The sequence below is a fragment of the Cricetulus griseus genome, chromosome 3 (assembly GCF_003668045.3).
Source record: "Cricetulus griseus strain 17A/GY chromosome 3, alternate assembly CriGri-PICRH-1.0, whole genome shotgun sequence".
NCBI classification, from domain to species: Eukaryota; Metazoa; Chordata; class Mammalia; order Rodentia; family Cricetidae; genus Cricetulus; species Cricetulus griseus.
Genome location: NC_048596.1, coordinates 165,272,526 through 165,560,883, shown reverse-complemented (window position 1 = coordinate 165,560,883; position 288,358 = coordinate 165,272,526).

Below are 288,358 nucleotides of genomic sequence, written 5' to 3'. Positions count from 1 at the left end.
CAACAGAATAGTATTTTATCATGAATGCTTCACAATTTGTTGATATATTACAAACATGGTAATATTCAGATCATATCAGGTTACTAAAGTTGCTGATATTTAATAAATGACCTGGTATATAAGTGTGTGCCAACCAGAGTTACTTTTGTATTTATGCAGAAAAACCAGGTCTGTAGATTGTGCCAATGTACATTCAAACCAGCAGTAAGAATGAGCTTCCATTTTCTCATATCTTCCCCAGGGTGTGATATTGTCTAATATAGATTTGTGAGAGTTTCCTTTTTTATACTATAGAGTCTGCTGAGAGTCTTTAACATTTGATCTTAAAAGATTATTCAATATCTTTAACATACTGTGGATCAGTCATTAATGTTTCATTTCAACAGCCTTCTATTCATGTTTAAAGGAAAATGTAGCAACACTAAATTGCTGTCCTTTCAACAGGTGACATTGTGTCTTACCCAGGTGGTTGCTTCCTGTCAACACAGGGAGTTGAGCTTTCAAGTTCATGTAAAAGACTCAGAGGACACCATGCCACTTTTGGTACTCTTTTTTTTTTTTTTTTTTTTGGTTTTTTGAGACAGGATTTCTCTGTGTAGCTTTGGAGCCTATCCTGGCACTTGCTCTGGAGACCAGGCTGGCCTCGAACTCACAGAGATCTGCCTGCCTCTGCCTCCCAAGTGCTGGGATTAAAGGCATGCACCACCAACGCCCGGCTTTTGGTACTCTTTAAAAAAAAAGTGTGTGTGGACATTTCATTGCGTGTGTACCTGTGCACTGTGCCAACGGAGGCTAGAAAAGGGTGTAGGAGCCCCTGGAACTGTAGCCATAGGTGGTTATGAGCTACTATGTGGGTGCTTGGAATTGAACCTGGAACTTCTAGGAAAACAGCCAGTGTTTTTGACTGCTGACAAATCTTTCCTGTCCCCTCTTCTCTTACTCTTGACCACATTCAGGCCTCATATTCACTCTTTGGATCTATCCACCACCCACCAAATAAAAATCCTTTAGAACTGCATTTCACAATATCTCATGGAATTTCACAATAATTTATATGATACCCTGGTCTCCAGCATTGCCTTTTAAAGGTCTATTTTGTCCCTACAGCCTAAAAATAACATTTCTTTCTTTCTTCTTCTTTTGGTTTTCTTTCTTTCTTTCTTTTTTCGTGGGAGTTTCAAGACAGGGTTTCTTTGCATAATAGCTCTGGCTGTCCTGAAACTTGCTTTGTAGATCAGACTGGAATGGAACTCACAGAGATCACCCTGCCTCTGCCTCCCAAGTGCTGGTAATAAAGGCATTCACCACTCCTGATTGGCTAAAAATAGTCTTTCTAGAACAAAACCATTCTCCTCAAAACCCTTTATGGCTCCTCCCAATAAAGTTCAGATGCTGTAGCGTAGTTTTATGGTCTGTGTTTGAAACACCACTCCTTGGGCTCATGTGTTGACTACTGGGTTTCAAACACATGGTGCTGCTTTGGGAGGCTCTGAAAACCTTGGAGGAATCCATATAACTGGGGGAGGTAAGTTGAATGGGATGTCTTTGAAGCTTATATCTTGTCCCTATCCCTCCTTTGTTCTCTGCTTCAGTGTCTGCCACATACTGTATGCTTCCTCCACCATGATGTCTGCCAAGCACATGGGACAAAGGACAATGGGTTAAATATCTGAAACTATGCATGAAAATAAGTAAATAGTAAATAAATAAAATAGTTCTAAAATAATTAAATAATAGATAAATAATAAATAATCCTTTCTTTGAGTTGGCTTTCATAGGTATTGACAACAACCTACACACAATATATATATTAGGTGAGTTGCTATGAATGTTTCACAATCTGGACTTTCAGCTTTTGGGACTGGTTGATGGGGGGGACCTGGAGAAGTAGATTAGAAAAAACTTAGGATGCAGTTTGCAGACCGTAATGGGAGCATCTTCTAGGAATCAAGAAGATCAGAATGCTGACAGGAATGTGGACAGAAAAGGTCAGGCTTATTAAATGCCAAGCGTAAATGAGGGTTGTGTTAGGAGCTGGACCAGAGCCTGTGCATGCTTAGTTCTGACAGAGAATTTATCTCCATTTGTTCATGTAATAGACTTTTCAAGAGACTAACTTTGTAACTAAATGAGTAGCTCAAACCTGTAATCTCAGCACGTGGGAAAATGAGGAAAGATTGCTCTGAATTTGTGTCCAGCCTGGATTACCTAGTGAGTTACAGCTCAGTTTGGGGTACAGAATGAGATCCTATCTCAAAAAACAAAGAAAGAATAAAACCACAACATTTGAAGTAATGGAAGAAACTTCAAGATGGTGTAGCATTCAGGCTATTGCATGTTTTGCTTGTTTTGAGGGGGTAAAGAAAGGGTTTATTTAGCTTATAGCCTTCAGTCTATTCTGGAGGGTAGTCAGGGCAGAAATTCAAGCCAGTGATTGGAAGAAGAGGCCATGGATGAATGCTGCTCACTTGGTTACTTCCTTGCTCAGCTAGTTTTCTTATATACAAGCCAGGCCCCTCCTCCCCAGAGACAGTACTGACTCTAGTAGACTAGACTTACAAGAGAGAGAGATAGAGTATGAAAATCCAGAACACAAATATCTGGGTGGGTAGGAAGGGTGGAGGGGAATCTGGGAAGAATTGGGGAAGAGAAAAGAACTTGATCACAATGTATTGTAAAAATAACTTTTAAAAATTGGTAGCATTACAGTATGTAATATATTATTGTCCTATAGTTGTTACCTATGTCAAAGTTAGCTCTAATTATCAATTTGACATAAACCTAAAGTCACCTGGGAAGAGGGAACCTCAACTGAAGAATTTCGCAGATCAGATCAGCCCATGGTCACTTGTCTGAGGCATTCTTTTAGTTGCTAACTGATGGGAAATTCTTCAGGAAGGTTTCAGAGGTGATACCTTGAAGGCAAGTAACTAATTCAGGGGAACATAGCTTTGAAGGTTTGACCTGACCCTACTTATTTTGCACTCTTTTCTTCCTGTCCATCATGAGGTGAGGAACCTCTCTCATGTTCTTCTGCTGCTAAGCGTACTGGAACAAGCAACCATGGACTAAAATCTATTAAATCACAACCTAGGCCAAGCTGACCTCTGCTGAGGTGAGTCTACCCTCTGCCCCGTCCAACTCCTGCCCAATACCTGCCATCACCTGCCCCAATCTCTCTGGGCCTGCACCTGTCATAGAATGGACCCTCCCAGACAGGGAGGATCTCTCTGACTCTGGAAACACCTTACTCTTCCTTCCCCCTCCACTGCCCTAACCTCTGCTGAGTGAGGAGACTACCAGGAGAGGCAAGACCATCCAGAGCTGCAGATATTGAAGTATGGGCCCACACACAGCACCGGGTGACAAGAAGAGATATAGAGACCCCAACTTCACCCACTGGAAGAAGAGATGGGAAGAAGACAGAATAAGAACACACTCATCAACAGAAAGACCAATATGACACCACCTGTGTCATATTGGAGTCTAGGGACTCCACACCAACAAGATCTGAAAAGCTCAACACAGAGGAAAAAAAGACAGACCTAAAAACTACTTTATGTTCGAGACTCTTAAAGAGTAAACAAGAAAATCTCTTAAAGAAATAGAAGAAAAAACAAACAAAAAATTCAAGAAATAAGTAATTCTCTCAAAGAATCTAAAGAAAGCCAAGAAAAAACAACCAAACAAGTAAAGGAAGCACTCAAAACAGTTCAAGGCAAGAAAGCTGAAATAGAAACAATAAAAGAAACACAGAATTAGGAGATGCTGGAAATAGAAAGGCTAGATAAATGATCAGGAACTAAGGATGTGAGTATACCAACAGAATACAAGAGATGGAAGAGAGAATCTCAGTTGTTGAAGACTCCCTGGATGATATACAGTCATCAACCAAAGAAAATCTCAAGTCCAACAAATCCCTAACACAAAATATCCAGGAAATATGGGACACCCTGAAAAGGCCGAACCTAAGAATGATAAATATAGAAGAAGGTGAAGAAATATAGCTCAAATGTACAGAAAACATATTCAACAAAATCATAGAAGAAAACTTACCCAACCTACAGAAGGATATGCCTATGAAAGTAAAGAAGCTTACAGAACACCAAATAGACTACAAAAAGAAGTCCCCTTGCCACATAATAATCAAAACACAAAACTTATGTGTTCTCACAAGACCTATGAGAACTACACCTGACTTCTCAATGGAAACTTTGAAAGCTAGAAAGTCATGGATAGATGTCCTACAAATACTAAGGGACCACGGATGCCAACCCAGACTACTGTACCCAGCAAAGCTTTCAATCACTATAGATGGAGAAAACAAGATATTTCATGACAAAACCAGATTTAAACAATATATATCCACAATTCCAGCCCTATAGAAAGTTCTGGAAGGAAAACTCCAACCCAATGAAGATAATTACACTCACAAAAACATAGGAAACTTTACCAAACAGGAGGGCAAAATCCACACATAATGACACCACCAACAATAAATCCAAAACAAATAAGAATCAACAATCAATGGATATTAATATCCCTCAATGTCAATGGTCTTAACCTGCCTATAAAAAGATGCAGGCAAACAGAATGGATATGAATACAGAATCCATCCTTCTTCTGTATACAAGAAACACACCTCAACTTCAAAGACAGGCGTTACCTCAGAGTAAAGGATTGGGAAAAGATTTTCCAATCAAATGGACCCATGAAACAAGCTGGTGTAGCAATCCTAATATCTAACAAATTAGACTTCAAACTAAAAGTCAATCAGAAGAGTTGAAGAAGGGCATTTCATACTCATCACAGGAAAAATCCATCAAGATGAATTCTCAATCCTGAACATCTATGCCCCAAATACGAAGGCACCCACATTTGTAAAAGAAACAAAGGATATAACAGAAGTTATGACCTAGTTGGGATTAACAGACATCTTAGAACATTTCATCCAAACACAAAAGAATATACCTTCTTCTTAGTGCCACATGGAACCTTCTTTAAAATTGACCACATACTTGGGAACATAGCAAACCTCCACAGATACAAAAAAATTGAAATAACCCCCTGTATCTTATCAGATCACCACACTTTAAAGCTAGAATTCAACAGCAATACAAATTGCAGAAAACCTACAAACTCATTTAAATTGAATAACACCCAATTGCACTATTCCTGGGTTGAGGAAGAAATAAAAAAGAAATTAAAGACTTCCTGGAATTTAATGAAAATGAAGACACAACATACCCAAACTTATGGGACACTTTGAAAGCAGTGCTAAGAGGAAAGTTCATAGCACTAAGGGCCCAAATGAAGAAACTGAAGAATAGTCACACTAGATAATTTACAGAACAACTGAAAGCTTTAGAACAAAAAAAGCAAACTCACCACAGAGGAGTAGACACCAGGAAATAATCAAACTGAGGGCTGAAATCAAAGTAGAAACAAGGAAAACATTACAAAGAATCAATGAAACAAAGAGTTGCTTCTTTGAGAAGATCAACAAGATAGAGAAACCTCTATCTAACCTAACCAAAAGGCAGAGAGAGAGAGCATGCTAATTAACAAAATCAAAAATGAAAAGGGAATATAACAACAGATACTGAGGAAATCCAGAGAATCATCAGGTCATACTTTGAAAACCTGTACTCCACAAAATTCGAAAATCTAAAGGAAATTGACAATTTTCTGGATAGATATCACTTACCAAAATTAAATCAAGAACAGATAAGCACTTTAAATCCACCTGTAACCCATAATGAAATAGAAGCAGTCATCAAAAGTCTCCAAACCAAAAAAAGCCCAGATGGCTTCACTGCAGAAATCTACCAGAAATTCAAACAAGAGCTAATACCAGTACTCCTCAAATTGTTCCACACAATAGAACCAGAAGGGACATTGCCAAACTCTTTTTATTAGGCTACAATTACTAAATATTGGCGAATCGAATCCAAGAACACATCAGAAAAATCATCCACTATGATCAAGTAGGCTTCATCCCAGGGATGCAAGGATGGTTCAACATACGAAAATCCATCAATGTAATCCACCATATAAACAAACTGAAAGAGAAAAACCACATGATCATTTCACTAGATGCTGAAAAAGCCCTTGACAAATACAACATCCTTCATGATAAAGATCTTGGAGAGAACAGGAATAACAGGAACATATCTAAACATGATAAAAGCAATATACACCAAACCAACAGCCAACATCAAACTAAATGGAGAGAAACTCAAAGCAATTCCTCTAAAATCAAGAACAAGACAAGTCTGTCCACTTTCTCCATATCTCTTCTATATTGGACTTGAAGTTCTAGCTAGAGCAATAAGACAACAAAAGGCATACAAATTGGAAAGGAAGAAGTCAAACTTTCACTATTTGCAGATGATATGATAGTCTGCATAAGTGACCCGAAAAACTCTAGCAGGGAACTCCTACAGCTAATAAACACCTTCAGAAAAGTAGCAGGATACAAAACTAACTCAAAAAAATCAGTAGCCCTACTATATACAGATGATAAATGCAATGAGAAAGAAATCAGAGAAACATCACCCTTCACAATATTCATAAACAACATAAAATATCTTGGGGTAAAACTAACCAAAAAAGTGAAAGACCTGTACAGTAATGTTGTGGCTCGGCATGTCTCCGCTTTAACCCACGACAACCATGAGGTTCTACCTGAGTGGGGGTGTGTGGACCTGGAAGCTCCTAGCAACCCAAAGGCGATAAAGACCAAACACAGGCATCTTGTCATCTTCAGGGAGCTCTCAGTTCCATGTTGTAGAACTACAGTCATTTCTTTATTAGCCATCTTTTCTGGTGTTTCTTAACCGTCCTGCCATGACCATGAGGGAACCATCTCTCTTTGTTCTCTTCTCTCCTCTGGTCACTTGCCCCTAACTCTTAACCTTCTCACACACCTATCTCTCTGCCCAGGTGAGGGCCTATCCAGATGCTTAGGCGCATAGAGATGCAAATTAGGAGGCATATTACCCTGCGGCCATGGTAAACAATAGTAGCCCTACTGGCATTAACAATACAATGGCGGGCTGGAGCTTTCCGGTGCTCCATGTTTACAGGAGCTAGAGACTGGGCTCAAAATATTCCATAACAGAATTATTCGGTCCCCCACACAGTAAGAACTTTGAGTCTTTAAAGAAAGAAATTAAAGAAGATACCAGAAAATGGAAAGATCTCCCATTCTCTTGGATAGGTAGGATCAACATAGTAAATATGGCAATCTTGCCAAAAGCAATCTACAGATTCAACGCAATCCCTATCAAAATCCCAACACAATTCTTCACAGTCCTTGAAAGAACAATATTCAACATTATATGGAAAAACAAAAAACCCAGGATAGCCAAAACAACCCAGTATGATAAAGGAACTTCTGGAGGCATCACCATTCCTGACTTCAAGCTCTATTACAGATCCAAAGTCCCGAAAACAGCTTGGTATTGACACAAAAATAGACAGATAGACCAATGGAATCAAACTGAAAACCCTGATATTAACCCACACACATATGAACAACTGATTTTTGACAAAGAAGCTAAATCTATACAATGGAAGAAAGAAAGCATCTTCAACAAATGGTGCTGGCACTACGGATTTGGACATGCAGATGATTGCGGATAGATCCATATCTATCACCATGCACAAAACTTAAGTCCGAATGGATCAAAGATTTCAACATATATCCAGCCACACTGAACCTTCTATAAGAGAAAGTGGGAGATACCCTTGAAGGAATTGGTACAGGAGACTGCTTCCTGAACATACCAGCACAGACATTGAGATCTACAATTAATAAATGGGACCTCCTGAAGCTTAGAAGCTTCTGTAAGGCAAAGGACACAGTCAGTAAGACAAAACAGCAGCCCACAGACTGGGAAAAGATCTTCACCAACCCCACATCTGACAGAGGGTTATTATCTAAAATACACAATGAACTCAAGATGCTGGCCACCAAAACACCAATCAATGAAATTAAAAAGTGGGGTGCAGAATTAAATAGAGAATTCTCAACAGAGGAATCTGAAATGGCTGAAAGACACTTAAGAAAGTGCTCAAAATCCTTGGCCATCAGAGAAATGCAACTCAAAACAATTCTGAGATACCACCTCACATCTGTCAGAATGGCTAAAATTAAAACCACCAATGACAATCTATGCTGGAGAGAATGTGGAGAAAAAGGAACACTCCTCCATTGCTGGTGGGAGTGCAAACTTGTAAGACCACTTTGGAAATCAGTATGGTGGTTGCTCAGGAAAATGGGAATCAGTCTACCTCAAGATCCAGCAATTCCTCTCTTGGGCATATACCCAAATAATGCACATTCATGCAACAAGGACATATGTTCAATCATGTTCATAGCAGTGTTTTTTTGTAATAGCCAGAACCTGGAAGCAACCTAGATGCCTAAACTGAAGAATGGATAGAGAAAATGTGGTACATTTACACAATGGAGTACTACTCAGAGGAAAAAAAGCAATGGAATCTTGAAATTCTCAGACAAATGGATGGAACTAGAAGAAACCATCCTGAGTGAGGTAATCCAGTCACAAAAAGACAAGCATGGTATATACTCACTCATATATGAATTTTAGACATAGAGCAAAGGATTACCAGCCTACAATCCTCGTCACCAAAGGACTAGGAAACAAGAAGGACTCTAAGAGAAAAATGCATGGACCCCCGGAGAATGGGAAGGGCAGGATCTCTGAGCTAATTGGGAGCATGAGGGTAGAGGAGAGGGAGCTGGCAGAATGAGAAGAGGTGAAGAGGAGGGGAGAGGAGGAAATGGAGGAGCAAAAAGGTTGGGTCGGGGGAAGAATAGAGGAGAGCAGGATGAGCGATACCATAACAGAGGGAGCCTTTATAGGTCCGAGGTGAGATCTGGCACTAAGAAGATTTCCAGAGATCTACAAGGATGACACCAACTTACAGTCTAGGCAGTGGTGGAGAGGCTGCCCTGAATGCCCTTCCCCTATGATGAGACTGATGACTACTTTATATGCTATCCTAGAGCCCTCATCCAGTGGCTGGTGGAGGCAGAGACAGACACCTGCAGCTGTGCACTGAGCTGAACTCTGGAACCCAGTAGCAGAGAGGGAGGAATGAGGATCAGGGAGGTAGAGACCAGGCTGGTGAAACCCATGGAAGCAGCTGGCATGAAAAACAGGGAGTGCTGTCTGGGAGGCCAGCAGGGGACTGATCCAGATCCCTGTATGTGGATATCAGTGAGGAGGCCTCTCGGCATTCTGTGAGGCCCCTGGTAGTGGATCAGTACTTTTCCCTGGTGTAAGAGGGTACTTTCAGAGCCCATCCCATGTGAAGGGATGTTCTCGAGGCCTGGACACATGGGGGAGGGTCTAGGCCTGGCCCAGGATGAGGTGGTGGACTTTGGGGAGTCCCATGGAGGGCCCGCCCTCCCTGGCAAGCCGAGGGGGGATGGGGTGGGGTACTGGTGGGGATTGGGCAGAGGGGAGGGAGAAGGGATTGACATGTGAAGCAAGCTTGTTCCTAATTTGAACAATAAAAAATATTTTTTTTAAAAAAACACAACCTAAAGAATAAGTTCTCTTTATAAATTGTTTTTCTCAGAAATAATGAGTATATTAACTTTCTTGGGGAGTTGCACACAACCATCTGAGTACCTCACATGGGCACCAAACATGTCAAAGCATGTTCTCACTAAAGTCCAACTGAGTGAGTTTATTGGGCTTTCTTACAGCCCTATAAGTGATCGGTTGATTATACAAGTGTAGGTGAGCAGCCGGGCAGTGGTGGCACATACCTTTAATCCTAGCACTCAGAAGGCAGAGTTCAAGGCCAGCCTGGTCTACAAAGTGAATTTCAGGACACCCAAGGCTGTTACACAATGAAAACCTGTCTCGAAAAACAACAACCACAACAAAAGAATGTAAGTGACCACCACATAGTGGTCTCACCACAACATGGAGAGACATCAAGTCCCCCCTCATAATGAATGACACCCTTAAGGAAGCTCATTATATAGTTTAACTTTGAATTAACCCTCTGCTTCCTATATAATGTAGCATCTCCCAAGACTACTGGAAGCTGTGGGAGGAAGTAAGAGCTGGAGTCCTAGGTGAGGGTCTTCTGCCACTCCCTAGAACGGTAGTTCTCAACCTTCCTAATTCTCTAGTCCTTTAATACAGTTCCTCAAGATGTGGTAACCTCCAACCATAAAATTATTTTTGATGCCACTTCATAAATGTATTTTTACTACTGTTATGAATCATAATACAAATGTCTTAGTTTTCTGATGGTCTTAGGTAACCCCTGTTAAAGGGTCATTGGACCCTCAAAGGGATCACTGGACACCCACAGGTTGTAAAACACTGCCCAGAGAGTGTCATATCCTCCATTGCCATTACCACAGACCTGCTCTAGTTTCAATGGCTACGGGGGCAAATTCCAAGATGGCATCTTGTTATACCCAGGGGAACAAACACCACTTAACAGTGATAAACTTTACTGGCCTTCAAGGACAGGCATAAGTTTCCATCTTTCAGTTTAGTAGCCACTCTTTCTACCTTCTAGACACATGCAATTCTTAGAGGTTCCCATTACGAAAGGCTTCCTACATCTCAGCTCTTTTATGTAGCATTTGCCAGGCTGCAGCTTCCTCAATAAATTATTTCTTCAGCTTCTCCTACTCATTCTTCAGAAATCTGAGCAAAATTTCTCCACTGATATATTTTTATCACCCATATTCCACTGAGGGAGAATGAATGAGCCTCTTAATTCTACTCTGACACTGTTATAACCTATTCATCTGATACCATTGTTGTTTCTTTCTACATAGAATTTCCAGTCTAAGAATTCACTTTAAGACAACGTTCATTTCTTGTTTGTTTTCATATCTCTGATTATTAACAGAGAAGAGGTTTTGTGTAGCAATTTCCTTAAAGATTGAAAGATTGAAACATTCCACCCAGCAGGGAAGCTCATATGTTGGAAGATAAACAACTCAAAATAGCTCAGGAAGTCCCTGAAACTGATCAGATTCACTAGGCCACTGCATCCCAAGAATATGAAGTAAATACTTTTGAAAGTCACCCTCAGAAAAACTAAGCTGCAGAGAAGATTCTGAGACAAGACTCGTTAGGATCCTGCAGAAGTTCCACAAAAGACCACCATCCACGTATGCAATCAGCGAGAATATTTTATTATTCCAGCGTGCTGGAGCCTGTCACCACACACAAAGGCAAGATGGTGAAAGACCCTAAGAAGGAGGTGGAGGCTCTTTTTAAGCATAACTAAGGGGAGTGTGTAAGAAAGTTAGGTCATCTTAACTACAATTGTTTTGTGAGACCCCAGACCATGTTTGGCAGGGTGAAAAACACCAGGTGCATGCAGGGCGGTTGAGGACTTCTCATAAACAATCTCCCACTCACTAAGCGTAGAAATAACCTAACCGAGAGAGAGCATTGGGGAGGAACGTTCCCCACCCAATTACCAAAAGATAGCTGAATATGGGGCCAGCCAATATTGATGAAGGGTACCACCGGCCACCAATGAACAATAACCAACTCAGCCTGTTGCTTGAATCTGCCTCAAAATGCCTATAAAAGATGTGTGATTTTGCTGATTGGGGTCGCTCCTGTCTTGAGTACAGAGGACCCCAGTGCGCACTGGAACAATAAACCTCATGCTTTTGCAGCAGTCTCGGTCTCCGTGTCTTAGTGAGTGGGCATTCCCAGTTTAGGTCCCCTTCCTGGATCCTACAGTTTTAAACAAATGGCAATCATATTAGTATGTTAGGGTTACTTAGAGGGGCTGGTCTGTGCTATATATAGTCTTCTATTTTGGGGCAGGCCTGTACAAATTCCCAGACCCTGACCTTACTTGGTCATTACCATATGAAAGATACCATGTGGCTGGGCTGAGCCTGGTATGTGTAGTATGTGTAGTTTCCCTAGCAGCCCTGCTGTCGAGGTCGCTGCATATAGACTGGCTAGAATGAGGCCTAGTGGGGCCTAGTGAGGCCTAGTTCTCTCAAAGACCTGGAAGAAGCAGATACCAGCTGAGGTGCCTGGAAGAGGCTTAGACTGAGTCATTTGGAAAGGACACTCTCCATCCTGTTGAGCTGCCTGAAGGCTGTGCCGTGTGATCCAGGTTCCGAGCTTTTGTGAGCTGTCACTCATGTTGTAGTGGGCTTTAGTGACACAGCTGTCTTTGGGTCATCTATGCTCTTACAAGTAACCTCTCACCCATATTCCTGTAAGTAACTCCAATGAAATCCATTGGTTAATGAAATTAGACTTTGGCAGTATCCATACTTTGGTCTGTCATAAGCTCCCTATCTGGGTTGAGTAGACATGTGTGCTGAGTTTCCCCCGGAAATACTACGACAGAAGTATCAATGAAATGAGAGGGTAGTACCATGTAATATTCCTTAATTTTGAAGTATTCATCCCTCCTCAAGTTGTGGGTCTACAAAGGAATGGATTTGGGGTTCAGAAAGCTAATATTTTGTCTTCATAATCTCATGTTCAGACAGTTATTCTTTGTTTCCTCTTCATGAGGCCACAAACCCCCAGTTGCTTTGTTGATCTACTCCAAATGTCCTATGTCACATACACTTAATATGTTTTGGAACATGTTTCTTCTAAAGTATTTCCATTAGTTTTAAAGCATGCATGAATCATTGAAAAAAATGTAAGCCAAATGTTTGACATTCATTTATACTTTGTTTTTTTTCTATAAAAAAGAAAAATGTAAATTGAGGTTCAAATGCCTTTGGGCTCTTTAATAAATACAACTTTCAAGTCGTTTTTATTTCCATGGAATTATTACAAAGGAAAATGCCTTTGAACAATAGAAGGTCATGGCTTAAACCCAAACTAAGTAAGTGGTATTTTAGTGGGTTCCAAACATGATTAAAGCTCTTATCCCAGAGCTCTGAACCACAAAGCCCCAGTTGCGTTTGTTGCCTTCATCTGTCAGAGGTAAAAACAGAAGGTATTGACCTTCTATTTGTCTTTGCAGTTTTAACATATAATGTATTCAAAGAAAGTATTCTATACTTGAAATTTGGACAAGCAAGTTCCAGTTGATTCAGACTTTATACATTCTACCAGTTGAGGGCACTGAAGAAAGGAAGAATCAGTGAGTGGATATGAAAATAAATGAATCCAATAAAGAATGCTACTTGGGTGTCTGTTGTGGGAAGATGGGTTAGCCAGCCTTTTTTCCAGAGAATAGCTGCAGAAATACCTTTTGTTTTTCAGTGTTAAAGATTGAGTCAAGAGCCTCACATGAAGTAGTTATGAGCTCTATCACTAAGCCACACCACCAACCCCCTACAGAAATGCCTTTGAGAATCATTTTTTGTCACCAAAAACATGGATAAAAATATACATCACATTCATTTTTTAATTGTAAAAAATATTACCCATTGTGAGTTAGTTAAATAAAATAGTGGAATATTAAATGATTCCTGAAATTTTGTTGTGAGCACATTGTGCGAGAAGCAGAGATAGATGGACATATTCTGTCTTTCTACCAATGATAGAAATTATTCAATAACAAGAAATTCACAAGATTCAGTAGCTTCAATGAGAGCAATTGGTCATAAAATCCAAAATATGCTGGTTATCTGGTCAAGGTCAATGCAGGTGCTATTATTACATTTTTTAAAAAGTATTTATTTTATGTGTATGAATGCTTTCCCTGAATGCATGTATGGAATTCAGAAGAGGGCAGCAGATCTTCTGAACTGGAGTGGTAGACGGTTGTGAGCCATCATTTAGGTCCCAGAAACTGAGGCCCAGTCTTCTGAAAGAGCCACAAATGCCCTTAGCCACTGAGCCATCTCTCCAGCTCCTTCTCATTTTGATTACTATTATTTATCTCATCACACAGCACATAGTAAATATCTGTGTGTGTGTGTGTGTGTGTGTGTGTGTGTGTGTGTGTGTGTGGTTTACAGAGTAAATGTAAGTTATCTAGTTTAAAATGTTGCAGAAGTGGGCTGAGAATGTATATTGATAGTATAACAAACTGACCAGTGCCAGGAGCAAGCTGCTGCTTGAGCTGTTGGAATGAGGGTGTGGGAAGCAAACTGTGGTGTTCATCTTGTCGGTGAAATTCCAAGAATAGGAAAGAGATTGTTGAGATTCAGGTCCAGATGGGTCAAAAAGGATTAGATGTCCACCACTTTATGTGATGGCAGGGCCTTGCCCCAACCAGTCTGACTCATGCCATGTGTGTATCACACACAGACAAGTAGGGGACTCTCTGGAGCTTTGGCTTAGCTTGGTCCTCACCACTGAGATGGCCAACTTGATTCCTGCCTGTCTTTCAACTCTACTCAGTCTTGTGTGTCTGATAATTTCTTGGACCTAGTTTTCCAACTATGATTTTAATGTATGAATGTAACCCTATAGTCTCAGCTCACCCACATAAATTTATAGGATGGCTCCCTTTACTCCCAGGAATGAGTCATTTATCACTCTGTGCTGGATGAGTCCGACAGATGGTGTAGTTTGCAGGTCTGCTTGGACCCTACCATCTTCCTCCTTCAAGTGGAGTCAAAGTTGTTTTTGTAAGATGGTGTCTCATAGAGAGCAGTACCTACTGCAAAACTACTACTCCATGCATCATGGAATAATTTAGAGTAAGGCATGGTCTGATCTCAATACAATTAGAGGAAAATAAATAGATAAAGAGCACCAATATTAACAAGTGGAAAAAAGCAAAGATGAAAGTATTTTTATTGTTTACAGGTATTGAGTTTTATCTTTTCAGTATTATCAAGGAAAGTTCTGGGTAATAGCTATCAGAAAACATACTTGAAGTTTTTGCGGGGCAGAAAATCAGGAAAACCATTGATTTTTATCTTATGCTCTTGCATTTTTAGGTTGAATACTCAATACTTACAAGATATTCCTTCTTTATGTCCTTTTCATACACACATGCATCACACACTTGGCACAAATATTTAAATAAATCTTAGAGAAAGACAAAACTATACCTTACAATAGCGGTCATGGTGTGATAGAGCTTCTGTCTTTAGTCTGCAACACAGTGTACAGGGATTCAAGGCTGCATCTCACCCAAGCTTCCATTCTAGTTATGGCATCCTGGGAAATTTATTTGAATTTTATGAACCTCAGTTTCCCTATATAAGATTGGGAACAATAACCTACCTCTTTCAGCTATTATGAGAGTTCAGTTTTAGTACAAATAAAACATAAAACTCAATACAGCTTGCAACATGGCTGACTCTCATGTTTATGTCTATTGTTACTGCTTATCACTTTTGTAATCATTATTATTAGCATCATAAAATCATTGACATCTTTAAACCTCTTTCAGATGATTCATGTGGTAAAGATACTTATTGCCAAACATGGTGACCTGAGACTAGTTCTCAGAACTAAAAAGGTAGAAGGAGAGGACTGAGTCCCACAAGCTATCCTCTGTCCTTCACATGTACACACACACACACACACACACACACACACACACACACACACAAATACTTTTTTAAAATTAAAAAGACAATTTCAAACTGATTTGGCCCTCAGCCTTACTTCAGGTTAGTTAACAGAAAATGAAATGTAAACAGAAGCTTCTAGCATTCTTTTGCAGATACAGCCAAAAGTCATAGACCACTGTGAGTGCAAACTGGGTTAGGACAGCTGATTTTATCTGAACTGTGGTCTCTACCTCTTATCTGCACCTCTGAGCAAGAAGACGGTACTTCTTGGACCTCCCGGCCCACACATAACTCTTAGCTCACTGTGCTTAGCTTTCCATAATTTTCTATAAAAGCTCCAGCACCAAATTTGGACTCCAGATCTCTGGTCTCCAGCCCTGTGTTGTGTGAGACCATGGTTTAGTGCATTCCTAGAACAGGTATTTCCAGAATTTGAAAAAGTTAAAGTGTACTTGTGACCCCCCAAACAATTTCTTGGGTCTGGAAAGGAATTATTCCTGGAAGTGCTTGAGGGGAAAGAACTGAAGTAGCAGCTTTCCATTCTCCTTGAATTGCAAACTCGCATTAAAAAACATTAGGGATAATAAACTGGAAATTCAATTACCAGGCTGGAAACCAGAACCTCGAACACTCGGTTTGGATTTGCATCTTAACTTACAGTTTCTTCTTGCCAGTGTTACTTACAACTCAGATCTTTGCTCATGGTATAAAAAGCACCCGGTGTACACACGATTTCTCACCAGATGCTTCCTGATTGACCTCTCAAATGGCGATCTGGGGTATGAGTTTAAATTAGAAAGAAAGTAGTTTTTCTCCCTTTTATTTTTATGCTTTTCATTTTTGAGCTTTGGAAACTCAAAGAACTACAGGACAAGGATTCCAGAATCTGACACAATGATGAACATCATCTCTTGAGTACCAATCCCAATCTTTACTGGCTGCCTGCTCTGATTTGTGCACAATACTCTCATGACAAGATCCTAGCCATCTGCACTCATGAAGGTGAATTCCAAACATGTAAATTCGAGAAAAATAAGCTGAAACCTTTTCCCCAAAAGCAATTGTAAGAGTATGAATTTTTGGCTTGCTTTGGGTTGAACAACAACAACAAAAATTTCAAATATGAATATGTGGACCAAGAATCCAGTAAATAACCCTCAAAATGGATCTCCTGAGTCCCCGAAGAATGGCATGCCTTTGGCTTAAAGGTAACAGCCAGTTCCCTATGTGGGGGGTTGAGTTGTTTAAACATTGTGTCTTATTTCTCACTTCTGTAAAACCAAGAGAAGGTGAATACCTATCAAGGACCATGTATTGATTAAGGGTTGATACTGCTCATAAACATTTTAGGATCATGCTTGCAATGTTAAATACTCAGTAAGTGTTCATTCTTATGATCAGGTGGACTCATAAAAGGCCCTCAGGAAGTCACTGTGGTTTGCTTGGGATGGAGATAGCTATTGCTTCCCTGTGAAAGCCTCCAGGACCTCAGCTTCCCTCAGCAGCAGTGACTCTCAGCCTTGGACACATGTTGCTATCACCAGGTGTCAAAGGAGAATTTTCAAAACTTAAAACCTTGAATCTGATACAAATATACAGTGAGCACTTGCCAAAGGCCTGTTTGATCCATTTAATGAGGGAACTGGCAGGATACATTCAAACTGCTTCAAAGCGAATTCAAAGCACAAGTACATAGAGACCTAGAAAAGGAAGCTGGGATAAGCTACCTAGATATGATAGAAAACTAGATCTTACTATGGGGCAAAAAATCCCACAAATTCTACCAGAAATGGATGCTTTTCCAAGATGCCTTCCCAATTCTAGGACAAAGCAGAGACTTTTCCGGTTAGCATTCCCTCATGGCTGCACACACTCATAGCTCTATCCCTACCCTGTGGACTTTTCTGATGTTAATAATTGTATTTCCTTCCCATCTGCTCTAGAGAAGTTTTTCCTCCCAATGACACCCTTTTTCTTTACTGGAATGAGAAAGAAGAATCAGCAATTTGAAAACTCTGTCAGGCAGGGGGTTGGGGGGGGCAATGTTTCTAAATGACAAGGTTAAAAACAACTCTTTCCAGTGTTTGTCTTAAATTCAGTGCTGTCATATCAACCCAACTTCTTTCACACATCTTCTTAAGATATTGCTTCCTTCCTGGTATCAATCCTGTAGCCAGCAAAGTTGATGGTTTAGGCACAGGATCTTCAGCCTTCATTTTCACCAGGGACCTATTCTTAAGGAACCGTTTATTCTCTTTATTTCAGTCTCTGCAACTTCTTTGATTTTGTTTGGATACCCTTCAATAAAGAATATCTTCCCCAGATTATTTCGGAGAGGAGGCTGATTGATGTGGGAAAATAGTGTCAATAATATCTTGGGTTCGTGATGAGATTCTGAGCTCATGGACATGAGCTAAGACTTAAGCAAAAATAGAAATCGCTGAACCTCTCCAATTGAGACACAGTGAGAAGAAAGACAAGAAGGAGCAGAGAAGAGAAGAGACAGTGGGATGGAGAAGAGCTTGATCATACCAGTGAAAGAGCTAGGATAAACAACCAGGGGAAGAGGAGCTCCAAGGATGTGGGAGACCAAGCTGTAACTCTTGGCATAACTGTGCCGTGAGCCTCACCTCCCTGCATCCCTGACTTCAGTGAAGCCAGCCTTACACATGCATGTCTAAGACAAATACATGTACAGGTTTAAATGATAAAATAGAGCCTAGAATTCTAAAACTAAAGGTAACAAAGTGAATATACATGGAAGTAACTGCCAAAGCCAGGGGGAATCTGCTTGTGGGAATCTTGGAAGAGGACTCTGAGTGCCTGAAGTTGAGGGGTGGCCTTCAAAGTTGTCTTTCAGGTCTCACAAGCAGGGTTACATTGAGCTAACACTTTCCAGTGGAAGGGTGGGGAAAGCTGTGGTTATCACTAGACACCGTGTGGTCTCCAGACTGCTGAGAAATGCCTTACTGAGGGGTCAGTTATCTAATGGAGATGAGAAGCATATCCAAAGAGGGTAGAGGAGCTTCACACCATGGACTCTAGAGGCACACAGTAAGAATAACTTCAAGATAGAAGATATCCCTTCTGGTTAGGGAAACTGGGAGCCATACAGAGCAGATGATGAGTTTGGATGGAGATAAAGGAACTATAAAAATGACTACCTTTGACTAAACAGGATGGAATCATCATACCTTTAAATATATACATAACACTTAAGGTAACATTATACAACTATTGGTTACTTTAATCACTATGTAGTATTTTAAATGTAATTGCCCACCATAACTCATAGGGAATGGTATTATTAGGGGGGTACGGCTTTGTTGAATCAGCTATGGCCTTGTTGGAGAAAGTATGTTATTGTAGGGTGGGCTTTGAGGTCTCCTTTGCTCACAATTTGTTCAGTGTGCACTCAGACCACTTCTTGTTGCCTGCAAGTCAGGATGTAGAGCTCTCGGCTCTTTCTCCAGCAGCATGCCTGACTGCATGCTGCTATGTCACACCATGATGATAACAGACTAAACCTCTAAAAATATAAGCCAGCCCCAACTAAATGTTTTCCCTTCATAAGAGTTGCTGTGGTCATGGTGTCTCTTCTCAGCAATAGAAACCCTAACTTAGGCACACCTGTATGACAAAATACTTGATAGAATCAACTTAAAAGAGAAGGGATTTATTTGGGTTCATGGTTCAGTCCAAGGGCTGCTTGGCCCTATGAGCCTGAGAAAATTATGGTGGGGAGAACACATAGAGGAGAGCTGTGCAGTTCATGTTGTTCAGGACACAGGGGGAGGGAGAGGGATGAGACACTTTCAAGGACCCAGCTCTAATGACCTATTTCTTCTATCCTAATATCTACAATTTTTTTCAGTCTCCAAAGATAGTGCCTTTAGCTTGAGAATAGCCCATAGCACCTTAGAATGTTTCTGTATTCTCTATTCTAAGCCACACCCTGGAGCCCTTCACTTCCATGATTTCTGCCACTGTAGACTAGCTTGCACGTGATGAGCAGTGTTGACTTGTATCACCTCATGGAATCATTGTGAAGACCCTCGCTGCAAGCTCAGCTGCTGTCTCTATGGACAGACAAAGACAGGCTCTCAGCTCAGTGAGTGATTTGTTCTCTATTACACCACTGGCAAAGGACGGATCTGGAACCGGAAGTCATGGGCAGTTCCAAAGCCTGAACTCTTATTTAATTCACACAGGAGCAACAGAAGCAAGAGGAAGGATGTACAGGCAATAGTGTGCACCAGTCTGCTACATAAGGTGCACAAGAAAGCGCTCAGCTGAAATCTTAGGGAGTTTTCCCCATCTTTCTTAACTCTAATCCTCTCACATTTTAGTTATTCTGACTCCTGACTCCACAGACTAAGATATCTCCTAAGTGATTTTTTTTCATGTCAAAGAGTGTCCTATTTATGAGGCTAACTCTCAGGTGGCTCTGAGAAACATTAAGTGTTGACTGTATCTGCTAATAATCATACATACACATGTACACATTTGCACAAAAATAAATACACAGGGTATACATGGGCATCTGTGCTGAAGTATGTAGCTAAGTGTCAGCACATTATCAGATTTAAATTAGCTGCCTGACTCTATTAATAGCTCTGATTTTCCAGTTTCTAAAATAAAAGATCCCAGAACAGCTGGACCGAAATGCAGAACAGAATGGAGGAACACAACCCTGTGAGCAATAGTAGTCTGCCTTTAATAGCTAAATAAAGTTTGTAGCTTCATAGATTTGTGCAGATTGTCTATAAAAGAGCCCTTGAAATGTTAAGTGCTTTTTAAAATCAGCATCATCTCTACATGGTGAAAGGGGTTGATAGTGCCTTACCAATCATGAGGTTTGCAAAAGCCATTTGATACCCATTACAGTTTGAAAACAAGGCTTAGCCCGGGAGCAGAGGGTGTTCATTGTTGGCCTCCTGTCTTAATGAAAGAACAGCAACAAGATTCCCACCCACCCATTTATCCACATCTCTCTCTTCTCAGGTGATTATTTCTGGATACTCATAGTGGAGAGTCTTTTAAAATTCAGTGCCTTTTGCAATCTAGTCTAATATCCATTCTATGTGGGACTCCTGCCATCTCTCTTTCCTGTACCACATGCTTCTGCCTCAGTGCTCACTGCACTGTACACCATGTACACAGTACACCATGCTTCACTTAGCCTTTTTCTCCACCCATGGGTTTTTCTTCCTTCTTCTGACAAAGTGCTACTTTTTCTTCAAAGCTCATCTTAAAGAGCTTCTTCAGATGATATTCGCAAGACATTCCTCCACGGCCTTTCTAACAGCTTAGAAAGAATAAATCATGTGCCCCTTGCCATCCCCATAACATTGTGCTCTTGATCTATGACAAGTGCCCCATGTCTTCATGGTGTATCCCTTTGATTTCATGAGAGCTTCTAGCTGCATATGGTTTTAAAGTGTGACCTTTGGGGCCAGGAACATTGGTTCTACTAGGGTGCCAGGGCCTGTTCCATTCCACTCTTTCAGAAACTCATTTTAACAATATCTTGGGGGAATTTGCATATCATTAACAATCGAGAAAACCATCTCAGAGAACAGGGAACACAGATTGGCTTCATAATCCTGTGCTCCCTCAGAGTATCAAGCATTCTGTATACCAATTTAATAAACAGGCAAGGAACTTTCTGGCAGACACTGGATTAAGAATCAAGAGTTAAAAGATGACTAGGAGGCAACACAGGCAATGTGAGACTACTTACAAGGGTAGGTGGAACTTAGGAACTATTAGGAAATGGCCAGATCCACGAAAATCCTAAAAACAACAACAACAAAAACCAAAAAACCAGGGTCTCACTATTTTTGCCCTGGCTGCTCTGAACCTCACTATGTAAAACAGACTGGCCTTGAACTCACAGAGATCTGCTTGCCTCTGCTTCCGGAGTGTTGGGATAAAAGCCACCACATTTGTCTTCCATTGAAATTGGGGATTATAGCCACCACACTTGGCCCCCATAGAAAGCTTTCAAAAAAGGTCTTATGACCAAATAAGTTTAAAAAACACAGAGCTGTAAAGAGCAGTTTTCTTCATGGTGGGATGATTCAGATCATTTAGTTTTATCTTCTATCTCTATAAAGCATAGCATGTCCCAGATTCCTGGACCACAGAGTATTTATTTTTAATTTTCTATTTGCACATTTATTTTTGTTTGCTCGTCTGAAACTGTGTAGTTGAAGATAGCCTCTAACCCATGATCTTCCTACTTCAGCCTCCTGAGTGCTGGAGTTACGGGTGTGCAGCCAACCCAATAATGTATCTACATTTGTATGTATGTATGCATGTGTGCCACTTCAGGGAAGAGTTTTGCAGAGCATGCATTGACAATCACTGGTATGACTTCTGAAGTTTGGATTTCCTTTATTTGGTTGAGTTATGTTTCATCACTACTGAACACATGAATCTGTCTTAACCCCATTGCCACTCAACTAGCATTTGTTAAAATGTATCCCAGGTCTGCCTTTAAACTGAGTGGAAAGCCATGGAGAACTGTAAGTACCTGACTGACAACAAGCCCAGAGAAACTTGACCACCATAGGTTAGAAACTTGAGTGCGCTTGTACTCCTGGCTCAAGCATTGGGTCTTCTGATTCTGGGTATGTCACTTACACCACTGGTCCCTAGCATTTAATTCATCTGCCAAACACAGCTGCTAGTGACAGTGCCTGTGGTTCCTGAACCTGGAAGAGTATGAGACTTTATGGATATTACATACTACTATAGAAGGTTCTCTGTATATTAGAAAGGGGAAAATGATGTTTGAGAATTAGGATGAGTTGGCATATTAATATAATGTAGAGAAGTGCCATCCCTAAAGCCATGAGGTAGATACAAAATCTTGAGAGGAACCTCAGGTTTGAAACCCTTTCATCTGTAAAATGGGAACAATGACATCTACATCCCTCTGCAATTATTCATTCTGAACTTTACTGAATCAGACATTAGCCTTACTAATTTAAAAAGCATAGTCTAGGAATTCAAGTAGTCTATACCCCAAACAAAAGATGAACATGTTTTAAATTCCAAAGCACTGATATTATAATAACAAGAAGTACTTATATAGCCTGGGCCTTCCAAAATACTCAGAGCTTCATGCTCATTAATGAATTGGAAGAACTTTCACTTTCTATGTGAGGGAACACAAGCCCAGTGGAAAGCTAGTTAACTCAAATCCCAGCCATGCCCACAGAACCTGTTTTCCCCAGCTTGGCTTTTCAACTCATCCCCAGAGAGGCAAAGAAAGAGCACTGACCCTCCAGCCTGGCTGATAAAACTTTATTTGCTGTGAAACATAGGATCGTGTCTTGAGCACTACACAAGTACATGATTTTCTGAAGCTTGAAAATGAACATGATAATTGGAAATGCCCAGTGAGCTTCAATACAACCAAAGCACTGCTACTCTTAATAGTAGCTTCTAAGTTTCCTGTGATCAGCAGCCATCACTTACCCCAACTGAGGGCTCAAAGTGAACTGGCAGTTGGCTGGGGTTAATTTAGAGGCATGTCTATTCTTTCTTTATTCATTGTGCTGTGAGAAGGTCAGGGCCATCCTGGATCTTCAGTGTACCTCTACGTATAAACAGGGTCGATGCCTGCTCCTCCTCCTCCCTGTAAGGTCCATATCTATCTCTTATTTCCTAACAACCAATTGCATGCATTTCAAACTCCATTTCCATCTCAACAACATTATGTCCGGTACTACTGAGCCTTTGCTAGGCAGGGCCCATCCACCACGCTTCCTGTTATCTCTCCATTGGCCTCCCACATCACAGGACTTGTGGCTCTTAGGATCTGCTAGACATTAATATTCACTAACTTGCTCTAGGGAGCTACGCTTCGCAGAGCGCATTTTCACCTGAAAGGAGTTGTTTAATATAAACATTTGGTTAATATTCTGTACATTTGAAAGTATTTTATCAGCATCGGTGTAGGACCAAAAGTCATTTAAATTCAATGGGAACTGATTATGCGCCAAGAATTGGTCCTTTCCCAAGGAGTGTGTTTTCCTGCTAATATAATGTATACATTATAAAACTCACTTACACGGTTGATGGGAACATTTTGTGGACAGCGGCAACCGGGTATTTCATCTGACTGCGTATTCATCAGCTCTGATGCTGTTGTCAAATGGAGGAAAATATTATACAATATTGCTTTAAAAACTGTCTAAATATAATTATCAGCATCTCTGGAGTGATAATAATTATCATAACAAGAGCTCATCAGAGGAGACTCAGTCTGATGAGGAGCTTCTGCTACAAGCCCCTCCCCCTTGCAGAGATGGAGTCATAGTATCCGTTCCTTTCTGCCTTCCTCTGAAACCTTGAGGAGCTGGTCCAAAGTTCCTTTATCCATGTTCCTACAAAACTCATTATCCCAAAGAGTCATTTGGTAGACAATTTGAGAAGAGGGGTTAAAGGGCATGAATGGAAAACAGATGCCTAGCTGACCACTGAGAATTAATCTAAGTACATTCCTTACTTTGAGATAAAGTCGTCATATAAACAAACTATTTGTTTCTATTGAGGGCCACTGTTGGAAATTTTTAAAAAGGGTAGTGGGAGTTGAATCAGGGCCATGTGAATGCTAGACCTAAGACCGAGCTATAGCCCCAGCCCACAGATACTGACTTTTTGAGAGAAAAATTAAAACTATTGATTCTAGGGATTGATTTAGGGTGTACATCTAGGTAGGCACTCTATCACTGAGTCCCTCCCCTATCTAGATAGTTTTTAATGGGAAATAAAACGTAATGAACAATAAAGAAGACAGATGATAAACAGGGAGGTATTTACACATATATAATCTATATACTTATGTGCAGATATATTTGTTCAATCTAGTATTGACAAGTATTGGAGGAAAATTCTGTTTGTGGCTATTACATATCTTAGGGTGTGTCTGCCAGGTCAGAGTATTTGCATCCTTTTATTTTCTTGAATAATGTCCTTTCCTGTTTAAAGTGGTGTCACCAATTTTCATCTCTACTAGAAGTATATAGAATGATGGATGCCCATAGCTTTAACTGTGCTTGCTATTGCTAAACATTCAATTGAAGCCAATCTGGTGGATGTGTGGTACTAATTTACTATAGTTGTATTGTATGCAAAAGGAGACTGCGTGTGTTTTTGATTCATTAATACTCCATGAGAATTGCTTTGTGAATGTCGGTTCCAGCCCCTTCCCATATGTGTAGTGGTTGTGTGAATGATTTGAGGCACTGGTACAGTGCCACAGCTCTGTCACTGTATCTATACAGAAAACACATAGCACTGGAACCTAGAGCTTTGAGACAGTTTAACCATGATAAAGATGTCACATCAGTGTAGACTGTCTCAATGGAGTCTGCTATTTCTGGCATTCCTTTGGGTTTCCATAGGAAAGAAAATATACATCATTCTGAAGGGCCACTGGAGGTATGACATGGTGTCTAGGTCATTTCTTCATGGATGGGTGGCTTTGGAAGGACTCGGAATCTTTCAAGGATCATTTACATTTTGGTAGGGATTTCATAAAGCCTACTGCAGAAAACAGAAAATTTCTACTTGAGCAAACAGCCAACTTCTTCACAGATACTGGAAAAATATCAAAAAGAAATCTCCTGGATATGCCAAACACTCATTAGTGTATTGACAACAAGGGCATCTGAGTCTGAACCAGCTGCACAACTTCACATCATCACATGGAGTCAGACCATTAAAATGGCAGCCCAGTACACTTCATGAAGAGAGAGATCTTAGACAAGAACAAGCCCAATTCATCCTTTCTGGTGTTTCTTGAAGTGGTCCAGATTTTATAAAACTGTAGAGTACACTCAAGATTTATTTTCTACAATCATACATTACTTGATTCCGTTTTAACCAGAATTCACAATCTTAGAGGGATTGATTGCATTAAATGCAGCTTTAAAAGCTTATCAGTGACTCCAGTCACATCCTGCACCCAACCCAAACCAGAGGAGGTGTCCCTTCATGATTACACATGTGCTTCAATTGCTGTGCAAGCCAATTCTCAACTTTGAGACTGATTAAATTAGGTTCCTGGAGCTGCTGTGAAAAAGTCCCTCGAAGAAATGACTAAGAGCCATGGAGGTGGCATGCATTTAATAGCAGTCCAAGAGCAGAGGGTCACAGGACACCTCAAAACTAACAGGAACATTAGGATAGTCTCCTCTGTTTTCTCCTCTGCTCATGATGGAATCAGTTGACTTGAAGCTGAACATATGGCAGCTGCCATCATAACCCAGAAACCATTCCCCCTGCCATGGCAACGGTATAATCAATGCATACTTATGGCTGGGACTCAATAAATGGCACAAAGTGTAATTTGATGCATTTGCCTGTTAGTTTCCTTGTTTTTCCAAAGCATTTGGAACAGCAGTAGACAATTAATACCTGTTCTTTCAACACACCTGTCAACTCTTCCTAGGATGTCTGGGCTTCCTAAGAACCTTGCTCTCCTCATGTTAATTATAAGGTCTTAATGCAGCCATGTCTCTTTTCCAAATTTCAGGGATACCATCCATCCTTGAAGACATTGGATCCAATTCAATTTTTTCCCAAAGATCTTTTGAACTGATTCATCGTATTGTTCCTAAGTTTTATATCCAGAGTTCGACATGGCGGTACAAATTGCCCCAATGCATTTGACATTTGCAGACTAAATAATTAGACTCCATAGTGACAGGTACACCAAGCCTTGCTTTCTTCCTTATGTTTTAAGGGCAAATGTCTTAGTTTTGTTTCATTGTTCTTCTTGGTGGTGAGTCCTCTCCTTGCTCAGCCCTGGGGGGCATGGGAGTGACTGCATCTTACAGTCTATATCAAAGTAGTTCTGTCATATAAACTGTTGGAAGGGGAAGAAAAAAAAAGACATTTTCTGTGAGCAATCATTGCCAGAGGCTGTACTTAAGACTTCACATATCTTCACTCCAAGAAAAGCCATGCTGAAGAATGGAAAGGACAGGGAGTAGGAGGCATAGAAGTGTGGTTTCCATTTCTGCCTGTGCGCTGCTTACAGCTCCTCCCACAGGCCAGGTAGCACAGTGTTCCGTGCACGGCCTCTAAGCACCAGGCCCTGTCTGCACCTCTGCACTATGCAAGCCTGTTAGCATTTTAATTTAGCTTCAGATGTCACTGCTCTGCAGACAGATCTGGTTCTTGTTTTTTGTTTATGGTACAAGTGACAAACATGAGGACGTTTTCAAGATGTGAAATAAATGATGCAAAGTTGCAAAAAGGAGATGACTTCTCTCTGTCAAGCCCTGGGAATGTGACAGCAGAGATGGCTCTGGCAAAGAACTGCACATGCCCCATATGCAATGTTCTCATGAGACTTCACGTAACCAAAATGAGGCTCAGAGACGTAGACTTTGAACTTCTCAGGGCTCCATTGGGATGTAAGTCTTGAGAGTCAGCCAGCTGATTTCTGATTGATATTTTTTCTGTGGGTTCTGAACACAACTTGCAACTAGACACATATTGCTGGGGGTGGAGTGGAGTGTGGTAGCTGAAGAGTAAGTGGGTAGGCTATTCTGTCTTACACAACTCTGTGTGACTAAGTCATCACTGCCTGAGGTCAGTTGATTATTTATCTACTGATTAACACTCAAGCATTACCACTTATCAATTAGGTAAGCAAGCAACTTCTCCATGAGAAGTTTTGAAATTATAGAAAAGGGCTGGAGAGATAGCTCTGCAGTTAAGATCACTGACTGCTCTGGCAAAGGACCCAGGTTTGATTCTCAGCACACACATGGCAGCTCACAACCACCTGCACTTCCAGTTCCAATATATATAATGCCCTTTCCTAGTTTCTACCCTCTTTTAACCTGTGGAGACCCAACTGAGTTGATTACCTTTCTTATTGATGGGACAAAATACCTGATAAAAGAAAGTTAGAGAAGAAATGGTTTATTGGGGCTCACAATTTGAGGGTATAGTCCATTGCAGCAGGGAAGGCATAGTACCACTGGTGTGAGGCAGTTGGTCACATTGTGTGTACAGTCAGGAAGCAGGGAGAGATGGATGCTGCCATTCAGATCATTCTCACCTTTTTAAATTTAATTTCACATTCCAACCACAGTTCTCCCACCCCTCCTCCCGCCCTCCCTCATCCCCCTCCATCCCACCCCCAGCCCACTCTTCCTTACAAGTAAGGGCTCCCATGAAGAGTCAACAAATTCTGATACAGTAGGTTGGGGCAGGACCAAGCCTCTCTCCCATGTATTAAGGCTGAGCATGGCATCCCACCACAGGGAATGGGCTCCAACAAGATAGCTCATGCACCAGGTTTGAATCGTGGCCCTACTGCCAGGGGTCCCTCTGATAGTTCAAACTTCACAGCTGTATCCCACATATGGAGGGCATAGACTGGTCCCCTGAAATCTCCACAGCTGTTGGTCTAGAGTTTATGAGTTTCCAAGAGCTTGGTTGAACTGTCTTTGTAGATTTCCCCATCATGATTTTGATTTCTTTTGCTCATATATTCCCTTCTCCCTCTCTTTGACTGGATTCCCAGAGCTAGGCCTTGTTCTCAGTTGTGGATTTTGGCGTCTGATTCCTATAATAGTAGGTGGGGTGTTCACCAATATGATTACAGGGATAGGTCAGTTCAGAGATCCTTTCCACTATTGCTAGGAGTCTTAGCTGGTGTCATCCTTGTGGATTATTGCCTTTTTTATTCTGGCTAAGATTTCAGTCCATGAAATGATGTCATTCACACTTGGGGTAAATCTCATCTCATTGAACCTAATCTACAATAGACTTTCTTATAGGCATACCTCAAGGTTTGTTTCCATGATGATTCTAAATCTCAAGTTGACAATCAAAATTACTCATCATACCAGTAAATTATGCCATGTTAAACCACTGAATAAATGATAATATTATATATATATATATATGTGTGTGTGTGTGTGTGTGTGTGTTTAATTACTTGTCAACATATTATGAATGTATTAATGTGTGATATATAAACGTTCCACGACAAATGCAAACTAGAATAGAAGATTGTCTTCTTGCACCTTTGTGCTGTTTCAAAAATCAGTAAACAGTTCATTTTGTTTTGAGAATCTTCCTATTTTTCCCTGTAGGAAAGTGACTATAGCACAGTGGGTTCTCTGCATCTGTAGAGTCAACCAAATGCAGACTGAAAATACTAAAATACAAAATTGTGTTTGTACTGAACAAGCACAGACATTCTTTCTTGTCACTGCTATTGAGCCATACAGTATGGCAGCTATTTGCACATCATTTACATTGTGTTAGGTATTCTGGGTAATTGAGAGATGATTCAAAGCATATGGGAGAGAGTGAGCAAGGGCAACACGTAAATATATGGCATTTTATATAAAGGGCTTGAGCATACATAGAATTCACTACACTAAGTGGTTCTAGAAGCAGTTACTGCCATAGATATCCAAAAATGCCTGGACAATATCAACCACCACAAAACAGTTATAACTTGGAGGAATTAAGGAAACTTTAGACTTTATATAGCATAGTTGTTCCTAGTCCATTTGAGAACCTAAAAGGATGGGGTCAACTTTCCTTTTCTTCCTTATCCCATAGGGTAGAGACTGAATGGTGTATGTTTAACATGAAGAAACTTCTGGGGATGCTACCAGATGATCTGGGTCCTAGAAGGACTGTGACAGCCTCAGCAACTCATTCTCGGAATCCTGTATTTGGGGCAGTGTGGGCTGTGTCCTGACTTTGCTTCCATTCCCTCTTACTTTTCTCCCTGAGCACCTTATCTCCCTATGAGTGTGGGGGGGTGGCTGTTCTCCAAGGCATTAGGTGGGAAGCATACATTTTAAATCAGGTATGCTTTGAACATTCCAGACAAAAGTCTGAACTCTTACCATGACATTGCTATGATGTCCAAATTTACCATAAAGAATACCATTGGGTTTTCTTGCAAGTAAAATAGAGCTTTTCTTGTGCTTTTTAAAAATGATTTTTAAACAAAAATTCTGGACTCTCATTAATAACCTATGTTTAAATGGTGACATAGATTTCCACCCACTTTACAAGATTGCTATGAGGGCTAAATGAAGAAATGCATGATTTTTACAACATAAAAATCATAGCACATGTTTAGTAAGTTCTAATTGCTATTGTTATACTCACTAGAAAATACCTATACACCCGGAAAGATTGAAGCCCTGGCAGAGCACTGAATTCCTGATGTCCAACTACCTGTGTTGTGATGGAGACATTTAGAGGAAAACTAGCCAAGGCTTCTGCTCATGCAGGTGCGTGTGAGTAGTGCTCAGGAATCAAGGGTAGTAACTGGGAAGCTGGTTTGCTAGTGCTACCAGACAGTGAAAATTGTCAGTCAAGAGAAGCTCAGTCCAGGGAGGAAGTCTCTTTTTCTAGACCAAGGAGAAAGGAGGAGAAAAAGTTGAATGGATGCTTATAAAATTTCAGAATGAGAAAAATCAGATCCCAGAGTCCCAGTCAGTAAGGAAGATAATGGGGTGTGGGTATTGGGTACCTTGAAGTTTGTTAAATTGGAAAGACTTTGCGTCCCATCAGAGTTTCTTCTTCTAGGCACATAGAAGAACTATTTAAAACATCAAACTGACAGCTTATAAATGTAGTCAGCCCTCTTTATCCATTAATCCTATAGCTGTACACTCAGTTGTTCATGAGTCAAAACCATTCAAAACAGTATTGGATATATATGGACATGGGCATTCCTTCCCAAACACACACACTCCCCCTCCCATCACTGTTCTAAACAATACAGTGAGAAGCCATCCACATGACATTTAGACTACGTAGAGCATTCTTGATCATCTAGAGGTGACTTAAGTCCATGGGAGGGTATTAAAGACCATTTTAGAGAAAGGTTTGGATATTGTGTTAGTTGCTTTTTTTTATTGATGTGATAACACACCATAACCAGGGCAACTTAGAGAAGAACATAGAGTTTACAGTTGCAGGTAGTGAGAATCCCCGATGGCAGAGTGGAGGCAAGCAGGCAGCAGGCGGCTGCAGCGGTAGTGAAGGTCTCACGTCTTGAACTGCAAGCATGAGTCAGAGAACATAAACTAGAAATAGCTTGAGTCTTTAAACTCCAAAAGGTTGCCTCCAGTGACTTACTTCCTCCAATAAGGTCACATCTCCTAAACTCCCCAAACAGTATCATTAACTGGGGACCAAGTATTCAAATGCCTGAGACTGTGGGGGCATTTCACATTCAAAGCCCCAAAGATATGTCCATGGATTCTGGAAGCAATATGACCCCCAGATACTGAGAGCTGACTCCACACATGTATAAAGTGAGCACATATATAATAAATATGCATATGCATAAATAGCTAGCCATAAAGGCAGCTCAGCTGAGCAGAGACCTTCAGGTGTGTCTCTGTGCTCTTCTGTGTTCACAAATTACAATTCAGCCCTGCAAGGCTGCTCCTTACATTTAATACAATGTCAGATGGTCTGCTTTGGGGTTTGTATAATAGGCATTTTACATCTTTAGCCCTTTTAAAAAATCCATCCTTTCCCCAAGGTTCTTCTGATTACTGGGTCAGAAGTGTCTGCATTCCTATGACTGTTGAGACTCTGCCACTCAGCTATTAGAAGTTTAAGACATCATAATCCCAGAGTGATAGAAAGGCCTTTCCCAGGAAGATGAGTCACCCGGACACTGAAAGAAGTCTGAAGGATTTGACCGTGTTCACATGAAAAGCTTCAGTTTAGTAAAACATCAGAAGCAAGTTCCAAAGATCAAATACACTCGACACAAGTCCATCTTCTCAACATACTTGGCAGTTTACAAAAAGCAACTACAGTCCAACTTTAAAGAGGAAGCAAGCACCTGATAGGAAGTGGACTGTGTGCAGGACTGTGTGAGATGCAGACAGGTAAAAAGTGGGAATACCCAGTGTGCCAACAATAGGATGCTCAGTCTTAATGAGAACAGCAAAAGCTTGGTGAAGAGGAAAATTCATGAAGATTAAAAAGAATGTTTCTGGCCATATGTAAAAATGCTGTTGTCATGACAATGGAATGATTGGCATACTCCAGGCAATTAATGGGCATTTGGGAAACCTTGAAAATATGAACCCATTGGAAGTTGGTAAGCTACAGTGTTGGCTTGAATTGTGGCTGGATTTTGTCAGAATTTCCCATTGGTCTGACAAGATGGAGGTTTCCTATAACAGGCTCTACATTTTGACTTGAGTGACTTATGTCAAATAATTTATCCCAAATAACAGAACTTTTGTATGGTATTCAGATATTCATTTGGTTATGTGTTGAGTTATCTACACCCCACCCTCTATAATTTCTAGTTCTTCCTCTTTTCCTGCCTTATTTCCCCCAAACTTTTCTTTTTAATCTTTAAAATTTATTACTAGGCTATATCATGTTTTTTGGTCCAAAATGGGAAGGTTCTTTGTAATGTCAGTCAGGTCTTTCTTCCTTTTAATTCTCAATGCCTTTTAATTACTGCTTCTCTGTTTCCCTCCAGTCCTTACCACCCCAAAATCATGCCACTGCACGTGTTGGATATCTTCTTATTCTACAGATGTCTTGTGGATGGCCATTACTTGGTGTCATGAACTGCTGTGCTCCAAGGAGAGAACTTGGCCATTTCTAGAGACATGTTAGTGACCTAGTGAGGGGAGATGCAGAACATTCTACAGTGTACAAAGCAGTCAGTAGTACCACAACAAAGAATTGTCCTATCCATTGTGTCCATAGGTCCAGTGTAGAGAAACCTGGTTCTGGGGTCAAGAGTGGTAGTATGGCTGATAGGTCTGCAATTCAAAGTAGCTGCAAATGATAGGGAAGAAGCCAGATCATCTCTGGGACATACCGATGTGTCCCCACATTGAAGATGTCATCTGATTCATTTGCTGATCTCAGAAGCACTCAATGTGTATAGAGTTGTGTATTTAGGATTTCACAGAAGAGATAGATACAATGACAAAACTTCATTAAGCCGGAGGCATGCTCAGGGGTTGTGCTAGTTGTGTGGCTTACATTTTCTAATGAATGGAAGCTTAGTCTCAAAATACATTGGTTTCAAACTTTTTCTTCAGAAGAATGATGTTTTATGGTCGAGACTTACAATGTCTGCATTACAAAGCAACCCAAAACAGACAAAAACCATATAAATGTGGCAGGAGAATGTTAGTCATTGGCACATTTACTTATTTATATATTGAACAAAATGACAATACAATGCATTTTCTAAAAGTGATGTTTTTAAGTCAACACTATAGCAATATTGCGTTCTGCTAACATCTAACTGAAATTACACCTTGATCATGTGAACATTAGTTTTGCAGTTTCAGGAAACTGAAAAATTGATGGTCTGGTATTCACTTTATCTTGTTCCCTGAGAAATGTCATGGTTTTAGTGCCTGCTCTTCTAATTGTTTGCAAATTCATTTTCATGATTTCCCTCAATATTTCATAGAGCTTAAGAATTAATGACCTGATCTCTAAGGGAAAAGTACCCTGTCCCCTCCCTTTCTGTTGTATTAAGGCTAATTTAAAGGGAGGAATTTAATTCAATAGAGTCTCATTGTTTACTCAAATTACACATACATAATGAGATCTCTGTAGGAAAGGATGCAGAATGCCACCTTTGAGACTCACTCAATACCTTAAGGCAAAAGCATGCTAGTTTAACTGTTAGAGTAGGTAACTAGGCAGACATGAGCAGGATGGAGGAGCGCATGCAGATATACTTTGTTTTTTGTAGTTAGGTGCACCTGACCAGGTAGGCAGAGAGTTACAAGTGAGATAACAAAGAAAACTACATCTATATCCTGGTAGCTGTGTCTGCACATGGTCAGAGTATCCCTATGTCCCTATGTACTTGAAGGTGCAGCTGAGTTATTCCTGTCAGATTAGAAATTAAAACATCTTGGTATTCTCTTGATGACCACACAGAGCCAGCAGTGAACATCCTAATAAGTAATGAAGGAAAACCCACAGAGATATTTGGGTCACTGAGCAGTTGTGGGAGGAAATAAACTTGGAACTCAAGGGGTAGGGAACGTAACATCACAGGGAGGGTGGACCATGGGAAAAAAACCTTAAAAATCCACAATGCAGAGCCCAAGGGGCAGCCAATTCTCTTCTGGTCAGGAAAGGTGGTATCATCCTGAGGAGAGCAGAAGTCTCCATTGCCCTCTCTGTGGTGGGTTATCTGGCTGTCAGTTTCCAAAACAGTGTTCTACACTTGATGAGGTAATGTGGCAATATACAACAGGACACAGACTCTCCCACTTGTTCCCCTTCTCTGTAGCCATCCACTGATGTCCCCAAAGTCCTCAAGACAGTAGCTGAAGTAAAGACGAACATTGACATGTCATCTACTTGGAATGAGTTTGGGATGCTTTTTCATTTATGTCTCAGTGCCTCTGTGTGTGTGTGTGTGTGTGTGTGTGTGTGTGTGTGTGTGTGTGTGTGTCTGTATGCATGAACATGCATTTGTCTCTCTTGCTCTGTCACTTTTCTTTAAAAGCAGAGCAGAATAATTTGAAGTATAACTTACATGGCTTCAAAGACATTTTTAAGTTATTTTTCTTTATAGAGGTAGCTAATTGAGTGGTTATTCAGTCTATGATCTGTGGATGCTGCAGCCCTATTTACTCAAGGTTGTCTGAGATATATTTGCTTATACCTAAAAGTGCATCAAAACAGACTACTCAACATACAAAATTAAGATTGTGTCCACACTTCCATTTCATGCAACTCAGAGGGCAGCTGAATATCAGATACTACAATCTTTTGGTCATTCTAGAACATTCCTGAACATAGATTTCAGTATAACAAGCTTGCTCAGTGTCTTCTGTGGCCTCAGAACTGAGCTAGACCCTGCAAGATATTGAAATAGTGCCTGGTGGATCTTACCAGCTAGCTCCAGGCATTTCTGCTACCCAGAATTCAACTTTACAGGAAATTTATCTGCCTGGGAAATAGTCAAGAGATCAGCCCAAATAACAGAATAGTATCTATGGCCCCGACTCAAGACCTGGTGACTTGTGCTCTGCAGGAAAGTTTAACAAATGTGATCCCTGATTTCCAAGTCCCCAGCACAACACTTTAGGGGCAGAGAGCCAGGAGACAGATGGAGTGTTTTAAACACCATCACCTTCAAACTTTTCCAAGAAGAGATCAGAAAATCAAAGAGATAAAACATATAATGCCCCAGCGTGTTGAAGCATCACAGGGACACCTGTAAAGAAGGGAGCTGTCTTACCATATTCACAAAGACAGACCCTTGATGTACATCTCCCAGCACATTTATGTTTACTAAAATGCCTGGGCCTAAAGAGAAAAACCTTCTTTATTGATGAGGCAGCACTAATACTTACAAGCAAATGATTCTCAAATCCTCAAATGCTGGATTGTCTGCTGTCTCCTTTGATGGGCTCCAGGGGAAGCAAACGACAGAAAGTTTAATGGCGGGAGAATACTGAAGAATATGTGTAGGTGACTGTTTACTGCCAGTAAAATACAGAAAAGGTTTTGATTTTGTCTCATCATCTGCACTGTACCTCTGGAAAGTAAGCATTTGGGGCTAGAGGTTTGGAAAGGGAGTGGTAGCCATAGCAATGCAAACTCTTCTGTCATTAGCATTTTCCTCAGGTCTTTTCATACTTTGAAGCGTCTTCCATCCTCCAACTATTACAAGTCAATGTGTTGTACTCCAGTGTGATTACGGAGCATAGAGCAAGAATCTAGTTCTGAGCTTCCAAGTCCTGTCACCCTAGCTAAATGACCTTCATCACAGACACTGAACCGGAACTCCTAGGGATGATGCCCATACCCACAAGTCATGAGCCTCCTGGGAAAATGAGGAGGAGGAGGATGCAAAAATCTTAGAAATGTTATGAAGTGTCAGTTTTGAATTGAGTGTTGAGATTCTTCAAGACTCCTCATTTAAGGCCGTGGGTAAAAGCTCTTGTCACCGAGCTTGAGGGCCTGAGTTTGTTCCCCAGAACACATACAGTGAACGGATACAACAGATTCCCAAAAGTTGTCCATTGACCTTCATGTGCCTGGCCATGCACACACCCTCCCATAATAAATAAATTCAAAATAAAATAAATAAATTTAAAGAAAAAGTTTACACATCTCTCCCTTTGTAAAGCTCGCCCCTCATTATGAAGTACTGGCTGTGGGAGCCAACTGCCCTTTAGCACTGGTATCATTCATAAGTAATAACATAGCAATATTATGGTCACTATCACACGTGGGAAGCTAGCACTCACAAGATGTCTTTCTTCCAGCATGTGTTGTAGGAAAGTAGTGAAAATGGGTATTATTTGGTTGACCAAATGGAAATTATAAAAATGTAGCTGGCATGACTGATTAAGAACAGCTATAGTCAGCCTGCCTAGTGCCTGGGGAGAGTATGATAATGATTGATGATTGGAGCCTATTGGAGCCAGTATGGCCTGTTAGGTTCAAGCTTCCTGGCTAGAAATGGGAATGGATCAGGAAGCAGGACAGTGTGGCCATTCCTACACGATGAGCTTATTTCCATTCCACTAGCTGGCTACCCTTCATTTACTAAAGCAAGTCTTGCTGTGTCTCACTGAGAACAATACTTCACTCAAGTCTTGCTCCAAATGAGAAGAGCTTATTGTTCTAATTGGCTTGAGAGTGAATCCCACTTTATGTCCCCTTGGGAAATCTGCAAAATGCCAAAGGCTCATCTTGTCCTCCCTCATCACCATCCAGCCTCATCCCCTTGAACCTTCCTCACCACTGGAGCCAAATGAGCCATTTAAAATGTAAATCTAACCACTCATTATCCATCCCCTATTATTTTCTTTCAGGACCTCTAGCGTGCAGCTCAGATTTCCAAGCCTGAAAGATGGTACCCATGATGTTGTCCTCAGCTTCAACGCACAACCTTACCTCTTGCCAGCTTACAAGTGTTAGAGCTCTCATGACCCAAGCATGCCTCCTCCAATACTGACTATCTCCTCCATTCTGAATACTCACCACATAGTTGCTATTTCTGGACCTTCCCCCAACAAACACTACCCTTGTGGCTCCAGAGTGGAAGAAGAAGGTTTTCTCTGTGCTCACATTGGTCACAATGATGCATGGTTCCTCTTCATTATACTTGGGGGGTGTGCTAATATGTGCTCTTCTTCCCATAACAAATATGTGATTTCACAAAGACTGCATTTTATCTCAAAGCTATGAGATTTGTACAAGACTCCATTCATTGTGTTTCCAGAACCTTCTGGAAAGGAGGTTCATTGTAGCCTAAAAGTAGAATTCTATATTGATTACCAAAGATGAAAAGTGGAATGCTTATCAAACCAACATAAATTAGCTGGCCGTTGTCCACATTTCCCACTGAAAAGAAATTCCCATCTCCATAGCCCCTGTAGCATTGTGTTTGTTTCTGTATCCCAACACAGATGATACATGGTACTCTAATACATTTCAGTGGAGGATGGACAGAGGTGGAGTTAGAAAAGAATCCTTAGGATAATGGAAATCTCCAGATAGCTTTGGAAAATGGCTAAGAGTTTGGAATTTAGAGATAAGAACAAGTAAAAATGGAGGAGAGGGAGATGGCTGCTCTAATGAAAAAGATACCAAAAGAAGAAGGAGAAAGCCCTCTGTATACTTAGGTACCAAGAGCACACCTGAGAGTTCACTGTCTGACCCTAATGTGAGCTACCCATCTCACTTTCTCCACTTCCATGACAGAATCTCCCTCATTCCTTCCTTTACCTAAGGAGAGGAATGCATGTTTGAGTGAGTAGAACTGATGGGTCAGGATGGCTATGACTTCTGAACTTCAGATCTAGCATGTCAAAGGATGCTGAAGCTGAGATCTGCAGTCCTGTGGTTATCATGAGTTCCTGTTTGAAGAAAGAAAATTATCCAGTTGATACCATCATGACTAAGACCTGCCTATTTGCCTCTCATCCTACCCAGGATCCTATAGAAGATGTTCCTAGGACTATTTCCCCACCCCTGGGCCTTGGGTTCCCTGTAGTCAGTAGGAACAGTTAGCCCAGGAAACTAGAGCCTGGTGCCCATGGGCAACGTGGACACCACCATGTGAATTACAGTGAAGGCGTTTCTTCCCGAGCATTTTGGCAAATGAAAGACTAACTTGGGCCATCTGGTTCTCTAACACCCTCCTACAACCACTGCTTAAAAGCAGGCGAACATATTTTCTCTTACATTTTGTCAATAAAATATTGCTCCCCCAGGCTGTCTGCTTGCCACATTCACAGCCCTTCAGCAGAGCTACAGCAGTTAGTGGTGGCACCAGCAATAGAAGGAGTAGATGGAGGGGGGACTTGGGAGTGGGTGGCACTTCAGCCTTTTGCTCTACGACCTGTTCTTCTTGGGGAAGATTCTCTAAACTGAGATCTTAAGTTATCTTTTCAAAGTGGAACCAAAACACTTCAAGACCTTTGCTGGCTGCTGTGCCCTTTCTGTCTATTAATTTTGCTGCGCTGATGGCAGAGTCAATGTCTAGCATTTCCAGTGGCCAGGTAGAGTCTGTACACATTTATTAAGATTAATTAAAAAGGAACAAATTGTAAAGTAATAACATTAACAACCAGTGGAAAAAGTGTAGACATTTTGACAGTCCCTTTGAATTTCATTACTAGATGGTAGTGACAAAAACCCCAGAGACTATTTCTGCTTTACTAAAGAAATAGGTCACAGATTCAATTACAGTCACTGAAGCATGGACTCAATCTATCATGGCAAATTAAGTACATTTTAGCAACCTACTTTCTTTTAAAAATTTTATAGACACTTTCAGTGGAAGAAGAAAGACTATAGGGTAAAAAAGAAAGAAAAAGAAATTGCAAAAAGCAAGCCCCTCCCTTGCTCCCCTCTCAGCTTTGAGTAAGCATTTGGCTTATTTTCTTTGGATATAAGACAGAAAATCATTAAGAAATACTCGGCTTGTTCACAATTATTACCTTTCCCTTGTTCATGGTTTAATGATGCAGATTTGGAACTGGGAGTGAGAAAATATTCCAAATTAGAATCTCCAGTCTTCAAAGAGAAGCTTTGTTCTGTGGGCCCCACCCCGCCCCTTTCTTTTCAAAAAGGGTTATTTGTGCTTTAAAGCTTTTATGCAGTTTTTGCCTTCCACTCTAGGCAGGCACAGTGGGTTCATTTCAGGAAAGATAAATAAATAAATAAATAAATAAATAAATAAATAAATAAGCAAGCTAACAAGAAGAACTCCTTCAGCCTGTGGATAGTGTTTAGTCAAGTGCAAACACTGGGACAATGAAACAGACTTTTGGCTCATCCCAAAACTGATTCCATGACAAATGAAATTTTTGAGGGCCTCTTGTAGCAGACTGGTAGGGGCTATCAAGTTGCAACAGTGGCAACCTCAGTCTGGAGTGGAATCCTTAGCTTGCCCTTGGGCAGTTGAGAACGTGGGCGGATGAGAATGGTCTCACCAGCGGCTTCAGAAGGTCAGGGTTAGCTTAGCTACTGAAAAATAGCATCCCACCAACATTCACTCAGTATAATGCTAGCTCCCCTTAGTCCTGCAGGTCTTCTTTTTTCTTCTGGAACCCTGGGGGCCTTTTTCTGATGTCATGGTACCACCACACACAAGCTAGATGATGGTGTTTGGTCCTCAGGGCCGCAATGGAAGGGCTTCATGCACCAGATTTCTCTTGTTATTGTCTCTTTTTCTAACCCTGATGATAAATCTACTGGCAGAAGGCCAGGGAAATCACTTGCCTAATTTTAACTACAAAATTGCAACTCCTGTAGGAATTGTGTTTAACAAAATTGGTCAGATGAAGATCTCATATGTGCAACACCTTTTTTTCAACATATTGCAAACCCAGGGCTGGGGAGATAGCTTAGCAAGAAAAAGCACTTGCCTCCAAGCCTAATGACCTCGAGTTTGAGCCTCAGAAGCCATCTTGGGGAAGGAGAAGACCAAATGCCGAAAGGGGCCGTCCAATCCCCATAGCATGCATACTGTGAGTGTGGGTGTATACTAAACAAAATGCTGATAAAACTTTAAAGACTATTGTAAATCTGCTGGTATTCACAACCTTCTGGTTTGCAGTGAGGAACCAAGAGCGGTTCATCTTGCCTTTGCTTTCTCTAGCTGGAGTCAAGATAAATGTGACTTGCAAAGTCACTCAGCATGCTTGCAAAATCCCAACTGTAGGAGAGTGGAGATTTTGAAAGTGACTCCTGGGAAACAGAGGTAGAAGACTGGTCGCAAACTGTGCCTATAGGTCCTCTAAGTAAAAGTGATGAGCACACAGCAGTGCTTATCTGGACAAACTGTGCTAATCCTGGATAAGAGACAAAACAAGCTATGTGCTTATGTGTTTACTATGTTGTTGTGCTAGGTCTTTATAGAGAAGATGTCTTCCAACCAGCTGAATGAAGTAGAGAAACATTTTCTATTTCTTGAGTTATAATTTGTGCCATCACTCTGCTGGTGTAAATACCATAATGCCCACATATGTATATGTGCAAATGTGTAATATGTGCAGAAATCTATATGCTAAACATGGTTTATAATAGAGTCTTCAAATGAGAGGGGTTAATGCATGGTTTTCAGACTTTTAATGATGAGAAAATGATACTCAGTTAAAGCTGTTTTAAAATTTCATCTTTTTCTGGGGCGGTGATGTGTGTTATTAAAAGTCTTTCCTAATGCTGGGCAGTGACAGCTGGGAATTAATTTCTGCATAAGTCAGGTTTTTGTCACTGTGACAAATACCAGGTGTAAGTCAACTTAATAAGGGGAAAAGGTTCATTTGGGGCCAGGTCTCCAAGGTTCAGGCCATTGACTGTTGACTCCATTGCTGTTGGCTTATAGGGAGGCAGAGCATCATGACACAGCATGTGGTACAGTCGGGTTGTCCACCTCATGGCTTCTGGGAAAGAGCAAACAATGGAAAGGTCTGGCTCCCAAAGTCCCCATCGAGGACACATTCTCCCCCAATAACCTAATGCCCTCAGCCAGATCTTACACCCTTCTAATACTACCACAGGATTGGAGTCAAGCCTTCACTACACAGGCATTTAACCAGTATCCAAATCCAAACTGGAGCAATTACATGGTCTTTTCCTAGCTCAAATGTCAGGAGGGGGAAAGATGTTTCCAGGAGAAAGTGTTAGCATCCTCCTCTGGTAAACCATTGACAAGGCAGCCCAGGAAGTGGAAGGTCCCTGCTGCTACTGTCAACAGCCCTGTGCCTGACAATGAACAAGGCTTTTATTTAGCACCTTGTGAATTGCAGTTGAGTGCAAACACAAAAGTTCTCAACTTTCCTTGAGCACTTTGTTTGGATTCTCACTAGAGACCAATGGAAAATATCTCCATTCCCAATACTCTTATTTTACCCAGTGCTTTTCATGGCTCATTACAGTTAAGCCTCGTGTGAACACTTTGAGAAATGTACTATTTCTAATTTACAAATGAAGGAGGGATAGAGAAATGACTTGATGGGTTAAGAGCTCATGTTGTCCTTGCAGAGGACACAAGCTCAGTTCCCAGCACCCACACAGGGCCTCACAAGCATCTGTAACTCCAGTTCCGGGGGATTCACTGCTCTCTTCTGGCTTCCAAAGACAGCAGGTTCACAAATGAAGAAGCAGAGGCCAAGTTGTTCCAACTCCACAATGTTAGTCAAGTAGCAACTGATTAAGGCTCCCAAGCTTACTAGTATTTCTTATAGGTGCTTCACTTTAGACAGGAGCTGTGTGGGAACACAACTAGGGACTTAGAGTGTGTGGCATAGGTGACAGGTTGTATTATTATTTGATAGTATTCCTTTCGATACCATAAAGAGAAAGCTGACCTAGAATCAATTGTTAGATTGTGAGTCAGCCTCCCATCACTCCTCAGTGGTGAAGTTGGTACCCAAGTGACTGCATCCCCAGAGGCATAGGATAGATAGCATATTCTTGGTACCCTTTAAATCATCTACTTGACTTAGCCTTGGTGGCACATCACATTGCTGACCTATTCAGCACTCATCTTTGTCTTCATGTACATTAACTGACAATGGTTTCCAAGACAGCAGTGAGTAAGAACTCTTACACTAGAAGGCAGACCTCTGGGAGGCAGATGAGGCAGAATTTCTTGCTTGAGTTATTGCTTGCATCTGAGCCTCATTCTGCCTTCCTCTGCTCCCACTCCCTGAGAAGCTCAACTATCTCTTGATGAACTTGGCATAATATCCATGCACAGCTGGACTGCAATATGGCTTGAGAAGAAGTACACTCACGGCCTGCAGTGCTAGATGAGCTTCAATTTGTTCAAACTACTTGCTGTGTCAGTCTGACTCAAGGCATCAGTGTGAAAAATGGGAAATTTAGTTACTTATATAGATAGTAATAGCAGCAGTCATACCCTGAAATTCTGTAATATTTTTCAAGTTACTATGCACATGCATATACGTTCCAGGCGATTCTTAAAACAGTTTGATGAAATAGGCAGGATGATTATTCTAAGTATACAGTAAATAAGCTGGAGACTATGGGGACTTTTGGCTGGTCTTATTCTACAGCTGGTCAGGGGCAGAGTCATGCCTTTATCAACCCTATGCTTTTGTGTGGACACTGTTTCATCTGCTCAGAGTTGCCACTGGAAATAGGCTCTTTTATTTTGGCAACTCCTTTAAATTGCAAATATTTCCTTCCAGCAACAATGATTTAACAGACCTTATTCACCTGGTTATGCTTGAGTGCTACAGAGTTGGAGACAGGATCCAGTGTCAGTGAGTCATTCCTAGAATACTTTGATTTGGAAATAGGAAAAGTAGCAGGAAACTCCAATGATAGAGGCTTAGGGAGCAAGCCCCACCCCTCTGTGTGTGTGTGTGTGTGTGTGTGTGTGTGTGTGTGTGTGTGTATGTTGAGAAAACTGGCTTGCAAGGAAAGAAAAAAATTTGACAATGGGCTAGGAAAAAGAAAGAATCTTAGTGGCATTACAGTTCCTGGTCCCTATTATTCCTAAGATGTGATCCATCGTGCAAATGAGCCTTGGGTATATCCCATTATCCCCTAAGTTTCTTTAAGCTACAATTTCTGTTGCATATAGCTGAAAGAGTTCTAATGAACATTTTCTCATATTTCTAGATAAATAAAACTACACACTTTCACCTTAAAATCATCTTGTGTGTATATCTGAAAAGTAACTCAGATTTCCCTCTTTGCCCTCAGCAGCTCCTTAGAAAATGCAGTTGTGGGTATTATTAAATGTGACTCAAAAGAAGGAATAAACTTGCTAGTTAATTAACTTGGTCATATACACTCCAGGTTTCACTGTAGACACTGGTTTGTAGTAGATAAGGGTTCTCTCTCCTCTTCACACCAAATAATTATGACATAAGCAGATAATTGCATTCCTAACAGATCAGAATGATAGTTTATTTCTCTGGTTTACTAATCATGATTGCAATTCCTTACTGTTATAGGAATATTTTTTACTGTATAGAACTCATAATATGAAGACAAATAGATTAAAAATATCAGCTCTAAGGCCAGAGAGAGGGAGCTGTCTTTGTTCGGGTTTTTATTCCTGTGAAGAGACACCATGACCAGAACAACTCTTATAAAAGAAAACATTTCATTGGTGTGGCTTATGGATCAGAGGTTTAGTCCATTCTCATTATGGTGGGACATGGCATCGTGCAGGCAGACATGGTATTGGAGAAGTAGCTGAAAGTCCTACATCTTGCAGGTAAAAGGAAATGGTCTATGACACTGGGCATCATCTTAAGGACATATGAGATCTCAAAGCCCACCTCCACAGTGACACACTTCCTCCAACAAGGCCACACTTCCTAATAGTGGCACTCCCTGTGAGATTATGGGACCAATTACATTCAAACTACCATAAGGTCCCAGAGGGTAAAAACACTTGATTCCAAGCCACATAACCTGAGTTAAGCCCAAGGATCCCTGGGACCCCATGATGGAAGGAGAGAACTTATTCCTACAGTTTGTCCTCTGGCCTCCATATGAGAGCCATGGTGTGTGTGTGTGTGTGTGTGTGTGTGTGTGTGTGTGTGTGTGTGTGTGTGTGCGCGCGCGCGCGCGGGGAGGGGGGGGGAGAGCTCTACTTTCTGGATAAGTTTTGGCAACTTGAATTACAAATTATTTATCTGTAATATGTGCTAATCACAGAATCATTTGTAGTTATATAAATGAGAACTGAGTTGGTATCTGAAAAGTTCTTAAAGCTGTGTTATAGGGCAGAAGGTGGGGTGATTGCTCAGTGGCTGTGTAAACATGGGGCCTGTACTTAAATCAGTACTATCCATGTAAGAAGTCAGTCATGGCAGCATTGGAGACAGGCAGATCCCTGTGGTCCTCAGGCCTATCAGTCCAGTGAAAAGGCAAGTTCCAGTTTTAGTAAGAGACCCTGCCTCAAAAACTAAGGTAGAAAGCTACAGGGGGAGACACCTGAGGCCAGTCTCTGTTTGTAAATGTGCATAGATGGTCAAGCACATGTGTGTGTGAGCACACACACACACACACACACACACACACACACACACACACACACACACACACACACATTTCATTAGGTTTATAACATAACACACATTCTGTATCAGCACAAGCTATTTATATTGTTTGGTGAATTTTTGTTTTGTAATTATTGCAAATGAACCTACTCAAGTTGTTAAATGTCAAGAGAAAAAAACACGACCTAGAAACAGAATATTTGAGCATGCTTCTTAGGAGCTAAACACAAAAGATGTTGAAGTCCGTAGTGGATAATTTTCATTGGTTGTCATTAAAGAACATTTACAATACTATTCCTGAGCATGAGAGTGCTGGAGTAGAGAGGCAGGTGAGGAGTTCCTAGAATGTCTATGCTTAAGAAAAGCATATTTCTAAAACTATCAATGACGTATGTGATGATAGATCTGGAGATAATTTCCTATTGGTTTTTGGTTTGAGTTATATTGAGAGCAAAGGTCACCAACCTGTAGATGAGAACTGGCATGTGCCTGTATCCCAACCACCATTAAAATGCCTGAAGAGCACAAGCCTGTAAAAGATGGAAAATGTTTTTTGTTATCTTTATTCTCATCACTGGATAGTGGCAGCACAGTTCCTGTGGAAAGCTGGGATGGCAGGAGTGATGTTCAGGTGGTGATAGAAGTAAACAAAGATTTTTCAGGCCTGAAAAGAGAAAAGGGGACTTGTATGCAGTTTCTTCTTTATAGTTTAGAAGTATTATAAGTGTACAATACCAACACTTTCCATTTTCCAGAGCGTCAGATATTAAGAAAAAGAATCAGAGTAGGTTATTTTTGCCACAGAGAAATGATGACCACTGAGAGTTAAAGAGCGATACAGCCTTTCACGAACACCAGTAACTGTTTCTCCAAAGACTGACTCCTTACAAATGCTGTTATGTTTAATAGTGCATAACTGTCACTCACACCAAACTGCATGTTTTACTCGGGGAAGTGATAATATGCTTACTGGCCATACCCAGTAGCACCGTGTGTGCGCATACATTCCAGAAGCTGCCACAACTGTTTGGTGAAAATTCAGGATGGCTGTTCTTAGTATAGAGTAAATAAGCCTGAGACTATGGGAGCTCTGGCTGGTTCCAGGGCAGACTTGTGCCTTTATCAAGCCTGCCTTTTTGCATGGCTCCTCTTTCACCTGTTCAGAATTGATACTAGTGAATTTCTAAGTGTTCTCTCTCCTGCTGCCCATCTGATTCAGCTGTTACACAATATGTTTCTAAACTTAGCTTTAAAAAAAGTGTGGTAGCATTTTGTATTGTGACTGGAAAATTAGTGATAGTTTCCTCTGTAAATGGAGCCAATGAGCCTCTTCCTGAAACAGGCATGCAGATCCCTGCATACTCAGCGTGTACACAAAGTTTAATGCACCCAGTGTGGGATGCTTCACTTGTACTTCTGGGATATTTGGGGTTGGTGGATTGGAGCTAATGGAAGCCTGTTGCCCATGAATTGTATGTCACCAACAGCCACTCATTTGGCAGTGCAGAGGGGCAGTTAGTGTAGAACCTGCTTTATGAAGGCATATCCTGCTTACATAGCAACTAAAAACTATACATAGAATTCTTATGTTTGTGGAAGTTACATTGAGGAATACTGCTGTGTGTGTCATTGCCTTTAATTCTCATGAAGGCCTGTAAGAGAAGGAACCTTAGCACCTGGCTCCTTGCACTGAGGAAGAAACACTCTGAGGAATGAGTGGCTGGAGACAAAATTAGCTCAGATGTTTGATGGGTAACAGTTCCTTATTTCATGGATGTTTTTAATCAGAACTCTAGCAGGTTTGTAGGCCAAGTGAGTTTTCTGGTTCAAGCTGTTTTCCCTCTTGCAGCATATTAACATCTGCTCTAGAGGTCTGAACTCTCTGGGGCTACCTTGTGAACTCCTACTTTTGGGAATTCTGGCTATCTTTCAGGTACTATCGTGAATGTGGCTGTTGAACTTTCTAAAGCTTTCTGCAGAATATTTTATAATGGTGTGTGTGTGTGTGTGTGTGTGTGTGTGTGTGTGTGTGTGTGTGCGCTTGTATGTGTGTATTTCCAGAATTGTGCATGAACCAAGAGAGGTCTGGAATGCTGAGGTTTTTTATTAAAATGGTAATTCTTTAGACTCTGTCAATTTCCAGAAAAATGTAGATATTTGTGCTGTTTTCCAGAAACTCTTTTGTGGCTTTCCCTTTAGAGCCTGCCTTACTGGCCACTCTCAATGAGGAGGGATTGTGTGAGAATCCTTTTAGTGTAGGGCTCATGATTGGATTAGATTGATAAAACACTCCCCTCTTCCAAGCTGAGACTGGTACAGAAACAGTCATGAGTTAGTCTGAGCCAATAAGATGTGAGTCACCAATGAAGGAATTTTAGAGGAAGGTACTAGCTTTTCTCCTGGGCCATATGACAATGAGATTTAGTGGGACTTAGGGAACTGGATCAATAATAATAATAATAATAATAATAATAATAATAATAATAATAAAAACTACCACAACAACTACTACTACTACTACTATTATTATTATTATTATTATTATTATTATTATTTGATTTTTTGAGACAGGGTTTCTCTGTATTGTTTTGGAGGCTGCTTGGAACTTGCTCTGTAAACCAGGCTGGTCTGGAACTCACAGAGATCCGCATGCCTCTGCCTCCCGAGTGCTGGGATTAAAGGCGTGCACCACCACTGCCCGGCCTGATATTATGTTAGCACAAGGAAACTCTGAAGCTACCAAGGGAGCTGGTGACAAAACTAGGACCCTAAGGATTGGGCCTGTGATGTCATTTGTTTCTTGATCAGCTTCTGTTCTTTTCTATTTTGAGAGCCAATAAATGTTTATTACTCAAGCTATTTGATGTTGAGTCTGATCTTTTGTGTGATGTGTTTTGGCACAGGCTGGCCCCCTTGGTAAATCTTTTCTTCTTATTCACCATTCTATTACTCTTACCCACAGGACTTTGAGAACTGGAGTTCAAACACCTGTGCCCGTACCTTTCTGTGTTTTTCTTCCATGTTGACTTGAGTAAGTAATTGTGATAGAATACCTGCCAAAACAAAATAAAATAATATTTATGCTACAGCATGATCAGATTATTAAATGAGTGAATACTAACAAAAAAATCCCACACAAATTTTCCAAAAAAGCATGAATTTAATCTACAAGCCATTGTCTATCTTATTTCCCCAAGTTCTTTCTAGAGATAAATTTATAATGATCTGCTAACAGATCTACAGCCAGGTAGAGGCAGGGAAGACTCGGTACAAATAGGTCAGAAGTGGACCAGTAAAACTTGAATGTCATAATTATTTTATGTAGGGTCTGAGTTAATGCACTGTGGAAAATTCCACTGAATAAAGTCATTGCAGGCTGTGAATAGCAGACTAAGATACTGAAAGACAGAGTTCATTCACTGTGATTGGGCATATTAAAATAATCTGGTTCAAAATAGAAATCATCATATTATACATTATGAGGAAATATTTCCGCATGGTAAATTTGCTCAATCTTGCAGCAGCTGTTCCTGAGCTGGGGACCTTGGGGCTGGAATTCTGGGAGTTCGGGAAGCAGAGCTTTCTGTTTTTCACATTGCCATGGGATGGGCAGGGCCCCCAGGCTCTTCTGCATGCTCTATGCTCTCTCTTCTGCTTTCCCTGTTGTCTATACAAGGCTAATACTTTCAGGAAATGCTGGACAGTTCTATAAGCAGGTTCAAAATCGGCTTCATTTTTTTTTTTCTGCTCTGACAGAATCAGGCTGTCATGACACAGAAAAGACAACCACTAACGCCATCTCCTTTGTAATTCAGCTCATTCTGATTGCTCCATCTTGTGGAAGAAAGAAAAATAGCCCAAATTTTCCTCTGTTGATTACATATTCCAGAACAAACTGAACTCATTTGTCTCTCTCCATTGTTGCCTATAATCACTTCTCTTTATGCAATACATTTCAAGAAAATTACTCAGAGTAGCTTCCACTCTGATTATTAGCAAGTAAAGTCCATGATGGTTTGCATCCTCAAGTGCTAGGAGGAAGCCTGTAGCTACACCAGAGCAGACAGGGCCTAGCATATCTAGGCTCATCTGAGATTACACTCTGCAAGTGTCATAGCCTACTTAATTATTATCAGAACCACAGTGAAGTAGGAACACTGTCCATTCCTCAGACAAAGATAATTTAGACTTATCTCCTTTACACAAAACAGATGTGGCAAAGGAGTAACCCCAGTGCTGTCTAGATGTCACCATGTCTTCTGGGCCACAAAAATTTGACAAGATCTACTCTTTATTCTGGGCTCTTCCATTCCAGCTCCTGATTCACAGCTACATCTTTAGAAGGAGATACAAAATTCTTCAAATATACCTGTGTGAGTGTGTGTGCATGTGTGCGTGCATGCGTGTGTGCGTGCGTGCGTGCGTGCGTGCGTGCGTGTGTGTGTGTGTGTTTCATCTAAGGGTTATTCAAGACCTAAGAGTATAACATTTGTGTACATAAAATCACTGTCGATTCTGTCTCCAAGCAACAAAGATGGCTTGCTTCGTGAGCACTCAGCCTGAAAGTTGCACAACACTGACATCTGCTGCTTGTGTGTGGTTTGAGATAGGACCAGACCAGAAGGAGTCCAGGGGGACACAAAGCTTAATGTTTGAAAACACTGTGTGCCTACAAAAGCTAAAGACTTTGGTCTGGATTGTCTTTGTTTTTTTTAGTACTATACATGGATAGAATGCTACTTTCAACATAATGTCCTCTTAGTATTTTTCCATGAGTCAAGATGTTCACAAGAGCTATCAAAGACAATGTTTTGCTCAGCACTCTAGGAAAACAATTGGTGACAAAGTAAATCAATGTTTCTATCTTACATATGATATCATAAAACACAGAGTTAAATGATGAAAGTATGTCTCTTCATCATAAAAGAAGCTTCAAAATAGTGATTTTATGGATGACAGAATATCTGCATAATATTTTATAATTTCCACAATCTCAAGATATATTTCCATATTCCTTATTCATTCAACCACTAATTCATTCACACAATGCAACCTCTGTGTGAGTTATAGGTCCAGGCTGCAAGGAATCTCTTGATGCTGGATCAGAAAGTAAGAGAAAACATCATGTATCTCTGAGTTAAGTATGCTGTGGATTCTGGCTTCCTGCTCTGAGTGTCTTTACTCTTGTATGTTAAGTGCTCAGTGACATTTGCAGAGTCTATCTCATGGAAATTCATAGCCTACATTTTAAAAAGAAGCAAAATGTTTCACAGTGTCCTGAGTAGCACACACTACCAGTGAACCATGTCTTTGGGTTCATTGGGGAATAGTGCTATTCCAGGTTTCCAACTTAGGAAATCAATGATTTTCATCTGAAACATGCTTAATTATGGGAAACTAAAATCCAGGTATGTAGTTCATGGTTTGTCAGTCTGGAAAGACATGAGGGTAAATGGAAAGATTCAGAGGGAAAGGCTAAAGAGGAGGGCTGGGCATATTGCTGGGCAGCTCTAGAGTCTATGATAGGTGGTCTTCATTCTGCAGGAGGAGTTGAAGGAAATGCTGATGTCTGTGTAATGCTTCAGAAATAGAGGTTCCTGGGATTGAGTAATGAGTGGTCAGAGATAGAAGTCAGAGTCATCTGCCACAGGGTACTTACAGGAACTGGGCCTTGGAGCAGGCCAGGGAGGATGGTGGGAATGTCGGGAGGATGATGGGATGTATCCTGAGGAATGACTTCAGATGACAGACTAGTAGTGCACTGTTTGCTGGCTTTCACGGGGATGGCATCATTGTCACCTATAGGAATGATACAGATGGAAGATTCTGTCCCACCTGGTCCTGCAGCTGTTTTCTCCCAAATAAACACACAGAGGCTCATATTAATTATAAACTGCTTGGCTGATGGCTCAGGCTTCTTATTGGCTATCTCTCTCTTAATTATTAACCCATTTCTATTAATCTGTGTATTTCTGTGTGGTCTTGGTTTACCAGTGATTCCCAGGTCTCTTGCTTCCTGGGTAGCTACATGGTGTCTCCTTGACTCTGCCTACTACCTTTCTCTATCCCTGTTTGGATTTCCTGCCTGGCTAAATCCTGTGTGTCCATTGGCTGAAACAGCATTATTCATCCAACCAATAAGAGAATCATTTATTCACAGCATACAGAAGGACATCCCCCACAGAATGTCACCTTGAAAGCGCAGGGGAAAACATATTCCCTTTCCTGGCTTTCTTTTTATATTGAGTAAAGATCAAACTCTACCCAAGTAAATTCATTGTGTCTCAGCAGTGCGATTGTGTAGAACATGTTAATATGCATGGCTTCCCCTGCTGTGATATACTTAGCCTCACGCTTGGGTGCTCTGGACTTCAGCTTCCGAAGAAAGACTCATTTAAAGGTGCTTCTAGAACATGAAGAGCATGAGATGTTTAAATTTACTTAAAAATAAAGAGAACACAAATTAAGAAATGCAGTCTTTAACTAACTTTTAATAAATATGTATAAAGTTTTACGATCTATAGCAGATAATGCTTTCTTTTGACTGAAACTTTTGTTGAGACTTACAAAGTTACAAAAAAAGACTTAATGAATTCTAAAATATGGAGACCTCAGAAAACCTGAGACCCACAAATCATTTAGTAAGGTGTCTAGCCTGTGTGGCTATGTGGTTAATAACAACCAAAAGAGGGTACAAAGAGGAAGACAGAGAGGAAAAACAACACGTGTGACATTAAAGTAAAAGGATATGGGTGGCGGAAAGCTACAAGAGGAAGAAGAGGGGACCTGAATGGGAAAGAAGAAAGGAGAGAAAAACCAACTAAAACATACGCTCAAAATTCCATATTATTATCTAATATTTCCATAGCCCATTTTCAACCTCCCTCTGTGTGTGTGCGTAAGCACGCGCGCATAAACTTATTGCTTACCCAGGCACAATGGGAAGGTCAGAGGACACCTTTAGGGTGTTGAATTTCACCTTGTTTGAAACTAGGTTTCTTGTTTGGTGCTGAGTGCTTTGGGCCAGCTGGGCCATGGGCTTCTGGAGATTCTCCAGTCTCCATCTCCCATATTACTTGGGGAATGAAGATTATAGGTGCATGGGTCCTGGGGATTCAAACTCAGGTCCTCACATTTGCAAAGTGAACATTTTACCCAGTGAGTCATCTTGCCAGCCCAGTAGGCTAATTTTAAAAAGCAAGAAATTTAAGATTAATTTAATAAAATTAAGATTGTTCTAAAACAATACATATAAAAGTGTGAGATAATGGCTGTAAAGCTGAACTAGTGAATTAGCAAATCAAATATAATTAATCAGCAAAACACAATTTCAGAGCATTGCAATTGTAACTTGTTCCTGAAAGTTTAGGAGAAAAGACACAGGAAGAAGGCAAGCAATAAGTGTGTGTAGGGGGAAACCAGATGATGTAACTATAGATAATACGGAATTAGAAGTCGAGGGAATATTTTGTGTTTTATGCCAATAAGTTTCAAAATCTAGATCAAGAAGATGAATTCCTGAATACAAGGATCACTAAAATTGGTTCAACCAAGATAAGTATCTGTTCTATGTAAATGGTAAAAGATGTAAATAGGATTATGACTAACTGTGAAAATCTGGTAACATATTTAATCAACTCATTGAATGACACAACCTACTAAAGCTCACCCCAGGAGAAAGTGATTCTCTGACTAAAGCCTACTGTCGACTCAGCAAACAGAATTGATTACTAATCACCTAGGAAGAGATCAGACAGTACAGTTGGTTCCGAGTCTGCACACTTGGGAGAGAGAAACAAACGGAGTACCTCCTAGTGCATTATGTGGGTCTAATACTACCCTAATATCAAAACTAAACAAAGGTATTCCAATGGGGAAACAAAAAATGTAAGACCAATATATTTTGTGAATATGGTTAGAAAAATCTGCAACCAAGTATGGTCAGATCAAATCCAGTAGTGGCAGTTCTTGCCTATTGCTCTTTGTTGTGTCACTGGCAGTAAATCTTAATTGTGTGTGTGTTTTACCTTTCCTTCTCCTAGAGCATACTTGATATTTGCTATCATTGTATATAGTTTTGCATCAAGTCTAAACCTTTTCTTTTTAGGCTAAAAGGGGAATTGTAGTGATAGATCTGTCTCCACACCTGTAGCAATGGCCATGCCTGGGCAGTGCTGCAGGAGTGGAGACAGACCTATCATTACAAGTAGTGATGGAGACATGGATTTGGGCTTGGGATGGAGACATGGCATTCAGATCTGCTCCAAAGATAAGTGTATCCCACACTGCTATCTCCTCCCAGTCAGTCTTCTGGCCAGGACACTCTATACCTTTTCAGGTGAAAGCAGACTCACTTGTAGATGGGCTAAGAAAGTGGGAAGGATAACTATCCCCATAATGGGATAATGTACTTCTCAGAAAACCCTCCAACCAGTTGCTTATGGAATTTCTACCAAGGAATCTGGTCCATTTTGAGTTCTAACAAAACTTTTTTTTAATGTAACTTTTCCTTTCTCTTCTTTCTATTAATTTTAGAGAATTGTGAAAAGCCTTAAGTTTGTTCCCTAACTCTGGGATTTCTCACTCATCCTCTGAGGTTCCCCCCCCACCCTCCACCACACAACTGCTTGCTGCCCTCCAATGCTGAGCATGCCAGCTTTCTTGGACTGTCTAACTCAAAAGGGCGTGACTTTATGTCTTCCTTTTCCCCCTCCTTCTCTCAGTAGCTGCTTAGATTTACAACTTGTCTGTTTTTTGTTTTTCTCTCAAATTCTGATAAAACAATCCCCAAGCTTCTTTCTGAACCCATTTATATATTCTTTTATCAATGAGACTAAGAACCCATGAAAGGGACCCCGAATTCCCTTGTAACAGTATCAATGGATGAAATAAAATCATATAACAAAATCCAGCACTCATTAGTCATAAAAACTGGGCAAAGTAGGAATACAATAGAACTTTCTTAACTCACTAGAAATCTGTAGAAAGCTGCTCCCATCCTTTGCAGTGAGAATTTGAAGGCTTCTTTCTAATACCAGGAGCAAGATAAGGATGACAGCCCCACCCCCATTTCCTTCCAGCCTTTTCTAGAAGTCCCAGCTAAAGCAAAAGGACAAGGAAAAGGAGTAAAGTGCACACAGACAAGGAGAAAGAGCAATAGCCTTTGTCCACAGATGAAATGACTGCCTATGTAGAAAACTCCAAACAATCAACACCAGAAGGTTCCAGGATTATTAGGCAAGCACAGCAAGAGCTCTGGGTGCAGCTCCTTGGTATGGGCCCAGAGTCTCCCTAGTTCTTTCATTCTGGTCTCTCCATACTTATTCATCATTCTGTTGCAGCCTGCCTGCAGAAGCTCCTCCTCCCTGCTCACCACCATTCCCTAGGGACCCTGCATGTTTCATCTTACCCCAGCCAAAAGGGCCCAGATCAATAACAGCAAGTAACAGCACGTACTGATGAGGAAGGATGTGGAGCAAAGAGAACACCCATCCATTGCTGGTAGGAGTGCAGACTTGTACAGCCACTATGAAAATCTGTGTGGCAGTTCCTCAGAAAGCTGAGAACAGATCTGCCTCAAGATTTAACTTTACTACTCTTGGATATGTACACAAAGGACTCAACTTGTTCATTGCTGCTCTATCACCATCACCAGAAACTGGAAATAACCTAGCTGTCTAACAACTGATCAATGGATAATGAAATGCAATACATTTTCATAATGGAATGTTATTCAGTTGTTAAGAAAAATGAAATTGTGAAATTTGCAGGTAAATGATAAGAGTTAGAAAAACCTTCCTAAATGATACGACTGATACCCCAAAAGATTGCATATTTACTATTGCAGGTGAGTATTAGGTTTAAAGATTTTTATATGTGTGCTACAATCTGAATAACCACAGAATTTAGGTACCAAATTAAGGGACTAGGGGTATGGGTGGAATGGGGAGAGTATCTTCCAACGTAGGGGAAATAGAATATAGATAGTGTTAGGATAGACAAAGGGGAAAACTAGAATAGGAGGATTAAATAGGGAGGAAATGGGAGAGAATAGTAAAGGAGGGGATGCAGGGAGGTACAACTACAGCTAGAACAGAAGGTATTTTGAAATGCCATATGGAAACCTCTTAATGTAGAATACTCCTAAAGCATATAGATATATAAAAGGAATCTAAATGGAGTTATCAAATAATAGAGGATACAATACCACAGCTAGACATCTTATGCCATCAAGTGCCAGGAATTGGTTACATCTCCTTGAGTCATTAGCCAAAGGGGTCCCATGGAGATCAAAAGCCAAGGCTATTGATTGCTCTCTACAACCTAATGGTAAGGACTCTTTACTGATGATAATATATAGCACTCTTGTTTGGATCGCCAGCCCCCACTAAACCTTACTATTAATTTAACCTATAGCTTAGGCTTGTCCCTCTTGATCATAACTTAAATTATCCTATTTCTATTAATATATCACTGCCATATGACTCGTAGCTTTTATCTCTTCTCCTAACTTTTATCTCTTCTCCTGCATATCTTGCTTCCTCTGCATCTGCCTGGCAACCCTGCCATTTTTCTTCCCAGAGCTCTATCCATCCACAAGTCCCAGCTATACCTCCTACCTAGCTATTGGCCATTTAGCTTTTTATTAAACCAATCACAGGAACATATCTTTACACAGTGTAATCAAATATCTTGCAACAATACCCACATATCTCATTGAATATGGAGAAGTTGAGCTTGTGCCTAACTAGAAGCTTCACCCCTACTGACAAGCATTTACAGTCCTGGGAGGTACTCTGCATGATACCAAAGAAAGGTAATCATCACTATTACCCAGCTACAAACCTTATAAGATATACTGGTGCAGTCATGGTGCAAATGTTATGGGAGTAACTAATCACTTTTTAATTGGATTTAAGGCCTACTCCATGAGATGGAACCTATACCTGACACTGCTAACTTGGCCAAGAACATGAGACTAGATAGGTTGTGAGCCTAGGGGGAAACCTAATACTATTATTCTGCTAAAGGAACATAACAATAAAATGACTTCTACTGACATTCTCCTATATCCTTAGATCAGTGCCTCACTCAACCCACAGCAGAGAAGCTTCTTCTTGCTATAGGTGGAAATTGAGATAACTGGACAGTGTACAGAGAATGAGATATTTTGGAAAATTCTATCCTAAATGGGATATGTTCATCAAGCCTCTCCCCTGAAGGCTCAGGAGTATATATAGAAGAGAAGGCAGAAAGATTGTAGGAGCCAGAAGTAATGGTCAACAGCAAGGAAATAGTGTTACATATGCAATACACATATGAACTCACAGAGACTGTGGCAGTATGCACAAGACCTGCATAGATTCAAGCTAGACTGAGTCCCAGCCTGAAAGGGCAAAGTGCACATGGGTTCCCACTTCTAACCAAGAAGATACCTGCAATTGATACCTGGTAGCAAAAGGAAAAATCAATTTTCTCGAACAAAGTCTCCCCAGGAACATAAACTACACCATGCTCAGAACTAATAGAAAATGAACTGCATGGTATTTTTGTGTTGTTCTGGCCTTTTTGTCTCATTGTTGTTTTGTTTGTTTTGATTTTCATTTTTGTGTTTTGGGGGATTGTTGTAGGTTTTGGGGTATGTTTTTGTTTGTTTCTTCTTTTTCCTTAATAGAAAGAGTATGGAGTTGGGTAGAATCTGGGAGGAGTTAGAGGAGGGGAAATACCAAAAATAATTAATTAAAAATAACATAAAATAGCAAGCACTGTTATGATGTAGCTATCTTGAATTTTTAACTGAATAAAAGAAATTAGACACAAAAGATAATGGTACCAGCCCTCAAAGAATGTAAAAACTAATCTTAAAGGAAAAATAGTTGCAGTAAACAGCACAAGTACATGCAATTTCTTAGCTGTTTACACAACTGTGTTTATTTGTGTCTTCTATATTATATATACACATGTTTATATTCCAGCCAAACAAAGATTTCAGGATACAAGGTGTGGTGGGTATTCTTCACTGTCACCTTCAACTTGGAACCGCTCAGGAGGTAGAGGCACACTTCTAGATGTGTCTATAAAGATTGTATTAGTTAGGGTTTCTGTTGCTGTGATGAGACACCATGACCCCAGCAATTCTTATAAAGGAAAATATTTAATTGAGTTGGCATGGCAGCTTACATTTTCAAAGGTTTAGTCCATTATCATTATGCAGGGTGCATAGTGGCATGCAGGCAGACATGGTGCTGGAGAGGAGCTGCTGCAACTTGATCCTCAGGCAACAGGAAGTAGACTGAGTGTCACACTGAGTGAAGCTTGAGCAAAGAACACCTCAAAGCCCACACCCACAGTGACACATTTTCTTCAACAAGGCCACACTCATTCTAACAAAGCCATACCTCCTAATAGTGCCACTTCCTATGAATTTGTGGGGGCCAATTGCATTCAAACTACCACAAAGGTTCAGGAGAAGATTACCTAACTGGGGAAGAAGGTCCTTCCAGTGTGGGCAACACCATCTCACTGACTGGGCCCAAACAGGGAAAACAGAGAAGAGAGAGAGGTATCCTGGCATCACCCTTCTTCTCTCTTCTGACCATTGTGCCATAAACTCTTGGACTCCAACCTGCCTCCCAATGTGACAGACAGACACCCCTGAAACTTGTAGCAGAATCAATCTTTTTGTCTTGTTGCCTGTGTCAGGCAATTTGGTTATAATGATGAAAAGCTAATCCATAAGATTGTTTTACAAAAGTCAATTGCTTCGTTATACATCAGCAATGAACACTTGAGAGTTAAAATTAAAAACTGAACACCATTTACAACAGCACCCAGAACCCAAACAGGCACACATATGACACAGTATGTTCAGAACCCATGCAAAGAAAAATTATAAACTATGTTGATGGAAAACAGTGAAGTTTAAAATAAATGAAAATACAGTCTATGGACATGAGTAGGAAGATAGTATGTAAAAATGCCATTTCTCCCCTCAGATTTATTTATATATTTCAAAATATCACTGTGTTATTTTGTGGGTAATAATAGATTCTAAAATTTTTAAGCAAAGGCAAAATACCTAGAAAAAAAGTACACAGTACTGAAGAACAACAAAACTTGAGTGTTGACACTACCCAACCCAAGTTTTGCCATAAAGCTACAGTAAGGAAGACAGTGTGATATTGTTGAAACAAGAGATAAGTTCTCAGAAAAGATCAGCAGAAGTTCAGTCAGCTGACCTCCTGACAAAGGAAAAGGCAATCTAACAGAGGCAAAATTGTTTTAATGACTGGTGATGGAAAAACTGGATATTGGGTGTGAAAAATGGAATCTAGACAAAGACTTTTCACCAAAAAGAGTAGTATAAAATATTATAGACCTAACATAAAATCTAAAATTCTCAGGGAGGTAAAGGAGATGTCTCCATGGGTAAAGTGCTTCTTGTGCAAACATGAGGACCTGAGTTCAGATCCCCAGCACCCACATAAAAAGCCAGCCATGGTGACACATGTTTGCATCCCAGCACTTGGAAGCAGAGAATGGAGGATATGTAGGCTTTCTGGCTAATCCACCTGTCTTTTTTTTTTTTTTTTTTTGGTTTTTGCTTTTTCAAAAGAGGGTTTCTCTGTGTAGCTTTGGAGCCTATCCTGGCACTCTCTCTGGAGACTAGGCTGGTCTCGAACTCACAGAGATCCTCCTGCCTCTGCCTCCCGAGTGCTGGGATTAAAGGCATGTGCCACCAATGCCCGGCTTCCTAACCCACTTGTCTTACTTCAGTTCTGTAAGTGAATCTGTCTCTAGGTATGGCAAGAGACCCTGCCTCAAGCAATAAGGACGAAAGTGACAGTGGGGAACATCCACCACTGAACTTTGGCCTCCATATGTGCCCCCCACCATCACACACACACTGAGAAGGAAACACAGGATAAATACAGGTGACTTTGAGTTTGGCTCTGAGTCCTTAGATTTAACAAGTACTTTGTGATCTATAAAATAATAAAGTTTGGTAAGTTGGAATTCATTAAAATTTAAAAAAAACTCATCCGCAAAAGACACTGTTGAAATAATGGAAAAATACATAATGGGAGAAATGTTACCTCAGATATTTAAAAAATCTCTTAAAATTCAGCAAAATCAGAACAGTTCAATTAAGAAATGGGCAAGAGATGTACAGTAATGGTACATGTCTTTAATTCCAACACTTGGGAGGAAGAAGAAAACAGATTTCTGAGGTTGAGGTGAGTCTGGTCTACAGAGTGAATTCCAAGACAGCCAGGGCTATGCAGAGAAACCTTGCCTCAAAAAAAAAAAAAACAACACACACACAATAAAAGAAAAGAAATAGGCAAAAGATCTGATCAAACACTTCACCAAAGATCATATGCAGATGCCAATTAAACACCAAGAGATGCTGAACACCATAGCATTGAGATGCCACAGCGCACCAGTTAGAATGGCTAATATCCAAAACTTGACAGCACCAAATGCTGCTGAGTGTGTGGCCCATCAGGAACTACTATCCTGAGGGAGTGGAGCATCAAGAACTATGCTTCATTCTGGGCAGGGATGCAACTCAACACAAGTGCTCTGGAAGTTTAGCACATGAGCAGATCCTTTCTACAGAAAGTAGTCTCATCATGTGATCTGCATCTGATAGTTGGTAGTTTTCAAATGAGTCAAAGTGTATGGTCACGTAAAAATGTATGTACTTACAGTCTTTATACAGACTTACTGGTATCTATCAAAACACGAAAGCAACAGAGATGCCCTTCATTAGGGGAATGATGAAGCAAATGCATCAAGTCCTTGGAATGCTATATTGTTGCTTAAGAATGACAACAAAGGGGCTCCCAGCGCATGGAAATTCTGTCTGCATGACAGAAATCAAGTCCGTGAAGGTTAGGTATTATATGACTCAACTGTAGACTGTTTTGGAAAGGCCAATAGAAACATTGGTATTTTTCTGGTAGTGGGGTAGAGAGTTAAGAAGGGATATCCAGATGAGGTTGGGATGTAGGCAGTGAATCTATTTCATACAACTTGTCATGATATATATGTGTCACCATGCATGTCAAATCTACCGAATGTGCTGCTCAGGACCACACTCTAATATGAACAGTTGAACTTAGTTAATAATAATGGGTCACCAGTGCCTCATCAATGCCAACAAAAACACCACAGTGATGCAAGATTTGACCATAATAACAGAAATACTATGGTGATGCAAGGTTTGAACATCCAGAGACCTGTCTGGACTGGAACAGGCAGTGGGGGCTGAAGAGAACTCTACTCTTTCTTCTTAGCTTCTCTGTAAACATAAAAATGCACTATAAATGAAGCCTATTAATTTTTAAAAATATACATAATAAAATATAACTAAAAATAAAAGCTATATCAGCGCTGAATGGTTTTATGAGGTTTTTAAATGTTTGGGGACAGCTAATACATCCATTACTTAAGTAGTGTTAGGAAATAGAAAAATCTCTTAATTTCTTTTAAAAAATGATCATAAATAAATGAAAATCCTACTTGAAAACAATAAGCCAGAAATAAACAAAGATTCCAGAAAAAAAACCCACTATGTTCACAAAGTGAATGTAGCCATGTGTTAAAATAATAAAACTTCAAATTACAAAAAAAGGCATTATTCTCCAAGTTCCAAGAAGGAACAGTGTTGAGAGACCGTCAGAAGAGCATTGAGTCACATCTGCTCAGGAAGTCTGCCTCTGGCAATTCACCACACATACTAACATTGAAGACATTTTGAAATTCTACAGGAAAGAAACCTGGGTTTGGTCTAAACCAGTTCTTCAAAGTTATTTGACAAGAGAACGCTTGGTTTATTTTATGTATTACCCATCAGTGACTCAGGATAATAACACTATACAGAACGCATCACTCACCACAGACGTGCTTCAGGTTGCATACAGCACTGTGGTATGCAAACTAATGCCTCAGGATAGCCTGATAGTCATGAAAGTCTGTGCATATGTCACCTCATATGGAGAAGAGGAATTGAGATTGCAAATAGGGATGAAATTGCTGATCAGCTGATTGTCAATACAGCTGTTAACCCAGAGCTATCTGGAAGGGCTCAGTATGGTCATAGGACCCTTAAAAATGTATGAAGGAGAGCTGGAGTGATGGCTCAGTGGATACAGTGCCACATGGGCTTGAGAACATAACTTCACCCTCACTACCCATAAGAAAGCTGGACTAGTGGGCTTTTCCTATACTCCCAATGCTGGGAGGCAAAGACAGTGGATCCCACAGGCTCAGTACCCAGTCAGTGTAGTTGAAGTGTTCCAGGTTCAGTGAGAGACCCAGTCTCAAAAATTGAGATGGAAAGCTACCAAGGAAGATACCCAAAATGAACCACTGGCCTCCACACCTGAACATATGAACAAGTGTACACACGTATATGTGTGTGCGCACACTCCACACAGGACAAGAGAATACACACACACACACACACACACACACACACACACACACACCTCTTTCTCTGGGGTTTATTAGAAGGTCGTACAGGCTGAGGTCCAGCTAGTCCTCAATGGATGTCTACCAATAGAAAGTTCAAGAATCCAGTAGTGTTCAGTCCATGAGGCTGGATGTCTATGCTATTCTTTGGTATATGCCGGAATTCCAAAGAAAGAGATTTTAATGCTAGAGAAGGAATGAACTTGCCAACAAGAGCAAGGACAAGCAGGTACACAGCTCTGTCTCTCTACAGATTATGGCAGAGTCTTGCTCCAGAATCTCAAAAGTCTCTTCAGTGATTCATCTTTAGGGGCCTGCTAAAGGCTACAAACAACATCCCTATCAGCCATGGACTTCTCAAGTATCATCAAGACTGCTGGATCATATGGTCAAGTTGGTAGAACAGCATGCACAGCTACCTGGACCTGTTGAAGAGCCATTTTCTATTTCAAACACCACTCAAAGCTTGCAGCTTTGAGTCCTACCCCTAGACAAAGAACTACAGGAAGCTAATATCTACTGGGAGAAGAAGAATTAGCCTCTCTTCGGGTGATTGCCCAATGCAGAGAGGTTAGTCTCAAAACTAAATACACACAAATAGCAAAAACAGACCCTGCTCAGGATGTGTGTGTATGTATATACATATATGTATGTACATATACATATATATTTGTGTGTATATGTATATAATAATAATAATTAAAGAAACAGAGACTATCAAAAGAATGTAGTCAGAAGGGACTGGAGCAGAGAAAGGGGGAGGAAAGTGACATAATTCTTTTTCAATTAAAAACATATTTAATTTTTTAAAGAAAGAAAACAGAAAATGTGAATAGGCCAATGTGACATGACAATGATCTGGTGGCTTGATGTGACTTGTTGGCTCACAGATGAAAGAGATGCAGGCAAATGATGGAGGACGCTCTTCTGTATATATGCTTCTCTTACTGTTCGATGAACAAAACACTGTTTGGCCAATAGAAGCAGGAAGATTGGCAGGACTAGGAGACGAGGAGAATTCTGGGAAAGATAGGCAGAGACACTCCAAAAAGGGATGCCATGTAGCTGCAAAAGGAGTAACAGGTCCAGGCATTCTCTGGTAAGTCAAGACCATGTGGAAATACATAGAATTATAGAAATGGGTTAATAATTAAGATAGAACTAGTCAATAAGAAGCCCTAGATATCGGCCAACAGTTTTATAACTAATATAGTGGCTGTGTGCTTATTTGGGACTGAGAAAGGCAGCAGGACCTAGCAGGACAAGAAAACTCCAGCAACAGGCAAACTAGGAAAGGAAATGGATGGGAAACAGATTCTTCTTTGGAGTCTCCTGAAAGGATGTATCCCTGCCTTGGATTCCAGAGCTGGCAAATAATAAAGCTGTGCATGCAGGTATTGCCACTGGGCTTTAGGTAATTCATCTCAGTAACTAAGTGAATGATCCTCTAAGAAATTAACTGCTTATTTTATAATTAATTTTAAAAAATAGACTATGAAAAATAAAATTGAATTTGACACAAAATCAGGTCCCCAGGACCTGTAGGGTTCAGCTACAGCCTCCACTCTGGGCTGCTATGTAATAGTAGGGGAGCAGTGTCTGTAGCCTTAATGTCTGTGCCACTGTGGGAAAATGGTTTTCAGGCTCTTTGTTCTTTTACAGTTCTGCCATGGAATATTTTCGGAGGCTTATAGTCAGGTCTGGGAAGAACTTGGAAGCCAGACTGAAGAACAGGCTACTGGGGTTTGAAGCATGGGAAGGTTCATCACTGGTTGTGAGACTCTGCAGCTTTCTGCCTGCTCCCCCTGACTGTCAATCTGCATTCAAACCACCCCCTCTCCTTCATCCTTCATGCAACTCTTACAGCATCTGTATAAGTTAAGCCCCAGCAAATTCATTATAGAATTCCAAACAGGGAAATATTCTTCTCTTCGTTTTGCTCTGTATCTGTGTGTTTCATGGCCATCCACCAACAAATCCCTCATGGGTAATCACTGCCCTTGATGTCTTATGTGTATTTTAGATTTATCTTATGAAATTCAAGACAAAAGTCAGGCGCTCATAGTTTACACAATGGGTGACACTTTGAATACATCACACTGAATCTAACTTCATCACTTAAATATTAATCTTGAAGACTCTTCTCTATCTGTATATAGCAGTCCTGTTATTATTTTTATTTATTCCACCTATGTAGCATTTTTTATTTAACTGCCCATAATTTAACCATAGGACACAATGCTGTTGACAATATTTTTTTGCCAACAATGATTAAGTGAACACTCTTGTGCATTAATAATTTCTTGTATTTGCAAATAGGGGTGCAGGAAAAATGTGCCAGAAGTGTGATTGTTATGTCATAGTGTTTGTACATTGTGGTTAATAGATATGGGCAATAGAGGTAAGGTCTTCCCTCAGCTGCACTCTCCTCTCTCCTCTTCCATAAAGGGGGCATAATGATTAATACGCTTCCCAGCTGTTTTGAGACTCAAGCAACATGTGTAGAGCAATTAGGATTAAACAAACTTTACCTCTCATTAGCTTTCATAATACGTACTATCAGATCATAAATTGCAAAGGGCTAGTCATGAGATTTTAAACTAGAATACTAATGCTGCTATCAAATTCTGTAAATGCTAACCTGGGTTCCACCCAGTCATCACCTCAATAACTCACCTGGTATACAAGTAGGAATTCTTTGAAGTTAGCATATTTACGTATAAATCTTCTTCTAACACATTAAAATGGGTTTTGCTTTAAAATGTGTTAACTGCTTTGCAAATTATAAGAAAATGATGAGAGCTGAGAATACTGGGCTATTAATGGCTAGCTGCCTTTCTTCCATTAAAATAACTAACATAGATAGGACTTTAATTCAAACAGCAATGGAGTATTACTCAGCTGTTAAATACAATGACATCACGAAATTTGCAGGCAAGTGGATGAAACTTGAAAAAGAACATCCTGAGTGAGGCAATCCACACCCAAAAAGACAAACATGATATGTATTCACTCATAATTGCATATTAGCTGTAAAGTAAAAGATAACTATGCTATGGTCCACAGACCCAGAGAAGCTAGGTAACAGGGAGGGACTAAGGATGAATGCAAGGTTCTCTCTGGAAAGGGGAAATAGATTCCACTGGTGGCTTGGGGAGGGTGAGATTGGGGACAGGAGGGATGTGGGTGGAATACTGAGAAAAATGACTGGAATTGGGAGCATTTCTGGGGCAATGTGGAAATCTAGTGCATAAGAAACTCAAATCTTTGAGAATAACCCTAGCAAAGACTCCTAGTAATGGAGGACACAGAGCCTGAACCCACCATCTTAAGTAGAGGAATTGGGCACCAACCCAGCAACAAAATCTTCACCCTGCAGCTTGTCCTGCCTGCATAGTGTTTTGGGACTGGAGCCTAGAAGAATCCTCATCAATGAAACCAGAGTGGCTTCATCCAACAACTGATAGGAGCAGATGCAGACCCATAGCCAAACATTAGGTGGAGATCCAGGAGTCATGAAGAGGATGCAGAGGAAGGATTGGAGGAAACAGAGGTGTCAGGGACATCATGAGAACCTGGTCCACAGAGGACCTGACGCAGAGATCAGGGAGCCTGTAGGGGACTGACTAGGACCTCTGGGTTTATGTTCTTATGCTTAGTTGTCTTGTGGAATTCCTAACAGAGGACAGGGCTGGTTATTGACTCTTTTGCCTATTTATGGGACACTTTCCCTCCTACTGGGTTGCCTCCTCCAGCCTTGATGTAAGGTGTGTGCCTAGTCTTGTTGTAGCATGTTATGCTGTGTTTGGTCCCTGGGAGGGCTGCTCTTTTCTGAGGGGAGACAGAGGGGTTGTGGCCCTGAGGGAGATGGGGGGAGGCTGCAGGGAGCAGAGGAAAGGGAAACTGTAGTCAGGATGTAATACATGAGAGAAGAATTTTTTAAGAACCTTTTTTTTTAAAGTTGTCTCAGAAAGAAGTGTAGCCTGGTGCTTCCAGTGGTTTTACAGTCATTAGCATGGCAGAAGAGGTTTTCTTAGTTCAGAAGATGACAAACAATTCAACTGGAAAATAGTCCCAACTCAAAGCACTACAGCTCTCCACTGGAATAGCTTCCGTCAGATGATTTGAAAATAGTAAAATTTACTTACCCTCCCTACTTTTCATATATTTACATATTGAATTGAAGTGTCTGTAAATAAATTATTGTTATTATAGTCACACAATGATTAGTATTTACGCTTATGCTATTGTCATGTACTAGAGTTTTAGGGTCTAGAAAACATATAAAAGTCATACATATATTAAAAAAAGTCATACATTATTTTTTTAAAGAACTTATCTAGAATAAGAACCATTTAGTACCTTCATTTAAGTCACAAAAGGAAACTACTTCGCATTTTGAAGTAATACAACAGCCTGGGGTTTAGGAGTCACATTTGGCACCCAGCTCTCCACAGAAGGTAGAATTTTCAGAAGGACTGAGAATGTCTCCTGGAGCTTACAGCAAGAATTACAAGCAGCTTTCCTGAATATCACCAAATATAACTTTGCAGGCACCGCCGCTATTCCTGCTCTCTGCTGCCACCTCCAGCCTTCTTTCAGTAAAACAGGCTTTTCGTGAAATGATGTTTTTCTATAGTTGCAGCCTTTTTCAGGTGAACACTAATCTGAGCAACTGTGTTCATCTCTATGTTTTAATTCTTGCTTTCAATTCATTAGATACCAATACAGAAACATAACTGCTGATCTTTCAGTGCTTCTAGATTTTTTTTTCGAGGAATTGACAAGCTTTTCCCACAGTAGTGACTGTTGTTACATTCCCCACCAGTGATGTACATTCTCAAGTCCGGGCAATGTTTACTATTGTCTGTACTTTGGATAACAGCATCTAAGTGAGAATGAAGCTCTTGCCCTTTTGTTGGAGCACAACCCTTCACAAGGCACAGTTTCATTGCATCACGATGATGGGTACCATGTCACCCAAGCTCAAGGAGAATCTGTACCAAGCCACGAGTCACTCTCCTTTTTTGTTTGTTTGTTTGCTTTCCAAGACAGGGTTTCTCTGTGTAGTTTTGGAGCCTATTCTGGCACTCTCTCTGTAGACCAGGCTGGCCTCAAACTCACAGAGATCTGCCTGTCTCTGCCTCCCAAGTGCTGGGATCAAAGGCCTGTGCCACCACTGCCCAGTCCACATGGTACTCTCAGTTTCTTGATGTCACCAGCTCATCTTGCCTGTGATGCCTAAGGAGGATCATATCCCCTGTGGAGCAGGAGAACATGCTGCCTCTTGTATCCTGGAGGACTGATGGCTCATCTTCTGTTCCTGCAACTCAAGCCACTCTGTAATTATTAAAGAGAAATGGGGGAAAGCTTTGGTCTGACTGAGATAGGGAGTACCAACTGCTAGGGCAAGGTTATCAGCTGAAGATAAGATACCCAGTTAGCTTTGAATTTCAGAATAATAACTAATAAATGGATCTGAATTTGTTTACCCTGGAGCCCTCAGTAATGGAGGGCAGGCATCTATAGCTTTCTCAAGGGCAATGAGGCAATTCAGATGTTCAGACATTTGAAGGAAGTTCTAGTGTTCAACATCCTTATCAATCAGGGAAAGGCAAATCAAAACAACTCTGAGATACCATCTTACTCCTGTCAGAATGGCTAAAATCAAAAATACCAATGACAGTTTATGCTGGAGAGGATGTGGAGAAAGGGAAGAAAAGGAAGGAGAAAGGGAAACACTCCTCCACTATTGGTGGGAAGCCACGCCTGCTTAGGGGCTGGCTACGGGTCTGCCTGACCACGCCTGCAAGGGCATGGTCAGTGTGATGTAGAGTGAGACTTTGGGAGCCCATCCCACATAGAGGGATACTCCCTAAGCCTAGACACACGGGATTGGCCTAGGCCCTATCCCAAAGGATATGACAGACTCGGAAGACCACCTATGGAAGTCCTCACCCTCCTTGGGGAGCAAAAAGGGTATGGGATAGGTAGGGTGTTAGTTGGGGGGGGAGGCAAAAGAGGCAGGGGGTGGAGAGGGAATTGGAATTGACATGTAAAACAATCTTGTTTCTAATTCAAATAAAAAAATCTCAAAAGAAAAATAGAAGGAAGTTCTAGGACGGGCCAGTGTTGCTGCTGTGTGGTACAAGGTTCCTTATAGTCTGCAAACACTGCAAGAACTCCTGGCAAACTTGCACTTGAACTGGTGAGTCCAGAGAACCTCAGTAGGCATTCAGAGATGGTCTGCCAAGGGAGTGACAGCCTATCCCAAACTGCATCACAATGAACTACGTAGTTATAAAGACCACTCTGAAGTCGTGAAGATTTGCTTAGGGTCTTACACATACTCCCAATGAGATTTTAATGTACTTAATCACCACACACACACACACAAAAAAAAGAGCAAAAGAGGGGATGAAGTTGAAACTAGAACAACTAGCTTTTGATCCACTTTCACAACTTGAGTCCTTCTGCCTGCATCTCACCAGCCTTCCTCATCAATTGAGGTTAGCCTTCCTTGGTCTCCTTTCTAAATGCTATATTGCACCCACATTTCAGCTTTTCATTTATAAACATATATACTTTGTAGGCTAGAATCCACATATGAGGGAGAATATGGTTTTTCCCCTCCTAAGATTGGCCCTCAATATTACAATTTATAAATCCATCATTTTCCTGCAAATTTCATGGTTTCATTTTTTAGAGCCAAATAATATTTGACTCTGATGCTTATTTTGTAATGCAAAGATGTGAGGGTGGAGCCCGTGTGTCCATCCTATGCTCACTCCACCTTTTTTGAGTAGAATGCTGGCTGCCAGGCTGAAGTCTATAAATTCTTTCTTTCTCTGTTCCCTTTCATGATGTGTGTGATTAAATTCACATTGAATGGATTTGGTGCCACTCTGATCAGCCTTTCATAGTGTGTCAGGCATTTCTACCATCATAAATGTGTCACTTGGAATATTACTTTGAACAATGAAAGTACAAAGAGGAGGGTGGTTTCCAAAGCCTGCTCCAGCCTCTGGAAGACTACCTAGGATTATCCTCATGCCCACCCTCTGATCATGCACGATTCGACCAAGCTTGTTTCTGCAAGCAACTGAGCCAGGAGAGGCAGAGGTCTGTGGGAGGAGGCTTTAGATCTGCAGAGCCTGTAGGCACAGGGACAGTGGTTAGTAGCTGGCCTCAGCTATTTGTAAGATGAGCAGCTGGTGGGTAGAGGAGATGGAGAGCAGAGAGGAACTGTCCTCAGAGACAGATGCTGTCCCCAAAGACAGATGGAAGCTGGATTACTGAGAATTAACAAATCCCTTTGAAACCTAAATGGACTTTGGCATTTGTGCTCCAAGTGGTTCCCCTGTACATATTGCATCTTTCTCTTCTGCCAGCTTGAGAGAGGTCTGTTTTATCCAGACTTGGTGAGAGCCCAGGCCCACATTATTAGAATCCTAGTTACACTCACAAATGTTAGACATATATTGTTTGTGTAGTGGGAACACCAAAGAGACAGGAATCAGGAGACTTCCCATCCCTTCATTGTGTGACCATGGGCAAGGTGCTTGCCCATACTGAATCTCTGTTCCCTGGTCCATGAGATAAGGATAATTTTGTTTGCAATGTTTATTTCATGGGAGGATAACATGTCAATGCAAATTGACATTATTACCTTTTTCCACTCAGCCAGAATGAAAACAGATTTATAGTTTGTTCTTTGCACTAGCAACATTTCTAAGGGTTTCTCAGGGGATTTCATTAAACATTCTGAGTTAGACATACTCAGGCTGATACAGGAGCAGAGGCCACACAGTTTTCCATACCCTGTGATCTGTACCTTGTCTCTCGCCTTAAGGTGTCTAAGATCAGGAATTCTGTGATGCATGCATTTGCTTCTTGCTTGGAACCAACACAATATTGATATTTGCAAATAACCATTTGTAACAAGAAGTAATAAATGACCCAGAGACTGATATTCAGGTTGAAGCTTCAAGCTGAATATCAGAAAAGCAAAGCAGCTGGCCACTAGCTTTTTACTTCTACCTCAGGCTGAATAGGCTGATCCTGTTTCCACGAGCTCTCACCAAGCCTCAGACTGCTGCCTCTCCTCAGCATGGCTAGAGAATGAATGCTCCCTACTTCAGTGTGGCTAGAGAATGAATGCCTCATACTGAGACCCTGTTCCTTTCTTAAATACCTCCATGAATCCTGGAATTAAAGGTGTGAGCTCTAATTCTCTTTTAGACTGATTTACTCTAATGTATCCCTGTGTGGCCTTGAACTCACAGAGATCTGTCTGCCTCTTAATCTTGAGTCCTAGGATTAAAGGTGTGTACCACCACCTCCTAGTTTCCGGCTGCTGGAATTAAAGGTGTGTGCCTGGCTTCTATGGCTTGTGGCTGACTTTGCTTTCTGAATCCTCAGGCAAGCTTTAATAAATCATAAATAATATATCACCACAACTTTTGAGGGCGTATCTGTCTGGAAGGAAGGAAAGGTGAAAGGAGACCAACTGTCCTAGGGAACTTTATCTCCTGTGGGCGTTCTAGACATTGAAGGTCTCTGTGACTACTCTCATGCTAACTGAACAACAGGAAACACATTCCATCCTCATCTCCATATTGGGTGCTGTGTATGCGTGTGTCACTGATACCTTTCAGAGGCACAACACAAAGTGAGTGCTATCGATGCTTCCAGCTGGGTGAGAGACTGTTTTGGAATCTCTGTGCTCACTAAGCATGAGTATACTTGGGATTCTTGTAAGTACTACTCAGGAGAAAGCTTTGTTTGCTTGTTTTGTTTTTTTGCTTTTGGTGAAGAGAACAGAGTAGAAGGTGTAGGTGTTAATATTTAGAAAGTTAAAAGAGTTGTTCCATTGTGGAAACAAACATAACTATAGTAGCAAGAATATCATCAGGCCCTGCCTGCCTTTTAACCAGGACAGCTAGTTTGTGCAGAATAAGTTTTCAGGGATTTGAGCTGTGGCTAAACAACCATCCAGGAAGGAGACTTTTGTGTTGTTGTTGTTGTTTTGTTTTGTTTTTGTTTTTGTTTGAGAAGGGTGAAAGGTGACTCCTACTGTTTCCCACCTACATGGGTTCCAAATACAAATGCACTTATTAGGAGCTTGCTGTATATATCCTTGGATATGTTGGGGTTGTACAGAACCTCGGGGAAGCTGTATGCACAACAGTGGTCAGTAAACTGTGGCCATCAGTCAAATTTGCCTGCAAACTTATCATTCAAAAAAATTTATTGATCACTCATTTGCTTATTGTCTATGCCTGCTACTGTTGCCAATAGCAGAGTTAGTTATGACAGAGACCACCTAAGCTGTAAGCTTGAAATATTCACTGTGAGTTCCTTTATGGGAAAAAATACCAGTGCCCATGAGAATTATCAGGCAACATCAAATGTGCAATCCCCTGTCAGGTTATTAAATGTTTCAGGACTTCATAGATATCTCTTTTATCTTTTTTCCCTTTTAGTCAGTCTCACTATGTACTCCAGGCTGGCCTGGAATTCTAGATCATCTTCCCTCCGACTCACAAATAATGGCATTATGCTCAACTATTAATTTCACTTTGACTTTTGGTTATTTATAATAAAGCCTTATTTCTCTACCTTCTAGAATGGGAAATTAGCAGTACCTCATTCACTGGGTCAGGGTGAAGAAGAAAGCAAAGACAAAACGGAATGGCCTGCACCAGAGTTCCTAACAGATGGACTGTGCTCTCTCTGACAGAAGGGAAGACAAAGTGGCAAGGCTTGTATGGGAGGAATGACTGAGGTATGTTTTGAAGAGTGTGAGGGCTCCTATCATGAGGATGCTGCTATGTACAGCCACAGGAAGGTGCTAAGCCAACCCAACTCTTTTCAGCGAGGCCCCTCCCCCACCTCGAGCCACATATCCACCAAGTGTTGACAGGCCAGAGTGGTTTTGCTTGCTAGTTATTCTCTTGACCCAGAGAAGTAAGTGCCTCTAATTTCAATCTGTGCTTTCTATCACTAAGATAAACTCGTAATGATCTGCCAATAAGACGCAATTATAGTACCTGCTGAGGTCAATATTCAATCAGCATCCCCATTCTGAGTGCTGCTTTGATCATTTGGTCAAAAATTTCCTTTCTTTAGATGCTTTGTAAACCCATGATTGATCGAGAGGTTTAAGGGTTTAAGATTGGGATGTGATTTCATTTTTGATTCAGTTTTTAAATGGCACTTCACATTCTGGCCAAATGGGAGTCTCCCTTGAGAAAACCCTAGCCACTGGAGACCAGAGCTGGCACTTCTTTCCAGGCCTCCTAGCTTCCCCTGTCCAGGCAGAGTCAGATGCTAAAGCCTGATGGATGGGGGTGGGTGTTCTCCATGGTCTAAGGGAGATCAGGAAGCCACCCTGGCAAATCCCTGGCAAATGTTTTTCTGACCAAGCCCTTCTGCTCTTGGAGTAAGATGCAGCTCAGTGGAGGATAGCTTGCTACCATGTGCAAGGGGCTGGGTCCCATACCCAGCCCTGAAATAAAAAGTCAAAGAAAAAGCACTTATTTTCCAGACTTCCCACATGTGTTTGTTTGCACTGTCTGGTTTTGTCTTTCCCCTCCTGCTCTTGTAGAGTTTCCTTCAGAAACTAGAAAAGTTAGGCTTCTCCCTCTCTTTGGGTTTCTCAAGCAGACTAGTGAAGTCCTCCTAGATAACCAAATCATGCCATTACCTTTTGCTCCCGCCACATCCCTCCTTGGGAGCAGCCTTGATCGGCACACTAGGGCTCTGGTGCTGGTTCATTGGAGTGAAGCCTGGCTGAGAAGAAATGAGTGGCTTTTCAAGACTGAAGCCCAGGGACCTGGACAGTGGTGCTTCACTGAGCCTGGTGTCCAGATGGTCACTAGTCAGAGTTGAAGGCCATATGTTTGGGTCCCTTACCTCTTCTTCCTTTCCATTTCTCCTCCTCTTACCCCGCCTTTTCTCTCTGTCTCTCCCTCTATAACTGAACTTTCCTATAAATTGAACTTCAGCCTAGTTTAAAGGTAAACATTCCCTCGGTTTTGTTCTAGATTCACAAACCAAGGTTTACAATTGGAGACTTTTGGTAGCTGTTCCAGGCTCTTCTGTGTAACAGAGATTTTCTTATTTTATGTTTAAAATTTAAATCTTTAAGCTGAGTATGATGACACATACCTTTAATCTCAGTACTCAAACTGATGCCGGCAAACCACTATGAGTTCAAGGACAGCCTGGGCTCTATAATAAGCTGGAGGACAGCCAGGACAAGGAGACCCTCCCTGTCTCAAAAAAATTATATATATATATGTATATATATACATATATATAATAACTATAGATAATAAAAATATATAATTAATATATATTTAAATAAAATACTCATGGATTTTACTTTCATAAGTGACATTGTCTCTTCAATTTAGAAAACACATGGCATTTTGTTCCAGAAGATCATCCTAACAGGAATCTATCTAATATAGTTGTAGTCCCTGGAGTTGTACAAAAGGCCATGTAAATTATCATGGTAAAAACTGGAAAGAGTGAACAAGGCCTAGTATGGTACCATGTGTAACATTCAATGCTCCATAGAGCAGAAGAATTAAATATCTATTTATTGTCAAGAGGATGGCCAACAATGCATTGTTGCATGAGAAAAATACCAGGTGAGTAGAAACATGAGCTGATATAGACCTGTTTACATAGCTTATGGGAGACGACTAACAAGTTCTTTGCACTCATTTGTATTTTGTTGAGTTTAAGACAGACATGTCAATTTTGTAAACTAATGAAGATTACTTATAAGAAAGGAATTACTAAAAGTACAAGAAGAAACCAGGGAGATGTTTAGGCTGGAGAAATACTGCACAAGCAGAGCTCTGAGTTCAGATCCTCAACACCCATAGAAAATCCAGGCAGGCACAGTAGACTGTACTTACAATGTAGGACTCTGGTGGTGGAGGCAGGATGCTCTCTAGGACTCACTGGCCTGAACTGATGAATTCCAGGATCAGTGCAAGACTCTGTCTCAAAAAAAGTGTAGGGAGCTGTGCAGCCTAGTCTGTGATCATCATATGAATCCCTGTCAGATGGGTCTCCATGAGGCAAAGCTCATGGAAGATAGTCTCTCACTGGACCAGTAGACTGCAGGACTGCACAAGACTTTGCTGAATCCATGCAGTTTGCAGGCTCTTCTCTCTCTTATTACATTGTTGATTCTTTGGGCAGTTTTTAGCTTTACTTTGTCAGTCACACCTGCAACAGCTGTAGTTTACTGAAAAATTATGTTCTTTCTCCAATGTTTCTCCCTTAGAATAAGCAGAGGGCTAATGTTTCTCAAATTTCTTATCTGGCATTACTAACTACAACTTCTAATCATGGGAACTTTTCTGACTCAATAGAGACAGTAAAGTACAGAGAAAACAACACTTGGAATATTAACCATGTCCTACAGTTCTAGAAAGGAGAATGGGGCATACATACACAGAATAGGGAAAAGGTCTCAGGAATACACATGGTGCCAACTATTGAGATTCAGTTCCATGGACACTAAGCATATAGAAGAATCAATGATAGGCTCTAGTATGAGGCAAGAGGAAAAATGTAAAATATGGGATGGATAGGTCCATCTTTACCATACATAGGAGCTAATTTTGGTGGAGGAAGTATGGTACAGTGGGTTAGGAAAAGAGTGCCTTATCAAAGTCTGCCTTTTTTTAGAGAGATGGAGACATGGGACCCTCTTGTAGAAAAGGGAACTGTATAAATTCTTACAGACATGAAAGAATTGTCTGGGTTTGAATATTATTGTCCTTACAAAGCATTGTACCCATGTCTGTAACTTTGTAACCCCAAGTAGCTGCCAGCTTACGTAAATGCTGCAAGAACAGGATGTGTCTGGCTCCATATTTAGTTAAGCTTGGAAAAATGCTGAACTCTATGTCTAGAATAAGGTTATGTAGGGGTTGGTAAAGTGTGATGGAGGAAACATAAAGGGAAACAATGGGGGCTTTTATAATGGTTATGATGTATTTCTTAAAATATGATGCATTGCTTAAAAGTCAAAACAATAAACAACAATAAAACTCTTCATGTAAACCTGGTCAAAAAAAAAAAAAAAACAACTCTGTTAAAATATAAATAAAAACGGCTCGATCTATTTGGGGGTCACATGAGTGCAATCTACCTGGTGGTCAAATTTCTTCCTTGCACCAACACCCATTCCATGTCTCAGGACCTGAACCCCAACTGAGGCTGGACCCTGACAAAGAAGCTAGAGAGTGGCTGAGGAAGACACCCACGGTTGACCTCTAACCTTCATGCGCACATGTATAAACACACACACACACACACACACACACACACACACACCACCCTCACTTAAAAAATTCAACAACTGAAACAATCTTTGTCTCAAGCCCTCTAAGAGCTGTGCGGATGTGTGGAGAAGAGTCTGGCATGGCATCCTGGCCAGGGATGACGCAGTCTTTTGGTGAGAGCTGGTGACAGGACACTCTGAGAGCTGTTGATTTTGATCACAGTGGCTTTGCCTTGTTTTCTCTTGAGATGACATCTGACTTGGGCTCACTTGTCTGGTCACTCATCTGTCAACCCACAAACAGGTTCGATTGTGCCAACCAAACAACTTCATGATGAACGTTTAATTTACTTCATGTCTGATATTTCTTGAACATGAGTGTTTTTGTTTATGCTCTATTGCTGTAATAAACACCATGACAGAAAGCAACTTGGGGAAAGAGTTTGGCTTACACTTTTCAGTCCAGCTCCAAAGGAAACCAGATCAGGAGCTTACACAGGGTAGGAACTGAAGCAGAGACAGACACCAGAAGAAAGGTGTTTACTGCCTTGCCCCCCATGGCTTGCTCAACCTGCTTTTTGCAGGTTTACCTGCCCAGGGGCTGGCACCACCCTGAGTGGGCTGGGTCCTCCCACATTAATCAGTAATCAAGAAAGCAACCCTCTAGCTAATCTACTGGAACAATTCCTTAATTGAGGTTCCCTCTACCCAGATGTGTCTAGCTTGTGTTAAGTTGACAAAAAACTAACCAGTACATTGAGCTCTTACTAGAATTTAAAATATTTTTAATAGTAAATAATGTTAGACATGGAGTCAGAGTCTGTCTTGAGCCTCTTGGTACCATCTGCATGATCTTGCATAAAGGTCCCCAGCTTCAGTTTCTCAACTCTGGGATACGGACAGTAGTGTCTCCTGAGAACATTTCCCTCTGGATCGTGACAGGCTTAAGTAATGGATATTGCTGCAAAAGCATACATATTCTACTTTACAAATTCAAAGTACTCTCTCCTTTTTGTACCTTTCTTTTGGAAGGAAAAAAAATCCATGATTTTTCCATGTAAAGATCCCTGGGTGAGGTAGAAGACAATGTCTTTCTGTCTCATGCAGAGTGCAAGGTAGCCAGTAATAGGAACAGTCCACAGCTCTGTTGCCCCCAACCTGAGAAAGAATGTTCAAACTTCTGGTCTGTTGGTCACAGCGTAAATATTCCTGCAGTCTCCTGTCATTACAAGGGACAAGCCCTCGACAAAACAAACCAGGAAGTCAGCCTCTCTCGGGTTGTATTTGTTGTGCTCATTGTTCACTGGGTAACAAACCAAGTAATTCCTTTTCAGAGTTCTTTCCAGTTTTAACTTGGATGTTCAATTTGATGTTCCTCCCATTGTGCTTATGCACCCCAACACACACACACACACACACACACACACACACACACACACACACGTGCACACACACACACACACACACACACACACACGCACGCACGCACGCACGCACGCACGCACGCACGCAGGCACGCACGCAGGCACGCACGCACACAGTTGCTCCCTCTTTAAGGGGAAGAGGCATTGTCTAAATTACAGGAACATTGTTTACTTTAAAGAACACAAATATACTATCAGAGCCTAGTAACTGTCACCATTGGTCTATCATCTGCAGGGAGCTAGCTGCCCAGTGTTCTCTCTATAATGCTCAAAGCTGAAGTCCAGCAGAGCCATCCAGCTTGTCCGGGGTAATAGTGCTAGTGAAAGACTCACTTGTTGTTATTAGATGAGAAACTATGCTGATTTAGCACAAAGTTAAAGGACCCTGCTTTGAATCAAACATCTTGTCAAATGGACAGAAGGGACAAGCCTGGTCGGTTTCTGTCCCACATAGCCTAGAACTTCTTCTCTGTGGGATTTCACACACAGACACACAACCAGTCCCACTGCATCCAATGTAAAAACTCTTCTGAATTCCACTGCAGAGGAATGGATTCCAGAACATATGCTGCTTCAGCCACTGTTAGCCTCTGGTGCCAGCACTGTCGCCCCTCCCTCTGCGCACCCTTGCTAGAAACCCTTGCTAGAAGCAGCATTTGAACAGGCCTTCTTGTTCCCTTTCAGATGCATGAGCTATTAATTAATTTTAGTTGTAAAGCAAATGGGAACCACCATATGTCCTTTGTCCTTGTGCTCTGGCATTCTTTTGTCAGAAAGCCCTGGGACCCATTGTTCTAACTCCCCTCTCGTTCACATTAAATTTCTCATGACAGTGCATATTTATTATGTGCCCTCCAGATTTTGAGTCCTGTTTACTGGGATTTGGGGCAGTTGCATTCTGGGGAGGCGCAGAGGAGAATGGTTCTGCAATGACGTACTCAGACAAGACTGCTGAAAATGAGCCTTGTGTGTTTGAGTGGGATTTTCTAGTGCAGACACTGAGGTCAGAGAATAGTGTTCACCGCATGGATATTAATCTTCTCCCCTTGGAAAAAGCAGCCATGAGATGGATCACCGGGGTGTTTACCTAGCACAGAGCATGTAGTCCACACTCATCTGTCTTCTATTCAGTCTCCTTTCAGAGAGACATTACGGGCGAGCTCCACTCTTCTGATGGCAAATATCACCAGTGACAGCTTTGCAAGTGGCCTTAAGAGCTTGTCAGGAAACTAATCAATGTAGCTTTTCACAAAGGAATCTACTTGATCAATATCACCAAGCAAGCCCAGACCTAACAAACAGATCACATAAGAGCTGTCACGATCAATAGAAGTCACACAGAAAATAAATTCTTGGGGCTTTTTCAGTGAATGTATCTTAAGTATTTTGTGCTGATAGCTTTCTCGGAGAGTTTCCCAAACACACAAAAGCAACAGGAGAGATTGTGCATAGACAGCAATAGGCTCTCACACACAAGGTTCTGAGACAGAACCCAAATACAGCATTCAGTGAGAGGAAAAAACTGTGACTTTGAAATTTACTCAAATGTGTCTTCCTATCTTTGTCTCACCATCCAGCTTTCAAATGTTTTCAGGAGTACAGTTTGTTTTGAATCTCAGGACCAAGGGCAGGGCCAGGAGTTGATCCCCATTCCTCAAATTTCTCCAGGGACACATGCTATTAAGCAGAGGTCAACTTCTCCATCCCAACATCTGTCTTTCTATTCCCCCTGGGGTTCTTAGAGAAACCCTAATTTTAAATGTAGTAAACTTTCCTGAAAAAATAGTCTGAAATGTAGATATTGGGAGATGTTGAAATCACTACAGATTAAAATTTACTCACAAAGTGATGGTAACACACTGAGACATTGTTCATCTTTGCTGAACTCTAAGGTCTATGTCAGTTATCTCATTTCTTTAACAAATCGCTCCAGGGCGTAAAAACCTAAAACAATTATAACTTTACCTATATGTGAGTCTATGATTCATCAGTTGGACAGGCTCAGAGGTGAGATTTTCTTTCCTGCATTTGACTGGGGCAATGTGTCTGTAGTGATTTGATATTCTAGCAGCATTCAAGTCTAAGATGGCCACAGTTCATGCCTGGGAAATGGCCCTGATCTCCAGGTTTCCCTCTACACATATTTTCTCCTCTTTAGAGAGGCTACTCTGGGCTTCTTTGGGATATGTTACCTTACTGCAAGAGGATGGAAGCAAATGCTACTAAGACTTGGAAGGCTTACTTCCAGAGTCACACAGTGCTAATACCACCAAATTCTGGTGGTAAGAGTGAGAAACAGTTTCAAACCACATGGAAGGGGAGGAGGTAGACTCCATTTCTGGCTGGAGCAGCAGCAAAATTGCGTTATGGAGAAGCAGAGTGAGGCTGGAGAAACAGCTCAGTGGTTAAGAGCACTGGCTGCTCTTCCAGAGGTCCTGAGTTCAAATCCCATCTATAATAGGATCTGATGCCCTCTTCTGGCCTAAAGGCATACGTGCAGATAAGACACTTACATACATGAACTAAATTAGCAAATCTTTTTTTTTTTTTTTTTTTTTAAGGAGCAGAGCAAAAATAATGACAAGAAAACCCCACTGTCTTCACAAAACATCTCTATGTCTCTTGTCTTCTGACCCCTCTCCCATCATACACCTAATTCAAGGAGCCTGGTTTTTTCTAGCCTCAAAAGAAGCTATTGTGGGAAGAAATGAGTGAGAGGAGAATAAGTGAATCCTTCTGAGGGTTTCTGTCTACAGGACATGACTTCTGAGACAGGGAGAAAAAGGCACAGCCAAGAGGCTGGGATGAACCTTGAGTCTGCTCCTCTCCAGCCTGTGTCTGGGCTCATGACAGGGAAGAAGCAAATTGGTGGGTTCAGATCAGTGGGAGAGGGGCCTGAAACAGGTTCCCAGAGATGATCATGTTCCATTGTCATCGAAGAGACAGAAAAAAATCCCCTAATGTCAAATGTGTTTCAGAAACAGCTTGAAAGCCACTCAAATGACAGGTGCCATGAATCAAAGGTGAAAGGGAGACCAATCTGGAGCACTGGCAAAAGAGTAAGTATCTGCATGGTTAGGAAATGAAAGGACCCTCTTATGAACCTCCTAAGGCACCCATACCTTGTACCTACTTCCTCCCAACCAATACCTATACACTTCCCTGGGGACAATGGAAGAGCCACTTTGGCTGAACTATCTTCTCATTACCTATTGAGACAGAGATGTGATGTTTGTATATCTTGGTGTGTTGGTTATTTTCACATTGCTGTAAAAGATTTGCTTTGGCTCTTGTTTAATAACAGAGTCTCATATAATAACAGTGGGGAAAGACACAACAGAGTTTATGTTGGCAAGAGCCTGTACTAGACCTTTTTTTTTTTCATCTTGGTAGACCAGGAAACAAAGAGAGAGACCTAACACAGGCTATATAGCTCTCAATGGCTCCTCCCTATTGACAGTTTTCAATGGGCCAGGCCCCTTCTCCTAAAATTTCTGCAGCCTATCACAATAGCATCATCAACTGGGCAACTAAATGTTGTGGGAGATATTTCAGATTCAAACTACAACAATGGTTAATTTCATGATGAGATTTCACAAGCTGTGCAGTTGAAGGTTCTTGTTAAACAATGCTAGAGGAATTCTGGGTAAAAAGGTACTAGGCAAAGTTTTTTTAGGGAAGAAATATTTGGTTTCATAAGTATCTGGAATTTGTTGTGTTCTTATGATTCTCATTTAGCTGAAGAAGAATTAGATTCTTCTAGAACCCAAGTGTGAATACCCTTCCACTTTACAAACAAGATGATGAAGCAGACAGTGTTAGTTTTGTGATATCTGGTACAGAAGTTCAGGTTCGTGTTCATTCTCCATGCTCAATTACTTAAATTGGACAAACATTTTTGAGCCTCTGTTATGGACTAGGTGCTGTGGAGATGCAGTGACACTGAAAAATAAAAGACCTGATCCTTGACGTTTCAGAGTGATGGTCTAGGAAGAGAACCTTAAATGGGATCACTCCTAAGTTCCGTTCTAGAAAAGGAGTGTGTGGTCTTAAGTGGGTCTGAATAACTCAAGGGCGGAAGGTACCATGGACTTGCCTGGAGAACCTTTGAACCTCTCACTCTGACCTTCTCCAAGACAAATCAGTCAGGTGACTCACTTCTGGCAAGAACTTCCCATTTTTATCTAAAAAGAAAACAGGATGAATTACACTAATGAGAATGGTTAACACCCAGTGTTTGGTGTCTCCTGACTCTGTGTCCATCTCACCTTCCAGGTGAGGGTCCACTTGGAAATTGGCCATTGTCTGAAACATTTCTTTCCCCCCATTCCAGTTAAGTAAGCATGGGTTTTCCAGCCCTATTAACATCTTTTTCAGAGCCTTGTTATCTCTTTGGTATAATACAGGCTGATCTAATAAGCACATGAAATGTGACAATGGTAGTTAGGATTCAATGATAAAAGCAATGGCATCCTCACATTTTGTCTAAATGTGAGGCATGAACTGGTAATTTATAATATTCCAGGAGTGGAAACAGTGAGCCACAGAACTTGTGGAGTTTAGTATCAACAATGCACCAGTATATTTTTCTGACCTTTGTTTAACCCCACTCCAAGCCTGATGAGAACTTGCAATTCTTCTTCCTTTTAACTTTCTGAGAAACCCAGCAGTCAGCTGGAAAGAGCGGCTGCACTGACATTTGTGAATGAGCACACAGCCCTCTCTCATTGATCATCTCTCCCTGAGCATCCTCAGAGAGATACACATATACGATTCTCAGGGCAAAAATCTTTTCTCTGACAATGAACAATCTGTAGTTATATCCTGGATAAGCCCAGCCAGGCTCAAAAATTGGTTACATGTCAGATAAGAGCTTGGAGGGCAACTTGGAATTTCTCAGGGATGTAAAATATCCCTTAGATCTACACCAAACCAAAACAACCAGGAGAAAAACCAATACATTAATCTGCTTGCTTGTCATCAGAAAAGCAACCTTTGAAAGTTTACAATATTTTGATTTTTTTTTCAAATAGTAAATCAAGAAGAGAAGTCCTTGAAAGAGTTAGCTTACAGATTTGTGTGTGTTATTAACCTGGGGGTTAGTTAGTACCTGTGGGGAAAGCTTCCCACACCGAAATGCTCTTGGCTTTTATTTCTCTTGGCATTGAACAGCTAAATGCAGTCAAGTGCTAACTCTGAGTCTGGCAAAGGGAAGGTGATGCTCTTAGGAGGTGTTAGCTCCCTGCCAGGAGCCATTCTTAAACATTTCACAGACCTTCAACATTTGGGTAGTTCTGAAACACTAAGCACCTTGAGAAATTGGTAGGATGAACTTTCCTATCTCAGTATTCTCTGGAATGAGGCCATTATAAAAGCAATGTGAAAGTCATAAGAGGCATCATTTTTTACATTCTAGCACACCCTCCCCACTTACTGTTCTCACCAAAGTTTCCATCCTTATTGCCTCCCTAGAGATTAGGACTGCAAGTGGGTAGATGCAATCTTCCCATACCAGGACAAGGTGGTTCACAGAGTATCACTGTATATATCATTTAGGAGCGCTTATTGCAGGTACCACACAGTGCCAAATTCTGTTGGAGTCATTTTAATGTAACAGCTTTAATGAGATGAACGTCACATGCCTGCAATTTTTAAAGTGTGTAATTTGGTAGATTTAGTTTATTCAGAGAATCATGTGTCAGTCACAATTTCAGAATATTTCATCACCCAAAATAGGTAGGATGGACTTTCCTGCCTCAGTATTCTCTGAAATTATAAAAGCAATGGAGCTGGGTCCGGCCATTGGATGAATGTGGGGATTCCTACCAACAGGCCAATGGGAACTTATTTATGTAAAGAGCTGAGGCCTGAGAGCTCAGTATGTCTTCCTGCCCCCTCTCTGTTCTGAAATTAGCTTTTCTGGGTCAGAAAGAATGCCAAAGTTGCTGAAGTCTCCACGGTTACACACAGTTTAAATTAACAGTGAGTTGGTGTTTGGAATAGAAACAGCCGCAAAAGCTGACATCCCGGGAACAAATGACTCAGTTAACTGTATGAACACTGCTGCCCAGTTAAGAGTTCCTTGAAGGTTTGCAATCATTGACGCATCTTTACAATTTGATCTTTGAGTGTTTGTTAATATCCATCTTCCATACAGGACTGTAAGCTCTACGAAAATAATGAACATGTTGGTTTTGTTTATCAGTATAAAATTAACATATTTTCAATGCCGGGCAAAAAAACCCAGAAGGGTGTTGGGAAAATTTGAATCTGTTTCCCAGGGTGGCTGGTTCACTGGGGTTTGCTGGGAGGTCTGCAGGTTGAGTGCCAGGAGCCATATGTTCCTCTTCTAGTTGTGAAATGTACCTGTACCGCACAGAGGAGAAAACATACCAGCCACCACCTTGATCATTCCTTCTGTGCCCAGGACTATAGAGAAGGTTCAGTTTCCCCAACTCCCCAGGAAGGAGGAGGGGAGATAAAGTTTGTCTAATGCTTCTGGAGGGGAGAATCATATGGACCTAGTGTGGGAGGAAATACCTCTGAGGATGAGAATGTTCTTTCCCTCAAGGAGAAGACAGCCAGCTTAAAAGAGGCATCCTATAATTACCCAGAAGAACAGGCAGCCCAGCTTCCTCCAATACAAATGGGAATTTACTGAACTAAAGCCTGATGGGAATCATAGGGGTTGGAGGGGGAGTGGGGCATCTGGGGACACGTCTGAAAGTGGGAAACCCAGGAGGCTAGGAGCCTGCCACAAACCTTCTCATCTGGATGTTCTGTCCTTAAAAGGCCCGTTTTCATTACAGTTTTCCATGTTGACATGAGTAGATTTCACTGTTACCTGATTGAATGCCTGGAAATCTACTATAGTTTAGTTTTTGCTGCGACCATAGGGACAGGTCACCAGAGGAAACAGCTATGGCTCGTGGCTGGAAACTATTAGTCTTCAATTCATCCTGTGCCCCTTGCCCCTACCACTGGCATCTGTTTTTATCTCTGATTCTGAGCACCTGGGTGTTTGCCAACCATACAGTAGCAACCTAGCCTGGCTACTGGAGCTCCAGTAGAAATGGTGAAGCAAAGCACAGCAGGGGTCATGGCGGGAAACCTAGTGTACGAGCAGTAATCTGGGACCGCTGTCCGTGGGTGCAGGCTCTAGGCACACACTGTTGGTAGGTGTGGGCTCCAGACACAAACTCCTCATTTTCGTTGCCTAGTAGACTGAGACCCCATTCACCCCCTTCCCATCCTCCTGCCCATTTGGTAATTCCATCAATACACAAATACTTGTTTCAGAGGAGATGTTAAGTGACCTAGTCTTTGGTTCTCAGAGACACCTCAGTTAGGTCTAGAATGGATGAAGGAAATTGGAAACTTCCTCAGCTGCCAAGAACATACAGCAAACACCTAACCTCTGTCACCCCTCCACCCCATCAGCCTCAGAGCTGAGGTAGGTTCAGGGTCTCTTTTCAGGTCTGTGTCATAGTTTGAACAGCAACCTCCCTCTGTATCAGGTGTTGAATAATCAGTAATGCTACTCTGAGAGGTTTAAAAACTTCAGGAGATAGAGCCTAACTCTGGAAGAATTAAGTTACCAAGGATGGATCTTTGGAGTCTGTCTCCTGCCCCTTCTCTCTTTCTGCTTCCTAATTATCATGAATCAAGCAGCTCCATTTTACCACACAACCCTCTGCCATGATCTTCTGCCCAAGCACATGCCACTGAGAGCACAGGGGATGGCCTCTCTGAAACCATGAGCCCAAACAAATCCCTCCTCCATTAAACTGTTTATGTCACTTTTTTTGGCCACAGAAACAAAGTAACCAATACAGTCTGTGTTAGGCCCCATCCCTCCAGGAACACCTTTGTATCATTCTACTGATCACTGTGCCATGGCTGATCACTGAGCCTCTTTGTAAGCAGCTTAGCAGAGTGAAGGGCACAGCAGCATCTCCCGCCTGATGCTCCTCCCTCATCCTGGCACAGGGCATTCCCTTTCCCAGGAGACCTCAATTTTTGCCTTGCTGTGCCTAACCTACCTGAGGAGTCTTTCCTTCAGGAAAAGCTGGATCTCTTGTTTCAGAAAATGGCAACATAAACTATAAAGATGGCATAGCAGCTCAGAGTACTTACTGCCCTTCCAGGGGACCCAGCACCCACACTGGTGGCTCACAACTATGTGTAACTCCAGCTCCAGGAGCCCTAACCTTCTTTTGGACTCTGAGAACACATACACTCCTATGCCCACAAGCAGGTACACACCTCTACACGTAATTAACATGAACAAGTCAGAAAACTGATGGTAGAACAGAAGCGTGGGGAGCGGTCACCATCGGGAACAGCAGCAGCAATGGTTAATTTCGGAGACATAGGCAGTAACTGCAATAAGGACAAGGGTAAAGAAAATAACATGTGTGTTGTTCCTTTTCTGTTCGTGGACAACAGGAAGTTGAAGCATGGTCTTCCAGATGCTTCCAGAATTTGATGCAAAACTGCAATGCTGAGAGTGAAATATGAGTTTGCCCTCTGATGGGCTTTGCCTCAGGCCTCCGAACCAGAGCAAGGATGAATCATGCCATTAAAGGAACAAGACCAAGATCAGAGAAGTGATAACCACCAGCATTTTCTGAGTGCTCTCTGTGCATCTGGCTCGGCCTAGAACACTCGCCAGACACTTGGATCAACGGGCTCTGAAAAACGCACTCTGTTTGTAAAGAGGATAAAACTGATGCCCAGGAAGCACAAGCCATTTTCTAAGCTGTGACAGTGAGGGAGGGAATGCCAAGTTTCCGGGCTAGGGCATGGTGATGATGCCAGCTCCACACTCTTAAGGGCTTTGGGCTGTAGCATCCTGAAGAACCCTGGTGGTGGGTGTGGGAGGAGCCCAGTACCCAACTCCAAGTCTGGTATTTTCTCTCTGTTTTGATTTCACATTACAGTCTCCATCCTTCCAGTTCCAGCCTAGGAGAGTCTGCAGGGGCTGTGCTGGCCTCCACTCTAAGGAGGTGGGGTGATGGGTGTGGCATCTAACTTACTCTCCTCCACCTTAGAAGAGAATTGTTGGGGTATGAACTTGGCATTCATAGGTAAGACCCTAATTCACTTGACTTTCCTGATCTCAGTCAGTCTGGGATATTAAAAATCAGAAGGTTCATTGGGCAAAGACCAAACATTTAGAGATGTAGTCACTGAGCTGGGGGAATAGCCCATGGGTGAGATGCCATGCTCAATCAGCAGCAGAAAACAAGCAATTAAATAAACATGTACATCCTCCCATCACAGAGAGGGGGTCCTTACCTACTCTGCTGTGTAATCAATAGACACCAACACTGAGGAATTGTAAGGTACATGGTTCAATACAATATATTGTCTGCATCAGGTTAGACATTCTGCTTTTCAGCTCAAAGTTAAGGACACTGAGGTGCAGATAGGGTAGTTGGTATGCAACAGGTCACACAGCTAAGACGCCCCCCTGAGCTTTATGCTGTAATTGTTGTGGGGACTGGAATCCCACTGCCATTAGTTACCTGTCCTGCATGCCAGAATCAGAATGGGAGCTTCTCACTGGGGCTCAGAGTCCTGAACAAGTGATAAGAGAAGGAAGTCAGGGAAGATGTGAAGCAAGTTAGCTCTGGGATGCTGATGTTGACGTCCACTGGGGCATCTGATGTTTCTTCTCAATCCCAAGTCATAATGAACCAGAGGGATTTGTGGAGGGGCTGCCAGGTCTACTGAGTTGCTTCTCGATCAGTGAAGCATCTGCTCTCAGATTGCAAACTTGATGATTCACTTTTCATCTCAACTTTCCAGGTTGAAATGGCACAATTTCTTAACATTTTCCCTATTACTGATTAGACCTGGGTAAACATGTGCATATTTATGCATTTTTGCTAGTGCCATGTGGATCCTTCAGTTCTGTTTGATTTTTCTAATTGCCAGAGTGCCTCCCGTCTACTAAGAGATCAATAATAATAAAGATGAAAGGCCTAAAAACGCGTAATCACTTTCTGCTTCCAGCTTCTATTTTACGAATAAAACATTGATGCACTTTTTAAGTTGGCCATCACTCATCTGGTAGGTTTTGCAGACAATAACAGTTCATTAGTAATATCTGGTGGGGAAGATGTATGATGCTGTAAATATTTAAAATCAAATTTGAAAAAGAAGACAGAGATGAATGCATGGGATGGCATGGGAGGGTTGAACATGAAGCCCAGGGCTATGCTTTTCACAGCCACTTCCACTGGGTCCTGTGGCTATTTTCTCATGTAAGTCCCATGGAGGGAGACCTGGTCATGAAGCTGTTCCCAGAAGGACCAAGATGGTTGTCTTAGCTAGGTTTTTCTATTCTGGTGAAGAGGCACCATGACAACTGCAAATCTTATAAAGGAAGGCATTTAATTGGTGATGGCTTACTGGTTCAAGGTTTAGTCTGTTGTCATCATGGTGGGAAGTATGGTGGCACATAGGCAGACATAGTGCTGGAGAAGAAACTGAGAGTTCAAAGTCTGGATTGGCAGACAACAGAAAGAGACACACTTCCTCCAACAAGGCCACACCTCCTAATTTTGCTACTCCCTGTGGGCCACAACCAGCACAGTAGTGAATACAGGTTAAATGAGTACATGGAGCTGCTATCATTCTAAAGGTAGCTCCTTAGATATAGATTGGGTGCCAGGCAGTACCATGAAGGCATAAAGGCTTGTGCTAGAGAAGAGAAAGCTAAGATAGGGTATGTCCTTGGCAAGTCCCTGATGGAGATAAGTAGGTCCCAGCCCATGGGAATCCCTTTGGGAAACCTAAGGGAGCCAAAAGGGCCAGGAAGCTGTGAGGTACCTTTTGCCATCTCCTTTAATTCATTGGGAGCACTATCCATGGACTTGTGTTGATATTGACATTCCTAGTTGGCCCTGAATTCAGGCCCAACATGACCTACAGAATGCCTGGTATATATAGAAACTTCTTTGTGTCAGTTCCCAGACAGGTCCTGGGTGCAATTCTGAGGAGGACAGGCATTTGTATATGAATCCCCACTCTTTGTGTGGCCTGGATCAAATCAGAAAGTTGGGTGCTCAGTTGTCATGTGATCATGGAATGACCTTGTTGAGGTCTGCCTCAGACCTCAACAGATTAACCAACCCAAAGAGTCCACTGCAACATCATCATCTTCTACATCTTCACACCTCAGATTTCCCTCCAGCAGCAATCCAGTAATTACAGACAATGGAAATTATCCATAAGTACCATATAACCCAACTAGGAAAAAAAAAGGCCTAGGAAAATAGCCTTGAAGATAAGTAACAGTGATTCCAGATGACAGAACTCTTCCAAGGAAGAAATGGTTATTAAAGATGTCTATCAGCAATTGTGAAGATACGTCCAGGAAAAGCCTTGGGGATGTCCCCTTTCTATTCATTTTTTCTTGGGTGTCTTTGAAGGATTCTGAGCCTTTGGAGACTGGTCATGGAATGTCCTACCTCATCTTTGTTACTTAGGGATGGCTCAACTCTTTATCCCAGGCTGACCCTTACCCTTTTTCTATTCTAAAAATTCTCTAAACATTTTTAACTTTTTGGAATCCTTGTTTTCTGCCAAAATATGAATCTGTGCTCTGGTGTTATTAACCAAGAACGGTTGGCAGAAGTATATTTTTTGAAGAAGAATTTCTGAACTCAAACTGTTTTAGCTAAAGTGATGGACTCCTAAGCACTCCTCTAGCTTCAATTGATTAATCAGTCCAGGAGAAGGTCAAACTGTCTAATTTAATGTCCTCTGTTGGTACAGTAGCAAGCCATGTCTCTGATACACAAACCAGTTTCCTTGAGGACATGACTGTGAGGACTTGTTACAGTCTGGCAAAAGGAGGGGTTGGCACAGTTTCTGAAGGATGTCAGAGCTGGAACAGAACCTGGGGATGTCTGTTTGATACAGGTCAGCAGACTGGGAGCTTCCTTGACACACTCCCTCCCTGGGAGAGCAAAGCCAGTGTGGACATATTTAACACATTTGCCTTTGTTAGGGGGCCTGGAACAAGTTTAGGCCATAAACACATTGCTGTGGGCCTTGGTTCCATCTTTCTCCTATGTCAACCCATGCTTAAAAGTGTGGGGCATAAGCAATCCTCCTCTCTGTCTAAATGATGAGGCGTTTATGAATGTGAGAAGCAGTTCATTCAGTTTTTCATGGTTTTGACCCTCAGTTACCTTTTTATCTCTCTGTGGATAAAGTTCATCCACTGACAATGCCCTTAGAGCTACAGTTAAAGGCAACTCCTATGATAAACTGTAACATTTGATCTGTACTGGGTCTCACCTCATATCTCTCTCATGGTTTGAGGATATTTGTTTGCCCCCCCACCCCCCCACACACACACACAGAGTTTGTGGTTTCTTCAGCAGCAGTCTTATCTCATCATCCAAACCTCTTCCATTATAAATGACCCCAACTACATATGGAATATGTTGCTTTAGATTTTAGAAAGAAGATGACACTATATATGGATATACATATGCATTTACCTATATGTGTGTGAAAATTATTATATGCATGTTTATTGTTCACATTGGAGTAATTGGAAATAGATGAAGCTTGAAAGTTTAGTATGATACTCATTGCAACTTGAGTTCATATAGTCACATCTAAATTCAACATCTAACATTTGAAAGGTAAGTGAATAGCTGGAGTTTATTGTCATGTGTATGTGTATGTGCAGACATAGGATATAATTGTGTATATTAATGCATGTTCATATGTCACATCACACATGTGGAAGTTAGAAGATAACTTCAATCCTCACCTTTCTCTTTGGTTGAAACATTTTTTCTCCTATTGTTGACTGTTCTACATGGCAGACTGGCTGACCCAGTAGCTTCTGGAGATTCTTTTGTCTCTACTTCCTATATCACCGAAGTAGCACTGTGATTACAGACTGGTGCTACTATGCCCATCTTGATCTGCCTTGTGGAAATTCAAAATCGGGTCCTCCAACATGCAAAACAAGCAATCTATTCATGGAGCCAAGTTCACAGCTGCCATGGGACTGTTCTATTGTTATGAAGAGACACCATGAGCAAGGCAATTCTTACAAAAGAAATCATTTAATTGGGGGTTTGCTTACAATTTCAGAGGCTTAGTACATTATCATGGTGTGGAGCATGGTTGCACACATGGTGCTAGAGCAGTATCTGAGAGCTACATCCTGATCCTCAAGTAGGAGAGAGAGAGAGAGAGAGAGAGAGAGAGAGAGAGAGAGAGAGAGAGAGAGAACGAGCTTGGGTCTAGTGGGCTATTTGAAATCTTAAACCTCACCTCTAGTTGCATACTTCCTTGAACAAAGCCATACCTCTTCCAACAAGGCCGCACCACCCACTCCTTCTAATCCTTTTAAACAGCTCTACTCCTTGTTGACTAACCATTCAAATATACAAGAGTATGGGGGCAATTCTTTTTTCAAACCACCAAAACTGCAAAACTTCCTGTCAGATGAGTCTTTTGGATACTCTGGAGGCTATTATTCTATGCCTGTTCAACATGAATGGCTTCTTGCCTGGGGTGTTAGAAAACCATAGCTTGTCTTCCCTCCTTTTGATTGTGGCCTTAGCCTTTAAGGGCAGAATAGGCTGAACCCTCTCTTCAGCTCGGGACTTTCCTCTTAAGAAGGATTCTTCCTTCCTTCCACACCAGGATGGAGAAGAGAACAGATGGCCCTAAGGTTTATTTGATTTTGTCTGTGCTTCTGTTTGCTTGAGATAACAATCTTATTCTTTTAGAAAGAAAACAGATCTTGATTCTTAGCTTCACCCTTCAAACTAGAAGTGAACTAGGTAGAGAATGTGGTCTCCCGTATTCCTTTGGAATACATGTTTGAGGGGTTCCAATCCAAGTATTTCCCTGCTTAGCACCTCTCAATCAATTCACGTTCCAACTCCCCACTTATTAGACATCTTTCATCCATCTGCTTTGTCACTTTGCAGACTAAATCTCAGCAAAAAATGAGCTATCTGAGTTGGGTGGCTCCTGTTGAAGACTGGTATATGGAGCAGCAAATGTTGTTGAAATGGGGAACTTTCTGGATGGTGAAGAAGTATTTTATGGGAAGGAAGCAGGACTATCTATCCTTGGGGTCATTTCAAAAGAAGCAGAATAAGGAACTGAGAGCCAGAAAGGCAGTACAGAAAACTATGTTCACAGTGCTGGGAGCACAGTTGGAATTCATGAAATGGTTTGTTCATCTTATCATCACCATTTTCTTTTTCTTTTTCTTTCTTCCTTTCTTCCTTTTGTTCTTTCTTTTTTTGGTTTTTTGAGACAAGGTTTCTCTGTGTAGTTGGAGCTTATCCTGGCACTCGCTCTGGAGACCAGGCTGGCCTGGAACTTACAGAGATCCACCTGCCTCTGCCTCCTGAGTGCTGGGATTAAAGACGAGGGCCACCAATGCCCAGCCATTTTATTATTATTATTTTTATTTTATATGCACTGGTATTTTGCCTGCATGTACGTCTGTGTGGGGTGTCAGATCTTGGAGTTAGACAGTTGTGATCTGCCATGTGGTTGCTGGGAATTGAACTCAGGACCTCTGGAAGAGCAGCCAGTGCTCTTAACCACTGAGCCATCTCTCCAGCCCCCATATCATCACCATTTTCTAGCACCGTAGTTGCATTGACCCATCTGCAAGCAGTGTTTGGTCTGGATGACAAACCCCACGAAATTCATTAAGTAGAATTAAAATATAAGGATATAATTGTAACCAAATCATGATTCTTCACTTAGATACAACAGTTAAGACAGGATGAGGTAGGAATGAGAGCATCACTGATGAAGGAGCTTCAAAAGCAAGCTGTACAGTGTAGAATGGCATGAATAATTCAATAACATGATCACTCGGGCTTCTTTTAAACACAAAACTCCATACAAGATATAGCTGCCAGCATTGTGGTAGGAGCTTTCCTGCATTCACACTCCTGTTACGTGAGAGTTGCTGCCAGGGCTCCGCACATTGTAGACACCGAGGGTTTGGGTGGTCACACAACTCCCAAGTATCATTCCAGAGCTTATTCTATATGCCAATTTATAAGCTAACTGTTCACACCTGGAAAGCCTAATCTCTCCACATGATACCATGCTTTACACATGGACAGTGTTAACACAGGAAATGGAGAAGGAAGCAAGTGAGTTGGAGGCTTAATTTTTACTACAAATTCACATTTTGTTTCATGTATTTGAACTATGCATATGCAACTACATTTCTAATTTTATAGATACAGAGAAGTTCTTTTCACAAAGGAGAAGCTATTAAATGATCCCACCTACCTGAAATAACTAAAGTAGGCAAATCATAAAGAGACTGGAAGTAGATTAGAAGGCCTGGGCACTGGAGTGGGAAAGGGATTTAATGCTCAGTCAATACAGAATTCCTATTTGAGGCGTTGAAAAATTAAGGTGAATATTACATGATACTTAGAATATAATGATAACTCTGAACTTTAAAAAAATCTTATTTTATTTGTGTGAGTGTTTTGACTGCATGTATGTGTGTGTACCATGTCAGCCTCAAAAGCCAGAAGAAGGCACTAGAGTCTTTGGAAGTAGGGATAAGGGCAGTTTTGAGCTTCTGTGTCAGAACTGAACTCAGGTCCTCTTCAAGAACAGCAAGTGCTCTTAACCACTGAGCTATCTCTCCATCTCCATGTCTCCGAATTCTTAAAGGAGGTTAAAGTGGCAGACTTTATGAACATTTTACTGTGAGTAGGAGAAAGAGGAGGGGAAAAGGAGGAGTTTGAGGAAGAGGAGAGGGCAGTGAAGGGTGAAGAGGAGGAGGAAGATAAGGAGGCACTGTCTGGATTGAATTGGTTTGGTTTCTGGTGAACTAACATTCCTACTCTTCTTTCCCTTAGTGCTGGGCAGAGATCACACTGCTATTTAGGGTACCCAATGATGCTCTAAGGGCCTGAGAAATGGCAGGCACAGTCATCAGAATTATGGAATGCATTTTTCATCTTTCAATTCCAAAATGTGGGATTCATTTGTGCTCTGAGGGTTAAATTACACAAAGCAGACCTTCAGATAAAGAATTAGTGGCCTAGTCAACTACTCCATTCATCTGTCTGTCCATTCATCCATTCATCTGTCCATTCCTGTGTTCACTCTATTGATCTTTAAGAAATATTAACTATGAGCTGACCCTCAGAAAATAGTAACAGGCACATTTCTCTTTAGACACAGTCAGCATGGGTTCCTGTCATCCTATCAAAGAAATTAGAGTAAGGCACAGATAATCATCTGACTTTGGACACATTCCTCCCTTTCTCTGAGTCTATAACATGACCTCATAGATGTCCTCACTCTTAAATTTGACCATTCTAACCATGCAATTACTATCTGGAGACCCATAAACACTTTCAAATATGTCTGAAAACCTATGAAGGACACAGAGTTCTCAAAATTGAAGGAATTTGCCTTCATAATTGTATCAAGAGAAGGGGGTGGAGTTGTGCCTGTCTCAATCAGCATCTGATGCTTAACATCATTGAAGACCATGATAGCAAGGCAAACATGTGAAGAGAGTGTATGACTATGATTCCATGGAACTGAAACAAAGCATAGTTGTTTACCAGCAAAAGGACTTTATAAACACCGATGGGAAGCACCCCACACACAGACCATGAAAGAGCTCCTAGTAATGAGGACACAGGCTTTTGTGCAGTGTGTGTATCTTTAACAAATATTGACCTGTCCATTACTGTTTTATTTTAACATGTGAGTAAATCAAAATAAGGTGTCTTTATGGGACTCTCTTGTTTTATTATCTGTCATTTAATTTTTAATACCTAAGTGACACCTGATATATTACCCAATCAAAAGAAGAGAATTATACATTGCACATAATCAGTTATTTTTGCCATATCACCAAAATTAGACTAACAGATGAGGAAAATAAATAAGATGAACTTTAAAAATGAAAATGCTTAGCCTTTGGAATTTTAGTTGACAGCTTTTGAAAATTAAATTATAAGTCAAGTCCTGATAGGTTTGATATCTTCCTCGCAGCTTTGCCTGTGATGTATGGCAGTTCTAATGGAATATCATTTATCATCTGATAATAACAGATGTAGTATTTCTGAGCTTGTCATCTCTTCTGTGATGACAAATAGTCCAACTTGTAGCGGTGATAATGGAATTTTATAATGATCTGTCCTAAACTGACTCTGCTGCAGCCCAGCTATTTTTCTTAAATTTCATATTGCCGATTACATGGGGATTACAACACTCAGCACCTCCCACTGCAGCATGAGTGCCAATCAGTGAATCCAGATTTTAGGCAAACAGCCTGGAAAGATGGGACGATATTTACTTGTTTATTAAAATTGCTCCTCTTAAGCTAATAAGAGAGCTTGCCAGAGGCTGCCAGGAACGAAGGACTGTAAAACCTAGAGGATAAACAGGGGAGACAAACTGTTTATCTCATAAGCAGTGGGCAGCGAACTTGGTCTACAATCCTAGGCATCCAATCTATCATTTTATAGAGTCATTTAATGAAGGCCCGTGTTAAGACCATGAGTTAGAGAGACCAGTCACTTCATCTTGAAGGAGGATTTATTTAACGATGTAATCTGGGCTTGTCAGATAGCATCACTTTGTCGAACCTGTCCATTTCATAGTCCAAATCATTTGCCCTTGTGATTTTTTTTTCTTGAAACTTTTCAACAGGTTGAGGCATCACAAAAAAACTTGGTTTTGGAGGACAGAAACTTTCTGAAATGCTCCATTGGCTACATTCTTATTGCAGCCATGACACTCCAAAGGCCACCTCACTGGAAGAACACTCCCTATACAGTCAGAAGTTAGTGCCAAAGTGGACAATTCCCATCACAAATTTGTTCTCTCTCTCTCTCTCTCTCTCTCTCTCTCTCTCTCTCTCTCTCTCTCTCTCTCTCTCCATAATGATGGCAGGACATTGTGGGAAAAGGGCAAGCCTTACTTATTGTGAAAATCTTAGCTTTGACATTGAAGGGAACAGAATTTACCAGAATAAAGGACATAGTATACTCTGCTAATGACAGAGACTCATGCAAACTGATGCCTGCCAAATCCAAAGTGTTCCCTTGTGGGCATGGAGACTGTAATGGCAAATGTGCAGTTAATATGCTGACTGTGTCTCCGTGGTATCTTAGATCCCATGCATCCTTCTCTCCATCCTTCTGAGGCATTTCATTCTAGGACCAAGGACAACATCTCATTCCTTCTTTCATTTTCATGATTTTATGCAGAATTTCCTTCTGTTGTGAAAGGGATCTCAGTGTCAGCCACCACAAAACTAAGAGATGCCTCCTGCTCTTAGCTGATGGTGGCAATGTGCAGAGAGGGCATGTGAGCTTAGATGTACCTGGGGAGGACCATGGAGCTTAAGGCCCAGGACTTATCCTAGGAACTGGCCATCCAACCATCCATCAGTAGCCAAGATGGTCTCTGGCTCCAGTTCAATCAGAAACTGTCTGTATTGATCAGAGGTTGAGCCAATCAGTGTCCAGATCGAGTCTCGGTTGGCTAATTAAGTGTGAATCCAAGCTGTTATATAATCCAGATGGTAGTTAGATTGCATTAGGCCTAACCTAATCAGTGTTAGATCAAATCTGTGGTTTGGTCTAACCTTTTCCCAATCAGTGACTCATCTAAACAACCACTGGTCTCCAGGACAGCTGATCTAACCAATAAATAGAGGTTCTGATCAGGTTCTTTGAGCTCTTCTGCGAACGATCCAACCCTGCAACAACTTAATTAGCATTTTATCTGGGCAGCAGCTGTCTAAGACAGGAAGCAAAAGATACAATCAGGAGCTTTAATGCAGTCAGGTTGGTCTGATGGCAATATAAGACTAAAAGCTGAGATTGTTAGATGAGGATGATGGATGGTGGTGATGGTGGCAGTGGTGGTGGTGGTGGTGGTAGTAGTGGTGGTAGCATTGGCAGTAGTGGTGTCCATGGTGATGGTGATAAACAACCAGAGGAAATAGCTTGCCCACCATCTTCTCATGGTACCCCGAGAATCAGCATCATGATTTTGGCATTCCCCGTATTCTTGTGTTATCACAAAGCTAACATTTCTTTTACTATTGATAACATAGCTTTTCTCCTGGTTTCTGATAAGCTGGCATAGGATTATATTAAACTAAAGATATCTGAGAACCAACACAACGGAAGACATCTCTCTTGGCTCCCTTACCTGACAAAAAGCAACCACCACAACATCTGGGAAACACGGCTGTCATAAATTTCCCGTTTGAAGAATGTGCTTCTGGAAGAATGTACAAACAGGACCCAAAACCCATATCTGGGCGAGAATGTGAGAGCGAAAGTTATGGAGAGACCACTCAAGTAGGACAGAGAGGATCATCACAAACTTTCCTAACTCTTCTATGATCTCCTGGTAAACATTTGTCTCTGGAGAATCTGTTCTTCCCTTGCAAGGATCTGAACCCTTTCCACTGATGTGAGTCTACAGTCCAGCCCCAATCCAACTGCTCCTCACTGAGTGCGCTCTCCTATGTTGGTGTGCTGTGAAGATAAACTTCCTGGTTAACTTGTCTTTCATCAGTATAACCACATGCTCTCAGGCTTATACCAGAGAGGAATAATAAGCACTCTTCTAGGAGTAGTGTATGACCATGTCCTCTCACCCGACTTCCACCATAATCAAATGCAGCATTTGTGCATATGGGGGACTACAAAAGGCAGCTAAGTGTCCTACCTCCATTGCTGCCCTGCCTCTGGGTGTGTCTGTTTTAGCTTCTCTAGTACCAGACCCTTTTATTCACTTCTTGTGATATTTCCATTGTAGACAAAGCAGAGGAGGATAGAAATGAGCCAAGCTAAGTTGTCTTAAAAGAGAATGTGTTTTGAGCATGAAGTATGTGAGGGAGAGAAGGATAGAGATAGAAATGGGGAGAAGGGAGAAAGGGGAGTTGGGACTTTGGAAGTAGAAGGACAAGAGAATGAAGGCAACTGCTCTTTCAGGAGAGGTGATGAAGAAGAATCTGGAAAAGACAATTGTAAATTTTTCATACTTATGGATAGGATGTTTGGCATATCTCAGTGACAATGCAGAAAATCTGCTTCTTGGTATATTTCAGCTGATTCTCCAACTGGCCCTGAGCCAGTGAACTGTATAGGAGTTGTAGAGAGAGTTACTTGCTTATAGCATGACCATCCCAGAATGAGATAGCTGGGCTGTGTCCTATTCTGTGTTCAGTGTTGCTCTATATCTCACTACAATGCCCATGCCCCAAAGTCCTCTAGAACCTGAGCTGACAAACCAGGTGAATCTGCTCTTCCATGGAGATGTTCTTCAAAAACAGGCAACCATCTTATTGGATTCTAGATAATATTTCTAATTATTCTCTCTCTCCAAGATGCCAACCTTTTCTATGTTCCCTCTCACTCTCCCTCCATCCTTCCTACTCTTTTATACACATTGTCTATTTAAACTAGATTCTAAATACACATGGTTGGTGAACAAGACACTCTAAAGGTGGGAGCAGTCCATTTTGTTGGTTTTATAAAAACCACAAACAAAACAGGCAACAGTGAACTTAAACAATATTTAAGAAGTAAAACTGTATTTTGACGATGGGGAAATTACTTAAATACCCTGAGTTGCCTTCTTAGTTGTGAAACAAGGATAATGGAAGCATTTGATATATTGGGAGAATTGTACGAATGAAATTATATTAGGTGCTTGACACAGTGCTCCTGACAGGTTCAGTAATAAACACTACTCCCTCCCCAACAAAGGTGCTCTGTCCTCCTCCATGACTTCATTTTAGTCTACAATAACTGATATCATTGCTTACATTTTTATCTTCCTACGGAATCATCTCCCACCTGACATTAAGGTTCCTACAAGATGAAAAGCCATAAGAAGTCACTTAAGAGCAGTTAGTCCACCATGCTCAAGGGTGGAGTCTACTGGCATCTCTCTCACCACCATGAATGAGCTCACTTGGGCTAATTCTGAATTCAGTGTTGCCCAGCCTCAGGGTAATATTAGTCACCTGGGATGTTCAGCTAATGTCCCTTCCTGATCTATCAATGTACCACTTCCTAGAGTCCTACCTAACTCCAGTCATGAAGGGCACATACTCTAAGACTCTAAGACCTTTGCTATTAGGAAATCATAGCTTTCATAGCAGAGGAATTCCTCCATTTCTCAGCCACTCTCAGACCTTCTTTACCTGGGTCAGGAACTGTTCTGGATTCAGGAGAAGCTCTGAGGTGAGCCTTCACCTTTAAGTTCTCAATGTGACATGTCCCTTAGAGATGGGGAAGAGCCCTGCCTTCAGGAGACTCTTTGCTTTGAGTGTCATGATAGAAGCATCCTAAGTACCTTTGAGGAGTCAGGATTCACACGGGCTCAACCCAGGCTCCTCTCCTTCAAAGAATTATCCCATCTTCTCTTTGCTAAGGCCTCCATGTAGATTCAGTCAACAGCCCCTTTTCACCATGAAAAAAAAAATCGATTGCCTTTACTATGGGTGTGAATTTTGGAATCATTGGATCACAGAAGATTCTATGGCCTGCACCAGCACCATGCTATGGGGTGACGCTCACACCAAACAGAACGAGATGTAGCTCTAGCTACCTTGTCTCCACCAACGCTCCTGAGCTTAGCTGTCCACATCAGATTTTCTATCCATGCTACCACTGAAGTGGTCTCTTGGGGCCACAGATACTTAAGGAGGCACCCTCCAACCCTCACACCTAGGTTGGGCATTCACCAAGTTTCCCACCAAGTTTCAGGACTGCCTACACTTAGCTCCATGAAGGCTTCAGTTGACCATTGCTAATCTCAGGATCCTTCTGTATCCTTCTGCTTTGCCCTGGATCGGGGTGTGGCAAAGATATGCCCTCACAGGCCATTCTTATGCAGCCTCAGAAAAGAACTGGCCATGCATTGTAATGAAGTGACTCCTCATTGTTCTTTCTCTAGGCATAGATACTCACTTTCTACCATGATCTGAATATAATTCCAAACTCCTCATCATCCTGTCTCTTGCACCCCCTTAGAACTATGTCAACAAGAAGACCCTTCCCAGATGCAGTCCCTTGAATTCAAACCAGAATCATGAGTACAAATACCTCTTCTACATCTACCTACAAAGTCAGCTGATGAACATACAGATAGCCTCCATGAGGCCTTGTAGAGGCAGTCAGCATTAAAATTACTCACAATGGTGATCTGTGAAGTTCCCAGGAAGATCTGAGGAGAAGGTGTTTTGTTCTGTTTTTTACCTATACAACTGAGAACATGAAAGCTTTCAAGATGAGAGCAGCAATCACAGTAGACTTTCTGAGTACTTAGGGAAGACTAACATTGGTGGTAGCTGTCAGCCAGGAGCAGAGAGACTTGCTGGAAGCCAGTGTTGGTGGGGGGCACATGGGTGGCACAACCTCACAAGTAACGTTGCAAGCAGTGTTAACAGATGATGTGAGAAGACAGAAGCCAAGCAAAGACCCATATTCTTTCAACTCAACTCACTATAAGAAATGACCTTGTCCTTGAAGCAGAGGTATGAAATCAACCAGAAGCAGTTCATCTGGGGTCAAGGTCCACAGAGAGCTTTTGAGTGGGGGAGAATCATGACTGGAGGAGACAGTGCCTCTTCACTACTGAGGAAATTCATATGCAGAGTCATCATGTGTCTCTTTTCTGCTGGTTGTTAGGGATCCTTCCTGAAGGAGCCACTGTGTTGGTGTTCCCTTACCTACAGCTGATACAGACCAGGGGAACCTGAAACAGCATGGGACTGGGCTCTCACACAGCACTGTGACTTCTCCAATCCACAATAAGAAACCAGGGCAATTACAAAATACAATATGTTGGAACACAAAACTATCTGAAAGTTATATTTATTTTTGAAGTTTTCATTTAATATACTTTGGATGGTGGTTAACTGAAACTTTTGAAAGCAAAAACCATGCATATTTCAAAGGAGTCTTTGAAATTTATAGAATATAATTTTTAAAAAACCAAATGAGTTTTTTGGAGACCCTAAAAATAAATTGGTCTGATGCCATGCATACCTTATGGGTGGTTTGACATGAGATAAGCACCAACAGCTCATACCAACTGGCCTTCTTGAGGAATGAACAGACATCGTCTCATTAAAGATTTTTCCTCTATTCAAATGCTTCCCAAATGGTCCTCTTCTGGCCATAGTTAATAAAGCAGTGGTTCTCGACCTATGGTTTGTAGCCCCTTTGGGAATTGAACAATCTTTTCATAGGGGTCACTTATCAGATATTCTGCATATCAGATGCTTACATTATGATCCATAACAGTAGCAAAATTACAGTTAAGAAGTAGCAATGAAAATAATTTTATGGTTGGGGGTCACTACAACATGAGGAAGGTCTTCGTTATTTTCAACACGCCCTGGCTTGGCAAAAGCAGAGATTTAATATGTGTGAATGGGGTGAGTGGACCTTACCCACACCTTGAGAACTGGTTTGTTTCATTTATTAACTAACCATTAGTGACTTAACAAAGGAAGCTTGAGCGAACATGCAGCAGTTCTCGTTGTTTGACCCCACTGTTCTGTGCACTTCCCCTGGGCTTTCCAATGTGGTGCATAAGAAGAACTCACATAAACAAGGTCCTTTGCCTGGTGGAGCCTTCCTCAAGGCTTGAGTTGTATAGGTGTAGTTCTGGGCCAGGGGACGTGGGAGTTCAGTGACATTGAACTTGGTCTAATTTCAAAGCATCCATTATTGAAGAAGGAGTGTACAAAAAGCCAACCTTCTTTTTCTTGGTTTTGAGGTTCATAAAAAGGAAACATTAGGATGATGAAGCTGCTTCTGCAGGATGCCACAGCCTGACCAAGATGTAACACCTGCAGCTCTGCTGGTTTTGTGGCTTGGTGACCACTGCCCTGACCCAGAAGGAACTTGATCCTCTATACTTTAGACCCTTTGGACATGGAATGTTTCTTCCTACTTCCTAAATATATCTGTAGTTTTCTCCATTGGCGTTGCCTGGTGAAGTAGCCCCGGCCCTCAAATGTACATGCATGACAATGGAGGCGGTGGACATATTAAGCCAGAGTAGTCTGAATGCTTTGCTTTGTATTTCCTAAGAGTAAGCTCTGTCATGGGCAATGGGTGAAAGTGTTCAGAGTCAAGGTCCTTGGGAGTTAAGACAGAAGCTAAGACAGGGAGCCAAACACCTACCACTCAAACCTATAGTCTAACCCTTTCTGGTTTTGATAGTATAACACATGCTTAGGTGATATATAATAAGAGAGTTGTGTCTCACTGATAGACGTTTTATCATATGCATTTAATGTTAAACGAAAGCTCACATTCATTAGTTTTAATTAATATTTACTGAGTTTTGATTCTTCCAAAATCAACTTTGCTATTTTTCCAGTGCTGTCCTGAGAGGTTTGAGTGTTTTGATATATGAATAATAAAATGTCGTACACATAAAAATCATTGGAAACACGAATTAGGGAATAACTACATTTAAATTGGTTTTCTTGTTGTTTGACTTTTTGTTGTTGTTGTTTTAGGTTTGGTTTGTGTTTTGGTTTTTGGTTTTTTGAGACAGGGTTTCTCTGTGTTGCCCTGGCTGTCCTGAAACTTACTCTGTAGATCAGGCTGACTTTGAAGAATTAAGAGATATGCCTCCTGAGTGCTGGAACTAAAGACACCATTGCTGGCTGAAATTGGTTTTAAATTAAAGTCCCTTTATGATTCAGCTCTGATGTAAGCATTAACCTTTCCAAATTTCCAGGTTTGGTACTCTTTCTCTCTCAATCACAACTGCCTTAGTTACTTTTCTGTTGAAGTTGCTGCGAAAAACCATGACCAGAATGACTTATAGAGGAAGAGTCTATTTGCACTTACGGTTTTGGGGGCTAACAGTCCATCACAGTGGGGGAGCATGGGGTTAAGCATCAGCCATCATGGTAAGAGCAGAGCTGAAAGGCACATCCCTAACAGCAAGCATCTGGCAGAGAAAGCAAACCAGAAGTGGCGTGAGCCTTTAAACTCTCAAAGCCTTCCTCCAGTGACATACTTCCTCCAGCAAGGTTGTACCTTCTAAACCTCCCCAAACTGGGTCATCAACTGAGCACCGAGTGTTCAAGTATCAAAGCCTAGGAGGGAGATTCTCACTTAAACCACCACCACCACCACAAGCTAGGTATATGATTTACAGTGCATTAAAAAAAAAAAAAAAAAAAAAAAAAAAAAAAAAAAAAAAACAAATATTTTGGGCAAAGGGATGTCCTGGTGAATAAAAGCTCCAGCCATGCAAGTCTGGAGACCTGGGTTCAGTCCCAAGAACCAACATAAAAAGCTGGCTCACATCTACAATCCTTACACTCCTACCCTGAGATGGAAGGTCAGCCAGCTAGGCTAGAGTGAGCCACCAAACAGCGGAAACGATGTCCACAAGACAGAAGACAAGAACTGAGCCTTGAAAGATCTATTCTGACCTCAACACATGTGCTATGGCATGTGGGAGTGCAGGTGTGCATATATACAGTCATACACATATATTAAAATAACAAGTTTGTTTATGTAAGTCCTTCCATCACTTTAGGCAGCATATAGCGCGAGGGCATGGACTTACCACCTAGGAAATGCTGTCTTCAGAAAGATACTATCTTGGAAGTTGAGATGCTTTTAAAAATGTATGTGCATAGGAGAACGCTACAATGAGAGTGGTGACTGTCTTAGCTGTTAAAGGTAGACTTGGGAGCCTAAGAAACTTGGGTTCTGTTCGGTGCTCTGCTAAAAACCTATCTGGCCTTGACCAAATCCTTCCCCTTCCCTGGGCCTCAGTTTCTCTACAAGCTCACTGTGGGCTGGGATAGAGACCTTAAGACCCTGCATCTCTGCTCCAGATTGCTGATTCCCCTGCAGTTGAGTCAAGTGTGTTTAAGTAAGCGAGCCACCTCCTGCCGGCCTCACCAGCCTCTTATCTTAATAAGTAATGAGTGTGCCAAGGGCTGACAATGACATATTTTGAAAATAGTTTTAATGCATAGCTGGCAGAGGACCTGTTGGGCGTTGACAAATTACACAAACAGAGATGATGAGGAGTGCATCAAATATTAACAGCCCCAGGCCCGGGCGGTAATGGAGAGCCTACCCGTGTCTTACATAAGCCTGTTCATGTTCCACCCAGACAGGCACTTTTTTTTTTTCAGCCTACCCAGCCAAGCACATGTATAGCTTTCAGTGAATTTAAGCAGCCAAACTTAATTTTTGTTGGTGACCTTTGGCTTTAGTTCAATTTATTCTGGGAGGATATTTGAGAGCCGACCTCTTTTAAATGGGCCCCTTTATTCCTTGTATAAATATTGTAAATTGGATTTACTTTTTTTGGATACTGATTCCCATCTCAAGAGTTCAAACTTTACTGAAAAAAGTATTAACATGAATACAGCATCACACATGCACATGCAGCCCTGAGCCTGTAATATATCCCTTAATGTTGATGCACAACAGAAAAGCAACTTGTGTGGGATTTTCCAACCCAAGATTGATTGATCTCAACTTTTTAAACATTAGTACTATAAAATTTAAGTCTTTCCCCCCATAACTATTTAATCAGTCTTTGTCACTCCAAGTTCCTTTCAACTGAGTTCAAATTTAAAGTGAAGTTTTCTAGAATGATCTCAGGTGTTTTGCAGTGATAGAAATACATTGTTTTAATCTGTATCTCTTGCTCTTCCATGTTAATGAGATATTGAGTGGTTTTCACTGTGAGTAAATGATTGTACTTTAATCTAAATAGGGTGGCCAGATTTGCCAATAAGAATACAGGATGCTGCTAAAGGCCCTTGTCACTGAGTTCCACAGCTGGGTTCCATTCTGACATCCACACAGTGGAAGGAAGGAATTCCTGCAAGCTGTTCTCTTATCACAAGTGTCACACACACACACACACTCAAACATACATTAAAACATATAAAAGATTCCCGATTACCTCTGCTTTTCTGGAATATAATTTAAAATATTTTTAGTTTAAGAATATCCTTTGCAATTGATATGGTGGAGTTTAAAATAAACAGTTGATTGAATCTATAAACACCTTGATATTAAATAAGAGAAAGTATGGGATAAATGGAGTTGGGAATCACACAAACATTTCCACCTGAATCAAAACTTCCTAATAGCCCTTTGCAGTAAAGTATGAAGACAGGACTTTGTGTCTAAGATTACAGCAATTTCTAGACCACATAAGTCAAGCATGAGGCCTCCTTGAGAAAAAAATATCAGTAAGATAGTTTGAGCAGATAGAACTTTGTCCAGTTTCTCTCACTAAAAAGTGAGGAGAGGAAAACATATTTCAAAACATAGTTGTATTTTTGACTTCCGTATTTGAATTTTATTGCATTTTATCTAAAATAACTTCACTTTAATAACTCCCTAAGTTAGCAACTGCTTTATCTAAACCAAAATAATAAATGAGTACTTTTGCAATAAAAAGAATGTCCTTTGCTATTTGTTCTTAATTAATTAGTTAATTAAGTGTGTGTGTGCTATGGCACATGTGTGATGGTCAGAAAACAACTTACAAGAGTGGATTCTTTTCTTCATTCTGGATCTGGAGACAGGCTCACAGGCTTGGGCAACAGGTGTTATACCCACTGAGCTGTCTTAATGGCCCTGTTTTTCATTTTCATATTTTTTTCATGAAATTTTGGAGACATACTAAAATTACTTGTTTTTATCTTATGTAAAAATTCAATTGGTAAGTTTGTATTTTATCTTTAAATAATATATAATTTAGTCTTTACAGGCCGGAAATAACTGCCTAACTGTAGTACGATCTCCTAAGTCAGGTTTGGTATAAGGTAGACAAATGGGTGGTGTCTGGCTTTCAATAATGCCAAAAGTTGAACCTACATTACATTTTTGTATATGAAACAGGCATTTAAAAAAAAACCTTCTAATCATCCAAAACTGCAAAAACACGAGGCTGTCTGGCTTTGGCCCAGAGTCCTGGTTGATCAGTCCTCTGAAACATCTGAAGATACATCCCACTTGGAGAAGATTGCCCACCCTTACAGAAGTCCTCTGTCCATTGGGGCATTGGAGGGGGTGGGGTGCCATTCATTCCTGTAGCTGCTGAGCATCCAAAATTTGATTGGTTAGAATTGAGAAGTGCTGTCACACCAGATTTCAAAGATTTTGAATTCATATGAACAAATGAAGGAAAAGGCCTCGCTAATCTTTGTTTTATGTTGACTGTGTGCTAAAATGATATTATGAAGATATATCCATAAGCAAAAATATTCAAGGTCTTTGGCTAAAATTAATATTCCTTTTTTCTTTTTCATTTGTTTTTTAAATAAGTTTACTAGAAGATAAGGGCTTACATGAAGATCCCTTTTGTGTTTCTTTCTACATTGCCATTGGTCTAGAGCTAGTCAGTACCTTCTCTATAGGAACCATAGTCTGATCCTCCCTTTTGCAAGCCACCCTGCCCCAAGCATTCTCATCACTTAGGACATGAGAACAAGAAAGAGATAGTTCATATTCTCTGGCCACTTGTTCTTTAGTGGCATCTGGTGATGGGGGATGTCCTTCTGTATGCTGTGAATATGCTTCTCTTATTGGTTGATAAATAAAGCTCTTTTGGCTAATAGTCACGATGTAGCCGGAGGAAGTATAGATGAGGTTACCAGACTAGGAGAATGCTAGGAGGAGAAATGCAGAAGGAGATAGATGCCATGTAGCAGCCAAAGGAGTAACATGCCAGTGCATTATGGATAAGCCACAGCCTCATGGCAATACATAGTTTAATAGAAATGGCATAATATTTAAGAGAGAGCTAGCCAATAATAAGCTTGAGCCATTTGCCAAACAGTTTATAATTAATATAAGCCTCTGTGTGTTCATTTGGGACTAAACGGCTATGGGACCAGGCAGGACAGAAACTTCTGCCTACAATCTGATCACATAAGTGAAAAATGCCAACTAAGACAGTCAAGGAAGGGAACTAGCGCTCGTAGAGTCTTAAGTGGGAGTCTGACCCAGCTGTCAGAAAAGGCTCCAAACAAAAAGTCATCAAGGATCTGACTTGTAAGAGCAGCAGTATGTAATGAAGGACAAGGGCAAGAGACAAGGAATAGTGTTGGGGGAAGGCAGTGGACAGGGTAAAGCACGTCAGAGTTGGAGGAAGGCCATGAGGCTACTACATTGGGGTACTACATTGTGGTGGCGGGGAGGCTTAGTGAACATGAGGTTGTTTCACTGGTGGTTCTTTTCTCTATTCCACTCTTTTTCTTTATTCCAGAAGACCAACAAGAAGCCCCTGCCTGAGGAGTGGAGAAATCACTGAGTGCAGATGGTAGTGGGGATATCAGATGGTTGCTTAATCATATCACAATGTCAATTCTCCATGAACGCATACTGTGTATACATGCACACAAATGCTATGGTGCCCACACTCCACCACTATTACAAGCTTATCTCCTGCTATGATCAAAGTCAATCACATACGCCCTTCGTATTTATATTTTGCTGTAAAGTTTCAGTGCTGAGATGGCCACAGAGTGAATGAGAATTGTGGCTCGTGTTTCACAATGTCAGCATTTAGGTTCCTATCTTATCACATCTCCCATGCTTTATTTCACCCCCATCCCTCTGCTGTGTGGAAATTATCTGGGCTAGAGAAGCATGACAGGAGCTTGTGCAACCAAATGTGCTCCGAGACAGGCAGGGAGGTATTTGGGGGAAGAGGCTCCAGTGGCTGTTGTCGGTGCATGGAGGCAATTGTCTCTTTCCACAATGCTCAGAGCAAGGCAAGTCTAAGAGAAACAGGGATGCTAGATGGTGCCTACCCTGGTGACCTGCCCTTTTGAAGGCAGCTCAGTCCCCTTTCCCCAAAGCCCAGCTTGGAGGTTCAAAGATGGCTTCTCCATAAACACTGTGGTGGTCTGAATGAAGATGCCCACCCATAGACTCATAAGGAGTGGCCTTTTTGGAGGTGTGGTCTTTTTGGAGTACGTGTGGCCTTGTTGGAGGAAGTATGTCACTAGGTGTGGGGCTTTGAGGTTTCAGATGCTCAAGACTGGCACAGTGTGTCTCACACTCTCTTTCTTATACCTGCCAATCAAGATGTAGGACTCTCAGCCACCTCTCTAGCACCATGTCTGCCTGCATGCCACCTTTATGATGATGGACTAAGCTCTGAACTGTAAGCCAGTACCAATTAAATGCTTTCCTTTATAAGATTTGTCCTGGTCATGGTGGACACAGCAATAGAAAGTCTAACTAAGGTGGACGCCCTACTGCTGCTGTCTTGCACTTTCTTCAGTTGAATGAGCACCTGCTTCCCCTAGCTTCCTCCCCTCTGCCCATTTTCACTGTCAGGGATCTGCATGAGTTTACCTGGGACACTTTCCCAGGTAAGGTGCAGAACAGAAGAAAATCCTGTGAAGGCCTGGGTGCATTTGCTGGCTAATGTTTAGTGAACAACTCAATTTTCTCTGAAACAGATTTTCAGCTCCTGCACTGGGTTGATAGTAGGGTTGCTTGCTGAATGCCTGACTTGTGAGACAGTCAGGATTTGGGCAGTTTGTGTTATCCCTTTCTTCATGATACTCCCAACAGTCCCGATTAAGGGCTTTGGTCTGAACAACTTTCTTTATTCCTGCAGTATTGCCAAAGGGGATTGGATTTTGAGTAAGTTGGGCCAATCAGTCCATTTCTTTTCAAACCATGAAAGACATGAACAGTGCAGCTAACTATCATGGTCTGGGAGCTGTGAAGCCAGAGAAAGTTGGATCACAAATAGCAATGGAATAAACTCTGGAAGGGAGAGGGGAGAAACTTAGAGAGAAAGACAGTCCATGAGAGAGGAGGGGATAGAGTTGGGAAGAAAATTGACAATAAAAGGCCAAATGGTCCCCAAATAAAAAAGACAAAGGGACAGCATCTGGTGCTGCCACTCATGATGAACAACTACACTTCCTCATGCAGGGATCTTAAGGTCGTTCTGCATCTCCCAATAAAGTCCTGATTGTCAAAGCTAGCTCAGCAACACTGAGTTATAAAGTCTGGTGCCATATGGGAAGGATGGCACACTGGTCTGTGTCCTAGAGATATTGCTGGGTTTTGGCACACAGACACAAACTTCTCTCCTCTGGTACCTCCCTGCCATACAAAATAATTTTAGAAGTTCACTCCTTGTTTTAAGGATGGGCCTTTCAAGGAGCTGAGACAAACATAACTTACCATTCAAATGTCAGCTACTCAGGGAGAATTATCTTAGCATATCCTCAGAGGAAGGGGGAAGTGCAGGGCCTTGCAAGGAGGACCCAGAGCTAGGTCAGAGCACCTCTGGATTTCCCTATCTCCTTCTGGAAGACAACCAGTTGCACTCATATCTGAAATTGCTACAACCAAGGGCTTTTTCTTACATATAACCACATGTAAACACACAGTCATTCACTTAATGCTGGGGATACAAGCTGAGAAATGAATAGTTAGATGAGTTCATCTTAGTGTGAACTCAAAGGATATATTCACCTATAAAGTCATTAGGTGATGTAACTATGTAGGACCACTATCACAGTACAGTTTGTTCTTGATGGAAACACCATCATGTAGTGTACAGCTGTAAATGTTTACACACACACACACACTTATATAAATGTATATATCTCACCATGAGGTGACAGCAAAAATAAATATGAAACATATAACTTAGTTCAGAAATAAATTTTCTCCCCCATTTCCATCTCTGTTTGTAGCAAATACCCCCCTTTTTTCTACATAGCCCTGATCTGATTTGTGGGCAGAGCCTACACCTTGTGTTTGGTGACTCCTGCATTGTACCGAGCATTGGCAAAAGCCCAGAGAAATGGTACATGGATAACACTTTGGCTTTTTGCCAAGTGCACAGTTGACTTTGTCACTGAGGTTTCCCCACAGCCTGAAGCACATGTTCCCATGGCACTCAGAGATGCTGTAATGAGCCAATGCTCTTGGCATTCAGCAGACTAAGATCTTGTGTCTTCTGACAGGTGCCGTGGTCTTCTTATGTGTTTCAAGTGGAACAGTTCTCTAACTCATTCATTGGTGGCGACACTTTTTCAGAGACCACAGCCAAAAATCTTAGTGGGATCTACCTTTGCTTTCCCTCCCAAGTGATGCCAAAATGATGCTGTTAGAGAGGCAGGGAAAGCCACAGATTATGTTGAAGATGATGGACATGGGCAATGCATCGGGAATTCTGGCATCAACTGGGCTAGAAGCCTTCATACAACCTATACCTCCAGGAAGTCTGGAACTAGGCTGAAGTCTGCATGACCTGTGCCCGGCTTCTTTCTTCTGTCACCTTGGATTCAGTGGGGTATACAGTGGGAGGCTTTAGCCGCATGGTAAGGTGAGCATGCTTCTTTGTCCCAGTGCATTTTCTGGCCATATAGCCCGTACTTCTTATTGGGTTCTCAGACTATCTAGAGCCTTTTCAACAAAATTAAACCAAATCACTGCTGAGGAATAACAGTCATTTGGACCTGGTTTCAAGTTCCTGCTCTGCCCTGTTTTTAAAATATATATTCAAGAGACCCAGTGATATTATTAGGGGACAATTAAGACAAGCACATATAAGGAAGTTTGCTTAGTGCCAGCATGCATAGCTTTTTAACAAATGCTATTTCTCTTAAAAATACATTTTTTTAAAAAAATATTTTTATAAATTAATGTATTTTATGTGTATGATTGTTTTGTCTGGATGTATACCATGTCTGTGCCTGGTGCCCATATGCCCATAGAGACCAGAAGAGGATGTCATATCCCCTGGAACTAGAGTTTCAGACAGTTGTGAGCTGTCACGTGGTTGCTGAAAATTGAACCCAGGTCACCTGGAAGAGCAACAAACTAGTGCTTTTAACCACTGAGCTATCCCTCCAGTCTGCAAATGCTCTTTTATCTTCCATGTTTTATGGAAGGAAAACAACTTTTATTTAGGAACATTCAGATTTATAACAGAGTTTTAAACTAAGCATGCGCCCTTCCCTTGGCTTCTCCTAATATTAGGTTCTTATAGAACATGGTTCCTTTGACTTAACTGAGATGCAAACATTGGTGTAATTACTATTTACTAAATCCTAAAGTTGTTTTTCAAAATTTACCTGGTATTCTCTATTAGTGATTTTTTTCTGCTTCCGGGTCCTATCCTGTGTGCTCCACTGCATCAGTCATCATGTCCGTTTTTAATCAGTGACAGTGTCCAGTGTTTCTTTGTTCATATGAGTGATGGTTGCCATCAGGTTTGGCTCCTGCATCCCACCTATGGAGCCATTTGAGTGCAGCTGTCTGTCTTCTCTGGAAAGCCTGGGTTTTTACTGTGTTTCTGCACATTAACAACATGAAGCTACTGAAGCATGTGTCTGTCTTGCCACATCTCAGGAGCGTTTTGAATGTTGCAGTGCCTCAAACTCAGCTTGGGGACCTTCCCACAATGGTCACCATTTACCATTTCATCTTCCTCTTTTAAAACTCCCAGTTTCCTTTTTTTTCTCCATTTTTTTATTTGAATTAGAAACAAGATTGTTTTACATGCCAATCCCAGTTCCCTCTCCCTCCTGTTCTTCCCTGTCCCCTCCAACTAACACCCTACCTATCCCATACCCTTTCTGCTCCCCAGGGAGGGTGAGGCCTTCCATAGGGGGTCTTCAGAGTCTGTCATATCCTTTGGGATAGGGCCTAGACCAACCCCCTTGTGTCTAGGCTCAGGGAGTATCCCTCTGTGTGGGATGGGCTCCTAAAGTCCATTTCTATGCTAGGGATAAGTACTGATCTATTACAAGGGGCCCCATAGACTTCTGAGGTCTCTTCACTGACATCCACGTTCATGGGATCTGGATCAGTCCCATGATGGTTTCCCAGCTATCAGTCTGGGGACCAAGAACTTTCCCTTGTTCAGGTCAGCTGTTTCTGTGGGTTTCACCAGCCTGGTCAGCCAGTTCAGTGTTTAGCTGTGAGTGTCTGCTTCTACTTCCACCAACTACTGGATGAAGGCTCTAGGATGGCATATAAGTTAGTCATCAGTCTCATTATCAGGGGTGGGCATTTAAGATAGTCTCCTCTGTTGCTTAGATTGTTAGCTAGTGTCATCTTTGTGTATATCTCTAGACATTTCTCTAGTGCCTGATTTCTCTTTAAACCTCAGTCTCCCTCTATTGTGGTATCTCTTATCTTACTCTCCTCTATTCTTCCCCCAACTCAACCTTCCTGTTCCCTCATGTTCTCTTCACCCCTCCTCTTCTCCCCTTCTCATTCTCCTAGCTCCCTCTCCCCTCCCCCATGCTCCCAATTTTCTCAGAATATCTTGTCCCTTTTCCCTTCTCTGGGAGACCGTGTATGTCTCTCTTAGAGTCCTCCTTGTTTCCTATAGGCTGATAATCCTTTGCTCTATGTCTAAAGTCCATATATGAGTGAATACATACCATGTTTGTCTTTTTGTGATTGGGTTATGTCACTAACAATGGTTTCTTCTAGTTCCATCCATTTGCCTGCAAATTTCAAGATTCCATTGTTTTTGTTTTTGTTTTTTTTTTCTGCTGAGTAGTATTCCATTGTGTAAATGTACCACATTTTCTCTATCCATTCTTCATTTGGGGGGCATCTAGGTTGTATTCCCAGTACCACCTATGCCCTAAGATAATCACTCACTTGTCCAGCTGCCCACTTGTCTTCTTTCGAATATCCAAAGGACTTTCCAAAAGAAAGTCCAGCCAGAAAGAGACTTTCTGGCTGAAAGTCTCTTCTCCCAGTTGACCATGTGGCTGCTTCCTCTCACTTCATTTAAGATTCTGAGAATGGAGTCGCCGCCCCTAAGAATCCATGGGGATATATTTCATGACCAGAATCATCCCATGTTTAAGTTCCTTAAGTAAAATAACTTAGTGCTTGCATATAATTTTTACATGGATACTGCATCATCCTGAGGTTATTGATAATACCAAGTACAAGGTCAATGTCCTGTAAATAATTGTTACATTGTGTGGTGGTGTGAATGAGAATGACCACCATAGGTTTTATACCTGAATACTGGTTCTCCATTTGCTGGAACTGTTTGAGAAAGAATAAAAGGTATGGGCTTGCTGAAGAAGATGTGTCCCTAGGGGTAGGCCTTGAGGTTTCAAAAGCTCAGGACATTTTCCATTAGCTCTTTCTGCCTTATGACTATGGATCATGATGTGAGCTTCCAGTACCTCTCCAGTACCATTTCTTCCTGCCTGCTGCTATGATGCATACCATGATTGTCCTGGACTCTAATCCTCTGAAACTATAATCCCCCAAGAAATTCTTTTTTCTATAAATTGTCTTGTCTTACCACAGCAATAGAAAAGTAATTAAGACAAAGTATATTGATCAGTAATAATGACAAGAAAGGAATCCATATGTTGAATACAGATGTAACCGTTGTATGATTAACTATGTTTTCAGTCCTCAGTTAAATACATGGATGAAAGCTACATATACAGGCTGTCCATCTATCAATCAACCACTTATTCACTTCCCACTTGCCTTTAACACTTTATGAAATTGTATTTGTTTAGATTCTGTCTTTTCATTAGAATACTTTTCAACTGTCTGCAACCTCTTCCCCACCAAGAAATGGTGGAGACCTTTTTGCTTATGTGTCTTGGCCCAGCTTGTCTCAGCTTTAACCCACGACAGCCATGAGGTCCCAACGGCGATAAAGATCAAACACAGGCATCTTGTCCTCTTCAGAGGGCTCTCAGTTCCATATTGTGGAACTAGAGTCATTTCTTTATTAGCTATCTTTTCTGGTGTCTCTTAACCATCCTGCTAATACCACAAGGCAACCATTTCTCTCTTTGTTCCCTCTCTCTCCTGCTCTGGCCACTCGCCCCTTAGTTCCTAACCTTCTGTCCTCAAGTTACTCAAATACCTCTGATCTCCCAGCCCAGGTGCAGGCCTATTCAGATGCTTAGGTGCATAGATATGCAAATAAGGAGGCATATTACCCTGAGGCCATGGTAAACAAAAGTAGCCCTGCTGACATTAACAATACAATAGTGGGCCAGAGCTTTCCCGTGCTCCATGTTTACTGGAGCTAGAGACTAGGCCCGAAAATATTCCATAACAGAATTATTCGTTCCCCCACACTTATGGCATATAAAAAATAAAGACACTACCAAACATTGCTAGAGGCACCTGGCTTGAACATGGCCTGTCCTCACACAGGATTGTGTAGAGTGGGGCCTTAGCTGTCGGCACATAAGCTGTTGGGAAGTGGATGGACTCTAAGGGTTTTACCTAGTCAGTGAATTGGTCCCTTGATGGTGTCATAATAAAATGGCATTATATGGAGGTGTGAAAAGTAGGACATTGACCTGACTGGGGGAAGTGTGTCACCAGGGAGGAGGGCATGGCTTTGAAGGGTATTTCCTACTGGCTTCCTCCTAAGTGTCCCTTTCTCTGCTTCCTGCTCGTCTTCATGCAATCACTTAGCTCCCCTCGTTACCCCACCGGATCGTATACCCCACCACACACAGGGTCAGAAGCAACAGAGCAAATTGACCATGGGATGAAACCTCTGAACTCAAGAAACTAAAGGAAACCTTCCTCCGTAAGTTGTTTATGTAAGGTATTCTGTCACAATGATGAAAAATGATGAACACAGTGTTATATGGAGTGGCTAGATGTCAAGGAGGCTGCTAAGTGCCCTGCAGTGCAGAGGGAAACCCCCACTCCAAAAAATCACACAACCCCACTGTCAACAGTCCAGTGGGTGGGGAGCCTCATGCTAGCATGCAAATTCCTTATGTGAGAAAGAGATTCCTATAAACATTTGTCCACTAAATGAGATTTGTGTCCATTATGCCTGCATCCTAAAAGCTAGCCACAAGTCCTTGAGCCTCACATTTCTAGAAAGATTCTTGGCAGGAGTGGAATGGAATAGGAGATAGCACAGGAGTCTACCTTGCCTTCTCAGTCCTTCATCTCCATCATCCTGCCCAAGCCAGCATGTGTGTCACTGGCTAGTTTTCAGGAGACATCTGTAGAAGGTTGTTTGACTCTGGCCTTGGCTGTGCCTTGGTATCTATTTGATGCATAAACCCACTGTGATGGCACACATTTGTGTCCTTCTCTTGAAACACTGGATGCTGTATTGTCCACTTTTTCATAGTTTTGAACAAACTATCTCAGAGAAAAAAAATGAATGGAAGATTTATTGTGACATAGGGTTTTAGAGGGCCCCATGTGTCCAAACAGATGTCATGGTGGTAGGGGCATGTAGCAAAGGACCTTTTTCATGGCAGACAGAAAGCAAAGGGAAATACTTACATTTTTCTACAATTGTCTTTTCCATTTCATTTTGTCAAGGTCTGCAGCCCTGGGGATGGTGTTCTCCACATTGAGGGTAGACCTCTCCAAAATTCCTTTCTGAAAACACCACCCAGATGTACCACAGTCAAGCCTCCCCTGTTTCCTCAGGGATTCCAAATGCAGCCAAACTGACAATGAAGATCAGTATCACAGGACCTATCCCCCCCCACCCTACTGTCTTCACATAGAGGATGAGGAAGTCCCCAAAAGTGGGGCAGAGCACCCGGGACCACCTCAACCTTTGAATGTAGCCATTCCTCTTGACCTCACCATCAGGGAAAATGCCATCGGAACTTTCAGACCATTACTTTACCATCTTAGAATTCTCTAGGTGTGGTGGTTGGGCAACAATGCCCCTCCTCTCATAGGCTTATACATATTTTTAATGCCTAAGTCCCCAGTTAGTGGCATTGCTAGAGAGTGTGGCCTGGTTGGAGGAAGTGTGTCACTGGGGGTTGACTGAGTTTCCCAGTCCTTCTTTTTTTGCTCTCTGCTTATGGAGCAAATGTAAACTCTCAGGTAACACTCCAGTGCCATGCCTGCCTGCTGCCATGCACCCCCCCCCCCATGATGGTCATGAACTTGCCCTCTGAAACTGTAAGCAAGTCCTAATGAAATGATTTCTTCTATAAGTTACCTTGTGTTTCCTCACATCAATAGAACAGTGACTAAGACAGTAGTTCTGCAGAATTGTGTTTGTTTGTATATATATGCATGCACATATATATATATATATATATATATATATATAAACAATATTTAGAGGTTTACTGTCAAGATTTGTGATTTATTATTTTATGATTTATGGCCTTTGTAATTTGTGAGGACTGACAATTTCAAAATCTGTAGAGCAAGCCAGTGGGTGGGAGCTAATCCTTCCATCTTTGGGCATATTTTCTTCTTTTCTGGGTAATATGCTTTTCTCTGAGGCTTTTGACTGATCAGATCCCTTTCAGTTTATGAAGGGAAATCTCCACTGAGTAAAATTAGATGAGCACACATTACCACAGCTACAAAATGCTTTCATACCAATACTTAGATCCGTGTTTCATCAAATAACTAAGAACTATGGACTAACCAAATTCTACATGAAATTATCGAATTTAGTAAATGGCAGATTCAAAATTAAGGCTGTGCTTGCTCCCTCTGATGCCTCTGTTTGCTAGCAGCTAGCAGGTACTAGTCTTCCAAAGAGGCAAGAGAGGCCTCCTGTGTGTGAGCACCTTGACATACACACAGATTTGAGTGCCTGATTTCTGAAGGCCTGAGTCATGGCACAGAGGCTTCAGGGTAGAACTGGAGTAGACTCTAGAGCAAGTTTTGAAAGTGGCACTGTCATATCTCAGAGGGCACATTGTCCCATCCTCACCTTCAAAGTCTAGGTGCTGAGGCCCAAGTTCCACACCGTGAGACCCTGATCCTGAAAACAAGAGAAACAACTGTTTCTCTGGAGGTTTAGGCCCCCAGCACACCCAAGCACACCCCAGCACACCCAAACACACTCAAGTACACCCAAGCACACCCACTGCTGTGCCATCTCCCAAGGCCATCCTCAGAAGGCCGCTGTTGTGAGTGAGAAGTCGAAAGGTGTCAACACTATTTGCTGCAGACATCCTGGAGGCATCAGGAATCTTGCTTTGTTTTTTCTGTTGGTGAGAAACTGTTTTTTCTGAAAGGGGAACTTCATCTTTCTCTTCCTTGGAATGAGGAGAGATAATCTTTTCTCCTCAAAAAGAAGAGAACACTTCCATTCCTGACTCAGTGTGGGGCAGGTTTGCTTGTGCAGGTTCATTTGTTGACATAATACCCATTGAGGGCCTTGAACTTGGAAACCATAGGACTTTAGTGTGTCAGCCTGAAGGCCCAAGAGAGGTTTACTGAGTCACCAAATAAACCTGGTGGAGTTGCAGAAAGAGGAAGTAAGAAACCTCCTAACATGGCAAAGGGTGGCTTTGGTTTAGGAACAGAATTCTGGAGCCTCTTACTACCATTGTGTCTGACCTACCCTTCAGGGGCCCTTCTTTTGGGTTCATCTTGGTGTGTATAATTTAAGACGCCTCCTAAAACCATGTTTCATGCCCGGCCTTTCATTCATCCAAGTCTGCATCCATTACCTCTTCTTGGTTGCCCTGGTTGAAGTGGGTGTAGCAATGACTATAAGCCATGCATTGTCTCATTTCAAGGATGTGGGAGCTTGGGGAGTTGACTTCATCTGGCCCGTGCTGAGCCAAAGACCCACAGCAGTCAAGTTCTTAGTAGTATATTATCAATAATAAGGCAGAGATTGTAGGCACTGAGGATCTAAACAGACCAAAAAAAAAAAAAAATAGCAAACGTATGTGTGTGCATATACTGCCTGTGTGAGGGAACAAAACCTGGACTTACCAGCAACTCTATACTAAATTGGAAATGGCTCAGGGAGTTCCTCTTCTTAGAAAAAAAATATGTTAAAACACATCTACCAAAAGATGACTAGAAGGTCAAGGTTAAGCCTGAAAGAACACAAAGGTAGCAACTTTATAATATTGTAAATAGCTATACCACTGGACAGTATAATTTTATTTCAGTTTCAGGTTATCAAGCAAGATAATCTGCTTCAGGGGAAAAAATTTACCTTTCCCAGACCGTGGTCTTCAAACCACAGGAGGCTTACATTTTAAGGTACACCCGACAGGAGACCCTGCTTGTCTTCATTCTGTGACTAACTGGGAAACATTACGTTCATCATTTCCTTAATGGGCTTGCTTCCAGCACTTACTGTGAACCAGGCAACTTCTAACAGCTAGGGGAGGGGTGCAAAGCCACTAAACCAAAAGCAATCGACACAGATATATATGTGCGTGTGTGTTATGTATATGTGTGTATATATGTGTATGTATGTATGTGTGCATATATGTGTGTATGCATATATATGCGTGTGTATGTATATGTGAAATATGTGTATTTGTATGTATATATGTATAGGTTATGTGTATGTATGTGTATATGTGTGTATATATACATATATGTATTTATGTATGTGTGTATGTATATTCAGATTCCAGTCTGAACCTTTCAGAATGAAAGGAACTTGAAATGTGGAATCTAGAAGATCTGGAGGGAAAACACAAACCTTGGGGTTTCTAGAAGGATGGGTTTCAGAGGAGCACCTGATTAGAATATTCCACTGGCAGAAGACTGTGAGAAGAATTCTCAGGAGGCTTGGGGTAGAGCTGGTGTGGTCCCTCATACTGAAAGGGAACATATGCACACCCACCACCAGTACTTATTTATGCCTGGCAGGGTGTCAAGCTTGCCAAGTGGTCAACAAGCAGTGCAGAGTCCTCGGACTTGAAAGGACCTCATCACTGACTTTGTGCCCCTCGTTTCCAAATTTGGGGGTTTGTTAAATTCTGTAAATTTTAAGGAAGTGCTTCCCAGGCTCCCAGTGTGGTGAGAGGGCTCTTGAGATGGTCCAAGCTTTCATAAGTGAGCCCAGTTCTTTCCAGCCTATTGAACAGTGAAAGTGTTTTTCCTGCTCGTATGACATCGCCGTCCTGGAGCGGCTTTGTTTTTGCTTTATAGCTTCTTCATTTTAGAATCTGCTGAACAAGAAGCTCTTGTCTGGAACATGCTGGGTTGTTTGGCAGGAAAAGGAAAGGCTGGTGGACCATGGCTTCCAAAGCTCTTGCTGGCGATAGCTCCCACTGTTTCTGCCTATGCTTGTTGGTCAAGACCAAGACACACCGTCCAGACACGTATCTGTGCAACATGAAGGCACTTTCTTTCTCCAGGAAATAGGAAAATGTTTTAATTAATGACATCACCTTTACCATGGGATTCAGCAGCACCATGCCCCAGATTCTACTAGGGCAATCACATGAAAGACTGTTTTACATGTGGGCCTTACCACCATGCTTGGTTTGGTGCAGTTGTGGCAAAAGATACCATTTGTTTCCTGAGAACTGTCTGGCTGTGTTCCTGGTGCATCCTGCATCTAGCTGTGGCTGTGGTCTAGTCCTGACCAACTGTTTACATTCATTTCTGGCCATAACTCTGAAGCAGCATGCATGTATCTCCTACACTGTATATGGCATGTTGTGGAGCATATAAGAGTCCAGGCAATGGCATGCAAAGTGGAGCAAAGCATGGAGGTCCAGTCTAGTTAACTTACAAACAATGGCTTCAGAAAATTCACAATTTGGCTCTCAGTTATTGGGTCACTTACTGATGACATTGCAAATGATTATGAAAATGCATCCAAGAGCTTTTGTTATGATAAAAATAAATTTCACTCTTATTCTAACACTGTGCTGAGGGAGGGGGCTGACAAGATGGTTCAATAGATAAAGCTGCTTGCTTCCAAGCCTTTACACCTGAGGTTGAGTGCCAAACAGAGGGAGGAAAGAATGGACTCACAAAAGTTGGCCTCTGACCTCCACACATGAGCCATGGCACACATGCACCCACCACACACACAAACAAAACAGCCAATGCACCCCCCCTCATCATATCAGGTAGAGGACTGGACTATGAATTGTAGAGCCACAGATCTGGTTTCCTTTGCTACTTAATTACTGTGGGGTGCTGGCTCTGTTCCCTCTCTTGATGGTCAGTTTTCCCCACTGCGACAAATTCCTGGAAGAAATATCTTGAAAAGAAAGTTCTATTTGCTTCATGAGTTCAGAGGCAGAGCAGGTGTGAAGTATGACGCTGGCACCCTTCACATGCTAAGTAGTCAGTTGATAAGATTTGGGCATAAAGTGTCTCCATAGTGGTCCTGTGTTACCGATCTAGTTGCTCCTCTGCTTTTGGTCTGAGGGAGGCAGACACTGTGAAGATGGGTGGGTGTGGGGGAAGGAGACTGCTGAGCTCCGAGCAGCCAGGGAGCCAGATATCCTCCAAAGGCATCAAAGGTCAGGGGTTAGTTCTCATCAACCCACTCCAGTCAGAACCCACCTCCAACCGATGGCTTAGCTCACTGAAGATGTCAGAGGCTCCATGAGTCAACTGTCTCTCAGTGACTCACCCACCAGCCCACACTCCATGTCCAAATCTTATCAACTGTCTTCCTAGCATGTGAGGGGTGAGACCGCATGCCAGTCACATGCCATCCTCATACTTCACACCTACTCTGCTGTTGTGTATGCAATAATTTTTCTTTCATGAAATTAAATTTTTGCATATTTTATTCTCACTGCCATATTTAAGAAGCACTAGATTCTTAAATATCCCTGTCTTTCTTTGACATTCTGATGTTGACATTCTTATGGCTCAAAAGGAAATAGCCTGAGTCATCATCTAACTTCCTATGAGTACAGTCTACTCAATATAGTGTTTGGACATTGGAAAAGCCATTGGCTTTTGTTCTAAAGGCAATGTAGCAGCTATAGCTGGTTCTTAGGCAAAGTCTTGAAAATTGTTGACAACTGTGCCACAGTGAATACTCCAAGAGATTTAATCTTGGTTCTGCCTCCTTGTTATTTATTTTTACAACTTCTAATGTTCCACTTACCTTTGTGACATGATACAAGTCTGAATGTCTTCTTACCACATGGTTCATCTGAAAAAGAAACGAAGTTAAGGTTTTCGAACTGTCCACTAGAGGGCAGCAGAGTAGTGGGAATTGGGATGATCCCGGGCTTTGTAGTAGACGTGTTGACATGTGATTTGGCAATTGAATAATTTTTGATACTGTCCTGACACATAAACACCTAGAAGCAGGTTTTCAAAGGTTATTTGCACACTAAAAGAGGAATTAAGGGAACGAACTTGCATGCCAAAAGTCATTTTCAATATTCTACAAAGAACTGCGGCCTCATTACAAGATTGTTTACAGACAATATTCAGCTACATTAAAACAGACTGCAAACACACGTTCAAAATAAATTAGGCTGAATGGACCCAAGAAAGTAGATCCAATGACTAATAAAAATTTCTTCTGGGGCTTGGGGACCAGCCAACTCACCCAAAAGAAGAACTGGGTTTTGTGTGATTTTGTTTTTCTCCCAATCCCCAGAGCTTGGGGCTCCCAGACTCAGGGAATTATCACGGTAAGAACATTGTCCACATGCTCTCTGGCTGTACGTACTATTGTGGCGACTTACTTTTAAGCTGTTGTTGTACACTGGGCATGAAAAGTCAGCAAATGATCCAAGTTTGTTCCTTCGACATCCTAGCACCTTGAGAAATAGCCGTTTGTATTATCATGGTTTGATGTATTTCCCATTTGTGGAGCTTCTTTGGCGAGTTGGCATTTTAATTTAATTATGCTTTTTGCTAATGGTCTTTATTTTTCAGTGTCTGTGTGTAAAATGCCTGTAGGTTTGATTATCTGCCCCCCTTCCCTGTGAGGAGATGCTGTGCAAATTTATAAACTGACAAAATGCAGCGTAAAACTTGGGGAGGTGAAATTAGAAATCTGTAAAGAAACCCTGTCTGAAATATGAGCATTGCCTCACTTGCAGGGTGCGGCCCCCCTTGAATACATATGTTGAGTCTCTATTGTGGGTGTTCCTAATAATATCGACAACACGGTTGTAGCTCAGGCAACATAAAAGACCACAAAGAACTCAGGGGCTCAGTGGGTCCCATCCGAGTCTCTGCAGACACAGAAATCAGAGCCACCATAGAATGTTCTTTTCTTCTTCTCCAGCATTCCCACACTGAGGATCAAACCAGAGTCATGGACCTGTTAGGCTAAGCAAGCCCTGTACCACTGAGCCACCCTGCCCCAGGCAAAGGGAGCATTTTCTTGAGCTGGGTTAGTTGGGTTTCTTCCTTTAGAGCAGTCATTGAGTAGGAACCTGATAAAACACTGCCAGAGTCTGAACCAAAGTCTCCTCCAGAACCTTAGAGCTGTGCATTTAGTGGCAAAGAGGAGCTAAGGAATGGGTATCCCCAGAGACAAAATTGTAAACACCGTGTTCACATTTCACACAAGTGCGATCACCCCGTTTCTTGGTCTTATACACCACTGACTGTAAGACACGTAAATGATTCAATAATAGCCTTTAAAGAAAAAAAGGGGGTGTGGGGAGAACACTTCCAGGTCAAACATCAACATTGAATGGAGGGGTACATTCCAGTTTTAGAAAACTGAAAGGCAAAAAAAAAAAAAAAGTCTCATCTTAAAATCTTGGAAATTTAGCCTATATAGTGTTCACAGATGTATTTATGGTCAAGCCAGCTTCGGAGACATGTCCTAGAGTAAACCTCACCCTCTATAACCAAGTGCTCCAAGTCACGTTCGCAGGTCCTGACCTCCAGACATTCTTCCTGCTCATTCTTAGGGATGGGGGAGTGATGATGGTGTGTGTGGTGGCAATTCTGGGAAAATGCTAGATTTTGTTTTTATAACCCACTGACATGAGTTGTCTGATTCTTGTTTTACTCATCTTAGTGTCCACCAGCCCTTATCACCCCCTTCTTTCTGTCCCTGACCCATTAGCTTGGATGATTCACCTTTTGAAGTGAAGCAAAGACAGGGGCCATGTTATTTGCTTAAGCTCCTGCTGACAATGGAGCAGACACAGGAGACTGGCAATAGTGAAGGGCTCTACTAAAGTAGAGAAAGGGACATGAGTAAGGACAGCAGTCAGTTCTAGGTGACAACAGTTAAGACCCCAGGACCACCAATCACACATCTTGGAAAGAGTAGGGACAAGATCCCAGCCAGGGGACACATTGGCTCCAGCTCCAGCGGGAAAGGAAGAAAGGGACACAGAGTGGAGAACAGAGTGTGCTAATTACCTCCCTCTGGGAATCTTACAAACCAGGGTGTGTATGGAAATTGCCACAGTGAATATGATTACTGCAGGACCTAATTTTCATACAGAGGAGAATGGGAAGGAGGCAGGGACACGGGAGCCAGTCTCATTGATCTTCCTCTCTTCTGCCACCCGAAGTCCCCATCCTATCTAGCTGCTTGCCTTCTCCACAGCTAGCCTGCTTGGGGATGGTGCCAACTCCTCTCTGCCTATACATTCTCTGCTCAGTTCCTTGAATGCCTGTGCTCTTTCTTCATCCTGAGAGGCAGGGTGTCAAGCCAGAGAGGAAGCAGGAATCTTTAGGGGGATCTGGGATCTCTCTGGTTACACTGGCAGTGTGAGTAGGGCACACAGGAAGCCTGGGGAGATGGAGAAGGTTAGGGATGGGTGTGGGGGCATGGGATGGATACCAAAGTTTGGGAGAGAAAGAAGCTGGTGGCTTGGTGGAGACAGTAACAGCAGCAGGAGAGAATCAACACAAGATTGTGCCTTGAGCAGATGGGAAAATGAAGCTGTGATTTTTTTTATCGGATAAAGACATTTATTTTACATTAATAATTTATTTAGCAGAGCTGGGGATAGAGTCTGGGGCCTTGTGGATACTGAGAAGTGTTCCACCACTCTGGTCCATTCTTAGCCAGTTCATGTTTTAAAAGGCATGTGCTTCATTTTGTGCTGGTGAAAAGAGGAAGGGAGTGGTGTGGACAGAATACAGCTGAGTGGCAGAAAGTCAGCCGGAGTCAAAGAAATGATGCGGTGAGGGAAATTTAAAAGATGAAACAAACACGAGAGACTCAATCCTAACAGATTCCAGGCTGGGCAGCAGGCTGGACGAGCTTCAATCAGGAAGAGTGTTTGTGCTTAATTACCCAAATGTTTTGGTGCTTGTGTTATCTTTTCTCAATTTCTGAAACTGAGCTCCTCCGTGGCTAGATGGAGCATGCCTGACAGCAGAAACCCGCTCTCCTGCTTCAGTCGAGGGGTGGCCCAGACATTATCAGAAGAAAGGTGTCCGGGTGTGGGGGGAAGCGTGGGGCGAATCTTCCTATCTCCATTCATGCCCTGTGACTTTTCAGCTTCCGAAGGCCATGTCTATCCCAGTCTCCCATTCACCTGGCATCCTGGCTTCTGTCTTAGCTTGCTTCTCCCGTGCAGAGGGTCTTAGAGACAGGAGAGTGGTACAGGCTTCCTAGTAAATAGTTTAGCATTGGGTTAGGGATGCATCTTAGTGGGAATGCACTTGCCAAGTTCCCAGGTTCAATCTCACACACTGCAAAGAAGAAGGGATGATAGTAAAATAATTTAAAAATGGATCTAAGCCTCAGACTTTGAGTATCTTAGAGAAAAGAAACAGTTGATACCAGAGGATGCTCGCTTGGTCCTTCAGTGCATTACATTGGAGGGAGCCATATTCAGGAACTTAGGGTAGCAGATTGGATGGTTAGACATTGGCATCACAAGAGACATTGGAACAGTTTGCAAACTAAGAAAAAGTCCATGTCACCACCCCTGTTTCCACTTGTGTATCCACTAATGGAGATGTCTATGGAGTCTGATAGCATTCACTAAATGATGTATTGTCAACCCAGGCTTTGCTCACTTTAAGGCCAAAACCAAACAGGGATACTCTCTTGGAACCACCCTCCTTATTTCTCAGGATCTGCTCCTCACACCCAACAGAAGAGCAGGCTGCCTACATTTTGTATATGAAGACAAGGCCAGCTCACAAAACAAAGCAAAAACCTCTCTACAGGAGCAACTTTCCCAGGCTAAGGGCTAAGGACAGCTTTGCTGGAGCCCCTGGGCCATCACCTTTGTGTCTTCTTGGGTGCTCATGTGCAGTGAGACAGTATCTCATTATGCAGACTTATAGCCTTGCCTGGCCCAGCACTTTCTGTATAGCACAGGCTGGCTCAGATTTGAGGAATCTCCCTGCTTCTGCTTCTCCAGCACTGGGGTTGCAGGTATGTGCTACCCTGCCTAGCTATAGCGAGTCCCAGATGAAAAAGTTTCAAAAGCTTTGAAAAGGCATAGGAGCTGGGAGCTGGCTTAGTATTCCGTTCCATATATATATATATATATATATATATATATATATATATATATATATATTGTGTGTGTGTGTGTGTGTGTGTGTGTGTTTATACATGCATGGTAAATGAACAGATGTACATGGGAGGGTACATGCCCATGTTTGCCCATCACTCTCTGCCTTATTTCTTTCTTACGTTTTTCTTTTCTTTCTTTCTTTCTTTCTTTCTTTCTTTCTTTCTTTCTTTCTTTCCTTCTTTCTTTTTTTTGAGACAGGGTTTCTCTGTGGCTCTGGAGGCTGTCCTGGAACTAGTTCTTGTAGACCAGGCTAGTCTCGAACTCACAGAGATCTGCCAGCGTCTGCCTTCCGAGTGCTGGGACTAAAGGTGTGCGCCATCACTGCCCAGCGTTCTGCCTTATTTCTTTGAGACAAGATCTGTCACTGAACTTAGGCTAGCAGCCAGCTCACATCTATGTCCCCAACCCCAGCTTTGGGGTTATAGGCATAGACAGGATCATGTCTGGGTTTTTATGTGATTCAGCATCAGGTCCTCATGCTCGAGCAGCAAGCATTTTACCCACTGAGTCATCCTTCCTGACCCATCTTTTTACATGTTTTTGGTTGTATGCATTGGACTTAAATCTTGGCTCATCCCCCTTAACCTTCATATGGTGTTTACAAGTCCATAAAAGGCTTGTGGCTTGTTTTTTTCATCTTTTAGTGAGTGAGAGCACAGTGATCATCTCCTAGTATAGGTGGAAAAATAGAAACCATACATAATCATGGTGCTCAGACAAGAGCTGCACTAAAGGGTATCCCACCAGCAATGATGTGTTGGTCATGTTACTATTGCCAAGTGGCCAAACTCAGAGAAGCATTTGAACTCTACTTCTAAAGAAAGACTTGCAGAGACATAAAAGAAAGGCATAGTGCCAAGGATGAGAGAAAATCAAGGTGAAATGGAATGATAACAGTGGGTGACAGTGTGAAACCCTTGGAGCCTTTCCCAGGGGCAAGAGGAGACAAGAGGCAAGATGGCTGTTTCCATCTTGATAATGGAGACTCGGAGTTGGTATGAGTGACACAGCTGGATTCTGAGCATTTGATGCCTTTTGCTCCCTATCCTTTCTGCTGGTCCAGGAGGCTGATGTTGGATGTTTTTCTCTATACCCAGTAACTCTTGGCTGTAAGGAGGAATTCCAAGGAGCCAGGCTCCTTTCCTTCCAGAACAATCTCTCTCTCTGAAGCCATGTGAGTGCAGTCTGTGTGGAACAGATGAGAGAGTAAGGGGAAGAGAAAATAAGCTTTTGCTATGTGCACCCTCTCTCATGTTTGAACCTAAATGATGCCTCAAAGCAATGTTTCTCAAGCTGTGGGTCATGACCCCCCCACAGGGGTTGCATATCATATATCCTGCATATCAGATATTTACATTACAATTCATAACAGCAGCAAAATTACAGTTATGAAGTCACAGCAAAATAATTTTATGGCTGGGGATCACCACAACAAGGGGAACTTTATTAGAGGATCACTGCATTAGGAAGGTTAAGAATCCCTGTATTAGAGTAGCTGGAGCCACCATTATGGGTTTAATTATGTCTTCTACAAGTAGCATGTTAAAATCCAAGTGTTCAGATGATCAGAGTCAGACCTTACTGGAGATAAAGTCTTGACAGAGCTCATTACGTTTAAAGAGTTAAGGAGGACCCAATTCAGTATGTTTGGCTTTCCTATGGAAATAGGATGTCTGGACATAGATAGAGACATTCATACAATTCATACAATGAATATAGTGTAACAAGACAAGAAGAGGGGAGACCCACTGACAAGTCAAGGGGAAAGACAGGGAGCAGGTTCTCCCCTTGCAGGCGCTGGAAGGAATCAACTATCAACTTGACTCTGGAATTCTAGACTGCAACTGTGAGATGAGAGAGGTCTACTGTTTAAGCTGCCTAGTTTGTGGTACTTGGTTGTGGCAGACCTTCTGAACTGATTTATGTACTTACTACATCTTAGTTTGTTCCATGGTTACACTCCACTCCAATGTGCCTATTGACCGACTAATAGAACCCCTGAAGGGTGTAGGCAACAGAGTCTGGTGTCAGCATAACCATCACAGGCAAATGAAATAGTTCATGCAGCATGGTTTGCCACGCCTATCACATGGGGCTGCAATTTGGGCTAGACTCAAGTAGGAATTTTTCTAAATGTACACTGAGGTTGTATGTAGATATTTGAGAGTGAATGGCTTATCTAAACAAATGAAACCATAGACAAGTGTCTTTACAGCATCTAGAGTCACCCTTTGTCTGGAAAGTCTAAGATGACGTCACCCACAGTCTGGCAGGACTGCCTGGACTTTGCACTGTAATCACAGGGCTCCAAAAAGCTTTATGTACTTCTGAAATGGTTTCCTTAAGACAGTTTCCCAGAAATGAGATTGCTGCATCAAAGGCCATGCATAGCTTTAACTTCTGCCTGACTTTTAGAGACATTGTATTTCTTTAACAAATATTATGTCTGGTACTATCTACAGAGTAATTCCCCTTTGTGGAGGTTTTCTATCCCTCGTGTTCAAGTGTGGAAAACAAGCAGCCACACTCTCTACCTGACTGCATTTAATCAATTCCTAAATTAAGTAGTTCCTGTGGGATTGTAACATGGCATTTGTGTCCCCTGGGCACATGGACCACACATTTGTTAGGTGGGTTTCGTCCTCATTATGAAACACATCACACATCTCCTACTTGGAGAAGGCGAAGTGCAAGCATTTTCCTTTAATTATATTATTATACTATAAAAAACAAAACAAAACAAAAGCTTCTATTGTTTCCTTTATTCAGAAAAACCACACATCCCATAATCTTTGCATATATCCCAAGTGTACTGGACTCATCTAAAATCCAAGAAGGCATGCCTGTTTATGGACCTGGCTGGTATTTTGCTTTTAGAGCACTAAAGGATACATTACCTAGATATTTTCTCTCTGGATCTTGATGGGGTTAAAGTCAGGAGGTGCTTGAGCAGTGAGCTCTGGAAATAGCACTTTGGTGCATATAGAGAGCTGTGTAAATAGCTGTGCCCCGCTGTTTGGAGAACAGACACTTGACGGGAGGGGCAAACACGGTCCACAGGAGAGCCACTTGGCAACACCTGATATTCTTTCCACTCAGCTGCTCCCACAAAAGCTAGAACTAGTCAAGCCTCTACAAGCAATGCTGAATCAAAATCTTCTAAAGGAAGTCTCTGACAGTGTCCTCAGGTGACTGCTTCACCTGCCAGCGGGGATGACAGCTGGAAAGCTTGGTGCATTTGGTTTGCTTGTTTGCATCTGCATGATTTCTGTCGAGGGACAGATATTCCAAGCTATACTTTGAGTTGAGCTGCAGATCTCTCTGTTTCTCATAGAATGGAATATATGCTTCCTCGTGGTGGGGCAAAGGTTCATACAGAGAAAAATACTATACTTTAACCCGAACCCTCCTCTGGGTTCAACTTTAAGTCATATGTGCACCTTCTGTGAATAGCTATCTATGACCCAGGCACTGTGGTCACAGAGACAGACATGAGTTGCAATATAGACTCAGTGACACAACCAGCAAGCAGACAGGCACATCCCTGCTCTGAGCACAGGAAGCTCGCTCACCAGCAAGACGACAAGCTTTCCCTCCATGTTCTTTAAAAAAAATAAAAACTTTTAAAAAACTGCATGTATGTGTATGTATGTGTGGGGTATTGCACATCAATTCAGATTCCCTCAAGCACCAGAAGAGTGCATTGGATCCTCTGGAGCTGAAGTTACAGGGGTTTTGAGCCACTAGGTATAGGTGCTGGGAGCCACATCCAAGTCTTCTGCAAGAACAGAAAGAGCTCTTAACCACTGAGCTATCTCTTCAGCCTGTTCCTTCTATTCCAAGGGTCTACTATAGTGTAGGTTTATTACAACTGTTCCCAAAGCACGGCACATCAAGACTGGTACATAACTGGCTTTCGCTGGCATGTGTCTTCTGACTCGAGCATTACCTCACTGCAATGTCCATGCTTCATGTCACCTCACTTGTCTTTTATGATCAGGTCAGGTACTGTTGTCGTTTGGGAACCAATGTACAGAACAGAAACGAAGTGTCCTGGGCCGCTACTGCAAGCTCTAAAAGTCAGGCAAAATCTAATCCACATGGCACCACTAGCCAGAAGGCTCATGGGATTGACTGAGCTGCTAAAATTGAATTGTTCACGACCTCTTCTTTAGGCTAAAATACAGCATAGTATTGATTACTTGATTCAGAAAGGAAATAAGAAAGAACTCTGAATATCCAAGTTTAATAAAAAACAAATCATGCTCGTTTCCATGATGACTGATGTTGATTAGATTTGAAATTAGCTTTAGGGCATGCCTCTACCACACCCCAAGTCCACACTGTCTTACTCTAGCTCCTCCTCCTCCCCCTTCCTCCCCCTCCCCTCTGCCCTCCCTCTTCCCTCTTCTTCCTTTTCTTCTTTGAGGAAAGTTCTCACTACATAGCCTAGTCTGGCCTTCCTAGCCACCATCCTCCTGCCTCAGCTTTCCAAGTGCTGGCATTATGGTATGTACCACCCTGCCTTACTTGAGTAAGTTTTTGTTGAGACATCCGAGTCCCCAGTAGCTCAGAAGCAACACTTAGTTTTGGCCGTATCTCCATCATTACCCCATTCAGACAGCTAACCTTGGCTCAGTTGGTCCTGTGTGACTCTCCAGGTGAGCAGTGACTAAAGTTTCACACCTTAGAGGAAGCTGGAATGTGAGCTCAGGTTGGTCAACAGTGACTTGGGAATGTTTTTCCCTTAGTCAAACATAATTATTTCTGTTCTGAAAGATCAGAATAATCACATCTTTGAAGCCAAATTTATAAAGCTCTACCACAAAATGTATGGAATTTGTCACTTTTTTTGTTCTCTAACTACCAAGTAGAGATTCAGTGTCTCTATTACAACCATGAAAGCCATAAGAGCATCAGCCACTTGAGCCAGGGCAGAACATCTAAAAGGCCACTGGACCCAGCCAACACTGCTGCCCGCACAGATCATTCTATCTGATGTTTCTGGCACTTGGTATCCAAAGTTATCCCATGCAGATTTCCATCTAGTAGAGTTGTAAGGGCAAGAGTCACATAGGGGAGAAGAGGGACTCTGGGGGGAATATGAACCTCTCCTAGAGGCACATATCACTTTTCTCTTTCCCGTTGAGAATTCAGTCTCTTGGTCACCATTAACTGCAAGGGAGGTTGACATCTCAGGTTAGGTGTGTGTTGCGGTTGGGAGGGTGGGTTTGGTAAAAATGCAACTGACATGTGTGGCATGTGTACAGCCACCACTCTCCACCTTGGAATCTTAGAACTGAGGGATGAGTTGCTGCCTCACTTTGCACTAGTGGTTTACAATCCATTTGCCTGCTGGGATGTGAACACAGATAGGCAACCAGACGTGGGACTTGTCTTTAGAAAAGGGAGAAGAGGAGATCAGAGGAGTGATGGGATCTGTCTGTAAATATCAATTCTTCTTCTTTACTTAAAAGTGGGTAGGATATGAGAGAAGAAAAGGAAAGTTACTTAAAATTTTAGATCTTCAAGGCCACATCTGTCTATAATTACAAATAGGCTATAACTGCTCCGGCCATAGTGTTTTACTTACCATGATGATGTTAGTTACTTCGCTCTGTACTGTGAGGAAATGCCCGATAAAATGAGCTAAGAGAGGAAGGGCTTTGTTACCCTCCACATCATGGAGCAGAAAGCCTGGCTTTGAGGGGGGATAGGAGTGCGAGCCTGGAACACCTCATTCAACAGAGAGGCAGCAAAGGGAGCTCTGCCAGAAGGGGAGCCAGGCTATGACCCTAAAGCCCAGTCCCTGTAGCCCCAAGATTCCCAGCTAGATCCCATGTCATAAAGATTTCACAGTCCTTCAGCAGGTGGTTGCTTGTTATTTCTCTCAAGTCAGAACCTCCTGTCAAACTGTAGTGTGTTGGGTGGAATCTTCCAGGGAACTTCCCTTTCCTTCGCTCTCTAACAGCCACGTGTCTCTGAAGTCAGTGATGCTGGCCATTCTTGGTTTGTTCTTCACACCAGCGCCAACCACTCACTTACTGAAATCCAAGGGTACAGTGTGTGCTAAGTGTGAGTAGCCCCTGATTCACACGCTCATAAGGCTCAAAACCTTGATTCTCTCGCCCTCCATTTTCTGCATAAAATCTCCCTCTCTTTTTGTTAAAATTTGTATTTGTTATTTGTCTGTGTGTGTGGAGGGGGTCTGGTTGTGTGTGCCTGTGTGAATGTATACCACATGTATGCTGGTTCCCACAGGGGTCAGAAGAGGGCATTGGATCTCCTGGAGTTACAGATGGTTGTAAGTCACCTGGCATGGATGCTGGGAACAGAACTAGGGTCCTCTGCAAAATCAGTACATACTCTTAATTGATGGGCCGTCTCTCCAGGAACCTTCTATTTTATCTTAATTAATATAATCAGTGTGTTCCAAACTTTCAAAATCTCTGGATTTGCTCAGGAGAGTTTGAAGTAAGTAGTTCGCCAGATCCATGTAGCTGTTTGAAAGGCTAGTGGATATGGACCATCCAGGTGTGAGCTGTGGACTCAAGCAGGCTTGGCAATAATATCCAGCTCAGCTAGAGGTTTTTTTTTTTTTTTTTTTTTTGCATTAAATAGATACAGGCTTAGTCAGAAGTGATATGCCATGTGTTGGGATATGCACACATGTTAAGCTCTTTGCATTCATGTTTTATAGTAAGTGACAGTCCATCACTCCTCTATTTTACAAACAGTAGGAAGTAGCCACAGCCCCTGGCTGAGCTAGTCCCAGCTTGTCCCTGCACCTTACTAAACCATTTCACTTCCAGTATGATTCCTGATTCCAAGGGGAAGAAATTAACAAAAACGTTTGCATTCCACCAGAATCAATCCTTACCACTTCCTTCTCTCAGAACCTATTTAGTCTTTTATACATGATAGATTGCTAAGGAAAGCCAGTGAGCTAGCCATCTGGGCTCCCTGTGGTCCTCAGTGAAAAGGGAAACTAATTTCTGGGAGCATCTTATCTGACTAGCTGGGTTATCTAGGACAAACCACACCACCCCTCTTTTCTCCGGCTCACCATGCTCCACTCAGAGGGGTGAAGGCTTAAAGGTCTCACTGACCCTCTTTTTCCTAGTCAGGCTCTTTAGGGGTGCTAAGGCAAGCTGGGTGTGCTGAATTACAACTGTAATCCCAGTATTCAGAAGGCTGAGGCAGGAGGATTATCATAAATTTGAAGCTAAACTGGCCTACAGAGTGCCATTATATCTCAGAAGAGAGAGGGGGAAGGAATGAACAAATGAATGAATGAAGAAATGAAGGAACAAAAGGAAGAAAGAAAGAAGGAAGGAAGGGAAGGGAGGAAAGGAGAGAGAAAGAAACAAAAGAAGGAAGAGAAAGAAAGGAAGGATGAATGAATGAATGAAAAAGACTTGAGTGTGGCCTCAACAGCAAGGGGTGTCATGGAGACCTCCTGTTCTCCTTACAAGCCAGGCAGGTCCTGGCTGCCTACTATGGTGTTTGCAGCTTTTCCTCACCATTTCATGGAGCTGTTCCTGTCTGATGGATGAAGACAGGAGCCCAGTGAATTGCCAAGACAGTCCTCAGTGCAGTTTGGTTAAGCGACTTGGATGCTCCAATAAGCTAGTGCATCTATAAACATGTCCCTGGTACAATTTCATGTATAGTATGTGTGTAAAAACTTGGCTTGCCTACTAATTAAAATTCCCTATAAGTATAAATTAGTGCGCCTCTGTCTCCTCTTAAGATGAAGGACTAATAGGTTGCAAGATGGCTCAGTCACTAATGGTGCTTGCCATGAAGGCTTATGATGGAGGTTGATCCCTAGGATACACAGATGGAAGGACAGAACTGATTTCCATAGGTTGTCCTCTGACTTCTACATGTGCCCTGTGGAACACACATACCCCAATAAATAAATACAATAATTTTTAAAAAGAAGAAACTTAAAAAGAGCCATTGAAAGCATTTTTTAAAAAATATTTGCTGACTAATATAGGTAATTGTGAATAAAAATTTTCTATTTGCACAAAATCTAATGGTTCGAATAATAAAAGTTGCAGGAGGTCAGTTAAAAGATGTGAACAGACCAGAAAGGGCAAGATGCAGAGGGCACTTTTCTTGCCATTGGCTAATGTCTTATGAAATACAGTCCACGTTTGTCAGTATCTATGTATGTATATATACATGCACTGATCACAAACAAAGGGCAGAAAGCCCATCACCTTCAGGGAATTCATCTTGTATCCTACTATTTCAGCTCAGTCTTTCTTTTACTCTTAACTGTATAATACGGGTCTTTGATCAAGCTATCTCTAAAGTTTCCTTTTTCCCCCAAGCTGACCTATACGAATGTAAAAATTCTTCGGTGTCCCTCATCTTCTCTCAAGTTCTCCTCTGCAATTTTTTAAATCAGACATCTTCTTGGGAGGCATAGTAAATGGGTCTAGAGTTTGGATAATAAAATAAATTGCTCATTTCCTGTAAACAGCATTCCGGCATGTACTCACTTTCCAAAGGATCCGGATTGCAACTGCTGACTTCAGGCATCTGTGGGCACACTGTCCTTAGGGTGAGTGAAGAGCTAGTTATATTTGGGGGAACAATCTGTGGCATTCTCACAGAGGAGTTCTGTTTTATTTTCAGCACAAACAGGGGAGCTGTCTACTTCTGCAAGACCAGTCTATGTCTTGCAAACTCTGTAAGGAGTTGCACGTGGAACCCTGGGCTAACGGGAAACGCATTAACCATCAGCGATGGGGGGTTTCCTGGAACTTCCAGAAAAGCACCCTTGACAGCTGCATGGTTGACATGACCTTCATCAGATTTTCCTAAGTGTAGGAGACCAGGGAATGTTATTTCTTCTTCACTGTAGCAAGGGGATGAGGAGGATCAGGAAGTTCTGAGAAGCATCCAGAAAGTTCTGGAGGGAGAGCACAGAAGCACTGTTAGCCTCAACTAACTGCATCAAGCTCATCTCAAGTAACAACACAGGAGGAGCTTCTGAGAGCCCAGCTGTCTCTCCTAGGGTTGTAATGCCTCTCATATTCCTCATGCCCATCACCTGGGGGACATTTCTGGGATATTCCAGAAAAGTGACTTTCTTAAAAATGGAATGGGCACAAAAGAGTCACTTAACTTTCAGAAACATTAAAAGCACAAACGGTGTCATGTAAAATTACAAATCAGTCCATAAAATTTGAAATAACTGACCTGTACAATGTGGACTTCCTGATGTGTGTCCCCAGATCGGGCACCAGGAATCGGTAATGAAGGGGCTTTATGGCAATGATTAACAAGGGCCTCCATGTTTTATTAGACTCATTCTGCTAATCCCTAAAATGAAGGAATTCCAGGTGGATGGGGCCAAGTATGCAAATGATTTCCTTCCGCCTAGCTGCTGATTTCATAGAAAGCCCTCAAACCGAGAAATAAAACACACAGAATGGGGAAGGTTTACGGGGCAGTCGAGAATACTGTGCCTTTAAATAGTTCAGACAAGCCGTGCCTGCTGTAAATTCACCACAGAGACAAATTTGTGCAAAGCTGTAAAAAAGAGCAGACGTGAAGCTGAGAGAAGGGCTGGCTGAAGGGGGACAGGAGGAGGAGGAGCTCTCCAGGCCTCCCGTGGCTAGACCAGTTTTCCTGGATTCTGCCACAGTGGTGGGAATGTGGTCTGAGACTCTGATTGGCTCATTCCTCTTGGAGATATAAGAGAAAGAACTACTTCCTCAAGCTCAAGAGCCAAGAGCAGTTTGCATTTTAAACAGAAAAATCAAAAGAACACTAGTCAAACTTCAGCGTCCATTAGAAAAGTTTTATTGAAACATATTTTGGGTATGTTTGTTCCATGAGTTCTTTGTGGGACAGTGGCAGAGTTGAGTGGCTGAAACAGAATTGTATGGCCTACACAGTCTATCATATTGACAAATTTGGTTTTATAGAAAAGGTGTGGAGGTTCCTATTCTGAAGCAGAAGTTCTTGAAATGGGTCCATACACTACCTTGAAACTTGTTAGAGCAATGCCTATTCCCAGGTACCACCCGAGTTAAATGAGTGGGAAACTCTGTGATTGACACTAGGGAACCAGTGTTTTGCAAGCCTATTTTTCATGTGGATCTTATGTGTCCTGGGAAGTGCTTCTACAGAGAACTATCTACATAATGACAATCAAATGGAGCACAGGGCCACACTGAATGGTAGTCATTGAGTCTTTATACTAGAGGACAGCTCTTTAGAGGGATGGTCATAGCCATATGGAACATTCTGAGCAGCTGGTCAATCTGTTTCTCATCAAACAGGGTGTTTCTAGGCAAACATCCTCGCTGGCAGCAGCTCTTACTATCATCTCTCATCAAAGACTTGGTACTCATTTGTTTAAAGTTACGAAACTGGAAGAAAGCCTTTAAGAAGAGGGTCTATGTGACCTCAGATTTGACTTCCTTCCCCATGGCACGGTGGACTTGAGTGAAACACACTAACCAATTCTGTAGGGAGCCCTCTGACTCAGGCTCCAGGAACTTCATGGGAAAGATTTGTCACCTAGATTCTGGGTCCCAGTGTGGTCAGCATCTCTGGCTCTCTGCTCCCTTGCCATGGGGAGTCCTTTGTAAACTGCAGAAAGTAAAGTCAGTGGTCTCTTTGGGAAGGTGCCTCGTTATTGACAGTATTTATGTCTGTGGAGCTCAGAATATTCCATTGTGGTGATATCTAGATAACAACTGCTTGGGGAGCATTTTCAGTGAAATATTTACTTGGGAGAATGGGAAACATGTCTAACAATAAAAAAATTGTAGGCGCATATGGGCAAACATTATTTAGCTGCAAGTGTTTGCTTAGATATTTTTAAATATACATTTATGTACTTTAAATTTATTTTATTGGTCAGAATAAGGACTTTGGGGAGAAGAGCTAGGATAGAGGTTTTTAAATGTTCTGAGCAAATGCATACAGCCTCTGGTGCATGATGCCACTCCCAGCTGCTTTTCCTTGACAGATTATCCCAACGTCCTTCATTTTATTGTAGTACTAAAGTAATGGGCCTGCCTGGAACAGTTTGGTGACAGATGAGAGCCTTGGTCTGTCACTGAAGCCCAAGAATTTAAAGGCAAGTATGTAGCAATTCACCTGGCTCTCACTTATTACCTGCACTAAGGGCATTCAAGGGGGGCTTGAGGAGCCTTTATTCTGACTCTTGACAAAGAGATTTCATCTGTTTCCACAAAGAATGAAGGTAGAGACAGGCAGGTGAGCTTGTGCAGCCATCTCACTGGCATGTTTATCAGATTTCCTGGGTTTCTAGCAAAAGTTCACTTCATCTAGACATCCTCTGCCACTACTTGTGTGAGACATTCACAGCCAATATAAAAGACAAAGGCCTGGACACAGAATTGTCTCTGGTTATCTTTTTGCCTCTTGGGTCTGAAATGCATATGGTACTCACAGATCAAGTTTTCACATACAGCACAGACAATTACCCCACATCATTCACCCAACTGCCCCAGTATTAAGAGCTGAGTTGGAATTATCAAACAGGAAATTAATATTGGTGCTAAATGGAATGTGACCTTTCCTTACACTATCCGTATGTTTGCAAATGCTTCTTGTGTGTTACCACACTTAAGACTCTCTTTTCTGTTTTAAATCATTGAATGAGCCAGCAATCACAATGGTATACAGCATTTCAATGACTTAAATAATAAAACAGGGAATATGTTGCCTTTTCGGTCTATTACTAGACCCATGTGTGCTCTGTACTTCTCTGAAGATGCAGGGAGATGAGAAGAAACACGTAGTTGCCAGCACTGTAGAGATGAGTGTTAGTAGAGGGGTCTTGTAATTTTCTGTCTGCCAGCACTGGGGGAGTCATCTGTGAGCACTGGGGAGTCATCTGTGAGCACTAAAGAGTCATCTGTGAGCACTGGGGAGTCATCTGTGAGCACTGAGGAGTCATCTGTGAGCACTGGGGAGTCATCTGTGAGCTCTGGGGAGGCCTCTGTGAGCACTGGGGAGGCCTCTGTGAGCACTGAGGAATCATCTGTGAGCACTGAGGAGACATCTGTGAGCACTGGGGAGGCCTCTGTGAGCACTGAGAAGTCATCTGTGAGCACTAAGAAGTCATCTGTGAGCACTAAGAAGTCATCTGTGAGCACTGAGGAGTCATCTGTGAGCACTGGGGAGTCATCTGTGAGCACTGGGGAGTCATCTGTGAGCACTGGGAGTCATCTGTGAGCACTGGGGAGTCATCTGTGAGCACTGAGGAGTCATCTGTGAGCACTGGAGGGTCATCTGTGAGCACTGGGGAGTCATCTGTGAGCACTGGAGGGTCATCTGTGAGCACTGGGGCGTCATCTGTGAGCACTGGGGAGTCATCTGTGAGCACTGGGAGTCATCTGTGAGCACTGGGGAGTCATCTGTGAGCACTGGGGAGTCATCTGTGAGCACTGGAGGGTCATCTGTGAGCACTGGGGAGTCATCTGTGAGCACTGGGGAGTCATCTGTGAACACTGGGGAGTCATCTGTGAGCACTGGGGAGTCATCTGTGAGTGCCTGCCTGATGTCTCCTTTTCTTTCTCTCCTTTTTTTTCCCTCAAGCCTAAATTCCTCCTCCTACTTATTCTTGCTGCCTGGACGGAAGTTCTGCTTATACCTCCTCCATTGGTATTGGCTACTCATCATTTTATTAGACCCATCAAATGCCTTAGATGAGCAAGGTAAAACAGCAACACATCTTTGTATAGTTAAAAAAAAATATTCTGCAACACAGCAGTGTGGGTTAGGTGGTCACCCAGCAGTTCTGGTGCCCATTTAAGTTTGAGGATCAGTCCAAATGCTTCCCCAGTCTCCTTCTTCCAGCATATTTGCTGCTTTGAGAATCATTGAGCTGGACATCCTCTTGCAAACTTTTATCCTTAGAACTTCCAATGCTTGGGCATGAGGATTGCAAGATCAAGGCTTCATATTGTTCTAGAAATGTTGAACTTAACTTTTTTCCATTTGTACAGGGGTAACATACTGTATTAAATATGTAAGGTCTTAAAAAAGAAGAAGAAGGGATTTTGAGAGCCCATCCCATATGAAGGGATGCTCTCTTGACATGGACACATGGGGAAGGGCCTAGGCCTGGCCCAGGATGATGTGGTAGACTTTGGGGAGCCCCTTTTGAGGCCTTACCCTGCCTGGGGAGTGGAAGGGTGATGGTTAGGGACAGGTGGGATGTTGGCGGGAGGGGAGAGAGAGGGAGAAGGGATTGACATCTGAATTGTTCCTAATTTGAACTAATAAAATAAAAAAAATAGTTAAAAAAATCAAGGCTTCATTTTAAAAAGGAAGGGAAGGAGGGAGAAAGGGAGGCAGGGAGGGAGGAAGGAAGTGATGGAGGAAGGAAAAGAAGGAGGGAGGAAGGAAAGAGGAGATAGAAGAGATGGGGAAGGAGTTATAAAAGAAGGAAAAAGGGAGTCACTGAAAGGCTAAGGCAGTGGTTTCTGTCAGTATACAATATGCATTGAATGTACTCGGTTCTCTCCTTTCACCATGTGAGGCCCAGGAATCTAACTCAAGTCCACAAGCTTGGCAGCAATTGCCTTTATCCACTGAGCCATATTAAAGGCCCTGATTTTCATAAGCCCTTCTGGCTTTAGGAAAAAGGGAAGGGGAAGAAGGTCTTCTACCTGGAGTGACACCTGGAGAGCTCTCTTCTCCTTTACCCAGAAGCCCTTTGCTGGTGTTTCCCATTCTGTCATTAAATGGCATTAAACCCAGATCAGATGCAATGGTTGGAGTTTGTAGTGGAATGTTTTACTGGAAATCTTCTAGCTTAGCTCTTTTATTCTCTTGGACGTGAATTTATATTTGTAATTTAAATGGAGAGAGATGTTTGCCACAATGGGAAAATATGCTAGCAGTGTTGGTATCAGGGTCATCGTCAGTCTCTCCACAAGACTGTGCATGGTCGGCTTGGCTCTGGTGTTAGCTTCCCCCAATAATAACTGTGTGTGTGTGTGTGTGTGTGTGTGTGTATGTGTTGTGTGTGTGTGTGTGGTGTGTGTGGTGTGTGTGTGTGTGTATGTGTAGTGTGTGTGTGTGTGTGTGTGTGTGTGTGTGTGTGTGTGTGTGTTGTCTTTCACTTGAACATCTAAGCTATAGTCTGTCCTAAGTGCAGAAGCAGGCTGTTCCATGGTGAGCAAAGTGGCTAGCTCTGATACATTTATACACTAGCAGCATGAGGACCCTCCTGAACTTCACTGGTCCCAATAGTATTGCAGGCTGACACAAACTGATTCTCGAAGCTGAGAGTCTAACAAGCTAGCTGTGTGTGGCCCTAGACTCCTTGCAGGGAACATTCCAGCTGGAGAAACTAACTTCTAGGATCCAAAATGGGATGACTCTTAAGCATTCTTCCCCTGGAGAGAGTTTGTGATATGTATGGTGACATCTAGAATCACACCTACACTTATCGAGGGAAGTGGCCACAAACTCTCAGGAACTAAACTACAGGCAGGCCTGATACTATCCCATTTGATCTAGTTGAGAATGGAAAATTCCAAATAAGTCACTTGAGCCTCTCTCTGCATGCACAGGTTCTATGGAGGCAACCAATCAGATGGAAAATATCTAGGGAAAGATTGCATCTCACTGAACATGTGCAACCTTGTTTCTTTTGTCATTCTCCTACAAACAATACAATTAATGAAGCATTTGCACTGCATTCAGTTTTTATAAGCACAAGGAAGGAAGGAAGGAAGGAAGGAAGGAAGGAAGGAAGGAAGAAGGAAGGAAGGAAGTGCCTAGGGATGATACAGCTCCTTGCTGTGTTATGTAAGGTATATGACCATTCCTGAAGTTTGTTATCAGTGGGGATTTTGGACCCAGTCCCCCAGGAATGCCAAGATACACTATACTGACTTTTGTTTAGATGCTGACTTCTCTCAGTGTCTCTCATGCTTGGGACAATTGCAGACCAAGGAAATGACACCGCCAAATATTGGGACCTCACTCTATGCTAGCCCTCTAAGCACCATGGGAGTCTGGCAGAGGAGAAAGCACCAAGCTTCATCCTTCAGTGTTGATGATTTACTTGTTCATAAATAAGTTCATAGTGTAGACAAATTAGAAGATGAACGTAAATGAAAAAAATTACCCAAACTGCCTAAAAGAGGTGATATTTCAGTAACATATCTATGAGCATTGTCAAAGTTATATTCGTATAAAGCATAATAAAAGGGGGCATACTAAAGAGACAATAGCTGTTAGATATTTTTCTGTAAGCAATATAGTGTGTAGTGTATAGTGTGACTCACTCATTTATAAATTTATCTCAATTAAAAGCAAGAAGGAAGCTTTTAAAAAACATCTACATGAAATATTTCAAAATGAGCTAAATTCCTATGTGAAATAACATTATTATGTTGTAATTCATTTGCTCATTACTAGATAAACCTTTGCTGGGCTTCAGCTTGGCTCCATGAGTGCAGTGGTATGGAGATGTTTCAGGGCTGAAATCACAAGGCCATTCAGGTGGCCTTCATCTTCACCTAAGGAGCCAAGGAATGATGGCTCATAGCCCTCGCCTCCCCCCAGAGTGGGCCAGCTTCTACTCCACAGTTTCCATGATTCAACTTGCTGCAAATAAATTGAAAACCTCTTCTTGGTCGCCTGCGGGCCCAGGCCTGATGTCTGTATGTTGCAATCAATGACAAGGCAAGGGTAATAAGCAGACTGCCTCTCCTGGGGGAACATGGCTGATTCATGGTACCACATCCTGGGTATCCTCAGCTCAGGGCTGCTTGCTGGGCCTGGCTATTTATCTTTGACAAAATCTCCACCTGAAGCCACCCCCAAACTCTGATGTGGCCGAGGAATCCTAGACATAGAGACAGGTGCATTGGGAGTGGGGGCTGAGAAGCTGGGATCTGCATTTAGAAAATGCCAGCCTTTATTATAAGAGTGCAGGATGCTGGGAACAGGGCGCCATGCTAGGACAAAGGTTCTACCTCTCCAGGATGGTGACTGTTTCCCTGCCTGTCAGACCATCTAAGTTCTTGTAGTTGGCCCCCATGTTAGTCACTTGCACACTTCAGATCCCTCTGTTGTGGTAGACAGTTGTCTCATGGTAGACAGTATAAAGCATCAAATGTATACAAGAGGCAATTCATGTGTCAAACAACCTGATTTTTTATGTTATATATCCACAGATATCTATACTTATGTGTTCATTCAAACAATGGGATTTTACATCAACTTCAAAATCCCCGTTCCCAAATTAATTTAAAATTATAATTGGAAATACTTCATGCAGATGTCTTTGAAAGCTGCCATCTTGGCTTTATTGAGATATACTATGCATAGCCTAAAGATCACTAGTTGTAAACACAGAATTCAGAGCTTTTTGAATTTACTGAGTTGTGTGTTGATAGCCATGGTCTAGTTCTAGAGCATTTCCATCAGCTCAGAAGGGCCATCGATGCTGGCAGCTGCTCTTCATGTTCCAGTTTCATGTCTATGAACTTGCCTGTTGTGGGCATTTAGACTTGGGGTCATGAGATTGTTTGTATCTGACTTCTTTCACTGAGCATTGTCTATTTAATGAATTAAAACTTAACATCATGCTTGTATATAATGCACTGTGATTGCTCTCACCTCAGGACCTCTCTCAACTTCTCCCACTCCTGCCAACTCCCTTCTCCCCAAGTAGTTCCCTTCCTATCCTCATACTCTGCTCTTCCTTCCTTCCTTCCTTCCCCAACTCTCTTTTCCAGGCCCTATATAGGCAGTCACAGCTGGTGTGCATTCATATAGCAAAAGTTACTTCATACTGAGAAAACCGAAAGCTCCCTCATGACTTCCCCATTCTTGTTCTCACAGATCTTCTACCACCATGATACCTCTTGGCCTTGGAGGGGTAACAAAGATATCATCTTTGGAGCCAAGCACTCAACAGTCACTTATTCTCAGTGCTTTGACCAGTTATGTGTTCACACTTTGGCCATCACCCACTCCTAAAAGGGTCTTTTATGGCCAGTAGGTCTGGGAGTAATAAATTTGAATATTTAGCAGGCAGTCTAATGGCATGTTCACTTGCCAAAGCACCTGTAATAGATTGCCCATAGGGCCTGTGAACACCCTAGCCAAAGTCTTTTGACCAATTTTATATAGTGTTGGGCATATATTCCCTCCCATACTGTGGTCCTCGAATCTAATTGGGAAGTAGTTGGTTGTCTCTAGAACATTCATGCCACTATTGTACCAATGAGGATATCTTGCCCGACAGTTCAGTACTATAGCATGCAGTGTCTACAGCTGGGTGTGAGTATTAATGACTTTTGTTCTTTAACAACCTGCAAAACACATTTTCACATTATGAGTGTAGCTGGCAGGGAGGAAGCTACCATCTGGGTTTCTTTGTGTGCTGTATTCTGAATATGTGGTGTCTTCAGCAATAGGGTCTCCCTATCTAGTTCCAGCAGGCAACCAAGAGCAATGACAATAGCCTGTGTTACTTTGGGAGCTTCTGTGTCTGTCAGCCAACTACTCATAATCATTCCTGGCGTTGATACTTTGGTTTGAAAATCTATTACTGAGCATGATGTCTTAAATTTCATCTTGGCAGTGTATCAGTAGTCGATTCCTTTCTTTATTACTAAACAACATTCCATTGTGTGACTACATTGCATTTGGATGGCTCATTTATCTGTTGATAGGTGTTTGGGTTGCTCAGCCTGAGGCTATTATGCACAAGGTTCCAACACAAGTAGTTTTGAAGTAGTTGTTGTAAAAATTAACATGTTGCAAGGGTCACCACATGAACTTCTCAAGTTGCCTTGGCAGGTGATTTTGAGATTCAAAAACTTGAAGACTAGAGTTCCTGGAAGAAGCATGCAATGAGGTGAATGGGACTAGTTACTACTTTCTGATGGTTGACATGGAAATCTCCACAGAAAATCTGTCTTGCCCTTTCCACTTCCCAGGTATACTGAACTATTTGCTAGACTCCAAAGACCATGAATAGGACCTTGTTCCTTGACACCCACAATAATCTGACAGTATTTGCTGAATGAATAAACTAGTGGCCCAAAAGTATGACAGAGGAGGCTATTGGCTCTAGGACATCTAGGGCTGATGGATATTTCAGGAAGCAGGCTGCAGAAATTTGTGCCTCATCTGTGACAAGTGGGACAGGATTCAGGAACTTGCTAGAATGGAATGGAGATTTCCTTTCCAGTAAGACTGACCATCACCTTAGCTCTTTAGTCTAGCACTGCTTTAAACACAGAGTCCGGCTTGGGAGATGACTCAGTGAAAAAGTGCTTCTGATACAAGCATCCGTGAGAATGCTGAGAGTGATGGAACATACCTGTAAATCTAGACCTGGGTAGGATCTAGAGGATCCCAAGTGCTGCCTGGTCAACCATCTTATCTGAAAGGGCAAACTTCAGGGAGACCCTGTCCCCAAATACAAAGTAGAGAACAATGGAAGACACTTGGAGGTGACCTCTGACCTCCATAAAGCATGCACCTACTTGTATGTCCCTTTTACACACAGAGAGAGAGAAGAGGAGGAGGAGAAAGAGGAAGAGGAGGAGGAGAAGGAGGAGGAGGAGGAGAGGAGGAGGAGGAGGAGGAGGAGGAGGAGGAGGAGGAGGAAGAAGAAGAAGAAGAAGAAGAAGAAGAAGAAGAAGAAGAAGAAGAAGAAGAAGAAGAAGAAACAGACAATAAACCTGCCACTTCACCCCTGAGCTTATCCATAGGAAAACAAAAAGCCCAAGAGTATTTATTCAGTTGGATACTATGTCACACTGAAATCACAGGTACACAGTGTATTGGAATCTCAAATTTCAGAGAAAGTAGATATCAAAAGATAAACACTGCATGATTCTGCCTATTGAATAAATATTTTAAGCTGGCAAAATTAAGTCAGTGTATAAAGATACATGAGTAGGATTAAGCGATCTGTAAAGGAAAGTGAGGAAGGGAGCCTTTAAGGGTCAGAAAGGTGGCTGCAGTGGCAGAAGGGAGATGAGTGTATAGTTTGGGTCTGCAATGCTCCCAAAGTTTATGCGCTGCAGGCTTTGTCCTGCCTGTGGTACTTTTGGGCCTGCGGGCCTTTAAGATGTAGAGACTGCTCGGAAGTCTTCAGGTCATTGCTGATGTACACTTGAGGACATCCTGGGATTCCAGCTCTTCCTGATTTGCTCTTTATGTATCAGCAGTTATGCGTGTTCCCTCTGCCATACATCCCCAGCAGGATGCCCTGTGACACTACTACATGCCCAAAGGAACAAGGCCATGTGAGGACAGATGGGAAACTCTTGAACTGTGAGCTAAAATAAATATTTCTTCTTAAGTGGTTTTCTCAGGTGTTTTGCCTTAGTACTAAAAAGCTGAGGATCACAACAGTGTTTTTTAGAGTCTGAGGTATAGATGACCACACAAAGTGCACTAAGTTCTGTGGTTTTTTTTTTTTTTTTCTTCTTATTGGGTGTGTTTACTTTCTGATAAAAGGTTTTGAGCAAGAAAAAGAAAGACACTAAATGGAAAAAAATTAAGCAATCTCTCTAGATTTTAAAGTGCTATAGAATTTTGGAGTGCCACATCCATGAAATAAACACAGTTTTGTTTTCTTCAGGAATATTAGTACACTACTGGTTTGTTGTTGTTTTGTTTATCTGCTTGCTTTCAGTGCTTTGGGCTTGTCCTCTGCTGTTTGGTTAGTATGGTGTATGGCTATACTGTGCAATTGGGTAAGTTAGTCCCCAAGTTAGTCTCTTGTTTGATTTCAGGGAATTCAGAATGGGGAAACATCACTTGAAAAACAATGGCTGGGTTTTCAAGGAACATCCTTTATATCATCTTAACTTGTGATGTAACCAAAGAGTGACATTGGGTACACAGGACTGGGCTTTCAGTTCTGGGAGCAAAGACTCCAATGAGGCAGGAGGGGAGTCCTTGCTGAATACTGTAGAAACAAGAGTGCCTCAGGTCTAACTCTAGGGACCATTTGGAATAGATTTGCTTTTAAATCCATATTGTACCTTTCTCCAAGAGGACCCATCTGCCATCAAAAGTGCCCACTAAACAACTGGACTAAGCCTGCCTGGCGAAACAATGCAAATAAACGCAAGTGAGCAAGTGAGAATTGTAACAGTGTCAAAGGCAGGGGAGGCGTTTGTGTTGTATGGGTGAGGGGCCCTGTCTCTGTCTGGCCTCATTGTGTCTCATTCCCTTTCTGAATCTTTCAACCAACAGTCTGGGTCAACTTTTGAGTTACAACTAAGGAATGAGGTGTTCGGGTGATGCTAAGGTGCTGTGACACTTTTGCTTTTAGATCCTTTAGTCGTGTGGCCATGTCTTTGAGGGAAGCTAGCATTTGCACTAGCAGGGTTCTATTGCTTGCCAAGTGAGAGGCAGTAGAGTCCAGGTCAGGAACATATTTGTTTTCCACAGCATAAAACCAGATATGGTGACTGGAAGCTCAAGACCAACATGCCTGCAGGATTCCTATCATGTAACTTACAGATCCCTATCTGCTTTCTCAGCCTGCACATGGTCTTGCTATGTGTGTTTCTAGGTTGCAAAAAAAATATGCATCATATTGGGCTTAGGCCCACACCAAGGCCCTCCTATCATTTCAATTCTTTTTAAAAATATTCTAGCAATTGCTTACCACATGTTCTTGGCTTTTGACCTTTTGATCTCACTAGGGTCTCACCACATTGCCAAAAGCTGGCCTCAAATCTACGATTTTTCTACTCAAGCCTCCCTAGTGCGAGGAACAAAGAGACAAGCACCTCTGTGCCTACCTGTAGAGTCTCATTTTAGCTCCTGGAAATTAGGACAAAAGCATGTGAGTTTGGGAGAGACAGACATCGTGATGGTGCAGACTAGGGCTCCTGTGGATAGATAAGTGTCCAGGCAAAGATTGAAATAAAAAGGCGTGAACTGTGTATTCATTCATTGCTTCCTTTTATCATATAACTGTTCTGTAGGTACCTGATAGGTCATTTTTGTTACAGGTGCTACGTGTAGCAGGTTGAGCAAGTCGCTACAGGTGTGTTACCTTCTGGAGAACAAGGCAGCAATGAGCAAATTAAGGTAACATTGGGTTATGATAATGGCTGTTCAGAATAAAATCAATGATTCATAGAGCATTTTGGGATGGCATTTTGACATTCTGGGCATGCTCATCATGTAGACACTACTAGGTCTGAACCCTACAGGGGAAAGGTGCCAGAGAGAAGAACAATAAAGGATGAGTTGGAAACGATTTTAGTTGCTGGAGGAACACAAAGGCCAGTGATGGGGCTGTGGCCTAGTGAGAGGATGGAGATGGGTAGTGCCAGATGCTTAGGGCATGGAGTCAAGTTACAATGTTGGATTTTACTCTTTAAAAAAGTTGGAACTGTATCATGAGATATAGTCATTGATTTATCGCTGATAATTCTTTTACCAGTACTACTTTGAACCCATCAGAACTTATAGTCATTCTGGTGAATTGAATGAATATTTTGATTTCCTAGCCTGTGGGGGGAACACAGGTGGGTTATGAGCACCGTAAGACATTTAAGTACAATATAATGCTCTCAGTGCCAGAAGGAGGAGAATAAGGTCAGTTCAGCCTCAAATATTCTTTCTGCAAAGGCACCTTGGGTCTGCCTGAGCCTCAGAACTGTGATCAATACAGGCACCAACCCATTTCATTTAGATCTTGAGTTGAATTTGAGACTGACTGTAGAACCTATTTAAGAAAATATGCACCTTGCCATGATTATTAAGAATTCCTTTTGTATATCCATGGGCAGCTATAAAATGTCTTTGGTCCTCATTTTCTCAGAGTGACTTTCTCTCTCCCATCAAGCTCCTTCCTGTGCAAGCACTGGAAAGAGCACTAGTACACATCACACTGAGTGTTTGGACGTGGGTGACAGAATGTGCAGTGCTGTAATTAGAGAACCAGCCACCTTGATTGGCTGCAGAGAATTATAGAAACACCAAGCAACGTCACAGCAATTATGCCCCAGCAATTAGCAACCCATAAAGCAGCAGACCTCATTGATAGAGCTGTCCTACTCAGTAACAATATTGGAAAACAAATACCCTACAAAACAAATAACAAGTAGCCAGCTCTGGCAGAAGAGGGAAAGTTGACTTGGCTGCAGCAGGGACTCTGGAAGCAGCAGAGGCAGGCTGAAAGGAGCAATTCCTGAACCAGTGGCAGCTCTCTCGGCACTCAGACAGTGGCAGGCTCTTCAGAATCAAGTCTGGGTGAAGTGCCTTGTTGGGCATTCAGTGGGCATGGGGAGATCTCATCCACAGTCTGTGAGCCAGCTTGGTTCTTAGCTCCATTTTATAGATCAGAAGCTGAGAGCCAGAGAGATTATACTCTTGTAAGTGGTTAGGCCTTCATATAAGCCAGGACTTGGACAAAATCCAGACTCCCATACCAGAATTGTCAAATGTCCTGGCTTCTTGTGATGCTTCCCAAGTGTCCCCTACAGCAATGTAAACTTTATAAACCATGCAAATTGAGTCCATTGTCCACAAAGTTAACACAAGTCATTTTAACTAAGCCATTTAAACAAGGTGCTCACTTACCACTCAAGTGATTTAAAGTCAATAATTTTCTACTACTGAATTTTAAAAACCTGTACTGGTGATACAGCTTCATACAGAGATACTATCGTTTCTCAGCTTTTTGGCTAAGATCAACTGTACACAGGGAAACTGAGTCACATCAACACCATTGGGCAGGCTTGCTACAAATTGAGCCCATTCCATTTCCCCTGGCACCCTTTAACCAAATCACTGTCCACTTACCATTGGGTGGTCCTCATATGTCCCCACCCATATCCAAGTCCACCCAAATCCTTCCATCTTTACCCTCTTACCTTTTTTTCTCAGGTTTGACCATGGTCCCTTGTTCTGTGCCCCACCCACTTGATTTTGTCCTTCATGCAGACAGACTTTATGTTTGGACGAAGCCTTCATTCTTTCTCTGACCAGAATCACTTGGAAGCACACTCCACTTAGATGGAGCAGTGCTTAAGGGAAAATCTACCTGTACAACCCTGAATGAAACCGTTACCTATGTCAACCCTCAGAGTCTCCAATTTCAAGCTATAGGTGTCATTTCACCACACAGTCTTAGTGTGGGAGGCTCATTCTGGAACACTGTTCAGGCTGCACTTCTGTAGCAGGCGCCCTGTGTGTTTATGGTGCACCTCAGCTAGAACCAACACTGGGAATGCTCAAGCCCCAAGACCTATGAGTTGCAAGAGTAACCTCTGTCTGTCCTGTCCTGTCTCACAATTTAGGATTGAAAAAAGCATTGGTGACGAGAGATTGTACCTCACCTACACACTATTGTCTCTAACCCAGTATCTAACACCATAATAAAAAATAGAAAAAAAATAGTGTTACAATGATTGATCACAGACTAATCACTTAGCATCATATTGAACAATTCATCTGTGATATTTAATCCTCATAAAGGTTCTTAGAGCATTGTATATTGTATTTTCCCCCAATATACAAAATAAGAAAGTTGAGCTTCAGAGAAGCTAAATAACTTGCCCGGGGTCTCATGATTAGTAGCAGTAAAGACAGGATTTGTAATTAAGAACCATCTAACTATAGACCCGAAGCTTTAAGTAGAGTACAGGTCATCAGTAAATAGTGAGGAAGGAGAATGGGAAGACAGAAGGAAGGAACAGAGAGGAACCAAGGAAGAGAAGAAGGAAGGCAAGGAAACCCCTGGGAGTCTTGGCTTGCGTTTGCTCCTGCCTTAGAAACTAATTCTTAAACTTGATCACACACTGAAGTCATTTGGCTAACCTACAAACCAGTAATGATGCCTGATGTCCCTCCCCTAGAGTGCCAGTTTAATTGGTCTGGTCAAAGGTTGGCATCAAGGATATAAAGGCTCTTGGGGAATTCCAGCATGCAGCCAATGTTAAGCCCCTGCCCTAGCAGAGCACTCCCCTGCCCTTCAAGGTGGCCAAGAACAGTTTTCATTAATAGCCACGAGCATTTCCTGGGGCCTCCAGCAGCTCCTCCAAACAGCTCCTGCTGCAGGTGTGTACTGCACTCTGCACCGGGTAGTAGCATCTGCAGAGATGACATGGTCCAGCCACAGCCCAGAGGTGAATGGAGTTCAGGAAGTGGATTTTATTATGGTCCAAATGACAAAACCTTCTGTGCCAGCATGCACAGGGACAGTGCTCCCACTGCAGCAAGGGAACCAGTGCAGTCCTCTCTGGTGAGTGTCCTCCTCACTACAGTGACAGGGTGTCTTGAGTCTGGGATTTTCCTGGTGATGGTTTTTCCATCTTGTCCCAGCCTGATCTTCCTGAAGGTCTGTTCAGCTCTGCCGAGCCCCTTTGTGTGGGCAGAGTTTGGGACAGCCTTTCTGAGTTGGGCAAACCCTGGCTGGAACTTTGAAATACATCCACTTCCTAGTGGGATGTCCCAAACCACCGGGAAGTTACTGAGATGATTTGGATTGCCAAAGGATACAGCATTTTCTTTGATTCAGGAAGGAAAGGATCCTTTTCCTGTATGGCTGGAATATTCCTTAGGTTCTTTGCCAAGCCTGGAGCTGGAGGCTGGCAGGATGCACAATTGCTCAGCTCCACACTCCACAGAGAACCAGGCAGGCGTCTGTTCTCCATCCCCTGGCTGCCACAAAACTCATCAGCACGTGCAAGATCTGCCCTCTGCAAAAAGAAACAAAAAATAATCAAACAAAACAGCCATTTGCCACGCTTGGCCCAGCCATCAACTCAAAATGTTCTTGAAGCTTGTAATAACAGCTGTTATTTCCTGCCTGGTTCTTGTGTCCCAGATCTTGTGCTGAGTGCTTTACGTTATTAACTCATACAATCCTCACTTGCTCTACAGTCAGCAGATAGTAGTGTGCCCACTTTATAAAAGAGTAATCCAAAGCACAGAAAGGCAAACTACATCGCCCTGGGTCAGAGAGTTTATGAATAGCTTCAGAAGGGTCTGGCCTGAGTGAGCTCTGTTTGTTTCTAGAACTCACTGTATTCAAAGGCCTTGCTGTATTGTCTCAATCAGGATAGACCATGTTTAAGACTTCTTTGAATTCCTGGACCCTTCTAGTTAGATACCCAGCAGATACCCAATAACTTGCTGAATGAATGAAAGAATTAATGAGTAAGTGAAGCCATTCTATTATTCTGAAATTGCCTTTTATTGTCAAATGGAGGTTATAAGGCCAAGAAAAAAATACTGGGTGCCATAAAACTTTGATGATCAAAAAAGACCAAAACAAAATCCTAATATTAATCATGGCACTCAGAAAATTATGTCCAAAGGATAAAATTTCCCAATACAGCTGTTTAAATTGTGTCTAATCATTTACTTTCATTGGCCAACCTCCCACCCACATGCAAATAACCATTGTCAGACATCTGATAGCAACAGCCTAGAAAGTTTTCATTTGATAGGGGAATGAAGGGAGAGCATACTTAATACATTCCTTCTACCCAGCAATTTGCTGCTTACAGAGATTGGAGAATTTGAAAAAGAAGAATCAGTCTGAACTGATCTATGTAATGGCTTGGCTTAGGGAGCAGGAAACTCAGAGGCATTTAGAAGTTAGCAGAAGGTGCAGAAAACCAAATAGAAGAGCTATATGCCAGAGCCAGGCAAGCCCACAACCACCACCCCCATCCTTCCTTACTATTGTGGGCCTCCAGGAAAGAGCTCAGTTTCTGGAGTCAAAATATGGCCATTGAGCTGCACCTATAGCCAGGCTGGCAGGTGCCAAGTGGTGATGGATGGTTCTTCTGTTTTTGTGACTTATTCCTCTTGCATTCTTAACTTCCTCCAACAGAGCTGATAAGGAAGGTTCTGCTTGAGAATCATGTGTCTACCCCCCACCCCCCACCCCCCACCTTGGACCAGTGAGGCTTAGTTGCCATCACTCTCCACCACAGACAAGGGCAAGTATGCATTATTTAACACCAAAATCAAGCCTTGGAGGAGGCTGGGCAGGGAGGGTCTTGTTGGCAGAAAGCTGTTCTCTGTTATCTTGGACCCAGAAAAAAAGCAATATTTTCATTAGATTCCATTGGGATTTTGCTCTCAATGCTGACACAGGGGACCTCGACTTGGAAACTGACAGATGATTTCTAGAAATCTCTCTTTCCGGGCAGCATGCTGTGGTGAAATCACCATGAGACATGGGACAAACAGGTGTGAATCTAGGCCCTGTCTGTTATTGTTCAGAAGATACAATACTACAAGGCAGCCACGCTGCTTCTCTGAGCTGCTGTTTCTGTATCTCTAAGTTTGGGACCGGGGCAGGGACCGGCACCTCAGCTGTGAGGTGTCTGAAGTGCACTACAAGAAAGCTCTGTGCACCATCCTGGAAGGAACTCCCTGAAATGCTTCATCCAGGAAGACAATTCCTTTTCAAAACTTTGCTATGCCTACCTGGATGACATGGTTAGGCTAACAACCTCTAACCATTATAATGGTTTGAATTCTGTGGGCCATCGTCTATAGAGCTTTGCAGAACAACCTTGAGAGACAGGTTTTCTTATTATACCCACCTTGACAGATCAGAAAACTGAAAGGTAAAGGGGGCCTGGAGAGATGGCTCAGCAGTTAAGTGTTCTTACCTCTCTTGCAGAGAATTTAGCTCCCAGGACCCATAGTAGGCATAACTGCTTATAACTCTAGTTCCAATGCCCTCCCCTGGCTCCCAGTGTCACTTGCCTGCACACAATGCATATAAACACATGCAGGCATACACATATACATATAAATAGATTTTTTAAAAAGAAAGTGAAAAGAGCTGTTAATCATTGCAGTTTTGCCAGCAGGAGAGGCAAGTTTTCCACCCAGGTGTCTAACACAGGATGGAAGGTCATATGTGTAGTCTGTGCTGATGTCTGGAGTAGCCCTTCTTCACTTGTGAATTCAGCAGCTGCCTTCCCTCCTCATGTTGGGGACCTCAAGAGGCATCTGACTACCTTAACCAGTCATGGAGATGATGGATACATTTATGGCACTACCATGTTTAAGATGTCCAGCTCTCCCAAACATTACTTAGCTTAAGACCTGCCCCATAACGAAGCACGACAGGCTGTTTGTGTTGGCTACAGGGTAACCTTTGACTCAAGATGGAGGCTTTTTCCTGATAAGGTGCTTGGCATCTGCCTCCATTCATCAGAAAATAAATAAAATAAATGCTTTTCGATATATTTTTGTATTTGGTTCCTCTTTTTCTGAGTTTCTGACATTTATGTTTTATTGTGCAGTCTAACTTTAAACCTGGTATCTTATTAATTAGAAAAAGAATGTCATTTCTCCTACTTCTCCTGGCACTTTTCCTATGTTGTTTTCTGCAAGCACTCTGGTGGGCTTTGAGTTGCAAGGATTCCATTGCAGCTCCTGGGTGAGAGGACCCTGATGGAGTTTAAAGAAAGAGCCTTTGCCGTCATGACAGTATTCAAACAGAATCTCTTCATTTCCACGGAGAAGTCTAATACAGCCAAGTGAGAAGGGTTTATATTAACTTTGGGGGATGGAGGGGGAAGTGTGAAATGAGCTGTCTGAGGCTGTCCAGGTGTGAGCTGAGAGCTTTCTGCGAGCTTTGCCATCTAGGCTGTCCAGGTGCAAGCTTTGGGGTGACAGAATTGTTTTTTAGCTTCTTCATGTCATTTCACCTGAAATGACTTAAAGAAGAAAGATTTGTTTTTGACTCCGCATTTCAAAGGCTTCCTTCCAAGTGTGGCTGGATTCACAACTTTGAACCTGAGACACAGCAGCAACATCATGGTGGCAGCCTGTGGTAGAGGCTGCTTACCCCATGACGGCAGGAAGCAGACAGAGAGAGAAGAAAGGAAGGGGCAAGGCAAGGTATGACCCCAAAAGATACCCTTTGAGTGACCTGCTTCCTCAACTAGGCTTCACCTTCTTAAGTTTCCAACACCTTCTAAAATAATTCCAGCGGATGGGCTGTTTATACAGTTGTTCAAGTGTTTAACCCAGGAGCCTGCAGAGAGAACTCCATACCCCAACCATGACTCCAGTGCTTATTAGGTATTGGGCCTGAGCAGAGAATAAGGGACTGAGGGACCATGCTGACACTTTTCTTCCTGTCCCTCCTCCCTCTCTGTCTTTTTCCCAGCCCAGAGTTGAAGCCACCCCATATAAGATGCATATAAACTTGGAGAACCCTTGAGCATGGTGCTTTTGCACACTAAGCCTTTCTTTCCTGACCTCCCAGGCAGGTGTAATGGGCAATGGGGCAGTGGCAATAACAGGAAGCTAGAGAGGGGCTGGACCTGCATGCTTCTTTGCTTTTCTGTCTATGCTTTTGGCAGTGATCTGGGCCACCTTAGATTTTATCCTCCTTCTTGACATAGGGATGCTAATATCAGACAATTGGGTTTTTTAAAAGTATTTTAAACGTATGTTGATCCCCAAGGTTGGGCTTAGCATCTTCATGCCCAGGTTAGTTTCCTTCAAGTTCATATCCCAACTTCTTAGGCTCTAGATTTTCTTAGTTCTAAAATGAGGATAACTAGCCAGGTTTTGGTTCTACACACCTGTGGTCTCAGTTCCTGGGAGGCTGAGGCAGGAGAATCAGGAGTTCAAAGTTAGTCGCCTGGTCTGTGTAGCCAGACTCTATCTCAGAGACAGGGAGTAAGGGAAAGAGGTTATTCGTTTTAAAAATGGTGCTATGGATGTTTACTGAGTCATATCACATGTTAAAGTCTTTTATGCGGAGCTCCACACTGTTAGTGGCTGGTGGAGGGAGGGCTATTATTGTTTATTGCTGCTATTGTCAGCATCTATTCGGTGTAGACTCCCCACACACTGGGAGTACTGCAACTGAGAGACCACATGTTGGGGATGGAAGTGGCTGTGACTCCTGTTCCTTCTTGGGTACTGTTGGCTGCCTGGCCCGTTAACACACACATGTGCTTTAGTGAATGCTTGTGGAATTAGGGTGGAAAATTCCAGGTCTAGCTGCTGCTTGGTGGCTGACCCTATTAAGCATGAAGACTTTACCTTGAATCTGATTCTGATTGTATCCAATTTGCTCTCTCAACCCTCTACTCCTGCTTCCCTGGCTCCTTTCTAGAATTTACATTAGAAAATGAAGAGCCAATACATCTTATTTTTTAGTGTTAGATTCCTGGTGTGCTCTTATCCAGCCATACCTCCTGCTTATCTAACTTGCCACACCATAGTGGGTGGAGTGATGGAGACATTTCTGGACCTTCTGCAAAAGAAGATGGCTAGCCTTCATCCATCTCTACATCGTTTGGATTTTAGTAAGAACTCCCGGGTGATGGATTTGAAACTTCTTGGTAAAAAGCTTCAGAATCACGGAACACAGTTACAGTGCCTCTCCTGAAGGCTATGTGCTGAAGACTGCTGGTGCATATCTGTAGTCCCTCCTCCTTGGGAGGCTGAGATAGACAGGAGGATTGCTTGAGTCCATGGGCTGTATTGCACTATGCTGATCGGGTGTCCGCACTAAGTTCAGCATCAATATTGTGACCTCCTGGGAGTGGGTTGCCTAAGGAGGGGTGAACTGGCCCAGGTCAAAAGCAGAGTTACTGTTGAAACTGTTTCGAACTGTCCAACAGGGACACAGCAAAGAATAGGGCTGTAACTCTGTAGTAATATGGTGCCTTGTTTCAGCTCTGTGAGACTGTAACAGGCACTCAGTGTGTATACCACAGAGCAGCTTACAGAGGGCAGCTGCCTGCCACTTGGGGATTCTATGAATGGAGAGTCTGGTTGGATTTGGATGTTAAATGCATATTTTCTCTGTGTTTTTGTTTCTTTTTTTTTCCTAAGAGACTTAAACTGCCTTTGGCTTTTGATTTTCCTAGGAAAGAATTCTCTGAAAAGAAAGATCTTTGAATGTGCAGAGAGTCAAGTTTCTGCGTTAGCACATAAGCTTTATTAAATGGAGGCAGTCTTGGGTGATAAGATGGTTAGTTCAGTGGGTAAAGACACTTACTGCCAAGCTGAGAACCTGAGATTGATCCCTGAAAACCATATAAAAAATAAACAACCAAAAACACTGACTCCTAAATGGAAGAAAAATCATGCAACAATACATATGGATTCATGCAGCTTTAGGGAGATGGAAAGTTTACAGTATGCATTGATTTAAAATCTCATATTGGGTTGAGTCATGGGAACCCAGCTTTTGGTATTGTTCCCAGTGAGCAGTGTTCAAGGGATGCCAGTCTCATCTAGGCTCAGGGTATTTCCCAGTGATGACAGTGTCTCTTTAACCCACAGTCCTTTTCATATAGAGGGTGCTGCTGCATTTTCTTCTGATCTAAGATGTCTTCAGGCAGTATCCTGACCCTCTCTCTATTCAGGAAAGATGGAATTGGCACCTGTTAAGGAAATGACCACTCTATCAGTGGACTTGAAAAGTAAGAAAAGATTCCTGTCTATTAAAGTCATTGCTTCTATACCAATTCATCTGCAAGAAAGATTGCCTTAGTAATTTCCATTGAGCTCAAGAACAGACAACGAGGCAGAGTTAAGAAAAGTAGAGCCTCTTAGCCAGAGAGAAGAGACATACAATCCCCAGTGTTCTGTTTCTTTCTGAAAGCATCCTGACACAAAAGAACTTATTAAGAAAGGAAAGACACTCCTATATGTGACAAGGAAAAGCAAACCAGCTCAGGTTGCTCACACACACTAAGAGGGTGGGGGCAAGGTCCAGCTGCGATTGATGCCCACCCATCCAGGGGTCTTCTGGGGGTGGGGAGGAGCTGGAAGTCTGGGTCTCAGCTTTGGTAACTTTCTATGATTTGAGGAAAGTTGTAGCCACAGTGGGAGGTCAGGACTTCTTGATGCTGGGCTAAATGAACTCCTCTCATCTCTTGCCGCAATTTCTAAGTGTCTCACTGAACTCTTAGGAGCATGAAAAAGGGACTTCCGAGTTCTGGGGACAACTACATGGTCCCGCAGGGAGGACTCCTGGCTGCTTGCTTACGACGTCTCCTTTTCTGCACAGAACAAATCCTAGAATTAGGTGCCCTCTCTCCTTTTTTTTCAGCTGCATTCAAATTCCTATTGTTTCCTAGACTTTATCATTTAAACTTATTTGTACTTTGGAAAGTTGAAAAGACAGTTTCTGCATACTCCCTGAAGCATTTACATCATGACTATAGCACAAAGATAAAGACCAGGATGACACTCATGGGGCGATGCTAGCTAGCAAGGCCTTACTGGGATCTCCCCAACCTCTCCCCAGTGTTCTGTTTCTCCTCTGTGGTCCAATCCAGGGTCCAACACTGCATCCTGTTGGTATTTTTCATAGTTTCTTCCAATTTATGACTTGCCCCAGTTCTGTATTCCTTGATATTTCTGAGCTCACAAAACCTCTAAAGTTGCACAAGGAATGTAAGCATTGGAGTCTTGTTACTGCCTGCTCAAGTAGTGAAGTTCCCAATGGCAGGATTGCTCAAGCAGAGTTTGCAATTTGGCTTTTAAAAGACATCAAGAAGGGAGCACATGCAGGGTCCACTGCTTGAGCCCAGGAGGTGGAGGAGTGTAAGAGCCACTTCCCAGCTCTGACAACCGTGAGAAATAACAGTTTCTCAATGTAGCATCTTCTTTCAGACCTCAGGGATTCAACTACCTGGCCTGGTTTGAATCCGAGGAAATCGTCATTTGATATTTCTAGGCTCTGATTTCCTAATCTATAAAATGGGACTAATAATATGGCCAACCTCAGGCTGAATGATTGGCAGCAAGTGGGATAAAGCAAGCATAATATTTGATGTTGTACCTGGAGCACTGAAAATGGCGGGGCATGTTCATTCTATTACCCATCTGTTACTGCAGTTTTCAGTTGATAAGCGTGGGTGTCCAGTCTGCTAATCAGTCATCACATTGGATGCCTTGTCAACACATGCCCGGTAAAGTGATCATTGTCAACCCTTTCAGGGTGATCACCTGAGCGCACAAGAGTACTCTAGTCTACCCCTTCCCCTGGAAGACATGCGCTTTAGCATTCTGGCCTAGTTCCTCATCAATAGTAAGGGAGACATTCCTTGCATGTGTTATTTGATAGGTTTTGATGCATTTAGGGCTCCCATTTTACTTCAAAACATGTCTGGTGTAAGACATTCCAGATAGGTAGGGGAACTGTCCCACTGTGCATGTGTTGCTCCATCTCAGCCCTGTTTCTCTCTAGAACTCAGCCCCTTGCAAGCTTGTAACACATTCCAATTTTCACAAAGCATACCTGGCTATTACTGTGGCAACAGTATGAGGATTCAGGCTTCCCCTGGACCAAGGGGTGTGCAAAATCAAAGGTCAGCTTACTGTAAGAACTTATGGCCTCAAAACCAGGACATCCCCAACTTCCACAAGCCAAGTAATTCAGAGTTTGCCTCCCCCCTTTGGATATATGGCATCTCCAAAGTGCAAACTGAGACTCCAATCATGAGGTGCTGGTCTTCTGTGCTTTCTTTTGGATTTTCTGGCTTGAAAATCCTTCAATTTCTTGAGGAAGAAAAATGGAGCTGTTTTTGTTTGGGGGAGGGCATTGGAGGTGCATTTGTAATCCTGGTGTATAGGACTTTAGTTCAAATGGTGGACTGGCAAGCAAACAAATTTCTTGATTCCTAACACCCTAGAGTGCAATGTGTATGTGGGACTAAGGACCGATGAGTCTGCCTCTGAAGATGGTGGCTGGTCACACATAGCATGTACTGTGCTCTGTATTAGAGGCCTGCTTGCAGGCCTACCTTATTTTGTCATAAATAACTTGATGAATGATAATTTCAGTTTGCCCAAGGGATGATTGAAGATCCAGAGAAACCCAAGATTGCCCAGTAGATTAGTACACACCCAAAATTTGAACTCAGCTCCATCTGGCCCTAAAGGCTCTGCTCACCATGAGAGCTTTAAATCCCTTGCTGACACCTGGAAGATAAGTAGAGCAGTCAACACTTGCTTTGAGGCAGCCAGGCTACAGTGGTCCATTCTCTTGGAAGTCTGTGAGAAGATGCCACCAAGGGGTCCCCAAATCTGCCTTTATACTACGCATCCAGGGTTCTCCTTAGATACAGCTGCATTTCCCACTGCTTAAGGCAGAGAGATGCTTGCTTTCTTATTTCCAAAGCTGGAGTTGGGTAAAGGGAGGAGAGAGTGAATAATGAGTCTATCTAGTAATAAATAAAATATTAAAATGGGTACATATATTGTCATCATTGAACAACAACAAAGTGGTTGACCTGACAGAAGTCTGGTGGTTCACACTGTTTATTCCCTACATATAAGTTGAACAAATTAAGGGGTGAGTGAATTAATAAATTTTGAGCTCCCAAAAGGTGAATGGGATGCAGTATGCACAACACAGAACTGCTGCGGTGCCTCTAGCTTTCATTCTGTATGTGAATGGACACAGTAGGTGAGGATAACTGGGTACTGCAAGTTGCTGTCATCACTGGAGGGGAATCTGCAAGTTTTGGGAAAGGGTTAGTTAGAAAGTCCTGGGAATCTTAACTGTTGGGTCTTATTTCTTCTGCTGTTGTCAGGCATATTAAAAGATCCCTCTTTTTTTCCAGTGTTTCCAAGAGCTGCAATGCTGGAAAAAGCCTACACAGGACCCTGGCTCTGGACAATTGGGTGTAATCATATCTCAGGCTTCCTTCATGACAAACCATGAACTACTCTGCCCTTCATCAGAACAGAATCAAAATGAAGCGAATCGCTGAAGTGATGGCTGAGACACACTGCATCTCATTTATGACTGATATATAATTAATTCCTGTTAGTCAGATAAAAATGCACTTAGGGACTGTCATGCAGGGGTTGGTTTTCCTCTTGTGGTTGATCTGTGAGAGGAATCCTGTTCGTGTTATTTGCCATCTGAAGGCTGATGAACAAGCTTTAGCTTTGTAATGCTCAGCTGCCCTCCACCCCACCTCAGGGAATTGTAGATCCCAGAGCCAAGTTAAATGGAAGTCGTCCCTGATGGTTCTAGATGGAATCCACCCAGGCAGTAGCCAGTCAGAAGTCCTTACTGTCTTTAGTTTTCAGTGACAGTTGCTACAGTAACATGTCTCTGCATTATCAAATCTGAAAATTTGGGAGATTCTAGAACTCTGACTTTATATATAGCATTTCCTACTTTCTTTTTATTTGTTCAAAGTATAGAGGATGGAGCCTAGGGCCTTGTGTATATGAAGCACACATGGCTCTACCAAGCCACACCCCAAGCCCACAGTGCCTAATGGCTACTGTGTCAGTCATTGCTATTTTTCATATCATTTTCTTAAATTGTGAGACACAAAACACAAGGGCAGAATGTTTCTAGAATATTCTGAAGTAAAGTTATAGGGAGCCATGTAAGATAGGTCTATAGCTCTTCTCTAGAAATTTAATGATTTTGGCCTTGGGAACTTTGAGGTTCTACCTAAGGAAAAAAATGAGATGACATAAACTTTTAATACTCAAAGGCAGGAACTACAAACCTGTGGCCTCTGCTCTCCCTGGCCAGCAGAAAGACTTATTCTGACTGGCATAGCTATCTCCCCAGCTTCCTGACCTCCCACAAATCCCTTTCATCAAGCAGTGGGTCTCTACCCAGGGTCTTACAACCTGCCAGCTGCTGAAGTCACTTGAGTGATATCTCCTTCTTTGAGCCATTGGTTACTAGCATCATAAGGAAAAGACTGTGTATGCAGCTGGCCTGAAGACTCTTAGTAATAGGACCAAGGGGAATAGGCAGGCCCCCAGCCAAGAGCAAGGGAATGGAATACTTTCTCCATCCAGTTCACATTTCCACAAGTTTCTCCACCCCATGGCATAAAGACACACAAGGCCTCAACATCTCCTGCATATTTTGTCACTTGGCCAAGCCCTTGTTGGCCCCTGGGTCTTAACTTCTCAGTCTCTGAGCAGGGCACACATATTATGTTTCCATGTTTCATTACTGTCTGGGGGTAGCCCAAGCATATTCTTCAGGAACTTTCCATTGAGTTTTCTGAAGCCACAGGATGCTAGAGAGTGAGATCTTTCATATCTCTCTGGCCCCTCTCTATCCTAGGAGTGCTTCCTAGCATGTCATAGGCATACTACAGTATTAAAAAATAGAAAAGAAGTGGCCCATTCAAAGCAGACACCCAGGTGTCCCAACAAGCTCTCTGTTGAGCTTCTTCATGAGCCTCTTCCCCCTTGGAAGCTCTGCCAGGAGCAGGCTGGGCATAGAGTTCCCGATCAGCCCGCACCAAGGCTTCGGTGACCACTGTGCTTGATCACCATTGGCTTTGAGGGGAGGCAGGGCTAGTTGAGGGTTCCAGAAAGCCAGGCTGGGGGAGGGGAGGTGCCAGGACAGAGAGCTCCATGGGAACTTCTCCTTCCCACCCTTCCAAATCGTAAATTAACAACAGTGGACCTTGTTAAGTGCAGCTCCACAAATTAATATGAAATATAGTGCTTTTTCATAAGCCTGAGAACCAGATTTAAAAGCATATTGGTGTTTGTACACAGCAGGCCATAATGATCCATTATCCCACAGACAGAGAAGCTCACTGCAACACATAAAGAAGATGCAATTGGGCCATCTGCTTTGATTTCTGCAGAGTCCCCAGAGACTCGAGGGAGGAGCTGACAGTCCCCTCCATCTGCCCTTACATTATCAATTACAGTTGAGTTATGCCGTGTGCTGCAGGGCTGGCAGATACGGATGGGGGATTGTGGCACCTGAAAAATATAGAAGAAAATCCATATGTTGGGAGCCAGCTGTTTATTTACAAGCCCTTGACATATTTCCTCACTTTCTCGGCTGTTGCCTTTTTTAAGGTTCCTAGAGACGTTTCAGTTTAGTGTGAACTTGAGAAGAAATTAGGTGTAGCAGCATAGCACCACATGAATAATATTTCAGTTTCCTTTTTTACAGTTGAAATGCACACGGAGCAAAAAACATCAGGTCGAACAGATTTTAAATTATGAAAAAAAATAAGTTGTGAAAACATCTGGGGTGGCTGCTATGGCTTGTTATGCTTATAAAACATGTTGGAACAGGGGGGCTGTCTGTGTGCACTGTACATTTTTGGCAACTTAGGAACCATGTAAAACTGTAGCCTTCATGAAACGGTGTTTATGAAGGGATGGGGAGCCAGGAGTTCTAATAGAGTGGCCAACCCTTTCATGGAGTCTCTTACCACAGCCTCTAGGAATGCTGTTTGAAGGATAAAATGGTCTGTTTCCTTTGATTTGGCTTTTTTTTTCCAGGAAGGGCTTTTCTGGTCCTTATTCTAGAGTGTCCATTACAGCCACCATCTTGATTCCTTCTGCCTGTAGTGGGAATTTACACTTTGTTCTCTCTTTACACCATTCCTTGTCCTCTCATCTCAACCAAAGAATGTCTGGAATGCCTGTGTGTGGTGACCTGAGGGGTCCCTCCCAGGCCTCTAGAGTTTGAGGGCAAGTGATGTTGCAATTGAGTGGAAAGCCAGGGGTTCCCACTAGCAAAGAAGGATGGCTGTGTTTTGAGATACCCAGAAGCAGAGTTGATTGCAACATAAATGAAGAGAGAAAGGTAAGAACCTGAGCCTCAACTCTTCACCTTCCACCACCACTCAGACCCAGTGGAGAGGGCCTCTTAGTCTTTAGCACAATAGTTTCTTTCTTAAATTGTATTTTTGAAGTGCCTTGCTTTTTGAAAACATTACCTGAGAAATTCCCAAAGGAAGGCCTGAGCTTGCTTACTTCTGTTAAATCCTTAAGATGTCATGGTACCTGGCATTCTCAGAGCATTAATAAAACACTAGATAAATGAATGACTAGATCAATAGATGCTTTAAAGATGTATGTGGTGTGTGTGTGTGTGTGTGTGTGTGTGTGTGTGTGTGTGTGTGTGTGTAGACAGGCATACCATGAGGTCTGAACTCTAAGGAGGTGTGTGCTATTCCTTTCCAGTTCTCCCAGGCTTACTTCTGCTATTCTCCAGCCTTGGCTGTAGGTGTTTCTTGTCTGTGTTCACAATTCTCATTTTCATCCATCACCTCACAGGACTTGAGATCACATGGCACAGTGATACCTGTGTGCTTCAGAGAGAAACTCAGTGCACAGGAGTTTCCTCACCCTGAGCATCCTATTAGGTGTCCAAGCCTGGGGCTCCTTGGTGAAGAATTAAAAATGCAAGTGGGGACAGTAGAGGATCAAACTAAGCATAGAGGCTTTCTAAACTCTGGCCTTCTAAGCACAGGGACAAAGGGAACTGCTGTGTCACACACCCTTGAAGCAGGCTGTGCTGGCTCTGCCCATGCTGAACCCACTAACACTGTTTCTCTTACGTTTCTTCTCTTTTTTTCTTTCTCCTTTTTAATGTACCCTTCCTTTTCTCCCTCTTCCTACCTGTCCTATGCTTTCTCCCTAAGACATCATGTTAATCTCTTGCCCCGCCTCCTTCCTCCACATTTTCCCAAGTCCAATTTCTGTTTTCTTCCACTCATCTGTTAGACAGAATGCTATTCTTTTTATTTTTATTTTTATTTTTGTTTTTGAGACAGGCTTTCTCTGTGTATTCCTTGCTGTCCTAGAACTTGCTCTATAGAACAAGGGTGGCCTTGATCTCACAGAGACCCTCCTGCCTGTGCCTCCAGAGTACTTGGTTTAAAGGCGTGCTCCACTCAGCTGAACAGAATCTTTAAAGGCATTCTCTTCATTGTCTCTCCTACCCTACTCTCTTCTGAATGTCTTGGTATCCCATTTCTTTGTTGAGTTCTAAACTAACTTTGCCCACTTTGAAGGATCATTGTGTTGCCTTGGCAACTATACAAATGCAAATAGACTCCCTCTCTTGCATGCTTCTTGGAACATAGCAAGTGCTCACAGAGCATCAGGCATCTGCATCCTGCTCCACCTGCTCCTCATGTTTACTCAGGTGATTCCAACACCTACACAGGTGGAATCTTGGGTTTAGCCACCTCCACCCCATGTGCTATGGTATTCTCCCTCTAGTCATTTGTTTTGTTCATTTTCACCCATTTGTTTATTTACTGGTGTTTTAACATCTTTGCCTAGGCTTCCTGTACTCTTCCATGTACTCAGCTCCTCAATCCTCATGGAACACTTATGAAAAAGATGCTGAGAGGAGATCTGGATTGTCTTGGATCCCCTTGCAAATTAGTAGCAAGGCCAGGATTGGAGCTCCAGCTCCATGCTCCTGGGCAATACTGTCACCAAGCACGGTGTCTTCCAAGCAAGTTCTGAATGCCACACAGACGGTGGCTAAGATGCTCACTTTTGTGCCTTCTATCAGCTACAATAGAGCATTTTGCATAGTCAACATGAAAATGAACAAGTGCTTAAGGGAGAGAAGAAAATCATTCACGCTCCATCTACCCATGTCCTAGATAACACCTGTTTGTGTTGCCTGTTGTCATAGAACAATCCACTGGGTAATTGGATGACTTAAACCAGCAACAGTTTGAGCAGTGCTCTAAAGCAAGGGCCAATTTCTGTTCTGTGTGGCCTCAGCCAGCATGGTTCCACTGTAGCTGCAGAATCCAAATTCCAGGGATATCAGGAAGTAGTGCTGCCACACCTGTGAGCTCAGCAGTGGAAGCAGCTGTGTCTCCTTCCTCCTCCATGGGGTGGATTAACAGGGCTGGGCTGGACTTCTTACAGCATCCTAAGAGAACATGCCAACAACATGCCCCCATGCCACTACACTGCTGATAGAGTTGGCAGTCCAGTAGTGGAGGTGTTTAGTCCAGATTGAAATACATGCTCACTTCAATTGCAACATATATAGCAGATTTGAAAACACAGCATTCAAATTAAGAGATAAAAATAATGCCAGTACAATGTTAAACGGTCAGTAGATATCAAAATACTGTGGTGAAATACTATATACTATTAAAATTAACCTTTCATGTTTACTCAATTTACTATTGGAGTATTGGACAATGTATGGGGCTCGTCTTATATTCTGTTAGGCTCACCAAAGCTCTGCTTACCTCACACTCACTATTGTTCATCTCACAAGTTAGTATTGGAGGCTCCCTGGAAATGGAATATGAGGTGTGGGCACCAAGGGGTGGTGGAAGCCCCTGGGGCAATCTATCACAACTTGCTTGTGTTCCATTTTGCTCAAGTTCCCTGTTGTAAAATGATGAGGCACCTTTCAGCTTCATCAGGCCACGAGATAGTACATTCAGCTTTTAAATGTCTCTGTGGGATTCTGAAGCACACTCTGAGCACTTGTCGGGTGTGAAGCACCAAGCACTGGGCGCCAAAGCATCCAAAGAGCTCTCTCTCCTGTAGTGTGAGGCTTGAGATACTCACAGTGAATGTCTACAAGGAAAGCATGAGCAGCATTAAATGGTGTCTCACTCAGACCTATTTGTGTGGTGAATAAGTTTGTGGGCTACCTGCCACTGTGCTCTTGCCACTCACATCAAGCCTCTTCTTGAGTGTTATCTTGTCCCACATCCAGTCAGAGCCAGTGGAGGAATGCTGAGTAAATATTATGCACCATGGTGATGTGTGTGTGTGTGTATGTATGTATGTATGTATGTATGTATGTATGTATGTATGTATGTATGTCTGGAATCAGCACAGCATGGTTCATGGTTGTTTCACTGAGATTCAGGAAGAAGGGGGAGAGCAGGAAGACGGGGAGGAGGGGAAGGAAGAGAAAGAGGTCCCTATATCTCCAGTGGAGATGAAGAGCCTGTTGAGAGTTCAGAGATTACTAGCACCTTGGTAATATTATTTAAAGCTAGAAGACAAAACCGCTTTCAACTTGCTCTCTCTCTCTCTCTCTCTCTCTCTCTCTCTCTCTCTCTCTCTCTCTTTCTCTCTCTCTCATCATCATCATAGACAATTCTCTACGGTGACTATGGGATTGTTGCCAAATACAAAAGAAAACCAAATACTCGGAAAGTGTGGTGCTATGCTATACTGTGCCAGACGTGCGGCAGGGAGGGAGGGGCTGTGACTTCCTCGGAAGCAAGACTTCAGTGAAGGAAATATAATCCCACAACCCAAGGCACTGCGCCAGTGCTTTCTTTCGGAGCCAGGATGACACAGGGCTTCACAACTGAGCATTTCAAATCCAGAGAGGCGGGGTCTCAATTCCTCTTGGTTTGGAGCCTTTAGAGACATTGCTTTAGGTCAAATAAGGTTGTGAAGTCTTCAATCTCTGTCCCCACCCCTAGCTCTCAAGATGGACTGAGGTGGTTTCATTCCCTGAGATGTTTTTCATGCCCAGCACCCCATAAGAACTTTCTAGAAGGATGTGAGTTAAGGAAATGGCACCACTACATCTAAGAACATATCAAAAGCTGTATCTTATTCTTCTGTAGTTAGAAACAGCCTAACTAACCTTACATCCATGACACAGGATCTTCTCAGTAGACAGTTCCAGAAGGCTTTTCTCCCTGTGTCCTCATGGCTCCATCAGAGCCCTGAGCCATTGGTTCTCTTTTCTGCTGCTTTCTCGATGTTTCCAGGACTGTGCCTCGATGGTATACCTCACCTCACTGGGACAACCCTGCCCATGCTGCCTCTTTCTATCTTTGCCTCCTTCTCTCAGAAGTAGGCTTTGTGAAGATGTCCTGTGATGGATCGGTGCCCAGGAAGGGCACCATGCCTACACTACAGGAACATCTTTCTAAAATCTCAAAAAGAACACTTGGGAGCCACCCACTGCTCAGCAGGAACACTGGCCATTGAGCATTTCTGCCTTCGTCTGGCTTGTCCTCTCACCTGGTGATCCTGAAGACAGACCCGCCTCTCATTCCCTTGCTTCTCTAAGTCCCCTCTAGGCAAATACCACCAGAAAGGGACTGGGGCAGGGGCGGGGGGTCTTCCTTGCTGTTCCTCTTCTTGTTTATCTTGTAGTGTTTCAGTGCAGTTCTACAGCAAACCTTCACATACTCCTTCTCCCTTGTTTATCCTTTACCTCTCTACTCCTACACTCTGAGACAAGTTCTCACTATGTGGTCCATAGCAGCATCGAACTCCAGATCCTCATGCCTCCATTGTCCTGGGATTACAGGCTTGTGCCACCATGCCTGGCTTGATTTGGGAATATTTTTGAGCACAGAAAACTCACAGCCTCTTCAAGATTAAAATAATAATAATAATAAACAAAACAATGACTTCTTAAAAATGCAAAGTCAATCATAGCACCCAAGCCTTGGCTTAAAATTTTGTGAGAGGTTCTCTAAGCTCCTGGGTAAGGTGGCCAGTGGGCTCTGAATGGGCTCCAGCATCCCCCCAGCCTCACTGTGTACCTACACCTCTCAGTTCTTTGAATTCACTCTTCTTCCTTGTCGTCCTTGTACCACCTTTTATGTTCCTTTCCCTTCTTCCTGGAACACATTTCCCTGTCTTAGTCAAGTTAATTCAAGCATTAACCTTGAACTCACTATCTCCCAGAAGCCTCTTGTGGTCCCATATACCTCCTTTTTTATAGCTCATAGCATGTTTGCAATTCTATATCAAGCTCTTCAGCACCTGGTTCCTGTCATTTCTCCCATCAGAAAAGAGTTTTATGTACCAACAGGCACATAGACATTGTTTCTGCATTTATTTTCCCGCCTTTCTGTTTCTTTCTCCTCCTTCCTCTTCAGCCTGAGCCACATTTTTTTTCCCTAATGGTTGTTGATATAAATGGAGTAAAATCAGTTAGGATCATAAATAAGATTCAAGACTAGGAACTCACATAGGTTTAGGGGCCAACTGCCTCTCCCTCCTCCTCTATAATTTATTGTTTTTCTTCCGTCGGAAGCCAAATGATATTTCTCTAATTAACAGACACAGACAACGATCTTATAAATCAACACCGCAGCCTTCTTCATGATGTGATCACTTTATGATCAGGGGGTATAAATTAAACATCCCAAATGCATCTCAAGCAGAAAAACATAATGGAATATAAGGAAGAGAAGCCTGCCTCTGTGCAGAGCCTGCAAACTTGGGGGCGGATCCTACCTAGGACAGGGGTAACACACATTCTTGTGTTTCCTTCTGTGGTGGCCTGGAGGCGTGATTGAGTGTGTTAAATTGAATAGACCAGGGTGTGCATGCTTGTGCTCTGAGGAAACTTGAAGGAGTGACTTGCCTTTGTTGGTTCCACTTTTCATGTGTGAATTGGAGATGGGGACAATGCATACTTCATATGACAACAGTGGATTTGAATGTATAAAGGCACATCTGACACGTAGGATGCCTTTTCATGTAAAGAGTGGTTTGATGACCTCAAAAAATTATAGTTGTCATTATCGCCAGCCTCAAATTTGGACTTCTATATTTTAGTCTGCATGGTTATTCAAAATGCTGGTTTCTGGGCTGCACACAAAATGCTGGTTTCTGGGGATGGAATAGAGGGTGCTGTCTTTTTAACAGCATCACTACTGTCTTTGTGGGAGCCTGACTCACATTTGGATGTACAGCTGTGGCATGCACAGGAAATGGAGGCATTGGCCTGTATCAGTCTAAATTACATCCCTCTCCTTAGAAACAAAGCAGTAAGAAAACACATCCGGGAAGCAGATTTAAAGTGACTTTTGTATTTCTTCAAGGACGTGGACTCTGCAGGGGACTCCATTCTTCCCTGACTCCATGCTACATTTCTGAAAACCTGGAGCATGGTGGGGGTACCAGGCCCCACTTGGAGACTGAATGGGGCGATTTGCAGCCACTTCCGTTCTATTTGCAGGCATGGCTCCCCATAGTGTTGATTATTCTAATAGTTCTTCCTGGATGAGAACTTTGGGGATATATATAATTTTTGGTTATAATTTCTAAGACATTTATCTGTTCATGACTGAAGAGGTGACAGTCTCCATGTACCAGGTGGGAAGACTGAGGTTGCAGAATAATGGATATTTACTTGTTCAATGTGTCACACTTCCTAAGAGCTAAGCAAGTCTTAGGTTCAGAATATTTAATCCCAAATCTAGTTCTTCCCTTGCTGAAATCTATAGCCTTTGGTCTTTCTCCTTACTTAAAAGCCAGTCACCCTGAGACAAATCACACAAGAGCAATTTTCTTGTTCATGAGATGATGCTCCCATGTTTCTCTGGGTATGTATTGGGGATGGGGCTTCAATACCTACCCACTATAGCTCCTGGAACTGTAGTCAGTATCTTTCAGCACTGTTCTATTCATCCAGCAGGAAATATCTTGAGATTAATTTCTGATCTTTAAAGTATGTTCAAGAGCCACAGTCCCTAGAACTGTGTGTTTCATAGTATATTAAATGGGAAGCTTAAAGACATCTGGGACAGTTCCTTTTCCTCTTGAGCCTTTGTCTCTCATTCATCTATGATGAATGCACTCACTTTTTGAGAATGGAGAGAAAGAAAAAAGGAGTTCCACAATCAGCTCTCATGAGTCCAAAGTGCAAGAAGAAAAGAAGGCTTGTAGGTGTAGATGAAAGTGCATCTAAAGAGAGTGGAAAATCAGGCAAACTTTGCTGTCTCCAGATATCAAAGAAAAGAAACAAGACAACACAGTGATCCCATGGCAATGTTCAAAATACCTGTGCTGCACAGACATAGATGGAAACTAAGAGCATATAATGAATATTGTGCCAGATCACATATAATTTTATGACATATTTGCATATAAGCATGAATATGAATGCCACTGGTTTTAAACAAGCACTTGGAGGAAAAACCCAGAATGTGAAACCTCTCCATTCTTATTCCTACTGTTTGGTGATTGATCTTAGCCCTGGAAAGGAGGGCTGTCACTTAATGACAAGTAGAGGAGCCTAGTCTGGCTTGTAGAGCCCTCATTCACAGGTGGCTGTGTCCCAAGAACCCTTGCTCTAGTCTTAGAGAGTCATATCCAGATTGCTTGCAAACCTGATGTCAGACACGGCTGATGATCACATCAGGGACAAAAGCATGGGCACAGAGTGGGCTGTGACAATGCCCTTTCGAAGTAGCCTCAAAGTTAGAGGAAACATGTGATGTCCTTGCTTTTCTGAAATGTGAGTATAACCCATGAGGCAAAAGCATCATTTTACTGCTTCAAAATGATTCATCCAAACATTAAGCCTCTTAGAGTCATCCCAAGGCACCTGGAGACTTCATCCTTAGCTGCCAGGACTTTTTGTGCCCCCTGCTATTTTGAATCCCTGATCCCATCCTATGTCAGCAACCTTCCTGTTAAGGCCTATTGATCCCCAGGTGGATGAACTCGTTTTTTTTTTCTTTTCAAGGTATGAAAGTGGACTTGGTCCTGGCACTTAGCTCAATGTGGGAAGAAAGGGGCTTGTCTCCCCTAACCCAGCCCACCCTGATAATTAACATGGAGTCTACCTTCTTTGATGAGTTTATAAGTGTTTCACAGACAGATGAGATGTAGCAACTTTGCAAGACACTGTTTAAAGATCTTCGACATCTGAGAAAGCCACAAAATCCAATAATCCTACTTTCAGAACTCCAGGGTGTCCACTAAGATCAATCTCATATCCAAACATCACATAAAGAGAGTGCATTGCATTATAGACAGCTCCTATCGAACACCACCTAAGAAGCAGCATTAGATGGTTTTTTTTTTTTTTTTTTTTTTTTAAATGCAGTCTGTGTCAGGAGGATGGAAAAGATTGTCAAATTCTGGAAAATGTTCCCCCTTGATTAAAACTGCACTTTCAAACTTGCTATATTATTAGCCAAGGTCAGATTATTTCCAATTTACCATTCTGGCCATTGTCCTCGTAGAATCGATGTTGTGAGTAAACTGCGTGGATCTTCATATTTTTAGGGAACAGATGAAGCTGCTCGGGTTATTAGCTCCTAATAGCAGTAACACCTACACAGAGGCCCTCCAAGCATCTTCATTTGTGCTGGCAAACACTCTTTCTAGAGATTTCTTTACCACAGGACTCTTCAGGGCTGTTGATCTGGGAGTTGACAATGGGCTAAGGAGAGAAGCTAAGGTTGAGTTTCTGAAACATTGTGGGTCACAAAAATCATCAACGTAATTCTCACCAACTGTTGGCAGTGTGCTTTGTAAACACTGGTTTGGCTGGACATCTCAGCACACCTTGCCATTAAGTCTGAAGGTAAAAAAAATCAGGAGGGCTGGAATTCCAGCCTCCTCACCCCAGTAACCCTCGGCTCTTTCAAGATGGAACTTTCAAAACTGCAGCAACTGCTCGAGTCTGACTTAGAAGCCATTGACCACTGGCTGGACTTAGCTGTCCTGTATCCAAACAAGAACTTAGGCTTTCAGTAAACCAAGCATTTTAATGTCCTTGGGAAATTGACTCCAGCCCCTCACAGTCACCTGCAGATGCTCAAGTCCCTCACTTCTGAAGATCTGAAGATGTCGTGTTTGCATGTAACCAAAGTCTACCCTCTCATGTCCTGTCAATAATCCCTGATACACCTACTACCTATGCAATGCAAAGACCCCCCCAACACACACACACACACACACACACACACACACACACACACACACACACACTTGTTACAGCATGCTGTTTGAGAACAAGGAGAAGTCTGCGCACATTCCATATGAATAAATTTTTGAGCAATACCTGTTTGGTTGAAGTCAAGGTTGCAGAAACCCCAAATTTGAAGAAAAGATTTTATTTCTTTGACAGCTCCTAAGCTCATCAGATTTGTTGTGTTCGGATGGACTGGAAAAAATCTGCATGAAATCTTCTATATTTCCACACATCTAGAAGGATAGTCAAGATCTCAATACCAATGACACAGATAAATCTGCCACAGAGTGATTTGAGTCCCACCCCTTTTCAGTGCTTAAGGTGCTGGTCACATTCCTCTGAATATCTTACAATATCACCTTCCAGATTGCGCAGTCCTGGTGTAGAGTATGGAGAGCTTGCTTTCCAGGGTTTTTGTTTTGTTTTGTTTTGTTTTGTTGCTGTTTTTTGTCTGTATAACGATTGCTGTTATAAACGTACCTAACCTAACATCCTCCATTTTATGCTTCTCTCTCACAAGAGCTCCATTTGGCATTTTTGGCTTGTAAAATATGGTCAGATACCCTTGGGACAGGCACTGACACCAGATTTTAGACAAAGATAGGTTAGAGGAGAGCTCAATTCAGAAGGCCCAATGTGAGAACTTTATTATGTCCTACTCTATGCTCTGTGACCTTGCTTTATTTTGTACTGGCTCCAACTTCAGTAAATTTAGCTAGTGGGATACTAACTCTTTTATGGCAAAATGAATCAGTGTGTTATTTATATATTTTAAACTTAGTTAGACCCTCCCTTAAGGCTCAGAGCCCAGTCAATAAAGTTATGTTTGAAGATAGAGTTTGAAATTCTATTTTCATTCATTTTAATGGTTTACAAGTAAATTGCATTTTCTACTTCATTCTGTGACATGAGTCAATAGGTATCCAATGGAAATGTAGTTCATTTATATTTGAATTGATGTTCTGTCCGCCGTTACCTTATGTTTCTAATGCATTCTGATACATTAGTAAATAGGCTTGTCTGATTAATCATTAGCACATGAAAAGAATTAGCTGCTGCCTGCCAAATGGAATTATTGACACTGATAAGAGGACCACGGATGGCATCACCTGGAAATGGACTGTATTTGTCACTGAAGGAACAAAAAAGAAAAAAAAAAAAGGAAAACACCTCAATATATGTGGATAACCTGAGTCACTTTCACAAATTTCTGTATAGTACATTATCTAAATGCTTATATAAAACCCAAAGTGAATGGAAATCATCTTGATTTACTTTCTCAACTTTTATTTTTGTGTGGAATCAGAAAATGTGTGTTTGGCACATGTGTGTATATTTGGGATGTTTGTGTGTGTGTACTTGTGTGTATATGGAGGCAAAGACCAGAGATCAGTATTGAGTGTCTTCCTCATCATTCATTCACCACATTACTTTCTTGAGACAAGGTCTCTCACTGAACTTGTTGCTTAACAGTCCAGCAAGACTACCTGACCACTGAGCTGCAGTGATCTTTCTGACTCTGCATTCTAGTGCTAGGATTATTGAGACTTATCACCATGCCTGGCTTTCTACGTGTGTACTAGAGATATTAGATAGATAGATAGATAGATAGATAGATAGATAGATAGATAGATAGATAGATAGAATGGGGAACCTTCTTGACCATTTCCAATGGAGAATAAAAGAGACTTTGGAACTTCTGAAGAACAGAGCACAACGCAAGCACATAAAGTCCTCCTACTACAGTGATTTAGTCTGATGATCCCTCGTGATCAGCTCTACTGAAACTGAGTACCCACTGGCTGATCTCAGCCCAGTGCTGGCCTGAGGTACATGAGCAGGTGGGGACACATGGATGTAACACACACACACACACACACACACACACACACACACACACACACACACACACAGGCTCAAATTTACAATTTTAGGAGCTGATGCTGTATGAATTATTCACTTATTGACCCCCTACTTTTATACTTGGTCAGAAAGAACAGCCTGAATAGGACATACCATATGGATGTGTGACATACCTCAGTTCTAGCATACTCCATGGATGAGGCAGCATGGCGTACCTAAGAGGGTCATAGCCCCATCATTTTAAAATGCTCATGGAATCTTCTTTGTTATTGTCTAAGTCATTAGATTTAAAAGCCCTTCTGTGTGATTGCCAAGTACATTAATGTGAACAAATGATAGAAGTTTAGCTGCCAGAACTTGTGCAATGTCTAAAAGCAGCATGTTAGTGTAGTGCTGTGTTTCACAGGGACTTGTTGGGACTTCCTGCATTCTGAGATTTAAAGGGACCACTGAGGATGGTGCAGAAGACATAGTCATGGACCTTACTTTGTTCCAACTTAACCTGAAGCCATGATGCTAGTGCTTTCAAAATATGGCTGATGAACTGGCCTCAGGGAGTCACCTCAGGGTGACTTCCCTAATGAGCAAGGACCCTGAGGAATCAGGAAACTAGCTCTAGTGTCTTTACCAATTTCCCTTTCTTTTCTCTGCTTCCCCATAGGTCACATAGTGAGAATAGGTGCCCTTCCTTTATCACAGTATGACTGAACTTTATGCGCAGTAATGTTTATGACCTATTAGAAAGGTGTATATGGAACACACAATGATGAAAAGTCCTGGTTTAATAAACACCTGGCTTCTCCCTCTAAAGTCACAAACTTCTCAAATAGTTGCATTATGGCTTACCTTCCCAGTCAGCATATGGTGATCACATGTTAATGAAATTAGCCAAAAAAAATTTCATATTTGTTCTTTCTTGTTACCCATTCTTTTTCTGTGGAGGACACCTTGAGCCTCATGTCCAGATCATTCATTTAGACAACCCTCTGGGAAATACACAGGTCTTTGTTGGCCTTTTTAACTGGATGACAGGAACCCTGAATGGCATGTGTTTATTTGATCTTGGCTCCAGTGGGAGACTTTCCATCCTAGTAGATGAAGATTCTTAGACTGCCATAGTTTGTATGCAGGATATGCTTCCTAAGGTCCTGTGTTGGATGATTGGTCCCTAGCTGGTGGCACCATTTTGAAGGGATCTAGAATCTCTAGGAGTTAAGGGCTACTAAGAAGAAGTTCATCACAGAGCTCTTTTATCCTGGACCCTACTATACCTTGTTTTCTCTGCTTCCTGTATTTCATTGATGTGGGGAAACTCCTCCACACAGGCCTAAATCACCATGATGTTTGCCCAGGTGGCTATGGAGAAAAGTCTCTTAAATTATGAGTCAAGATAAACATTTCCTCCTTCAAGTTGTTCTTCCATGTGTCATGGTCATAGATATACAAAAGCACCTAACACATGTGGCTTAGAAGAAAAACCAGGGTGGACTCTAACAAAGGGCCATGAAAACACACGGTTCTTTGGAATTGCTCTGTTGTGTGAGGGTCTGGAGCAGTGTGAATGAAGAATGAGAGAAATACTTTAACTCAGGAGCTCAGTTGCTTATATTGTCATGTTGGCTGTCTCATACATGTCTGCCTCAGTTTGTAAAATGAGGATAAGACCTAAGTAGTCAGACCGTATTGCGGAAGACATCGTGTATTTTGGATAAAGCACACAGAGAAATGAAGCTGGAACTGAGATAGAAGCTTCCCACCTGCTGGCTAGGACTCCTTGCACCATAAGGTAATACGCAGCCTATTAGGGGACAAAAGTCGTCAACAACTTCGCCCTGCTGTAGAACACCTGTACTACAGTAACAGCCCCCTGGCAATATATGCCCATTGAGGCAACAGTGGCATGAGTATTCTGGGAGTAACCAACCACTTTCTGGTTGGATCTGAAGCCTGCTCTATAGTAGTGCATACATGGCTGACTCTGTAAACCTGGTCAAAATCTTTTGGCTAGGGAGGCCATAGTCCATGAGGGTGGGGGGATTTATCACTGGTGTTTTGCTAAATGGACATGTACTTAAACTGCTCTCTAAATATTTATAACCATAGACTAGTGCAGCTCTCAGCATTAGTCAGAGAAACCTCACTTGGCAGCGGGTGACAGCTAACGCAGAGATTCATAAGCTAGTCAAAATGCTGATATCAAATGTTGAGTGCTCAGTCCTAAAAAGGACATCCACATTCCTTGCCGAGGTCCAGGGAACATTGCAAGAGAGCAAAAAGACAAGAGAGTAAGAGACACAGGATGGGGAAGAGGGCTGTGGAACACTGCCTTCTAGCTGTGATGTGACCATTGCAAACAAGAGCACATAACAGCTGTGGCCATCTGCGCAGACTGTTCTCTCCAAAACAGGAAAACTTGATGGTAGGAGGGGGACTAGAGTTGGTGAGGGAAAGGGTCAGCAAAAACAGGGAGGGAGTAAGAGGGTCATTTGGGTGTGTTTTAGTCAGGGTTCTCTAGAGAAACAGAATCTATCTATCTATCTATCTATCTATCTATCTATCTATCTATCTGAATATATTAAGTGATCTTTTAAAAAGTAATGGCAGCCAAATCACCCATGAGAAGCAAGAACCCAATAGTCACTTAGTCCTTGAGGCTAGTTGCCTTAATAGTCTGAGTAGTTCCAGAACTGCTGTTTCTCACTGGCAAGGAGGGTAATGATCTATAGTTACTCAACCCACAAGACAGTGCTTCAGTCATCCCAGTCTAAAGTCAGAAGCCAGAAAGTTCCCAGAGAGCTGTTGATCACTATCCCACAAAAGCATGGAAATGCTGTTTCTGCTGTCAGTGGAGGAATCAGCAGCAACAACAATGGGCAAAGCAACTCAATGTAAGAGGGAGACTAAGGGAGCAACAGGCAAGACCAACTTCATTCTGAAACACTTCTTAAAATCCAGGCTGCTACCTGAAGTTACCACCCAAAGTCAGGGCAGGTTTCCCACATCAATCAACCAATCAAAGCAATCAGGACAGCTCTTCAGATAAGGGTCCTTGCTCAGGTGATTATAATATGTGGCAGGTTGACATTAAAACCAACCATATTTTGTTTTTTTTGGTGTGTGTGTGTGTGTGTTTACAATACATTGCATATAGTCATTTGTCAAGAAGTCAAGAAGAAAATTCCAAAAGGTTGTAAAGATTTTTTTTTTTTACTTCAACTTAAAAAAAGTAAGATGACCTCGACTGACTATCCAGATCATTGAGAAGAGTAAAGAATTACGGCTCTTTAATCATTGCAGACTATAGGGAACTCTGAAGACCATGAGAGAACCCAGCTGTGGTTGGGGGAAGTAATGGTGAAGATGAGGATTGTTCTGGTTATTTGTCATGTCACAGTGACAAAATATCCTGATGAAAGCAACCCGAGGAAGAAGTTTATTTCTGCACACAGTCCAGGGCACAGGGTATACCACTGTGAGGAAGGCACAGTGACAGGAGGCTGGGGCAGTCAGTCACACGGCATCCACAGTCTAGGAGCTGAGGGAGAGGAATGCTGCTCCCAGCTGACCCCCTCTCCACTTTCAGAATCTAGAGCCCCAGCTCAAGGGATGGTCACCATTCCCCTTCAATTTACCTAATCAACACAATCCTTCCTGACCACACCCAGAAGCTTGTCTCTAGGTGATTCTAGGTCCTGTCAAGTTGACAAGCTGATAACCACCCTGAGGATGGTGGCAAATTACCAGAGTATGTATGGTGGCCCACAAGACAGGCTGGGAGTGTGGTGCACTGTGGTTAGATCCCCTTGAGGTTGGTAATGTAAATCCTTAAGGTGACTGGAGTCCAGGAGGTAAGCAAAGAGCTCCCTAAAAGTATGTATCAGGGTCTTCCACTTTTTAGTAGTACCTATTTGTTCTTTAACCACCTCATCAGTGCTAAGAACAGTACCTGAAGGCTCTTTGGCACTCAGTACATGTTTATTCCCGAATAAATAACTCCCTTCAACCAAAACAGGGTCCTTTGCTTTAGCTACTTATTCACTTAGCTCCTAGAACTAAGTGAATTCCTCTTCCTTTTGCCTAATGTAAGGCAGCAGAATGGCTTTTCTCTTACTGATATACTTTAAGCATTTGACACCAAGCTATAAATAGCAGTATCTAACCTGAAGGCACCACACATTTGTTGGCTCATAGAAGTCACATCAGTGCAGTTGTCCTCAGCCAAAACATGAGGACAGTGCTCTCTTCTCCTTCTGAAGCCCGGCTCTCATGTACCATCACTTCACTTCCTATACAGCAGCACTGAGAAGGTGGTATCAAGCTATTCTCTAGGCCAGGCGAAGAAGCCAGGAAGTGTGACACTTTATTAATTATTACAAAAATAAACCACAGGGTTGAGAGTCGCTACTGCAAAGCACAAGTGTGAAAATCCCACTTCACTGGTGAAGAAAAAGCTCCTCGTTAATGTTAAGTACAAAGATCTTCCCTCAGCAACACATAAAGTAGGAAGAAAGAACTGTGTACAGACATTATCAGCATTTTAAAGAAGTTTCCCTCTGAGAAGTGATGCTGTAAGTCAAGTTTCCGTCTCCACCATGCTCCCAGCCTTGTACATTTTCCCCTGAAAATATTTCCTCCATAAAAGAATCTAGGAAGCAGGTTGTCAATTGATTCATTTCTTGCAAGATGCTAGCTATTAATAATGTTCTCCATTCATAATGTTCCCTTCTTTGAATGCATTCCAGATGTTCACTTAGCTATTGTGAATTTTAAATTCTCACTGTTTCACTTACTTGATGCCCCAGAAACTGTATTCAAGTTTGCATCCCTCTTCACTGCAAAGCTGAGACAGACAGACAGACAGACAGACAGACACACACACACACACACACACACACACACACACACACACACACACACAGAGAGAGAGAGAGAGAGAGAGAGAGAGCATTGTGAGAAGACACGTAGAAATGAATATTGATCCAGAATATATATGCAATGTTCACTCCATGGCATTTTTTTACCACTGTGTTTCTATGTTTGTGAAGAAATTTATTTTATACTTATATATGCAATATCTATGATTTCAAAGAAATTGACAAAATGCATCCATTAGAGAGTAACATTAATGTATAACCACATTGAACAAATTATTTTTAATACTGTGTAGCATAGAATTGGGAATTGTGTTTAGATGGCTGCTGAAGTGTGAGAACAAAACCTGTGTTTTGATAAATGACCTATCACCTGTTATGAGACAAAAAGCAACAGAAGTTTTGACCCAGAAGTGAGACAAGGTACCTGCGGCTAGATATATGGGACTTCCATCTGTTGAGGAGAGTCTATAGTTTATAACATTGCTTGCAAATTTCTGGCCCATTTATGGGGCTTATGCTTACATTGAGCAACAATGGGCTGGCTCAGAGGTTAAGAACATGTACTGTTTTGGGGGTACCAAGAACCCAAGTTCACTTCCAGCATGACTGTTGAGCTTCTTTTTATTTTATTAGAAACAAGCTTCTTTTATATGTCAATCCCAGTTCCCTCTCCATCCCCTCCTCTCCTGCCCCTGTACCTCCCATCCCAACCCCTTTCTGCGCCCCAGGGAGGGTGAGGCCTTCCAGGGGGATCTTCAAAGTCTGTCATATCATTTGGAGCAGGGTCTAGACCCTCCCCTGTGTGTCTAGGCTGGGAGAGTATCCCTCTATGTGGAGAGGGCTCCCAAAGTCCATTCATATACTAGAGATAAATACTGATCCACTACCAGAGGCCCCATAGATTGCCTAGACCTCCAAACTGACATCCTCACTCAGGGGATCTGGAACAGTCCTAAACTGGCTTTCAAGATATCAGTCTAAGGTCCATGAGCTCCCCCTTGTTCAGGTCAACTGTTTCTGTGGGTTTCTCCAGTCTGGTTCTAACCCCTTTTCTCATGACTCCTCCCTCTCTGCAACTGGATTCCAGAGTTCAGCTCAGTGTTTAGCTGTGGGTGTCTGCCTCTGCTTCCATCAGCTACTGGATGAAGGCTCTAGGATGACGTATAAGGTAGTCATCTTCTCATTATCAGAGAAGGACAATTAAGGTAGCCTCTCAACCACTGCTTAGATGGTTAGTTGGGGTCAAACTCATAGATCTCTGGACATTTCCTTACAGCCACTTATAACTCCAACTCTAGGAATCCAACGCCCTCCCTTGACCTCTGTGGGCGCCTGCATGCAGATGGACTTCCACACAGGCACCTGGCATCACACATAATTACAAATTTTCAATTTCAGAAAATGAACAAAGCTCTGGACCCATATTAATTCATTGTGTTAGTTGGGTATCAGTGTGCTGCTGGGACTCACCCTATCAGGAGGCATACATCTTGATGGAGTTTGTTTCTTCTCATGAACCTGGCACCACAAGATCAGTGCTGCTTGGCAACAAGCTCTGGCTCCATGTATGACTGCATGGGTCCAAATTCCTTTCAAATTACTGTTCCTTTATGCCCAGCAACTGCTCTGATGTCATGGATGAAGCTAGGATTCAATAATGCCAGCACTGAGCTGGTAGGTGGAGAAGAAGCACATCCTGTATCTGTAGAGCAGTGGTATATCTGCCTGTCACACACCAGGCATGAGACTATTGTTGCTTCAACAACCAATGGCAAGGGTTCAGAAAATGTGGCCTTGCTGTGCAGACAAGTGCTAGGTTGTCATTCTGTTCCTCTGAGAGGAGAGGAGGACAGAGTGCACAGAGTTCATCACACTCCATCACAGACAATGAACCCCTTCCTGCCTGGTCCAGAGCTTCAGACTTGTGTGTCCATGGGCCATCTCTCATTGGGCCAGCAATTCTGGAGAACTCACATGGAGCACTGAGGCACCATCTAATAGGCTTTTCCTTCCCTTGGACTCTCCTCCTTCTGGTCCACAGGAACACAATCTCAGCAACGCTGCCTTCACATCAGCTCTTTCCAACCTTTCCAAGTCTGTACAACCAAACAAACCACTAAACCCTCTTCCAGCCTTACTTCACCCCTCTTCCTTACAATTAGCCCCCAGATCCCTCCTTGCTAATCTTGTTTCAACAAAGCCAGGAGTCTATCTTAAGATAAACTAAATAAACCTAAAGAAGATACTAGCAGGTGAGGTAGAAGTTTCATGTCCTCATTTGCTTTGCTTTTAGAAGTGAAACTTGGCCACACTCCTCTTTGACATTCATGGTTTGATTCTCTGGGCTGAATGGGACAGCGGGAAAACACCCACTGCACATCTTCGTGTATCTGCTTTTCTCTGTGGGAGACAGAACAGAGGAGATAGTACGGGCTTCAGACTCAAGCAGCCTCCACAGGAGATTCACTTCTTTTGAAATTCAGTATACTCAGCCCTGCAAGTAACCTGTTGGCCATTCTAGTTTCACACAAAAGGATCATATTCTTACAATGATGCAGTGGCTCCAATGTGTTCTTCAGGATCCAGAGTGGGGAAGATGTGTCTGGGAACTATGAAGACACCAGGTCCATCCTGAGTCCCATCAACCTGAATGCATTAATAAAATGAATAGATGATTGCTGAAGACTGGCCCAGTGTTTTCAACAGAGGTGACATTCCCTGCAGAGAAGACTCTCTGGAGAGAGTCTACTACTGAGGGATTACAGAATGTTTCCAGTACACCCACTCAGTATCTTCATCTTGTCCTGCTTGCTGTTGATGACAAACATAGCCAAGGAGTGGGGGTGGGGGACAAGGAGGTGTGTCATGGCCAAAGGTTTGGCTCTTCCTTCTGAGGAAGCACATTTTGTTCTTATTTTTATAACCTAATGGTGAGTTTGTTATCTGAACACTGACAAATCCCTACAGAAAGGGGACTTCTGGCCTTTTATTTCTTTGGCCTCCAACTCAGATCTGTCTAAGACAGTTGGCAGTTTCACAATCAGAATATCTTACTCTTTGAAAAATTATCACAGAGAAATATTGAGATTAGAGTCTCTGGGGTTTTTTGTTTTGTTTTGTTTTTTGTTTTCATCCATGTACAAGTTGTTTCCCGAGTTAAGCCAATCTGCTTTTTCTTCACAGTTTCATGTTTGGGGCAACCTTATGCTCACCCCAATACATCCATTATTATGTACATACACATAACTGTATGTGAAGATGCTGTGACCTGTACTTCTGGTGCAATATCAAGAAGATAAGGACCAGATGTCTCCCAGGTTCTTACAGAGCATCTCTATAGTGTGAGGGACACTTGCTAAGAAAACAATATCCCATAAATGTAAAATTCCAACTGTGGCTAGAACTGGAAGAGGATTTCAGTCTGTTCTCATGGGAAGTAGGTATGTTATGTACAGCAGTGTGTGTTGCAAGTGCATTTTAGCTAGAGTATAAAGCATGGGCAGCAGCTGAGTTGCAGAAAGAAAAGGTGTTGGAGACATTCTGGGGTCCAGAAGAAACCCTGGTTGGACTCATAAATTAGCAAAGTGGTTGTGGCAGGTTAAGGGTTACCATTATTCTCTGAAGATCAGCAGATCTAGGTTTGCATATCAAAGCAACACTTTGAAGCAGAGTAGAGACTAGAAGGCTGCATGTATGCACACAGGGTACAGTGAAAACACAATTCTTTGCCCACCTAACACACAGACACAGACTAGGAGATGGTGTGGAGCCTTACAGCCATGGAAGAAATAAGGCATTCAGAGAGATGCTCAAGTGCTACAGGAAGTTACTTTATCATCAGCAGGGATGGAAGCTCATAACCTAAGCATGTTACCAGCCACCACACCAGGAGCTGCCATGTTGAATGGTACAATAAATGGTTTTCATAGTGATTCCCATTTCAGAGGTGGAACTAAGTGGAGTAGGAATAGGAACCAAAAAGTATACTGTTTTCAGGGCAGGTTGCTCTGTCTTCTTGTCCAAACATACCCAGAGGCATCCACAAATGAACCCAATAAAGGCTGCACTTCCATCCTCCAGATATTTTCTCTAGTGTGGAGAATTTATGGAGCTCCTGAAAGTTGCTCTCAGACCCTCCTGACCATTCCAAGAGCCACTTCACGGCCCCACCACAGTTGTCACTTCACTATGTTTTACCTGGCTCAGTGGAGGAATTATAATAGCTTTTTATGATATAGAACTAAGCCCCAAAATTGAACTCTGGGCATAGACATCTGCTTGGAACTGTTAAAGTGGCCCATATGCTTGAAATGAAAATAAAAATTCCCATGTTATTTATGAGAAAGGGTCACAAGACCTATATCAGTGGGTGACCGGATGTCAACTCTTTACTGAATCCCCTCCCTAAATGCAAAATATATGTTTCCAAATGGGTCTAGCCCCATGTGTATTTTCTTTAATTCCATAGATCTTTATGCAGTCCGTAGTAATTTGTTGACAATGCAAGGCAAATCCTTGATAAAACCAGAGAATGTCTCCAAAGTAAATATTTGGTGCTACCAAATAGGGGCTTTTTGCACATTAATCCAATAATAAAATATGGTCTGGGGAAGGAACAGGGAACATTTCCTAATTTCCTAAATTGGTGTAGGTCACAGACGCTTCTAATTGACTTGGAAAATACTTCCTTTATGGAAAAGCATTCTTGGTAAGCAAGCTGAGTTCCTCAAGGTTGTGGGCTGCTGCAGGGCCCCAGATGCCAGGCACCAAGGAAACTGGAACCTTAAAGGCAATAAGGGAGACCCGGCAAGAGGAGAGAAGGGGATGGACAATGAGAATCTACAATTCTGTCCGAAGCATGAGATCCTAGAGCAGACAGTGGCCTCTTTAGGTCCTAGAGGCCTACTGCTCCCATCCACGTTCACATTTTAACCTTTGCAGACTTTGGCATTGTCTCGGAATGCAACATTCCAAGGCAACGGATGATGGCTGTGGGACCCAGGTTTACCAGGGAGGAGGTACATATGCACTCAAACCCCAAGGGCACGCTCTACTGGGATGTTGCTGGGAGGAAAACTCAGCCACGATAGTCCAGAGGAAGTGGTGGCATCAGGATGGCAGAGGGCTAGAGAGAGTTTCACAGAAAGGGAAGCACAATACTTGGGAGTTGGAAGCTGGATTGGCGAGGAGGAAAACAATGGTTTGGAGAATAGTAGATTGGAAAAAAAGCAGTGTGAGCAAGCTTACACCTGGTACTCTCTTATAGTTGACGTAAAAAACAGAGAACAATAGGATGATTAGATGCCACATTGTAAACACTACGCTTGGCATACTAGGTGAGTTTTTTTTCTAGAAGTTGTTTCAACTAATACTTAAACAGCACTGTGAGGGTCATTGTAGTCTTCCCTGGCATTGTGAAGAAACTGGGGTTCTTTGATGCTACTCTACCCTCCTAATCAGCATGGTTTGCTAGATAGAGGGTTCGAACCATAGCCACCTGTGGGTACAGCATTTGGGGTAACCCAAACACTCTACTGTCATCTTTCAAGTTGGTAAGAAAATATCATAGAAAACAGATTTAAAAGGGAGGTGTGTGGCTTTCTCACCCAAAAGGTTTTATCGGCTAGCTAGCATTGAATGCAGTTAAAACTTGGCTCTAGGAAGGCAGTGAGCTTTGGTGGTTCTCTCCAAAAGGCAGCCACATTGACTGAGTCACTGTGATTCTGTAGTGGCGATGAGTTCACAGCAGCAGGGGAAGCTACCAGGAAAGGACAGTTTTAAGAGGCTCATTTAGACTGTGTGGTGGGTACTTCTTCAGATCCACCCCGACCCTGGATAATGGCACCAATCCCTACATCTTCTACCTCCCTGCCTTTCTCTATACACAACACTTCATTGGTGTCTCAGTGGGGGGAAATCCATTAACCAAATTAACCAGCACAAGACAGCACAGGCATAATGGACCTCGGCTTTTGAACCTCCACTTTCTCAATAATGCTAGGAGCCTAACAGCTGGATTTGGAGCTAGGCAATGAAAATGCTATCTGTTCACCTCTGATAGAAACTCAGGGCACACTTTCTAATTCCTTTCTAATTCTCAAGCACTTTTTTTTTGTTTGTTTGTTTTGTTTTTGTTTTTTTACAGGGAGAATTTTTAGTTAAGTTTCTCAACAGTATTTCCCATGCTCCTTTGTATCAGCAGGGAATTAACCACAAGACAAATCAAGGCATGACAATAGAAGGCCAGATGCCACACCTTGTAAATAAATAATAATAAAAAAAAACATGCGAAGCAGCCAGCTGTACCATATAAACTCAGGGTTTTATACCACACCGTCGTGCTCTGTATGTTCTCATTTGGCTCCAACATCTGTTCATCCCTGTCCATCCCTCCCATATATTAGCTATAATTACAACTACAAGAGCTGGTTTGTGAGGCCAGGAGACTGACCCCATAGCAGCCTGCATCTGTGGGCCTCCTCTTCTTTACCCTAGCAGTCTGAGAATGGAACCCAGGGCCTTGTGTGTGCGCTTAGTTCAGTCACTGAGCTAGTAGCTTTCTTCACTAATATTTCTCCTTGGATTTTGTTTACTTTAAGTCATTACTTATGGTAAATTCCAGAAAGTAAAGAATTATGGATTGTGTGACTGCTGTTAGACTGATTGTAAATATTTCTTTGAATTTTTTCAGGAAGGACCTGTAAATAATTCAAATGGGGATGTGGTCTAGTATACAATGGACTTTCAAAAATTAAAAACTAAAAGAGATTCCATTGCTTTTTTCTGCTGAGTAGTATTCCATTGTATAAATGTACCACATTTTCTCTTTCCATTCTTCAGTTGAGGGGCATCTAGGTTGTTTCCAGGTTCTGGCTATTACAAACAATGCTGCTATGAACATGGTTGAACATATGTCCTTGTTGTATGGACAAGCAGTATTTGGGTATATACCCAAGAGAGGAATGGCTGGATCTTGAGGTAGATTGATTCCCATTTTTCTGAGCAACCGCCATACTGATTTCCAAAGTGGTCTTACAAGTTCACACTCCCACCAGCAATGGAGGAGTGTTCCTTCTTCTCCACAACCTCTCCAGCATAGGTTGTCATTGGTATTTTTGATTTTAGCCATTCTGACAGGTGTGAGGTGGTATCTCAGAGTTGTTTTGAGTTGCATTTCTCTGATGGCCAAGGATTTTGAGCACTTTCTTAAGTGTCTTTCAGCCATTTCAGATTCCTCTGTTGAAAAATCTCTGTTTAGTTCTGCACCCCACTTTTTAATTTCATTGTATGGTGTTTTGGTGGCTAGCTTCTTGAGCTCCTTGTATATTTTGGAAATCAGTCCTCTGTCAGATGTGGGGCTGGTGAAGATTTTTTCCCATTCTGTGGGTGGTCGTTTTGTCTTACTGACTGTGTCCTTTGCCTTACAGAAGCTTCTCAGTTTCAAGAGGTCCCATTTGAAATTCGCAGGCAAATGGATGGAACTAGAAGAAACCATCCTGAGTGAGGTAACCCAATCACAAAAAGACAAACATGGTATGTACTCACTCATATATGATTTTTAGACATAGAGCAAAGGTTTACCAGCCTATAATCCTCTACCCCAAGGAAACTAGAAATCATGAATGACTCTAAGGGATAAATGGACCCCAGGAATGGGAAATGGCATGAACTCCCGAGCTAATTGAGAGCATGAGGGTAGGGAAGTGGGTGCTGCCACAATAAGAGCACAAGATGAAGAGTAGAGGAGAAGAAATGGAGGAGCAGATATATTGAGTTGGGGGAAGAATAGAGGAGAGAGAGCAGGATGAGAGATACCATATCAGAGGGAGTCACTATAGGTCCGAGAAGAGATCTGGAACTAGGTAGATCTTCAGAGACCTATAAGGATGACACGATCTGACAATCTGGGCAGTGGAGGAGAAGTTGGCCTAGAAACCCTTCCCCTAGAATGCGATTGATGAATACTCTCTATGCTCTTCTAGAGTCCTCATCCAGTGGCTGATGAGAGCAGAGACAGACATCCACAGAAATACACTGAGCTGAAATCTGGAACTCAGTTGAAGAGAGGGAGGAATGAAGAACGAAGGGGTCTGTACCTGGTTGGAGAAACCCACAGAAACAGTTGGCCTGAAAAAGGGAAAGCATATCGACCCCAGATGCTCTTTGGGAGGACAGTACAGGACTAATCCAGCCCCCTGATCATGGATGCCAATGGGGAGGCCCCTGCACTCCTGGGATTTTTAGACATAGAGCAAAGGTTTACCAGCCTATAATCCTCTACCCCAAGGAAACTAGAAATCATGAATGACTCCAGAGGGAGGTGGACTGGCGTTTTGCCCTGGTGGGTGGGAGGGACTTCGAGAGCCCATCCCACTTGAAGGGATTCGCTCTGTCTCTGAACACATGGGGAGGGGCCTAGGCCCAGCACAGGAAGATTTGGTGGACTTGGTGGAACCCTGGTTGGGGGCCCTACCCTGCCTGGGGAGTGGTGGGTGGATGGGGTGGGGGGTAGGTTGGAGGTGGGGGAGAAGGAATGGGGGTGGGGGGAGGGAGAGGGAGAGGGAGAGGGAAAGTATATGTGAAAATATTAATAATTTAATAAAAAAAGAAAAGAAAAAAAAAAAAACTAAAAGAGATTGACCACATAAGTGTATCTACTTCTGATTTTCATTGGTAAGCCTAGAGGAGAGTGTGCATATGATATATGCAAATGTTGCATGGTTCTAGTAAGGATTTGGGGATTGTGGTATCCAGAAGGAAGTTTTTGGTTCAGTGCCTCACTGAGACAGAAGACAGCTTAGAAAATACCAGTTACAGGAAGACATTAATCAAAGTCTTTGGTCCTTAGGTAGATAAAAATGGAAATTTAGTATTTTCAAGGCAGCCACATTTTGGAACGATGTACTAATCAAGGTTCTATAGAGGAGCAAAACCAAGTAAGATGTCTTGGGCCTGCATGTGTGTGTAGATGTGCATGTGCTTCTGTGTTTGTGTGTGCCTCTGTGTGTGTGTGAATTTATTAAGTCAGGTTTATAACAATAACATCAGTATCATCCCTGAGGCCTGAGAACCCTGTAGTTACTCAGCATTTAAGACTGAGTTGTTCAGCAGCCAGCGTCCTTCTACAGTAGCTGCATCTCGCTGGAGTGGTGGGTGACAGGGGTTGACAATTGGTAGTTACTTGGTCCACAAGTCCGGGAGCCTTAGCAGTTCCAATCTGACTCTGGAAGCCTGGACGGTTCCTGGAGAGCTTCTTGTGTCCCCTCCATGATGAAATCTTGGAAACAGCATTGTTATATCAGTGAAGGAAGGAATCAGCAACAGCAAAAGGAGAAGCAACAGGGTAAATCAACTAGGCCACAAGAGGAATGACAAAGCCAGAGAAAGGGAAAATGATCTTCCTTCTGCTGTGCCCTTTTTCTATGGGCTGCTACCAAAGATACAACCCACAATCAGGGTGGGTCTCCACATTAATCAAGGCAGTCAGCGACAGTTCATCTCGTAGTGCTTCCTTCTCAGGTGATTGTAATTTCTGGCAAACCGGCATTGAAACCAACCACAGTAGAGGGCAAAATCCATTTAGTTGAGGGAGTTGAGAACTGGCAGTCATCAGTCCAGAGTCTTACATGTTGGGCAGATCTTGGGACATAAAATTGGAGCTTGAGGGACAAAGCATGACTTGCATGCCTGTATTCTTAGCACTGGGTAGGCAGAGGCAGGAGGATTCCAAGTTGGAAGGTCAACCTCATTTACATATTGGGACCCTGTGAAAATAGCAAACAGGGCTCCAGAGTTGCCAGGTAGAGAATGTATTTATGTAAATCTTTCTGGCTTTCATCAGAGTGTCAACTCTTATTGAGTGGTGACAGCTCAGAAGCTGAGTCACTTCTGATATGTTTCCATCAGGACTGGACTAAGGTGCTACTCCAACTCCAGGAGAAACAGAACCTCTAAGGGATGTGGCTAACATCACCCAGAGTTTCTGAAGAGTCCATATGTTGTTATTGTTGTGGAATATACCTTTACGCTGTGTAAAAATGAGCCACTGTGATTGGTTTAATAAAGAGCTGAATGGCATTAACTAGGCAGGAAGAGGTTAGGCAGGATACAGGTTAGCTCTCTGGACACAGAGAGCTCTGGGAAGAAGAAAGGGAAGACACCAGCCAGGATCAGAGGAAGCAGGATTAGCAGCATAGAGTAAAGGTAACCAAGGCACCTAAAAGAATGTAGATTTAAAAATATGGGTTAGTTTAAATTATAAGAACTAGTTAGGAACAAGCCTATCTGAAGGTAAAGCTTTTGTAATTAATAAGTCTCAGTGTCACTTTTTCCGAGCTCGCAGCCCAGAGAAAAAGCCTGCTCACAAATAATGAAAGCTCTGCCTATAGCTTAGGCTTGTCCCACTCGCTCTTATAACTTAAATTAACCAATTTTTATCCATCTACATGTTGCCACATGAGATCATGAATTTTACCTCTCCTCCTGCATGTCTTGCTTCTTATGCATCTGGCTGGCAACTCCACTTTTGTTCTTCCCCAAGACCTCTCTGTCTCTAGAAGTCTCACCTAACTTCTTCCCGCCTGGCTATGGGCCATTAAGCTCTTTATTAAACCAATCACAGTGACACATTTTCACACAGAGCAAAGGAATATCCCACATGTTATGTCCACAAACAGACTCTAAAATCACTGTGATTATCATGTTCAACGAAATAAAGAACAGAACAACAGTGTCACCAGAGAACTGAATTTCCATTAAAAGAATCAAATGGAGATTCTCTTACTACAAAATAATAAAAGTAAGTACTCAGTAGAGATACAAAATGACTGATAAAGTGAGCTGGAGAGAGAATTAGTAAGAAGGAAGACAAGTCAATAGAACATACTCACATGGAAGGACATCTGAAATGGGTAACACGTATGAAGTCTAGCATATATATTTGACACTTTAATCTTTAGGACATAAGCAACATAACAAAAATATTTAAGGGAGAGCACCAAGAATTTCCCCAAACTGAAGAAATCATCATGATACAGATTACTAGGCTCTTAACCCCAAAGGTAATATAATAAGAGGAATTAAAGATACATGCTTGGGCATACTTTGGTAACACTGCTGCAAAACCAGAGGCTAAGGATGCAGTGGGACAGAGTGCTTGCTTAGAGTATGCAAGGGCCACGGGCTCAGTAGTCCAACACTGCAAAAAAAAGCCCTCTAGAACCAGAAACAAAAAGAAATTATGAGGCAGGCTTTCAGATGAAAGGGTGATAATTGAAGACACATCATCAGCAGAGAAGCAACAAGACTGTCAGAAAATTCCCAGCAAACACAATGGAAGTCAGATGACAAAGGAAGACTTTTGAATTGCTCAAGGAACACATCTGCCAGCTTAAAATTCTGTATCAAGTGAAAATACCACCTAAAAATTGAAGGAAGAAAAAGGCACTTACAGGCCAATAGAATATGAAATAATATTTTAGCAGTAGATCTCTACAACAAAAATTAGTGTGGTGGTCAGTGTAGGAGGACAGAGAAGGCACTAAGCTTGTTCAGGCTGACAGAAACATAAACATGACAGAAATCACCAGCAAAAAAATGGGACACATATCAGCAAATCTAAATAGTATCCACACAGTGGCATCTCAGAGGTTTAAAATACAGCCAGAAGGAAAACTTCATGCTTAGAGTGCTGGTTATTTTTTTGTTGACTTGTCATGAACCTGAACATATTGGGACAGAGAAAGCTAATTGAATTGTCTCTGTCATATTGCTTTGTAGGCAACTCCGCTGGGCGTTTTCTTAATTAGTGATTGATATGGGGGTCCTCTCTTGAATTCCTTCCTTGTCTTCCCTCCATGATGAACTGCGAGCTATAAGTTGAAATAAACCCTCTCCTCCCCAAATTGCTTTTAGTCATGGTATTAATCACAGCAATAGAAAAAAAAAAACAAAGACAGTACTCAAATGCAGATAAAATCAAAATTTTCTATGTTTTGCATTCAGCAGACATCTGTGACAATAATAATTTTTATTGTAAATATTAAGGATTTACATGTGATATCTGGTTATCACAATGAAATATATATATATATATATATATATATATATATATCCGATAATTCATAGAATATGAGACAGTCCAATATATTACAACAAAAATAGGCAACATGGAAGAGAGAAAAATGAATGTAAACATTATTGTACAAATAGAAAAAGTAAGATTATAGTTTCAAACAAGTACATCATGAGATTTATTCAGGCTGAATATCCCCATTAAAATACATTGTGAAACTGAATAAACTTAATCAGTGGAATCACCCAAGTGCATTTAATTGTGCTAGCTCTTATGCTTGATAATACATGGGAAGTATTATCAACTGGGGAAGCCCACCCGAGCCAGGAAGCCAGGGTCATTACTGGGGAAACCCACCTGAGTCTGATTTTCAGGTCCATGACTGTGAGCAGCTGCATAGCTGGGTAGCTGTTTGCATGACTGACTTCACCTGCTTACCTTTACTCAAACCCCTAAACCAGAAAGAGGTGTCTACTATGGGCCCTGCCTTGACACGTACACAGCCTTACTCCTGGTCTTTTTCCCTGTATGTTTTTCTCTGTGTAGTTTTTGTAGCACCATCTTTCACTGCAACAAATTACAAGCATGGACAGTGCTACTAATCCTTCTAGTGCAGTGGTTCCCAACCTGTGGGTTGAGACCCCTTATTAAAATTCTATCTCCAAAAATATTTACATGACAAGTTCATAACAATAGCAAAACTACAGTTATGAAGTAGCAATGAAAACAATGTTATGGTTGGGGGTCACCACAACATGAAGAAATGTGTTAAAGGGGTGCAACCTTAGGAAGGCTGAGAACCACTGCAATGGATCAGAATCTGAATGTGGTCTGGGACCTGCCATGTACACTCATGCACACCAGTCACTAATCACAGGTACCAAGAATAAAAAGATAGTAAGTAATTATTTTGTCAGTTTTAAACAGTGTGAATCTAAGCTCAAACATTTAAAAATGGAATCAGAATATTCATAGAAAAGCTTAATTAATGAAAGTGATGGTGGAACATAGGAAGATCCATGTGCCTGCTAACATTTTAGACTTAATGAAAAACCTATTTATAAAACAACCCACCCACCCACAAGCACTTACGTACACCAAGAGGCAACCTCTGGACCCATGATGCTTCACAGTCTAATTTAATGTTTACAAAAGAAATAAATAAGTTCATTTTCAACAAATTCCTTCAGGAAATAGAGAGAGAAATACCCTCCAGCTGTAATACTAAAATGTGAAAAGGTCACTCAAAATGCAGTCTGTCTGATTATTTTCTCTCCCAGAGATAGTGAAATCATAAAAATATTAATAAATGAAAATTAATAAAATATAAAAAATATTGCATGTCACAATAAGGTAATTTCATAAATCCAAGCTGGATTTGCTATTTAAAATCATTACAGTACAATTTGAAACTATGAAACAGAGGGAAGATCAAACTATCTCAGAAACAGAAAAGTATTAGACAAAATTAATAGCTTTTGTAAGATATGCTTTGTAAGGAATAACTCTTACAATAAAATGAATAAAGGAGATGTTCACTATTTGAGTAAGTTTCCTGATCTTGTATAAAGCACCTACGGGAAGTCTACCCATTCATGGCGAAACATTAAACGCTTTACCACTGAATCAAAAATGAGTGAATGGGCTGACAAGATGGCTCTGCAAGAAAAGATGCTTGCCCCAAGCCTGACAACTTGATTTCCACCCCCAGGACCCACAGAGTAGGAGAGAACAGATTCCTAGAAGTTGTTTTTTGGCCTCTAGCATGCCATGGCAGGTGACCCACACATATTCACACAAATACATTCCATCACTTCTTTTGTAAAGTTAAATCAAGAATACCCATTGCACTGTGTGCATTTCCATAATGTATTAAAAGGTGGCAATGCAGTGAAGTCTTCTAAAGGGCCACGGTGCAGCTCAGCTATGAAGTTCTGACCCAGCATGCACCAGGCCCTAGGGGTGATCCCCCAGTATTATGAAAATATAAATAAATAAATTACAAGATTGCAATGGTATAAATAAGACTATGTTGCTGGTGCGATTTTGTGTATACAACATGGCAGACATATATTACAAATGAATTAAAGGTTGTGAATTTAATCTTCAGCTCAGAAATTAAAATTTCAGAAGGTATCCTTCTAAACTCTCTTAACATATTAAATATTTAGTAACAAATTTAATAAAAAGCTAGTAAGAACTTATAGAAACACTGTAACAAATTTAAAAATTCGAGTAAAGGGGAGATGTATAATGCTTCTAAGCTAGAAAGGTCATTAGATTAAAATTGTAAGTGCCCCTACTTGATTTGTAGAATTGATTCAATATGAATTTTAAAAAGACAATAGTTTTCTTTGGGAGAAATTGATAATCTAATTCAAAATGTGTAGTGTTTTGTAACAATCGAGTGAAGGAACACTACCTTATTGAAAAATAAACAAGCATTTATTCTTCCTGTTATCTTGTCATAGAAGGAGAGTAATTTAGAGAGCTCAGAATTTTTTCGTTCATACATATTTAAATAGTAAGATAGAACGGACCCCCACCCCACGCAAATTGCAGATCCACATTAGTAGGCATATATGAAATTTCAGTGCAGTAGGAAAAGAGTATGTGTGTGCCTGTGAAATGCGTGCTTGTGTGTGTGTGTGTGTGTGTGTGTGTGTGTGTGTGTGTGTGTGTGTGTGTCTATGTGGAGGTCACAGGAAGTCTTGTCCTACACAGCCTTTCTCATTGCTCACTGATGAGCACACCAGGCTATCTGGTCTATGCACTCCCAATGGTTCTCCTGTTTTCCCATGGGACAGGACTGGATTATAAATGTGACCATACTCCCAGCTGCCCATGGGATCTGGACATCTAAGCTCTAGTCATTAGGCTTTGGCAATGAGTACTTTACCCACTAAGTCATCTTCCCACCTTTTTAAATTAATGGAGCCCTACTGACTTCTTTTTCATAAAGGAGTAAGAATGCATTCCAGATTGATTACAGACCTAGGTCTAGAAAAATTAAATGACTATTTTCCTGAAAATATTATAGGAGAATAATTTTGTGACTCTGGAATAAGATAAGATGGGTTTAAAATGCACAAGTAAGCACAAATCTTAAAGGGAAAAGGATTGATGGATTAGAGTTATAAATTTAAGAAAAGCAGGCATGGGGTATGTGGGGGAAGATGCTCCTGTCCATCCATAACACAAAGTAGTCTTTAGAACAGTCAAGTGCTACAAATCAGTAACATGGACAATCTGATCACATAGCACATAAGAAAGTTTTAATTAACAAGCACCCTAGTAAAAAACAAATCCAAAGGTCACCTTACAAACAAAAGAATGAACCCCACCTATCATCAGAGGAACACAAATAAAAGCTACAATGAGATCTGTATTCATATATATATATATATATATATATATATATATATGATAATTGATGACACTGAAATACCTTAAGGACACTAGATGTTTTTGTAGATGTAGCATTCAAGAACATTCTCCTGCATTGGGATGTTAGTGGCTGATACACTTATTCTTGGCAACTGTTCAACAATTTCTACTAAGCTGACTATCTGTAAACTCATAGGTTAGACATCCCACTAATAGATAGGTACCTAACAAACACACAAAGATACAAAGAAAATATGAATATGAATGCCAATATTAGCACCCCTAGTAATTCAAGCTAGAAACCACTTTATTATCCACCAATAGTAAAATAGAAACACTCTGGAATAAGACATCTACCATGGTAACAAATTCTACTGCATGCAAAGATGTAAATGGATTATATGGATGGAAATGCAACTTTTATTTGAAGGGAAAGCAGGAGGAGATACACACCTGCTGCTGTGACCACAGGATCTTTGTCTCAGCACAAAGACTATGTCAGGGCTGGTGGGAACCCTGCCATTGTTCACCTATTATTTGCCCTGCTTTGTGTTTGCTGCAGTGAGTGTGTTTCTGATGGTTGAAATCAAAGAACTCTAGTTGATGCATGCAAGGATGCTGAAGGGGGGTAGAGAGGGAAGGAAGGGAGCGGGGAGAGAGACACAGAGACAAAGACCGAGAAAGGAGATCTTTGATATATATTATTTCTCCACCTAGAACACAATTCATCAAATGCTTTGAAGAAAAGAAATTCCTACTGTTGCGTTCTTAAATGAAGGGGTCCTCACACTGTCACATCCCCAGAGAGGATATGGAGATGGGTAAAATGGCTAACAAATACTTAGGCTTGGAGCTTTGGAAAAGGTCAGCCTGGATCTTGGGTGTTTGAGTTCTTAGTAGTGGGAAGCTCCCGGTGAGGGCATTATGTGCTCAGAGTTGCAGTGTTGTGAACAATAACAACATCATCTAACTTTAGTGCCTTTGACTACCTACCATGTCACAGGCAGAGTGCTAGGCTTTCTATAGGCATCGTCTCATCTTCCCAATATCATACTAGACAGAACACAATAGCAGATTCATGGGTGCTGCGAATAGAGTCTGCTTTGTTCTCTGTGTCTCAAGAACCTACAAGAGTCTGCTTTGACACAAGATAGTCATTGATCAATACATTAGTCAATACATACAATCATCTCTATCCCCATTGAGTAGATGGAGAAGGGGTATAAAGCAACCTGCCAGCAGCTACAAAGAGATGAAGCTGGGGTGTTGTTTGAGACTTACAAAGACCACAATCTTAATCATTGCTGCATTCTGAAATTTCCAGAAAACAACAAAGCTGGTTGGAGTATGGAAATGGCCAGGACAGGATGTCACATGCACGGGGTCACAGCCTCCCAAGTTATTCATGCAGTAACACAGGTGCCTTATCTTCCTGTCTAGTAGTAATGTCCTGGAAATACTGAGGAAGGGAGCAGAGGTGCCACTCCATACTCACTGAAGGACCAGAGGGAAATTGACAATCCTATTCATGATTCCTTAGAGTTATAGATAGAATGTGTTTATCTTATCCCTTTTAAAAACCACAGGAAACCTTTCATATTTAGATTAATTACTAGAGTGAGGTTCCTATGGGTTTGACTAATCCCTGAATTGTACATGCCAGTGGAGGAAAGCATGCTTGCACACATGTGTGCTTGTTGCTAAGTAACCATTTCCTTGAAGATTTAGTCCACTGTCTCTGAACTATCCAGATCATTGGCAATTATACTCTCCTGCGAGAACACCACATTGAATTAAAAAGTTATGCCATCATCAAATAGGAATGATTTTATTTCTTTCTTTTCTGTGTGGGCACCTTTCATGTCTTGCTCTTCTCTAGTTGCTTTTGAACCCAGCCAAGATTTGAACCCAAACAATTGGACTGGGTTCCACTGCCTCCCCCCTAACCTACCTATAGCAGTAAAATGTTTATATTCTAATCAGAACTGAGCAGAGGATTGTGTACTGTCTCATCTTCCTGGTGAAGTTAGAATCCATTTAGTTACTCAGCAATGTGTTTTTGCAGAGAAGCAGCCTTTCTTCCAAGAGCCTCTGTTACATTTTAGGCATTTCTGCAACTAACAAAGGAACAGGTAATATGTTATACTGTCAGTCATACATGATCTTACTGAAGCCTCAATACTTTCCAATGAGGGAGTCACACCACAGTGACAATCAGCTAAAATGAGGTCAATGCATGATTTGAATCCAGGACTCTATCCTTGAAGGACTTGCCCTTTATGATCACCATCTACTCCATGGTCTATAAGAAAGGACACTGACTGTACATGATAAATGCTTTTCACATGCCCGAGATTCCTATATTTTTAGTCTACATCAAGTCTGTCAGTAAATGGCTACTTAGAGTTTTTGTGTTACAAACCACATAGATGGGGGACTTAGCACAGTCTAGGAAGTGACTGTATAACCCTCAAGCACGAGATGCCTTTTAAACTTTTAATCACCTTTGTCCAACTTCAGAACATTGCCTTTCCTCATCATAATTTTTATTAGCCTTGTCCAAATAGAACTCATTGAATTGACTTTAGGACATTTCACCAATGTCATCTTTATCCCTACTGCAAAATTAAAAGAAGATCCATGACGCATGTGCCTGTGAAACCGGGAGAAAGGGGCAACAGGAACAGAGGAATCAATGTGAGCTGGGCTTTCTTTCCTGGTGGTGGCCACTGTGCCATTACCGTAAGTCTCAGTGCAGATCGGTTAAATAAGGCTAGCAAAGGTCTTGGCATATGTGGGCCACTGCAACAAAACATTGTAGACTGGGTAGTTTGCAAAAGGCAGAACTTGGTTCATCTTAGTTTGAGAGGTTGAGAAATCCAACACTGTCTAGCTCTTTGCTGTGGTAATGCAGCACGCTCCCTCTGTTTCCAAGGGAGAGTTTGCTGTTATGTCCTCCACAGCAAAAAATGGCAGGGTGAAAAGCTGGGTGCGTGGGCGAGCACTTATTTGTGCGGTGCTTTGTTTTTTACTGTATTTGTTTGCATCATCTCAAAGCCATCATCTCACACTTCCTAGGCAGAGGCTTTACCCCTGAGCTACACCTCCCACTCTCAGAAACCTCTTTTATTTAAATTTTATTTATCATTGTTATGAGCACACATATGAGTGTGTTTGATGTGTATGCACAAGTATAGACATATGCATACTATAGTATGCATGTGGAGGTCAGAAAATGACTTTAGGGAATTTGCTCTTTTTTTCCATTGTTGGCTATGAGGCTCAAGCCCAGGTCATCAAGTTTGTATACAAGAGCTCTTGTCAGCTGAGCCTCTCACCTGCCCCAGAAACCTCTCTTATAAGCCCATTTACCAGAGAAGCCTGCATGCTCTAACTTCCTTTTAAAGCTTCAATTTCTTAATGTGATTGCATTTGGGATTCAGTTTCAGGAATGTGGAAGTAACACACATGGGCTCTCTCTCTCTCTCTCTCTCTCTCTCTCTCTCTCTCTCTCTCTCTCTCTCTCTCTCTCACACACACACACACACACACACACACACACACACACACTCACATAATCTGACCATAGAAATTAAAACCACAAATTGTGGACCCCCTAAAATACTCATCATCCCATGCTTTAGAGAACTGAAAAGGCTTCATGGCTTGTGAAGGAATGTAGGAATTCTGGATGAAGGAGTTAGAACTTAGACCCAGAACAGGAAGATAATGCTACACCAGCAAAGTGCGACCAACACTAAAGGGCATCAGAGCTTACTAAGAATGAGTTACAATTTGCCAAGGACTTGTTACTAAGTGTGCTTAAGACTCACTAAGAACGTTAATGTTTAGAATGGATAAGAAAACTGGAGTGTTTAAAGTCATGTTTTCTTTTCAGACAAAGAAAAAATATTGTCCAACATTCATAAGCAGCCATAGTAGGAAAATAGCCTCTAATCTTCTCTTTAGTTTCTGGTCTTATAACCCTCACCATCGCTTTCCTTTCTCTTCCCCTTCATTCTTTCCCTCCTTCCCTCTTCCCTTCCTTTTTTCTTCCCCCCATCACCTCCATCCCCTTCCTTTCCCTCCTTCTGTCTCTGTTCCCTCATCTGGTCCTCTCTCTGGGACAAGAGCATGTGCACCCAGGGAAGAGAATAGATAAAATCTCTGAGAAGATCACTCCAGCCTTGAGCATCATTGTTATAGAGTTTCCTGCCGTTGAAGTCTGGTCTCTGGGATGGCTCATCAGCGGATAAGACATCAAGAATCTGCAGCATCTCGGCTATCTCCCACCCACAGTGGTCTGATGAATCCCAACGGAGTCTGCGGAAAGCACACAAATATAAACTATTCATTCACTTCAAATCTGCTGTGCCGTGGGGGAAGTTATCACATATAATCTAGTGTTAGTCTACCCACTGAATCATAAAAATTAATTTGTCTAATTAATGACATTAGTACTTTTATACATGCATAATTCATATTAATTGATAGGTCTGCCTAAAAAGAATACCTTTTGGAAGAAAAATGATCCCATTAGCACAAGTTTAATCCAAATCAGGGCTGACAAAGCATGGAGCCTTCAAGGCGTATCTTCAGCTTTGTTAATTGTCATAAGCATTCTAAATTGATTATTCTTACATTAGCATGAGACGTTTCATTCATCAACACTTTGCTGTAAAGGAAATTTGTCTAATGGATTTGGGTAGCTCAACTAAATAAGTAGTATTTTTTTTTTCAGGGTAGCTTCAGGGCCATCTGAAGCATATTAATTCACTAATACTGGAGGGAAGAAAAATTAGCAATGGAAATATATAGAAATATCATACAAAATTAGATTTCTGACACTGAATAATTTTTGTGATATCTATTTCAATGGTAATTGAGTGAGCATGCCTACGCTTTTATTGCTTTTCTGTTTTGCAAGCTCCATGATAAACAGCTAATGTTAATATTTCTTTTATGAGTTATGTTCCTGCACTAGGGAGGGCCACAGGGGTATGAAGTGGAGGAGAGAGGAGATGGAATATAAGGATTATACAAGGATTGACCATAACACCAGGCCTCTGGGGCTTCTGGGAAAACTATCACTATAGGCATGTTGGTCCCCTCAGTAAGAGGAAGACATTACACAAGCATGTATATGATTGTGACTATGTCCCTAGTCAGACAGCACGAATATTTGAAAGTATGAGGAATTGGAAGGGTGTCTCTTTTTTTTAAAGACATCACTGAGCTTCTTTTAATGGTGTGAACCAATGTTATTGGTTGATAATGAGATGTGAACTGTCTGGGGTCCTCTGGCAAAGGGGAGCAGAAAGTTAAGAAGGTGGCCTAATAGATGTATCACTTGTCTCCTTTTGACTGTGAACAACTTACCTGCTGTCTCAGGCTCCACTGAATACAGTCTATATACAGCATTCTTGACATCATTAGATTCTTGGTAACAAGGAAGTTCCACTGTGGCCACTTAATTTCCTGACCATGAAAGTATTTCCAAGCCTTCAGCATAGACAGAGTCAGCAGACTTGCTGCAAACAGACAGTATGATCCTGGGTAACTGACTTTGTGTCTTTGAACACCATTTTCTTTTAAAATGAAGATGGGTGTGATGGAAGGCACAGTTTCAGGTCAGTATTAGTAAGACAACTCACACCTCATTGGCTAAACTGAGTCAGGGAAAGGTAGGCTGCCGTCCTTTCTTACTCTAGGTTTATTTTGTTTCTACTTTCTTGGAGGTTTTGACTCTAAGGGACATTTTAAAAGAAATAACAGTTTTTTGATGTTTGAAGCAGACACTCTTGGTTATGTGACATTAGTGGAACCCTGAAGAAATGTTCATGAGCAGACGTCCATTCAACTTCTAGAACACTACTCCAGCAACACCTCCTAGGTTATCACATACTTCAAAATTTCCATATTTTAACAAAAGGAACTAGCTTTGTAGAAAAAACTACAGCTGAGATTTTAGGCTTCGATATGTCTGTGATGAAAATCTCTCTCATTCTTTCATCATTTACCTGGTGAATCTTGAGCGGCATCCGCTGTATCCCAGGTACTCTTACCAGGTTCTGGAAATACTAACAAGAACAAAAATTGTGCCATGTGTTTAGAGAGCTAACACTCTAGCCAAGTGTTCTGGCAACTCTTGGATAAGAACACATGTGTTAGTCAGTTCTGTTACTGTAATGAAGGACCTGAGCTATTCAACCAAGAAGACGGAAGTTTGATTTTCTCTTGGTGGTTTTAATGGCTGATGAACCTTGTTGCTTTGGGTTTGAAGCATCACAGCATTGTGGTGGTGGCAGCTCATTCAACTCAACAGCTCAAAGAATGAGACCATGGTCCCACAACCCTACTTTAGAGTGCTTGTTTTGTTTTGATTTGATTGTGATGTATCCTCAGAGGCTCATGTGCTTTGAACACATATTCACCGGTTGGTGGCATTTTGTGGGGAGGTTGTAAAATCCTAAGAGTGGAACTTTGCTGAAGGAAATACATTACCATTACCGGGTGTGGGTTTTGAGCATTTTCAACTTGATCCAACTCCTTGTCCTTTCTCTGCTTCACAGCTGACAATGCAAGGAAAGAGATGGCTTCTTGGTCCTGTCATCATGACTTCCTGCCATAATTGTCTGTATCCCCTCAGGTCTTTTTTCCCCATTTTTTTTATTTATATTAGAAACAAGATTGTTTTACATGTCAATCCAAGTTCCCCTCTCCCTCCCCTCCTCCCCTGCCCCCCAACTAGCACCCTACCTATCCCATACCCTTTCTGATCCCCAGGGAGGGTGAGGCCTTCCATAGGGGGGTCTTCAGAGTCTGTCATATCTTTTGGGATAGGGCCTAGGCCCACCCCTGTGTGTCTAGGCTCAGGGAGTATCCTCTCAGGTCTTATAAACCCAAAGAAACCCTTGTCCCTAAGTTGCTTTTATCAAGGCCTTTTCATTACAGCCACCGAAAGGAAACTAATATACCTCTCAATGAGCTTGTGTTAGCTTCTTTTTGCCAACAGGACACAAAGCTAGACACATCTGGGAAGAGAGACTTTAAATGGAAAAATGCCTCCCTCATGCTTGCCTGTAGGCAAATTTGTGAGATACCACTGATAATGTCATCCGTTGGCTGGTGGTCTTGGGATGTATAAGAAAGCAGGCTTGGCAAGCCACACAAAACAGGCAGTAGGCAGTATTCCAGCTGATCTCTGCTTCAGTTCTTGCCTCCAGGTCACTGCTTGAATTCTTGCCTCGCCTTTCCTTCCTGATGGACTGTGAGCTGTAAGACAAAATCACCTTTTTCTTAGGTTTTTTTTTTTTTTTTCATCATCACAGCAGTAGAAAATAAAAATAGTGCAGATTCCAAAACATATTCAATCACTAAACAGGAAAAGGAGAGCAGAAAAGGCCTGCCCTTGCACCCCTGCTACACAGTTGTTGCATCATCATCCTGCATAGTGGGCATGGCCTCAGTTGTTCCAGCATCAATATAAACTTCTTCAAGGTCTCACCTGCCCCTGACTGTTCAGATACAGAGCATGTTTTGGTTTGAGTGATTAAAATGCCTTCGACTGGCTTGGCTTATATTTTGAATCTTTGCTTGTTCCCCACTGGGGAGTGCTCTTTTCGGGGTCACTGAAGCTAGAGAAAGTTGGTCCCTGAGAAAGTACCCAAAGGTTACATTGGGTTCCCAGTCTTCTTTTTCTGATTCCTAGTTGATCCCATAACAAACAATTTCCCTTGGTCACACACTTGGGCCCCAACATTCCACTCCAGTGGATGAGGCAAGTAGCCATGGTCTGAACTCTCTGAAACATGAGGCAAAATAAATGTTTGCTAACTAACAGCCTCTCTACTTCACAGTACTCTAGTCCTCTTGTCCCGAAAGATGTTGGGTTCTCACACACATTTTCAATCTACTCTGTTTGTGCCTCAGGTTTCAACTGAAGATGAAACGTTTCCTAAAATTGTTCAGTTTGGTTTCCAGCAGGCAGGACTTGGGGAAGAACAAGATATTACATATCCCACAACTAAAATATTCCAGATGCACAGTTTTATTTTGGCTTTAACATATAACAATCCCCTTTTCTAAATGCAATTTAATATTGCCTTCAACGTGGAATAAGATACTCCGGTTAAACCAAACATAAACCATACTATGTTTCAAATATATATTTATCCAGAGACTAATGGAAGGGACTAGGATAAATGATCTCTGGTAGATATTCTAAATGTGAAAACATGAGGTTTGTGGGGATAAATTTAATAGCTATTGGAAGAATGCTTACAATAATTGGTTATTGTTGAAAAGAAATGTCAGATATTGTTATTGACATTTACAATTTTAATTAGCTTGATCCCTAAGCCCAATAAATTATATTGTCTCCTTTTCATTTTTTCTAGAATAAATAAAACTAATAGGCTGCTATAGTTATTTAAGGAAATGTTATTAAGAGCCGTGGTGCTAGGACATACTAATAGTTTAATGGATAAAGAATGCAGGCCATTATTCATGTTAAAACAGGCCCTCAAATGAGATATGTAGCCTATTTCCCACAGATCCAGAATAGAAGAATGTAGGGTTTCCTCAAAGTTTATGGGTTGGTGGAGGTTTCCTGTGACTTTTTTCTGTCTCTGTGCTATCCATCATCCATCCCTCCATTATTATGTGGAAGATTTTGAGTGGAAAAGCTGGACCCTGGGTGAGCCATGACTCTGAAGCTCCAAGGCAAATTATCTTTCTCCCAAGTACTTCGGGATCTAGAAGTTTATCGTGTATCTTGAAGTGGCTCTGAGCATGGTTGATGATATTTTGTGGGCGTCATTTCATTGTACAAGGTGTTCTATTCATCACCTCTAACCATTGTCAGGTGAAGACTTTGCTGATGGTGCAATTGCTACCTGAAGCTTTCTAGTGACCGAAGAACTCAACAGGTGATGCCCCTTTTCTTGAGGCAAAAAGACTTGGAATATAGAGGGTGTCTCAAGGAGTTAAGTACAGTTGTCCCTCGCCGTCACTCAGATACTGGTTCTGGGACTACCCTACAGGTCCTAAAGTGTACAGATGCTCAAGCGCCATTCATTTAGTGAGAGTATTTGCACATCTGTCCATGTATTTTAAATCATCTCTAGATGGCTTATAATTAACCTGTTAAAATAGTTGATATGCCATAGTATTTAGGGAAAGGTTATCTGAAAATAAATCTGTACACACTCATTATAGATACATTTTTTTCTGAATATTTTCAATCTGGGGTAGGTGAAATTCAGAGATGTTGAACACATAGTTATAGAGGGCCTACTATACATGTATGTTAATAGTTATCTGTAGGGAATAATCCTGTTTAGAGATATTGCTGACCACGCCCCCTTGGGGCTGGCCACAGGTACCACTGACCATGCCCCCTTGGGTGTGGTCAGAGTGATGTAGCAAGGGTTTAATTAGCAGAGGGGCACACACACCTGGCTGAGCAGACATCTGCGGGTCACTCTGACTCAGGTGTTAACCTCGTCACTGGCCCTTTCATGAGTACTATCCCTTTAATAAACTACCTTGTTGTCAATCTAGTTCTGACTCCATTGCATTCAACTTTAGTTATCCATTTGTAAACATATATCAACTCTACCAGCTATGCTTGCTGTACTTGAACACCTTAAATGGAGTATGCAGAGGCTAGGAAACTGGTGTGGGGATGATTGATCAAAGCTCATCAGGATGCTAGGTGCTTGGAATATGACTTAGGTGGATAGCAGGGTTCTGAAAGTCAGCCTCCTGCCCCCGTGGGTATTTTGACCATAGGAGGCCAGTATATAGACACCAAAGGAGGAAAACAGAGATAAGGGTGATACTGTTCATAATTTTTGCATCTTGGCACATTGTCTGGATGTGTTTTGTTATATCTTGGTTTTTTTTGGTTTGTTTTGTTTTTTGTCTTACAAACTAACTATAAAATAAGTTATATTAAAATTAGAGATGATTTTAGCTTTGTATATTCATCAAATTATCCAGAAAACAAGCTATCCCTTCATTATCTCTCCTTCAAACAGATCTAACCAGTGCAGTTTTGAACCATTCCTATTGTGATAAGAAAATGTAACATTTCTCATTTCTGGAAAGATTTATCATGGAACTTTAAGGGGAAAACAGATATTTCATCCAGTGTAGTGGTATCTGACAGTAATCCCAGCACTTGGAAGACTGAGTAGTGAAGATAGGAGATTGAACTTTGCTATAACCTAGCAAATGAGTCAACGAAAACCCCCAAACATATCTGCTACACCATTAACTAGAGGAAAATATTAAAATATTTAGAAAAGAAATCCAGGGGCTTGTGTCTCATGCAAATCAGTAGCATATTTTTGGTGGAATATCTCTGTTCCTTGTTACACGAGACTCAAAGACTTCAAGTGAAGGTTGGTCTTGGCCAGTGGCTGGTTTCCACAAGTTCGCTATGACATTAACTCAAGTGCAATCAGCAAAACAGAGCCTGTTCTTTCTGTGGGTTCAATCAGATTCCTATTATTCAGGGGAATATTTCTTTCTGTTGGTTCCTGATAGCATTCCTTTGTCCTCATATTCTCTTTTTATGTGACATAAATGAAGAAAACATCTGGTAACTTCTTAACATCCATTCCCCCTCACAACTAAATACACCAGGCCTGGGATCCTCAGTTAAATATAGGAGCTGCTGGCATCTTGGTAGGCACTCCTGGGTCACCTCCCCCTGAAGAGAGAGCACTGAACACTGTGAAATGCAGATGGGAGCAGGGGCATAGCACGGACAATCTGTGGAACATCTGGCTTTGGGGCCTTAGGCATAAATCACTGAAGGGAGAAAACACCAGGAACATTCTTGATGGAAAACTTGGGTTGACTTCTTTCTGGAGGAGGACTAGCAATCAACTGTAGATTAACTACTGCCCTGACCATTCTTACACTGGAACTTAGGTTCATTGAGATAGTGTTATCAGGTGCTAGCTTTGGGAAAGCGACTGTACCAGAAAACACCTGTGTTTGATTTTCCATCTCTGTAACAGAATACTTGGGAAACAGGCTAGCAGGAGAAAAATTTATCTCAGCTCACGGTGTCAGAGGTTTTGACCTAAACTTGCCTAGCTCCATTACTTTGGGTCAGAACTGAAGCAGAATCTCCCAGAGAGTGTAACATGTGCAGGGGTAGGATGCCCACCTCACAGTGCAGGAGCAGAGAGGGGAAGAGGGCTGGCATCCACACTCAACAACCTACTTCCCAGATAGATCTCTCACCTCCTAAGGTTTCCATAATCTTCCAGGATGGGATCTGGAAAAAATACATGAGGAGAGGGGGTGATTTCACACTCAGACAAAGTATCTCTGACTCATGAATGGATGAGGACTTTAAGAGGCCTGAGTGGAGCTGTTTCAGCTCCCTTTGCTCTTTTGCTCTTCTGTCATGTGTGGTCATAGCCTTCGTGCCCTCCAGAGAATGCAGCCACATCTGAGAAGAACATATGAGCACTCCTCAGACATTAATCCTGCCCATGTCTTGATCTTCGACATCAGCCAAAACCACAAGAAATGATTTCTATTCCTTATATACTAAGCAATATATGACTTTGTTATAGCAGTACAAGAGACTGAGAGAAAACCCCCACTGGCCCCTGCTCTTTCTTATCCTGTTTGAATGAATGAAAGTGAATACTCAGAAAAGCTCTGTCTCAAACTTGGTTTTGACCTCCAGGGGCTTGAGGTGGAAGAAGCACCTGGACATTACAGATGGACACAGACCCATCTGTTCACTGGTTCATAGCATTTCCCTCCTTGTTTTCTAATTCCTAAGCATGTGGACCCCCTTTGCATACCCCAACAAGCTGTGCCAAAGTGTGTCCCAGCACATTTATGCAACTGGTTTTGTCTGGAGTGCACCTTTTCTTGGGAAGACAAGACTAAAGGTCTATTCACCCCAGGATGGACACTTGTCAGACTAATGAAACTATTCTATCCAAGCCCAGCCTGGTGAATCAGTATGTTACTGGGGTTACCTACAGGAGTATGAGTGGGGTGTTACTGGATCATGAACCACTCAAAGGCTACTGCATCACTGAAACATCCCATATCAGTAGAGATGAGGGGCTCCAAAATCTATGTCAATGGCATCCTGCTTTCTGTTAAGCCTTTATGGCCTGTCTGCTCTAGCGCATCTTGGGACCACAAGTCACAAGTAACTAAGACCAGGAGGTCTGCCTTCCTTTTACTAGGGAGTCCAGTTACTGTTATCTCAGACCTAAAGGTCTGAGATATATATTGTTTTGTTAATTTTTTTACGGTAACAAAGGTAAAATGTTCACTGCAATGTCCCATGCTGGCCATGCTCATGTGATGTTCAAAGCAGATAGCTGTTCTTCAACAGTACTCTTCCTCCTGCCTCACCTTTACCTTCTGACTTCCACCCACCCCACAGGTGGTATTGAGCCTGTGGAGCCTGTGGAGCCTGCCCAGCATTGGGTGTTGCATTAGGTCCCTGTGGCATGCTGACAACACATTCTTCTTGAACACCAGCCTGGTGTCACAATTTCTCAGCTAATGCTTCTGTTGGCTTCTTGACTGCACACCCTGCCAGACCACAAGACATCAGAGGACTGATGTACCCTCTGAGTGTTTGCTCCTTGCACAGATTGTCTCAGTCACATGCTGCAAAGTGGAAGGAGAATGGCAGAGAACTCTTGAGACCCCTGGGCCTTTGGATTCATTTTCTTAGATGATTTTGCAGAGTTATAAAAAAGAGAAAAATGCCTCAAGTTTTTAAGAAGTGGCAAAGGAAGAGGAAAGTTGTGTGGGTCAACAACATAAAATTATTGACACTCAACCTTCTAGAAAGCCCTGCAGTTGAAGTTGCCGTTTTGTATGGTGTAAGATAGTAAAGAAGATGTCTTAAGCTTTGTCTTGCACCATCCAGTTTCCTCTAAAACGCCTGGGGCCTAACTCCACTGAGGAACTCCATTCCTCACTCTGTAGTATGAGGAAACTCTCCCTAATGAGTTTTGATAGGCAAAGAAGGTAGGCTGTGGTTACCACTGTCACCAAGCCACAGTTTCCTCCCCGTTTTCCCTAAGCCTCAAGTCTTCACTGGGAACATGCTTCACAAAGATTATCTTTCTCTGTGTTCTCACGCCTGCCCCTCGGCCTTCATGAAGCAATTTCCTCAGAAACGATGGTCTGCCACCAAATAAGAGTTACTAAGAATAAAAATTGAATTTCGTCTGCCTGTTGACAAGCTGATTGATCTGGGGGCTCTTGTGACCGAATCCTCTCTGAAGCCCATTCTCATTTATCATGTGCGAGGCTGTTTCAAAATCAATAGCAGCTCTGTGAGGACAAGGGTCTACTGGGGACCATCGGGGCCCAGAGCCTTCCCTCGAATGGTGCTAATTTTTTGACACAATTATTTCAACACTTAAATCATGCTATGTCTGTTGTCCCCTTTCTTGCACGGGAATGGTTTGCTGAAGTTATGTTTTAAATATGCCCCCCTGTAAACTTTGAGCATTAAGGAGTTTCCCTTTCTGTTATGGGGCTAATTTCTTGCCTTCTTGCTCTTCCTCCGTGATCTGCACCTGACTGGTAATACTTTCAGGGGTCATTGAGCTGTATTAGGACACAGACTTGTATTAGGACACAGCCTTGCATGAGGGAAATCCCATAGGGGTCCAGAAGTTAGGGGCCTGACTGCCCAGGGAAGAGCTATGTGATTCAAGCAAATTTCTCTTCTCTCTCTAAGACTCATTCAAAGGAACTGAGTCAGATGAAGTCTTAGGTACAGTCTGTATGGCAGACTGTTCACATCAAACTGATTTGTTTTCTGCCTCGATTTTATCCTGGATGTCTTCTAAAATTTTTAAGAGTTAACTTGCTAGTATTACAAGTTCATGTAAACTTAATGGAATTCGCCCTTTTTTGTTGTATTGCTCTATGAACTTGGACACATTCATAGACTCCAGGTAAGATCACAGGCAGAACTCACAGATGTGAAACCCCAATGGATTCCTGTGGTTCCTCTTTATACTAAAGTCCTTCAACTCCTAACTCTAACTATTTCTAAGTCCTCAAACCATTAATAAGAAACTCATTACTATTTTTGCCTTTTCCTGGATGGCAGAAAAACAAAAATTAGCCTATGGGCACACACATGCACTTATCCACACACACCCCTCCCACCCTCTCATGCACACACACACACCCCACACACACCCCACATGCACCTCCTCATACACACACATCTACACACACACACAAACACTCACACCCCACACACACCTCCACACACACCACACAATACACCTCCACACACACACACCCCTCACCCACACACACAACACACACACACCTACACAAACATCTCCACACACACACCATACACACACACCACCACACACATTCACACACACACCACACACCTCACACCCCCTTATACCTCCTCACACCCACATACATCCACACACACCCACATACACCCACACCTCCACACAAACACACATACACACCCCTCCTCACACACACTCCTCTACACACACACACACACACACACACACACACTTTCTCACACACACAGAAACACCTTCTCACATACATACACACACACCCATCCCCCCCCACATCCCAATACACCCTACACATTTTGGTATGTGTATATGTATACTTAGTATAGATAGTATGTTCACAATTAATATCTTACTCCACCCTTGCTGCCCTAATGGAATATTAGGGTGGGTAATCCTTAAACAACAGACATGCCTTCCCTCACATTCTGGAGGTTAGACATCCCAGCTCAGGTTTCACCAGGGTGGGGTCTCTGAGAGACCCCACCCTAATATAGATAGTATGTATAGTATCCTTGCATAGTTGATCTGTTCATCCACTAAAGCATATTGGGGCTGTTTCCAATTTATTTATTTATTTATTCATTCATTCATTCATTCATTCATTCATTCTTTTATTTTAGCAGTAGAGACCAAGGCGTTCAGAACATGGTAGGAAAGAATTCTGCCACTGAGCAATGACACCAGTCCTTTCTAAAGTTTTAAAATGATTGCTACAGCTCAAATGCATCAGCCCCCAAGTTCAGTTGTTGTCAACCAATGTCATAGTATTAAGAGTTAGAGCCTTAGTATATGCCTGGCCTTTGGGTACCTCCTTCAAGCATGGGCTGGAGCGGGTAGTTGTGAAAGAAGCTCAAAGAACTTTGTTCTTTTTGTTCTCTCCTGTTGTCAAGGAGAACCCAGCAGCAAGCAGAGGCCTCTCAGAGACCCCATCCTGGTGAAACCTGAACTGGGATGTCTAGCCTCCAGAATGTTAGGGAAGACATGTCTATTGTTTAAGGATTACCCACCCTTGCATATTCCATTAGAGCAGCAAGGGTGGAGTAAGATATTAATTGTGAATAAGTAATAAACGTTTCAATACTGGTTTTTTGCAGGCATTTGTTTTATTTAATTTTTTAGTGTAGATACCGAAAAACAGGATTTCTGGGAGCTACAGTGAGTGTGCATTCAGCTTTGTGAGAGGCTGTATCGTTTACTTTTCTGCTTCTCTAATGAAGCACAGTTACCAGAAGCACTTAGAGGAGATGGTGTTCCTTTTACTTCACAGTTCCATGGAGCATAGAGTCTACCATAAAAGGACAGCTTAGTGACAGGTGACATGCAAACAGGAGTCCACAGAGAGTGGATCACGTTTCTTCCACACAGGAAGCAGAGAGAGACAAGGCAGGAGGGGGGGTGAAGCTCAAGGAGGTGGCCTCCAGGTAAGTTCTGTCTCCTGCAAAGTTGCACCACTTCTCCAAACAGCCTCCAAGCGAGGACTGGTGTTCAAGTGCCTGAGCCTATGAGGGGACATTTCTCATTCAACCAGGCTATTGTACACTCCCACCAGCAATGTGTGGAAACTCCTGTCAACACGCTCATGGATTCCTGATTATTATTATTTTAAAAAATCATAATTGTTCTAATATTTTTTCAGTACATGTTTCTAATTCTCACTTGTATTTCCCTAATGACAAATGGCATTGAGCATCTTTCTGAGTGTCCATTTGTTGTCATAGATCCTTTCCAGGGAAGTGTTTTTTTACTCTTTTTCCTATTTTTAAAGCAGGCTTGTTGTTTCTTTACTGTTATATGTTATGAGTATTTTGTATAGCACAGACATGTGTCCTTGTGACATACATACTTTATAAATATTTTTGTTTGTCTGTAATTTGTCATGTTTTTCCCTCTGCTGTACTGTTCCTATAGAAAATCTGATTTGCTTTGATTCAGTCTAATATTTCTTTTCTGTTAAACCTTTTTTCTTTCATATATTGTGCTTGTGATACTCAAGCTAAAGAGGCTGTCCCTAAACCAAAGTCAGAAAGAGTCCATTCTGTGTTTCCCTGTAAGAGCTCCATAGTATATGTTCAATGTGCCTAACCTGGAGTGGTCCAAACTCCAGCTCTTTGAACAGTAACATGACACTATAAGAGTACAGTCTCACTATGGACATCTTGGGAAGAGTTGTAGTCAGAATACTGTATGAAACCACATTCAACCTCTATATTTAGGTAAAAGGTGAAGCATACATGTATTTGGTGTTTAGACACAGGTTCCATCTAAAAGACCTTATCATGTAATTCTTCCAACCCTGAAGTCCTTCTGGCCCCAGGTTTCCAGGTCATGGATCCTTACTAGGTTATGTCTGTTTGTGTTTCTATGTAGATCTGTAAGCCATTGCAAAAGCTTGTGTTTATGTGAAATGGGAAGAGGGGGTTATGTGAAGTTTTTGCACATGGATGTCCTTTTTTCTGGCAGCATTGGTTGAGTGATTGAATTTTTATCAAAAATTCAAAGTTAGTTGGAGCTACCTGTGTGCACTGTCACTGGATTTTTGATAGTCTACTGGTCTTCATGTCTATCCTTTTCAATGTCACTGTGCTAAACCTGCATAGAGAGTGCTCCAACTTTGAAATTTTAAAAATCTATCTCAACTATTGTAGCTCACTAATCTTTCCTTACATGTTTTAGAATCTGCTAGGGTGTGTGTGCAAGAAATATCATTGAGATTTTGACTGGTCAGCTTAAGCCCATGAATCAATATGAGGCTAATAGATCACTTAGTCTTAACTATGAAAGACAGCTCCTTGCATGCAGTTCATTAGCTCATTGGGGTCTTCTTTTATTAAAAACATTCTATTTTATTATTTTTATTTATTTTGTGTGTGCACATATGTGTGTCTGTGGGGATGTATGGGTGAGTTCACGTTCTCACAGAGGTCAGAGGCCAGAGGCAGAGTCCCCCAGAGCTGGAGTTACAGGCGGTCATGAGCTGTCTCAAGACAACGAAGGGAACAGAATTCTGTTATCTCCAAGAACAGTGCATGCTCTTAAGCACTGAGCCACTTCTCCAGCCCCAGCACTTGGGTCTTCTGGAGCTTATCCAGAGATCTTAGCATAAAGGCTCTATACACATATACTTTAGTTGGTAGTCATGACTCAATTGTGGGAGATATTTAATGATGACGCTTTTGGCATTTTATTTATACTCATTCCCTGTTAGTACATAGGAACATAATTGATTTCTGCATATTGATCTTTTTTTCCCTCCTGCAACCTTGCTGAGCATGTTGGCTTGTTAGTTAGTTCTAGGACCTTTCTTAGAGATCCCCTGTAATGTTCCATGTAGAACAATGCTTCTCAACTTTCCTAATGCTGTGATCCTTCAATACAGTTTCTCATGTTGTAGTGATCCCCAAACCATAAAAGTATTGTTGCTATTTCACAACTGTAATTTTGCTACTGTTATGAACTGTGTTGCAAATATCTGAAATGTGGCTCCTCCCAAAGGGGTCCTGACCCACATGTGGGTTGACAACCACTGTCTATTGAATAGGGATAGTTTTTATTTTTCCTTCCAATTTGAATGCCCTATATTTCTTTTTCTAGACTTACTGAATTTGCCAGGGCCTCCAGAACAAAGTTGGATAGGAGTGCTGGCTGACATCCTGGCTTAGTCCCTGGGCTTATTGGTGAAAACAATCAATATCCTGTAGGCTAGAGGGCTTCACATAGCTACAATCTATTACACTCCACTCTGGTGTTCGTTTTTTTTTGAGAATTTTACCATAAATGAATGTCAAACTTTGTCAGATGTTTCCATCTTTTAAATGTGATCATAACATATGATGAAATAATGCGGTGGATGTTGAACTAGGCTTTTCAGACATCTGGTAAACCTCACCTGGCTGTCAGTATTCTTAATGATCAGCTTCTCAATGCCACTTTGAATTTTCATTCAGAAGTTCTAGAAACATTGAGTCATTAACCTTGCCTGGTAACAAGCTGGAGTTGCCTAGAAACTGCCTTCTGATGGCTGGACATATGCCTTTTTAAAAATCACAGTGGAAAATATAGTAAAGAGATTTGGTCATGGTGTGGGCTTGACTTTTCTAAAGAGAAGAAATGGCTTTCTGCTAACAAGTCACCAAAACAGTGAAAAGTCAAGACAGAATGTCATTTCAGGGGACACAGAAGGGGTGTGGACTTCAGGGGAATGGTTCAAGGTTCTCCGGCATTTTCCTTGCCCCTGCTCATGCCCATGCCACTGTCCCTCGTGCGCATTTGAATGTGGACCCCTACTTCAAATGGATAATACAGGTGTTGTTCCCAATCTGCAGGCACAGTCTCATCGGAGCCCAGGAGGAGCACAGAGCTCTCCAAGGAAGAACCAGCTGTGTGAATCTTTTCAGGATCTGATAGATGAATACTTGGTTTGCAATGACATCACATTTTATTTCCTCTGCATCAAACCATATACCAAATCCCCAGATCTGATAGGCTTCTCTCTTTCTTTCAGTTTTTATCCAACATTCTATTTAGTTGTCTCATACTTGATTGCAGAGCTTGGACTTTGCAAGGAAGATGCCCACTGGGTGTTTCCTCTGGCATATTTTCTTGGTCTAGAGTGGGCTCTCCTCCAGATATGGGCTCTCTTATCAACACCTCATCACGTATTTCCTTTGATCTGAACAGATTTCTACATTTCTATTGAGAGCTCTAATCAACCCTAAGCAACTAAAGGGTGACACCCAGAGGAAGGGTCACTCTTGTAGGCCCTTGGTGTCTTGCTACCATATTCTTCTCCCTTTGAAGTGCCTCATACTATGTCATCTGACAGTCTTAATCATAGTTCCTAAAAATAATCTTCAAAGGTAAAATCTGTTCAAAATATATTAAAGCTTCCTGAAGGACTTACATCACCGCTAAGTCCCCTCCCACTTAGAACCCCATATACCTTGATATGTCCCAAAGAAGACAAGTTTTCTTAGTCTCTAGCCATTCCTTCTTCAGGCCCTCTCTTAAACCTGTCCAGCTGTGACACTCAGTCCACAAAGGAAGGTGTTCATATATTCATTTTTGTCCCTTCAAACAAATATTGAAAATATATCATTTGGATACTTCTACATGAATACATTCATTCATCCAAATTATACTATTAATACCTCTGCACACTAAGCCTGTTTTAGCATCTAAGAGCATGCAGCATAAGACAGACAAATAATGACTCCAATTGATTTATTCCACACATTTTAATGATAAGTTGACAATTCTGAGCAATTTTGATCAGAAAACCAGAACACAAAAAATACATGTTACACAGTATATTAGATAGTATGTAATATGATGAGTTACCAAGTGCCATGGAAGAAAAAAGAAAATAATGAGGTAGAACTATTATTCAGCTAACTGAGCACACCATTAGAACAACTCCTAATGACTGATCACTAGAGCTATTGTCTAGTGTATCTGCCAGCCCTTATTGGAGAAGCTTCTCCTTGCAATGTATAACAATTCACAGAGACCCACAACTGAACAGGGTGCAAAGAGTGGGAAACTACAGAGTTCTCTGTCATAAATTGGAAATTCATGTTACACACACACACACACACACACACACACACACACACACACACTCACACACACACACACACACACACACACACACACACACACACACACACACTGTCTCCCAAAGCTCAGGGATTGTGTCAGAAGAGGGGACAGAGAGACTGACTATAAGAGCCAGAGGTAGTTGATGACTACAGTGACATTGTTTTCCAGACACAACAGGGTAATTGCACATATGAACTTACAGCTTTTGTGACTACACACCCAAGCTCAAGCCAGATAAACTCCTAGCAAGAGAGGAGTGGCGGTGGGCACTGAGTCCCGCTCCTGACTAAGGAGCTATTGGATGTGGTAGCTGCTGAGAAAGGGAGAGTCCGTTTTCTTCAAGCATGCAATCCTTGGTAGGTCAACCATACTCTAAGACAGTCCCAATCCCAAGAGCTTTGGGGCAACCCAAATTGGATTCAATGGTTTAGAACAGCAACAACAAAAGACGATCAAGTTGGCTGAGTAAGAGGATCTGGAAGCAGTTGGAGGAGGGGTGGATATGATCAAAATACATTATATGAGCTTCTGAAAGAATTCATAAAAATGTACAAGAGAAAATAGAAGTAAACAGAAGTAAAGCCAAAAGTCTAAATAGAGTAATACGTGGGTGGAGGGGGTTGTGGAGCACACCTGATATATATGAAGAAGTTTCTTCTAAACATAGATAACATCATGTTCTAAGTCTGTAGTATACTTCAGTATATTAGATAAAGGATTATTAGGCTGTGTCTATCCTATGGTCAATTAAAAAGTTCTATGGAGATTAGCCTTAGAAACATTTTTGCATGTTTACCAATTTAACAGGATTTGACTTTTGTGCATATGTATACACTCCCATGGCAGCCTGCACATGCAAAGGTTATTTTATTTTACTTACTAAACTTTTATGGTTTGGCTCTCTCACTCTTTTGCTCTCTCTCCACTCTGTTTGTGTGTGTGTGTGTGTGTGTGTGTGTGTGTGTGTGTGTGTGTGTGTGCGCGCGCGCGCGCGCACACATGCACAAGTGTGTACATTATACACACCTGAGGCAGAATGTATATGCAGGCTTAGATATGCCATGACCCGGGTGTGGATGTCACATGGCAAAGTTCAAGAATTGATTCTTGCCTTTCATTTTGCTGGGGGCAATATCTCTGTTGCCTCTGCTGCTGTTCTGTGTATTTTAGTTTGCCTGGCCTCAAATGTCAGGTGACTCTTTTGTCTTCCTTCCCTTGATGTTCAGGTAGTGGCACTGGAGACACACACCATTGCATAAGATCTTTTAATGTGCTTTCTGGGGATTTGAACTCCAGTAGTCAGGCTTGCCTGGCTTCACAGTTGATCCATCTGCCCAGTGCCCAGTCCTTGGGGTGGGTCTGTAAAAAAATTGCCTGTGAACCAACACACATCACCTACCAGATTACATCTCTCAAGGTTAGGAGCTTCATCCTAAAGCTCCTTTAGTTTTCTGGTGCAGCACATAGTATCTAAGAGCAATGAGTGGACTGCTTTGAGCATCTTCACTCTTTGAGTGCTCAGCCTCCCTCAGCCTCCAGATCACTGTCCTACACCTTCAGTGGCTTGCCCTAGGACTCTAGCTGGCGTTCTGTGCTGGTTAAAGAAACCTTCCTATGATTCAAAGTGCAAAGCCCTTTTTAGTCTGGGCAATAAATATTTTTTCTCCTCTGCACAGAATATTCAGCCACAAAAACTCACCACAAGGACAAAGAGACTAAGTCACATCTCATGCTAAGAGCCTCCATGCATACACACATTTCTTTCCTAAAGCCTTTTTCTTTAGGTGTCTAAAAGTCTATACAGATTCAAGGTCAAGCAAACTAAGAAAATTGGAACGCTCCGTTGGTTGTTGAGTGTTTAAGTCAGACTGAAGAAGTGATGGATATATAGCAACTTAGGGCTCCGATAATATTTCCACAGGATGTCAGAACATTTACAATTATTCATGCCTAGAACTCATTTGCTCCTGGCATTATCTTTCTTTGGTCATAAAGGAAAGCATCCTTGAGGCGAGTAGGGAAAGGTCATCTGGTAAATATAGTGAGTAAACTCTTTGCTCTTAGTTGGATTAGCGAAAGTAAGGAAAAGATATATAAACAAAGGAGTCAGTGATAAACAGCTGACTGCCGCACCAGAATGTGTAGGGCATGTGATTCTTGCCAACGCCAAAGTCCAGTGTTTCCAAGTAGAGCAACAAGAAGTGATTTCTATTAAGCCCTCATATCTTATTATTTTATAACACAAATTGCCATCAGGCATTCCTGAGGAGTGCAATGATGATAATTTACACATGCTGGACAGATAAATGATTCAATTCTTAGTTACAAGAGACTGTTGACAGTGATTACTGATGCTCATTTCCTTCATGCGCATTATGTGGAGCAAGAAACTCCAGGTTTAGAGGCCTTTCGTGTTTTTTTCAAAGTAAATCAGTCACTCACATAATAATTATTTATTATTTCACTTTGGCAGACAGCTGAGTGCATTTATGACAGTAAAGAGCTTTAGACAAAATGCTGCAAAGTGGAGCAACTGATAAACTATTTTACAGCATAGAGATAGCAGCGATAATTAGAAGGCCCTGGTGCACAGTGAGAAACAAAAACTGTGTGGGTTCCCTGCTGGCTCGTAACTGCTCTTCACTGTACCCTTGATTTGTTCAGGGTTGGAAGGCTGGTTGGTGTTGCCCTAAAAGGTACACTCAGACACTAACCACTATGGATTTTTCTTCAGCATATCTGTTCCTACACACCATTCATCCAGTCGTCTGTATAGTTCACTTTCCATTCCTGCATTCAGTTTTGATTAAACCTTTCCCTCATGCAAAGTGCCCTTCTCAATCCTCAGCATCCAATCTCTCTGAAGAGGTCTTTGATGGGGAGGCAGGGGTTCTGGCTTTGCTTGAAACTGATGTCTTCTTCTGCTTCTCTGTCCAGTTACTGTTCACACTTTATCAGAATCAAATATCCAAGAAAACAGTGAGTCTAAGGAACAGATTCTTTTTTCACTTTGTCATGGTGCTTGGCGAGTATAGCTTTATTCCTAAAATCGATTTTGTTTTGCAAAAGCATTAAGAAAGAAAACAGTGGGAAGCATTTCCCAGGTTCAGTACAAGTTCTGAGTTGGACTGACTTCTCTTAGTCCCCATTTCTTCCTGGTCTCTGGGAGGTAGCCCACATGAAGCAAGGTCCTGCTGGGATTCAACATACCTATTTCTAAGGGTCACCGCACTATGCAAAATTACACCATGTAAACAGCAGGCTTTACAGGGGTTGGGGTAAGTGTACACCACTCAGAAGCATTAGCAGAGTGTTTTTAAAAATACACCATAGAAATCTAGTAAAACCTCAAGACAATTCTGCAAGTTCAAAGACTAAGAAAAGCATAAATTCCACAGTGAATATGACATTTTTTCTTGAAAATGACATGGTTTCTTTATTTCAGAATGGACCTTAGAAGAATTGTGCAACTTTGTATAATTTGGTAGAAGGATGGACAGTGCCCTAGGATGTAATGGAAATTTCAAATATCAGACATGGGTGGGTGTGGCTTCTATCACAAGGAACTGAAGAAGCTGGTGCACATATGAGGATGTACATGTCTCTATTTTCTTTATTACTGTATAGCTTGGGTTAACTGGCTATATTTTTCTGTATTCATTTTCTTCTGCATGATGAAATGTAAAGTTTGCATGGTGTTAATTTGTTCCCCCAATGGGTCAATGACAGTGTGGGGGAAAGCTTGTATTTTCATAACAAGTATGACAGAGCTCACTCTGTCATGAAAATATGCCCTTTGTCTTCAAGAGAATCTCTAATGTAGACTGTTTTCAGTGTTGGCAATACATAAAACCAAAGTGTTGTTATCTGTACTACAAATAGTTGTACTGATCTTGTACCTCTCTCTAGTTTTAATGCATGATATCTGTACAAATGGTGGGTCCTCCCTAAGTGAGGTTGTCTACAAAGGGAATTTGACGATTTTATATCAAGATGCTGCTCTGATAAATAATAATACTTGCTCAAGAATAAATCTTACATGTATGGAAAACCCCAAATGCCTGCAACTGTCAAATGCATAAACAAAATGCAATGTTCCATATCACTGCAGAGACAGAAGAGTGACATGAGAGCATACATGCCACACTGCTTCAATGCACTGTATTTGGGGCAGGCAGACACAAGACACTGTGACACACAGGAAGCAGACTGTTAGCAGCTTGGAACTGAGAGTTGGGAAGAGGAATTGAAGAAGGAACACTTTGGGGTTTCCTTTGAAGGAAATGAAAATGATCTGGAAATGTGTCATGGTAATGATACATTTCTTTTTGAATAACATTAAAAACCACAAGACTGATCCTTTTGGATGAGCAAATTATATGCTGTGTACATCACACCTTAAGAGAGTTTAATTTTGTCTTTTCTCTGTACATCATAGAGAAGAGGACATTAAGTTCTTAGAAGCTAGCGGCCCCAGTGTGCACAGTCAGGGGACTCAGGAACTGCAAAGTAAGGAACACCCTCAGCTGTACAGAGACTGGTGAGCTGCTCAGTTGCCCACAGGGATGCTGGTCCCTCCAGCTGTCATCTCTTTCCTGATGCATTGTCCATCTTCACTGGATATGTCCCTGAACTCCCGGTGTTAAACTCCCAAGAAGGGAAAAGCACTTTGAAGCTTGTCTTCTGAACTCTTCCATACTGAAGAATATCTCTTGCCTACCCCCAACCCTCATGAAAGAGCTCAGATGGATAAAAAACTATTAGGTTACCCTTGTCTTTGAACTCTCCAATAGCTATAGATTTTGTGACATTTTCCCAGGGCTTTAAAAGTTTCAAAGAAATTCGAGAAGAGCTTACCTTTGGTCCTTTGAAGAAACCATTAGGTCTTTGCTGGTAGGTTGATTTTATGTGGTTCACGGAATTTTAAAACGCTGCAGTGGGGATGTGTGGTCTTGGTCACCGTTGCTTTTTGCCCCTGTGCATGGTTCACACGGTGCACGTTCATGTTCCCTGAAGCTACTGTTGGAGTATTGGAGTTTTGCTTCATTTCTAAATGTGTTCTTGACTTCCTTAGAACATCTGTATTTGTACAATTCTCTACCCTTTGCAGCTGTTTCCATTTGTTATTCTGCTAGTTATGGAGTCCAGGATCTCACACATGTTTTGCAAGTGCTCTGCTACTGACATACATGCCTAGACAAACCTGATATCTCCAGTATGGCTGTTACCCTGAGTTCCCTTGGAATCTAACAAAAGAAGTTTTGACAAACTCTATTGGCCTCTGTTCACTGGCATGACTCCATGACATTCATGTTCCACTGAACCATCTCTTAGATGCTCTGGTGGTACCTGTTTGTATTTTCCCCTTCATCCTAATCCACTGGGGGCTTGATTTTCTAATTCAGTTCTGCAGAAGCAATGCCTTGGAGTTGCCTTCAAAATAGAAAAGCCAGGGCTGGAAAGACAGCCCAGTGGTTAAGAATACTTGTTTTTGCAGAGGACTTGGGTTCAATTCTCAGCTCATGACTGTCCATAATTCCAATTCCAATGGTTCCAACACCCACCTTGGGCATCAGACATGCATTTGGTGAGCACACGTAACATAGGCAAAAGAACTAGAAACCTAAAATAAATAATCTAAATATAAAAGGGTTTTAGGGATTTTATACTAGCTTTCAAAATTATGTTTTTTTTCCTGCAGATCTTCAGAAAAATAAAGCTTTGTTTTCTCCTCATTATTTGACAGATTTCAATTTCCCCACAGATTCAATCATAAATGAATCAAGGTGATCCTATGGAGCCAAGCCCCAGCTGATATCTCTACAACACACAACACAACTCTTCCACTTAAGGCTCAGGGACCATTGGGGAAGAGGTGACAGGAAGACTGTAAAAGTCAGAGGAACAGGAAGTGTGCTGTGAGACTGTATCCTGTCCTAGAGACATAAGGGAAACTTCAACCATCAAGTCTTATCAACATGGCGGCCTAAACAAGACCTGAAGAAGGAGGACACCAATAGGCATTGCTGAAACAGATAGAGAAAATATCATGGCCCCATCCTACACACACACACACACACACACACACACACACACACACACACACACAGAGGGAGAGAGAGAGAGAGCGAGAGAGAGAGAGAGAGATCATTATACGAACTTAACAAGTTATATGTGTATAATTATGTCATCATATGAACTGAGAGTTTGTATTTATATACTTAAGAATATTTGTTGGGTCTCTCTCTCTCTTCTCTCTCTCTTTCTCTCTCTCTCTCTCTCTCTCTCTGTGTGTGTGTGTGTGTGTGTGTGTGTGTGTGTGTGTGTAAGAAAAAGAGGCCATGAATTTAACAGAGTGCAAGGGAAGTACATGGGAGAGGCTGGGGGGGAAACAAAGGAGGAAATTACATGGTTATGGTTTAATTTAAAAATAAAAATGTATTCATTGATTAAAAAAATGAGTCAAGGGCCAGGGTTTCTGCCCTGTGGCAGACCATGTGCCCAGGATGATGATTGAGGATCTGGGCTGAATCCCCAGCACTGTATTAAAACTAAAAGTTTCCTGAGTTTTTAAAAGAGAAGGCTTTCATATTAGGCAGTCTGTGCTCAAGCCCTAGTCCTCCAAATTATTCTTTATGTAGTTGGGGGCGAGTTAGTTAGACCCTGCTGGTTTAAATGACATCACTTGTCAAAAAGAAATGTTTGCATAAAGAGAGGTGCTGTTTTAGTACTAAATAGGATAACCCATGGAAAACACCAAGAGTATCTGGCATAGGATGGCTAAAAACAACAACAACAATAATAATAATAAAAAATTTTATCAAAGAGAAGTCTACATAATTGAATTTTCTTGTGGGTCTAGATTGGTGCCATATTTGACAAGTTGTTATCTGCTCCAGCTCTGCCTTCCTGGGATCTTTTCCTATCCCTACTGTGATTTGTAAAGAAGGGCTTAGGACCCGTTATGGTCACCAGTCACCCTACTACTGCCACAAGGACTGTCTGAGTTCAGGACATCATTTACACCCAGCTGCCACGCAGAAGTCACAGTCTGTGAATGGAGACAGAAGAAGAGGCATCCACAAGAGCTGGTGGGGGAGAAACTGAGGTGTTTCGACTTAAAATACTAATGTTTGTTGGTTGAATTCTGAAGCAGGGAAAATGGGATAAGAAATCCCATCCTTATGATTTTTAAGCTTGTAACAGGTTTGTTGTGCTAGAAAAGCTTTTTCCATAGTTGCATATTGTGCCTACTTCTTGGTGGTGGGATTCCCACCTTCCTTACTATTTGGAACTAGATGTTTTTTTCCTCACAACATGTTTTATATTATTATTCATTTATTTATTTATTTGGTTGTGTGTGTGTGTGTGTGTGTGTGTGTGTGTGTGCTGAAATTGAGGACTGTGAAAGGATGGTAGATGCTAAACACTGTTGTTCTTTTGATGCTTGTAGGAGCCCGAGAAATCTTTGAAAGTGTTGTTGACTCTCATAGTAATCCACAGAGGCCACATTGATGAATCAGAGAGTTTCGGAGTTTTATATGACACTAGAAATGTTCCAGAACAAGCAGATGTTTAGTATTCAAATTCCTTTCACGATGCCCACTTCATGTGGTTAGCCTGGTCTCCTCTAGTAAGGTCTTCTGTAACAGCCAGCTTGGAAGCCATCTTCATTGTCCATTTCATCATCAATCTGCTTCCTGAACCAAGTGGAAATTGATTCCTTATGAATGAACTCGGAGATGAAAGAGTTGCTGTATCACTGGAGATTATGTAGGAAACAGAAAGCATTCTTGGTGTTACAAGCATTAAGGTAGTCAATATAGGGAATGGGATATTTTCAAAACTGTGGAAAAACTTTGGCTGCATTAGAATTCAAAGAATGGGTTTCTATTTCACTTCCTCCTGCAATTTTAGTTTTTCCCTGAACTACAATGTACAAATAGAAGATGCCATCGATTTTAAGGTCACACAACAGGAAAATGTTTCTACAACTCCTTCCCCATTACTGTCCCACACTCACAGATCCAGACCTCACCTAATCAAACCCACTGTGTGACTTTCCAGCCAACATCACTTAAGAGTTTCTCCTGTGAGATCTCATGCTCGTATTGAGGGTTCTGGTTCCAAGGTGGCCCTGGGTACTTATCTGCATCTTCCCACCCTCTATCTTATTGGTGTTTATGTAGCAAGCCATGGCAATGTATACCAAAGGGCTATCCACAGTAGGAAGAAAACTATCAAGTATCTAGATGGACAGAAATCTTTCTGTTTAAAGCCTTTAACCATCACCTCTACAGCTGTGGGGTTCTAGAGTAAAAACTCTCACTATGTTCTTGTTGTTTTGTGGGTAGGAGAAATGTCTCGTCATTATAAAGTACAAACATTAAAGTTTAGAGTGCTTTCATAGGTTTTCATTAATCAGTTATCAGGATCTGATGAGTAAGCGAGTACCGCTAGTGTCCTGAAGTTCAATAATGAGACTGTGAGAAGGACACAGAAAGGAGAATTAAATGCTAATGAATATAAATGAAGTCTTGGACCTCAAGAAAGCCTGGCTTTGGATCTTTAGGAATTAGTAGAAAAGCAAGAACCAAGGGCAGCAATGATGAGACTGTCTTGCAGAGTCTCAAGAGCCTCCCACAGCAGAGGGCACATCCTTGGTTGTGTACCAGGAGCAGCAAAGCCACCAAGAATGAGCCAGCATGATCACATGTGACAAGTGGAAAACAGTGGAATTTATGGGATGCCATGGACACTGATCTGTCCCTCTCACATCTCCCTGGAGAACAGCAGAGGCTTCAGGAAGTTTATTTGCTTGTAAACACACCTTATTTTTAACATCTTAGTCATATTCAGCGGAGTTATCATTGCTTATGTTATCCCAATGACTCATTTCCTCTTGCAGCCGGCAGATATTAGACATTATCATATCCCATATCTGCCTCATCTCTTGTAACCCTGAGAACACTCGTTTAGTTTACTCAAAAAGGATCATGGATAAATGCAAGCAAGAAAAGGTGAATTGTGCAAGTACATTTTTAAACAAAGCCTCTGCACAGCATAATGGTTCTGTTGGTGTTCGGAGCAGAATGTAGATGGATGGCAGTAATAAAATCTGACATGGGGAAAAGCAATCAAACCCCTGAGCAGGTCACATTCCAAATCTATCAGGACGGAGGCCCCACCTTAGGGCATATGTTCCCTTCCACTGACACTGCTAAAATGTGCTCATGGAGCTTTCCCTTAAGCCTCTACAAGCCAGATTAAAACTGCTTTGCACAGAGGGAAATCTGGTGGTTAGCTTATCCATTTTTGTCTTTGATGCTCAGGGTAGGTGTTAGTGGGCTTCCACCCACATCCTCCTTTCCCTGGTAAGGGCCCACAGTCATCGGCTGGCTGCTTTGCCTCTTGTGCACCTTCTTGCATCCTTTAAAGCTTCCCCCATTCCAGAGTCCTTATTCGCTGTCAGTGGGTTGGTATCCTAATCAAATTTTAATTCAACATATTCATAGCCTTCAAACTTTTCTGTAGCCATCTAAGCTATTTAGTTGAGATTCCATCGATTTCCTGGGATAGGAGTAGGTAAAACACTGACTTTTCATTCCGGTATATGCAGTGTAGTGGGGGAAAATTCTTGAAAGGTAGAACGATGGCCTCTCTTTAGGAATGTAATGATAGCAAGAACACTTTTTCATTTAGAATAATATCAAATGTGCTTGCTTGCATACAGCAGACTAAAAATTGTTAGTGGATTAGTGACTGTGCTTCATTTCTGTGTGGCAATGCAGGGTTTTTAATCAGCCACTGATGTCATCTGGGATTGTCTGTTGTGAGACTGTCTTGTGCACTCTGGGATGGTTTGCAACAACCCTAACCTTGACTTGTGCAATGCATGAGGCTTGCCCATCTAAATGTACTAAAATGTACCAGTTTTTGCTAAATGTCCTAGGTGTGTAAACAAAACTACTCCCACTGAAACTTCTGCCCTTGTGGGTGCTTGGTGAACCATGATCTCATCAGTTCTAGAACCTTGGAGTTTGGAAGTTAAATCAGGCTGGTGAGCCAATGATGAGCTAGAAAACAACCTGTTGAAGGTCAAGGCTAGACTTAGCCACATGGTGGACTGAGAATCTCAACCTGAGTCTACCTGGTGCCAGCTTCTATACTCCAAGGTGATGATGACACCCCACAATGCTGACGTCCATGAAACCCTATGCCTTGTCAGCTGGAAGAATGAGAATACATGTGGACAGCCATCTTCAGTCCAAAGCAGCAAGGTCCTTGTGATTCAGCTAGGGAACACATGAGGAGCTGGCAATGTCTTGTTCCTGATCTCATCTAGAACCTGATTTTGTCTAGAGTCAGGACTGTCTCTAGAACAGCCCAAACACATGTGTTCCTCCAGTGGCTCCCTAACCAGCCATTATGGGTACTGTGGTAGTGACAAGAGAACCACTTCTTTTTCAGGCTCCAGATGAAAGTTTGTCACAGTGGCTCTTATGGGGGACAGCAGGCTTACTGCATACCGTGCCTTCATTAACTGAGCACTGGGCAGGGCTTGCACTGAGATGGAAACCCTGGGACCTAAGCTTCTGTTTATGACATATGTCATATTTCATGGAGCACGTCTGGACCCTACTTGCCCTCTAATCTCCTGGGAATGCAGACATCCCATCCTGACCCATGTGTGATTCTGATGACTTCAGTGCACAATGCAGTCTCCAATTTCCTAACTTTTCTATTAAAATTAATATTTGGATTTTATAACTTTAAAATGGGAAGAATGATGGAGGCAGTAGTGGATGTTTATGTCTCTCAGTCACGAAAATGTTCCCCATTTCACTCACGCTGGGCCACACACATGTAGTCACAATAAATAGCATTTACCATGTTTACAGTTCGTGGAGGATGAGGAGGACTTCTGTTTTTATATTGATGGACTCAGCTGGGCTGAGGATACTATTGTTTACAATAAGCTACATTTTTTGTTGTTCTGATTTACCCTCAAATTAAATCTTTATTTCAGAAACTAACCCCAGGGAGTCTCCATAAGGAGGGTCGGTAATAAACAGCATTAGAAGAGGCCCGTCGCTGCTGCTCCCTGGTAATTAGTCCAAATGTCTCAATCAGAGTGGGTTTCAGGGTTTTATGGCAGCAGCTTGGACTCAGGTTTATTTATAAAACGCTGCTTTGGCATTTTGTGCAGCCTGGCCTTTACCCTTTGGTAGTTGGAGGGGGGTTGAGGAGCCGCCAATGTGATCAGGATGGAAAGGCAGAAATGCAGGTTTGTTGGCTGTGCCCATGGTTCTTGTCATTTGTTTCCAAATTAAAATGTATCAAAATAACAAATATCTGAATTTTGGGCCTTCATGCTAAGGACGAGCAAAGAAGGGCAGGATTGGGTCTGAGACCCAGTGGGACATTCCTACCCAGGCAGGTAACAGACCTATAAACCCCAGTAGGAGAGCTCAAGTCATTAAATAGCCCCGTGTCCCCATGCAGCTTAGATCTGCCTAGGGCTTGTCTCCTGCAGGTCTGGTGGGAAACGGAAAGCCTGAGCCATAGTGACCTCCTCCAACAAAAGTTCCCTCGGGACCTGTAAGCTTCTGGGACCTCCATCTGCCTCCAGAAGTCTACCCTGCTACAAGACCAAAGAGCCCAGGGCACAGGGACAACCCTGACCACAGCCCCTCCTCTTCTAGCATGCAGTCTGGATGGGCTCTTGGGCTTCTTGTTAACAGACCGCCTGCCTCTTGTCCAGCTCTGCAATTCCAGCTAGTCCAGTGTTCTCCAAGTGCCATATTGAGTGTGGAGAACAAATCATTATGTTTTTTGAGCCATCTGGCTAGACAAAGGCCCATGGAGGGATGAGGCTTTTAAGGCAAGATGAACATATTCTTTTTATGATAAATCCCAGGACAACTGTTCTCATGGCTGCTCTACTGTGAGGCAGCTGGGCTGGGTAAGGAGGCAGGCCTAAGACCAGGCCAGAGACCCAGGAAAGCAGACAAGAAGAAAAAGCCCAGCTCATGTGGCCCCTCCTCACCCACATTGCCACATTATTTACTCTTATGCCAATCACCTAAGAGACCAACAGTCAATGATAGGTCTGCAGCTCTGATCTGGAATGGGCTACTCTCCTGGAATGCTATGGTCAAGGCATCCAGGGACCTTATATCACCCAATAATCTTGGCTGTGTAGCAATAACACTTTCTTTGCAAATCAACTAATGGAGAGTATTTGGTTTTGGATCAATCCATATAACCATTTCATCCACTCACTAATTTTACCTTCTCTTCACTTCTCCCTTTCTTTTCTCTGTCAATTGCTTCTTGGCTTTCTCCCTCTCTCCATCCTTCTCTGATTTCCTCCCTTGCTTCTGTCCTCCTTTCTTCTTTATTTGGTGTTTAGCACCTTACCATTAAAGGTGCAAAGAAAGCAGTGATGAAAACAACAGGAGGGCATGCCCTTCTTAGACCCCAAACAAGAAATATTCACAAGTAAAATATCATGGTAAATGATTTCAGTTACCCAACATCCACATCCATTTATTTCTCATTATTAGAACCCTAATGCCATAGCAGGATAATGTTCAAGGACTTTTTAAAACAACCTTCTGTTTAAACTATGAACTGAGGTGGCCATGTGACAGAGTTCTGGTGAAGGACACATAGGACATATGAGCGGAAACAACTAGCCAGCCTCCTTTCCCAAATGGAAAAGAACAGCCTTTTCACCTCCTTGACTCTTGGTATTTTCACTTTCTTACAACAAAAGTATAGTATCTTTAATTTGAATATGAAGATAAGAAACATTTACCAGAAACAGAGGCAAGAAGACAAAGCTTGGTCTCCCATCGTTGATTCTGGGCCCCAGCTCAGAACTACCTGCCTCTGAGCATACCATTACATGAACTAATGAACTTACTGCTTAGGCTACTGTAATGGGCTTTTCTGGTACAACTAATTCAGTGCCATAGTAATGAACAAATTTATAAATAGTACTAGAGCATGGATTATAAATTAATGCAAAATTAAGCACTTTCAGACTCAAGAAAAATAAGCGCAGTGCGATCAGATTGCAGAGGTGTTGACTTGCTCTGGGCATTTTACACATAGCTCTCTAAGACTGTGGGAAGACTGGAAAGGATTACCCACCCAGCAATCCTCTCCCCTCATTAAGAAATAGCATGGGGAGGTGGGGATGTACAGTTAGTAAAGTAAACTTACTAAGTTTAGACAGATAATGCAGTAAGTATAGATGGGCAATAAGGGTGAAGGCAGATTTTGACTTACTTTTAGAAACATTTCTGTCTTTGCACATGTGAAGACACTCAACTATACAGCCATGAATTCTGCTAGTCTGAAGTATAGACACAGATGTGGGACTGTGTTTGAATCTTAAAGGCTTTCTGTGTTAGGGGCATGGGTCTAATAGTATTTGGGGGACGCATAGTGTAGGAGCTGAAGACAGCAGGTGACAGCATTAATGCCTCGAATACCTTAGTCATCAAGGCAGCCTTTAGTTGACACCTCCATCAAGAGTTAGGAAAACTACAGTTGCTGATGGCTGAACAACATCTATTGTTGGTATATGTGAGTCTCTCGGAACTTCAACTTGAAGCTTAGTTTTGCCTAGGAAGGGATATGCCAGGCCACCTGGGTTTCTGTCACCAAGCATAGGTGAAGTGGCTAATAAGCCAGGAAATTATGGCTCAATTCTGGAGGCCAGAGCCAATGGATTCCCTGTCAGATGAGGGTGCGCTTCCTAGTGTATAGCGTTTAGAGTTGTTTGCCTGTTTGTTACTGCTTAGGATGAAAGGACACAAGAGGGTTCTCTGGGGTCTCCCATAAGGATGCCCCAACCTTTCACAAAAGCAGACCCCTCGTGACTAATCACTTTCCCAGCACCCCACCTCCTAATGCCATCCTCTTAGAGGGCCAAATGCAATATGGGAATCTGGGTGTGACACAGCCATTAAGGCTGTAGCAGGAGTAACTTGGAGGGGCTGGTGAGACAGAAAACTGACTCCCCGTTCCATGAAGGAGCTTAGTCTACAGGAATTGCTTCTACCACCACCCATGGCTCATCCGCCTGAAGAAGGCACCTTCATCCCTGTGCTTTACCAAGGCAGGAACCGATGGAGAGTGCCACACCTACACTGCATTCCCAGGCTTTCCAGAAATTTCACAGCAGTTTGCTTTGGGGTCAGCATTTTGGAAGGGAAGACAATTGATTCTTTCAGCCTTGCTGATGCAATTCTTTTTGATGTGTATCTAGTGTATTTTGACACAATCCCTTGGGTCGCTGTGGTTTTCAATATTCTTGGGCCTATAATGAAAGTCAAAGGGAGGGAGATCTTTTCACTTAATGTTGATTTCTAATATTGATGGTACATTATCCCGTTTGTGTTTCAGAAGCTACGAAGGAGAGAATTAACCCCTTGGGTCTCGACTTAGATACGTTCATGGCACGACTCTAGTTGATGAAAGCTGATGCTGACAGTGGAGACAAAGAAACGTGAGATGTCATTCTTATTCAGGTAACAGTTTTTTATCATGATCAATTTCATGGTAAATACACCAGCTGCAGCAGAATTTGTAGGCTTTTTTTTTTTTTTTCTGGCTGTAAGGCATCTTAGAGAGTGTTTGCCAATTTTCTGTCTCAAAAAAAGGTGTCTTCGCATCTTGATTTAGCCCTGAATAATTCAACAGAATCTCTAATAACAGACTTGCATGTTGCAAAGCCCCAAAACATGTTGTAAGTTTAAAGAGGCAGCAAGAAATTCGGCCTCATAAACAGAAGTCAAGGACTCAAAGCCAGGAGGCCTTTAAGAAGAGCTGCACTGCACAGTGTGCTGGGGGCTTGTTTTCGCTGACACTTCTCTTGTTTGCCTCAGAACTGTGGCTTCTAAAAGGGACAAAGAGGTTCCTGGAGGTCCACCTATTGTTCCTAATCCCCTTTTGATGAGAATTCCCTCCTATGGCTCTCTTCCCTCCCCCTTCCTTCCCTTATTTCTGTTATTTTTTTCTCCTTTCCAATAAGGGATTATAGGTTGCCTACAAATATCCAAACAGTGTGTTAGGCTTTAGGTGTCAATTATTGGAAAAAAACAAACTAGAAACTCTATAGGTGGTGCATGGCTATAATTCTAGCACTCAAGGAGTGGAGTTCAGCAGGCTGGTCAACATATTGAGACCTAGTCTCAAGCAAATGAACAGAAAACCTACACCTTCATCCTCCTCTAGCTTCATGTCTAACCATGTTCTATCTCCTGGAGGCAGGTGTTTGTGGTCAGCTCTCAAACTGAGGAGGCTGTCTTTCCATTTCCACTCCTCCTACTACCTCCTTCGCAATGTTTTAAAAATCTGTAAGTGGCTGTTAATTTTTCACATTGTGACATTTTACTAAAATTGTATGGAAAGCACTGAAAACTTTGGCCAAGAGGAGATGTAGAAAGAAAGTATGGGCATCTGGGTGGAGAGGTGCTATTTCAAAAAGTGACTTCACATATTTGTTTTGTATACTTCATATAATTTTCTCATTAGATGAAATTCAGTGAAATCTGTACCTTCTCAAGGGGCATGTCTCAGACTAAATGGAAAGCACGGTTTTGTTGTTGTTGTTGTTGTTGTTGTTTTTTTTTTTTTGTTTTGTTTTGTTTTTTTGGTCCATGAGAATCATGTGTGCTTCTGTCAAGCATGGAGAAGGCAATTGCTTCTCACACTGTGCAGAATGCTTGGGTATCGGGGAGTCTTGCTATTCGTTTGCATCACTCTTTCTCACCCTCATCACCATTCACATCTGGGGCCATATCAGCCTCATTGTGGAGCTTCCCTGGACAATGCAGGATGCTAACCTCCTCCCTGGCCTCTGCCCACTCCACCCAGGAGCAATACTGCCCTGACCCCACTAGTTATCTCCAGTGTTTGTCAATTATCTCCAGAGGGAAAATGTCCTCAAGTGGGTATTAAATATATGCATATATTAACATTCACACACAATACTTTTATTTGAAGTTAAGCTAAGATTCTGAATTAAACTCTATGGAATATTTAGCATGCCCCATAGGTTGCCTTGGTATACGGAGGCTTTTCAGCACTGCAGTCATTGTCTAAAGGGGACCTGATGTAGTCAGCCAGCGAGGAAGGGAGTGGAACCCGGTGATCCACAAGGACTAATCTTCTAGCTAAAAGACTTGATAATTCCACAGACCAGATTTGGTTGGGTTAATGAAATTGGTGTCAGTTTCTGAGATAATGTAGCAAACTCCAGTTATGACAAGGTCCCCTGGGTGCCTTTTGAGATATAAGGTAAAGTTATGGGGTGGATGAGTGTGTGAGGTGGAGCCTGATGGAGTTTAATTGGCAATCAAAGCCATGCTTCTTCGATGTAGGTATGTCAGCCTAAAGTACACCCAGGGCCTTCCTTTCTCTGACTGAAGTTATTAATATGTGTTGATTGATGTCAAAATGGGAATTAAATCATAAATGTGCATGGGCACTTCGGGCTGGAGGCTTGGCAGCTTCTTTAGCTCTGTCATGCTGGAGAGACAGCTCACATGGCCTTGCCTCATTTTTTTGATGATTTCGTAAAGATTTCACTTTATCATCATTTGTCTGCTGGCTGGCTTTGCATCTCTTCCTATTAGTAGCTCCTCTGCCATGGCAACTTAAGAGCAAAGTTGGTACCCACAAAGGAAGTGGATGGGTTTTGTTCTGTGGTAAAACAATGGGCTCACACACTCAATGAGCAAAACAAAGTGTTCCCAATTAGTGTTATTTACAGACATGTAACACCCTGGCTGCTGGGGGGTAGTACTCTCCCATGGGAGCCTCAAAATTCCCAGCATCTGCTCCCAGACATTAAAAAAGCATGGTCTTTCTCATTTCCAAGTTAATCCAATTTGAGTGTAGGCTGAGAGGGAGCAGAGCTTCCCAAATGCCCTGGCAAAGCCAGGCAGCTCACACTGTTACAGACCACACACGGTAAGTTTAATAGCCAGGTTCCATGCCGTGGTCCAAAGAGGAGACAAATCCATGCAGTCAGATTGCTCAGCAATGGCCAGCCTCTGTCTCTGCACCCGGAGGCCTCTGCTTCAAGTCGTCTCTCACCTGATATGAGAGCTTTTTGATAGACATCATTGAATGTGGGCCCTTGGCTTATTCCAATACACTTTCTACATGTGGTGAAATGATTCCATTAGCTTCACCATGACCATAGTATTCCCTCATGTAAAAACAATGTTGATTCTCCTATACTAAAAAGATAAGTTGAAATACAATATTTTTGGACATGTGGCCCTTAATAACATGATGTCCCTCCTCTACCCAGCCTCTCTGCCCTATGAACCATCTAGTCTGATCTTACCACATACTACACTTTTCTTCTTGTTATTGTGTAGCCCAGGCTAGCCTTGAACTCACTATCCTCCTGCCTCTACCTTCAGAGCACTAGAATTGCAGGAGTGCACCATCCTGCCCGGCATGCACAGTGTTTTCTAATGATTGGACTGCATTCCTTTTTGGATCATCTCAGGTGCTCCCCTTACCATGAAGCTTAGCCATGCTCCTGTTAGGATTCTTACTTTACAGGGGTCCCTTAATAAAACATTGTCAACTCAGGCGGTAGTCCCATTTCAGCTGCTTATGTGTTTATACGTCTCAGCTTTCCTTTTAAAAATCATTTTAATTATGTTTCTCTGTGTCTGTGTGAATGTACATCCCTTGCATGCTGGTGCCTAAGGAGGCCAGAAGAGGGAGTCAGATCCCCTGGAGCTGTGATCACAGGTGAGTAGCCTGAGCTGGGTGCTGAGAACTGAACTCAAGGCCTCTGGGAAAGCCTAAAGCTCCCTTAGCTGCTGAGCCGGGTTGTCAGCCTCCTGTTTCAATTTTTTTTTCTCCGGTTCTGTAGAAAGAGTCTGACATCAATAAAGGCCTTAAACTTAATAACTATTCCTCCCAGTGTTTTGGAATGAGTAAACACACAACCGAATGTAAGTGTGGATAAAGAAATATTCAGGCTCACACTCCAGTTGCTTCTAAGGAATGGCTTGGGAAAAAAATCATAACCTAGAGCAATTTTTTTGTTTTGTTTTTCAAATCAGGGTTTCTCTGTAGCTTTAGAGCCTGTCCTGGCACTCGCTCTGTAGACCAGGCTGGCCTCGAACTCACAGAGATCCACCTGCCTCTGCCTCCTGAGTGCTGGGATTAAAGGCATGCACCACCAATGCCCAGCAACCTAGAGCAATTTGCTCAGACTCCTTTTGCTTCAGCCTTGTGTGGTGGTATAAAGTCTAGATTCTGAGCACTGTCTTAGATTTGTTACTTACTGAATGATGCTGGCAAGTTGCTTAGCTTCTCTTGCCTAAACTACTTTTTCTATACATGAGAATGATGATGCTACCATTTTGAAGTCAGTTGTTGAAGTCCATGTAGTTAAAAGAACTCTGAAGCTGGGAGTGTGCTGAGTACATTGTTAACATTACTTGGTCTTCTTTGGCTCCTAGTGAGGTTCTCTGTCTTCCACAGGGCACCTGGTGTAACAGGAAGAAAGAAAGAAAGAAAGAAAGAAAGAAAGAAAGAAAGAAAGAAAGAAAGGAAGGAAGGAAGGAAGGAAGGAAGGAAGGAAGGAAGGAAGGAAGGAAGGAAGGAAGGGAGAGAGAAGACAGACAGACAGAGAGAGAGAGAAAGAGAGAGAGAGAGAGAGAGAGAGAGAGAGAGAGAGAGAGAGAAAGAGATGGGCACCGCTCTAGGCAAGTGGAGTCTCTTGACTGTGCCCAGGCTTGACTTAGTTCTAATGAAGACACTTTACTTCTGGTTTTTATAGATCAGAGAATGGGGTGAAAAGACCCATGGTGGATGGTGAGGCCCCAGAAGCTAGACATGGTGAGGAGCCATTGGCATGTGAGGCTAAGGGAAGGAGCTAAACAGGGCCTGTGGTCATGAGAGGGGTGGGGGAATGGAGCTGTAGGAGCACTGTACTAGGAAGGACCCCAACCACTCCTGTCCTCTTCAGCTCTACCTTCTTCTGGCAGCAGGCCTGGCAGAGTTCAGCAGGATTCACTGGCTGGGGCTGAGATGTCCCAGGCCCCTGTCCTGGAAAGCACACTCCAGGGGATCAGTGGGGAGTGAGTGTGAGGAGGCAGAGAGAAAGAGTCAGCATTCATATCCTGGACATGCCTGGTGCTGGCTAAACAATGGAGCACAGGTTGTTAGAGCCTGCTGATTACTCTTGCCTCAGTTTACCATTGACCTTGTCCAAAAGATACCCAGTCAGATGCTGCCAGTCAGTCACTGCTACCCTTCTACTCAAACATCAGGAGCTGGGCACAGGGTATCTAGATCTACTGTGAGCACACAGACCAGGCAATTTGGTGGTCAGTTTATCGACAGCCTCCTTCCTGGAAATCTGTGTCCTGGCTCTACTTGAACCTCCATCCCTGGGAGTGGCAATGCACCCCCTTCGGTTTGGGAAGGAAGTTCACAGCTCTTGCTTTTGTGTTTGTATCCAAGCAAATGTGCCAGAAGTAGCCCTGGAGACTTCACCATATGTCAGATCAAATGATTCTGCCTGATTTGCATAACACCAAGATGCAATTTGAGAGTGGAAGGGTGCGCCTCACCCCTGATAAAGGACCCTGGTCCTCACCGAACCCACCAGCTTGTTTTCCCATAGACTGTGTCGGCATTTTTAAGCTTTCATCCCAGCCGCTTCCTTTCCAAAGGGGGGAAAGATATAAATCACAGGCGCAGAAGTAACTAGCAGTTGTGACATTTTGTTACAGAGTTTAATTACATGAATCATAAAATATTGCTACAATTTTCCAAACTGTTAAACCTTAATTAATATGAACCCACAGGGACCACCTTGATCGCTCTAAATATTCTGAATCACAGCTCCTTCAGTAGTGCCTTCATCTGCCTGAAGTGCTTGGCAATGTGTAAAAAGTGATTAATTATTAGAAATGAAACCAGACAAATTAATTTAATATAAATGAGGCTGTACATGGTTTGATTAATTCTTTTTAATTACCTATATGTTATTTTTTCAATAGTTGAACAAAGAACCCCATTCTTCTCCTGCATGTTCATATTCATTAATCTCATTAGTAGAGTATTAATATAATTTTATCGCACATTCCAGAAGTACGGTACATTGACAAACCATAATGGATCACAGCATTAGAGTCCTACCACTACATTAATTTCAAGACATGCCTGGCTCGTCTGTAATTTACTTCGAGACGTAGTTTAAAATGAGCTGAATAAGCGTGTAATTATGACATCTGCTTCTTTTCAGGTACCTCTTTGTAAATCAGTGACAAAGGAATAGCAGGTTTAAATATGTGTTAACACTCGGGTAGCATGTATAATTGCAATATGGCCATGTGTAATGAAGATTAAATTAGACTGTACTATACCTGACATATGCAGGAACATAATTTGAACTGCAGTTATTGTTGCAGGAGAAGCACCTGCAAAATATGAGTATTTGATTCAAGCACAGAGATATTAGGCAAAGAAGGTAACATGGATAATCGTCAGCGAGTCACCCAAGCAGGAACCACACTAAAGCAGGTGCCACAGGCTCTGACTTTCAGTCTCATCTCCTCTCATGTATGATGACAGTTGGTCATGAATTTCATGATGTCTTCCAGAAGGGTCCATTTCGGATGTTGCTGGGGCACGACCTCACGCTGCATATCTCGGATGCTCAGCACTTCTGCTCAGGGCACTGGAATGGGCACGATGCCCAAAGTTCCCATCAGGAGCCTCAGGCTGGAGACTGGAATTCTGGGAAAGAAATCTAGAGCCTCTGTCTGAATGGTTAATCTCAGCTTTCCCCAAGCAAGACTCTTGGGTGATAAATGAAATGGTTGGAGATATTGCCTGAAATCTGGGGTGATGTTGGAAAAATCTGTCAGGACGAACACATTGAAGAAAGGAAAGACTAAAGAGGTTTGTATCTTCAGAGGTCCATGCAGAAGGGGGATAAAGCACAATCTTGTATCTTCCATCACAAACCTCTCTAAACCACTAAAAGTGAACAAGTGTGTTGTCTTTTCAGTTTTATTCAGTATTTGACAAGGATTTGTCACCTGCACTGTCCAGCACACAGCCCTGGATATTCTCAGGCAAATCAGGGTCTCCACTGCACTGTGCACTTGGTTCTTTCTTGGAATCCTCAAAGTTTTAGAGTCATGGACTTGACAGGAGCCAAAGACTATTGCCTTTCAGTTTAATGAACACACCAAAGGAATTTGAGCTATATCACAAAACAATTTTATTTTATTTTATTTTATTTGTTTTTCGAGACAGGGTTTCTCTGTATACCTTTGGAGCCTATCCTGGCACTCACTCTGGAGACCAGGCTGGCCTCGAACTCACAGAGATCTGCCTGCCTCTGCCTCCCGAGTGCTGGGATTAAAGGTGTGCACCACCAACACTCGGCTACAAAACAATTTTAAGAAATTGGCTTATTTAATGAAGTCCCATGCCAGCCTTTTTAAGTTGATGCTAAGGACATGTGAAGAGGAGCTTAAAAACAAAAAAGAAAAGAATCGTAAGGAAGCAAAAAGGTTGAGTCAGGTGTAGATTAGAAGAAAGGACATATGATAGGTAGGATTTAAGATGGGGGATGGTAAGGGAGGAAGGGAGGGAGAAGGGAACTGGGATTGTCATGTAATTCAATCTTGTTTGTAATTCAAATATATAAAAGTAAAAAACTAAAACAAAAAAAAAAGGAAAGGAAAAATAAAGGAATCCTGCCGTGGGCCCCAGCAGCCATGAGACAGGAAGTGGGGAGAGTCCTGTGTGGAGTAGAATGGCTGCTGAGAGCGTCTCAGTGCAGCGGAGACTGAGATTTACTTATCTAACACCCAAGAGAACCTTCTGAGAGAGAGCCTGATAGTTACAGAACTGTCTTGAATGAACTATTGAAGACTACCCCTTTGAAAGTACCTTAAGGGCCTCTATCTGACGGTACTTAGCAACTTCACCTTGGAGGTTTATTTAAAAACAGTTTCTTAACTTCTTAGTTTATAGAGAAGCAAACAAAAAAATCCCAAGAAGGGCAAAGTATGGAATCGAGCTGGAACTAGAAGCCACATAGCCCATCCCAGAGGCTTCAGGTGTTCTTCTCTCTGTCTGAGGCTTTGAGTGTGCATGGGTTGGCAAAGGCAGGTCTTAGCAACTGTGGCCACACAGCACCATCACTTGATACCTTGAGCTGGCACTCTGCCAGATGCACTCATTATAGATGATGTAATATGATATGATGATGATGATGCTCCCTGATATAGGCACACCACAAACTGGTTGGGAGAAATTGGTGGTTCCAAGATCAGGACATCCATGGGAAATCTTTCAGGAGGTTTTTGAACAAGACAGGAAAACCTGACTATCAACTCAACAGTGAAGAAGATTTCTTCATCCATTTTCATCACCTCCCATTGATTTCATAACACCATAAAATGCCTCCTCCTCGACAAGCATTACAGTAAGCACTGAACAGGGAGCAAGAAGGACATAGACTCAGCCCCTAATAGGAATCTCTTTCATGAAACCTTCTTAGATTTCAAAGGAGATTGATTGCAGGGAAACTATTTGATTGTCTGTTTTTCCTATCCTCTTCCCTCCCCACATTGCCTTCTCCTTCTCCCTTCTCCCTCCCTTCCCCTTCCATCTACTTCCTTCTCTCCTCTCCCTGCTCTCAGTCCTGTGCAGGAAGACTGAGTGGTGCACACAGGATCAACAGTTTGGAGGTGATCATATTTCCCTGCCCTTCTCTAGTCCTACTGTCTGCCTAAAAGGCAGTTTACTCCTAGGTAGCTGGATGAGTGAGAAGCCACCTTGTAGGACCAGTATGAATAATGGTCTTGGACTTTCCCAATGTCTCCACTTCTGCTCAGCAATTCTGTGTCGTCTTCATGCCAGTACTTTACCACAGCATGACCAGATGACACCAGGTCCTTTCTCTTCCTGTCTATGAATTACAGTGAAGCACAGAGAGCTTCTAGCTGGCTTGGAACCATCTCTTCTTGTATGGGGAAAGCAGGTTGGGGACTGTTTTTTGGTATGGGACACTTTGCATGAGTACTTGGAGCCGTAGGTCACAAGTCCACAGGTTGAGCAGTATAAAAGCAGTTGTAAGGTGTGGATGAATGGGAGGTAGATGGTTTGTTGGAACTTCACAAATTCTTTGAAACCACAGGGTTCTTTAAATAAGGCATTCCCTGACAGAGGGAGCTATTTCTGCACAGGAGCGGGGAGTTGATGCTCTCATAATGATCGGTTTCATCCGCACAACAAAAATGAAGGTTTCAGAGATTGTCTTGCCTCTCCCTGGGCTTGCCTAGCTATGTAAAAGTCAAGTGGTGGGATGGAGCAGTTGAGTCATGGCTGCACAGTGCTAAGTAAGGCAGAGCTGTGGGCCCAGGCTGTCTGTAGGATCTACAATAAGGCACTATGGAGTGGACAGCTTATTGCAGAGTAGGTACCTTCATCTTCAGAGCCCCTGACATGCCTGCATGCTGAGGATTCAAATGCAAACACTGGAGGGTCACATCCTGCTGGTGGGAAATTCACAGCAACATGCACTACAGTCAAGCACAGGCTTCCTTTTTCTGACTCAATAACTCCACTTCTAGGTATATGCATGGCAGTATTGATTATAGGTACTTACCAAATATGTGTATGAAAAGTTCATGGCAAGAGTAGGTATACCAACCCCAAACTAGAAAGAAAGCATATTAACTAACAGCAAAATGAAGAAAACATAGTAAGGTCATGAAATACTGAGCCAAAATGAAAATACAGCACCATTTCAGTGAGGGATGAATCTCTAGACATGGTTCAGAGTAAAAGTAAAGAGGGCACACAATGAGGAATCTACAGCATTCATCTACATGTGTGAAACTCAGGAGGCAAAGCTGAGGTTCAGGGAAGGCAGGGTGGCAGTTATCTGTAGGTGCAGGGGGCAGGAAGGAGACTTTGAGATGGTCAGAATAAGATTGTGGCTAAGAGAGAACATGCGTGTGTGGGACAGGCACACATGCATACAGCAGAAAACATCTGCTCGCCCTGACCTGTTCCTTATATCCACTCACTCTTGATCACCTATCTGCAGCATCTACTCTGAGTTTCTGTCCTATGGAGTAATGATAAGGTGGTGGATAGGACACCTGGGACCCTTGCCCTCAAAGTGTTTGTGTTATAGTTGGGGAAGACAGTGGACAAACAGACAGAGGTTTTCAGTCTGGGAAGAACAGGTTATAGGAGGCAGTGGCCCTTCATGTGATAGAGGCAGAGCTGCCTTCCTGACAATGCAGTCAGGGACAACTTTCTGATGGAGAGAGCCTACCACTGAGGCTTAAGGAATAAGAATGAGTCAGCCCAGGGGGGCAGCCTGGAAAAAGAGTACTCTGGTAATCCAGAAGTGGGGAGAGCACAGAAATGTGTGACAACAGGAACCCAAAGGGGTTGGGGGTGGGGGTGGGGGTGGGGAGGTGAATAGAAGTTGAAGAGGCATGAGGAGCCGCACCTATACAGCCAGATTGGCCAATAACAGAAACCAGATATTAAGTTCTCCTGGAAGCAATCAGGGGGTTTTCATCTCTGGCCTACTGATTTCAATCTCAGCCTCAGTGACTCGCTCCAGCTCTGTTAAGTCTTTTACAAGTCAGAATTTTGCCTCCTGAAGCTGTTAGAACAGGCTTCTTGCATAGAAAATGGCTGAATCTAATTGTTAAAATAACTCCTTGATCTTCCTTGAGCTCCTGAAATAGGAGCAGAGAGTCTCAGAAACTGGTAACATGATGTGTGTGATGTAAACAGAGAAGAAGATGGAGCAGTGTGCGGTGCATAGAATTTCTAAGAATGAGGGTCAGTCATGGTGGCCTGTACCTGCCATCCCAACCCTCAAGGAGTGGAGGTAAGAGGATCAGTGTAAGCTCAAGGCCAGCCTGATCTACATAGTTCCTAGTTGATCATACCTAGATAGTAAGACCCTACTGTTCATCTTAAATGTGGTTAAATGATATAATACCTTCTCTGACACACTCCAAGCCCATTACAGCCTATGATACATTTTTAGACCAATATTTGTACAACCTGGGGTTTATAGAATTTAAGAAGGTGCTAAAGGTCCCACTGAAAGAGGGTGGTCCAGACTAGAATGAGCAGTGAAAGAGAGTGGAAGGCACTGGGGCTACTGTCCAGCCCTAGTGCCTCCAAAGTGTCTCAGCAATTGTGGTTTAGGCTTCAATGTGACATAGAGCAGGAGACAGAAGACATAGCCATCTAATCACAGCTTCAAGGATAAAACCAAACCAAAAACACAAGGCTCTGACTGCATGTCAGTCAAACTAATGACAAACACATTAGCCTACAAGACAGTTTCTGGTGAGAGCAGCAGAAGATAGCTTTTCCCCACCAAGAAAAACCCAGAAAATGTCATTTTTGGAACCTTCTGGATTCCTGGAAAGCATAGTGAGTACTAAGCCTGAATATACCAAGGAATTTGTCATCCAAACCATGAACAACATGTACAGGCCTCTACTACAAAGAAGCAAGAACAGAAGCAGTGTCTCCCCTACACAGGACATAAACATGGCTGCGGGGCTTCCCAAGTTTCTAGTTCAGCTGGCCATACTGTCCCCTCCTCCTTCTTACTCCAGTTCTTCTGCAATCAGGATGCATAGTGTTCAGCCACAATGATATACTCAGAGCTTGTGTTCACAAAATTTGATATCTGCAGGTAGCTGGAGCCCAGGCTCTAGAGCTTACACAGCTTCCATTCTTCCTCTGATCAGCTGAGTGATGTTGGCAAGCTACAGAACTGGGTCCTCTGGCCTCAGGCTCTCATCTGAGACATGGGAATTATCATAAAACTTACCAAAAATGGTTCTTGTGAAGGTTAAATCAAAATGTACTTATTTATTGATGTTGAGGTATTCTAAGTGCCTTTACTATGTAATTGATACATTATAAAATATTTATATAATAAAGTATTGTAGTTGTAAAACTAAGATAGTTTATAACATTGTCAAAAAGGGTAAATGAATGTAACTGTATCCATTCCATTTCTATATTGCATATCTATTCTGAATATGATGTTATTCATTTGTCTATCCATTGCCATATCTATATTATGTCAGTAGACATAGTCACTATAACTATATATATATATATATATACATACATATATATATGATATATATACAGATGAAAAATATATGTATCACATACTTGTACATAAATATCTCTTAGAAGGTTTCCTGGGTTAAAACAACAAAAATTTATGCAACCATTATAATTATAGACCACCCAACCCAGAAAGGTTAATGCTGCAGTCAGCCTCTAATACACTCCTCTCTGAGCTTCCTTTTCAGTGTGTGTAGGGAGACTTACAAAGGGGTTAAATCTGAAGACTGTTTTCTCCTATACCTCCTAGAGTAGGTAAGGAAGGCAGTAAGAAAGGCCACCTTTACCCACTGCTTAATGAGAAATCACGAAAGTAGAGGAGATGGCTTGTCTGTGTCTGCCAGTCTTTTTCATCCCATCTTCCAGCCAAATGGCTTTCCTCTCCAACAGATGTCTCCTCCCTGCTCTTTCATTCCTTGTCCCCCCTCTCCTGGCTCTTCACTCATTTCCCTTTTTGTTTCTTTGCAGATCCAACTTCATCTCACTGGCAAGTTAACTTCTCACACCCAAATAGCCACACCAAACAGTCTGGAGCCCTTGCTTTCTAAAATAGTGGTTCTGGGGTCATGCATACCAAAGTTTCTATCCTTTTCCAGGATCACTCATCAAGGCTGGTAATGTTACTATTTAAGTAGCCCTAATTTCTCATTGGCTTGAGCTGGCCTGCACCTGGACCTCCCACAGTGTAGGGGAAGCTGTAGCCACGCCTTCTTAGGGGCTGGCTACAAGAGTACCTGAGGGCTTGTGAGGGAGTGGTCAGAGTGAGTAGGGGGACTGCGTTTTCGGTTTCGGTTTCTCTTTGCTTCTTGCTGTACAGACTACCACCGGCTGGCTGGTCTGCTCTGTAAGTAAGGCTTTTCCCTATTAAATACCCTTATATTTCTACCTGACTCCGTATTGGTAATTACCTACTATACCACAGGACTTTGGCTTTATTGTTTTCTGAGTCCAAAGTTTTAATCAAAACCCATCTTGAGCATTCAGGAACCTGCTGGGCCATAGACCTTGTGAATATTCACGTGAAGGAGGGCTAGGTCAGGGCTTCCTAAATTTTGTTTACTTATGTCTCCTTTCATGTAAAAATTTTTATGTGACCCCACATATATAGGTATACGAAATAGCTATACTAATTAAACATTTACTGATGATAAATCACAAAGAAATTTATTTTAAAAGTCTTTGATATAAAGATAATCTTACCATTTAATAAAGACAAAAGCAAATTTTCAGGTTAATGAGATAGTTGTGTCTATTTTTATAATAATTAAATCTTGGCTGAATATTGGATACTGCAGGACATAGAATACCATCGATATCTTCAGATCCCACAGATACCTTGACCCTCCAATTATCAATGCTGACATCACAAGAAGTAAATGTAGGGCTGTCTAGGAACTTGGAAGTCCTGTCCTAATCCTAACAAAAATCCACTTATATAATATCTCTGAAACTCAAGTCAATGACTCAAATGGCAATTTTAAAAACCAAGCATTCTAACACAATGCAGCCCAGAACAAACTGACTTGATGCTTGTGTGCTAAGTGGATGGTCGGGAAGTATTGAGAGTCTACATTTTTAAGGATTAAACCATTGTGTGTCTGTAAGAGCCTAAAACATTGTATAGTGAAAACACTGCAGTTCTTTTCTAAATTTATCTTTATCTTATGCGCATTGGTGTTTTGCCTACCTATATGTCTGTGTAAGGGTGCCAGATCCTCTGGAACTGGAGTTACAGACAGTTATAAGCTGCCAAGTGGGTGCTGAGAATTGAACCCTGGTCCTCTGGAAGAGCAACCAGTGCTCGTAACTGCTAAGTCATCTCTCCAGTCCTAACACTGCCGTTTATAACACACAATAATCTTGAATGGTCTCAAGGATTTTTAGGCAGTGCTGTGACTATGTAGATCAGTGGTTCTCAACCTATGGGTCATGATCCCTACAGGGGTCACATATCAGATATCCTGCTTATCAGATATTTACTTCACAATTCATTCATGACAGTAGCAATATTACAGATATGAAGTAACAATAAAATAATTTTATGGTTGGGAGTCACCACAACCATTTTAAAGAGTAGTAGCATTAGGAAGATTGAGAGCCACTGGTGTAGAGCAAAGTATAGCCATGTGCCCAGACCACAACTGGAGTAAAGTCATGTGACTCAACATGGATGAGCACTGACAAGAACATGTCAAATTCATTGCTTGTTTGATTTTGAATTAATTATTGGCCATTATATACTCAGAAATCTGACTTCTGGTTTTTCCAAACTCCAATATTCAGTTATGTGGTCCCATGTAGGATGAGAATCCATAGTTTAGGAAACTGTGGTCCTGGTGGATTCATCTACACAGGATGAGCTGAAAACTGGCTTTTGACTCAGGGCTACCAACCCTGGACAGCCGGGGTGGAGACATGGGTTGGGATGTGCCGCTCTGTTGCTCCCATTTATCTCTACCTTGTCTTGTTTCTTATGCCTGCTCCTCTGGATAAGATCAGAGAAAGCCACCACGAAAGAACCTCTGTCTCAAGAGCAAAACAATAAAATCCCTATAGCCCCATGCCAGGCAAGAAACCAATTCAAGGGAGGGAGCTCTTGGTTTGTAGCTCAGACCAACGAAACAGGAGAACTCTGGGTAACCTGTCTCAATGGAAGTCCTTGAAGATCCCTGCTCAGGTCTCATCTGGCTAGAGAGGCCTGCTGATGATTCAGGGTTTTAGTAGAAGGAAGTACCTCATAGAGAAAAGCCTTACACCCAGCCCTTTACAGCCAGGACTTGAACCTGATTCCTGCTCAGGCTAGTTGTTCAAACGTATAAAAACCCCTTCATCTGCCTGTATCTCAGCTTCCCCTGTGTGAAGTGGATGGAACAGGGCTTGATCAAATACTGTTTCAAACAGGAAATCTCAAACTCAATTCAACCTTCTGTTGGTAAGTGCATTTACAGCTCTGTAAGATCAGGGTATATAGAACGGACTAAAGGACTTCAGAATTCCTCTGGAATATAACCCACCTAAGATTATACAGAGCAGATGAGACAGCCTCCTGCTGGTCTGGAAAGCAAAGGAACCATCTGAGTTTTGTCCATCGGGTGCTTTTGCTCCCCCCTCATCCCCACCCCACCCATGAGCAGGTCTTCTTCCTGCCTTTCTCTCTTCCACAGGCACTGTTCCCACAGCCCTGCTGGGATGCAGCCACACAGGGCGTCAGTTGAGAAATGAGCGGTTATTTGTGATGACAACTCAAACCACAACGCTGTCAAGAAGCCCTGGCTGGAGGGGCCCCTGGGAGTAAGTAGAAGCCCCACAACCTCCGTCCAATTTGTGTCACATCAGGGGAGTGTGGAACGGCTCCCACATGAGTAAGATTCCTGCTATTCACACACCCACAGCTCCATGGGCCAAACTTGCTCCAGAGGCCAGTCAGGAAATGTTTCAGGAATTCGATGAACAGAAACATGATGACACATTTATGAACCCAGGTCCAAACTTTGCAGAGAAAAATTCCCTGCTGAAATAGAGAATGATGTGCTATATTACATAGCAGTGTCCTAATGCCCACCTTGCTCTAGTTGCAATGGCTGAAGTCAGGATGCTCTTTAATGGTACTAAAGCTACTGTTTGTTTATTTAGCCAGAATTAGGGGTCAGGTCTTCCAGCAAAACCTGAATGGGCAGCTTCTACTGGGATCCCAGCTCTTGCCTGATGTGATCCCTAATGCTGTGATCTCTTCAGGCCACTATGAGTAATCACTCCTACACATAGAGGTTCATTTATTTGCCCCAAGTCACACACTTCCTGATGAAGCTAAGACTTGGCTCAACAAGAGAAATCATGTTTTCAGCCACTGCTTGATTTTGCCTTCCAGTTACCAGCACTATGCAGGCTGGTGTTTTTAGGAGTGCTTTGATTTTGGAGTCCAGCCTACTGTCTTAAAGGGAGTTGGAATTACCTTTCTCCTTAGCCCACAATTCTTTACTTTAGTCACAATCCTTCAGCTACTGTTGTTGATAGAAGAAGGCAGTTTGTTTTACTAAATTTATATACCCATAGCTCATCCCAGTTTACACATAATACCACATAGTACATGTGAATGAATGGATGCTTGCATGCGTGCACAAATGAATGAATGAATAAATGAATGTAAGACCTTCCAACTCCTAGCTCAGAATTCTTCCTACAACTCTCTATGGGCCAGCTTCTTTCAGTTGCCTTTAAATGGACTTTTCAATGACTTAATCTAGATGTAACATTGACTGGTGACATTTAGGACTAATAGAGATCACCTCTCCCTGAGATAGCACAAGACATGGACCAAGTTTATAAAGCAAACCAAGGAGACTTTGTTTTTTCTTCTCAACATGAAGGGACTCCTTCTTGTGATACAATTGGTAGAGAGAGGGTGAACAAAGATGTTGATACTGTATGGGTATTTGAAAATACTGGCCAAACCAATTTTAAGATATATGTAAAGCTAACATTCTTTAGCAGTTCACACATTTGAGAGTGGTTTTCTCAGAAGGCCTACACATATTCCAGCTACTGTCTGTGTCTTTGATGTCAAGGGGTTCTAAGTATCACTGTTTAAGTAGATTTAATCTAGTGGATATATGTCTTTACAGGACTTTTTTTCTGATCCTTGTGCTCATAGAACTTAGCTGATCTTTTTTATTTCACTTTTTAATTACCATTTTCCAGGATATTATAAAGTATCAGATGCTTCCATTTGTGTAAAATTTCCAAGTAAGTATGTCATCATTTATTTAGTTCTTCCCTTGTTGAGCAATTTGTGTTGCAGCCAATATTACAGTCTTACAAAAGGCATTGTGATAAATCACCCCAAGGAAGGGGCTCTCTCTGAGCTCTCTTCTTGGACTGTGGCCTTAGGGTCAGTCCCCAGCAGCCTGCCATCTATTCTTAATAACTGGATTTGTGAACAAGAGCTGAGCCCACCAGGGGATACAGAGCAAGAGAAGAAGGTTAACTCACTAGTCACTGAAGACCCTGACAGTGTCGCCTGCCTGGACTGTGTGCCCCATTCTAATTATACTTTGCTGCTTCTGTTCTCTGTAGCATGTGTTTATTCAGAACCAATACATTTATTGTAGCCATTAAAGCAAGATAAGTATATCAAGAGGAAATTTAAAAACTGGCTTCTACCACAATCTTTCCCACTTGACTATGATGACATATTTTAATAAGCTGGTGTGTATCTTTCCATGTATTTCTCTGTACTTACACTAATAAATGAATGCTATAATACATTTGTTTTGTACAAGTAGATTCATACATAAAGCACATCAGATAACAGAATTTTTTCTCATGTATTCAACATTCTCTTGTCTTCCATGGAAGGATCAGGGACACAGCTTGGTGTAGAGTACTTGTCTGGTACACACCACAGGGCTGGTGTCTGGTGCAAAAAAAGAAAACAACAACAACAAAAATCCATAGCAATCTTTTTAGGTCAATAAGCGGTTAGCTCATTCTTTGTAAGAAATGATAGTGTTCCATCCTAGGGTTGAGCCATAGTTAACTCAGGCTTTTCTTTTCCTTCAATTAATGAAGTTCACATTATTTCTATATAAGTGATTTGTATTTTACCAATGCTATGTGAAAATTGAGATAGTTGTCTTACTATTACTAGAAAATTTTTTTCTGCTCCACTCTCCTTATGAGTTTGAAATTACTTTAATGGTGTTATTGTTTTGAATCTGAAATGTCCCCCAGAGGTTCATATTTTAAACACTTGTTCCCAGCTGGGGACACTGTGTTCAAAGGCTCTGGAACTCCTAGGGGTAGGACCTGGCTGGAGGAAGTACAACACTAGAGGTGAGCTTTTGAAGGATTATACACCTGTTCTCTCTCTCTCTCTCTCTCTCTCTCTCTCTCTCTCTCTCTCTCTCTCCCTCCCTCCCTCCCTCCCTCCCTCCTTACCTACCTACCTACCTCTCCCTTTGTCTACAGTAGTGGTGCAAAGGAAGCACTGCAGGCTTTCACTGTCTCATCCTTCCCACTGTGGTGGACTGAAACACTCTGAAACCGTGAACCAGAATAAGGAAGAGAAGTCATGTTTGCTTGCAACAAACACATTTTGACTCCACTGTGAGCCTATAGCACTTACATATATAGCACACACAAGGGGAGAGAGGAGAGAGGGGGGGAGGGAGGGAGGGAGGGAGGGGGAGGGAGGGAGGGAGGGAGGGAGGGAGGGAGAGAAGAAACTAACCTCGCTAAATCAAAAGGTTACAACAGTCAAGTGTTTAATCACACTTAATGAAAGGCTGATCATTTATAACCAGGTGTACTGTGCTGTGAGATCCTCGGAGAAACCTGTAATCTATGAATGAAAACTCACCTTCCTATTAATGACACCACAGCGACAGATTAAGACTGAGGTGGATATACTATCATGTATGGAAGTGACTGGTTTGAGCATGCCAGAATGCTTGCAGCAATGTTTAGAATTAAGCAGACATCTTATAAAGCAGACATGATCCTTGTTATGTATCTGGTATCAGTAGCTCACTTGACACTATTTGTTGTTAGGCTACAAATAAATTTCTCCATCATGGAGCCACTAGGGCTGAATTCAACTCTGTAACACACAGGTTCATTTATTCTTTCATTCAGTAAGTACCAACTGTACGCAAAGCACCAAGAGGGCACTGTGGGCACAGCAGAGATCAAGACAAAGTTCCCCAAAAGAAGTCTTTAACCCGGGGGGGGGGCGGCGGCGGGGGGAGAGACAGTGAACAAGACATCCTAATGAGTGAACAAGTTCAAAGGAAATTGGGGACAATATGATAGAGAGAGGGTGAAGGTGCCAACCATAGAGCATCAGGAAGAGGCAGGCCAGTGCTGCAAAGATGTCTGAGTTGACTCCTTGATGAGTAGCAAGTCATCTACCCATGAGAAGAGCCTTCAAGGCAGAGAGCAAGTTTGGCGGGCCACAAAATAATAGAAAGGGGGCTGGAATGAGGAAAGGGAAGGGGTTAAGGAGGAGAGAATGGGGGAGGCCAAGGAGGGAGTTTGGATTTTATCTTAACTTCAGTGAGACTCATGGCAGGATGTGATGTGGTCCAAGTTAATGTCTTGAAAAATCCGACTCTGACTTCTATGTGATATGTGTATCCTGAGAGAAGATGAAAAGTACTACTGTGGGGTGTGGAAAGAGGAAGCGTGGACCAGGCAGGATAGGGTGAAGACCTGGACATTGGAATCCCAGGAGATGTTGATTTCCAGATTTCCACTCAGAAGCAATGAAGTCAGTAGCTCAAAGCCTGAGCTTCTCCCTGTCAAACAGAGCTGGTAATCCTTCTTAGCTTTCTGAGGCTGCCGGGAGTGGGAGCCATGAGAGCTGTAAGCTGATACCTAGCCAAGGACCCAGCCCCAGAGCTGGTCAACCAATGCCAACCAATCACAGCCTCCAGCTGCCCTCCTTCTGTGCAGAATGGATGCCACAAGTGATGGAGGAGGATGATAGCATGCTGAATGCTGAAACAGATTAAAATGAGATAAAACATGGGAAATAAAAACAAGAGAATTCTTAGATTCCTCTCAACATGTTACAGACCACTCAGAGAAACAAACACAAATGACAGTTTTAATTCCCATCTATTCAGTCATAACATCTCAAGTAGCTGTGCCCACAACTCTCAAGCCCAGGAATCCAATTGCCAGATTAAGACAGATAGCTGACAAAATGGGCCTTTTTTAAAATCTCCAAATGGTCTGTGAGTAGGAGAGGCACTTTATGTTCCTGGTAAACTTGAGCCCTACTGCAGGTGTCTGAGTTTATCACTGAGAGGAAATGACTTTTTTTACACCTAATTTAATCTGAAGCTATTCACAGTTTAAAATGTTTAGTGACATGACCTTTTTAATGACTAACACATTGCAGGTGGTCCTGTTGTAGCCAGCAGTTAATGTTTGGCATCAGAAAGACAAAGAGCATTCAAGGACCACTCCAAGACAATTGCTTCCTTTTGCCTGGTTCAAAGGACAGCTGGCTCTAAACAGAGCCTAGAGAGGGACCTAGGATGAAAGCATGGAGTCATTTCTTGGTAGGGGAGCTGTTGTGCTTCTGAGTATTTCTCAGAGCCATGGTGTAGCACAACCTAGAATTATGAAGCAGACCTTGTAAGCTGTGTGCCTGGACTTCAGATGAGTCTTCCTCTCTGAATGACAGATGGGTTTACAGTTTCCAGTAGCCAAAGAGAGGAATTGCTTGAGTGGTCCTAGAATATCTAACTAAAATCCAGCATCCTAGATGAGTTGAAAGAACCCAGAGAGGGGCTGGAGACATGATTCATGCATGGTTAAGAGCTCTGGTTACTCTTTCAGAAGACCTGAATTTGGTTCCCAGCACATGGCAGTTCACAATTTTAACTCTAGTTCTAGGGGATTAGAATCCTTCCTCTGGCTTCTAAAAGTAAGAGACACACAAGTGATTCACAAAGGCACAGGCAAGCAAAATACCCATACACAGAAAATATTGGGAACTTAAATTGAATTAAGAGTCCAGAGACACAGGGAGGAACTACTCTTATAGATAGCAGACCCCTCACATACCCAGAGGGCTTGATAATGGTTGCCTTGCACATTCCATGTACCCATAAAGCACAAGGGCATTTTCTTTTGATTCTTTCTCAAGCTAGGTGACCTATAAGGATGCGCTCCTTTTAGGGCTTTCTTACAACCTCATGCTCTGAAGGCCACGTTTAGGAAGAGGGCATTGTCACATGTCAGTAGTGAAAACAACTCACAGGTACACCTGGCTTTCAGGTTAGCCTGATAACATTGAATGCTGGCAAATACCATTAAGGCCAACAGCCAGGGAAGCAGACAGGTAATTCAGCACCCACACTCTCCCAGTAATGACAAGCAAGCAGAAGCAAGTTAGAGGTCAAAGCAGCCCATCACACCAGTTAGGCTTTGTTTCCATCTCATGTGTTCTCTATACTGTAAACAGATCTACAGGTTGTACTCCTCTGCCACCCCACTTGGTGAGAAACAGCATTATCAAGGTCTAGAAAAAAAGAGAAGTAGGCTAGACAAATCCATTACTGATGACCCTGCAACCTAACTGTCAAGAGGATCACGGTGAGGTCCAAGCTAGCTTGGGCTACATAGTGTATTTAAGTTAGCCTCAGATACCAAGGGAGACCCTTTTCAAAAATGACAAGAAACCTCCCTCCTTCCTTGGGGACAACTGCTCTTCTCAGGCATGTCACTGCCCCTGTAAGCAGGGCCTTCTGGCGCCTGGATAGTATCACAACATCTGCTTTGTTCAGATGTCCAGTCACACTGGTTTCAGAGTGAGGACCTTTCTATCAGTTGGGTCATGGGTTACACTTCTGAGACCCATGCTTTCATATTGGCTTTAGCATCTTCCTGTTTGCCTGGGTCCCTAAGCTTTCCATTTTATACCAGAAGAAAAGTAAGGGGAACACAGAGAATAGAAGATGAGATCGAGGGTGTTCTCAAGGACTTTTATGGAATGCAAGCAACCTTTGTAGTCTTCAATCCTTCCATGAAGAACTAAGAGGGTCTGTATGAAAACTGAGGCTGGACCCCAAGTTTACTTTACTTCTGAAGTCTTCTTGGAATACACTTATTCTCTTATTTTTTTTAGAGTGTGTAACTGGAAAGTCATTAGGCTCTGAAACTTGATTGTGCCAACCTTTATACAACTTAGAAAAGCCATTAAAAATCACTGGGTCATAGTCTCAAAAGGAGTGGGAGAAGCTAACTTCAAAACATGCATCAGCCTCCTTACAGTTATTGTTAGTGCCCTTTGCCTTTGCACTTGTTATGCTTCAGCAAGAATTGATAAAAGGAAAAGTTAGTCAAACGGTCCACAGAGCCCCAGCATGCAGGAGGCAGAAGCAGGCCCTGTGAGTTTAAGGCCTTTGTGGTCTACACAGCAAGTCCCAGCCCAGCCAGGGCTACGTGAGGATTAACTAACTAACCATCAACAAACTCAAATTTGTGTTTCAGATCTTACTAAACTCACACCTTGTTGACATCATAGCAGGAAAAGAAAGGATAGTTTACAAGATCTATAAATTTGCTGGGCATTGGTGGCCCACGCCTTTAATCCCAGCACTGGGGAGGCAGAGGCAGGCAGATCTCTGTGAGTTCAAGGCCAGCCTGGTCTCCAGAGCAAGTGCCAGGACAGGCTCCAAAGCTACACAGAGAAACCCTGTCTCGAGAAACAAACAAAAAAACAAAAATCTATAAATTTTTCTGTGGCCAGTGGTGATTCCAGAATCATTAAGCCATTAGGATAACCCAGTTATGCAACATACCCTATTAAGAGTTAAAGAAATACAAAATAGAATTATGTTTCAAATACAATGCACGAATTGCTCCCTCTGAGACATAGGAGAGCCCTGCAGAGGGCCACCTTTAGGTTCTGTTTAAAGCAGTGCTTATTGTCATTTATTCAAATTTAAGATGTTGTATGAAAAAAACACAGAGAAATGTTTGAATTCTCCTTCCTTCTAGCACATTCTCACCCTGAAACTTTTCTTTCTTTCTTTTTTTTTTTCAAAGCTGAAGAACAGTTAAAGTTACTACCTATATTAGTAAGTACTAAATGTCTTGAAATTACGGCTTTTGAAGTTTCTTCGTTTCTGAAACAAAAAAGAAAGCCAGGGGTTGACATCAAAGAAGAGGCAATTCTCCTCAGTAGCAATTACAGTCTCAATGCTCCTCCATGCCCACCCGATCCCAAGATGCTGTGCCTTGTAACGTGTACTTATTTTGATCAACACCTTTAGAAAGAGTAACTAAAAGTATCCAACTACCTATAAAATTCTCACTGGAATCTTCCTGCCCGTGCTTGTTGTGAATCAAAATACTCTGCTAATAATGCATTCAGCCTTGTATGATTGGGCTTTTTTTTTTCTTTTAAAGAAAACATTTAATTACTATTGGAGAGTTGAAACTGGTCTCTGTGACTTACCAGATGTTAAACCAGACACCAGGGTGAGATTTTACAATTTCGGCACAGCTGCTTACGACCAAATCTGGTTTAGGACACCTCCGGTGGATTTAAAAACATTACATTTATATTAAAAATAGCAGGGCCTCATATGCAGCCCAGCTGAAGGTCTTTTTGGCAAACTTGTTAAAATCAGAACGAATCCCCTCAATCAAAGTTCCCGAACAGCCAGAATGCCTTGGCCAGTGACATGTGCTGTCACTCTCTGCCTGTTCCAGCCCCCAGCAAAGCATTCTTAAAGAGGCGCATGTGTCTGGGCTTTTTGTGCGGATTCTAAATTAAACCTCCAGTTCTTTTCATTCAGATATTATGAGTTCCGAAAGCCAGAGTGTAAGGCTGAAAAAAACAGCCTCAATAGTGCGTGCAGGCCAGAAAGGCTCACTTGAGGCTTGGATGGCTTGAGACAAAGGTGTTGTTGGTTCCCTCTGCCCACCCCCAACCCCACAACCATTCGAGTTTTTACAGTGTAGGGAGAAAATCCTTCACTAAAGCTTATTTTTCCTTCCTTCCCCCACCCCATCCTCAGGAGTTCTTGAATCCGCAGCTTTTTATTCGGGCCAAATTGTCGCCACGCTTAGTGGAGCGTGCTGGACCCGCGGGATGGCTGGAATAACTGTGAGACTGGGAGGGAGCCGGGCCCTCACGCCCTGCACCCAGCCTCACTCTCTGCTGCTGTTTTTCAAAAACACGTTTTGAGAGTTTCCAAAAGTGTACCCAGCGAGAGGCACTTCCTCCGCCCCCGACTCTAGGGAGTGGGGAACGGAGATTCCTCTTTATCCTTTTGCCTCCGCCCAGCAGAAGCTATGCTGGGACTGGAATGGGGTCTCTCTCGCAAGAGATGGGGCACCCTTTAAAAGGCACCCAGATGGTGGTGTGGTGAGACTTCCACCTCCCGCAAACTCCTCCTTGGTTTCACATCAGGTTTCTTTGCAGCCTTCTAACTCTGACATGCTGGGAAGCAAATCCTCACGTTGTTGTGTATATAGACACGTGCGCACACATACAAGCCCTGTACTTGGCTGTAACTCAATACTGGATCCTGGAGACCTTCCCAGACAGAACAAACAGCACCTTCAACCTCCTTACACCCAGGAAGTATTTCATTAAACGAATGAAACAGCCTCGCTCTGGTATCTTTGCAAATATCTCAGAAGACTAAATTCCCGGGAGTGGCTTCTCTTCTAAACAAATCTTTCTGTGTTTAAAGTCCACGCCACTTCCAATGTGTCCTCATTTCCCTCCCCTTCCATCACCTCAGTATTGTGGACCAAAGATCCCCTGACCTGGTGCAGCATAGGCTGAAAAGGCCTCAGTGCAGTCTGCATTTGCTCAGGTGAAGTCCGCATGAAATAGGGAAGGATAACATGGAATTGGGTTGATGGATTTAAAGGACTAGCTTCCCTGCGGCCTTCACCCCCCTCCAAAATTACTGTTCTGAAGAAGTTCATCAGCAGAGCTGAGGCTGAAAGGACCACGGCGAGAAAAGGCGATACCAGAGTGAAAAGAGTGTGGTGGCCCACAAGACTAGCATTAAACCCAGGCAGCACAACCTGCTAAGTCAGCACGGACCACAAGCTCAAGGTGGGCCTAATCGGCAGTTCTCAGAGTGTACTACTCTGAAGAATTCTCCAAAGACAGGATCTTAAAATCAAATAGATTTAGGGGGTAGGTATCACTACACTTCACAGCTTTAGGGTGTTTTTAAAGGTTACTGTGCTTGAGACACTCAGATGACTTTTTTTTTTTTTTTTTTTGGACAGGGGACTGGGATAGGTCCCCCTTGCTACACTGCTGTGTTGTCAAATCTGTTCTTGAACTCATGGGTTCAATCAACCCTCCTTCCTCAGCTTCCTATACCCCTGGGACTACACACATCACCACAACCAGCTTAGTATTCTGCAGAGCCCAGTTGGGATGCTGAGAGCCTGTCATGGTAATTTCCAATTTGAAAGCTGTACAGTCAGCTGGTTTTTAAAGAGAAGTCCCCCTCCCACTCCTCTCCCCACTTCTAACATTGGCCTTTTCCTGTATCCAAGATGGTACAAGCCTTGCCCATAGTGGGGCCAGCAGACAGCAGGTAGGAGCTCAACAAATGCCAATGGCTGAGAGGGCAGGATCTGTTCTTCAAATCCTTGTACCTTTTAGATTAGACCAAATGGCCCTTAGGTTTTTTCTGTGCTGGATATAGATTGAATGAGGAGATTCGAAGAAGAAAAGGAAGGAGTGCAAAGGGATGAACGAGGGGAGACAGCAGAGGGGAAAGAAAATGAAAGAAAAAATAATTTGATTTTACTTGGAAGATGCCCCCTCCAAGTAAATTTGTCTAATATTAAAGTGTAATATACACAAAATCCGAAGTGTCTAGAAGCCTGTTTGGGTGGAGAAGCCTGGCCTCTGCTTTATCACACCCTATAGTGGGTGCTTATGAATATTTGTTAAATGAATAGTCAGGGTCCACCATATGATTGACTAGTATGCATTGAGCTATGTGTATGGGCTAGACAGTCTCACTTAATTTGTGTAACAACCCTGTAAGGTGGACAATGCACCCTCTGATGTGGAAATGGAAGCCATTCTATGTTTAGTCTCCTTCCTTGTGCTAACTCTCCTGACCTCTGGCCTCTCTGTTCACAATACCTCCTCTGGCATGCCTGGTGGGGGGCACATTCTGCTTTCTCTAACTCTTAGGCACACTTGTGCTTATGGAATACAAAACACTGAGAACATTTCCCAAATTGTAGCACTCCTGTCCCAATGCATACAGCATGAATGGCTAGTGTGAGGGCAAGAATCAAAAGAATCACTCCAAGGGGGCTGGAGGGGGCTGCTGGGTTGAATGCCCCTGACTTCTGTGAGGCCCCTCTCTGAGATTCAGGTTAAGAAGACTAGCAAAGGGATGTGTTCAGGAAGCCACCCAGCTTCCTTGTACATACGCATCTGGGGAGGTTGTATAAACACTGAGGTGTCAGGAACCACCCCACCATGGTTTGGGGGATCCGGGTCCACACTGCCCATCTGCTGAAGTTTTTTCTCAGCCTCACTGCCCAGTACGCTGCTTCTTGATTTCCTTCTCCTGCATCCTTTGCCCTTAAAGGTACAACTCATAGAGGAGAAAGCTCCTAGGGTAAAGATGGTTATCCACAAATCCTTCCAAAATACCAATAATTATTTTTATAAAAGACCTTAGTTAACCTTTGTGATACTCATGACACCTGTGGTCCTCCCACTGTACCTTAGAACAAAAGCACATCAGACAAACTGTGCCCTCCTGTCCTTCCATGTACTTCCAGAACCTCCCAGTGTTCCTCGGTCACTAGCCTATGGACAGTAATCTATTAGTATTCTGTGGACACAGCTGGGTGGGCACATCTGGTCTTAGACAAAGGTGGCGAAGGTGACTTGAAGAAACTAAGAGAAACCATGTGCTTAGTAGGAGATGGAGCTTCAGGGGTGGAGGGCCCCCACAAGAGGCTGAGACTAAAGGGCGCTTCACTTGGAGGAGTCAGAAGGGAGACACAGACTCTTGCAAGATATGACTTGTTGAGACAAAGAGCAGAGGGGCAAGAGGGCAATGTGCTGGGTGTGTATCCTGCATCAGCATTCCCCTTCTTTTCTAGAGGATTTTGTGATTGTTGATATGTTTTAAAAAAATAATCTGCTTTTAAAAATGTCATTATGGACAGCCACGAGGCAGCTCCATTTGTATCAGTTGTAGCATGAGGGGTCATCAAATTTGTTTGAGAAGCATCCCCACCTCCAATTCAATCTGTACTACCCCAATGTTGTCTCCATTTCCATGCTACCCTAGATATTGTATGATGACCTCTAGATGAAGCAGAGATGGTATGCTGAGGGTAAGCATTGGGATAGTGTGTGCAGATGTTCCCACCTCTCAATAAACCCATCATAAGTGTGTAGACATAGTTTCTGTTCCACCTGGTCCCTCAGCTGATTCAGCCCAAATTGGTTTTTGTACTGCTTGATCCCACAGTCACTTTGCCCCAAATAAACATACAAAGACTTATATTAAGTATAAAATGTTTGGCCGATGGTTCAGGCTTCTTGTTGGCTAGCTCTGTCTTAATTATTAACCCATTTCTATTAATCTATGTATTGCCATGAGGCTGTGGCTTACCTGTGATCTGGGATGTTACCCCTTTGACAGCATGGTGTCCCTTGGTGGCCTCTCTCTGCCTTCCTCTCCCCAGTCTTCTCCTGGCCTGGTAACACCACCCATTCTTCCTGCCTGGCTACTGGCCAATCAATGTTTTATTCATCAACCAATAAGAGAAACAAATATACAGAAGGACATCCCCCATCATAAGTGGGAAACCATGCAAGTCTTGAGAGCATTAGCAGCACCTAGTCCACTGTAGTCAGGGTTTAACACTACAGCACACTGTGCAGTTTCCTATAGGAAACTACTGACTGAGTGGGATCACTCGACTGAGTGAGAGCTGAGCTTGCTGCCTCTGTCAAGCATCGGAAGAGAGTGTTGCACCACATATCTCTAGGCCCAGAAATAATCACAATTAAAGATTTGATGTGTGGTATTGTAGATGCCATGTGTCCTCCATGAGCTGGAGTTGGAACACTGGATCCTCATTTGTTGCTATTATCTGAAAGGTTGTAGAATTTGTTGGGCAAGAGGCTGGAAATCACCAGGCCTGGAGGATTACCTGCTGACCTCCACTTCTAGCCAAAGTTGTCTCTTTCTTAGCCTGCTACAGCGAGGCAAGTTTCAGGGATCACACTGTTGCTGCCTTGAACTCTGCCACGCATTCTCTGCAATGGACAACTCTATCAGCATCCTCTGTGGGCCAGAATACATCCTTTCTCCTTTAAGTTGCTTTGGCCAGGTGTCCTGGGTGTCACACAATGAGCAGAGTAACTACTTCAGAAAATTAACCAAGACACAGTGCTGATGCTCTGATAAGGCAGACTCTGTGGCTTGTAGACCTTTGGAACTAATTTGTGGAAGGAATGTGGGAGTACACGAAGCTGTAGACTAAAGAAACCTAGAAATCCAAGGTCACAGCTTTGTGTAGGGTCAAGCGGGCCATTGTGCTGGGAGTTCAGAAGATCAGAATGGTAAGAGAAATGCAGATCATGAAGGCCAGACCATGATGTTTCAGCTAAAAGCAAGGAGTCCCTCAGACATTGGACTAGAGGCCATGTTTGTTACATTCTGTCAAAGCGTCTAGCTACTTCTGACCCATATCCTGAAAATATGAATGGTGCTAAGTTCAAAAGTAAGTGATTAAGTTGTTTGGTGAAGGATATTTCAAGACAGCATAGTATCCAGGCTATGGTGTGGTTGCTGCTCTCTGCTGCTAGCCAAGTTCCAAGTGAGGACGCAAAGCAAAAGTCTATCAGAAAGGTATAAAATTCGTGCAGGCTCATAGGAAATGAGTTTACTTAAAGTTGGCATTCAAGGTAGCTGCCAATGCAACAGGGCAGCTGTTAGAGAGATAAACACCACTGTAGAGAAACTGCACACTTTGTAAAAGGATTAGACAAAAGTGGGCATGAAGGACAAGGCCCCATCCACTGACAGCTCCAGAATCTTATAATTCCACACAGTTGAAAGCACTCAGAGGCTGAGTGCTTGATGGTACAGGGAGACTAGGCTGTATCTCCAGCTAGTATCAGAATTTGGCATCATCCACATGATGCTGGTTTTGAAAGCATGCAGAATGCAAGAATCTCAAATCGATGGGGGTTTGCACCAAGGTTCCAGGGTAAACAAGGCACCACCAGGCAACTCCATGAAGAGGGGTATTAAGGGGCTAACCTGTGAAGCTGTGAAAGTGAAGTAGAAGCTGCAACGGCACCCCCAGGATGTTAGATATACTAGGTTAATGGATATGTGAGCTGTAGGCAGCAGGATGATTGAGTGAGGTGACTGGAACAGTTTGAATCCAGGCAATGCTATCAGAGCATCAATACAGTTTCTTGGTTAATTTCCTGAACTAGTTACTCTGCTCATTGTGTGTTAGACATGAAGTTGTAGCACTGGATGTTTGCCCTGTAGATTTTTATCTTTCTTTGGTGTAGCAGTTTGAATATAATTGGCCCCCATAAGCTCATAGAAAGTCGAATGTTTGGAGGTGTGGCCTTGTTGAAACAGTGAGGCCTTGTTGAAGGAAGTATGTCACTGTGGGGGCGGGCTTTGAGGTCTCTTTTGCTTAAGTGTCACTCAATGTCACAGTCCACTTCCTGTTGCCTTCTGATCAAGATGTAGCCAGCACCATGTCTGCCTACATGCCACCATGATCTGTGCCATGACGATAATGGACTGAACCTCTGAACTGCAAGCTGCCATCTCAGCTAAATGTTTTCCTTTATAAGAGTTGCCATGGTCATGGTGTCTCTTCAGAGCAACAGAAACCCTAAGACATTTGGTCTAGTCTTTTCTTGCTATTCCCTTGTTTCTCCCTTTGGGAATGGGAATGTTTACGCCATTGTATATTGAGTGTATTTTACTCGTTTATCTCATTTCTCAGGGCCTCACAGTTAAAAGTCTACATTGAATTTCAGAAGAGACTGTGTGTGTGTGTGTGTATGTGTGTGTGTGTGTTTGTGTGTGTGTGTGTGTGTGTGTGTGAGAGAGAGAGAGAGAGAGAGAGAGAGATGGTTTTTACTAATTCTTTGACAATTTCATACATGCATAAACTGTATTTTGATCATTTTTCCCTAACTCCTGCCTCTAACTTCACCCCCACTCCTCAACCTCATCTCAACTTCATGTCCTTTTATTGCTGTTTTTATAACTCCCTGAGTCTAATTGGGCTACCCATGTACATGGGTATTGGGCCATTCCCTGGATAATGGTCTATCTGCTAAGGAGGACACTCTTAAAGAAAACTGACTTCCCGTGAACTAGCAGTTATCAGTTGTCAATAGGTTCTAAGCTCAGGGTGGGGACTCATGAGCCTCTGCCCCCCATGCAGGGATATTGACTAATTTGATTGTGTGCAGGCCCTGGAAAAGCAAGCACATCTGTTGTGAGTTTTGAGTGTGCTGGTCCTGTGATAGACAGAAGACATTGCTTCTCCAGGGTCCTCTTGTCACATTGCCTAAGCACACAGGCCTAGAATCTCAGATACTCCAGAAGTGGAGACTTCAGACTTTTGAACAGAATTGAGTCTGTATAGACTGTGAGGACCTGAAAGGATAGACTGGGTACATTTTGTGTTAGGAGATGACCTTGAGCCTTTGTGAGCCAGGGGTAGAATGTTAACCTTTTGAGAGAGAAATGCCTCCTATAGGTTCATACAGTTAAACTCTTGGTCCCCACTGGTAGCACTATTTGAGAGTGTCGAGGAACCTTTGGAAAACTGGTCCTGGATGTCCAGTGTAAGTCACCAGAAGTTATCCAAAATATCCCATTTCCAATTGCAGTCCAGTTCTCTGTTTCCTGATCCACCAATCAATCTCGATTGATGTCCCAACTGCCCTGAGTTATGCCATACCTTCCTTTCACAAAGGATTTCCCTGTCTCACAATCGAAGTAATATTTTCTCTTCTATAAGGTATTTTGTCATAGTAGTGAGAAAGGTCACAAACACTTATGCTTCCTAATAAATGTACAGAGAGAGAGGTTGTTGGCTTTTTTTGTAGCATTGCAAATTCAATAAAGAAACAAAGCCCCAAAAGACCAGATGTCCTAGCCAGGCAGGGGTGGAGCACACCTTTAATCCCAGCACTTGGGAGGCAGAGGCAGGTGGATCTCTGTGAGTTCCAGACCAGTCTGGTCTACAAGAGCTAGTTCCAGGACAGCCTCCAAAGCCACAGGGAAACCTGTCTCAGAAAAAAAGAAACAAACAAACAAACAAACAAAAAAAGACCAGAATCCTATCTTAAAACTTGCCTTTCCTCCATGTTGCCCTGGCCTTGGTATTCTCTGCCCCCTTGCTGAGCCCCTTCTTTCCCCCTTGTCCTGTAATTCTCTTCTTGTTTTCACTGCCTTTGTGCACTTTTTTTCTTCCATTGTTTCTCTTTCTTTGTGAGTCATTCCTTGTCCACTGTTGTCCACTTTTCTACACTCCCCTCTGCCTCTTGGTTCTCTTCTTCCCATCCCCCTCCCCTCCCCCATCCTGAAGCCCTTTTGCCTGTTTTCACTTTAGCCCAGCTGCCCACCATCACCCACCAGTGGCATCGAGGGCAAAGTGGCCTTAAAATAAAAAATGAGCTAGTCATTAAAGAAACATGTTGCCATGACAAACCCCCCAGTGAAGTTTAGAGGTTCAGGGACTTAATCACCTCTGTGTAGGACCAAGTCACACTCCTCTCATAACTGTCTTCCCAGGAAAAAAAATGATTGATGGGCGAGGAAGTCTACATGAAGTAGAACAGAGACTCCATTTTACAAAACAAACATTTTGGAACACTCCACTCACTCAGGATATGCAAAACCCCACTTGGGTCTTGCTTATGTATTTGGCCAAGAGTTCCTGAAAAAGTCAAAATCTGGGAAAACCAGCAGATGGAAAGGGCATGTGTCAAAAATTCAAGTGTCTAAAAAGACAAAGGTGTGAAACATGGAAACCCTGACCACATGGTTTCGGGAAGTTTGTGTAAACACATGTGAAGTGGGGAATCCTGTGTAACCCCACGTCTGCTCCTGCTGCGTCCCTTCTGAGCTTCCAGTCTTTATGTTAAATTGGGAGTTTGGAGTGATGGTCTCTCTGGTTCTCATTCCATCTTTTGTGACTATTTAGACAGTTATAAACTAATGCTACAAGCAAACAAGTATGAAACTAGCATCTCCCATTTGTCCAGCTGGGCTCTGTCCAGCACACCGCCATCCCTACCCTAAGAAATAGCATTGTGACATGCAAGGGCAGGTGGTGTGGACAGGTGGGGGATTTGAAAAAGTGCTTTCCTAAACAGTTTTAATTCAGCATCAGAGGAGGAGAGAGGGAGGAAGAAAAGAGGGAGAAAGAAACGGTGAGGAAAATAAGTGGGGAGGGAAAGAGGAAAGGGGTGGGAGAAGAATGAAGAGAGCAAAATCTAGTAGTGCTACCTTCTAATCAAATAGACCAAAGTCTGTGTGAGCCTTCTCTGCAAAGTTGAGGCATAAAACATGAGGAGAGGATGCTAGATGGTTGAGGATTGGGTACCAAGCCATCCAGAGTAGTAGAGTTTGAAGAAAGGAAAGGTAAAAACAGCAACTCAACATAAACTAAACTATAAATACAAAAGTTGCAATGAAAACCCCAGGTCCCAGGAGTGCCTGAGAATTTCAGAGATTTGGAGATGTTCTTAAATGATCCAGCTGTAAGAGCCAAGAAACGGCTATTGCAGGTCTTAAGGCAGATGCCCAGAAACACAGCTCTCAGCATCATTCATAGCAGTGTCCCCACTTAAGGTGTCAGCCTCCCAGGGGAAAATATCCCAGTAAGAGAAGTATCCAGCAATAACTAGAGAAAATCCAGTAGAGCCACCGGAGGGTTTATGAAGAAACAAACAGGGAAACTGGTGGCTGTGGACAGGAAGGGACCCCCACAACAGAAATAAATGGAATAATTTCGAGTTGGACCCGAGCTTTGGCCCTGACTGAAGACCTCAGTCACATCATGAAGCTGGATCTGTCCACATTTGTTCCTCTCAAGAGTGTTGGTGAGGATAGCATCAGATACACGAACTAAGTGTGCAGCACAGCACCCGTCTTGTGTGCTGTTGACTTTCTCCTGCTCCTGTTCCAAACTTGGTGGCTTATATCAGTGAAAATGTATCCCTATATTTTTCTGAGGTTAGGAAGTTTCTGTGGGGATAAAATTAAATTTCCCCAAGGACTGTGTTCCCTTTCTGTCAGTTCTGGGGGAAATTTTTAGTTCCTGCCTTTTCTGGTTTCTAGTGGCTGAAACAGTCCCTCCCCTCCACCTCCAGCTTTTGAATTTCTCCTATATTCTCACCACCCTTTAACCACAGCTGGGGAAAAAATATCTGATTGAAAGACTCATAATATTAGCCAGAGCCCTTTAGCCAAAGAAGGCTAGTTTGATTGCATCTTCAGAGTCCTTTTTGTCATTTGAGTATCATGTTCCCAGGTAAGTAGGCATTCTGCCCAATGCATATAGAACGTCCTTGACCCAGATATTATAATGAGAAGACTCTCTAGATTCCAAAACAGAACAACACTTTGGGGGTAGGGTACATACAATAATCTGAAACTATTATTTTTTTGAAGGGATGAGTATGTGTTCTTCAGCATTTACATTTTTAAAAGATAGCATAGAGGTTTTGGCTCTGAAACTATCTTACCTGTTGGCACACTCACTGGAACTAATGAAACAATAGCTAGCATTGGTGAGGTCTCTGCCATGACCTAGACATTGTTTTGGATGATGCTTTTCTTTCATATACACTACCTTCTCTAGACACAGTAACCTTGGGTGTACTCACAACTACCTATTTAGAGACAATGAGAGAACAGTTTCAAACAATAGAAGGAACATTCCTGGTGTCCCACAGGGAGAAAGTGGAATAATTAGGATGGGATGCTTCTTGATTCATTTTCAAGCTCAAGTCCAACTGATTGGGAAAAGAATGCCTTTTGAATAAACTGGCCAATCTGTAAGATGGGGTACTGTATGCTGGAACTAGATTTTTCTCTCCCCAAAGACCAACATGGAGACAGGATCATGAACAATCTCAACCTAGTACACTGTAGTCGTTGTTGGGAGTTAAGAGAAGAAACATGAGCACAGGATTCAGTAGTCTTCAAAGTAGGTAAACCATGGTACCCCATCCTGGGGTTGTTGAGACACTGTGTGACAGACACAACTGGGTTCCATGAAAGGCCTTGTCAAGGAACATGACCACCCATGTCAGCCCCCGGTTTGCACTATATCTTTCTCCTATGAGCAGAAAGCAGAATTGTATGTGACTTGCTGGTTTTCTACGAGACCATATAAAATTTCACATTACGATGAATGGCTAAGACTTGGGTTTCATAAAACCATTGAGTGTATTACAGTCTATTAACCAGACTGAAATCATGACCCTCGTTAGCAGTTATAGACTGTGGCGGCACTTAATCCATATGGGTTGATTTGTATAGCATTTATGATCTGAACCAGATCCCTTAATGCCTAAACTCATAACTGTGGCTTGAAATATGAGCATCTGGGAAGCACAATGGATAGGGTCCTGTGTTGTGTTGGAAGACAGGGCATGCACTCACTTGTTTCCTAAGAACAAAAGGGCTTTGATGAGCCTCCCTCAAATGGAAGCTCATTCACTACATCAGAGAGGTTCAGTCACTGCCCTCACAAGATTCATCACCCCTTTTTCATCCCCTGAAGAACCCAGGATTGATCTTATGTTATTCCAGTTTTCACTCACCCTATGAGCTTCCAAGGGCCAGCTTCATCCTGGCTATCAGTAAGCAGATCAGGAACCATGTTTAAGCAAAGACCACCCTATTCTCCCCTGAGGAAATGCTTTGTTCGAGGGTTAGGCTCCAGACTATGTTGATCCAATGTAAAGGAATGTTAAGGCTGACATTTACAATTAAAAGAGTGGCTCCCTCTTTCTCCTGAAGTCCTTAAACAAGTAGGCCTATCACCTTACTTCTATTGTCAGCTACAGTCTGTCTTCCCTTACCAAAATCCAATTGGAAGAACAGGGTATTATGAAGGATCTGGGATTTTATCCCATTGGTAAGCTACAAATTATACTGATGCAATTTTCACAAATGTTACCATAAAATTCAAGATTTGTGGGTCATAAGCAAAGGACTTTATTATTCATGGTACATCAAATAGCATGGCCATACCCATATGTGTATCTTGTCCTTCAGTTCACTATCCATAGGGCAATGGGAAGCGATGAAGAGATGCCTACAAGTGCACCAAGACCCCTCATCTTTTATAACAGACAGATGGGTACCCACTCTGTGTGCAGGAGAAGATGATATATACTCCACTTTATTCACTGAGCTAACATCCTTATAAACCTAGTGGGGAGTAAAAACAGTCAGAGCCCATGCTTACAAAGTACATATAAAAAACAAGAGACTGATGCTGCTGGCACCAAGAAGAGGCTAGACCAGAGTTGAGAACCATTTTTATCTTCTTATTAAATGCGGTTTCTTTTGCTTATATAAGATCATTTGGACACAGTTTAACTTCTTAGTTAAATAATCAAAACTCTGAACATTGTGTGGACCACGGAATTCTCTATAAGGGGACTCTCAGTCCTGGGCTCCTTAGAAAGAACTGACCTCAGCTGCCAAGTGCATCATTCTATTACTATGTCTATCTTTGAGAAGACAGAAGTGTCTGATCTTCAATTAGGTTATCTGATGCCTCCACCAACAGTGGGAGAATTTAACTCCAGAGGGTTGAGAGACCTACAGTGATTTAATTATAGCTCAATGATAGAATCACACAAAGCACTGTACGAAGAAGGCCTTAGTATCACACTCCTCGTTGAATGTTTGGTTTTCCTATTTGCACTGTGGCTATTACCCCATCAACAAACATGTGGAGTTGCTCATCAGACTGCAGCTTGGGCAAGCATACTTCTTCTAACTGGGTATGAGGATGTGTCTTGAGACCATTAGATCTTGTGTAGGTCCTCAAAACATCGGATGAGATGCTCCAGGAAGTTTAGTAGAATGAGAACTTTATCCTGGAGTCATGGCTTGCTATCATGGAGCCAAAGAACCATTGTCATGTATGACTTCACTTTGCGGGCAATTCTCATGTCTATATCTCTAGTTATGGAGATATACTATGATAAGAGAGGGTAAATGAAAGTTTGCTCAGGTTACTACGGTGTGATTCTGTCACATCATTGGGCCATACTGTCTATAAATAATCCTCATCTTCATTCATTCCTTTTCTGAGACAGGGTCTCACTACAGTCCAGGCAAACCTTGAACTCACTGTGTAGTCTGAGCTAGCCTCACTTCACACTCACTATCCTTTGTGTCAACCTTCCAAGTGCTGGGATTACAGGCACATGCTGTCATGCCTGGCTTCAAAGTGGTAATTTTTATAAACTACAGTTCTCTTATCAATACATAATCTCAGTTGATCTCAGCATTTGTGTTGTCTCTGCCTTAAAGGATCTATTTCATTCTTGGATTAAAAAACAAAACAAAAACAAAAACAAAAACAATGTGTGGTTAATATAAACCCATTTTAGAACTTCTGTATCTTCAGTACCCTTGGACCACACAGGTAGGCCAGGCTTATGGTAACAATGAAAAAACATCCTGAAAGTCATTGACACACTCCATTTCTGCATTTCTCTGTTTAGCTCCCTGATGACCCAGCTGCTTGAGGGATGGCTCCTGAGAAGAGGGGCAGTTCAAGGGATCACACCTTTCACATTGACCAGCACCTGGCCTGCCTCAGCTCTCTCGCAGCCCTGAGGAAGCCCTGTAACTGGAATCCTGGAGTCCTTACATTCCTCTGGGTGAGACTGAGCACACAGGAGTGGGCATTAGTTTTCAAAAAGTGCCAGGGTGAACGAAGGGCACTTAGTTCTTTCCCCTCTGCTTTTCATTCCTGTAATACGGTGCATTTTCTAAAGGTATTAATAACATGCAGCCATTAGAGGAGGAGGCAGAAAGCAAATGAGATGCTTGGCATAAAAGCTGTGTTAAAGGGTGCCCATTCTTCCTGCACACTGTACAGCAGTAATTTCTAAATTAGTTTTAAGACTCCAAGTGGATAAGTCAGACTGTTCTGACTTCCCGTGCCACCAGCAATGTCATTGCTATTAGAACTGAGAAGCTTGTGTCAAAGAATCTGTCTTTTGACTTTTCTCTTTGCTGAACTTCCCTTGGAGAGGACAGTTTACAAGCAGAAGGGACAGGAGATGGCAGCAGGACCGGAATGCAGCAGCAGTGCTCAGGAGACATCCTTATGACTGTGGAATTGGAAGTGAAAAATAAATGTGCTTTATTTTTGCAACTTCTTTGTCCTCTGAGAGTGGGCTGGGGACTGATGACTGGGGCATGTCACATACTAAGTAGCAGCCAGGGCTTGGGAGATTGTTTCAATTCGATTTGGAAAAGAAAAAAAATGCACCTACAGTTCTTCTTATTTAGGCATTGTGTCAATGGGACTCTGTGGACATGGCTGTAAAGTAGGTTTGATCTGTAAGATAGGAAACTGAACTAATATTAACAGGACAGGTGTGGCATAATTATGGAGTTCAGTGAGAAGAATGACAGAACCCAGGATCTGCTCACACCAGGCTGTGGGAACTCAGTCTTGCCACTTAATGTATTGGAACTTCCTCTTTCTCTCAGGGATCAGAATAGCCTCTTTTAGGGTTAGAAGAGGGTCAAATAAAATAAATGAACAGTGAACATGTACTATATAGATGTCAGTCTCTGCTTGTTAACTGTAAGACTTGAAGAAGTCCAGCATGAAGCAATCTCTCTGCCAAGCAAGCATTTTTTAAGACACCGTCTAAGCCATGTGTCAAGCCTGAAAGGTGGCTGCTCACCCCTGAAAAGACTGGATATACTGTGCTACCAAAGGGCCACATCGCATCATATAACGTCAGCCTTCCCATCCCAATGAAAACTCTGAACTGGGCTTAGGCTGAACCAACACCTTCAACTCTCTATATCTCCTGTTATTTGATACTTGATTACAGATCAGTGTGTCCTACAAGGCCAGGTCCTATAAATCTGACCGGGGCAATAAAAGAATGCAGAAAACACAGAAATGCACACACACACACACACACACACACACACACACACACACACACACACACACGTACAGAAACACTGGGATCGGATGAGCCCTGCATGCTCTGAAGGAGCTGTACCTACTACACCATGCAATAACCCATAGTCTTGATGTCTCTTCTATGTGCAGTCCAGGAGGAGGGGTTAGCTAGGTTTGGTGGGAGGTTGCTGTAGGAGGCAGTCACAGACTGTAAATATCTGAGGAAGGGAACAGCTTCTGCCCATGCTTTCTGTACATTTTGTCAACATTTGCACAGCTACCAGATGAAGACTTTTTGGTAGACCTGAAGCATCAGGGTCTTATCAATCATATGTATTCACTCAGGGCTTCCTCTGCTCCCCACAAGAGTATCTGTGTGTCTCTGGCAATACAAGAAATGGACCAAGGGAGGACTGTGGCTCTAGAGAGTTGTAACTCAGAACAGTGACTGCCAGAGAGGATCTATCTCGGCAAAGGCACTGTAACACTCTTCCAGTGGCTGTCTGCCACGTATCTTCCTAGTCCAGGAGAGTAACTCCATGTCCTACTGCTGGCAGGCCTGAGGATGATCATCAAGGTGATGGGAATCCATGAACCCAGGCTGGGTCTATTGCACAGTGAAGCCCAAACCATGAGCCCTTGCTGGGTCTGAAAGTAGTGAAGCTGAAAAAGCCTGAAGTCATGAATCCATTCTAGGTCTGTGTACAGTGAAACCAAAGGAAACCCAATGAGATTGGCACTTCCCTTCCTCTTAGCTTTCAATTAGAGTTTGGAAGGCAATGCTTGAACAAAATCTTATTTTAAGAGATTACAATTTACAGTAACATGGTTACAAGGCTGTTATTGGGACTATAGTGCAAGTAGAATCAAAGACAAAAATGTGCAAATACACCAGTAAGAACAGCAGAAGGCGAAGGCGTCTACTCATAATAAGACATATATGTGGTATTTTATAGGGTATGAAACACCTTCATATAGCATTTAATTTAATTCATAACTCTGCCCTCCAAATTAAGAAATGGTTATCACTTCTTGAGCAGGAAATGGAGGCTCAGAGATTATATGGCATCACCAGGTCACACAGCAGTGGTGAAGCCAGGATCCAAAACAGATCTCTGACTGTTGAGTTTAAAACCTTTCACCACATCACAGATAAAAATTTAGCAAGAGAATGAGACCTGGGATAGACATGTGCTCCATGCAAACATTCTCAGCTATTTTAATTTTAGAGTCATTTATGTGGTCCTGGGGAGCTCTTAAAAATTATCAATAAAGGCAAAAATTCCAAAAAACATTCTCAGAGCCAGTATTACAAGGAAACCCAAAGCTGTTAGGAAATTGGTTATGATATGGAATGTGATTATTAAAATGCCATAAACTTCATTAAAATTTGAAATATGTAACTAGAGTTTTTACTAAGTTCATAAAACATAATACTGGACACAGCATCTTTGTAAACCTCTTGGTTCATGTGTCAATTACCTGGTTACTTAGTAACCAAGTAGTCCAGTAACCAAGGAGTCAAGCCATAGATTAAATAGTCCCCAACCAGGCAATAAAAAGTCCCTGAGTACAAATTTGCAGAATTATGGTTTATTGTGTTAATAATCTCCCCATGTCTGTTAGCCAGGCTTCCAAGGACAGGCTGGAGAGTGTGTGCTGGCCCTCACTATTTTGTTATAGTACTGGCTTTCAGAAGAGGAAATTAAAACACAAAGCATGCTCTGGCTTTAAGTCACTGGAGGAAATGAGAGGCTGAACACACAGCAGCTGCTCTGGGAGCTGTGGGGGAGTCCAGACCCGAGTTATGAGAGCTGGTGATTTGCGGGTAAATTTTATCACTTTCTAGCTATGGTTTTATGATGAGATTCACCAGCTGATTCTTAGAGGGCCCCTGTCATGATGACAGTTTCTTGGGGCAATGCACATCTTCATCCAACAGGTATTGGCTGAGCACTGTTGTGTGTGTCAAGCCCTGTGGTGGCACTGTGGTTGGCCAAGGCAATGCAATTTTAAACCAGGAATTCCCGGAGTGTGGCTCAGCCAGTCATGTGTAAGGAAGAAAGACATATTCATCAAATAATCACATGGGAAAGTACATATGTGATAAGTGCTTTGCATTAAGGGTAGATAGAGGGTGGTGTGAATGGTCAGCACCAAGATGGGATCTAGGGCAGTACAGGAGGGGAGAGTTACAAGTAAGATTTCCCAAAAAAAAACTATGAGATGGGGCGGGGGAGGTGGGGATGGGAGCAGGAATCTAGTGTGTGAAACTGAACTAGTAAAACAATGTAAACTGGTAAAAAGAACACACTATGAAGAGCATTTTACTAAAATATCCTGAAACAGCAGGGAGGGAGAGACAAGCAGCTTGGTTCTAGGCCATGAGGACTAGACAGGAACACATGAAGATGCTGTACTATACTGCAATGTGTGCCCAGTGTAAAGGAGCTGGGGGCAACAGAGTGCTATTTACAGTCAGTGACTGGCCTCCCATGTAGACAAAGTTTGTTGTGTTGGATATTTGCTGCCCTAGGCACACTAATCTTTCTTATTGCCTTCTTTCCAAGTCCCACCCTAGCCAGTGCCTCAGTCTCCTCAAAATCCCTTGGTGACTTTAGAGTAAATGATCAAAGAACCAAAATTCTCATAGAAACCAACATTAAGTAAATTTTAGATCTCACATTAGCTAATAATGGAAGCAACTCTTATAATAAACCCAGATTTCCTTCCCAGGGAATGGTTGTAGTGTTCTAGGTATCTTCATTCTTGACTAGAACCTGGGACTGTTGTTTCCTTAGTTGCACAGTGGTCATAGCACTGCCCTCTCCTGAGGGATTGTCTAGAATCAAAAAAAAAAAGTATGTCGTATGGAAAAGACACTGAGCAAACACTAGGCCGGCCCCAGGACCACCTGGCAGAATCTACAGTAGAGAAGTGATTGGAGAGTCTTAAATGCCTAATTTCTAACCTCACTTACCATGAGTTGATTATCTGTTTTGGTAACTAATTTTAGCAGCATGATATCTAGACCAGTGATTCCAACGACCAGAATCAAAACAAGCTTTGGAGATGACCTTTTGTGATGAGTGTGGTAGAGCATGTCTGTACTCCAATCACTTGAGAGGAACAGACAAAAGGGTTATGATTTTGAGGACTGAGGCCAGCCTGAGCCACACACACACACACACACACACACACACACACACACACACACACACACACACACACCTACAACCTAGATGAGCAGACTAGCTGCCCACCATGTGAGACTATAATACAAGGACCAAGAGTCTTGATTTTGGCTTCCCCTTCTGTGGCATCCTGGGAGAGGAATACCCTCTTCCTTGTTAAACGGAGAAACTGGAGACAGGATCTCTTCAACCTTAAACTGAACTTATTCTTGCAGAAAGATGAACAAAAACACAACAGTTCTTTCCTAGTTAAAAAAAAATAAAGATTAGAAGTGATGGATTAAGAAAAACTCAGATAAGCCCAACAAGTTTAAGCATGTAAATATTATTAAGGTAGTATTTGGGATAGAGGGAAATCACAATGTAGTAGAGAATGTAACAAGTTCTTAAGGCATTGTAATCTAGGTGAGGAAGCTTCTAGGCTAGTCTCTAGCTGCCTCTAACATTTAGTCACTGGCTATCTCTCAGGGGATTTAACTTTTGTTTGCTTTTTTCTATAAAACAGGCGTGGTGGATATCCCCATGGCAGTCAATTTACAAACATTAAGAACTTACCTGTCATTCCCTTGGGAATAACATATGCAGAGCTGAAGATGTTTCTACTGTCATGGGCAGGGATGACCACTCTTTGCAACCCATTTGTGCCTGTGGTTCATATCAGCTGCCCCACCCCCATCTGTGGTGCGGAAAAGGAGAAAGGAGGACAAGCTTTCTGTGTCTGTGCTAGAGGCACAGAATCAACAACCCAAGAGCAGCCATAATGAAGGCTGTGGTCTTTTCCCGACATTGGCTTCCTGTGAGAAATCTTGATGATGGTTGCTATAGAGCTCACAAAATTAGGAAAATGTTCTCCATTTAACCAGGATACATAAAAATTCAAATCATAGCCTCTAAATGTGAGTGCACAGTTTAATGGCTTGCTTTAACTAGGAAGTAATGAACCATAAATACAGGTATGCTACTCATTTTATCTTTTCCATGTGGGTGAATAAGATGAAAATCTTCTCAAGGTGTAATACTGGGCAAAAGAGATTGTAGGCTGTGTTGATGCTCCATGTTGTGAACAGTAAAGCTCACCTTTGACAAGGCAGAGAGCACGCTGCATATCACTTGGGCAAGGTGGAGCAAACACCACATAGATTTGGCAGCCACGTATCTGATGCTAAGTGAAACCTCATAGAAGCAACTCCATTTATCTGACCTGTTATGTGGGAATGATAATGTCTACCTACAACCAACTTTAATGCTTGGTTATTCAAGGTCATAGCACAGAGCCTGGCACATAGTAGATGCTAAATAGATGGTTATTCACTTCCCCTAGCCAAGGTTTGCCTTTCCAAGTTCACCTTCCTTTAGAAACATGAGCTGCCTTGGCTTCATCTTGATTATGACCTGGTGTGTGTGTGTGTGTGTGTGTATGTATGTTATATGTGTTTGTCTGTCTTAAGATGTATGTCATTATGTATATTAATAAATTAATATATGTATATATATTGATCTAAGAATTTGCATAGTAGCACAATATGCATTCATCTAAGACTATGTACATTAGTATATACTTTAAAGTAGAGAATAAACATAAATTTTTTGTACATATATAATACACACAAATATGTAGTATTCATAGCTTATTATTTAAGAATGTAAATATTAATATCTGCACTTGTACGTCATATAGTCTTTAAGTAGAAAATTGGTTTTTGTGCATCAATTGGGGTATCAGTTTCCCAGATGGTAATTGAAGAGGGTAATCTGTTTGGTTCTACTATTCCTGGGAGCTCTTGACTTAAACATAGAATCACTTTGTATAAGGTATATCATCAGTAGTCACTAAAGGGAGGGACCATCTTTGACCTAGAAGGCTTCTTGGTGGAAAAGGCATTTTAGAAATCACTTGGTTGGTCACTGGGTTCCAATTCTGTAGGAGCTGATTAAGAAAGTAGCAGTATTTGATTTCTTAACCTTGGCTTCCACTCAGAAACCCCTTCACTCTGCACAGTACCACCTCCTGGTGGATCCAAAATGACATTCATGCATTCCACCATACTCCTAAAGCACAGTCTTCATAGAGGTGCTTGCTGCCACTGGGCATGTGCTGACTGCTTCTTCAACTAGACACAGTCCTTGGACCAGTGCTATATCGTCTCCATTGGTTCCTGATATGACTTTTCCAAGAGTCATTCTACTGTCCACTGCTATCCAAAATTTAACATAACTAGGTCAAAGTCTAACAAAAGATCTCCGACATCCATACTAAAGACAGTTAATATCACTGAGGCAATAAGGTATTACCTCTGTGGAAAGATAACCTATATTCATAGATTAAAAAGAACTCAGTATTGCCAATGTGACAATTTCTCTGTGTTGATCTATAAATTCAAAGTAACTCTAATCAGAAACCCAAATAATTTTTAAAAATATAATGTGACCATCTAATTCTAAAATGTATGTGAAAATAAGCACCCATAACAAAATGTAATGACATGTATATATGAAAACACTATAATGAAATCCATTGTATTGTATTCTAGCTTTAAAAATAGCATTAAAATAAATTCTCTTGTGTCTACAAAAACAAACAAAATTTAATTTTAAATTAAGAAAGAAAGGATGATTTGCTTGCATTACTTTGACATTAATTCTTACTATTATAAAAAATTTGTTATTGGCAAATATATAAACATGGAGATCAATAAAAAAGACTAGAAATTTCAGAAACACATGCATGTACATGCACAAAACCAAGAGATTTTCATCAGGAGTTTTAAGGCCATCCAATGGAGCAAAGAAAGTCTTTTGGAATGAATAAGACTTAATCAATAGGACTTTACCATCACAAACATAGCGACTTTGGAGTGGCAGAAACTCTGCACCTCCAGAGGAGATGTTCTGTAGTGCCAATTTAGATATCCCCTTGGTCATTTCTTGGAAAGGTAAACACAGGCATGACACAGCCACTTTAGTTCTGGGCATTTATTGAAGAGGCATGAAGGAGTATGTCCACACAAACACTTGTCAGTGATTGGTACAACAACTTAGTTATAACTGAAACTGGAGACTTGGACAAAATATTCCTCATTGAAAAAAAATGATTTTTCCATAGTATGGGTAGATGTCAAGCATTTTAGGAAGTGGGTGTTGAGGGACAGATGGATTAGAAGGAAGAGGAATCAAAGCTGGGGTGGAAATATCCATTGTCTTAATTGAGAGGATGCTTTGGAGGTCTTATGCATACATAAACACCCAGAAAATTGTGTTTTAAAAGCTTATTTGTTGTACATGAATCTTACTTCAACAAAGGTCAAAGAAAGCACAAATTGTCAATGCTTTCTTGTTGGTTAAAGAATAAAAGGAACACTTGCAAGTATTCAAGGCAAAGCTCTCCACAATATCACCCTGTAGACATTTCCACACTCAATTTCCACCACACTCTTCCCATTCTGGCCTAGAGTTAGTTCTAATTCTGGTCTACCTCCTCCTACTATCATGTGTGTCTCTTCTGCCTGCTATGAACGCCTCCATTTCATCTTTGCTGTTTATAGCATACTTGATCACAGCTGTCCATTTATCAACATAACTGTAGTTTTATTCAAGACATCAAATGCCTCACCACAGAAACCCCTACACTGTGGGCAGGGTGTAAAATGGTGCAATCTCTTTGAAGAGTCTGCTATTTTCTCCCTTGTTGTGAAGGCACATGCCCCCCCTCTCCTTTTCTTCGCCCTCTTCCTCCTCCTTCCTTCCTCCTCATTTTTCTTCCTGCCTTAAAGGGGACCAGAACACAAAAGCCATTTACCAGACAGAGTGGAGGAAGGGGCTCTGAGAATCCTAGTGGCTGATGGCACCATTGAGGAGCCATGACATTCCACTTTTTTCATGAGAAACATTGCATTATTAGAGAAAAATCTTAGTTGGGGATAATTTCATAAAATTTACTGAAACAAGAAAAGACTGTGATGTATAGGTGAATATTCGAGACCAAAGCTAGTTCCAACTGCCCACCCCACCTGTGTGCAGATCATATTTACAGCCAGCAGTGAGAAAGTGACATACAGAAGCAACTTGGACATTGTTGATTAGCAGCTGGCAGCCTGTGATTGGCTGAAGTTTGGCTGCTGTGAAAGGCTGCGACTCAGTTCTGTGGTTACCAGGGTTGTTTTCACATCAAGCTAGGGCACTTTTCAGATGTATGGACATTGTTTGGGCCCATACTTTATAACCCTGGCACAGAGACAGGTTTATGTTCCAAGTGACTCAGTTTAACAACACTATCAGTTGAGTTTGTGTGATTGTCATCTAAACACTTTTAGATGCATTGCTCTCTAAATCCTTCGTCTCCCTTATGAACCATATCCCCACCTGGGACACTCTACTCTGTCTTTGTGACACTTCATGTGTACTCTTGCTTTACAAGTCATACCAGACTGTTCAGACATAGGCTTGACTTCCTAGCCTGGCTGTTAGTGCCTGGCTTCTCCTGCTCCTCTTAAACCCCTGGCTCCAGAGGCTGAACTCAAGCAAAATGTCAAAGGCTGGACAATGAATGAGGTGGTAAGGATAAGGGCCTATGGTCAGCCTTCTTGCCTCAACTTCTAGCTTTTTAACTAATGGCAGACACTCAGCCCTATGACTGGTTTACCCCATTTTAAGGATTTGATATTAAACTTTACCTGTGAAGCTTGTTCTGCTAGTGAATAAAATAATGCATGAAATTTATCAATCCAATATTAACTGCCCCGTAACTCAATGATGATGGCATACACATGTCATACCTTCCCTTCTTGTTACCTTCTACCCACAGCTGCACTTTCCTACTCCAAAGTCTGTAACGAGAGCGAAGACAATCGGTAGTCTGTAAGGTTAAGATATCTTTTTATTCAGATAAACATCAGCCAAACGCAAGCCAGAGAGAAGGGCCAGGGAGAAGGGGAAGGAGAAGAAGGGAGGGCTCCCATGTGCTCCCGGTTCCTTAAGGGCCCCTCCTGAGTCATCCTGACCTCACTTTGACCACTCCTTGACAGGTGTGGTCAGGCACACCTGTAGCCAGACCTTAGGAGGCGTGGTTATGGTGTCTCCCTACAGAAGTTTTGGGGTGGAGAAAGTAGTTCTGATAACCTAAGCCCAGCCCTTAGGGTGGGAAAGGACAGTGACAATAAGATGTGTCTAGAAGAGGTCTTTCTCTTCTTCACTGGTCCTTACCCTGAGTGGCTACTTCCACAGCTGAGAACTGACTCGCAAACTCCTTAGAGGAACTGGAGTGCAGGTTTCTTTATCATTTCCAAGGCAGGGATCAATGACTAGGGATAATGCTAAAGACAGTCTCATCTACAGACAGGTCATCTTACAGGCTTGGTGTTAGGTCAGGATTTTGTTTTCAAGTGGTTTCAACAGACAGGTCTCAAAAGCTGGCCCTAGTTATATTTTTACCCTGAACTACAAAATTATAAGCCAGCTCTTGTGTCGTGGTGCTTGACATCCTTATATCTATATAATGGACTATCTTCTTTGTGCTTTTGGTTCTCAGCTGAGACTTTAGCCCTCCTTTACTGATCCCCTTTTTGGGGCAGATCATTGGATCCTGCTGCTAATCTGGGCATTCCCTGTTGGCAACAAAATATTACCCTTTGTTTCTTTCGAATACCAACTGAGTTACTTTTGCCCTTCTTGGAACTTTGTTGAATAATCCAATTTGAAAGACATTTGATTGCAAAAGAAATTAGAATCAAATGTATGGTGGGTTCAATTACCATCCAATTATTTATTCATTTCACCACTCTTCACTGGGCACTGTATGACTTTGGCCCTACTATAATAATTTCTGCTTTTTGGACATCTTAATCCCGCACCCACCTTTAAGAAGGAAAATCTTTGAATTCTCTAAAGTCTGGCAGACAAAAACAATGTGCCAGCTCTACAGCATCATGAAGAAGCCTTTTCAGGCAGGTTCAGCCCAAATTTGCTTACACGTGTTCCCCACTCAACCAAGCGTGTAAAGAATATTGCTCTATGAGCTTCCCTATGTGATACAGTCTGGTATATTATATTACACTTAGAAAATACCACGAAGCCCTTACGAATTAAAAGATAATTAGTGGTTCAACACACACAAGACATTAAGCCCAAAGTGTCAAAAATGTCATGAAAGACCATAAATCATGGTCCGCTTGCATTGATCCCTTACAGAGTTAGTTTTTAAATCATCTCTTTAACACCTTGTAAATGTACAAACAGCTACAGACCCAAGGGAAACTTTAATATGTTTTTCATACATATTTTAATTTCATCTCAAAGTGCTAGCTGCATAAAAATTAAGTCAAACTCACAAAAACTCATTGATTTCCACAGGATAAAACCCATCTGTCCAAACTAATTGAGAGGCTTTCTGAAGCCATGAAGTTGGTTCCCGCAACACTGAGGCCATTATGGGCGCCCCGAGCTGGAGGGACTCTTGTGTCATTTTAAGAAGGCAGTTTTGCTATATTTACTGTATTTAAATACAGTGCTACTCTGGGGGAACAAAAGACGCCCTGTGTAACTGTACTGAAAGTAAACCAGAAGCTGTGAAAAGAGAGATCTGGGCTGCTGCTGTGATTAATGCCCCTTTCTGCCAAAGAGACTCCTTAACCAAGCTCATTTAATACAAAGTAAACGAATCTTACTCGTGGATTTGATCCTCTGCGTAAACCCCCTAGATAAGGCTCTCGCCATGAATAGCTTTTCATTCTAAACAAAGGATGTTTTGATAGAAAGGTCGCTGCTAAAGCCCTTTATATTGTGATACAGGGAAGGGAAATAACATATTAACGGCCACCCATGCCACGGTGGTCTGGGCTGGGGGGACACACGGAGCAGAGCCCATTCGGAAGTTGGAGAAGCCCTGGTCAGCTTTCAAAATTCTCCTCCAAAAGACACTTGCTTTTATTAAGTGAAATGAACTGGAGCAATCACTATGCATCTTCAAGGAGACAGGATGAGCTCATATTGTCTCCATCCTGCAGCTCAGCACTAGCTATATCACCTAAGACTAATCACTGCTATTCATGGCGGAATTGTTATGATGGACATGCCCTTGGACAGGACAGATAAGCTGAATGCACCACGTGGAATGAACGACGTAAGAGTTTTCCACACTGCAGCAGGCTGCACAAGCCAGCCTTCTGTCACTATAGCAAACAGCCTGAGAAACCTAACACAGAGAAGAGGTTTATGGTCACTTTGGATTTAGGACTCCAAGTCCATAATCAGGTGGAGCCATTGCTTTTAGGCTTCTTGTTGGGTGTGGAATGGCAAGGAAAGAAACCTCCTGGCAAAGGAAAGATGAAAGGATTGGGTGTTCCTGAACCCCCTAGGAGGGGCATGCCTCCAACAGCCTGAGGGCCCACCACCAGCTGCCACTTCCAAACAGCACATTGCAAGAGGCTAGGATTCATGATATGGGTCTTTGGAGACATTCGGCATCCAAATTCTAGCAGCCTTGGCCTGTTCAGGGGCACCTTTGTTCAAGGCTTTGGATTGGGACAGAAGGCTGAGTGGGTGGTAAATGCCAGCCTCTCTCTACCTCATCCCTGTTACTTTATTTTTCTTTCTCTACTTGGTGAGGAAGATTTTACAATAATTCATCTCATGGAGTAGAAAGCTTTTCATATCTCATGGTAAAATTTCCTTTAGGAAATTCCTGTTCATTATGGGAAAGACAGAAAGGGGTGAAGTGAATTCTGGGAAAATGTACTATTTGCTGAACTCATTTTTTCTACTCATTTACCCAACAAATATTTCTTGAATAGACATTAGGTTCTAGAAGTTCAGAGACCTGGCAGAAGTGCAAGTCTAATGTCAGTCCTTGTCACAGAGTGTGAGAAAGATAGAAACCAGGGTACAATTGTGCTGCAGGTGAACTCTTTGGCAGCTTCCAGCCTTTACCTTCGGGGACACTGACAATTCGACTCAGGCTGACAAGCAAAGGGTAGTTTTGGACTTACCATCCCCAGATGTGCACAGAATGCTTTGGGAGTGCTATTCATTGTGTCTTCCAGGAGGAGGCTGGAGAGAAGATGGTAAGAGTAGTCAAGCATTCTCTACAACCCAGAATAGAACTCAGTGTTTCTTGGAAGCCTGGTTGGATCCATAGCACCCCCTACTGAAAGGATACCTCTGATGTCCATCCCCCCCGCAAAAAAAAAAGCATCAGGAAGCAAATGTGACTTAAGTCCATTGTAGGGAACATTGGTCCACTCATCAACCCTTCAGGAAAGGATATACTTCGTCTCCATCTTCTCCATCTTACAGAAGAGGTTCAGTGAGGTCTAAGACCTGAGCAAAGCTATTTACCCATGTTCACCAGCAACAGGGAAACCCAGTCTTCATGTCTCTAGTGTATATTTATTTAACTATCTTGATTTTTCTGCCTTTACAGTTTATGAGTCAGTTAGCAAACAATAAATCCCCATTGACATGGTACTACACACGGAGAGCAAAGGCTTTGCCTTGAACAGCACCATGGGCCTCTTCATAGACTGTAGAGCCCCAGAAAAATGGGAGCAGTCATAGGCTAGAGGATCTGGCTTGACCAAGAACTTAGCAAGGTAGAGCAGGAAGCAATATAAACCAACAGAAACACTTGCAAATAGCTAAGTTTGGTACAGCTGGCTGCAGAAAGAGCCTCATCCAGTCAGCTTATTCAGGCAGAGGCCCCCATGTTACTCTGTATTCTTTAGCTTTATGAACACCAACTTGGAGTCGAAACAAGGGTGTAATGATCTTCTGCTTACTATTAGAAAAAGTCAACATTTTACATACTTTACAGAAAGAAATCTTTTCCAGCTATATACCTGGCAGAAAATTCAAATTCATAATATGCAAAGAACTCAAAAAAATAAAAATAAAAACAAGAAAACAACAACCCAATCAAAGAACAGCTAACGGAACCAAACTGTAAGTTCTCAAAAACAAAAAAAAGAAAGAAATACAAATGGACACTTAACATTTTTAAATGTGTGCAATATCCTTAGGCATAAGAAAATTCAACCTACTTTGAGGTCGTCCCAGTCAGATGGCTGTCATCATGAAAACAAAGGCAGAGAAGGGTTTGGGGAAAGAGGGAATATATATGCACTGCTAGCAGGAGTGTAACTCAGTGCCCCCAATGTGGAAAATCCATGTGAAGAGATTGTCAAAACCTAAAAACAGAGCTGCTACCATAAGAGTCTATCATACCACTCCTGGGTATACACCCAAGGGACACCACATCTAACTACAGTGACGGTCACCCATGTTCATTGCTGCTCTGTTCGCCATAGGAAGGAAAACAAATCAACCTAGAGGTCCATCAATTGGTAAATAGGTAGTGAAAATGTGATATACATTACACTGTGAAATTATATTCAGTCATAAAGAAAAATAAAATTACCAATTTGTAGGAAAAAAGACAAAATTGGGAAATGCGGTATTAAATGACACAATCCAGGCTCAGAAAGATATACATTGCATGTTCTTTCTCATATCCACCCCATAATGGTTAACTTTTCCCTGGAAACACACAAGGAAGCTTCTACATGATAAAGAACACAGGCAGCTTGCCACCACTCATTTCAAATCAAGTTTAGACACATTAGAAAAAAAACCTGAAATCACAGAAGCTGAAGTTAACACAAGTTCACTTTTCTGGAGATATCAGAGATGGCATGGTGGCTTCATGAATACTTGAAGGTTGTATTTAAGAGAACTTTCTGAATGTTTCTACCACCTTCCCACCCACATCTCATTGGCCTGGACTTGGTCACCTGCAGGGCCCTCGCTCAGCTGTAAGTAGGAACAGGAAAGTCATGTCTGTGGTTAACCAAAACGTAAGCTATAAAAAAAGACATGAATGTTCAGTGGTTACCCAGCAAGACTTTCCCTAACAATGCCAACACAGGAAAATGAGAAAACATATTTGAAATGAGATTTTTTCTTTCTTTTTAAAGTTAATTTTATTTTGGCAGTTTCATGTATATATCTAGTGCATTCTGTGTACTCTCCCACCCACCCTTTGTCATCTCCCTCTCAACCAGCTACCCCCTTCCTACAAGAACTTTCCCACAGTCACGCTTTTACATATTTATTAATAACATCTGAGGTTTGTTGACATGAAATGAAACTAAGACTTGTGTTAACAGCTAACATAAAATTTGGATATTTGCTTTTCTGGCTTTGTGGATTCTCCAGGATACGCACTCACGGCTGAAGATTTGGAGCTGGCAACCACAAATGAGAGGGAACATGTGGTGTTTGTCTCTCTGGGTCTGGATTGCCACAAAAGAGACGGCGGTGTGAAGACAAAGATACAAAGAGAGAATTCCTCTGGATAAGGGTGATACGAAATGGAAAAGGGACGAATGATGGGGGGAGCTTTAGTTGGGAGGGAGATATAGAAGAGGAAGGGAGGGAAGATAAATAAAACTTAACATGACGGATGCTTGGAAAACAACATAGGGATTCATGTTATTTTGTATTTACCTAAAGTTACACACACACACACACACACACACACACACACACACACACACACACACACACACCTTTTAATGTAGTTACACCACTTGAAGTGATAATGCCCCTCCCCATATCTAGCAAAAACCTCAGGACCAGGCATGAGAAAGCACCTTTGGAGCGGTTGGTCAAGGGAGTACTATTGCTGTTATCCTTCATTGCCTCCAAGACACTGAAGGTAACTATTGTCTAAGACACTGTGAACTTCGGACAGAGGACTCAGGGTTAGAGCTGGATGTGACACCTCAGAGCCTCTGTACTGAGAACGAGCTTTCATAGTATCAGGGATGTAAGATGCCAAGGGAGAAAAGCAATCAAAAATCCCTACCAATCGGTGGTGATGACAATGAGCCACAACAATGACCAGCAAGCAAAATACCCCTAAAGACGAAATCATGGCATATATTTTGATGGTAAGCAACAGTTGGACTTACAGTCCACTCAACAGGCCGGAATCATGCCTGGTACTTGAAACCTAGTCAACTACTGGTGGCTAGTAAGGTCATGGAACCTGGAGGCGAATCTACTACCACCACTATATTAAACAAATATGATTCCTAACTGCATTCCAAATGCCTGTTCTTATACATGGATCACCCCATCAGGATCACCCCTCATCAAAGGAGGTTTCTGTTTTGTTTTGTTTTTTGAAGCAGCAGGAAACCATTACAGAAAACCACAACTGGTCAAAATGCAGAGAACAACGGACTGTGGGGTGCCTGGCCTGAGTGAATACATCTGTCAAATAGCCCCTGCATCTCAGGGTTCGGGGAATACTGCAGAAGTGGGGTGAAGGAATTCTAAGAGCCAGAGGATTAAGAAGTATGCTGCAAGACTGTGTCTTCCTTTCCAGACAGGAAATCTACACCCATGAAATCTCAACAGGACAACTGCCTAAACATGCCCTGATCAATTCCAGCACCATTTGACACCCCGCATAGGTGTGGAAAAACTCATGGGGCCCCAACCTGAGGCAAAGAGCAACAAACAATTAACAATTGCTGAGAAAGGGAGAATATCTTCCCCAGGCATGTACCTCCATATTGATAATCCAAGGGGTCAGCCTTTGGATAGGCATACAAAAAACACCAAGTAGGCTCAATAGGCTGAATGTCTATTTGATTTTTTGAGACAGGGTTTCTCTGCATAGCCCTGGCTGTCCTGGAACTCATTCTGTAGACTAGGCTGGCCTCGAACTCAGACATCTTCCTGCCTCTGCCTCTGCCTCCTCCTGGAATTAATATATTTAATATTTAAGAAAAAGAGAAAATGAATTTGAATGGAGTGAGAGAGGCATGGAGGGGTTGGGGAAAGGAGAGGGAGAGAAATGAGGTAATATTTTAATTCAAACAAAGTTTTTTTTTAAGAAACGAAGTTTGAATATTTAAAAAACAGAAAAATTGGAACTTTTACAAAATATCCAGATTTCATGTTAACATTACAGTTTCCATGTATATGAAACATATGCACATACACTTCAGTTTTAAAATACCTTCTAATGATTCAGAACAAATCATATTAAAAAGTTCCCATTTAAATACTGGCAGGCAATAGAATGAGTTACATAACGAATATGACGAAGATCAACACTTGGAGTAAACTCACTATTTTTAATGAAATTTCCTATTATTTCTATATCACCTTGTGCCAACCCTCCCCCTCGTATTATAATAACCTCCCCTGTGATTAGAATCATTCAGGTGATAACATTATCTTATTTTCCATAAGCAAATATAGCAAGCCATTTTCTTAACATGCACAGTACAGTTATTTATATTATTATGCATAGTATTCTTCCTTAACATCTTCAGGGTGGAGTAGAGGGAAAAAAATTGTTTTGTTTTGTTTTTTTTTAAAAAAAAAAAAAAAAGAAAAAATTTCATGTCCTGAGAAGAAAGGTCAGCCTTGAAGACGGAGATGAAATAAAATGATTAGAGAGGCACTATGTACTCAGAGGCCTGTATTTTCTCTACTAAACAATTTCTATGGAAGTGGTGGTCCCGGCGAAGCAGCCTGGCTATGAATTGTGGGAAGGAGCATGTTGTCAGAAGACTTCTCATTGACTGTGAGTGATGTCATGGCTGCTGCCAGGATGCCCATAATGCTTAGTTAATACATCGCATCTAGTGGTTCTCCTGATTTTTATGTATACATTTCATTATGTAACTGCAATAAAACAGTGCAAGCATCGGGTTTCTGAGTAATTACTGTGATTTTCAAACCCCTTGGGATCAGAGGTACACTGTGTACAGAGTTAGGAAAACACTTGTAGGCAAAAGAATTCCTGCCGGCTGTAAATCTCAGTTGAGGTCAGTGATAGAATCGCATAAGAAGTAAATCAGACCCGGAACCACTAGTGGCTTGGTCAGAAACACACCAGGAAAGGGGCAACAGGAATGATCTTGAGGATGGTCCCTGAGGCCTGAGCAGTCCAAAGCAAAGAGGGAGTATTTGAGAGCCTGAAGCTGCTGTGTAGTCCAGCCCTGTGTGGATGGAGTGCCAGCACGCCAAGGTCAGGGGGATGGACTCTCTGTGGGTGCTGGACATTGGCCTTTGCCCGCCTTTGTAACCTTTAGATTCTGATTGAGGATTTCTACATTCTCTAACACTTTCCCAGCCCAATCCAGTATAGCTCTGCTTCTTGTTTCTTACTGCTGGCTCCTTGACCTCTGGGAAGCAAATTCCTAAATTCTTTAGGTCTCCACTCTCGTTATAGTTGCTCCCCGACTTCCCCCTCTTTCAGGTAGTTGTTTCATCCTTCTGTGTGTGAAGTTGCTCAGAAAAAGGCATTTAACATCTAAGGCCATTTCACTTCTTTTTCTTCAAAACCTTGTCCTGTAACATCATTTGTTTTTTCTTAGTTAGAAAGAGGAAATGGCATTTTATCAAAGGTAAATAGGCTCACTCTAATGGCTGGGGTTCTGCTTTCCACTGAGAGAGCCGGTGAAGTTTGATTAGGTACTAAACTTGGCACAGAGAATCCTCCATTCATCCCATCAGCCAAGTCATGCCAGGGGGCTCAACTCCTGGAAGGTTAATGACCTACACTTTCCTCCTGAAGACTGTGGGCAGCTTATCTATGAGTAATGAACTTTTCGTCAAATCCAACCAGAAAGACCTGAGATTCAGAACCCACGATTGTCCATCAAAATCTGAATTCAGGAAGGTTTTTATATGTTATTCTAATGGCTGAAGTCTTACTGTTAGAAAAAAATTGAATAAAAACATTCCATATTATATACAACCAAGGTTATCAGTTGAATTGTTAAGTACATGGGCTTTGGTTGTTTTGGGAATTAAACAGAAGAGGAAATTTTACATAAAATTTACATTTTTCTATAGCTTTGCCTATTATTATTACAATGTGTTAGCAGAGATCACTAACAGGACATATATAGTCTTCAAATGATGAGTGCTTGGTTTACAAACTTTCCCACGGACCCGATTCTGTTTTTAACCTGCACCCATCAATCATTTGAAAGTCTCTGATATTTGTCTTCTCATCCTTAACTCCCAACAAAACAGACAGCAGACTGGCAACTGCTCCATCCTGAGCCATCCTTCCACCTGGTGACTGAGACAAGGACAGACTTCTCACTGCCTTCTCCCCACCCCCGTTCTGTTATTATAGAACCCCTGGAATCCTTGGAAGACTGGTTCCATGTCCCCTGAGGATCTCCAAATCCCATCTCTGCATCATATAAAATGGCAATAATCTTTGCATATAACATATGTGAAGGGATGGAGTGCACGCATGGCATGAAAGTCAATGAGAGGGTACCACTTAGAGGGGAAAGAGAGCATGAAAGAAAAGAAAGCAAGGAAGAGAAAGAAAGAAAGAGAGAAAGGAAGAAAGAGGGAACAGATGGAAGGAACATCTATTCTACAGTCTTGAAATCACCCTCCAATGGCATGTAAGAGTAATCCAATATAAACTTTAGAGACTGATAATTTATTGTTATAGTTTTTCTTTAGTGAATATCAACAACAGTGATTTGTATTTGTGTACAGCCCCCAAATAAGCAGTTTCAATGAAAGAAATGTTTGAGGATATGTGTGTGTGTGTATGTGTATGTGTGTGTTTGGGGCTCTCTTTGTTAAATAAAAGTAAGATCATGATTGACCTGAAATTCAACAATGTGACTGAATCTGAGGAGGAAAGAGGTGAAGACCATATAGAGACCCAGAGAAGCTGCCAAGCATATCTGCTAGATCTGAGATTCATTGAATTCTTTTCATTTGAATCTGTTATTATCTAAAATGTATGTACTTATTATGAACATACTTTCATATGAATATATTTACTAGAACAGAGGGTCCCTTAGAAAGTAGTAGGAATGCAGTCTAGCTAAGAGCATCATAAAAATCTCCAGATGAGCTCCTGAGGACCAGAGACCTCAGTGGCATCTAATGACAAGTCCAAGGACTGTCTGTATGCTGATCTTGCCAAGAACTAGACAGAACCAGTGTGTGGACCCTAAGGTGGTGTGGTGGCTTGCAAGCTGGATAGAAGGCCAGTGCAGTTTCAGAGAAAAGAGAGAGGTGACATTCAGACAAAAAGAAGGGGCAATGATCTGATTTGCACCACCTGGTTTCTAGGCCTTCTGCATAGCTGCCATAGTAGGATTTATGGAACTTTTTCCTTAGAATGGGTGGGTTTGGATGAGCTTCCTAAACATTTGTCAGACATCTGAAAGCCTGATTTTATCTCCTCCACTGAGATAAGAGCTTGGCTATATATCAAATTGTTGGTTACAAAGGACTTTGCTCTGATTTTTTTAAAAATGAAAGTTCATATTTTCTGGTATGCATAGTCACTGAGAAAAGGTTTGAGGGCATAAGCTCAAACTTAGTTTTAGTTGCCCCCACTAAAGTGAGATTTTAAATTTTTCTACTTATTCTTAAACTCTGAGGATATCCTTGAAGGTTTTAAATTTGTTAAACCTTTTCATGTATGGATGTCTTCCCATATGCATGTACAGTACCAGAGGCCAGAGAATGCTTGGAGCTGCAGATAGCTGTTGGCCACCATAGTTGTTGGCTGACCATGTAGGTGCTGGGAACAGAACCCAGGTCCCCTACAAAAACAGCAAGTGCTCTTAACCTCTGAGCCACCTGTCCTGCTCTACTTCTTCCTTATTTTTATTGATCTAAGGTTTAACAATGATGTTTGTGGCTGTGAGGCTTTATAGCTGGGCTGTGTAGAACTCTTGATTCTCTTTAGCTCTAATTTTTAAAGAGAATTTTCCTCCTGAGGTCCATATTTGTAGAGTGCTGAATACTTAAGTAAAATCCTACTTCTCACACATCTCTTTCGTACATTTCCAATGTTAATATCTCTCAGACACTAACAGCATTCTTTCTGTTCTCTTAATTTTTTCTGACATGACTGTAACATGAATAATATAAACCCAGAGGCAGATATTGGGGTTCAAGCTTCAAGCTGAAGATCAGAAAAGCAAAACAGCCAAGACACCAGAGAGCTCTTAACCTCTACCAAGTCTGAGGCAATCCTGTTGTCAACATGTCTGGAGACTAATTGCCAGCTCTGAGACCCTGCTTCTGTCTTATATACCTGTCTAGGGGTTGGGTTAAAGGCTTGGGCCACCACAGCCCGGCTCTGTGGCTAACTAGTGCGGCTGCTGGGATTAAAGGTGTGTGCCACCATTGCCTGATCTTTATGGCTGTGGCTAGCTTTGCATTCTAATCTTCAGGCAAGCTTTATTAGATCATAAACAACAGATCACCACACTTGACTCCTTTCCTGCCATTACATTGAACTAAGTGGGAAAAAGAGAACATAAGCATGCCCAGTATGTCTCCTTGAGATTTTATAAAATATATTTTGTGTTTAGTAATCACAAAGTCAAGCTGAGTATAATTTATAATGTTACTTCCATGTATTTTTCCCATAAAAATTAAGACATGGATGGAAAAGACAGGACAGGGGGAGGGAGGCATGGTATGTTGTTTTAACATTTGATTAATTTAAAGTTTTCTAAAAATATTATTTCCTACTATGATTCTTAGCAGGTATGGTTTTCTGTCTATTAACCCTTTAGGCTCAATGGCAGATATGTGTAGCATTACTTCAACAAACTCGTGGGGGCACTTTCCAAGGTCACCCCTGAAGCTAATGTATGTATGCACCCCTGACATCCTACCCATCTTTTGAAAGCTGAGATTACTTATAGAAGAGAAGGCAACTTGGAAGTAGATTTTTTTAAGTAGTATTGTTTTTGAAAGAGAAGTATAAAATTTAGGTCGATTCAGAAGCGGATCTTACATGATGCCAACTTTATATCCATGGTTTAGAGCTCCCTTCTGTTTGAGACTAGACTTCATCCCTTATCCTCAATGTATTAGTCAGTGGGATTACAATAGTCTGGCTGCTGATTCAGGCTTTTCTAATATTCAGCTTCTTTTCTTTACACACACACACACACACACACACACACACACACACACACACACAATATTAAGGCAAGCTTCCCAGAGTGCCAATCAATAAGGCAGATAAAACATCTCTGAAAACGTCAGTAGATGGGGCAAAGTGTGTTTAGCCCAGCTCTCATGTAGAAAGAGGTATAGGAACACATTGGAAAGCCCCTTGTGAGATGTGGGGGAGGGAGGGAAACTCCTGTAGGACAGTAGAGAGCAACTAGAACAATCCATGGACGTGGGGTCTTATTGAGTGAAGCGTTTCTTTGTTCACAGCCCCACTATTGGCAGGAGGATCTCCTACTCCAATGGCATCCAATACTGACTGCTGAGACTGGCAATATGTTGCACCCTCCAACCTGGGAACACCATATGACAAGCAAGGTCACATGATGGCTGCACTAGAGCAGGGGGAAGCTGCAGGAATATGGTACACAAATTTTGTCCTGACTCCTGCAAAGGAGTAAAATCCATTTGCCTGAATAATTTCCCAGGCTGTGAGTTGGGAGTGAAGCTCCTTAGGCTGAGGGCTTGTTCATTCAGTTGCAAACACTGGGTGCGGCACAGCTCCTGTAAAAGTCAGGGGAATTTACAGTCCTCCCTTGGTAACTGTACGGTTCACAGGCACCAGAGCAGGCATTAAAATGTTAGCTTGGAGAATACAGTTGGGTACAAATTTGGGGACAAAAAGAGAAACCATTACCATCCACAGCATCCAGGTTTTCCAACCTGAACCCTCAGCGCCTCCTCAGATGCTGTATGTATTGTTATGTGCCCACAAACTTCATATGTTGAATCTCAACCCCACAAAGTGCTAGTGCTCCCGATAAAACTGGTCTGCCTCTCCTTTTCTGTCTCTCTGTCTCTCTGTCTCTCTGTCTCTCTGTCTCTCTGTCTCTCTGTCTCTCTGTCTCTGTCTCTCTCTCTCTCTCTCTCTCTCTCTCTCTCTCTCTCTCTCTGTGTGTGTGTGTGTGTGTTCGGTGTGTATACATGCACGTGCATGTACTCTTGCATGGTATATGAGGAAATAGTTCGATGACTGTTATTTACAATCCAAGAAGAGGTATTTCATCAGATACCAGACACAGCAGTACCTGCGTCTTAGCTTCTGTTGCAATTATTCAGGCCATGAGATTTGTTGTAGCAGCCCTAGCCACCCAAGTGTGTATTCTATACACACTCCAATGGGCTATATGTAATGAGTGGCCCAGAGGCTGAGGGCATAAGAAGACACTGTGGACCTATAAAGGGTGGCACCTAATGTGAGGTCCTTAGGTAGTAGAGGGTGTGCCCTTGCAGAGACTTCAGGCCCTTTGCCTTTTCCCTAGTTTGTTTACTATTGCTCAGATAAAGACCAGGACCAAAGCAACTAGTGTGTGGGGAGAGGAGGCTCGGGATATTATTTGGATTACAATTCCAGATCATAGTCCATCACTGAAGGAAATCAGGAGGTAGGAGGTGGGAACTGAAGCAGAAACCGTGGGAAGAAGCCTGCTTACTGGCTGGCTTTCCTTGACTTGTTCAGCTTAAGGTATTTTTACAACCCAGGACCACCTGCCCAGGATTGGCAATACCCTCAGTGGGCTGGGCCTGCCGACATCCATGACTAATCAAGGAAATGTACTACAGATTGAGCCAGCCAATCTAATGAAAGCATTTTCTCTGTTGAGGTGCTGCCTTCTCTCTGCTTATATCAAACAGATAGAAAAGCTAAGGATCACAGGCCTGACATGCATTCCTCTGTCATTATCATCTGGTCCTCTCACTCTAGACTAGAAGCTTTAGTCTGTGAGTTAAATAAATATTTTCTCTTGATAAGTTAATAGATCAGGGGTTTTATCACAGTAACACTAAGCTAATACACCATAATAAATAAAAATTGGTTTAAGTACCAAATTCTTATGCTGCTGACAGGCATTCTCGTCTCCATCTGGCCTCTACACACTCTTATCATTTACACATGAAACTGTATTCTCCCTCCAATTTTCAAGAGTAAAGAACAGATTAAAGTTCAACATTGAGAATGTTTTCTTAAAAAAAAAAAAAAAACTAACAACAATGAAAATTTCCCATTTCAACCCCACTCTTCAGCTAGCTGAAACAGAATCTTTCTGGCTAGTAAAATGACAAGAGTCAATGACAAGAGGCTCCCTCAGTTTCCCCAGTAGTCAACTATATGGACAGTTGTGACAGATAGTCTTTAAATTCTTTTTCCATTCTAATAGTTGGTGGCTCTAGACAATAATTGTTTAGGTCCTATAGGGCTTACAGAATTCCATTTGATAATAGTCCGATTTGTAATTTTGAATAAGATACAGTAGCAATTAGTCAAATCTGAGTTCATGGAGACAGCTTCTCTACGAAGCACCCCTCTGGCTATAATTTCCATATGCATATTTACCTCGATTACTTCTCCCTGTAATACTAATTTTAACAACCTTATTGAGCACATCATGCATTTGAAATGCCAGGAGAGAACTAAATAGAGTCAAGGGTCAGCAGCCAGATCTGCTTCTGTATAAAATTACAAGCTAATTACTAGCTGTATCCAGGGGCCAGGCCGATTTTAATTTGGGACTCATTAGACTGACTATTTAGAATCTATGTTTTAACTATAGCATTAGGGAGTCACTGATGTCCCTTCTCTGCCTCTGAGCAGAAATGCTATACGTCACTGCTTTCCCAACCTCTCTCCTGGCTGCTTGCTGCACATACTGAAATCGCCATCACTTACTTGTTTGCTGCAGTCTCCATAGAGTTTAATGTGCCTTTTTAAAATGCCCTTTAGCAAATGCATTTAGGAAGGAGTGCACAGGAATAAGGCTTCCTTGCTTATGCTGAAGGACTCAACATGTGGCAACATGAATTCAGTTTCTATATTCATTTAACATAATAGTAGAAGCCCTAATAAGGTTGGTGGCACAAGGCACAGCAGCAAGGTACCCCAGGAAATGCCTGTAAATAAGGAAATGGAGTTCTGCAGGGGTTCAAATGAAAACAGCAATCAATATTGAGCATGACAAGAAAGGGTTATTCCCGAGGTATGGTCTGTAGATCACTAACGCTGTAGCTGGAGGAGTTGGTTGCTTGAGAGAAAGTACACCATCTAACAGGTTGGAGAGAGTGTGTTCAAATAATGCAACATGTAGAAGATCCCTGCTAAGATGGACTTTTCGGAGCTTATGACACACTGAGGATCTCCGAGAGGGAAGAAGGGTTTGCTTGTGCAGAAAGTTGATATATTTTCTTGCAGAACTGATTTTTGGTTTTAAAAACACGAAAACTTAAAAGTATTGACATTGAATAGTCTTCCAGTAACATGGCTAGGGAAAAGGTTCCTCCTTAATGGAAAAGAAACTACAAAGAAATCACAAAAATGCAATTTGTGCCAATTTAACCTCTGTGAGAGGCAGTAGACTGGTCCAAGTATTTGAGGAGGTGTGGAGTTACATAGTGTGGGGTGATTCCACTTACCTGTCTGCCCTCCATATGAAAAGCCCCTCTTATCTTGGCTTCCCTTTAGAAATGGCTCACCAGTTAGTGCAAAGTTAATTGTGTGTACCTGAATGTACACACACACACACACACACACACACACACACACACTATTGTTTTCAGGGCTTGGAGGAGTCCTGCTTAGTGGTAACATGCGATCTTGGTGCAATTCCATGAATCTCCTTCAACCAACTTCTCTGAGCAGAACCCGTAATTGTATCTGAAGGGGAAATAGATGGGTCTTTTTGGAGGCTGGATGTTCCTTGGGGAGCCCCAGTATCCCCATAATAGCTATACACTGATGACTTCATGCTAAATAAAGGTTTATTAATGCCTACTGAAACACATAACTATAGAGCAGCCTAGAGGCTCAGGAGGTGACTCTGCAGATCTTCATACATAAAAGTCTGCATTGGGAACAAAATCAGATGGGCTTTCCTATATATATTTTAAGCCCGAGTAATATAAGTTAGATGAATCCATTTGCAAAACGCTGAATAGCACATTTAGGCTTGGGGTAAGCTGTAGGAGCAGCTCAGCACTGACAACTAAGTCAAAGTATCCCAGTGAGAGGGGACCATAGTGAACTCAGTGAAACAGATTATGTATATGGAGATGCTGACAGGAGCATAAGGACAGTGTCAGAAGGGTCCTGTCTCTCTGCTCTGCTGTCCTCAACCTTGCACACAGATGTTTCATTGGATCCCATGAAGAGGATTAGCACCCCTTCCCTGAGCTATATTGTGTTACACTTTGCAGAGTTCTGAGTATGCAAAGATCTGATTCTTGGTACCAATGTTCCTGAGTCTAGGGCTCTTTTTCCAAGAAAATTTTTTTATCCTAGAGCTTCCTCTGTGCCCATGCTAACTTTCAGTTCTGAGAAACAAACAAATAGCAATGTTTTGTAAGAAGTGCTGAAGACAACACAGACTCCTAAGCAATCAGCCACACACTGCGGAACATCGAGAATAGACTCTGGCTCAGATCAGGCAACTACTGCTGTTACATGAGAGTTAATGAAATACACATGGTACTCCCAGGCTATCCCTACCAGGGAAGGATTGCCAAAGTCCTTCATGATGAGAACAGTCACTGTTCTGATTCTGAAGCACTTACTGGGATGTTTCTTCACATCAGCTAAAGTCTTTTTTTTTTCCATTTGTTTTTTTACAGTTTTATCTGATGCATGTATAGCCACATAGTCAAAATCATATCCAGGGGCTGGAGAGATAGCTCGGTGCTTACAAGCACTGGAACGACCTGGGTTTCCCAGCACCCACTTTGTTGTTCAACCATTTCTAACTCTAGTTCCAGGAGTTCTAATGCCCTCCTCTGGCCTCCAAGGGAACTGCACGCACATGGTACGTCTGAACACATAGGTAAAATATCCATATACATAAAAATAACAATCAAAAAGAGAACTTAAAAAAAAAACATATCTGACGAAAGGGGCAATCTAGGGCTTTGGAATCAACTCTGTTGTAGAGCATTCACCTAGAAAGCATCAGGCCCTGGGTTCAATTCCCAGCACTAGAAAAGAAAAAAAAAAAGTAGGAGACCTATCAAGAAAGAGGCAGGATTTAGGGATTAGCCTGAGTATTCCTGCTCTCAGGAAAGGCCAATCAGGAGGAACACTAACTTATAGATTATGTGACTGAGTTGTTTGAAAGGGTAAGGGAAGAAATGAGTGAATAACAGGTATGAAAGCTTGTACATTAGACGTGAACTTCAGAAACATAGGTGAAGTCACTATGGAGATGCTGAAATCTATCTAGTGTCCTACAGAGGCAGGATGCATATTCAACCAAGATCAGCCCACACTTCACTTACTTAGTTCCCCCAAAGTTTCCAAAATCAACCCCAAATCATACCACATTCATGGTAGTGACAACTTTAAAGATTTTCTAGTTCTTAGCCACCAGCAAGGACATTAGCCTCTGTTGTTATCACAAATGCCTGAGGCACACTAACTTAGTAAAGAAAAAGGTTCATCAGGCCACAGTTGTAGAGGCTGCAGGTAGAATCACCATGGCATAGGCTGAGCCAGGGTCTCCCAGGAGCTGCCTTGCCTCATTGTGGATTGTCATGATGGGAACATGTCCGAGAGCAATCACATAAACCAGAAGAAGAAGGGAGCCTGGGTGGTCCAGCCATAGGCCTAGGTAATAAATAGGCAGTCTCTTGTGAGGAACACTTTAATACTTTTTAAAGGACTATTCCTGCCTCCCCTCAAAGAACCAAAGACCGACTTCTAGTCACTGCTCTTACGGTTTCTGCACCACCTTCAAATGCTGACATTTGGGGACCTAGCTCTTAATACATGAGTCTTAGGTAAGGGTGGGGTGGATAATAATATATAAACCATAGTTGTGGTGTTGTGATTGCTCCATGGCTCAGGCTGCTAGGGGGAGCAGTTCTCTTATAGCCAGTGGAGTTAACTGAACATAGGGAGTCTCCATCTGTTGCCCCCATCATCTCTGATATCCCCAGCTCTGGCAATGGGAATTGCTTGTGGGGTATGCTGAGGAGCCGTATAATCAAAAATCAATGATCCAAACGGAGGTCTGTTGTTCTACAGCTCAGCTGGTGTAATATTACAATGCCAATCCTAATGGAGTTACATAGAATCCATCAAAATACCAGGATGCAGGGGTCAATGAGAACGGCAATGCCTCACTTCCCGGCAATT